Source organism: Capsicum annuum, chromosome 5 (genome assembly GCF_002878395.1).
Source record: "Capsicum annuum cultivar UCD-10X-F1 chromosome 5, UCD10Xv1.1, whole genome shotgun sequence".
NCBI lineage: Eukaryota > Viridiplantae > Streptophyta > Magnoliopsida > Solanales > Solanaceae > Capsicum > Capsicum annuum.
In genome coordinates, this window is record NC_061115.1 from 128,502,880 (window position 1) to 128,791,237 (window position 288,358).

Genomic DNA, 288,358 nt, shown 5'->3' on the forward strand with positions numbered 1-288,358 from the left:
TTTCTTGGGTCAAATTAAAATGACCATTACTCCTAGAATATAATGAGTTATGTGTCCTATTATATATCAAATTAAATTCCTTCGAGTCCTCTTCCCAATGCAACTGACTATTTGTTAATTCGAGTTTTGAGTCAGAAGTTATGAGTATTTTAGTGAGACACCATCTAGAGTACACGATTGGGTTCATAAAGCGATGTTGGTGCATAACATTTTGGGTTACGAGGCAAAGCTTTTGGTCTGCATTTTAGTCCGCGGCATGAAATATCTTCCCCATATTTTAAACTAGATTTTCCCACCTCAAATCAAGGGGAAAAAGGTCCTTTAAACCGCATAACTCCCTCAATCAATCATATAACCCTAAGTTCATTGAAAAACTAATTAAAAGCCCCAAACCCTCATTCTCTTCCTCCCAAGAACTTCAAGAAGGTATTTATCAACTCTAAATCTTTTAGATTCTAAAATCAAGGTTATTCATGAATTTTTATTCGTCAAATGGTATGTGGGACTATCCTAACTCTCATGGTCATAAATTTAATATTTTAATAATATTTGAAGATGTATATGTATTTATATGCAATAGGTTTTGGAAACCATTAAAGAGCATGCCTTATGACCCATTTTATGATGAAATTATGTAGTTTTCCATAAGTTTTTCCATGAACTTGAATTATACTCATGTGTATATATATTGTGAGTTTTGAGATTTGTTTTGAGAGAATGATTTATAATATTCCCTCTCTCATAATGAAATTGTCTTGTCTTAATTCGTTATGGGTTTTTCAAATACGTGATTAAAAGCTTGAGTCATATGCTTCTCTATCAATGGTAAAATTACATGGTTTTATGATCCAATAAGAGAGTGTTTTCTTGTTTTGTAAATGCTCCTTATGTTAAATGAAGGAATTTCATGTGATTGGTGAAAAAGATGGGCACCCTATGGTAAAGTCTTGAAGGAGAGTGTTTTGCATAAGTTTTCATGCTCTTTTAAAATAAGAACTCTCTTGTGATATGTAAATATTTTTGGTGGTCAAATAACATATTTTTAAATGAAAAGATTATGATATGATATTACATGGTATGATATGGATTTTACGGCTTGCAAGTACTGGTATGTCAATACCAATTCAGACGAATGTCATGACAAACTTAGACTAGACTACATTACAGACTTTTTAGACTTTAGACCATGTGTTGAGAAATATGCATATTTTAAAATACTAAAAAAGGCACTAAGAGATTTAGATGGTTAACTGAAGAAGGAATGAGTTCAGAGAACTTATTTCCCAAAATTGTGTTTTGCTAATGTGGGAGTGATTTTTATCCTAAATTATGGATTATCATCGTATACTTGCTTTCCGTAGTTGTATACTCAGATTAGAGACTCATATCCTTGTGGCAAACTTGGATAGAGGGCTTGGGCGATGATTCAAGGCGGATCCCATATGGCCCATGAGATAATAGACTTATAGGGTGTACTATATAGCTCATACATAAAGCAAAGAGTTGAGTTCATGATTTACAAGAATATTTTGAAGCCTTTGAATGATGCCCATGTGTTTTTATGTATATATATATAGTATGAAAAATTGTTTTCACAATCCTCTTAATTATTTTCATGAAATATATGTTATTTTTGGTTAGTTCTGCATACCAATACTTTTCAAGTATTGACCCTTATAATATATGTTCTGAGGTATATTACCATTTTCCATCACATTAGTAGAATTATTGGAAACGATAAAGTTGGTGAGCCATCTATCTTTCAGCGAGTATTTATCTATATGTTGACTTATTTTCAGTTTATGGTCCAACCGGGAGCCTTGTCCCAGCCTTGACAGTTAGTATTCAGTAGAGGTTTCATAGATAGAATTTGATTATTTTATTGTCATAACTTTATTGACATATTTTGATCGTAAGATCAACTTGAATTTTTATTATATCTTCCGCACTTTGATTCATGTATAGATTATGCCTATGATAGTATGCTAAGGGATCTTTCAAGTCTTCATGGTTTAGGATGCCCATCGCATTCAGGGCCTCAGCATAGGTTGTGAAAAACTTAGTATCAGAGTATGGTTTATGGTCCCAAGGTGTCTATAAAAACGTGTCTAGTAGAGTCTTGCTTATGGGTATGTTATGCACCATACTTATAATCAAGAGTCTACTAGGAATTTAGGAGATGTTTCCTAATATTTCATACTCTAGTTCATGCAATAGTCTTATCCCTATGAAATTTATCCAAATTTCTTCCTTACTCTAACTTTATTGGTTATGCCTTATTGTTTAGGTGGTACAAGTTAAAAGTTTAGATTCCTAACAATATAGTCCCTTCTGATTAAATTATCCATAAAGTTATAAAATAGCACAAGGACTTAAGAGGAGTCTGTTAGTGCTTCAAAGTATGTTAATTAAAGTATATACCCCTATCCGTATCAATCATGCATTTGAGCCTAAGATATCAAGTGTATTTAGTCCCTGTTAGAATCCTTATTATAGATGTCATACTGAAGGGTAGAGATATGTAGCAGAATATTGGAAAAATATTTCCACCTAAGAGATAGTAAGTTAAGGTGTTATAATCTATGAGTAGTAATTTAAATCCCAGCATTAGTGATATGAAGCCATAAGTTTATAAGTTAGAGTGAAGGTAACTTTTGAGTGAAGAAGGTAGTTGTAGTTGTGTAACTTTTGAGTGAAGGGTGGTATGCCCTTTTATGGTGATTGACAAATATTATAGAAAGATTTATAGGTCGTATGGTAGTCCATGAAGAAAGTGATTAGCTATGATAATTATTTATTTAAATAAGGAAGGATCTCAGAATGGATAGTTATGGTGGTCGTTGAAATCATTTATAGGCTGTGAATGGAATGGGGTAGATTAGCCGATAAGTTATAAGTAAAGACTCATTATTTTTTATAGAATCTTGAAGGTAGTTGGGATGTATGCATGGGTAAGTAGATATGATGTAAGAATGTATAATATGCTAATAAGATCGCAATGGGTTATATTATAAGATTAAGATCAACTAGCCTTATTATATGACCTTATCTCCTTAACTCTATTTTTTCTAGTAGTGGTTAACTAGTACAACATGTAAGAAGGTGTGTAGTAGATTCTAAGGTGTAGTAGTAATGTTGTGGAGAGGATGATCTTGTAGGCCGTATTTAAGTAAAATAAGAAGTTTAGGTTGACTTCTCTATTCGACGGACTAGTATATTATGCGGGATATTTTATCGATCGTACATGATTGGTGCTTAGAACTACGCTTGAACTTTGGATATGAATTGTAGTGATAAGAATGTTAAGAATTGTGATGCAAGATTTATGGGATTGAATTAGTAGGTTTGTTATAATGTGTGAAAGATCCTAGGTTGATAACTTATGAAAAGTTTGAGTGGAAAATTATGATGTATATATGTATATGAGGATTGGTGTTGGAGTAATGATTTTGTAATAGCTCGGGTGTTTTTAGAGTATAAATTGTGCTTTAAATGAGCCTACATGGCCCCTATATCGGGTATAGAGCACCCTGGGATTGGTTGCAATACATTAGGGAAAGTTTAGGCATGGAAAATAGGTTGGGCATGGTGAAGGGGTGGGTTTGCATTGGCTTTGCATTGTAAAGGATCCTGTGAGGGCACACTGCCTCAGCTTCATACCATGAAGCTATTACTTTGTGTTAGGCATTGCACTATAAAGTTTGAGGTTCACCTTGGGCTTCATGTCACAAACCTCCCTTCTTTCATTGACAAGAATTCATTTTAAAAGTATTTTAAGGTTATTTTGGTATTCTTATGTACTATAGACCATCTAATATTTTTATAACCAATTTTTAAGCCTTAAAACTTTTATATTCTCTCAAAAAGGTCACTCCTTATTCCCAAGCTAAGGTTGAAAGGTGCTGAGGTTAGAGTTCAAGCTTGGAGGCTATAACAAGTTAAGAGTACCTGAGAGGAATATCATAACAAGAAGTTAGTACTTTTTCTATAATAGTGTATTATGGTGAGCTTAGAATTCATTTTCATAGTGACACCCCCTATGTGGTTATAGATTTGATAAGAGGATATGTCCGCAAGTCTAGGATTATGACTTTGATCTAAGTCGGAGATGATGGACTAAGGTAGTTCGTGAATTTTCTTATTGTGGCAAGTTTCAAGGAAGATGCGTAATAAATCTATTCCTATTCAAGCAAACTCCTCCTACTTCAATTTAAAAGGACATTTACCGATGTCTTATGTATTCAACTGATGGCTATGCCTAAGGTTTGAGTTCTCTATGTAACTTATGTCGTATTTCGACCTCTTAACTAGAAGCATTAATATCTCGATAATCCAATCTTCAAATTATTCAAGATTTGTGTTATGATGCTCATTATCCACAAATTCAAGTCATATTTTATTCTTATATCTAAGAAACTATGCTTTCTATATGTTACCAATTCATTTTACATTAGGTCTAGCCTAAAGCGATAAGGTTTATGCAAACGCATGACAATTTTTAGTTCTTTTAATAAGGAACAATAGCTTCAAGCGGCAATCCTTTTCTCAATCATTGACTATATGAATACCAACATTATATTATACAACTCATGATTTATGCACCCATGTTTCTCACCGTTCCTAGTCCTAAGAACTCATGTCGTGTTATGTTTATAATGGAATGACCCTCTGTATATTATCTAGGAATTTGATAGATAGAGTACTTCTTGCCTATTGCATCGTATCTTACATCTCATGCCCCACCTCAAGTAGATCAACTAATATAAGTTATAATTTAATAGTGTTACTCTAGTTCATGATGCTTGTGCTCTAGTCCTTCAATGACCCTCCTTATGTTAGTATGATGGTGGTTATAGAAGCGTAGTAATGTCTTATACAAGAGAGTAGATGTTTCTTATTGTCATAAATTTGGGTGTGACTTCACAAGCCAAGGTTGTAGGTGAATCAGGAAGAAGGAGATGAACGTTCTTTATATGAAATAATTAGGAAGTGTATATGTGGCAACAATATTTGTGAGAGCGATTAAAGTTGCTGGTTTTTAGTGGGGAGATCCGTAAAGTGGGTGTATTAAAGATAGGCTTGAAGGTTGTGATTGATAAATACATAAACCAATGTGCTATGTGGTTAGTACTCCTTGATTTAAGACATGAAGTTGTTTGATTACAGTAATAAGGTGACGTAATATTCTTAAAAGGATGTGTAGGGTCCCATAGATTAAGCTATCATCTTTTAACTCCATGTTAGGCTTCATCATGGAATTATATGCAGTGCGACTTAAACTCTTGTAATTGCGTATGTTGTGGGGGAATTGTAAGTTGGAAATTATGAAGTGTGTAATTCTTTGTGTAGATCATAGTCGAGTAGTGTCACTAAATTTAAGGTCTATTGGTCGTATCATGTAAGGTAGAGGATACCTCTATTTCTATTTCATGCAAAAACCTTAATTTATGTTAGGTAGCATATATATCAAGACCTATGATCACCAAATAAACTCATGCCTTATGTTGTGTTAATTATGATCCATAGAACTCATGTTCAAGGTCATCTCTATGTCAATTTCTCATTATCTCACTCTTCGTTCTTACACGATTCACTTGGTGATGTCATCAAGCTATTCTTGAATGCCTATGTAAGTTTTACTGAGGGAAAGTTACTAAGGTGGGGTTACATCCTTTATTTCATACTTCTATAGCATTAATAAGTTCCTACTTATCATTCGAGGATGAATCATGATCCCAAGGGGGAGATAATATAACACCCCACATTTTTGGGCTAGAGCTTGAACTGTCTTTTCTATGTATATAGACCCAAACCTGATGATTTATATTTCTATAGAATTGTGTATAACAACTCTTTAGGGTGGGAACAACTTTGGAGATTGATTGAAGTCTTATATATCCCCTAGATCAAAGTTAAGTTGAGCATTTTCCAATCTATTAAATTTTAGTATATGATTTTTGTTAGGTCAACTTCTAACAACTATTAGTCCTAGAATACAATGAGTTATATGGCCAATTATATATCAAATTAAATCCCTTTGAGTCCTCTTTCAAATGGAACTAACCATTCATCAATCCAAGTTCTAAATCAAACATTATAAGTATTTTAGTGAGACATCATCTAGGGTGCAGTGCGTGATTGGGTTCGAGAGGCAATGTTGGTGGATCACGTTTGGGGTTATGCAAAAAAGCTTTTTCTCCGCATTTGGATTCGCGGCGTGAACCTTCTTTTCCTGATGTTAAAATACATTTTCCCACCTCAAATCAAGAGAAAAAAGTCCTTCAATCCCCTATAACTCCCCAATCTGTCATATAACCCTAAGTTTGTTCCTAAACTATTTAAAATCCTCAAACCCTCATTCTTTTCTTCCCAAGAACATCAAGAAGGGATTTATCAATTCTAAAGCTTGTAGATTCCAAACTCAAGGTTATTCTCTGATTTTTATCAGTCAAAAGGTATTTGGGACTATCCTAACTCTCAAGGGAATAAGTTTATTATTTTAACAAGATATAAAGATGAATATGTATTATATGTAACGGGTTTTGGAAACCGTTAATGAGCACTCCTTATGACCCTGATTTACAATGAAATTATGTATTTTCTGTCGAGTTTTTAATGAACATGAGTTATATTTATGTGTATATATGTTGTGAGTATTGAGGACTAATTTGAGAGCATGATTTATAATATTCCCTCTCTCATGATGAAATTTACTTGTCTTAATTCGTTATGGGTTGTTCAAATGCATGATTAAAAGCTTGAGTTATATGCTTTTCTATCAATAGTGAAATTAAATGGTTTTATGATCTAATGAGAGGGTTTTTTCTTGTTTTATACATGGTCCTTGTGTTAAATTAAGGAATTGTATGTGATTAATGAAAGAGATGGCCACCATTTGTTAAAGTTTTGAAAAGAGAGTGCTTTACATAAGTTTACATGTGCTTTCAAAATAAGAACTCTTTTGCGATATGTAAATCTTTTTGGTAGTCAAATAACATATTTTTAAATAAAAAGACTATGGAATAATATTGCATACTATGATATGGTTTATACGGCTTGCAACTCTTGGTATGACGATACCAATTCGAATGAATGCCATGACAGACTCAAACCAAACTAGACTATAGACTTTTCAGACTTCAAACCATGTTTTGAGAAAGTTGCATGTTTTAAATAGCTAAAAATAGGATCTAAGATAGTTAGATGGTTACTCGGAGAAGGAACGAGTTCAGATAACTCATTCCCCAAAACCATATTTTGCTGATGCGGGAGCAATTTTTGTCCGAAAATATGGATTATTACCGTATACTCTCTTCGTGCAGTTGTTTGCTCAGACTAGACACTCCTATCCTTGCAGCAAACTGAGATAGGGGGCTTGGCCATTGAGTCAAGAAAGATCCCATATTGACCTGGAATAATAGACTTGTAGGGTGTTCTATCTAGCTCAAACTTAAAGCAAAGAGTTGAGTCCAGGATTAACAAGAATATTTTGAATCCTTTGAATGATGCACATGTGTTTATATATATATATATTATGCTAAATTGTTTTCACAATACTCTCAATTATTTTACATGAAATATATGTTATTTTTGGTTAGTTTTGCATACCAATACTTTTCAAGTATTGACCCTTATAATATAGGTTTTGAGGTATAGTCCTATAGTCTATCACATCAGTAGAATAATTGGAAATGACTGAGTTGGTAAGCTATCCATCTTTTGGCAGACATTTATCCAAATGTTGACTTTATTCAATTTATGGCCTAGCTGGGGGCCGTTTCCCGTCCAAGACAGTTAGTATTTAGTAGAGGCTTCATAGACGAAACTTGAGTATTGTATTGTCATAACCTTATTGACTTATTTTTATCGTAATATCAACTTGTATTTTATTATATATTTGACACTTTGATTTATGTATGGATTATACTTATGATAGTATACAAAGGGGTCTTCCGGGCCTTCATGGTTCAGGATGCTTGTCGCAGTCAGAGCTTCGGCTCGGGTCATGAGACAAAGTTATCCACAACTTATTTAAGAGACGAACATCATTTGTATGCTTATGGAACATCTTCAATAGATCACCTTTAGGAGCAAGCCTATCAAAGAGAACTTTAAAAGCTAAAGAGAGAAATGTACCACAAACCGCTAAGCCAATCTCCATTTTAAGAATTTTTAGAAGATAAACATTTCTATCTTAAATTACTAAGAACTTCACTTTACTTGTTAAATGCTAAGTTTAATTTGAAAACAAGAATGATCAGTGATTTCTCTTTCTGTTTCTAGTGGTCTTACAAGTCAACGGCTGATAGGGATGACAAAATAATCAAAACTATCCATTTTTTCTCTTATCCATGTGTATGACTTTTCACCAAACAAGAAGAATTGTGTTCTTAACAATGTCAATTGCATAACTGAGGCAAGAAAGGAAGAATATTTAGGGATATGGAAGGAGGAGGGCTCGCGGGGTTGAGAAAGACTTCATCATGTTTTAATTTCATTTCTTGCTTCCTTACTATGATTTTTTCACAAACTTGAATATACCATGAGATATAGTGAAATGATAAGAGTTTGCATTGTAGTTGTTTTTTTATATATGCAAGATATTTCTTTATAAAAAAGATAAAGTTATTAGTATTTAATAAGAGTTTTTAAGTTTAAATCATTGAGATAAAGTTCCTCTTGCTTCGGAGAGATAAAGATCTCATAGTAAATTACTGCCAAACAAATTCAGATTAGTTGAAAAGTCATTTGTACCTATGTTTGACAATAAACCAATAGATACATGACATTTGTTTACAAAAAGACTCTTGAAATTTTACTATGATTAAATAAAAGAAAAATTTGAAAAATTGGGATTAGGTTGTCACCACAAGCTTTATAGGTTAGGTTGGAAAAAATGGATGGTTTTGGGACTAATATCGACCTTTTGGTGTAGGGGAAATAACCTAGAGTTATGGTGTAGAATTAGATAATTAATGGAATCATATTTACTTGATATGGAAAATGTGAAGTGGGCCCCACATCCTCTTTTCTCCAAATGGCCGTGTAGCTACTGACGTAATTAATTTCCCTCTAAGATTGGAGGAAGCTCTAATAATGTACTAAGAATTGTTATGTATTATACCTATTTTATATAGGGATAAAAACCTAGAGCAATCAATATAACAATTAAGAATATTTTTAAAAAACTTATAGTTGAGGTCTGTAATTCATTGTTCTGATTCTTTTAGATGTTAAATTATCTAGAAATAACCTCTTATTTTTTTGATATGTAGATAGGAACTAGAATTTGCTTCCGCATGTACATGGGATACACTATTAGGGACTCTGCATTTTTGGGGGACAATAGGATTCTACAAGTTATCAAGTCACAAGGGTGGATGTTGGAAATAGAGTAACAGGAAAAAGGGAAAAACCAAAATTATTTGATGAAATCCTAGCAATTTCCTTCAAACAAGTGATTATGAGTTTCACAAATATTGTAGGTAAGCAAAATTCCAATAGAAACATCGTGAGAAATCTCCATTCAATGGAAATAATAATCCTTCCTTACATCCACCTTAATGATACACCAAGGCGAGACATTCTTCTGTGGTAACCTTTGTTGATGAGTTCATGAGCAATGATCATATTATAAAGAATGTTCCTTCCTTCAATAAAAGCAATTGTGACTTTCACAATCCACCAACATTTCCATCATCTGCTTTAGCCTTTTAGTGATGATCTTTGAAATCAATTTGCTGCAGAATATATTGCCGTAGGCTATGGGTCTGAAATCCTTCACAAAGGTAGAATTGTTCGCTTTAGGCACAAGAGTAGCATACATAAAATAAGAGTTTTTACTAGTTTTCCATTTTCAAAGTATTGCATAATAGTTGTTGTCACATCTTAGCCCACTAATGTTTAGAATACTTCAAAAAATAAAGAAATATATCTACCCAATCCTAGAGCCTTGTCCATGGTCATGCTCTCATGACTTGCTCTATCTCCTCTTCGGTGAAAGGTATCTTCATAGTCTATTGTTATGCGGAATCTGATAAGATATTAGAGCTCTTTTAGGATATTGTTTATGATAATCTTCCTCTGTATTGTACTCACTGCAAGCGTCAGATCATGAAGAAACTAGTTGTCATATAATCTTGAAAAAGAATATACTCCATGATCAAGAAGACATGTAACGATGTAAGAGAAGAAAAGAAGCGAAGCTTGCTAAAGTGGTTGAGCACCTCTACCATTAACTGGTAGGTTGAGGGTTCGAGTTACATCAGAGCGTCAGTAGGAATCTTATAGATCCTCCAGGTGGGTTGTCACGACCTGAACTAGGTCCTAGCTATGACGAGTATCTCAAGTCTACCGTGGATTGAAGACCACCCCCTTTGACTAGCCAAACAGAATGTAACATACCTAGCAGCGGCTAAATTCCAAAAATATAACAAGATAGGAAAGTAATAAACTGAAAGACATATAAGAATGTCAACATCAATACCTAATCCGCAGTAATATACATAAAGCCTCTACTAATTAGAAAACAATCTAAGTTGAGACATGACCCTGACCTTGATAATGACAATTACAATGATAATGTTAATGTGAAATCTTTAATTCTATTTTATTAAAGGGAAATGATTGAATAATCAAGTCTTCTGGTGAATGAAAGCTCACCACTTCACTGCAAAGAACTGACGAATTGAATTGATTCACCTAACACTAAACAGGAAAAGTAGGATTGGTTTTGGACTATGTATCGCATGGGGATACAACGTCTAGACATGGATAATGGGTTGAGCACTAATATGTAACTCAGGGACAAGGATAAAGTAATGAAAATTCAAAATCTAATTCAACTCAATGTATATGTTTACATACATTTGTGTATACATATATACTTATATGAAATGTTGGGAGAGGGAACAAGGCATAACATGCACTTTATATCTTTAGCTTAGATTGTGTAGATTAACTATCATATAACAGTACCCACGGGCTAGAGAATAATCTTATATATGCATAGAGGACTCAAACCTCCCAATCATATACTAAAGGTAACTTAAGCACCCGATCATGTAATGTAATATGGGGTACTTGAACCCCCTAATCATATAGTAAGGTGTACTCGAGCCACCCGATCACAAGCAAGGGGACTCGAACCATAGACCATTTAGACCCCAACATTGGTAAATGTGGTTTCCAGTATTGGTCCCTTGGGACCACCACTTTCATGGACAAGCTACACAAACCTCTTTAATCCCCATTAAAACATTTATCGCACATTTATATTCATTGAACAATAATACACATCTAGGCATACACTGTTGGTATCATCATGCCAACTACACTTGCAATGTAACATCATTATGCCATTACAATTTCTATTATCTTAGGGAAAACAACTCCCTTTGTTCATTAATACAAGGTGGGGGTACACTAACTCTCTTTGTTTATTAAGTTAAACCATCATGTTTTAATAACCTTTTTATATCATGCAATTTTTCTGAAAGTAGTTCAATGTAATTATACTCATAATTGAAACCACTTTTGCAATATTGGGTTGGGGGATATTACCAATTCAATCATTTATAGTCACAAAATTTGGGGAAATCACAATCCCTTACTTATTCACCATGCCCATGCACCTCATAAGTCTTAGAAACATTAATTCCAAAACCCTTAGTCCATATCTAAACCCATGTTTAAATCCATATAAACAATAATGTAAGTTCATGCTTTAATGTAACACCCTGAATCTGGTACCCAGAATGCTACACAGTGATCATAATCCTAAAGGACCACAAGCTAACCCATGACTGATATTTATAATTGAACCCTGAATAATAATGGTAATATCATAAATACAGAAACATGAACTGAAAGGCCATAAGTTTCAATACTGATACATAACTAAAAATATGGTATAAAAATACCAAAACAACTGAAATAACTATCTAAACATGCTGTAGTATTAAATCCTCTAAAACTTAACTTTTTGAATAAAGAGTTGATAGGACAATCCCCCAACTAACCCCATCTTCTAAAATAAACTAAGTACTGAAAGAATGAAATAATCAAATAATAACATCCTCAATTTATGAGGACTCACTGCTGACTCTGACTGCTGAAATTGGAATGCTATTGATACTCTGGAGCGTGTGCTTCTGAACCTATGGTAAGAAAACACCATAGTGAAAATACTTCAATACGATTGAATATACTAGTACACAAGTGAGTTAGACTAAATACAAAGGTTCATATGCATGAATAATACTAACTAACTGAATAAGATGAATGTGAGAATACATGCATAAATACGTAACTGTATCTGATATTATGATAACACTAACTCGTGAATTTTGATAACATGGATTTACTAATATTTGGGTACTAATACTGGGATACTGAAAGACTAAGTTTATTAAGTACTAAGGAACTGATGTCATATTACTGATAAAGGAATGATTGTTTTTGACAGTTTTAATTATGAAGAACTGGTCTGATTAACTGTATCTGACAGTCCTGAAATCTGAATACTGATAAATTGAATTTTGTATAATTAATATACTATTAATTGGGTGACTGTGTCAGATAGTTCTAATTCTGATGGAACTAGCTGAGTTTCTTACTAAGCTGAGCGACTGTATCTGACAATCCTGAAATAGTAGAACTGAACTGAGTTCTATTACTGAGATTGGACCTGAAACTGAGACAGTAGGAGGTAATCATCTAACCAACATGCCCCAAAACTAAACTGGTAAGGTCCAACCTATAACCACAGATGGAAAGGTGTCAGTACCATGCCATGGGTAAAGATAAGCTGTGAGTAAACCCTCTCTAATAGGGAGCTCTTTTGTCAAACCCTTCTAGTAGGAAAAACTCAAATGAGGTGTCTAATCCCTAAACTCATAGGGTACATCTCAACCTATGCTGTCTACGCAGATTTGGTACGCAAGGATTGCTTCTAAGGATCACACCCCCTACTGGCTAATAGGTGAGTCCCCATCTTTGGGTTCACTCAGTGTTGAATCCTACTCCCAACTGAAGAGACACTGAACTAATTTAAAATGAACTGAACTATTACTGATAATATCTTTTAGCTGATTTGAATATATTTCATTAAATTCCATTGAATGATGGAATACTACTGAGATCGGATAACTGACTGAGATTACCTACTTTTTCTGAGTCATGTAACTGACTGAATTCTAATGATCATGGCTTGAATGTGAGTATCATGAAAACTGACACTGGATCTAGGTACACAACTAAATTGTCGGGTACAAGTACCCCCAGGGATCAATAGCATGAAACTGACAAGACTAGACACTTCGTGAACACATAACCAATATCAACAATTCATATTACAATAAGTTGGGGATTTCGTAAAACACATGGTTGTCATAATGTTGTACATAGATGGAATTGCATATAGACATGTCATACTTTCATCAAACTAATCTCATGAATATTCCATCAAATACTCATAATACACATAATATCATGGAAGTCAGTTTTGGTCATAAAGGTAAAGCATGCATTTAATATTTGAGTCATAATTGATCTATAATATCCAATTTCTATCCTCCTAGTCATTTTGTCAAACACCCTACATGCAAAACTTAGGGAATAGGTGAAATAATCAAATTACACATCATAAACAACTCAATTCATGGATTTCATCTTGCATGCTAACGTACTTTCATGAAAACACATAAAGATTCTAACTTGGGAATCATACAACAAAATAAACATGGTTACAAACAACCCACAACATAAATATCATGTTTTATAATTTGAAAGAGGGTTCATGGACTTCATGGATAAAAGGAATCCATAAATCAACACTTGACATACCTTAGTTCCTGATTTTAAAAAGATTGACGGATAGATTCTTGAATTTGAGTATTGAATTTGAATCGTTAATTGAAAACCCTAACTTGTTCTTGAGAGAAACTCTATATTTTGGGTGAAATATGGCAGAATCACGTGTTATTGGGTTTATCTAAGGATGGGAAATTGACCCTTTTTCCCTTAAAAATATGGACATTTAATGACTAAAAATTGGGTGCCGACGCTACAAGCGACATGGTGCATTGATGGCTACGGCGCGATACTCGACGCGTCATGCCATGATCACATCGTGCCTCAAAATTTTTAGCTTTGGAAGCCTGCACAAATGTTGACCAATGCGATTCGCAATGCAGCGCGCCATGATCGCGTTGATCCATTATTTTGGGACTCCAAACATGATTTAAATGTATTTAAAAAAATCCAAAACTTGTTTGGGAACACCTACTGACCTTCCTGATCATGAACTAATAAAAATACGGACCATTAAAGGAAGTTAAGGTGGCGAAATGAGATTGTAAACTTTCGAAGGCCAATAATAGGCTAAGTCTGGGAACATAGCTAGAATTTTCTAAGTCTAAGACCCTTTGACAAGCTTAAAGGACTGAATTAAGCTTTAGGATTTTATGGGGTCTTACATTTAAGTAACTCAAATTTAGGGGTAGATTCACATGCCTGAAATATCAAGAGTTACGAAGACAATTTTTCCCTTGGAAGCACTAATTGATCAACTTCTAGGAAATCCTTAGTATCTTGAACTTTGAGAATTAAGAGTGTTTTAGAAGTTATTATGATTTGTTTTGGAGTTATAATAAAACCCTAAAGGGATTTTAAGTCATGGGTCATGATTTAGCGAAAAGGGGAAATGTCTAAGTGTCCTTAATTAAAAGCTAATAAATTGTATCTAGTGACTATGAGTCACTATACGACTTGTAAGGACACGTTACGGCTCATCACCATAAGTCGTAGTCAAGACAATAGTTGAAGGACCCTTCTCTCGTGACCCTATGATTCATACCATACTACTAGCTCATCAGATGCTCCTACGACTTATAAGGTCCAAGTCATAGTCAAGACAAAAACACTTTGAGTACACATTGGTTTGATTGTGGATAGGACTGTATGAATCATTTTGAGTCTTTACGACTTGTAACAACCAATCATAGTCAAGGTAGTAACATCTAGCTAGTAGAATGGTCTGCCTATGATTGGGTCCTTAAGAATCAAAATGACACGTTACAACTCATAGAGAGAGTCATAGTTTGGCCAGTGAGTTTAAAAACTTAGAAATTTTCAGGGACCAAAAATTCAGGGTGTTTCATTGTCCCTCCTTAAGATCATTCATCCCCAAATGATGAGACAAGGCTGTTATTATCACGATATGACTCCGAACTTAAAAAGACTTAACTTTAATAAAGGTAGACACAAAGATACCAAGGAAATCCGAATTCCCTTAAGAAAGTCAAAAAATAAAGATGCTAAGATTAACATATACCTTAAGCACGATTATCTGGAATGGGGAACAAGAATGGGTATTTGGACTTTATTTCCTTATCAGCTTCCCAATTAGCTTCTTCAAACTTTTGGTTCCTCCATAGAACCTTCACCGAAGCCACATCCTTAGTCTGCAACCGATGGACTATCCAATCTAAAATCTCAAATGAGACCTCCTTATACGCTAAGAAGTTTAAAACACCAAATCTTTCCCACAAAACCACTAAGGAAGGATCACCCATTAACTTCTTCAACATCGAAACATGAAAAATCGGGTGAACAAAACATCAAAAAGGAGGAAACTCTAACTCATAAGACACATTACCCACTCTCTTCAAAATCAAATAAAGACCCATATAATGGGGACTGAGCTTCCCTTTCTTTCCAAACCACATCACTTTCCAAACCACGTCACTTTAGGAATACATAATCTACCTTGGTACCTTAGGATACTGTCACCACCAATCTCAAAAGCCATAACTTTCTATTGACCAATATCATCCTTGATCCATGCAAAAATAGGATCCAAAACCTATTTTTCTTTCACCTCCATACCAAGAGACAAACTTACCACCTCTTGCATAATCATACCTCCATCTTCAGAGTCCAAGAGATGAACCATAATATTTTCCAAATGATGGATATCCTTTACCAAACCTTGCTTTTCCTTATCAACATAAATTAAGCTCCTCATGGGCAACCTGCTAAGAGTATCAACAACCCTGTTAGCTTTAGTTGGTTGATAGTGGAAATTTATATCATAATCCTTGAATAACTCAAGCCATCTCCTTTGCGTGAGATTCAACTCCTTCTGGGTGAACACATACTAGAAGCTCTTATAATTAGAATAAATGTCATCATGAACTCATATACAAGTAGTGGCACCAAATATTCAAAGTAAAGACCACGACCAATAATTCTAAGTCACACATTAGGTAATTCTTCTCATGCACCTTCAACTGCTTAGAAACATATGCAACCACCTTGCCATGCTGCATCAAGACACAACCCAGTCCCACACGACATGTATCAAAATAAATGACAAAGCCATCAGTACCCTCGGGTAGAGTCAAAACTAGAGTTGAAGTCAACTTATCCTTCAACTTCTTGAAACCACCCTCACAAGAATTAGACCATTGGAATTTCACCTTTTTCTGAGTCAACCTAGTCGAAGAGAAACTTTTCATAAAACTCCTACAATATCTAGCTAAACCCAAGAAGCTCCGACTGTCGGTTGGAGTCATGGATCTATGCCACATCTTAATCGCCTAAACTTTTTGTGGATCTACCATGATCTCCTCACTAGAAAAAAACATGACCTAGATATGTCAAAACATTCAACCAGAACTCACATTAGAGAATTTAGCATATAACCACTGATCTTTAAGGGTTTGTAACACTATACAGAGGTGATCGACATAATCTACTTCACTCTTCGATTATACAAGAATATCATCGATGAACACAATGATGAACAAGTCCAAAAACTGATGGAATACCAAATTTAAAAGATCTATATATGCTACCAGTGCATTAGTCAAATTGAATGACATCACCAAAAACTAATATTTGACCATACTAGGTTTGAAAAACAGTTTTAGGGATATCCACCTCCCTAATTTCAATTGATAATAACCTGACCGAAGGTCAATCTTAGAAAAGTACTTAGCACTCTAAATATGATCAAATAGGTCATCAATTCTAGGAAGAGAATACTTACTCTTCACTGTCACCTTATTTAACTGGCGGTAATCTATACACATTCTAAGGGACCCATCCTTCTTACGCATAAAGAGTACAGGAACACTCTATGGGGAAACACTAGGACAAATAAATCCCTTATCAAGAATGTCTTTCAACTTCTCCTTAAGTTCTTTAAATTAGCTGGATCTATTTTATATAGAGGGATAGAGATGGGATGAGTGTTTAAAAGAAGATTAATCCCAAACTTAATCTCCCTATTAGGAGGACACTAGGAAGATCATTGAGGAATACTTTAGGAAACTCATAGACCACAGGGACAAATTATAATGAAGAACTTTCAAAACAAAAATCTTTAACTCAGACCAAGTGATGGAGACACCTCTTGGAATTAACTTTTGGGCTCTAAGATAAGAAACTAACCTTTCCTTAAGAAATTACTAGTTTATTTGAGAATTAGAAACTGAGCCTTCGGGTCCGATAATCTAGAGAGGCCTAACATGAATGGAGTCAATCCATCTCTAGGATAATGTCAAAATCAACCTTATCCAATTCTATCAAGTCTACCAAGGTATCCCTACCACTAATAGATATCACATAACCCTTATAAACTATTCTAGCAAATACAAAATCACCCACTAGGGTAGACATAGAGAAGGAGTCCAAAATACTCTCAAGACCAAAACCAAAATAAACAACTATATATAGGGTTCATATAAAATAGTAGACCCCTGGTCAAGCAGACAAAACACATCACAAGAAAAGAGTTATAATGTACCAGTGACAATATCTGAAGATGCCTTGGATTCCTGGTGAAGCATAAAGGTGATTTCGATAAGTTCTAAAGCCAGAAGTAGTACCCTTTGGTGTAGAAGCTGAAGATGTGGCAATCAAAACCTTATAAGCCCCAATAAAAACCCTTACTAAGGGACAATCCCACTAAATATTGCAAAATTAACCATACTTAAAGAACTTGTGGCTTTGTTCCTCAAAAAAATACACGATGCACCCACCCATAGAATTAACAAGGGGGATAATATCTAGCTGATTGAGCTCTACTAGCCTGAGACTGGGCGCTCCATTCCCTAGGACCATTACTGTTCTAGAAATGGTGATCACCAAATGACTTAGGATATGGAGTACTAGTCATAGAAAAGGAACCAGAGTTTCCCCATGTCTTTTTCATAGACCACTTCCTACCATCACCACTATTATTTTTATGACCTCCACTATATTTTAAGTATCTAAACATCTTACTCTTCCTTTTTCCAATTTTTGCCTACTTTTTCTTCTCATCTACCACATATTACATTACATCACCAACCTAGAAATATCTATGTGATTGTTCAACAAGGTGGCCTTGCTTTCCAGAATCGAATTAAGGGACAACCTAGAAGCGAATTTCCTCATTCTAGACCTCATACTAGACACTAGCTCAGGATCATAACAAGATAACTGAATGAACTTTAAGGAATACTCCTTCATATTCGTCTTCCTTTGCTTTAAATTCATAAACTCCTCAGCCTTTTTCTCCCTCAACTCCTGAAGAAAGAAGCAATCAAGAAAACCACTAGAGAAATTCTCTCATAATGCCAACTCCATAGCATGACCCCTAGACTAGTCCCACTTCTAATACCACTAATATGCCACATCCTTCAGCTGGTATACTACAAACTCCAGACCCTTAGAATCAAAAGCATGCATTATATGAAAAATCTTCTCCATCTCATCTATGAACCCTTGAGTATCCTCATCAATATTAGAACCAGTAAAGATCAGAGGATTCAACCTCATAAACTTTCCAACCCTAGTGGCCTTAGAAGAACAAACAACAACACTAGTAAAATAATACTAGCGTGACTAAGATGTCACTAATAAAGCCAACAGATGAATAGAACAATAAAAATCAACATTAGTAATATCTCTTAGAAGTAACTGAGAAGGAGTGTCACCCATAGGAGAAGGTCCAGTGAAGGCCGATGGATCCCCACTAGGGAAATAAGAAGCAACAACCTTAGACTGGGTTGGAACTCTATAAGTAGGATAACTTTTGTCAATATTGTCCTCAAGTAGGAAGGAGGTGTTTCCACTAGCATCTAATCTTCTGGTAGGTATGATCTAAAAAGAAAGCAAATAAGAATAAGAGAAGTTTCCAACACCTTAGACTCTACAACCCAAAAATAGATCACAAGAAAGGGAAACATTCATAAATGCCTCATAGTCTCTCTCATATAATGTGGTGCACTACACACCCATAAAAAAGACTCTACTTGACACAACTTTATGGATACCCAATGACACCAAACGTTGACTTAGATACCAACTTTGTCACCCAAATAAAGGCCTGGTTCAGAAAAGTATTTTAAGTCTACGGTGGACTAAAGACCACTCCTTTTACCTAGCCAAATAGAATAAACACACCTAGAAGTAGCTGGATTTTGAACATATAACAAGATAGGAAAGTAACAAACTCAAAAATATCTAAGAATGTTAAAATCAATACCTATTCCACAGTAATTTCCATAAAGCCTCTACTAATACAAAAATAATCTAAGTCGGGACATGCCCCCGATCCTAATAATAACAATGATAATGTTAATAAGAACTCTTTATTTCATGTTAATAAAAGGAAATAGAGATATTAATAAAGTCTTATAGAGAATATAAGCTCGCCAATTCACCACAAATGACAGATGAACCAAGTTGATTCACCTAACACTGCTTTATAAAAGTAGAATTGCCTTCAGACCTCGTATGATGTGGGGATACATCATCCAAAGATGTTTAGTGGGTTGAGAATTAGTATGTAACTTAGGGATAGTGATAAATTAATGATAATTAAAAATTCAGTTCAACTCAATGAACATTGTAATACCCCGTAGTACTACTTAGCTAGAATTTGTCCCAACAATATTAAAGACATGTTTTAAAAGATGAATCCACTTTTATAAATGTGGAATTTTCAAGATTTTCACTTTTTGTCATGTGGGAAAATCAATAAGATTTCCATTGATATAAGATTCTCCTAATTCGATAACCGAGTAAGAAGTTATTATTATTTCAAGTTTCAGTAGTAAAACACCGTCATCTCAGTCAGTGGCGTATCACGCCATAAGCCAAAATGACATTTGTCAGTTTCCAGTAAGACACCACAATTTCACCACATCGCGGAGGGCTTCCAAATCCCAATTGTCCAATTCCAGTGACACGGTGCGATAGCACTGCGTCGCGTCAGGGGTCTAGGTTAGGAAATTTTCACCAATTTTAAATGATGCGTCTAGTGACATGGCATGATAGCGTCGCACATTTTTATATGCTGGACTCAAGTAAATACAAATATTGCATATACTTGTATGTCTATGAATATAAATGATAAATTTTACATATTCACGTCTATCATATAAATAGAAAAATGATAAATATATATCAAATAATTATTTGAGAAAGAGGGAGAAGGAGTTTAAAATATAATACATAAATATGGAGAGTAATTGATGAAAATACAACAACCAAAATATACTTAGTGTATTCCTACAAAGTGGGATTTGGAAAGGGTAAAGTGTAAGCAATCCATACCATTACCTCAGACAGATAGGTGAAAATATAAAATATAAAATAAATGAAAAAGAGACAGAACAAAAAGCAATTAGATAGAAAAAATAAAAAAATGCTTTCTTCTCTCTCTTGCCTAAACCCTAAATCTGCTACCTAACTCAAATTTTCCATGGCTTCTTTGCCCACTATACAGTCACTTCCGGCGACTGGCTAGTTTTCTTTGACATCACCAGACCAATTACCTAACCTTTACTACCCAAAAAGCCCCATAAAAACACCTAAACACTCAAAATAAAAGACAAACATCCAAGCCATCAAATTTACATAGCGAGCCTATGGATTTGTCTTGAGTAAAAAACAATACCTTGTAATGACCCTCTAGGTCATTTTATTAATTTACATATATTTTTGATATTTTAATCCTTTCTATAGCTACTATACGTCATTTATGACTTGCCATAACTATCAATTCAAATATTGAATAGTTTATTTGGATTTTAGGATCATTTTCTTATTTTGGTGCTTTTACTATTAAGAAATTGGTCTCAAATCAAAATTCCTAGTAAAAGATCTCTAATAAGAATTCCAATGGCTTCATCAGCTTTGAAATATTAATTTTAGGCTAGGGGAATCCTTGGTTTAGGTTCCAATGCTTCCAGACTCACTTTTGTCTATTAAGTGGATTATATGAAAAAAGGAACTATAGGTGTGGGTTCCACATTTAGTCAAAAATATCTTAGATGAAAGTTTCTATGCTTCCACTGAGTCCAAAATATCAAATTTGATATTGTAGCATAATTTATTATATGCATGGGGTTTCAAACGGATTCCAAGAACTCAATCATAGTCCATTTTAGAATTAGAAAAATCTAGTGCATGACCCTATTTGGTGCAACCATTTAAGCAAATCTTTGGTCTCTTAAGATACAAAGGGATCACTTTAGTAATCTCTCTTGGACCTCTCCTAGCCACTTAAGTGATGGCCTTGACACTTCATTGTTTAAGCAATGGCTTGATATATGGTGGATCAATTAAGTGATCATTTGACCGCTTAAGCGGTGATTGCTTAAGAGATTATTAGGTTGCTTTATCGAACTTGGTGATTTTAAAATACCCTTCTTCACTTGATATTCCCATTAATTTTCTCCATAATTTGAGAACTAGAAGAGAGGGAAAGAGTAGGGAATCATCAATTGAAGCTAAGAGAAGTTAGCCTAACACTCTTTGGTCATTTTTTATTTTTTTCCCCATCAATTTCCATCCTATTTCATTGTAAATTCTTGAAATTAGGTCTTTAAATCCCTATACCTTGGGCGTTAATTTGGGACCTGATTTATGCATCATTTGTGCTTTATTTTTGAGCACACATTCATTGTCCTTATATGAGACCCCATAAAATTTCAAACATTTTATTTTTGACTTTCCCACATATGTAATATTGATTTTTGACTTGACTTGTGTTTAGGAATGTTAAAGGGGTGTTTGGAGAAAGTTTTAGAATTTTTGAAAGGGGTTTGGGGTCATTTTGGGACCCGACATAGTGATGGTCTGCGAAATCACCATGTCACAAAGGTTATCATCCATGATATTGGCATGGAATAGAAGATAACCTTCGTGATCACAGCGTGCCACATCAAGGTGTTAATTTCATCCAATTTTATTTTTTCAATTAGGGGTGAGGGGCATTTGAAATTTTCACCCTTCCCATGACTTATAAACATAAAATTGACTTTTTCCGCATTAGTTAAAAAGATCAAACACTCCTATTCTCTTCTCTAACACCTAAACCAAGAAAGCTTAAGGGGTTTCCAAGAAATCACTACTTCGGGCGCCAAACTTCAAACTGATTTCAAATTTTTGTGTGTTTCAAACATTTCTCTCTTCCCTAAGTATGAATTTTGAATTGTAGCATTAATTGAATAGGTTTTAATTTGATTAAATTATGGGTTTTTAAATTGGATTGAGGGGCTTTGGATGTTACTAGTTGAATTACTTTTCCAATGTTTTGAAATAATTATTCATGCTTATAACTGATTTTTTAGGGACTAAATTGATATATTATTTAAATGGTTGGAATGTGGGTCATGGGTTTCCCTAAAATTCAATGAAATTTTCTTGAATTGCATGAACCTCAACCCTCTTTGTGAAATTGATTTTAATTATGAAAAATTGCATGGTTTAACTTTCTTTTAAACTTAATTTGTTGCATTATAAATGGATATAAAAATAGATTTGGATGGCCTTGGTGGCCATGGTTTGGATTTTAATGCAACTTGGCAGTCCAACTTGGTTTTTTGAATTAGTTTGTCATAAATATATTAGCTTGGAATCATATTTGTATGATGATATCAAGTGATAAATTCCTTAATAAATGACTCCTGGTTTAATGACTGGAATTATGTGTAAAGTGATTACAATTTAGGCTTAAAAGGGGTTGTGTAGCTCACCGTGAAGGTGTAAGTCCTAGATAGACAAACACTAAAAACCATGTTTGTTGGTGTTGGGGGTCTATATGATCGTGTACTTGATACACACTTGATATATATATTTGGGATGGCTACTGCCTATGGTGGCTTTTAGTTTTCCCTTGGTTCGTTTGGCTAACATGATTGGGGTCCTTTAAGTTAGGGGCACTGAACCCATTTAGGACGGATTGAGCTACACAGTCTAGGTTAACAGTTTTAAAACTCTTAAGTTCATGACCCTTAACCGATCCTGATATCTTACATACGTGTAAATATAAATGTGTGCATGTGGTTTTGACTAATTTTGGATATGGCATTATTTTATCTTTTTTCATGAGTTACATACCGGTGCTTATCCCACTGGTCGTCCTAGGATGCTACATTATTGCATGATGTAGGGTCCAAAGACACTTCTATTACTCCTATGTTACGTTAGGTTGAATAGAACATTCAATGAGTTGTTGTGAAGTAGTGAGCCTCTATCCTTTAGAAGGCATTATCATTTCATTGCTCTTTCTTTATTTACTTAGTACTTTTGGATTCTATTTGGTCATAGTTGGGGGCATATCACAACTTAGTTGTTATTCTGGTTTAGAGTCTTTCATAGATAGATATGGTTTGGTTGGTTACTATTTTGACTCTTAGTTTTATTGAGTTATTCATTCATCTTTTTATCACTGTTTAAATGGATTCCATATTATTATTATTATTATTATTACTATTATTATTATTATTATTATTATTATTATTATGCTCATAAGGTTAGGAAATGGGGGTGTTCTTCGATCCATGGTAGGCTTGAGATACCCGTAAAGCACAGGCCCTGGTTAGGGTTATGATAAGCTTGGTATCATATTTAGAGTCATTGAGTGTCCACAAAGCCATATCGAGTAGAGTCCTTTTTATGGGTGTGTAGTAAGCCACACTTATAAGGAAGAGGTTACAATACATTTAAAAATGTTTTCCTTTCTTGTATTTTATTTCAGGCTATAAAGTCTAGCTGTCTTGAAACTTCTCTAACTTATAATTTCCTCATATTTTTGATTATACCTCCCCAAAGATATAACATCCATAGAAACTCTACTGTGAACTCTGTCCTACCTGTGAACAATGTGGAGGGTACTTGCCCTTTGTATAGAGTACAAACCTGGTCTAGGGCCCCTACTCCTGATTGAGCTGCCCTACGGGAATTCCACCTGTCCCTAATAGTCCTCGTCAAGCTTCAAGGGTTAGTGATTCTTACGATCAGCTGCCTCAAGAAGACATCTATAATGTGGAGTTTTGTCGGTCTATTCATTTGTTTGCTCTCTTAGTGACATATTAGTCTCATTAACCGAATTGTGTTGATTTTATTGTTCCTTTATTTAACGTCACCCAAAATTGCTGGTTAAGATATTAAATCCCTCATCCTTTACACACTCTAAGGTTGAGGAAGATCCTCAGGGGTTTATGAATAGGATGGAGAATATTTTTGTAGTGATGCATGCTATTGATTCTTAAGGTGTTTGATGCATATCAGTTGAAAGAAATAACTTATTAGTGGTATAAGGAGTGGAAGCAGTTGAGGGGTGATGATGTGGAGTCGGCATTATAAGATGTGTTTGTGGGTGCTTTTATTGATCATTTCTTTCTCGAGAAGCTAATGGAATCTAAGGCTTTGGAGTTTGTGAATCTGAAGAAGGGTAAGATGAGTGTAAAAGAATATTCCTTGACATTTTTGCAGCTATCTCATTATGCTCCTAAGATGGTGTCTAGATATAGATCTAAGATGAGCAAGTTTTCTTTTGGCTATCCTATCACTTGTTATTAGAGTGTAAGGCTGTAATATTGAACAATGATACAAATATCTAAGGATTCTAGTTTATATGCAGCAAGTAAAGGATGAAAAGAAGAAACATGTGGAGATTAGAGAGGCAAAATTATAAGTTTAGGTATTTAAAGAAGAGTGGGGGTCAGCATAATAGTGGAAGAGATATAGACAATAGACTAATAAGAACAAGGAAATTCGTATTCATCTTCTAGTATTCCCTATCCTAATCCATTGGGTGATCTTCATTTTTTTGCAGGTAGTAGTTCTAAGGCATAGAGTGCCTAGTCTTAGGCCAGTAGAGCTTAGTCATCCCTACCTTACCCTCCTTGTCATTTTAATAGAGATATTCATCATGGTTAGAGGGGAGAAATTAGTGTTATAACTATGGTCAGCTGGGTCACATTATAATACCCCGCACTTTTCATAGCTTAAATTTATTCCTAAAATGTTAAGAAATAGCTTCTAAAATAAAGAATATTTATTTTGTGTGGAATTTTCCAGATTTAGACCTCCCATTATGTGGGAAATTGAATAAGCTTTCCATCGATACAAAATTCGCCAATTCTGACACTTGATGAAGGAGTTAGAGCATTTTTAAGTTGACATTGTGCCACCTGAACACTTGGCGCATCACGGAGGTGGGTAAAATGATGATTGTCAAATTCCAGTGGCCCTCCGTGACATCCCCGCATCGTGGAGAAGCCCAAATTGCCAATTGTCCCATTCCAGTAGACTAATGCGATGTTGGTGCATCGCATTAGTGGCCAAAATGGCAAAACTATAGGGCACCGCGATAGCTCCGCGTCACGGAGCCAACTCAATTACCAATTTTCCTATTTCCAGTGAGACAGCGCGATTGTGGCGCATCGCGGTAGCCACCTAAATTGGGAAAAATGTTACATTTTCCAGTTCCGCTTAGAAATTTAAAGAGGGTATTTTGGTAAATTCCCAAGTCCCCAATCCATCCTATAACAAGATTAATCATATTCAAAGAACTTTGTGCTCATTATTCATCATTGTCTTCAAAATCAAAACCCTAGAGCTCTAAAACCTATTCTCCAAGAAATCAAAATCCTCTATAGATTCTCCAAGGAAGCTCTAAATTGAGGATTCCCAAGGTAAGATAATCAAGAATCCATCATTAAGAACTCAGATAGGAATCCATAATTCTAGAATCTCCATCTAATCATCAACCAAGGTATTTGGGGTTTATGAACAAGGATCTTCTTCCATCCTTGTGCCCAAAACCAAGCTTTTATTTAAATTTCATATAATTTTGAATGATTATTCATGAGATTTGAATTAGGGTTCATACCCATTATTGTTCTTTGCAAGATTTTGAGATTTCAAGTGTTTTAGAAATTGAATTGCTTGTCTATTTTTATATTTTCATGACTATTGTAGTAATTTATAGATTTTGAGATGAATTATCATTGTTTTCATTATCAAGCATGATTATTATGATGTTTTGACATGAGATTGAAGCATTGGTTATTACCCTAAGATTGAATACTATTATTTCAAGAAAGATGATGCTTTAAGAATCTTATTACTAGATTATTTATATATTTTTAGTAAACCTTTTATCTTTCGATCATCAGATAAGTTTTGGGATCCACTTTTTAGATTATTACAAATTACAGAAATTCAAATTAGGTTTATTTACAGATTTTATCACATAAATGCATAATTGGTTTTAGACAAAACTCTAAGCTAGTTTTAAAGTGGATTTTAAATAGAATGAGCATAGTGAACTAAAGAGAGTAGTATTTAGCACCGAGCAGGAAGTGTGGGTTTAGCGCATCCTACTTCCACAGAACTATGTAGCCAACATAGGTACAGATTATCAGATTATTCCCACTTCTACATGGATGACAGTTATAGATGTGATCACTTAGCTCAGGTTATACTCCTTGGCAAGAGTATGACACCTCTCCCCAATATGAGGTTTCTTTCTTAGGAGGATGAGACATTAGAATCCATGTTAGCTCACATGGTTTATGTCAGTTAAGAGAACCTCCCTACAGACTAAATGTTTAAGAAAATATTATCATAAAAGCTTTTAGAAAACTAAGTGTAAAGGCTCATAAAGTTTACTTAGATTATGCTTTACAGAATGATATTAGCTACAAACTTCAGCTTTTAGATTTCATATTTAAGAGTGAGTTCTTTCTACACTTAGAAGGTATGATTTAAAGAGAGAATACAAGCACAACTTTTATAGGTAAATGTTATGACTCACTCGATTTATAAAGCATGATTTGTTATTCATGATTTCAGATTTCAGTATTTCAAATATTCTAGATTATGTGAGTCATTTACATTTAGCATGCATTGTTATAAATTATGATGATGAAATTATATTTTACTTATGCATTTCACCCCTATATACTTAGTACATCCTAAAGTACTGATCTACATATATTTCTATGTGCTACATTGTCTCATAATATAGGTTCAAGTGCTTTGTATCAGCAATGTGAGTAGTCTGAGCATCTCCATCTACATCCTACAATTGGTGATCCTCATACTTCAGGAACTTGTTCACTTAAATTTTGTAGCTTATCAGTTTACATGATTTGGTAATTTTTTTTATAGTTGGAGTTAGCTTGGGGTTTGTCCCAGAGACTCTCTAGATATTAGAAGTAGAGGCTTATCAGACTACTAGTTGTGATTTAGTTTATTCAGTATTGATGTTTAATAAATTATATTTAGATTATTCTTAGTTATTTCAGATAGTTTTTGCATTCAGAATGACTTTCATGTCTATATTACTTGATTATGAGATTTTTATCTAGTTGAAGGCAGATACGATTATCTTAAGGATACTTGTAGTCATGAGCACTGTGTGACGTCTTGAGATTAGATTTTGAGGTATTACAAACTTGGTATCAGATCCTAAGGTTTAGAGAGTCATAGGGAGTCAAACAAGCCGCGTTATATAGAGTCTTGATCACCGATTTGAAGTGCGCCACATTTATAACCAAGAAAATATGGAACGTCCTTAGAAAATCATCTCTTTCTTTCATGATATATCATGCTTACAGTATCTCTATCTACTTTTAACTCATTCTCTTACATGACAGTTGAATATGCCTTATCGTTAAGCTAACACCCGCAGTAATAATAACCAGCCATCCCAACCCGCTGATCCTTTGAATGAGAATGTATCCCATGTTAATTTTAGGGTTGACTTTCAGGCATTATCCCAAGCTGTGACTGTCGATGTTCAGGGCAATTATTAGAATCAGGTTGTAGTCTTACTCCAGCAGAGTAGGGATTTAGCAAGCAGCTAGAATCAGAGACTTCATAAGAATTAATCCACCAGAGTTCTTTGGGTTAAAGGTAGGTAAAGACCCATAAATTTTTTAGATGAGGTAAAAAAGATCACCTAGATTATGTATGTTTCAGGGGAGGAGAGTGTAGAGTTAGCATTATATAGGCTAAAGGATATAGCGTATGATTGGGTAGTGATGTGGAAGAATAGTAGAGGTGAGAATGTTATTCTTATGAGATGGTAGGTATTTTTGATTGCTTTTCTAGACAGGTTCTTCCCACATGAGATGAGGGAAGCTAAGGTAGAAGAGTTTTTGAATTTGAGGTAGGGCTCGATGACAGTGAAGGAGTACTGCCTTATGTTCAATTAGTTGTCTAAGTATGCCCCTGAAATGATGGTTGATCCTAGGTCTAGTATGAGTAAGTTAGTTACAGGAGTGTCAAGATTAGTAGTTAAGAAGTGTAGAACTTCCATGCTCATTGGAGACATGGATCATGTGAGATTGATGATGTATTTTTAGCAGATTAAGGTAGAGAATTTGAAGGGAAAAGAGAGATAAAATAAGAAGGCTAGAAAAGGACAATTTGAGTATGGTTAGAATAGGTCTCAAGGAGCAAATTGTTCACAGTTTCAGAATTGTTCATCTATGCAGCACCATCTTCAACTAGTGCTCCTGCTCTTATAGGTAGACAGGAGCAGTAGGGTAAGTCTTATATGTCCCGATCTCAGAATAATGTGAGTGGAAGGCCTAATTATCTGACTTGTGATAAGTCTGGTAAGATTCACCTCGTTGAGTGTTTGGCTGGACAGAAGGGTTGTTTAGGTTGTGCTAAGTCGGGTCATGGAATTAAAGAGTTCCCTCATGCTAAGCAGGGAAATAGAGATGATCATCCCCAAACTCAGACTGCTAGTGCACCTTTAGGTCGCCTAGTACCTTCTCAGGGTGCATCATTCAGTACCAGTGGCGGTTAGCGCCAGAATAGGTTCAATGCTTTACCATCCTACCAGGAGCAGGAAGATTCGCCAGTTGTTGTTATTAGTATGCTTTGTGTATTTCACCTTGATGTTTATATATTATTAAACCCTGGGTCAAGTTTTTCTTATGTGACATCATTAGTCGCAGTAAGTTTTAAGATAAGTTCTGAAAAGAGCCCTGAGCCTTTCCTGGTATCTACCCAAATGGGTGAGTCAGTTGTTGCTAAACAGATCTATAGAAAGTGTCCTTTCACTGTCCTTCATAAAGTCATGTTAGCAGACCTAATAGAATTAGATATGGTGGACTTTGATCTTATTTTTGGTATGGATTAGATCCATTCTTGTTATGCCTCTATAAATTATTGCACCCGAGTGGCAAAGTTGCCATTTCTAGATGAGTCAGTCTTTGAGTGCTCAGGTAACTCAATGTCTCCCAAGAGTCATTTCATATCTTATCTAAAAGCTCAAAAGTTGATTTCCAAAGGGTGTAACTATCATCTTATTCAAGTTAAAGACACTAAGTCTGAGACTCCGATGGTTCAGTCAGTCAGTGTGGTTAATGAGTTTCCTGATGTTTTACCTAAAGATTTATCAGAGGTACCTCCTGATATGGAAATATAATTTAGTATTGACCTTCTTCCAGATACTTAGCCTATTTCTATACCTCCATATCATATGGCTTCTACCGAACTTAAAGAGTTGAAAGAGCAACTCAAAGATCTTTTAGATAAAGGTTTTATAAGGCCTAGTGTTTCTCCATGGGGTGCTCCCATCCTATTAGTGCAAAAGAAAGATGGTTCTTTGTGTATGTACATTGGCTATCGTTAGTTGAATAAAGTTACAATGAAAAACAAATACCCTCTTCCTAGAATTGATGACTTATTTGATCAACTCCAAGGTGTCAGTTATTTTTCAAATATACACCTTAGATCCGGCTATCATCAACTTAAAGTAAGGGAATGTGATATTCCAAAGCCAGCTTTCAGAACCCGTTTTGGTTATTTTGAGTTTCTAGTCATGTCCTTCAGACTAACAAATGCCCCAACAACTTTCATTGACTTGATGAAAGGAGTGTTCAAATAGTATCTAGACATGTCTATCATACTCTTTATCGATGATATTCTTGTTTACTCTCATAGTGAGGATGATCATATAGACCATCTCGGAATTGTGTTACAGGCTCTTAGAGATCACTAGTTGTTCGCCAAGTTCAGTAAGTGTGAATTTTTGCTAAGTTCAGTAAATTTCCTTGGTCATATCATTTCCAGTGAAGGTATTAGAGATTATTCCCCAAAGATAGAAGCCGTAAGAAATTGGCCTAAACCTATTTTCCCATCAGACATTAGGATTTTCTTGGGTCTAGCTAGTTATTATAGATATTTCATTGAGGGTTTCTTATCTATTGCATCTCCTATGTCTAGACTGACCCAAAAGAAAGTTAAGTTTCAGTGGTCAGATTCCTACAATAAGAGTTTTCATGAATTGAAGACTTGACTCACTTCAACCCAGTGGTAGCATTACCTGATTGTATAGACAATTTTGTGGTGTATTGTAATGCCTCCAGAGTTGGTTTGGGTTGTGTTTTGATGCAGAGAGGTAAGGTCATAGCCTATTTCTCTAGACAACTTAAGCCAAATAAAAATAATTACCCAACCCATGATCTCTAGTAAGTTGTTATTGTGTTTACTTTTAAAATCTAGAGACATTATTTGTGTGGAGTACATGTTGATATGCTCACGGATTACAAAAGCTTGCAGTATATGTTTACTTAGAGGGAGTTGAATCTCCATCAGAGAAGATTGTTAGAATTATTGAAAGATTATGATATGAGTGTGTTGTATCATCCGTGTAAGGCCAATGTAGTCAGACGCCCTTAGTATATTAGCTTTGGGAAGTGTTGATCATGTGGAGAAAAAGAGAAAGCATCGATTAGATAGATTGGGTGTGAGACTGGTTGAGTCAGCTGAAGGGAATGTTTGGGTTCAGAGTAGTTCTAAATCTTCCCTAGTTTCAAAAGTGAGGGAAAAACAACATAAGGATCCTAGTTTGGTTAAAATAAAGGAGTCAATTAAAGACCAAAAGATAGAGGTATTGTCCTAAGGGGGAGATGGCGTGTTGAGGTATTAAAGTAGATTGTGTGTTCCATGGGTTGATGAATTGAGACAGTGGATTATGGTGGAAGTACATGGTGCTCATTATTCTATCCATCCTAGAGCCACCAAGATATACCACGACCTGCGGGAATCTATTAGTGGAGTGGTATGAAAAGTGATATAGTAGTTTGTAGATAAGTGTGTAACTTATTAACAGGTTAAGGTAGAGCACCAAAGACCTGGTGGTGCGTTACAAGATTTTGGCATCCCCACTTGGAAGTGGGAAAAGATGAATATAGATTTTATGACTGGTTTACCCCATTCACGTCATTAGTATGATTTGATTTAGGTTATTATAGATAGACTGACTAAGTTAGCACATTTCTTGCCAGTTCACACATCTTTCACGGCTGAAGATTCTGCTAAGATGTATATCCGAAAGCTAGTTAGATTGCATGGATTTCCTTTGTCCATCATCTCAAATAGGGGTACTCAGTTTACCTCTCAGTTTTAGAGAGCCTTCCAGAAGGGTCTTGGTACCTAAGTTCATCTTTTTATCCCTATAAATATGGTCAGGCAGAGAGGATCATTCAGGATTTGAAAGATATGTTGAGGGCATGTGTTCTTGATTTCCAAGGTGGTTGGGATGATCATTTTCCATTGATTGAGTTCACTTATAATAACAGTTATCATGCTAGTATTCAGATAGCTCTGTTTGAAACACTTTATAGGCTAAGATGTACATCGCTAGTTAGTTAGTTCAAAGTTGGTGAGGCCGCCTTGATTGGGCCATACTTGGTGTAGGTGGCCATAGAGAATATTTAGTTCATCATAGAGAGATTGAAAGCAGCCCAGAGATTAGAAATCCAATACCAACGTGAGAAGAAGAGACTTTGAGTTTGAGGTTAATGATCTTGTGTATTAAAAAGTTTCACCTATGAAAGGGGTGAAGAGATTGTCAAGAAGGGGAAGCTTATCCTTTATTATGTTGGTCCTTTTGAATTTTGAGCCGTGTTGGGAAGGTAGCATATGAGCTTGAGATACCCGCAGATTTATCCTCAGTCCATCCAGTATTCCATGTGTCTTTGTTAAAGAAGTGCATGGGCGATTCAACCATTATAGTTCCTCTAGAAAGTACAGATATTTAGAATAACCTTTCTTATAAAGAAGTCCTAGTAGAGATTCTTGATCATCTGATTCGTAGACTAAGGAAGAAATAAGTTCCCTTGGTCAAAGTTCTATGGAGAAATCAGTCCCTTGAGGGTGCTACTTGGGAAGCAGAAGTAGACATGCATATCAATTATCCTTATCTCTTCTCCACGAATTCAAATTCAGCAGAAGGTAATAGTTTTCCTTTATTCAGTTATTTTCTAGATTTAGATTAAGCTATATAGTTATATTCATGAGAAATCTTGCACTTTTAGATCAATTCAATAGCTCATTTTAATTGAGATTTAGTTATTCCGTCTATTTTAGTTGTGTATAATAGCTTATAGCCTAATATTCCTTAGTATTTTCATCTTATCTAGCCACATTCGAGGATGAATATTCCCAAGGGGGAGATATAGTAATACCCCACACTTTTCCTAGCTTAAAGTTGTTCCTAAAATGCCAAGAAATAGCTTCCAACATGAATAATATTTATTTTGTGTGGAATTTTCCATATTTAGAACTCCCATTGTGTGGAAAATTAAATAAGCTTTCCATCGATACCAAATTTGCCCAATTCCGACACTCGATGAAGGAGTTAGAGCATTTTTAAGTTGACAGTGTGCCACCTGGGCACTTAGCGCATCGCGGAGGTAGGTAAAATGATGATTGTAAAACTCCAGTGGCCCTCTTGATAGCCCTGCATCGCGGAGAATCCCAAATTCCAAATTGTCCTATTTCAGTAGACCAACGCGATGTAGGTACGTTGCGTCAGTGGCCAAATTGGAAAAACTATAGGGTACCGCGATAGCTCCGTATCGTGGAGTCAGCCCTGTTCCTAATTTTCCTATTTCTAGTGAGCCACTGCAATTGCCACGCGTCGCGGTAGCCACCTAAATTGGAAAAAATATTACATTTTCCAGTTCTGCTTTAAAGTTTAAAGGGGGTATTTTGGTAAATTTCCAAGGCCCCATTCCTTCTAAAACACAAGATTAATCATATTCAAAGCACTTTGTGCTCATTATTCATCATTCTCTTCAAAAGTAAAACCCTAGAGCTCAAAAGCCTCTTATGTAATAAATCAAAATTCTCCATAGATTCTCCAAGGAAGCTCTAAATTGAGTATTCCCAATGCAAGATAATCAAGAATCCATCTTCAAGAACACAAATAAAAATCCATAATTCAAGAATCTCTATCTAATCATCAACCAAGGTATGTGGGGTCTATGAACAAGGATCTTCTTCTATCCTTATGCCCAAAAAAAATCTTTTATTTAAAATCCATATGATTTTGAATGATTCTTCATGATATTTGAATTAGGATTCATACCCATTAGTGCTCTTTGCAAGATTTTGAGATTTCAAGTGTTTTAGAAGTTAATTGCATGCCTAATTTTATATTTTCATGCCTATTGCAGTAATTTACAGATTTTGAGATGAATTATCATTAATTATGATGTTTTGACATGAGATTGAAGCATGGATTATTACCCTGAGATTGAATATTATATGAGTCATTTACATTTAGCATGCATTGTTGTAAATTATGATAACGAGATGATGTTTTACCTATGCATTTCACCCGATATACTCAGTACATCCTCAAAGTATTGATCCATATATATGTCTATGTGCTACATTGTCTCATAATATAGTTTCAGGTGCACAGTATCAGCAACATAAGTAGTCTGAGCATCTCTAACTACATCCTATAGTTGGTGAGTCCTCATAGTTCGGGGACTTACTCAGATTTTGCAGCTTATCAGTTTACATGATTTAGTATTTTTTTAGATAGTTTGAGTTAGCTAGGGGTTTGTCCTAGTGACTCTCTAGATGTTAGTAGTAGAGGGTTTTCAGACTACCAGTTGTGATTCAGCTTACTCAGTATTGATTTTTCATACACTATATTCAGATTATTCTTAGTTATTTCAGACAGTTTCCTTATTTAGAATGACTTTTATGTATATATTACCTTGATTATGAAATTTATATCTAGTAGAAGGCAGACAGGGTTAGCTTAAGGCTACTCATAGTCTTGAGCACCGTGTGACTTCTCAGGATTAGATTTCAGGGCGTTACACAAATAAAGTAAAATTTTCCTTTACCCAGGGTTTTCACTAGAGATAATAAAGTTCTGATAGCCACATCTTTAGTTCTTGCACCAAAGGTCATTAATTTTTGTTTTGGGACTAGCTGAAATTATTTCTATGAATTTTCTACTTTTTAGGAATCTAAGGCGTCTCCTGATGTTGTTACTGGTATGTTACAAATCTTTTCTTATGGTGTTTATTATTTTCTTGATTCGGGTTCTACTCTTTCTCATATGACCCATTATGTGTCTGTATATTTTGGTTTTTTTCCTGAAGATATTTTCAACCCCTTTTCTCCATCTACAAAGGTGGCCGATTCTATAGTCTCTAGAATAATCTATAGGGGTTGTATGGTATATATCTTTCATAAGGAGACATTAGTGGATTTGATAGAGCTGGATATGGTGGATTTGGATGTTATGTTGGGGATGAATTGTCTTTATTTATTCTTTGCTTCTCTATATTTTAGAACTCAAAAGGTCAGTTTTCACTTCCTTAATAAACTAGTATTAGAATGGGAGGGGAGTTCCTTAGTACCAAAAGGGAGGTTTATTTCTTATCTTAGAGCTTAGAAGTTGATTTCTAAAGGGTGTTTATATCATCGAGTCTTAGTTAAGTATTTTAGTTTGGAAGTTCCTTTCTTGAAATCTGTCCCAGTTAGTGAGTTTTCTTACGTGTTTTCGATGTTCTTTCAAGAATTTCTCCTGATAGGGAAATAGATTTTGGGATTGATCTTCTACCAGAAACCCATCCTATTTCTATTCCTCCTTATATAATGGCTCTGCATGAATTAAATGAGCTAAATGAGCATTTAAAAGATCTTTTTTATAAAGGTTTCATTCATCCTAGTGTTTTTCTGTAGAGGGCTCCTGTACTTTTCATGCAAAAGAATGATGGGAATTTTCAGATGTGTATAGATTATCGTCAGCTGAATAAGGTGACAATGAAGAATAAGTATCCTCTTCCTAAGATTAATGACCTTTTTAATTAACTTCAGGGTGCTAGATATTTCTCTAATATTGATCTCCATTCGGGCTATCATTCATTGAAAATTAGGGAGGTAGATATTCCCAAGACTGCTTTCCAAACCTGGTACGGTCACTATAAGTTTTTGGTGATGTCATTCAAGTTGACTAATGCTCCAGTTGTGTTCATGGATCTTCTGAATTGGATATTTAGGCAGTTTCTTGATTTGTTTGACATATTTTTCATTGATAACATCCTGGTGTACCCTAAGAGTGAGGAGGACCATGCCAATCACCTTCGAATTATGTTGAAGACCCTTAAGGATTAGAAGTTATATGCTAAATTTTTTAAGAGTGAATCTTGGCAGAGTGTTGTGACTTTTGTGGGGCATGTTATTTCTAGCGAGGGGATCAAGGTAGATCAAATAAAAGTTGAGGCATTTAAGAGATGGCTTACACCCACGACTTTAACTGACATTAGGAGCTTTTTTGGCTTCGTTGGGAATTATAAGAGATTTATAGAAATTTTCTTTTCTATTGCTTCCCTGTTGACAATGTTGACTTAGAAAAAGGTTAAGTTCTTGTGGTACGATGTTTATGAAGGTAGTTTTGAGAATTTGAATGATAAGTTGACTTCTACGCCAATTTTAACCCTGCCTGAGGGTACTGATCGTTTTGTTGTATTTTGTGATGCATCCCATATGGGACTGGGTCATGTTTTAATGCAGCATGATAAGTTCATAGCCTATGCTTCTAGGCAGCTTAAGATTTATGAGAGGAACTATCCAACTCATGACTTGGAGTTGGTGGCTATTGTTTTGATTTAAATATTTGTCCCCATTATCTGTATGGGGTGTGTGTTGATATTTATTCGGATTATAAGAGCTTTTAGTATGTATTTACCCAGAAGGAGTTGAATCTCAAGCAGAGGTGGTGTCTTGAGTGGCTTAAGGATTATGACATGAGTCTTTACTACTATCCAGGTAAAGCTAATATAGTTGTTGATACTCTTTGCAAGTTGCCTATACGGAGCTTATCCATGTTAAGGAAGATAAAAGAAGATTGGTGAAGGACATTCATAGGTTCGCTAACTTGGAATTTCATATTTTGGACTCCAAGAATGGAAGAATGATTGTTCAAGAGGTGATCAAGTCATCTCGTGGTGCTGAGGTGAAAGATAAATAAGATTTGGACCCCTTACTTATGTAGATTAAGGATGATGTGTGTCAGAAAAAGGTTATTGCTTTTTAGATTTGGGGAGATGGTATTCTATGGTACCAGGTAGGTTGTGTGTTCCTGATGTTGATGGGTTGCGAGAAAGGAATTTGACTGAGGCTCATGAGTCTAGGTATACAGTTTATTCGGTTCTACTAAGATGTACCATGACTTGAAGGAGATTTGTTGGTAGAATAATATTAAGAGAGATATAGAAAATTTTTGTAAGACCCCATAAAAGTGCTAGTAATAAGGGGTCCCAGACTTAGATAAATTCAGCTAAGTGTTAAGATTTAGAATCATTTTTAGCCTTTGTAATTGGATGATCTTATTTTTGATCCTTACGACCTTACATTGTCGATCTTTAAATTGATTCATGATCAGGGATGTCAATAGGTCATCTTGGGTGAGTTTCATAATTTTCAGGCATCGTTTGGGTCATGTTTGGATAACCAAAATAGTAATCCAATATGATCTCGATGTGTTGTAATGGCTATCGTGTCGACAGCATCAACGCGGCACGTCAGCCATTGCATCAGCACCATCGATACACTGCATCACCTTCCGCATCGTTGGGCAGATTTTTCTCATTAAACTTGACTTTCCAAGGGCAAATAGGTCTTTTTCCCCTTAACCAATTCAGCCAAAACACAAAATTTACCCCCCCCCCCCTAAAGGGAAAAATTCACCAATTATCTAACAAACACTCTCAAGAACAAAGTTCTAGTTTCATCAAGTTCAAGTCCCAATCCCAAAAATTCACCAAAATTCTCATGAAATCAACAATCAACGTATGTTAGGTGTTCATCGTTGGGCTTCCTTCCACCCTTGGATTTAAGAATCATTTTTAAAACTACAAGCTTTCAGTTTCATGATTTACATGCACAAATTAGGTTGTATTCATATTTGTGTTGTTGTATTAGTTTTCAATTCAAGATTTACTTATAAGTTTCATGAACATAAGATAGCATGTATGTTGATTGATGTAATTCCCAAGCCAAAACCCTTTAAATTTCAAATTTACATTGTAGTCATGATGCTTACGTGTTGTTCATTATCATGTGCATTAATTATGCTCCCCAAGTATTTGATAGAATGTCCATGTGAATTGAATAGTGTAATCATGACCTATTAGCATGTGTTCTCATTCATATACAAGTCATAACCTCCAAGTATTTGACAAAATGTCTTACTGATTGAATTGTGGACAATTGACTATTGCTGTGCTTTTAAGATTTTCTATGTTTTATCTATTATGATATCGAGTCCTGGGGATATTTATTACCCAAAATCTACCTGTTTACTTAGTTGCAGTAGTTATAGACTAGTCTTAGTAAAGATCAAGAATAGTAGTACTTAGTCAGTTAACAAAACTCAGTGAACTCAGTCTAGTATAGTCTATCAACAGAATCAGTGTCAGTTCAGTCAAGCCTAGTACAGTCTAGTAATCATTTCAGTGTCGATTTAGTTGAGAGTAGGATTCAGCATCGAGAGAACCTAGGGATGAGGGCATTCTTTCCAATAGAAGGTTTGACCCTTAGTAGTAGTCCCTGCATTACAGAACTATGTAGCCAGCGTAGGGTAAGTCGTCCTCTTGCCAAATTAGGGTTGACACAATCATATAGATACTACATGAGTCTCCCTACAAGATTAGGGTTGACCCAACATTGTTAGTATCTCGTAGCAAGGTGCTAACACCCTTTCAACTGGGGTCATAGGTTGGACTCCAAATCAGTCTATATCGGGGTATGTCGGTTAGATGAACACTCCCACAGTAATAGTTTCAGTATTCAGTAAAGAACTCAGATAGTTCTACAGAACCATGGCTAGTTTTCAGTTGTTTAGCCATCGAAATTCAACACTCGATTTCAGTATAATCTCAAATACACGATGTTCAGTATGTTTAGTGGTTACAGTTTTGCATGTACTCTCATCCAGTTACTTTATGATGTTCATTCAGTCTATTATCAATTCATGCATATGAACATATGTATATCATCCTTACCTAACTAAGCATACCAGTACATTTAACGTACTGACATATACTATTTCTTTTCTCTATGATGTCTCATATTATAGGTTCAGACACTCAGGTTCCTGACTGTACTTAGTAGCTCAGGCTATCAGCAACTGTTATATTGGCAAGTTCTCATATTTCGAGGATAGAGTTTATCCATTTTAGTATGTTAGTAGTTCAATAGTTATTTCAGTTGGAGTTAGTTGGGGGTTTTTCCCATCAACTCCATATTCAGGCAGTTAAAGGCTTTCAGACTAGAGTAGATAGTTGTTCAGTTTCCCAATGTTATTATGAGTTATACTGAGTATTTTTTAGTATTTTGAGAAACTTATAGCATTTTTAGATTTCTTCCGTATATATTTCAGTATTATATTCAGTGCTCACAGCAGGTATCAGTCATGGCTTAGATTGTGGTCCTTTAGGGTCGTAAGCACCGTGTAATTCCCAGGGTGCAGTCTCTTGGCATTACAAACTTGGTATTAGAGACTAAGGTTCTAAAGTGTCCTACGGAGTATGGAAGTTACATCAAGTAGAGTTTTGTGCATGGGTGTGTAGCACGCCACACTTATGGACAAGAGTCTATGAGGTGTTTTAGGAAAAATTTCCCTTCTTACAGTGTTCATATCGTAAGAGTAAGGATGAGATCAATTTAAAATCTCTATATAATTCAACTTTTCCTTCTATTTACAGAACATGCCTCCCAAAATGAACATTGGAAGAAGAATTAAAAACCAGCCAACATATCCGCCCGTTCAGGAAGATCCCCTGAATGAGAACATTTCTTGCACAGAATTTAGAGCTGCTTTCACCACTCTAGCTCATTCTATAGCAGCCCAGAATGTACACCCAGATGCTATTTAAGCTAACCCAGTGGCCAATACTACTGCAGCTAGAATTCGTGACTTCACCCGAATGAACCCTCATTTATTTTCAAGGTTTAAGTCTAAAAGAGACCCACAAGAATTCTTTAACATAGTGTAGAAGGTAACAGATATTATGGGGGTAACCTCTACTGAGAGTGCTGAGTTAGCTTCCTATCTATTGCAGGATGTGGCTCATGCATGGTTTAAGAAGTAAAAAGTAGATAGGGGCACAGATGCAGGGCCTATAGAATTGGAGAAGTTTTATGCTGCCTTTCTAGATAGGTTCTTTCTGTTGGAGCTGAGGTAAACTAAGGTTTTAGAGTTTGTTAACTTGAAGCAGGGCAATATGATAGTGAGGGAGCATTCTCGTAAGTTTACTTAGTTGGACAGGTATGCTCCACATGTGGTAGCTGATAGAAGGTCTAAGATGATCAAGTTCATGTCTGGTATGTACAATAGTGTGGTCAAGGAGTGTACGACCACAATGCTAATTAAGATTATGGAATTGGCTAGGTTGATGGTCTATGCTCAATAGATTGAGGAACAGAAGACCTTGAGAAAGAGAGGGAGAATAAGAGGGCTATAATAGGTAGATTTAACTTTACTCAGCCTAAGTTAGAGGATTGTAATCATCCTTAATTCCTCCTAAAATCTTCAGTCCCAGCTCCATTCTCAGCTAATTCCCTAGAGCCTAAATTCAGAAATAGTAATAAGGATAAGGCACCAGGCTCTAAATCTCAGGGTAGTGTTAGCAGTTCTCCAGCAAACCCTCTCTATAAGAAATTTGGCAGAAATTATCAGGGTATCTGTAGGGCTGGCAGTGACGTGTTTTTCGAGTGTGGTAAGCCAGGTTATAGAAGTAGAGAGTGTTCTCAGGTGGGTTGACAGAGTCAGAATAATCATCCTCCAGCTCAATCTCGTCACCCTTCTCAGTAGGGTACCACTTCCAGTACCCCTAGTGGGCAGTGCCTAAATAGGCTCTATGTACTCCGGTCCTGACAAGATCATGAAAGTTCTCCTGATGTGGTCACTGGTACGTTACAAGTTTACCATTTACTTGTTTATGCTTTGTTAGATCCAGGAGCTTCTCTATCTTTTGTAACCCCTTATACATCTATCAACTTCGGAGTCAGTCCTAAAATTCTAATAGATAATTTCATAATCTCTACCGTAGTGGTAAGTCTATCATAGCCCGGCGGGTATACAAGAACTATCTGGTTATGGTGTCTCAAAAAGTTACTTTAGCACACTTAGTAGAGTTAGAATGATGGACTTTGAAATCATTCTCGGCATGGATTGGCTCCATTCATGCTATGCCTTAGTTAATTATAGAAACAGAGTTGTCTATTTTCAATTCTCGAATAAACCTTTCCTAGAACAGAGGGGTAGTACCACAACGCTTAAAGGTCAACTTATTTTATACCTTAGAGCAAGAAAAATGATATCCAAGGGATGTGTCTATCATTTGGTGTGAGTCAAAGACTTTAGTACCAAGACTCCTAATCTTGAGTCAGTTTCAGTCGCAAATGAATTTCCAGATGTGTTTCTCAAAGATCTCCCCACAATTCCTCTCGAAAGGGAAATTGGCTTAGGAATAGACCTTCTTCCTGATACTCAACCCATTTTTATCCTGTCATATAGAATGTCTTCAGATGAACTTAAAGAATTGAAAGAACAGTTGAAATACCTCTTAGACAAAGGGTTCATCAGGCCCAGCGTATTCTTATGGGGTGCACTAGTTCTATTCGTGCGAAAAAAAGATGGTTCTCTTAGAATGTATATAGACTATCATCAGTTCAACAAATTCAGAGTCAAGAATAAATACCCACTTCTTATAATCGATGACTTGTTTGACCAACTTCAGGATGCCAATTACTTTTCTAAGATACACCTCAGAGTAGGCTATCATCAGCTCAGAGTTAGAAACTGTGACATTCCAAAAACAACTTTCAGAACCCGGTATGGTCATTTTGAGTTTCTAGTCATGTCATTTGGTCTTACCAATGCCCCAAAAACTTTCATGAACTTGATAAACTGCTTGTTCAAGTAGTACTTGGGCATGTTTGTCATAGTCTTCATCAATGACATTCTTGTCTACTCCCACAATGAAAATGAGTATGCAAACCATCTCAGAATAGTATTACAGACTATTAGAGCCCATCAGTTAGTCACCAAATTTAGTAAATGTAAATTATAACTAAGATCAGTATCTTTTCTTAGTCATATTATTTCTGGTGATTGCATTAGAGTTGATCCTCAAAAGACTAAAGTAGTGAGAAACTAACCCAAACCTATCTCTCCATCAGATATCAAGTGTTTCTTGGGTTTGGCTGGCTATTACCAATGGTTTGTTGAAGTTTTTTTGTCTATTATATCCCCCATGTCCAGATTGACTTAGAAGAAATTTAAGTTTTAGTGGTCAAATTCTTGGGAGAAGAGTTTTTAGCAGTTGAACACTCGACTTACTACAACCCTAGTTTTGAGTTTACCTAATGGTTCGGATAGATTTGTTGTATATTGTGATGCTTCTAGAGTTGGCTTGGGGTGTGTTTTGATACAGAGAGGTAAGGTTATAGCCCACTCCTTTAGAAAACTTAATCCCCATGAAAAGAATTATCCCACCCATAATCTTGAATTAGCATCTATTATGTTTACCTTAAAGATTTGGAGGCACTATTTGTATAGAGTGCATGTTGATGTGTTCACAGACCACAAAAGCCTACAGTATGTAGTTTCTCAGAAAGACCTAAACTTGCATTAGAGAAGGTGGTTAGAGTTGTTGAAAGACTATAATATAAGTGTTCTATATCATCTCGGCAAGGACAATGTAGTTATAGAGCCCTCAGTAGGTTGTTCATGGGTAGTGTTACTCACGTTGAGGATGGTAAGAATAAGTTAGTTTGGGACATTTATCATCTTGCCAGACTAGGTGTTCTTTTGGTTGATTCGGCTGAGGGTAGTGTATAGGTGCAGAGTAGTTCAGAATCTTATTTAGTTTTCAAGGTAAAATAAAAGTAGGACAGGGATCTCAATTTAGTTAAGTTGAAAGAGTCAGTCAAAGACTAGAAAGTACAGATTTTCTCTCAAGGGGGAGATGGTGTATTATGTTGCCAGGGTAGGATATGTGTGCCATGTGTAGATAGCATGAGATAACATATTCTTGATTAAGCGGATGGTATGCATTACTCTATTCATCTAGGGGACACTAAGACATACCGCAACTTAAGAGAAGTCTATTAGTGAAGTAAGATGAAAAGAGATACTGTAGAATTTATAGCTAAGTACTTAATGTGTCAATAGGTTAAGATTGAACATCAGAAGCCTAGTGGGTCTATGTAGGAGTTCAGTATTCCTACTTGGAAGTGGTACGAAGTGAACATGGATTTTATGACAGGTTTGCCTCGTACTCGCTGTCAGCATGATTCAGTTTGGGTCATTATGGATAGGATGACCAAATCAGCCCATTTCTTGCTAGTTCATACCTCTTATTCAGCCAAGGACTATGCCAGGCTCTATATCAGAGAGTTGGTTAGGCTACATGATGTCCTGTTGTCCATTATTTTAGATAAAAGTACGTAGTTCACCTCTCATGTTTGGAAAGCCTTCCAAAAGGCTCTTGGTACCTAAGTCTACCTTAGTACAGTCTTTTACCCTCAGATAGATGGTCAAGTAGAAATGACAATTCAGACTTTAGAAAATATGTTGAGAGCGTGTTTTTTTGACTTTAAGGGTAGTTGGGATGACCACGTACCTTTGATTGAGTTCACTTATAATAACAACTATCATTTTAATATTCAAATGGCTCTATTTGAGTCTCTTTATGAGAGAATATATAGATCTCTCATTGGTTAGTTTGAGATAGGTGAGGCTGCGGTACTGGGGCCTGACTTAGTGTTTGATGCCTTAGAGAAAGTACAGTTGATCAGGGAGAGGCTTAAGAAAACCCAGAGCCAACAAAAACCTTTTGTTGATGTCAGAAGGAAAGATCTTAAATTTAAGATTGGTGATTATGTGTATTTGGAAATCTCTCCCATGAAGGGGGTAAAGAGATTTGGTAAGAAGGGGAAGCTTAGTCCATGATATATTAGTCCTTATAGGATTCTGAGTCGTTGCGGTAAGTTAGCTTATGAGCTTGAGTTTCCTACATACTTAGCATCAGTAGATCCAATGTTTCATGTCTCCTTGCTAAAGAAGTGCATAGGTGACCCAGTAGTTGTAGTCCCTATAGATAGTGTAGATGTTCAAAACATTCTCTCTTATAAGAAAGTCCCAGTCAAAATCCTTGATCATCAGATTCGCAGACTAAGGAACAAAGAAAGTCCTTTTGTCAAAGTTCTTTGGTAAAATTAGTCCATTGAGAGAGCTCCTTAGGAAGTAGAGGAAGACATGCAAACCAATTATCCTCACCTCTTCTCTCAAAATTAGACTCAGTATAAGGTAACAACCTACCTTAGATTTGCTATATTTCATGCTCAGTTACAGCTGCATAGCATTCTCATATCATTCATGCATTCATGAAATAGTTTAGTCATGTGTCATGTCTCCATAATTTATTCATGCTTCAGTTATATATATCAGTGTAAGTATATTTCCTCGGTTTCTCTTAGTTTAGTTAGTCTTATTCAAGGATGAATATTCCTAAGGGGAGATATTGTAAGACCCCATAAAAGTTCTATTGTAATTCAGTCCCATATAGCTTGTAATAAGGGACCCTAGAATTTAAAAAATTTAGCTAAGTGTTAAGACTCAGAATCATTTTTAGCTTTCGCAAATGGATGATCTTATTTTTTATCCTTACGACCTTAGATTATTGATTTTTAAATTGATTCATGATCAGGGATGTCAATAGGTTATATTAGGTGTGTTTCGGAATTCTCGAACATCATTTTGATTATGCTTGGATGACCATAACAACAAGTCAATGTAATTTTGATGTGTTGCATTGGCTATCGCATCGACAGCATCGACGCGGCGCGCCGGCCATTGTGTCAATAGCATCAACCCAGTGTGTCACCTGTCGTGTCACTAGGCACATTTTTCTCATTAAACTATGACTTTCAAAGGCTAATTAGGTCCTTTTCCCCTCACCCAATTTGGTCAAAACACGAAATTAACCCCCCTTCTCCCCTCCTCAAAGGGCAAAATTCACTCATTATCTCACAAACACTCTCGAGAACAAAGCCCTAGTTTCATCAAGTTCAAGTCCTAGTCCCAAGAATTCACCACAATTCTCACAAAATCAATAATCAATGTATGCTAGTTGTTCATACTTGGGTTTCTTTCTAGCTAAGATCAGTAGCTTTCGTTGGTCATATTATTTCTGGTGATAGCATTAGAATTGATCCTCATAAGATTGAGGTGGTGAGAAACTGGACTAGACCTATCTCTCAATTAGATATCAGGATTTTCTTAGGTTTAGATGACTATTACCGTCAGTCTGTTGAAGGGTTTTCTTATATTACATCCCTCATGTCTATATTGACTCAGAAGAAAGTTAAGTTTCAGTGGTCAAATTTATGTGAGAAGAGTTTTCAGGAGTTGAAGACTCCACTCATCTTAGCCCCAGTCTTGACTCTACCAGATGGTTCAGATGGTTTTGTTGTGTACTGTGATGCATCTAGAGTAGGTTTGGTTGTGTCCTTATAAGGTAAGGTCGTAGCCTATGCCTCTAGACTACTTAAACCCCATGAGAAGAATTACCCTCCTCATGATCTTAAGTTAGCAGCTGTAGTATTTGCCTTAAAGATTTGGAGGCATTACTTATATGTAGTGCATGTGGATATGTTCACAGATCACAAAAGCCTTAAGTACATGTTTACTCAAAAAGATTTGAATCTACATCAAAGAAGGTGTTAGAAATATTAAAGGATTATGACATGAGTGTTATATATCATCTGGGCAAGGCCAATGTAGTGGCTGATGCTTTCAGTAGATTATCCATGGGTAGTGTAGCTCATGTTGAGGATGGTAAAACATAGTTAGTTCAGGAAGTCCATCATCTTGCTCGACTTGTTGTATGCTCAATCGACTCAGCAAAGGGTAGTGTATGGGAGCAGAGTAGCTCAGAATCATCACTAGTTTTTTAGGTGAATGAAAAGCAGGATAGAGATCCCAGTCTAGTTAATTTGAAAGAATCAATCAGAGATTAGAAAGTGGAGGTTTTCTCCCAAGAGGGAGATGAAGTATTGTGTTGTCAGGGTAGACTATGTATGCCCGGTGCATATGAATTGAGGCAATAAATTCTTGTAATAGCGCATGGTGCGCATTACTTTATTCATCGAGGGCCCACTAAGATATACCATGATTTATGGGAGATCTATTGGTGGAGTGGGATGAAAAGAGATATTGCAGAGTTTATAGATAAGTGCTCTACATTCCATCAAGTTAAGATTGAGCACGAGAAACCTAGTAGGCCTATGCAGGAGTTCAGTATTCCTTCTTGGAAGTCGGAGAAGGTGACATAGATTTTATGATAGGTTTACCTCCTACCCGTTATTAGCATGATTTTATTTGGGTTATTATAGATAGGATGACTAAATCAGCTCATTTCTTGCCAGTCCATACCTCTTATTCAATCTATTATTATGCCAAACTCTATCTATGAGAGTTGTCCAGGTTTCATATTGTTCCTTTATCTATCATCTCAGTAGAGGTACCAAGTTTACCTCTTATTTCTGGAAAGTATTCCAAAAGAGTCTAGGTACCTAAGTCCATCTCAGTACAACCTTTCACCCTCAGATAGATGGTCAAGTAGAAAGGACCATTCAGAATCTTGAGGATATGCTAAGAGCATACACAGTTGACTTTAAATATAGTTGGGATGACCACTTTTCTTCAATTGGATTTGCATACAATAACAACTATCATTCCAGTATCTGTAAGGCTTCGTTTGAGGTTCTTAATGGTAGAAGATGTAGATCCCCAATTGGTTGGTTTTAAATAGGTGAGGCCACAGTAGTAGGTCCTGACTTGGTGTTTGATACCTTAGAGAAAGTTTAGTTCATTAGAGAAAGGTTTAAGGATGCCCAGAGCTGATAGAAATCATATGTAGATGTGAGAAGAAAGGATATCGAGTTTGAGGTTGGTGATCTTATGTATTTGAAAATCTCTCCCATAAAAGAAGTGAAGAGACTGCCAAGAAAGGAAAACTTAGTACTCGATATGTCGGTCCCTTCAGAATTCTAAGTCATTTCAGAAAGGTAGCGTATGAGCTTGAGTTGCCTTCAGATCTAGCCTTAGCACACCCAGTGTTCCATGTCTTATTGTTAAAAAAGTGTATTGGTGATCTAGCTATAGTTATTCCCTTAAAAAGTGTAGATATTTAGAACAGTCTTTCCTTTGAGGAAGTTCTAGTCTAAATTCTTTATCATCAAGTTCGTAAACTAAGGAACAAAGAAGTTCCACTAGTCAAAGTTCTTTGGTAGAATCAGTCCGTTGAGGAAGACACTAGGAAGCAGAGGCAGATATGCAACCAAGTACCCTCATCTTTTCTCTGCGAATCCAGATTTAGTATAAGGTACTAATCTTCTTAAGATTTCTCTCTATTATGCTCAGTTTCAGTTAAAAATCATGTTCATGTCAGTCGTACATTTACAAATTTGTTCAGCTATGTAGTCCATGCATCAGATATGTATGTTTAGTGTGTAAGGTTGGTCCTACAGTTTTCCTCAGCTTAACTAGTTTCATTTGAGGTTGAATGATCCTAAGGGGGAGATATTAAATGACCCCGCATTTCCCTAGCATAATCTATGTACCAATACATGAGTATTTGTATATAAAATTTTTGAAACACTTATTATTTTTCAGTTTAGAACCTGCCATTGTGTAGGAAATTCAATTAGCTCTCCAACGATAAAAAATTCGCCCAAATTCAATAACCGGGTGAGAAGTTATGGTGATTTTATGTTTGAGTCATTAAACATCGTCATTTAGAGACAGTCCAAATGACAATTGTCGATTTCCAGTGTGACTCTGCGATATTGGCGCATCACGGAGCAGGCCAATTTCTGGTAGGCCTTCGCGATGGTGGCGCATTGCGGAGGTGGATAAATTGCCACTTCAAAGGATTAACGCGATAGCTCTTCATTGCGGTGTTTATCCAGGTCCCAATTATCTTTTTTCCAGTGGCTTGGCGCGATAATGGCGCATTACACCAAGGCCAAAAATTGGGATCTTCAGTTTTCAGCTTCAATTTTAAAATTTGTTCAAGGGTATTTGGGTCTTTTTACATGGCCCTAATTAACCTATAACACATAATTTAACCCCTAAACACCCTAAGTAGTTATAATAATTTCAATTCCTCACACAATCAAAGATCCTCTTTTCAAGAACAAGAAACACTAGCTCTCCAATTTAAGGCCAATCCCCAAGAACTCACCCAAAACTTCAAGAAATTCACTATCCCAGGTATGTTAGATGTTAATCCTTGGATTCCTTTCATCCATGGAGACCAATTAATCCATTTTAATCACTAAGTTATAATCTTTTCAAGTTATTATGTTTTAAATTATGATTTCATCCATGAATCTCCACGTACAATAGATTTTATACCATGCTACTATGAAATTATTGTTATTATTCAATCCTCCATGTTTTAACATTATTACTTATTGAATTAAACAATGAATTAATGCTATTATAACGAATTCATGCTATTACTAAAAGTTACATGACATTCCTATGATTATTTTAAACCAAAACTACAACTGTTTGATAAAATGACTACAAGAGTGATTTATTTAATAAAAGCCTTCATGTTTTGATCTCCAAGTTTTAGTGTCATTTTACAATTATTTTTTTGAGTCCTGGGGGTATTGAATACACAAAATCCATAGTTGTTTACTTAGTCTAGTCTTAGTACAATACAGAATAGTCTTCAAAACAAACTATGAGCATTATCAAAATAGTCAGATATCAGTCAGTTAAACTTAGAACAGTGTAGTATTTTAGTGTCTTTAAGTTGGGAGTAGGATTTATCACCGAGCGAGTCTAGGTATGGTGGCTTCCCTATTAGATAGGCAGATTAGTAAGTAATAGTCCCTATACTATAGAACTATGTATCTAGCATAGGATATGAGAAGTCACCCATCAGACTAGGCTTGACTATCTCGCAGGGGTCACCCGTCAGTTCAGGTTTGACACCCTTAGTCCTTATGACATTATATCAGTTTAGTGGATCCAGACAACCATTGTTAGTACCCATGGCATGGTATTAACAGCCTTTCAACTACGATTATAGGTTGGACCTCGATTAGCTCAAATTAGGGAATGTCGGTTAGATGATACCTCCCACAGTCTTAGATACAGCCTCACTTATAGTGGCAGTTCAGTTATTCAGTCTTAGGGTTGTTTGACAAAAGCATGCGAATTTTAATTATTTTAATTTCAATTTACAGATTTTACTCAGTCCATGTTATATACTTGGTCATGCATCCCCAGTGTCTACAGATTTTCACGTATCTTCAGTATTTACAGACTATATGCATACTCGGTGTTTACAGATTCTCCATATTTTCAGTACCTACAGATTTCATGCTCTATATTTAGTACTCTATGCTTTACATGCATATCTAGTTAATTATTAGTTTTGTTCATGAAACCAAGCATATCAGCCTACCTCATTTAGAATACCAGTACATTCAAAGTACTGATCGTATACCTTTTCTTTTGTGCTATGATGCATTATATAATAGTTTCTGATACTCAGTTCTCAGCTCGCAAGTAGACTTATCAGATCCTCTGCAGTAGCAGTGCAGAGTCCTTATACTTTGAGGACGGGCTTACTTTATTTCATGTCTTAGTTAGTAGTTAGTTGGAGTTAGTTAGGGCCTATCCCATCAACTCATATTCAGTCATCTAATTTTAGAGGCTTTTTAGACATTAGAGTCAGTAATTCAGTATTTAGATACTACAGTTGGTTATCCAGTTTATCATTATTTTATCAAATTCAGTAAGTTATTTCTATAGACTCATATTTTGGTTTTGAATTCAGTTATTAAAATCTTATGGCATGTCAGTATTCTTCCACTTTTATGATCATATTATCCATTGCTCACAGAAGGTACCAACTCATGTGTTAGCTTGTGATCCCTCGGGACTGTAAGCACCGTGTGACGCCTTGGGTGTAATCTTGGGGCATTACATAAATATAGGGAAATAAATCTAAAAGCTAGGTCAAAAATAAACTTAATAGGATGAATCCTAGGAGGATAAAAATTTGGTAATAAATGAAGACAAAAGATTTATTTTGTAATGTGAGGTTTGAAAAGACTCAAAATTCATTCCATAAAATACAAATGGTACATAAGTATCACAAATTTTATATAATAACTTTGAAGGAACCATTTCGGGAAGGTAAATTCGCAAATACAAAAGAAGGATAGAAATATGATATGCTAATAATGATAATTTGAATGAAAAGATATGGGTATTTATTAAGGATCATATCTAAGTAAGAATGTTTTCATATTTATATAAATGATTAACCTTGCAGTTGAAATTTTAGAAAATTGGAAAATCAATGGTGGCGACTATGGTTTATCCTTAATATGGTGTTTCAGAGAGGTTGGGGATTTGGGATAATATTTACTAATTTTCTCATAATATGAGTTATCTTGGTTTGGTGGGCGATGATTTTAATGTTATAATAAGTGAGGAAAAGAAAAATTGAGGACTTCTAATGTACATTATAGAGTATGAGGATTCTGCATCAATTTTTGTGATCTGTTTGACATTAATTATAAAACTATCCATTTAGACGGTTGAATGAAAAGGTTGTTAATGAATTCATTTTCAAGAGGATTAATTTATTGGTGGTTAACTAGACCTTCATTGGCATGATGGGAAATACATAGGTGGAACACATATCAAGGACTGGTTGGGGGGGCGGGTTACTTAAGTTAGAAATCCTTTTAAATTTTTAAATTTATGGCTTGATTAGTTTGGTTTCAACGAGGTTCTCAATGATAACTGGGGTCTCAGAAAAAATCTGAAATATTTATCAATATAAAGTAAAAGATGAAAAACACCATATCTATTTTTGCTTCTTAGAGTAAAGAGAGGTTTAGAGATATTTTTAAATATTTTATTATCAAGGAAAAAATTAATAAAATAAAAAAAAATATTTTTGAAGAACAATTATGTACAACAAACATATTCTTCAGAGAGCACAATCTAAATTGAAAAGGTATTTGGATTATGAAAAGGAATTCTTGTAATAACCGTCCATGTCATTTTCTTAATTTACGTGCATTTTTAGCATTTTGAGCCTTTCCATAGTGGATACAGGTCACTTATGACTTAATAGAACTATTGGTTGATTATCAGGCAGTTCTTTTAGTTTTTAGGGTGATCTTCCTATTTTTAAGCTTTCACTATTAAAAAATTTGTCTACGATCAAAAATCCTACTAAACAACTTTGTATGAGAATTTTTCCAGTGCCATCAACTCCAAAATGTTGATTTTAGGATGTGGGACCCTTGGTTCAAGTTCCAAGGCTTTCATATTCATTTTGGGCTATTAGGTGGATTCTATGAAAAATGAATCTATAGGTGTGGGTCCCATATTTAGTCCAGACAACCTGGAATGAAATTTTTATTGGTTCTAATTAGTTTGAAATATCAAATTTGATATGGTAGCATAGTTTTTTGTGTGCACAAGGTTTCAAATGAATCTCGAACACCTAATCAGAGACTATTTGTACTTAGATAAATCTAGTGCCTAGCACCATCTGGTGCAACAGCTGCTTAAGTGGCAGTCGCTTTAGCGACATGGAGTAGATTCATTGACCTTGTCTATATGGTCAACGACCAGTTAAGAAATCCTTGTCTTCTTTAGCGGACATTGCTTTAGCATCCAAGGTGATGCCTTAGCGATGCTTGTATTCTTGTGCCCGACTACTTTAGTGGACTTATACTGCGTAAGCGGTAGCCACTTAAGCGAACAAGTGACTGCTTTAGAAGCACCTAGGGATTGTTAAATACCCCTTTTTACCTAATTTTTCCATCATTTCCTCAGTTATTTTCCATCAATTTTTAGAGCTTAAAGAAAAGAAAAGTGTGGGGAATCATCCATTCAAGCTAAGGTAAGTTATACTAATATTTATTGGTCATTTTACATTATTTTCCCCTTCAAATCGATCTTGTTTAATTCTAAAATATTACAGTCTAGGTCTTACAACTCTTAGACTTTAAGGAACGATTTTGGCCCCGATTTATGCTCTATTTGTTCTTTACTTTTGAGCACACATTCCCTATCCTTCGAGGGAACTCGTAATGAATTTAATTTAGGATTCCATTTGTATGCTCTACAAGACTATTATTTACATGAATTATGACCCAACCTTTTATATAGAAATATAGGTCTCGTTTACTCATACTGACATATAGATTATTATTTTGATATTGTTGTGATAGTTCAGGACTGTGGAGCAAAGGAGAACGCTTGTAGACAATTTAAGACTAGAGGTTTAGGCATCAAGTTCGGCTTTAATCTACTTTTCTTCTTGAGATAGTGTAAAGTATAGATTACATGCTAGGTAACTATGATAGGACATGTATAGGACTAGTGCATCCTGACTTAGATTGTTTTGAGAATTTGGGGTAGAAATGTGACCCGAAACCCAGTATAAAGTACTTGTTAATGCCATATAATCCTATCACCCTTGATTATAAGCATGTGATCATAGTTGATACTAATAACCATTTAGTATAAGGTTTAATAATTTACTTAGTGAATTAGATTATAATTCCCTATATGTACGATTACTATCATGCTAGTTATATACTATTAGGCCCGAGGCTGTAGTTACGATACTAGTTGGATTACAGGTTTGTAATCTATCCTTATAAAGGATGTGGCTTTAGTCTATAGATGCCTAGATGAATATGATTATATTATCCTGACACAGGTGGCGACATTCATAGATTACGATACATTCATGGTCACTTAGTGGCATGATTCTAACCAAAATCATGATTTTACGGCTATTTCCTAAGAAGGGATTTATTCCCATCTTTCACTTTTAAAATAGATTCTTTACGGGAATCGTATAAACTTAATTGATGATTTATGAGGTTTTGAAAATTATACTAAGATTGATTTCGGTCCATGGTTCATCCACTCTTTGACCACTACTATTTTCTTTAATTGAGAGAGACTCTGATATCTTTCTACTCTATGATACTAATTTACTCATGTATTTGATCTTGAGCAATGACTTATAGACTTGTACTCTTTTAGACATGATTTGATTTTATGTAATTATTATTACACATATCTTCAAAACTTAACATAGTATATTGATGATGATGATTTTAAATCCTGGATCAAAACCAAGTAGTATATATAGATTTTCCTAAATTCCCTAGTCGCCCCTTCGTCCGTAAGCCACAATGCTGGAGAAGAGAGATCATCGTAGGTCTTTTATTTTTAAGATATTGTGATGTAGGAGGTTTCTACATTATATATGTTATGGCACTTGGATAAGTTATGGTATAATGGATTTAAACTTGCATTCATTCATTCATATGTATTGCCTATCACCAATATATTGTTTGGTGCTTATATTTATAAACTTTATGAGTGGTTGCGTGGGTACAGGCTGTGATGATTGTTTGTTGAGTGTTTATTGAACCATTTGGGTTTATGGGACCCGGTTAGGTATTGTTTGATCATAGTAGCTAGTTACTTTATTATTGTTATCATGGTTAGTTCATGGCAGGTTGATTATGTATTGGTACTCACTAGTGTCGGTATATTTTTGAACCCTTTTTTTTACTATAGCAAATTTCATCATCGATAGTTTATTCATGGTTAGATATTTTGACCAAAGTCCCTATCCATGCTAGTATTAGCATTCCTACTTTGTTAGGATTCCCTAGAGAGGTTAGATTGACTCCCTTCGGTTGTTACCTTTGATTTAGTTTTTTGTACCTATATACATATATATATAAATATGGTATTACCATATATCTCTTTCTTTCCTTGTTCATTCATATTGTATATGTATTCCTTGGCCTTGTATACTTCTATGTATACTTCTTTTACTCTTTATTTATATATTGGCTAGTGATATACGGTATAGTAGTTTAGTTCCTAGGGAGATGGAGTGTTGCGTTGTCAGGGTAGATTGTGTATGCCCAGTGTAGATGACTCAAGGCAATAAATTCTTGTAATAGTGCATGGTGCGCGTTACTCTATTCATCCATGGGCTACTAAGATATACCATGATTTGCAGGAGATCTATTGGTGGAGTGGGATGAAGAGAGATATTGCAGAGTTTATAGCTAAGTGCTCTACAAGGCATCAAGTTAAGATTGAGCACCAGAAACCTAGTAAGTCTATGCAGGAGTTCAGTATTCCCACTTGGAAGTGGGAGAAGGTGAATATGGATTTTGTGACAGGTTTACCTTCTACCCATTATCAGCATGATTCAATTTGAGTTATTATAGATAGGATGACCAAATCAGCTTATTTCTTGCCAGTCCATACCTCTTATTTAGTCGATGACTATGAAAAACACTATCTCAGAGAGTTGGCCAGGTTGCATAGTGTTCCCTTATCTATTATCTCAGTAGAGGTACCAAGTTTACCTCTTATGTCTGGAAAGTCTTCCAAAAGGGTCTTGGTACCCAAGTCCATCTCAATGCAACCTTTCACCCTCAGATAGACGGTCAAGAAAAAAGGACCATTCAGACTCTTGATGATATGCTGAGAGCATGCAAAGTTGACTTTAAATATAGTTGGGATGACCACCTATCTTTGATTGAATTCGCATACAAAAACAGCTATCATTCTAGTATCTGTATGGCTCCGTTTGAGGCTCTCTATGGTAGAAGATGTAGATCTCCAATTGGTTGGTTTGAAATAGGTAAGGCCACAGTAGTAGGACCTGACTTGGTTTTTGATACGTTAGAGAAGGTTCATTTCATCAGAGAAAGGCTTAGGGATGCCCAAAGTCGATAGAAATCATATGCATATGTGAGGAGAAAGGATCTCGAGTTTGAGGTTGGTGATCTTTTGTATTTGAAAATCTCTCCCATGAAAGGAGTGAAGAGATTGGCAAAAAAATAAAACTCAGTCCTCGATATGTCGGACCCTTCAGAATTCTAAGTCATTTTGGAAAGGTAGCGTATGAGCTTGAGTTTCCTTCAGATCTAGCCTTAGCACACCCAATGTTCCATGTCTTATTGATAAAAAAGTGTATTGGTGATCCAACTAGAGTTATTCCCTTAGAAAGTGTAGATATTTAGAATAGTCTTTCCTTTGAGGAAGTTCCAGTCTAAATTCTTGATCGTCAAGTTCATAAACTAAGGAACAAAGAAGTTCCACTAGTCAAAGTTCTTTGGTAGAATCAGTCTGCTGAGGGAGACACTTGGAAGCAGAGGCAGATATGCAACCAAGTACCCTAATCTTTTCTCTGCGAATCCAGATTCAGTATAAGGTACTAATCTTCTTAAGATTTCTGTCTATTATGCTCAGTTTGAGTTGCACATCATGTTCATGTCAGTCGTGCATTTACAAATCTGTTCAGTTATGTAACCCATGAATCAGATATGTATGTTCAGCGTGTAAGGTTAGTCCTAGAGTTTTGCTCAGCTTAACTAGTTTCATTCGAGGATGAATAATCCTAAGGGAGAGATATAGAATGACCCTGCATTTCCCTAGCATAATCTATGTACCAATACATGAGTATTTGTATATAAAATTTTTGAAACACTCATTATTTTTCAGTTTAGAACCTGTCATTCTGTAGGAAATTTAATTAGCTTTCCAACGATAGAAAATTTGCCCAAAATCGATAACCGGGTGAGAAGTTATGGTAATTTTAAGTTTGAGTCATTAAGAATCATCATTTTAACCCTTAGCACGTTGTAGAGACAGTCCAAATGACAATTGTCAATTTTCAGTATAACTGTGCGATGATGGCGTATCACGGAGCAGGACAATTTCCAGTTAGGTAATTATCAGTAGGCCTTCGCGATGGTGGCACATCGAAGAGGTGGCCAAATTGGCACTTCAAAGGATTAACGCGATAGCTCTACATTTCGGTGTTTGTCCAGGTCCCAATTATCTTTTTTCCAGTGGCTTGGCGCGATAGTGTCGCATCACGCTAAGTCAAAAAATTGGGATCTTCAGTTTTCAGCTTTCGTTTTAAAATTTGTTCAGGGGTATTTGGGTCTTTTTCCATGGTCCTAATTAACCTATAACACACCCCTAAACACCCGAAGTAGTCATCATTATTTCAATTCCTCACACAATCAAAGATCCCCTTTTCAAGAACAAGAAACCTTAGCTCTCCAATTCAAGGCCAATCCCTAAGAACTCACCCAGAACTTCAATAAATTCACTTTCCCAGGTATGTTAGATGTTCATCCTTAGATTCCTTTCATCCATGGAGCCTAAGTAATCCATTTTAATCACTAAGTTATAATATTTTCAAGTTATTATGTTTTAAATTATGATTTCATCCATGAATCTCCACGTACTATATATTTTATACCATGCTACCATAAAATTATTGTTATTTTTCAATCCTTCATGTTTTAAGATTATTACTTATTGAATTAAACCATGAATTAATGCTATTATGATGAATTCATTTTATTACTAAAATTTACATGACATTTCTATGATTATTTTAAACCAGAACTACAAGTGTCTGATAAAATGCCTACAAAAGTGATTTATTTAATAAAAGCCTTTATGTTTTGATCTCCAAGTTTTAGTGTCATTTTACAATTATTTTTTTGAGTCCTGGGGGTATTGAATACACAAAATCCATAGCTTTTTACTTAGTCTAGTCTTAGTACATTACATAATAGTCTTCAGAACAAACTATGAGCATTATCAGAATAGTCAGATATCAGTCAGTTAAACTCAAAACAGTGTAGTATTTTAGTGTCTTTAAGTTGGGAGTAGGATTTATCACCGAGCGAGTCTAGGTATGGTGGCTTCCCTATTATATAGGAAGATTAGTAAGTAGTAGTCCCTATACTCTAGAACTATGTATCTAGCATAGGATATGAGAAGTCACCCATCAAACTAGGCTTGACTATCTCGTAGGGGTCACCCTTCAGTTTAGGCTTGACACCCTTAGTCCTTATGACATTATATCAGTTTAGTAGATCCAGACAACCATCATTAGTACCCATGGCATGGTATTAACACCCTTCTAACTACGATTATAGTTTGGACCCCGATTAGCTCAAATTGGGGAATGTCAGTTAGATGATACCTCCCACAGTCTTAGATACAGTCTCAGTTATAGTCGCAGTTCAGTTATTCAGTTTTAGTGTTGTTTGACCAAAGCATGCGAATTTCAGTTATTTTAATTTCAATTTACAGATTTTACTCAGTCCATGTTATACACTTGGTCATGCATCCCCAGTGTCTACAGATTTTCACGTATCTTCAGTATTTACAGACTATCATGCATACTCCGTATTTACAGATTTTCCATATTTTCAGTACCTACAGATTTTATGCTCTATATTCAGTACTACATACTTTACATGCATATCTAGTTAATTATTAGTTTTATTCATGAAACCATGTATATCAGCCTACCTCATTTAGAATACCAGTACATTCAAAGTACTGATCGCATACCTTTTCTTTTTTGCTATGATGCATTATATAATAGGTTTTGATACTTAGTTCTCAGCTCGCAATTAGACTTATCAAATCCTTTACAGTAGCAATGCAGAGTCCTTATACTTTGAGGACGGGCTTACTTTATTTCATGTCTTAGTTAGTAGTTAGTTGGAGTTAGTTAGGGCCTATCCCATCAACTCATTTTCAGACATTAGAGTCAGTTATTCAGTATTTAGATACTACAGTTGGTTATCCAGTTTATCATTATTTTATCAGATTCAGTAAGTTATTTCTATAGACTCATATTTTGGTTTTGAATTCAGTTATTGAAACCTTATGGCATGTCAGTATTCTTCCACTTTTATGATCATAATATCCATTGCTCACAGAAGGTACCAACTCATGTTTTAGCTTGTGGTCCCTTGGGACTGTAAGCACCGTGTGACGCCTAGGGTGTAATCTTGGGGCATTACATAAATATAGGGAAATAAATCTAAAAGCTAGGTCAAAAATAAACTTAATAGGATGAATCCTAGGAGGATAAAAATTTGGTAATAAATGAAGACAAAAGATTTATTTTGTAATGTGAGGTTTGAAAAGACTCAAAATTCATTCCATAAAATACAAATGGTACATATGTATCATAAATTTTATATAATAGCTTTGAAGGAACCATTTCGGGAAGGTAAATTCGCAAATACAAAAGAAGGATAGGAATATGATATGCTAATAATGATAATTTGAATGAAAAGATATGGGTATTTATTAAGAATCATATCTAGGTAAGCATGTTTTCATATTTATATAAATGATTAACCTTGCAGTTGAAATTTTAGAAAATTGGAAAATCAATGGTGGTGACTATGGTTTATCCTTAATATGGTGCTTCAGAGAGGTTGGGGATTTGGGATAATATTTACTAATTTTCTCATAATATGAGTTTTCTTGGTTTGGTGGGAGATGATTTTAATGTTATAATAAGTGAGGAAAAGAAAAATTGAGGACTTCTAATGTATATTATAGAGTATGAGGATTCTGCATCAATTTTTGTGATCTGTTTGACATCAATTATAAAGGTATCCATTTACATGGTTGAATGAAAAGGTTGTTAATGAATTCATTTTCAAGAAGATTCATTGATTGGTGGTTAACTAGACCTTCATTGGCATGATGGGAAATGCATAGGTGGAACATATATCTAGGACTGGTTAAGACCATGTCCTACGACTACTGAATTGGGGGGGCGGGTTACTTAAGTCAGAAATACTTTTAAATTTTTAAATATATGGGTTGATTATTTTTGTTTCAACGAGGTTGTCAATGATAACTGGGGTCTCATAAAAAGTCTGAAATCTTTATCAATATAAAGCAAAAGATGAAAAAGACCATATCTACTCTTGCTTCTTAGAGTAGAGAGAGGTTTAGAGACATTTTTAAATAGTTGATTATCAAGGAAAAAATATTAGAATGAAAAAAGATATTTTTGATGAACAATTATATACAACAAACATATTCTTCAGAGAGCACAATCTAAATTGAAAACGTATTTCGATTATGAAAAGGAATTCTTGTAATGACCTTCCATGTCATTTTCTTAATTTACGTGCATTTTCAGCATTTTGAGCCTTTCCATAGTGGATACAGGTCACTTATGACTTAATAGAACTATTGGTTGATTATCGGGCAGTTCTTTTAGGTTTTAGGCCCATTTTCCTATTTTTGAGCTTTCACTATTAAGAAATTGGTCTCCGATCAAAAATCCTACTAACAACTTCGTATGAGAATTTTTCCAGTGCCATCAACTCCAAAATGTTGATTTTAGGATGTGGAACCCTTGGTTCAAGTTCCAAGGCTTTCATATTCATTTTGGGCTATTAGGTGGATACTATAAAAAATGAATCTATAGGTGTGGGTCCCATATTTAGTCAAAACAACCTGGAATTAAACTTTTATTGGTTCTAATTAGTTTGAAATGTCATATTTGATATGGTAGCATAGTTTTTTGTGTGCACAAGGTTTCAAACGAATCTCGAGCACCTAATCAGAGACTATTTGTACTTATATAAATCTAGTGCCTAGCACCATCTGGTGCAACTGCTGCTTAAGTGGCAGTCGCTATAGAGACATAGAGAAGATTCATCAACCTTACGTATATGGTGAACGACCAGTTAAGCAATCCTTCTCTGCTTTAGCAGACATCGCTTTAGCATCCAAGGTGACGCTTTAATGATGCCTGTATTTTTGTGCCCGACTACTTTAGTGGACTTATGTTGCATAAATGGTAGCCACTTAAGCGGACAAGTGACTGCTTTAGAAGCACCTAGGGATTGTTAAATATCCCTTTTCACCTAATTTTCCCATCATTTCCTCATTATTTTCGATTATTTTTTAGAGCTTAAAGAAAAGAAAATTGTGGGAATCATCCATTGAAGGTAAGGTAAGTTATACTAACATTTATTGTTCATTTTCCATTATTTCCCCTATCAAATCCATCTTGTTTAATTGTAAAATATTAGATTCTAGGTCTTAGAACTCTTAGACTTTAGGGTACGATTTTGGCCCCGATTTATACTCTATTTGTTCTTTACTTTTGAGCACACATTCCCTATCCTTCGAGGGAAGTCATAATGAATTTAGTTTAGGATTCTATTTGTACGCTCTACAAGCCTATTATTTACCTTAATTATGACCCAAGGTTCTCGTTTACTCATACTGACATATAGATTATTATTTTGATATTGTTGTGATATTTTAGGACTGTGGAGCAAAGGAGAACGCTTGTAGACAATTTAAGACTAGAGGTTTAGGCATCAAGTTCGGCTTTAATCTACTTTTCTTCTTGAGATAGTGTAAAGTATAGATTACATGCTAGGTAACTATGATAGGACATGTATAGGACTAGTGCATCCTGACTTAGATTGTTTTGGGAATTTAGGGTAGAAATGTGACCCGAAACCTAGTATAAAGTACTTGTTAATGCCATATAATCCTATCACCCTTGATTATAAGCATGTGATCATAGTTGATACTAATAACCATTTAGTATAAGGTTTAATAATTTACTTAGTGAATTAGATTATAGTTCCCTATATGTACGATTACTATCATGCTAGTTATATACTATTAGGCCCGAGGCTGTAGTTACGATACTAGTTGGATTACAGGTTTGTAATCTATCCTTATAAAGGATGTGGCTTTAGTCTATAGATTCCTAGATGAATATGATTATATTATCCTGACATAGGTGGCGACATTCATAGATTACGATACATTCATGGTCACTTAGTGGCATGATTCTAACCAAAATCATGATTTTACGGCTATTTCCTAAGAAGGGATTTATTCCCATCTTTCACTTTTAAAATAGATTCTTTACGGGAATCGTATAAACTTAATTGATGATTTATGAGGTTTTGAAAATTATACTAAGATTGATTTCGGTCCATGGTCCATCCACTCTTTGACCACTACTATTTTCTTTAATTGAGAGAGACTCTGATATCTTTCTACTCTATGATACTAATTTACTCATGTATTTGATCTTGAGCAATGGACTTATAGACTTGTACTCTTTTATCCACGATTTGAGTTTATGAAATTATTATTACACATATCGTCAATACTTACATAGTAGATTAATGATGATGATTTTAAATCCTGGATCAAAACCAAGTAGTATGTATAGATTTTCCTGAATTCCCTAGTGGCCCCTTCGTCCATAAGCAACAATGCTGGAGAAGAGATATCATTGTAGGTCCTACATTTTTAAGCTATTGTCATGCTGGAGGTGTATACATTATATACTTTATGGCACTTGGATCAGTTATGGTATGATGGATTTAAACTTGTGTTCATTCATTCATATGTATTGCCTATCACCAATATATTGTTTAGTGCTTATATTTATTAGCTTTATGAGTGGTTTCATGGGTACAGGCTGTGATTATTGTTTGTTGAGTATTGATTGAACCATTTAGGTTTATGGGGACCCGGTTAGGTATTGTTTGTTCGTACTAGCCAGTTACTTTATTGTTGTTATCATGGTTAGTTCATGGCAGGTTGATTATGTATTGGTACTTAAGAGTGTCGGTACATTTCTGAGCCCTTTTCTTTATTATAGTAAATTACATCATCGATAGTTTATTCATGGTTAGATATTTGACTAAAGTCCCTATCCATGCTAGTATTATCTTTCCTACTTTCTTAGGATTCCCTAGAGAGGTTAGATTGAGTCCCTTTGGTTGTTACCTTTGATTTAGTTTTTTGTACCTATATACATACATATATAAATATGGTATTACCATATATCTCTTTCTTTCCTTGTTCATTTATATTTTATATGTATTCCTTGGCCTTGTATACTTCTATTTATCCTTCTTTTACTCTTTATTTATATATTGGCTAGTGATATACGGTATAGTTGGTTAGTTCTTAAATACAACCAGAATATTTTATTTTAATCCTTTTGCTATATTAGCCTTATTACTCTTAGTTCAAGGATGGTTGCTAGTAGTTTATATTCTTACATCATAGGTTATTTATGTTTTGCATTATCTTTAGAGCTTAGTCAAAAATTTCCTACTAAGTACCACGTATTTGGTACTTATACTGCACTTCTGAAGCCTGTAGATCATAGTATGAGTTTTCGTAATTGGTGTGTGCATCGTGTAGAGCAATTATGAATCGGAGATTTGGGGTGAGATCCTGACATTTAAAGCATTTCTACTCTCTCTCTTATTGTTTAAACTGATCTCTGTATTGTATTCAGAGAAGGATTGTACTTGTATATTTATTCAGTATTAAACTTTGTACTCTTATTGTATTAGAAGCTCTTATACTAACTTTACCAGGTTTTAGGGTTGTTTTATATACATATATATATGTTAACCATTTTGTTATATTTTCCTGTTGTTTCCTTTTATCTCTCTTGATAGTCCATTACTAGTGATTTTGAATTATGGGTTGACTTGGTGGTTTATAGTAGGTGCCATCATGACCTGAGAAAGTGGGTCATGACAATTTTGGAGATAAAAGGCAAAAATTTAATGATCTTCTAAGGAAAATAGGAATAGTAGATTTTTCATGGTCTAGTAAATGGGAGAAAGCTTCTAATTTATAGAATCTCTAGAGTGGATCGACAATGGGAAGAAGGGATTGATCAAATTGCAACAAAAGCAATTTCATTCTTTTAGAATCAATTCACTAGTGTTCAAGTCACAAATGATTTTTTCATTGCTTAATTATGTTCCAAGGATAGTGCTGAGATATTATCCGGAATGATATTGTTAAAGTGGTGGTTCCTTTTTTATTAAGGATGTAGTCTACCTAAATCAATTACTCAATACTAATTTAGTCTTATTATCTAAAAAAAAATATATTATTAAGTCTTTTTAGATATAAGACTAATTGTTTTGAGTAATTTTCTAAATAAAGTGATCTTAAGGGAGCTTCATGATAGGTTTAAGGATTTTCTTCCTAAGATAATTTCAAGAAATCATTAAGGTTTGTTAAGAAGAGGAACATCACTGAGAATATATTGCTTGCACAAGAAATTATTCCTGATATATGAAAAAAGGAGAAAGCCAACCAATGTTGTGAGTAAACTGGATATGGTCAAAGCATATGACTAGGTGCACTAAAATATTTTGATGAAAGTTTGGAGAAGATGGGGTTTGATGACCATGTGGTTAATAAGATCTGGATATAAGTGACTAGTAATTTTCAATCTATACTTATAAATAGCTAGGCTTATGGGTTTTTTCATTCTACTAGGGGTGTTAAGTAAAGAGATATTCTAACACCATCTTTATTTATATTATCTACTAAAGTATTATCTAAAGCTCTGAATTTATTGTTTGATGTTGAAGAATTCAAGAGCCTTGGATGTCAAAGTGGAGTGACAAAATTAATCATGTAGCCTATTTTGATGATACAATTTTATTTGAATCACTAGACACGAAATCTTTACAACTTATAATGCAAACTTTGGATGATTATGAAAAGTAATAAAAGCAAAAATTTAATAAGGAGATTAGTGCTTATTATGTCTTTCACAAGACTGGAAATTTTGCAATTCAAGAAGTGGAGAATTACTTAGGATTTCCTATAGGAAAAATTCCTTTAATGTACTTAGGATGTCCTCCTGGACATGCAAGGAAAAGGAAAGGGCATTTTTCAGAATTGATGAAGAACAATAAATTATGAGCTTGGAAGGATAAGATGTTATTATTTCATGGTAAATCATTATTAATCAACAATGTCATGGATAGTATTCCTATATACTTACTTTCTGCAATTAATACTCTTTAAGTGTGTGATAAAATATTTGCAAAGAATTTTTGTCAGATTTTTATGTAATTGTAAGGAGGTTGGTAGAAACAAGCATTGGGTAGCTTGGTCAAATCCATATGAGGGAGGGGTATTAAGTTTTAGGTCCTTATTTGATATGTCAAAAGCTCTCTTAGCCAAATTTTGGTGTGTGTTTAGAACTCAAAAGCCTATGTGGACTACGTTCATATGGAACAAATATTTCAAGACGTATGGACCTCAAATAAAGGAGTGGAGTGGTGGGTGACAAACATGGAACTACATGACAAAGGCTAGAAATTTCTTTGATCAAGAGATATGGTGTGAGACAAAATGTGGACGTGCTACTATAGTTTGATAATTGGACAAAACTTTGTACTTTGCATTACTACTTGCAATTCACTAATTTTGATGCATATCCAATGGAATATGTTTTAGGATGTTTTTAAACTTCTCATTTAGCCTTTAATGAAATAATTTATAGCCACAAAAATGGTAAAAAAAAGTGTTTTAAACCATTAATTTCAAAAATCTTCTTTTCGTTATTCTTAAACTGTATTTCAAGACAAACGATGTCACATAAATTAAAATGAAGGGAATATAATAATTTAATATACATCTGTCAATCTACGTACAACTACAATCAGAGGTGAATAATTAACTATATTAATGGAAGTGCAAATATCAAGAGAAACAACTTTAGAAAATCCACCCAGTAAAAAGAGGTTCACACAAATGAGAGGGTGACACTCGTCTCACAAATTCTTCCTCTATATGAAACTCTAAAACCCTTTAGGAATTATATAGCAGATGCTACCAAGTGCATATCATAATCTATAAGAATCCAAAATCTTTTCCTCAGTGAAAAAAGATTAGTCAAATATGAAAACTTTGTACTTTGACAAGTTTTAGTACATTTGTTTGATAGGATTTTAAGTATTTCATGTTGTTTTCTGGGTACACAAGAATCTATATTTTAGTAACAACAACTTTAACACAAGTGCAAGTATACAACAAGAACACTTATGATGTTATGTAACATCCTCAACAAAAGATCAAAAAGACCTTTCAAAGAAGTGTATTTTTCAGAAAATTAGATGAAATAGAAAAAGGCCAAGTCCTCTAAATTCACCGAATGTCCTTAAGGAAATAATTGCCCTCAAATATCCAAGGTTACAAAATTTTTCTCCCAGGATAAAATGGCCTAATAATCCGACTGTAGTGGTACCTCAAACGATCGGATTCTCTTTGAACTCACTCAACAATTAGATGATCACACAAAGTATTTTAGAAAATAAGAAGAGTGTTTTAATGCAGGAAATTTTATACCTAAACCTATGGGAAAATGCAGGTTTATATAGCCACTAGGTATCGTTTCCAAAAAGAGCCAATGGTTCATCAAAACATCATGTTTGTTCATCGAATAAGTGTGTCTTTTTAGTGGATAGTCACAACTATTTGAAAAAAAAACCTCTTTTCTCAAATTAGTGTGTTATTTCATTGAAAAGTCGCATCCCTTTTAAAGCAGCATTTTTACACTGCATGCATCCATATTAAATAGATGAGTAAAAATAGTTGCATTTTATCCCTTTAGATCAAACTGGAAATTCCTAATTTTCAAATAAATTTCTTTCAAAAATATATATCTCATCGATCGATTATTTGACAAATCCAAATCCAAATCTGAAGCCAAAGCCAAAGCCATAGTCGAAGCTGAGCTGAGCAACGACAGCAACGACGGTGCGAGTCACCTTTTGGTTTTTGCCTCACTTACCATGTGGAGTAAGTGTTCCTTAATATAAATACTTGAAAGTTTGCTTCTCCCACCACTGTGGTTGAATTAGTTTGCTTCTCCCACCACTGTGGTTGAATTAGTAGACTTTCCATTTTTTGAGTACACATTTTATTTTTTAGTGTTATCTCAATTCTTTTCCTCCACTTAGTTCCCTCTATTTTTTATTCACACTTTGATATTGAACCCAAAAATCCCCCACATGAATGGGTAATGAATATATTTTCATAAAACTTTATAGACAAGTATGTGATCATCAAGCAAAGGTTGATTGCATTTGGATAAGTGGGTTTTCCTTTGAACATTCCGTAGTGAACATGCATCGGATGCACTCGGTCAATCAGTAGATTTGATATCTTTGAACCGTTGAGATTTGATATACACCTAGATAACATATGTCACACAACTAGCCTTTTACTGCTTATAGTTCTCACAGTTTTGTTCGTTTCAGTCATGAACACGTCCCGGTCTCATGAGAGCTTAGAGAATAGGCCTTTACTAACACTCTCCTCAAAATGGCTTCTACTTCACCCTAATATAGGTGATTTATATACATTCAATCCTATAGATTAAAATATTTGGTCAAGTCTACCAAACTTAGATAATTATTAAAATACTTAACTCCATAAGTCTTATTCTTGTTTACTAAAAATTGTCTATATCATGAGAATGGGTTGGGTACACTGACAATGTTGTACCTGTTAGACACAACTTTGTTTGATCTCCTTGTACCTAGATCTTGGGATCTCTAGTTTGTTAAGCAGATTTACCGCCATGTTCACTTGTCCTTGGCCGTAAACCTATTCCCTTAGATGTCCTCTCAACTCCTTCTCTAGATAGGCCTTTTGTAAGTGGATCCGACATATTACCTTTGACTTTACATAGTCAACAATGATAATTCCACTAGATAGAAGTTCTCTAAAAGTATTATGTCTCCATCTTAAATGATCAAATTTACCGTTGTACATCATGCTCCCTGCCCTACCTATTGCCATTTATCTATCGCAGTGTATACATAATGGTGTCACTGGTTTGGGACAATAAAAAATATCTTCAAAGAAATTCTGGAGCCATTCTACTTTTTCACCGGCTTTATCTAATGCGAAAAACTCAGATTCCATTGTAGATCAAGCAATACATGTCTATTTGGATTATTTCCAAGAGACTTCTCCTACACCTATAGTAAATACATATCCACTTGTGGATTTTACTTTATTCGATCCAATGATATAATTTGCATTACTATATCCTTCAAGTACAATAGGATATTTATTACAAATATAAATAATAGTCTTGAGTGTATTTAATATACCACAAAACTCTTTTAATTACCATCCAATGAGTTTTGTTAGGATTATTCGTGTACTGACTCAATTTACTAATAGCACATGCTATGTCTGGTCGTGTACAATTCATTATATACGTTAAATATCCCAACACTCTTGCATATTCCAACAGTGAATCACTTTCACCCTCATTCTTTTAAAGTGCGAAGCTCATGTCCAATGGAGTCTTGGCAATATCAAATTCCAAATACTTAAATTTGTCAAGTGCCTTTTCAATGTAATGAGACTGTGATAATGCCAACCCTTTAGAAGTTCTATATATTCTTATTCCTAAGATCACATTCGTAACTCCAAGGTCTTTCATATCAAACTTGCTCTCGAGCATTCATTTCATAGAATTTATGTCAGAAATGTCTCTACTGATGATCAACATATCATCCACATACAAAAGAGGTGATTTGGAGTGTCTTTAATGTAAAATCATTTATCACATTCATTTATCTTGAACCCGTTTGCCAACATGGTTTGATCAAAATTTACATGCAATTGTTTAGGTGCTTGTTTTAGTCCATAAAGTGACTTAACAAGTTTACATACCTTATTTTCTTTTCCTGGAACCATAAAACCCTATGGCTGTTCCATGTAAGTTTCTTCCTCTAATTCTCTATTTAGGAATGTTGTTTTTACATCCATTTGATGGATTTCTAGATCATATACCGCTTCCAAGGCAATTAACATCCTAATTGACATTATCCTCATTACAGGTGAGTATGTATTAAAGTATCAAGGCCTTCTTTCTATTTGAAGTCATTTACTACAAGTCTTGCCTTATATTTGTCAATAGTACCAACCGCTTTTATTTTCCTTTTCAAGATCTATTTAGAACCTAAAGGTTTATTTCCTAGAGGAAGATCAACCAATTCCCATGTATGGTTGCTTAAGATTGAATCAATCTCACTATTGACTGCCTCTATCCAAAAGTATGAGTCTGAAGAGGAAATCACATCCTTAAATGTTTGAGGCTCATTTTCTAAGAGAAATGTTACAAAATCCAATCCAAATAAAATTGACATTCTTTGACACGTACTACACCTTATATTCTCATCATTATGTACATCCTCACTTGGTTCATCCCGAGGTCGTTTAGACCCCCCCACTAGACTGTTCATGTCTAGTATTATACGGATAAATATGTTCCAAGAATTCAGCATTATCTGATTCAATTACCATATTTTTATTGATATCCAAATTTTTGGATATATGAACTAAAAATCAACATGCTTTACTACTTTTAGCATGTCCTATGAATACACATTCCACCGTATTAGGTCCTATCTTTACCCTTTTAGGCATAGGAACTTGGACCTTCGCAAGACACCCCCACACTTTGAAATATTTCAAGTTGGGTTTCCTTCCTTTCCATTTTTTACATGGAATTGATTGTGTCTTACTATGGGGCACTCTATTGAGTATTCGGTTAGCTGTGAGGATAGCTTCCCCCCACAAGTTTTATGATAAACCTGAACTTATAAGTAAGGCATTCATCATTTCCTGTAAGGTTCAATTTTTTCTTTTTGTAATTTCATTAGATTGAGGTGAATACGGGGCTGTAGTTTGATGTACAATTCCATTGTCTACACATATTTCTGGAAATAGAGTTTCATATTCTTCGCCCCTATCACTTCTTATAGTTTTGATCTTTTTCTATAATTGATTTTCAAATTCTGTTTTATATTTCCTAAATACATCTATTCTTCATCCTTACTATTTATCAAATAGACATAACAATATCTAGTGCAATCGTTAATACAAGTTATAAAAACTTTTTTTCATTACGAGATGGTGTTGACTTCATATCACAAATGTCAGTATGTATTAAGTCTAAGGGATTGGAATTCCTTTCAACAGACTTATACGGATGCTTAGCATACTTTTATTCCATACATGTTTGACATTTTGATTTATTGCACTCAAAGTTTGGCAAAACTTCTAAGTTAATTAGTTTTCGCATGGTTTTGTAATTGGTGTCGTAATCATTCATGCTATAAATTATTATACTTAAGCAAGTAATAAGAAACTAAACTTATATTGCTTTCAACATTCATTACATTCATTTTGAATAGGACCTCGGTGAGGTAACCCATTCCTACGTACACTTCTCCTTTACTAAGTATAATTTTTTTAGGAACAAATACACATTTGAATCCATTTTTTTCTATAAGTGATACAAAAACCAAGTTCTTCCATAACTTGGAACATACAGGATATTGTTCAAACTCAACACTTTGCCTGATGTCATTTTCAGGCAGACTTTTCTTGTTTCTTCAACCTTTGCAGTTGTGGAGTTGGCCATATATATCTTCTCTTCTCCTTGAGCCAGATAAAATGCAATAAAAAACTACTTATTTGCGCAAATATAGAGAGTGTCACCGAAATCCATCCACCACTCTTGAGGATTTCCCAACAAGTTGAATTCAGATAGCATGACATGCAGATCATCCACTTCTTTCTTGGATTTAACTATATTTTCTTGGTCCTTATTTTTGTCTATCTTTGGGGCATGACAATCCGTTGACTTGTGTCCAACCTTTCCACAGTTAAAATATTTTCCCTTGAATTTCTTGTTAGGTTGATTTCTTTCATGTCCAGCTTTTTTTTGCTATTTGGAGTTGTTGTGGCCGTCTTCTACAATATTTTCTCCACTTATTGCAGAGTTTTATTTTGACCTTCTTTCCATAGCTTTGTTTTCTTCTTCAATGCACAGTCATACTATAAGATATTCGACTGACATCTCCTTTTGCTTATATTTCATGTAGTTCTTGAAGTCCTTCTACATAGGTGGTAACTACTCTATTATCACCGCAATTTGAAATGCCTTGCTCATGATCAAATCTACAATAAATTTTGCATGAACATTAAGAATATTTTTAATATGTTCAACTAAGGTATTCATTAAACTCATACCTTCCGCGAGGAGATTGTGGATGATCACTTGCAGTTCCTAGACTTGAGATACAAATGACTTGTTGTCAATCATTTTAAACTCAAGGAATCTTACAATGAAGAACTTCTTGGTTCCAGCATTCTTATGTTGTATTTTCTTTCTAGTCCACCCCACAACCCTTTTTCCATTTTTATTCCACTATATATGTTGTACAGTTTAACTTGGAGGCCATTTAGAATATAATTCCTGCATAGAAAATCAGAATTTTTCCATGCCTTCATAACAACAAATTTCTCCTGGTTCGAAGTTCCCTCGGGCACCTCTAGAGCTTCTTCAAATGTGAATTGTTGAAGACATAGAGTTGAAACGTAGAATAACATCTTCTATTGCCACCTTTTGAAATAACACCCGTTAATTTTTAGGGTTTCTCCGCTGGTGCCATTTTCTATGGATCACTCATACGACTTATTGTGGCAATATTAGTTGCTGTCACAATCATTACAGTATCATTCACTTGTATATCAGAAGTCATTTTTCTATCATAACAAGATAGTAAAGTTAGTATATTGAAATACTACTTATAAATTTGCAGTAATTTTAAACACCCCTTGTTTCTAATTTAACGATGAAGTTTTTAAGACTTCCAGTCATCAATCGAGTGAGCTTTCACTTGTGATAAAGTTTTATTTTCTTTAAACCACTAGTTAAGTTCAAACGGAGCATAAAGCTTAAAACTTTAATCTCCAGAAACCAAGGTATACAGATTCTGAAAAAAATTATTTCCTTAAGATTGTTGTTTTTCGGGTACACAAGAATCTGTATTTTAGTAACAACAAATTCAACACAAGTGCAAGTATATAAAAAGCACACTTATGAAGTTATGTAACACCCTTAACACTAGATCAAAAAGACCTTTAAAAGAAGTATATTTTTTAGAAAATTAGATGAAACAGAAAAAGGCCAAGTCCTCTGAATTCATGGAGTATCCTTATGAAAATAATTCTCCTTAAGTATCCGAGGTTACAAAATTTTCCTCCCAAGATAAAAAGGCCTAACAATCCGACTATAGTGGTACCTCAAATGATCAGATTCTCTTTGAACTCACTCAATGATTAGATGATCACACAGAGTATTTTGGAAAACAAGAAGAGTGTTTTAATACATGAAAATTTCATACCTAAACTTATGGGAAAATGCAGGTTTATATAGAGATTAGGTAACTATTCCAAAAAGAGGCAGTGGTTTATTCGAAAAGATGTATCCTCTGGAACAGTCATGTTGGTTCATCAAAATAGTCATGTCTATTCATCAAATCAGCATGTCTTTTTACTGTACAATCACAACTATCCCCAAAACCACCTCTTTTCCTAAATCAGTGTGTCATTTCATTGAAGAGTCGCATCCCTTCTGCAACAGCATTTCTGCACTGCATGCATAGTAAATAAAGGAGTAAAAAATGTTGTATTTTTCCCCTTTGGATCAGACTGTAAATTCCTACATTTCAAATAAATTTTGTCCAAAAAGATAGATCTCATCGATCGATCATTTTCTAAATCTAAATCCGAAGCCGAGCCGAGAGAGCGACGACGATGATGGCGCGAGGCACCTCTTGGTTATTGACTGACTTACCATGTGGAAGAAATTTTCCTTAATATAAACACTTAAAAGTTTCCTTCTCCCACCAATGCGGGGGAATTAGTATACTTTTTATTTTTTTAGTACACTTTCCATTTTGAGTGTTATCTCAATTTTTTCCTCCACTTGGTTCCCTCTATTTTCCATTCAGACTTTGATTTTGAACCTAACATTTCATAAAACTATAAGAACTACAAAATAGAATAAAACTTGCATACCTTTTCATTTGGCATGTTGTAGCATAAATGGAAGATACTTTTAGTTTAGTTGTGAAAAGAAGATGCTTATTTATCTTATTTTTTTTTCCTACCGCATTCTGTCAATCATCATATGAAAGGATCATATTTTTTACGATAATGAAGTGGGTTTTAACAATGAAGAAAAAAAAGTTATCCAATGAATTAATTGAGGAATGAAGGGTCTCAACTTGGTCTCTATTATGAGTATGGATGGACTTGGCCAAACCATACTTGCAAGGAAAATCTGGATTGATTCTCTATTTCATATGAATTTGTTATCATTATTTGGAATTATGCCGGCCAATGTTACAAAATAAATGATAATTTTCTTAGTATTCACAAGTTCTTCACAAAATGCATAGATGAACATATTAACGAGGACATGGACACATTAGCTAAGGTGATATCTGATTTCTTGGTTAAAGCAGGTAGATGCCTCAATGTCATTGATGATGTATCAAAAGCAAAAGTAACTGATCACATAATAAAAATTCTCCCTAAAAAATATAGGAAGCATCGAATCATGATGACCACACGTGAGAGATGTCTAGATTTTTACCAGGTCCTAATAATGTAAAATTCTTGACTCCAAATGGAATTATTGATTTTTTTGTAAAGAGAAATTTGGTAAAAGAAGTTGTCCTGATGAATTAGTAGAAGTTGAACACAAAATTACAAGAAGTTGTGATTAATGCAAATTTGGAAATTACTTAGTGCATGAAAGAATTTCAACTTGGCATCAAAAGTTTAGAGTGTTTCAAGTATGGAATCCAAGAACCAATAAAAGAATAGATTAACCATATTTTTATGGTTATTTTTTTTATATTATGATGTATATTTAATCAAGGGACATTTATATTTTTTCTTATCTTAGTGAACTCTAGTATTATAAATAGAATAGGATGGATATTATTTTAGTTAGACTACATTTTTAGGTAAATACTCTTGTGAGTTTTGTGGGTTATAACCCCTTGTCTCTACATTGATCTCTCTTGAATATCTTTTGGTAAATTAATTCATGTATGAGTTCAATTCTCTGTTTTATTGAATTAATAATATAATTATTTATTAAAATTAGAGAATTTCAAATTCATATTTATTGGTCTCTTATTTTACTTTCATTGTGACATTGTTCTTCCTTTCTTATCAATCTACCCCTCAATTTCTTATCTATTTATTAAATATTTCTATCATATATATAATTTACATCAATTGGTATAAGAATAAAGATAAATAATTATTCTTATTATTCTCAATCCTTGAATTTATTATCATCTTTTAAAGATTCAAAAAAAAAAAAGTTCGGATAAAAAAGAATTTCAGATCTACAAATTGGAGTATTTTTTATATGAGTGTTGTTGGACTTTGTTGAAGATAGTTTAAACTTTGTTTAAGATAGTTTAAAGTGATTGAATATTAAATTTGAGAACACGTGGAGGTGATGGAGTTAATTTTGCCTATTTTTTTAACATTTCCGCACCAAAAAAATCTGCACTATTTAAAGCGGAAAAATGTACATTTTGTTGCTATTTTATGTGAATTCTTGATTCATCTTTTGAATCTAAATTATTTTCATCATAGGTAAACTATAATATGTTCCAATTATTAGATCTATGGATGAAATTGGGGTAAATTTTGTGCTAAAAAATCGGGCATTTTCTTTATACTAATTTTCAATAAAATTTTGAACTTTGAGTTAATTTTAATTTCATCCTAAAAAATTGGGAATTTTCTTTGTGCTAGTTCTCATGAAAATTTTGAAGCTTGATTTAATTTCTTTCTTCAAAAACTATTGGGTGATGATTCAAAATGTCTCATTTTGATTGAGTAAACTTGATTTGAGTTAAGTCTTGATAGGTTTGATGAATGTGGTGTATTGAGATTCATTTGAGTGATCTTTTGCCCACGCTCTTATATTTGAGTTATTTGATTTATGGGTAAATCATATTTTGTGTCAATTTCTTTATCTAGATTACAATGAGAATTAATTCTAACTGCGTTATATTGTTATTGTTTGTGTTTGGATTTCATTTTGTGTCAATTCATTTCATACTTTTCTCTTTTAGGATCTTTGTGTGTTTATTTCCATTCCTTGTACATTAGTTTATTTTTTCCTTCTTTATTATTGATATAAACTCTATTTCGAACCGATATTTATAAAGTTTACTTTGAGTTTATTTGAGGTTGTAGAACCATGAATAGACCAAGGGATACCCTTGAGTACTAAAAGTCTTGAGTTGTGAAATTTTTTGGGTGGTCCTAAAAGCCTACGGCCTTTAAGTGTATACATGATATTAAAGAAAATTGAGTGTAAATATTTGTGTGATACACGTGAGGTAATGACTTGTGAGTTTTATTATTTTTACTAACCACTTTTTTATCTTAGTTATATCTTACACATGTTCAAGGAGTTACAATGGAAGTTTGGGTGATTATGGACAAAGAGGAAGTTCTTATAATTATAGAAGAAGTTATTGTAAAGTATTTTATGATAATTATAGTAATGATTCTAGAAGAAAAGGAGAGCATGAGTCTAATGAGAACATGGCTAAATTTGAAGTTATTATGGAGGGATATGAGAGTGGTTGCATATTTAATTGCACTTTAGGTATAGATAAATTGTGTTGTGCCAATTTCTTTGATCCTTCTTTGGCTGAGTGGTTGGATAATCCCTTTCACACAAAAATTACACCATATAAATTTGATGGAAGGTTGGTTTATAAAGAGGTGAAAATTATTATTTACAATGAAAGCTGTCAAGAGAGAAATTGGTGTGATGTTTACCCTTTGTCTACTTGTTTGGTATTTTTAAGAGTTCCTTGGTTCAATCATAATAAATTTTGGTCTGACAGAAAGTTAAAAAAGTTTGTTGTTGATTTGATGGAACAAAAGCATATCTTAACTCCTATGACCATTACGGAATCTTCAATTATAAATGATGAAGTCAAGAAAGCAAAAGTGGAGACTACTAACTTGAAATTTGATACACAAAGATATTAACACAATTCAAGTAGTCTGTGAAACTTCTAAATGTGCCAAGTTTAAACTACATGTGAAGAGTTATCCCAATGATTCAAAGGGAATCTTTAGAGCCAATTACGCTCCTAATGAAATGGGTGAAAGGGAAAAGAAAGTAAAGAGCGAAGGAGTGACTAGTAGAAACTCCAAATTAGAAAAAAGAAAAGATATTTTGAATAAAGTGAGTGAGTTATTACAAGAACAAAAGAAAAGAGAGTTGAAAATTGAGAGATAATTTTGAAGAGAAGAAAAGAAGAAAGGTGAGGGGAAAGAAGACAAGAACAACAAGGGTGTGTGAGTGAGAAGTTTTCTTATTCTAACTCTAACCTTTTGAATTCTTGTTATTTTAGTGTTTCCACTTTTTTTATATGTATTATTGAGGAATACTACTAAAATGAAGGCTCGCCATGGAAAGAAATTTAAGAATTAAAAAAAAGCGAGTAAAGTTGAAATTACTTCTTCAAATGAGAAAATGAGCTTAATTTTGAAATATTAAGATAAAGATCCATTAAGCGCTTATCAAGGTAAAAAAGTTAATTTTAGCTCTCTAGTTCTTCAAATGAACTCGATAGTGACTTGAGTGTGAATGTTATAGCATCTTTTGACGAGGTTGATGATTTTTTACTTTGTGTTAATATACGAATGGATGATGGTCATACACTAGCTGAATATAATTGTGGAGCTAAAATTATAATTGATTGAGCTTAAAAGATTTTAAGCTAATGTTGTGTCAAATATAAAAAACTTATAGTGTGTTTTTTGAAATCTTGTGATGAAGGTGAATATATTTCTTCTTTGACTATTAAGAACATTAAAAATGTGATTGATGATGAATGTCTCTTTTCAAGTGAGTTTGATTGTAATAATTTTTTGTCGTGTAAGGACATGGATATTTTTTGTGGTAGTACTTTTGAAATAGAGCATGAAATGTGTGATAATATTCTTTTTGATCCTAAAAAATGAAAAAAAAAATTGAAATATTTGATAATTCTTTATTTGGTGAAAATTTTCAAGAATATTTGAAAAATAATTAATGTGGGGATAATGTGAGTCATTCTTTGAGTTGTCCTAATCTTGATAGGGTGATTCATAATGACCATAATTTGAAACTTGCGTTTTAAAGTGTGAATACTATTGAGGAAGTCCAGTCAAATGATTAATTTTTTGTTGACTTGTGTACACATAATAAAAGTGATGATTTCAAATTTAAAGAGTGCAAGACTTATGAAAATGATTCTTGTGAATTGATTGGGGATTCTAATTGTTTGAATGTTAACAAGATAATTCCCAAACTATTTGTTAAAATCATTTGTTGGTGTTGAAAAGTCCTCCAAATTTGAAGAACATCTTTTAAAGAATAAGAGATGTGCAAGTTATAGTAGTAGCAAACTGATAGATGCTAATTTTGTGTCAATTTATTTACTTACTTTAGTGTTGCCTTTGAGGATATACTATCAGCAAAATTATTGAATGCTTCTAGAAAGAAATGTAGATATGATCCATTTAAAGCATTGTCAAATATCCATGGGTGTAATCATGATAATTCTCTTTTTGGTGAGTTTACTAACCTTCATGATTTATTTATGAAATACCTTCAAAAGAGAATCTACAAAAAGGTAATTTAGTTGTAATTTTTTCTTGGTCTACAAAAATATTTGAGGCATCTTTATTTTATAAAGTCAAGAATGATTCATTTGAAATACTAATACTTATTTTTGAATTCATGAAGGTAAATTTTTATGCATTTGACCTTTATAGTAGCAACTTTGTTATGATTGGTGAAAGTTCTTTAATGTTGCTATCTGATTCATGTTGTGAATTACTAAGTGAGAAATTTAAGGAAGTTTTGAGATTGATGTTTGTGTTTGATCTCAATAATATATACTTGTGTTTAAGGTCCGTGAATGATATTGTTAGTTCTCTTAATTTTATGGTTTGAAGAATACAATCAACTTATGAAATGAGGAACTATTTGACCCAAGTTATTGAAGAAACTAGTTTTGAATTGAAAGTTCTAATGTGTAATTATTGATTTTTAACCTATTTTATGATGATGGTATACTTTTGAGTCAGGATTTTGATACTATGCTTTGAAAAGTCGATTTTTATGAGATTTTATGCTTCTTGGCTCTATCATAAAAGTGTACATTTTTGAAAGTGGTATGTAACTTATTTAGAAGATAATATTTTGGTTTGGGTAATAATTCTCTTCTATATTTTGTAAGATTCAAATTCAAGATCAAATTCTTTCCATCTATATTTTGTAAGATTTGAATTCAAGATCAAACTCTTTCCAACAAGAGGAGATTAATGCAAGTTTGGAAATTACTTAGTACATGAAAGGATTTTAAGTTGACATAACTTTGACTGTCTCAAGAAAGTATGGAATTCAAGAACCAATAAAATAATAGCTTAATATTATATAAAATGGTCATTTTATTCATAGTATTATGTATATTAATAAAGGGGACTTTGTATCATTTTTTATATTAGCAAACCCTAGTACTATAAATAGAATAGGATGAAAATATTTTGCTTGACTATATCTTTAGGTGAATACTTTTGTGAGTTTTGTTGATTTTAACACTTTGTCTCTACATTAATCTCACTTGAAATATTTTGGTAAGATTATTCATGTTTGAGTTCAATTCCCTTCTTCCTTGAATTAATTATATAATTGTTTGTTCAAATTAGAAAATTTTTAAATTCATATTTGTTCGTCTCTAATTTACTTTAATTGTGCTATTTTTCTTTTTGCTTGTCTAACTCCACACCACTTCTTCAAACTTCCACATCTTTCTTCTCTACAAATTTATCAAAAAATAGTGGAGAAGAATCATACTGCCATTGATTTTTCCATATCAATCAAAACATCAATAAAAAGGATGCTTTACATTTCTATTAATTTCATTCTCACCACCGAAAATCACAACTACATCATCCGATTTTGCCATCTCCGTCATACCTTCATCACATAATCCATCATCATTGATTTCATCACTGGTCATCACCATCACCAATTTAGTCATTGGCCACCATCAATTTCATCACTAATGTTTTGGATTTGACAATATAAATATACATGAAGAATTTTATAAATTAAGTAAGGTTGAGAGGGAAAGAGATGATTTAAAATTTATTCAACTTTCTAAGGCCATCAATAACCAAGATGTTCATGGTGTAGGATTTAGAGAGTGGTAGTGGTGTGATTTTGATGGTGAATTTGTGATGGGTGTTGAGTTTGTGACGATTATTTGTAATTTTGGATGCTAACGATAGTGATACTGTGATTTCGATGATCATTTTAGTTTTGGATGCTAAATTTATCATGGTTTTATTATTTTAAATTTTTTGGTGATGAAAGTATTTGTGTGATTTTGATGGTGAATCTATGGTGGATTTTTAAAAATTATTGTGATATAAAAGTGGGTTTTGTGGCTATGACGATAGTAGTGGTGGTTTAAAGGTGGGATTTTTGGTGTTTTATGAAGAAAAAGCTATTGGGGTGACATGGATTTCTTTTTTAAAAACTATGTCACAATATCCGATGTAGCAGTGACATGCCAACAATGTGGTGCAAGTGTGAAACACTTTCCACCATGTGATTGGTTGTATATGTGTTAGGGTGTAAATAAATTTACTTTAAAGTTGTCCAATTATGTATTAGGTTGCTTAAATAGCTTAATTGTGCATTTTTCTTTTTATATATAGTTTGGAGTAGTTTTGATGTATTTTTCCTATTAACACCTTCAATAACTATGGTTAGATATGTAATGGCTTGATTTGTTAAATCTTATTTTTTTCATGTTTTGACTATTTTTCTCATCTATGGAGTTGCTAAATTTTGGTTTTGGAGTGTGGAGATGTTTGGTATGGTCCCCAATACAATTGGAATTCATTTGGAAGAGTTTGAGATTTTTAGCGGCTTTAAAAGTCCTATAGTAGACTTCGGTTAACACTTGATGTTTTGAGTCTCGGATGGTGATTTGAAAATTTTCATTAGATTTGGAATATAAAATTTTGGTTAGTATAGATGTTAGTTTGGGTTCAGAATCATTATTTTGTATTTTGATCCTTCATTTGAAAACTAGTCTAAATAAGCTTTTAGGGGTACCTGGGGTTAATTTGTTAAAATAATCTTTTTTTTTTTTAAATTCGACATCACCATTGAGTCTAGAACATCAACAATAACCTAATAGAATAGTTATTTTTTGCATTCACCCGATTCTAAATAAATTTTGAGGGATCGATCGACAACTTTGCAAACATAGCAAAGTTGCAGATTTGTTGATATTTGGTGCAACCGCTTAAGTAAACAAGGAATGCTTAAGCTATAGCTGCTTTAGTGGTCAGGAATCTATTAAGTAGTATTCACTTGAGCGGCTAGGTGTTTCTTAAACAGTAGTCACTTCAGTGGCCTGGTACCACTTTAGCAGTAGCCGCTAAAATGATCAAGCTATATATAAACCCTATTTCACGATATTTCTCTATTTTTTAACCTTAAGCTTTGGATTTGGGCTATTTTTAAGGATTTCATCACTATTTGAGCTTGGGTAAGCTCCAAACCTTAGTTTGATATTACCATGATCATATCATCCAAATCACTCTTTAATCTTAATTTCAAAATGAAAATTTGAGGATTTTTCTGGTAAAGTTTAAAATTGGTGTTTCTTCAATTTGGGCCTCGGTTTAGCCTATTTTCATGTTGTTTTCTATTGTAGAATCCTATAACCTTGGGGAATGAGTTTCAAAAATAAATTTTGATTTTACCCCTCTCGTTTTCAAACATGTTTTTTGAGACCATTTTAAACCTATCTTAAATATGGTCAATGTGTATATTGTTAGCTTTATTTTAATATATAGATACTATATTTTTATATTTTAGTTAATTCTGAGGCTGTTAGAAAGGGAAAATCTCCATATTGAAGGACTCTAGGCTCGGATATTATCATTTTGAGGTAGGTTATAACTTAACTTTCTTTAGACTGGGTTGAATAGTCAATGAATAAGTAAAGAAAGCTACTGGTTGGGAAAATAACTACAAGATAAGTTTTTGAGCTATTTTATATATTGTGTGATGCCTAATCGGGGGCTTATATTCTATTATTGTTGCTTATGATATAATATACTGTGTGTTTCTAGTGCGGGGCTTTATTTGACATCATTGGCCTTACTTGTGCATTTGAATGCCTTACTCTTAATATGATGCCCGAGTGGGGGCTTGAATAGATATTATAAGCCTTATTGATCTTGTTTCCCTTTTTCATGATGAAAACTCCCGTGTTATAAATTCATAGGACATTAATATATCTTACGTGCATATTTATTCTAATGGTACATAAGAAGAATTGTTATCATAAAGTGTTAAGATACCGAGTTGACTTCTTAGCTCATATACACATGCATTGAATAAAATATGATCCTTATATTGATGTAATTGTGTGAATATCTTCATTATTTCACACATACAGATTCATAAGATATCAGTATCATTGACACTCTCTAATTTTGGGAGAAAATGAGACACTTTTAAAATGCCTAGACCGAGGGATTTGTTGATTGAGTAGACTGAGACATGAGATTGATATTTATGGAAACTTGAGTTAGCATCTTAGGAGTTTAAGGCTTGGTGGGTGTATACCGAAAGTTATACAATAACTTTCACAATATTTCATCATCGTCATCCTTATCATCATTACATTTCATGTGCTTATAAAATTTTGGTGTCTACCTTATTTATGCTTACTTTTATGATTACTTGTTTCCCTCTTTTTACCTTCCGTATTTATATTAAAACTATTATTAGAGATGGTATGAGCTTTTATTTGAGAACTTTTCTATTTATAGGTGACCTTCTCATAGTATATTCTTTGCTTGTATTATTTTCTACTTTGGTCAGTCAATCGATGATCCCTACTAAGTACAGGTAGACCATACTCACCTTTACTGTGCCCTTTTAGTGTAGATCACCAGTACTATGCGCCGTAGTTGAGGTTTCGGGCGAAATTTATCAGATTTGAGGTACTAGATTACTCTTGTTCTTGGGGTAGACTCCAGATCAGACACTAGTCTTGGAAAGTTTATGATATATCTTTAGTTTTTCATTGTTATTAAATTTATGTGACTTGACTCTAGTCTAGGAGTATTATTTGTCGTATTTACCTTTATTATTTTGCACTTCATTCCTCTTTTGTAGATTGACTTATAAAGGCTGGGCCACAATAACTGCCATCATGAACTCATTTTTTAGGTCATGACAAATTGGTATCAGATCTAGGTTCACCGGTTTCATAAGTATAAGAGCAGAATGTCTAGTGGAGTCTTTCAGATCGATATGTAGATGCCTATACATTCTTCAAGAGTCTATAAGATGTCTTTAGGAAAAACTTCTCCAAATTGATTCATTGTTTTATGGATTGTTCATACCCAATATTCTAAGCTTATATTCCATTCTTCTTTGTGCAGATGGTGAGTGCTAGGTATTTTAATTCTAGGGATGCTGAGTTGGTAACTAATATAAGATCCCTTGTTCGAGGAAAAAATAGGGGTCGTGGATGACCTAGAGGTAGAGAATAGGCACGAGAAGATGCCCCAGTCAGAGAATGTGCTAAGAAGACTATCTTGAGCCTGAGGTTAAGTATGCTAGAGATGACTATTAGATATAGGGTGCAGGGCGAATTTAGGTTCTGCAGAATTCAGTTGACACCCAGTGCTTTGGGATGTGTTAATTTGACTTTTGACTCATTTAGAGGGTGTTCCCTTGAGTGTACCTAGTATTTTCAGACTTTGAGTGGTGGTCCACCATTAGTGTCAACTTCTACTTATAGTATTCCTACTTCTACGGTACAACCATCATCTACAGTACCCTATATATGGATTCATTACCTACAAATCTTGCAGTGCTTCCGGTTGCTTCCGGTGCTATGATGTTTTTTGATGTTCAGAAGAGGTTTGAGAGGTCTACTAACTTAGATCCTCCCAAGTTTAGTGGAGTAATTAGTAAGGATTCCCATAATTTTTTGATTGATTTCCAGGAGAAAATACATAACTGTCATGACCCCAACCAGGGCCTGGCCATGACGAGTATCTCAAATTCAACAAAGACCAGAGACCACCCCCTGCACCTAACCAAACAGGACACAATATCCCCAACATGGGATGAATTCCAAACATATAACAAGATAGCATAAGAAAGGCTCAAGGAATTTAAGAAATGTATATACCTTATAGCCGACAAAAAATGACCAACCAACATCACCCAAGTCCACAGTAATCCACAAAGCCCTCTAAACAAAACTGAAATCAATAAAGTGTTGGGACATGCCCCCGACCCTAACAATGAAAATGACAATGTTAATGATAAAGTAAACTCTCAATTCTAATCTAGGAATGAAAACTGATGAAATATCAAGTCTTCCGGAGAATGGAATCTCACCACTTCACAACCAACGACCGACGAATCGAGCTGATCAATATAACACTGTGCAGGAAAAGTAGAGATATTTTTTATGCCTACATCACATGGGGATACAATTTTTGGAGACGGTTAGTGGGTTGAGCACTAACATGTAACTCCAGGATAGGAAAAAACATAAAGCCAAGTCAAACCCAATTCAAAACCATGTGAAAATCAACATACATGTACATACATAAATAATACATCGGGAAAGGGAACAAAGCTTAGCATGCAGTTTAAAACTTTAGCTAGGATTGTGTAGCTCAACTGTCATAACATAAGAAAGGACTCATGGGCTATATGGTTCCAGCTCTTCCCTAGATGGAAGGGCCCCAGTGCGTGTAGCCACACGAACTAGAGGATGTACATATGGACCATGGGGAAATTGAACCTCCCGGCATACCAAGGTGACATAAGAACCCAATCATGTGATATAATGTGGGGGACTCAAACCTCCCAATCATACAATAAAAATAAGGAGGACTCAAACCACCCAATTATTTAAACCCCTGCATCCCCTGCATTGGCAATAGAGGTTTCCATTGTTGGTATCCAAGACCTCCACTTTAACGACTCAACTACACAACCCTCTTTAAAGCCCAATTAAGTCATTTATCACACATTCTCATTCTTTGAACCATAATACATGCTTAGGCATACATTGTAGGTATCATCATACCAACTATACTTGCAAGGTAACATCAACATGCCAAACCAATTATCCTCACTTGGGGAATTCCCAACCCCCTTGGTTCAACTATACATTAGCTTAGGGAATTACACAACCCTATAAGGTTCAATTAAAAATTACTATATTTCGTTGACTTTTCACATTATGCAATAGTTGAAGAGTAGTTCAATGTTCATACTTTTCATATTCAAAGAAAATTTCACAGTATGGGGTTGAGGTCATTATCACTTCGATGGTCAATATTGATAAATTGGGGAAAATCATAATACCCTAGTTTATTCACCAAATCCATGCACCCCATAAGTTCAAAATAACGATTAAAGCATGAACAATCATATGTAAACCATCAGAACATTGTGTAGACACAAACATTCAAAATCCTCAACCCATGTTCCAAAACCAACATCAAAACCATATGAATAATACTTTAAAATACATGTTTTTAGCAAAGTAATAATTAGGGAAGAGTAACATGGCTGAAGGGTTCTCAATTATGACTAAGAAACCTTGAATTGACCCCTAGATACTCAACCTTGAGGAAAACTAGCTTGCTTTGCTTAAATGAATTTGAGAAAGTAAAGTGGGTTCTTGATTTGTTAAAGTGTTAAAATAATGCCCCAAGGTATCTTATGTACGTGGGGTCTCAGTAGTTAAAGAGAGAAATGTCCAAAGTTCCCTCAACTTAAATCTAAAAAAATATTACCAGTTACTACGGGTCACACGGCCACTCATACCGACATGTTACGACTCGTTACCATGAGTCATTTCCAAGATAGTGTCATCAAGCACACATACTATTAACCTTACAACTTGTATCGTACAACTCCTTAGGGCACCCTAAAACTCATTGGATCCTAGTCGTCACCAGGATAGCAACACTTGAAACATACACTGGTTTGACTACAATGGGGACATCACGACTCGTAATGATTCCTTATGACTCGTTGTGAGCCACTCGTACTTAGAGCAAAAAACTTAGCCACATACACCAGTCAAGATAAAATTTAGGTCCTTACGACCCATCAAGACTTCCTATGACTCATAGCGGAGTCGTAGTCAGGGCAGTGAGGATAAAATTTTAGTAATTTTTTTCAAGGGCCAAAAATTTGAGGTGTTGCTTACTCTTTCTCTTAGGACTATTCATCCCTGAATGATAGGAAAAAGGCATTGATTTGCACGATTTAACACAAGACACAACCACACATACCTTTAACAAAGACAGAAAACATAGATGTTATTGAGTATACATACCTCTCGCACGATTTTCCAAAGAAAGAAATGAGAATGGGTACTTGGAATTTATGTCCTCCTCGGCTTCCAAGTAGCTCTTTCACACCTTTGGTTCCTCCATAGAACCTTTACCAAAGACACGTCCTTTGCTCGTTACTAGCAAACTTGTCAATCCAAAATCTCAATTGAGACTTCCTTATAGGACAAAGAATCCAAGACACCCAGACTTTCCAAAGAAACAATCAAGGAAGGATCACTCACACATTTCCTCAATATCGACATGTGGAAGACCGAATGAATAGAACCCAAAATCGAAGGCAATTCCAACCTATAAGCTACATTGGCCACTCACCTCAAAATGTATATGGACCAATATAGCGAAGATAGAGCTTCCCCTTCTTTCAAAACCATATCACTCCCTTCATTGGAGACACCTTCAAGATTACCAAATCATCCACATCAAACTCCAAGTCTCTCCCCCTTACATCTATATAGAACTTTTGGCGACCTTGGGTTGTCCTAAGTTTATCCCAAATCACCTTCACCTTCTCCATAGCTGGGTGAACCATGTTGGGGCCATACAACTTATTCTTACTAACCTCGAACCACCCAAAAGGAGACCTACATCGTCAACCATATAAAGTCTCAAATAAAGCCATCCCAATGCTCGAGTGATAGATATTATTATACGTAAACTCAATGAGAGACTAATGGTCAACCTATATAGCATCAAAATTGATCACACAAGACCTAAGCATATCATCCAAGGTCTGTATCATCCAATACGCTCCATCTATCTGAGGGTGGAATGCGATGCTAAGGTTAACATTAGTCCCCAAACCTATCTGAAAGGATTTCAAAAAAGTGAGATAAGAATTATACCTTGATCAGATAAACTGGAGAACCATGCAACCTCATGATCTCCTTAATGAAAAGCTTAGCGTAACACTCCATTTAATAATTCTCAACCAAATAATTAGTCCTCTTGGCAAGAAGTGAGTGGACTTAGTCATTCTATCCACGATAGCACAAATAGAATTGAACTGATAATTGGACTGTAGAAAACCAGTAACAAAATCCATATTAATCACTTTCCATTTCTACACAAGGAACTCAATCTCTTGAGACAAACCACCAGGCCTCAAGTGCTCAACCTTTACTTGCTGACAAATTAAACATTTATCCACAAAATTGTCCACATCCCTCTTCAAGTTATTCCACCAATAAATTTTTCTTAAGTCATGGTATATCTTTGTCGAACCAGGATGAACAGTGTACCTCGACTCATGAGATTCAGTCAAAATCCTCTCTCTCAGCCTATTAATATCTAAAATACATAACCTGCCTTGTTACCTTAAGATACCATTACCACCAATATCGAAAGCCATTACCTTCTGGTGACCCACATCATCCTTGATCCGTATCAAGATAGGATCCAAAACCTATTTCTCCTTCACCTCAAAACTAAGAGATAACTTCGTCACTTCTTATACAATCACACCACCATTCTTAAATTCCAGGAGATAAACTCCAAGATTAGCTGAATGGTGAATATCCTTCACTAATCTTTGCTTCTCCTTATCTACATAAGATAAGCTTTATATGAAAAACCTACTAAGGGCATCAACAACCACATTAGCTTTACCTGGGTGATAATGGAAACTTATGTCATAGTCGTTGAGCAACTCAAGCCTTCTTCTTTTCTGGAGATTCAATTCCTTTAGGGTGAACACAGACTACAAACTCTTATGGTCTAAGAATATGTCAACATGGTCTCCATACAAATAGTGATGCCAAATCTGTAAAGCAAAGACTAGAGCCAACAACGCCAAATTATGTGTCGGATAGTACTTCTTATGTACCTTTAACTGCCTAGAAGCATATACAACAACCTTACCATGTTGCATCAACATACAAGCCAGTCCCACCTAGGACACATCGTAATAAATAACAAAACCATCGGTACCCTCGGGTTGAGTCAAAACCAGTGCTAAAGTTAACTTATACTTCAACTTCTTAAAACTTCCCTCACAAGAATCCGACCACAAGAACTTCACCTTCTTCTAAGTAAACTTAGTCAATGGGGCAGCAATTGAAGAGAAGTTTTCCATAAACCTTCTATAATAACCTACTAATCCCAAGAAGCTCTGAATGTTAGTTGGAGTCGTGGGTCTAGGTCACTTCATAACCACTGCAACTTTCTCTGAATCCACTATGATCTCTTCACTAGAAATAACATGAACCAAATAGGTTATGGTATTTAACCATAACACACACATTAAAAATTTTGCAGACAACCGCTGATTTTAATGTTTTCTGGTGATCGGCATAATCCACCTCACTCTTGGAATACACCAAAATATCATCAATAAACATAATTACAAACAAATCCAAGAATAAACCGACTACCCAATTCATAAGATCCTAAAATACCACTGAGGCATTAGTCAAACCAAAGGACATCACCAAAAACTCAAAATAACTATAGTGAGTTTAGAAAGTAGTCTTAGGTATATCCACCTCCCTAATCTTCAACTGAAGCTAAACCGACCAAAGATTAATCTTGGAAAAGTACTTAGAACCTTGAAGCTGATTAAAGAGATCATCAATTCTAGGAAGCGAACACATATTCTTCACAGTCACCTAACTCAACTGGCAGTACTCTATTCACATCCAAAAGAACCCATCTTTCTTACACATAAAAAGCACAGAAGCACCTCATAGGGACACACTAGGGAAAAAGCATAGAAGCACCTCATAGGGACACACTAGGGAAAATAAAACCCTTATCTAGAAGGTATTTCAACTGCTCCTTAAGTTTTTTCAACTCAGTTGGAGCTATTCTATAAAGAGAGATAGGACTAAGACAAGTGTATGAAAAAAAGATTAATCTAAAAATCAATTTCCCTATCGAGAGAAATACTAGGAAGATTATTAGGGAATACCTCAGGAAATTCACAGGCCACTGGGACAGATTGAAATAAAGGACCTTCAGTTCTAGAATCCTTAGCATGCACTAGATGGTAGAGACACCCCATTGAAATCTATTTTCAAGCTCTAAGATATGAAATTAACCTTTCCTTAGGAACAGGTGAACTACCTTCCCACTCAATCACCGACTCATTAGAAAAGTGAAAACTGACCCTTCGAGTCTGACAATCAAGAGATGCATAGCACGAATACAACCAATCCATTCCCAAAATCACATTAAAGTCTAACATGTCCAACTATGTCAAATCCACAAGGTATCTCTACCATAGACCGACATCATACTACCCCTACAGATCCTTCTAGCCATAATGGAGTCACCCACCAAGGTAGATTCATAGAAGGGATTTGAAATACACTCGGGATCAAAACTTAAATAAATAGCCATATAAGGGGTCACATAAAAGAGGCATACCTGGGATCAAGCAGACAATATACATCATAAGAGAAAATTTTAATCATACCAGTAACATTATTGAGGGATGCCTCAGAATCTTGGCAGATGGAAAGAACGTACAGATAGTTTTGACTACTGCTAGAGCCAAAAGTAGAATTAGTACCCTTTGGTGTCGGAGCTGATGAAGTAGCAACAGGGATCTTACTTATCTATAAGCATATTTAAAGCACGTGTTTCTACCTTCTTCACAAACACCATGGTGTACCTCACCACAAAATTTATAAGGGCGATATGATAGAGCTGATTGAATCCTACTAGCCTGAGGCTTCATGCCCTATAACTTGGGGCCAACACTATTCTCAAAACAATCGATTACCCAATCACTTTGGATAAGGAGAACTAGCCATAAAGTAGGAACCAAAATTACCCTACTTCTATTTAGACCATTTCCTACCATCTTTACCACTCTGCTACTTACCTCCCATCATAATTCAAATATCAAAACTTCTTATTCTGCCTTTAACTAATCTCTACTTTCTTTTTTATTCCCTCTTACACTTTTCACATATACACCATAAGTCTAGATATTTCCATATACTTGTTGAACAAGGTAACCTTGATTTCCAAGATCAAACCATGGGACAACCTAGAAGCAAACTTCCTTATTTTAGCCTTCATGCTTGACAGTAATTCTGCAGTATATCCTGACAGCTGATAAAAATTCAATGCATATCCTTTAATTTCATCTTGCCTTGCTTTAAATTAACAAATTCCTTAGCCTTTACCTCTCTCAACTCCTAAAGAAATAAGCAATCAATAAAAGCACTAGAGATATCATCCCATAAAGTGAACTTAATATCATCACCCCTAGACTAATCCCATTTCTCATACCATTGATACACCACATCCTTCAATTGATAAGGAATGAAGTACACACCTTCCACATTAGTAGCATACATCATACAAAAAATATTTTCCATCTCATCAATAAAATTTTAAGGATCTTCCTCAACTTTAGAACTAGTGAAAGTCAGAGAATGAAACCTCATAAATTGGAAAACTCTAGAGACCTTAGAAAATGGTATAACAGAAGCAACACGCTTAGTCTGATAGGCTACCGATTGGGTAATCAAATGGATCGACTGATAAAACTCAGCATTAGATACACTAGCTTAAGGTGTCTGAAGAAGGCTAGGGCAAACTAATGAAACTCCACTAAGTCAATTAAAAGTAGCAACCCTAGACCATGTCTGAACTATTTGAGTAGAATGAGCTCTATCTGTATTATCCTTAGATAGGATAGAAGAGTTTGCACAAGCATCAGATCTTCTAGGAGGCATAATCTAAGAAGAAAACATACGAGAATTATAGGACATTTCAAGGTCTTAGACTCTATAGCTCAAAATAGAGAAATAAGAAAGGGAAATATTTTTAAATGTCTCATAGCCCCTCCTTTTAAGTGTGTCACGCTACATACCCATAAAAAGACTCTACTTAACATGACTTTATGGATACCTAATGACACCAAACCTAGGATCTGATACAAACTTTGTCATAACCCAAACCAGGGCCTGGCCACGATAGGTATCTTAAGTCCGATGAGGATCGGAGACCACCATTGCACCTAAAAAAGTAGGACATAATACCCTCAATATCGAATGAATTCCAAATATATAAAAAGATAGAATAAGAGAAGCTAGAGGAATTTAAGACATTTCTATAGATGATAACCAACCAAAAATGACCAACCATTATCACCCAAGTCCACAGTAATTCACAAAGTCTTCTAAATAAAACCAAAATTAAAAAATTATTGGGATATGCCCCTAACCCTAACAGTGATAATAAAAATATTAGTGATAATGTAAACTTTCAATTATAATCTAATAATGGAAAAAAATGAAATGTCTAAGTCTTTTGGAGAATGAAAGCTCACTTCAGCTCCAATGATCGATGAACCGAGTAGATCCACCTAACACTAGACGAAAAAAGTAGAGGTATCTCTGGTGCTTGCGTAGTATGGGAATATAGAATCCGAAGACGGTTAATGGATTGAGCACTAACAAGTCATTCTAGAATAGGGCAAAAAATAAAGACAAATCAAACCTAATTCTAAACTATGTGAACATCATCATATATATACATAAATAATATGTTGGGAAAGGGAACAAAGCTTAGCACAAGTCATTCTAGACTAGGGCAAAAAATAAAGCCAAATCAAACCCAATTCAAAACTATGTGAACATCATCATATATATACATAAATAATATGTTGGGAAAGGGAACAAAGCTTAGCACACACTTTAAAACCTTATGTTAGATTGTGTAGCTCAACCATCATAAAATAAGAAGGCACTCATTGGCTACATGGGTCCATATCTTTCCTGTCTAGAAAGGCCTCAGTGCGTGTAACCACACAAACTAGAGGATGTACATATGTACTATAGGGGACTCAAACCTGCCAGTATACTAAGATGAATTAAGTACCCAATCATGTGACATTATATAGGGCACTCAAATCTCTCAATCGTACAATCATAATAAGAGGGAGTCAAACTAATCAGTTATTTAGACCTCTGTATCAATAATCATAGTTTCTAGTATTGGTCCCTCGGGACCTTCACTTTTATAACTCAGCTACACAATTCTTATTAAAGCCCAATTAAATTATGTATCATACATTCCCATTCATTGAATCATAATACATATTTAGGCATACATTGTTGGTATTATCATACCAACTATACTTGTAAGGTAACATCAATATGCCAAACTAATTATCTTCACTTGGGGATTTCATAATCCCCTTGGTTGAATTATACATTAGCTTAGGGGATTACATAACCCTGTAAGGTTCAATTCAAAACAGTTATACTTCATTGACTTTTTACATTATGCAATAGTTGAAGAGTAGTTCAATGTGCATATTTTTCATATTCAAAGATAATTTCACAGTATGGGCTTAAGGTCATTATCACTTCAATGGTCAATATTTAAAAATTGGGAAAAATAATAATCCCATTATTTATTCACTATACCTATGAACCACATAAGTTTAAAACCATGAATAAAGAATGAACAATCATATGTAAATCATATGAAACATTATTTAGATATAAACATTCAAAACCCTCAACCAATATTCTAAAACCAACATCAAAACCATATGAATACTTTAAACATATGCTTTTAGCAAAGTAAAAATTAGGGAAGAGTAACATAACTGAAGGGTTCTCAATTATGGAGAAAAAACCTTGAATTGAAACCTAGATGCTCAACCTTGAGAAAACCCTAGCTTGTTTTGCTTGAAGGAATTTTAGAGAGTAAAGAGGATTCTTGGTTTGTTAAAGTGTTAAAGTAATTCCCCCAAGGTGTCTTATGGATGTGGATTTTAAGTGTTTAAAGAGGAAAATATCCAAAGTGCGCTCAACTTAAAACTAAAAAATTATCGCTAGTGACTAGGGATCACACAGCGACTCGTAACGATACATTATGACTCGCTAACATGAGTTTTACACAAGACATTGTCATCAAGCACACATAAAGTTAACTTAAGACTTGCATCATATGACTCATTAGGGGACCCTACAACTTGGTACATAAACTGGTTTAACTACTATTGGAACATTATAATTAGTGATGAGTTCTTATGAATCATTGTGATCCACTTAAAGTTAAAGAAAAAAAATAATCCACACACACTAGTCAATTTATAATTTTGGTCCTTACAATGCATCAAGACTTTCTACAACTCATACGGGAGCCATAGTCAGGGCAGTGAGGATAAAATATCAAAAAAAATTTCAATCCACAAAAATCGAAGGTGTTGCAATGAGCTTTGATATTTTGATCCTTATGGAGTAACTTATACCTATCAGTTGACAATGTGTCTAGAGATTTATGGAGATTTCTTTCTAGTTGTATTCTATTGGGTTTGCCTATTATGACTTGGACTTAGATTTTTGAGTACTCTTTGGAGATATTTATGTTTTACAACTTAAAAGATTATATATAGGATGCGTTTGATCACTTAAACAAGAATTCCATGAATATTGTTGAGTATAAGGCATGTTCCCATGCTCTATCAAGATATTTAGCTGTCGGTATCTACACCAAGTTTGAGAGGATAAAAAAGTTCATAAATGGGTTAGAGGGTCCTTATCAGTTGGATAATACCTATGTAGTTATTTTAATGGCTTATTTTTAAAGTATTATTAAGCATGCAATTTTGGTTGAGTCTATTAACAGTCTACTTAGAAAGACTACAAGAAGGTGCACCATTGGGGTGAGTTTGGTAGACATGCCTCATGTGATAGATATTTCTCAAGTAGAAGTTCCTATGATTATGATGGTAGGCCAGTTCAGGTCGCTTACAATGATCAGGTGGTAAACCTTTAAGTTTTGCGATAGTAGGTCATGCTAGTTGAAGTTTCTATTTTAGCTCATTAGGATAGGGTGGACGTCCTAGTTTATTTATGCCTCCTCAAATTAAGTCAAACTTTAGAGGATGCTTTGTATGTCATGGGTTTAGCAATGTGACCAAATATTGACGTCGATGTGTGTTTATTTTTATCGAGTAGGGTTCATAAATTTAACTATGTCCTACTCCTATATAAATTGTTAGAGGTGGTTCATAGAGTGGTAGGGGTGGTTATAGAAGTGCTCGAGGTAGAGGTAATGGATCTTTTGGTAGTGGTGTAAGGTTGTTAAGTACGAGAGAAGACATGGCCATGTTATGCTATACCTGGGATACTCGAGATAAAGGCCTCTAATTTAGTTATCACATGCATCATTCTAACTGCTACAAATCTTCTTCTATGTTATTCAAACTTGGGTATACATTTCTTTATGTGTCTATATATTTTTCTTCTATTTTCGATACTACATGTTAGTTCCTTATTAGGCCTCTTCATATTTCTACCCCATAAGAGATTATTTGGTTGTGTATTAGGTGTACCAATCATATATAGGTACCTTTGGGGGTGTGATTTGTATAAACTTGATGATCCTACATATGCTTGATTTTAATATTATCTTGGTTATGGATTAGTTAGCTCCCTATCATGATTTTTTGGATTGTTATGCCAACACTGTGACCTTAGCTACACTGGGTGTGCCAAGGATATCTTAGAATGGTATGCTTAATTAGGGTCCAAAGGGAGTTATATCTTTCCAACATGCTCACCCATGGTAAAACAGAGTGCTTTTCTTATTTGGCTTAAATTCGTGACATTAGTGTTTCTTCACCGCCTCTTATGGATGTTATTCAGGTTGTTCATGACTTCATGGATATATTTTGTATGGATTTACCTAGTATGCCTTTGGATCGTGATATTGAATTTTTTATACATGTGGATCTTGGCACTAAGCCCGTCTCTATTTCTCCATATAGGATGGCCATAACTGATTTGAAGTAGCAATTGCAAGATTTGTTGAGTAAAGGTTTCATTAGACTTAGAGTATCTTCTTGGGATGCTTCTATCTTGTCTTTGAATAAAAAGAATGGTTTTATTCGCATGTGTATTGATTATCAATAATTTAACAAGGTGACGATTAAGAACAAGTATTCTTTTTCTTGTATTAATGATTTGTTCGACCAACTTCAGAGTGGTTTTGTCTTTTCTAAGATTGATTAGAGATCCGGGTAGAACCAGCTGAAGATTAGAGTTTTGGATGTTCCAAATATGGCTTTTCAAACTCTGTAGGCTTATTAAAAGATTTTGGTCATGTCTTTTATGTTGACCAATGCTCCAACAACTTTTGTGGAGTTGATGAATTGACTATTTGGATTGTACCTCGAATACTTTGTGATTGTATTTATAGATGATATCTTGGTGTATTCCAAGTATGAGCCCAGTCATGCGAGCTACTTGAGGAATGTTATTCAAAGATTGTGAGATAAGAAATTGTATGATAAGTTCTTTAAGTGAGAGTTTTAGTTGGATTCTATCTTTTTCTTGGGTCACATGGTGACCAAGGATGGTATTATGGTCAATTAGGCAAAGATTTCAAGAATTCGTGATTAGTCTAGACCCACTAGCACAATCAAAATTTAGGGTTTTATTGTCTTGGTGGGTTATTATCAGTTCTTTGTAGAGGGTTTCACGTCTATTACGGCCCTCTTAGCCAAGTTGACTGATGTGTCATGGTTTCATGGCATTTCCGATGCTTAAAATAAGGAAATTATGCAAAAACATAGGTATTTTATTGGGTACGATTTGTTGTTCATGATATTGTGTAGGAAAATGGTTTCAAAAGCTACTTAGAGAAAAAGGATAAAAATTTACCAACGAAGACTAACTCTGACATCCAAGGGTGTGGTCCAGGACTCGTAGATAGGACCCATGAGCCACAAATGAAAGTTGTGAGTAGGTTCTGAAGTTGATGATAGAAGTCTAAGTTCCATAGATTAACCTATGATCAATGACTCCAACCCATGAGTCATGAGTGACAATCATGAATGAAGTACTGAAGTTTGATCCAGTGTCTGAGTTCCATGAGAGAGACCTAAGACTCATGGGTTTGGTCCACGACTTCAGTCTATGAGTCGTAAGATACTCCGGACCTAATTCTCCTACACAATTTAGGATAGGATTCATTTTGTATCTTTAAATACTCCCTTTGCATTTTGTGATTACATTCTTTTATATTACTTTGAGTTTTTAGACATACTATTAATCTTGGAATCATTTATATTATTTTTAGGGTTTTCATCAATTTGAGATTTTGGTTTTTCATCTTAATCTTGCCTGTGCACAATTATAATTTTATACATGAATTGTTCTTATGTGCTTAGAATTATGAGTAACTAAAAACCATAACTAGGGTTGTGGGAACAATGATGAATTAACAAAACAAGTTAAGTGTGATGCCATTATTGAATGGTGTGCTTGCATGTTTTGATGTTTCCATCGATTTGATTACTTTCTTAATGGTTGCAAATATTATGAACTTACATGTATTCTAGACTTGCTCAAAAGAGAGGTAGAGATTGGGAAAAGGAGATAACAATAGAAACATAAAGATATCAACCTTCATTTAATTAACTCGAGCTTTAATTGGGATATTTAATCTGATATCACAAAACAAGGATTGGAAATACAATGCTCTGAGTCCAAGAGAATATGAGTGAAATTCATTTAACTGATTGAGATGGTTTGATTATACATATCTTGTTATATTTTTCATGTAATGCATTGGGCTAGTCTGTTGGGACAAATAGCCCGTGGAGTTATAAAGTCATGGGAAACACAATTCTAGTGTTCGTCTTATATTGATCACAATTCAATCAACCAAGTACTATACCTATTATAATTTACTTTCACAAAACCCTCTTTTTATTTACTTAAACCACAATAATGTAGACAAATTCTTGATAAAATTATGGCCTATTCCTCGTAGGATGGACCCCAACCTTGTTGGGTTATATATTTGATTCAACAATCATTTTATACTATTAAGAGATGTAATTTGGGCGACATCAAATTTGGGCGCCGTTGTCAGGGACTATGGTTACAAAGTGATATTTTGAATTGGTTGAAATAGTTGGTTTCACTAGTTTATTTTTTGTTTTCTACTATTTCTAAGGCACACATCGGTGTAATTCAGTAGACGGAGTTAACTCAATCCCCTAATTCTATTTAATCCTAAACTTGAGAGAACTCTGACACGGAATCAAAAGATAGAGAGGGAAGGAGTACATGATTAAAGAGCCCTACTTGAAGGAATTCATGGTGACCCAACATGAAACACTCTGATTTCTAGTCCTTGGAAATTTCCTTCATTTTGATCCTTCTGGACATCATATGACTTGGGGTACTTATTGTATGAAAGGGTATGGTTTAGAGACTTCATCTCGTATGTTCATCAATATGGTTTGGTTCGTTTCTTTCCAAGGTACAAATGGATCATACTAGTCATATCTTAGGATACTAGTGGTATGATGTCAATCGTATGATGCCCTATGTCTAGCCTAGGTAATTCTATTCTACCTATGGGATAGTTCTAGGGTACTTGTTCTATAGTTGGATACGAGTTGGCCTTATTGGTCATATGTTGGATAGTGTTGGCGTCCAAGGTGAGGCCTAGGGTAAGAGTTATTGGTACCACTTTTATGGTATGGTATGGTTTAGGGTAGTGGTGGGGGTAGTCATACCCTCCTACGGGAATTTTATACAATTTAAGTTAGGGGTATTCTGGACATTTCTTCTTTTAACCTCTTATGACTCCATGACTTAAAACACTATTGGAACTTAATTTACCCTATTATTCTAATCTTAAAAACTCAAAACCTCTCTCTAAACTCTCTCAATCTCTTGGGTTAAGAAAAGGCTAAGGTTTTCTTTAAGGTGGTCAATTAGGGCTCTTAAGAGTGATTTCTCTCTGTCTTCTTCGTAATCTAAGGCGTGTTACTCCTCCCCCATTGTTAGTTCAATTAAAGTCATATTTTATGAATGGTTTTCATGGCATAAATTGCGATAATGTTTGTGTTCGAAATATATGTTGTGGGTTTTGGTTATAAATAGTTGGTTATGGTTTACCCAAGTCTTTTGCTTATGGTTTTCATGTTATAATGGTGGATTGAACATGTGGTGTCATGGGAATGGTTAATTGGAACTTGGTTTTGTTTTGTAAACAATATACCCTCAACATGTTTGATAAAATGCCTATGAGAATGCTTTTTTTACATAGTTGAACTTTTATTGAAAACCTTGCATGGTATAATGGAGATAGAGCTTAAACTGATTTGGATGGTTTAAAATGGTTAAAGGGAAAGGCCATGAAGGCTATGAAATTTGTTTAAACGAATAAACTTTGGGGGTACATGGGAATCCCTCAAACAAACTAATTATGAAACACTTGTGTGGTACATGGAAATCCCCCAAGTGAACTTAATAATAATAGAATCTTCGGGTATATAGGAATCCTTTACAAGGTTGGCTAAGAACATTGCTTGCAAGCTATAGTCGATATGACAATACCACTTCTTATAGCATTGGTTAATAATAAATAGAATTGGTGGTTTGGTTGTGTGATAATGGTTTTAATTTGGCAATAATGGCGGGTTGTGATATCTAACCGTAAAGGTGTGAGTCCAATAGACGGATACAGGAAACTCATGTTTGCTGACATGAGGATTGGTCATAGTGACCATATACTTGCGGGGTACACGGTAATCCCCTAAAGTTATACTTGTATATTTGTATAATGAAGGGCAAAGGGTACTCAGGAATCCCCTACCCCTATGGTATCTCTGGTTCATGCGGCTACATGCACTGGGGCACATCCAGGGGGTAACACTGGACTCATATAGCCTGTGGGTGGTGCTAGGATGGTTAAGCTTCACATACCAAGGTTAATGTTTCAAAAGTATGGTAAACTAAATTCCCTTTCCCAACATGGATTATATATATACATGTATGTATGTATGCATATGGTTGTTACTTAGTCTTAAAGATTGGTATTATTTTATGCTTATCCTGAGTGTATACTAGCATTCACCCGCTAACCCATCTTCGGGTGTTGTATCCCCATGCGATGCAGGAACCGGTTATACTACTCCTTCTGCTCAATGATCTAATTAGGGATCAGCTTGTGTTGGACTGAAGTGGTGAGCTTTCATATTCCGGAAGGCTCCATTTCATGTTATGGTTTTCATTGTATACTTTGGTCCTTTCATAGACGTGTTTTTGATATGTTTGGGGGTATGCCCGATCAGATATTATTTTACTTTCGGTTAGAGCCTTTGTAAGACTACTATGGGTTGGTATGGGCAGTTTTAGTATTGGTGTCAGCCATGGCATTGGTATTGGTATTAGGGCTGACACCGGTTGACTATATTTGATTTATGATTCTTCCATTTTGTTATTTTATATATATATGATTGGAATTCATCCAACTTAGGGTGTAGGGTTGTCATGGTTAGGTATTGGAGGTGATCTCCTATCCTGGTTGGGCTTGACGCATCCCAAACCAACTAGGCCCTAGTTTGGGTCATATCAAAACAATATTGAATCAACCATTTTAGCATGATGCTCCAAAAACTTCAGAGCAAGTTACTGCTTTCTTAATGGATGAGAAAATGCTATGGAAGCGGTTGTTCGATGAGTAGCCAGGGAAGAAAGATGTAGGAAGGAAGAGGAAGATCATCTAGCCAAACATGATGAAAGGGACAGAATAAAAAGAAATAGAAGACAATAGCCCATCTAGTAATATCTTCTAGTGTATGATGATCAAGAAGAGATATGTTGAGCCAATTGAAAAGAGTGTAATCATTCCTCCAGAATTATCGCAAGGTACCAAGTTTGATATTGCGAGTGTGATGATCTAGTTGTTTAATTTGAAAAGAGTGTTCAGTGTCCTGTCTACTGATGATGAAAACAAGCATATTATGAATTTGGCGAGGATCTGAACTTTACATAATCTGTTTGGGAAATGCATATTATGAATTTTATGGGGATTTATACTTCACATAATTTGTTTGGGGTTAGTTAAGAAGCTATATAAGTGAGGCTATTTGTTGTGATCCTACCGCACAGACAAGTGTACGTGGTCATACAAGTAATAAAGCAGCCCTTTAGAGCTGGATATTGAACCTACAGGGACTTATGTTTAGTAAAAATCCAATTCTAGCATCATTTAGGAGATTAAACAAGTTCAAATTGTAACCAAAGGAAAGTTTGAGTGTTGACAATTAAAAGTAGCAGTAAATATTACGAGATTATAAAATGTTGGAGACAATGACTATGAGAAATCTAGGGTCAAGGCACCTTGAATAGTCATTCTCTAATTATCATCTAAATTAGCCCCACAACTACATCATTGAGCGGGGATGTGAGAACTAACTTAAACGTATTTGTGTTTTATCTCGTATTTGAAATGGGACAAACTAGGTATATTCATATCCTAATTATGAATCCTATATTTAAGTCATTTGAAGTATAAGATCCTTCTCCATATATTCCACAATCTAATCTTTTGTTCTTGGCTCACAATACAAATATAGGTTTATTCTAAAGGTTGTGAGTCAATAGAATAGTAATTAAAAGAATATATGAACAACCAAATATGATGACTAACAATAAGGAAACTCAATTTCATGCTAAGTATTCATGTTCGTAGACTCAACCCTAGAACAACTAGCCACTCATAGTTTTACAATGAATCACAAGAATGGTATTTATCCATAAGAACTAAAAGTAAACAAAAGTAAGGGAATAAGAAACCTAATTGAAGCCGCTTTGTATGTCTTTTTCTCTTCAAAAGTCATCCAAATTGAATAGAATAGGAGTCAAGGGTCCTTTTTATAGTGTAGAAGAAGTTGGCTGAATTTTACCCTTGGGAGTGGCACTCTCCTAATCGCAGATGTCCAAGTGCGTGACACACCCTTAACGCGCCCACTCACTATGATTAACATTTTACATTGTGTTTCTCACTACCTAATTGGTCAAATCATGATGGCGCCTACATTATCTCACCAATATGCACACCAAGCCATAGACCAGAATGATAGGTAACAGTCTAAAAGTGAGAAACCAGAAATAGACCACACATAATGATAACATTAGTAATAATACACAAAAAAATAGAAACGAAACATATAAAGTATATCAAAATGAGAGAAAGAAAAGGACCAAAATATAAAAATGTATTCCCCTAGAACCAGGAAAGGTCAGTACTAAAACCACTACTAAAAGATATATATAGTACTAGATTGAATAAAAAATATACATAATATATACAAGCAGTCTCGAGTATACAAGACTAAACTAGATCAAATAAAGAAGGATCGGCCTCAGACAATAGCAACCTCACCCTGCTCCGGATTAGTATAGGAAAATAGGAATCATGCTAATGTTTTCTGGTAGTACTTGAATCTACATCAAGGTAATGATACAGAAGTGTAGTATGAGTACCAAAGCAACGGGTACTCAGTAGGCCTCATCGGATGACTGACATCAATACAAGAAAGGTATAACTAAAATATAGAGGTGTAGTCTATATAACAATAAATAAGGATAGAAAGATAAACAATTGTTGAGCTATGTAAATGTGATAAAGGAATAAGTAAAAGTGAAACAGAAAAATAAATAATGCAATAATAAAAGGCAAACAAAACATAACCTAACTGAGCTCCCATAAGACCGCTAGGTACACTGAAGAAGACAGTGAACCCAACTGTACCCAATAAGCTGGTGGGACATAGAAGTCATAGTATTCCTCTATAAGTCATAGTAGTACTCACGATGTGCACTAGGCTTGAATTGGCACAAATGGATAGTAACGAGAGACCACATGCCTAGCTCCAACTAATAATGGTGGAAAAAATCAAGAGGCCATATGTCGTATTTGAATCAGAATTAGTGGATAATAATGAGAGGCCACATAACTAACACACAACACTACTCATAATCAATTGCAAGACTCGAATCAGAACTCAAAGGAACCACAACCCCCAAAACAACAGTAATCAATAACAGAACTCCCAAATCATCATAACTAGATGACAAACTCAAACCTAAACTTATAGTAATCTTAACCAACTGTAAAATCAAAACCCAAAACATACTGTAACCATTGCCAAGTGGTGCCAAACTTTACAATCAATGACAGAAATAAAGTATATGTTGGCCCTAAATCATAATTAAAATACATTTAAATAACCATTCATGTAACTTTTTTGAAAAGGGATGAATCTAGGTTTTGCAACTTAATATCACATCCTAGGCTCATAATATCACATTATACAAAAAATAATGGAACCAAAATTTAATAGAATAGGGTCCTAACAATAATAATAAGGCATGATATACATATCAAATGATACACAAATTATAACAAGCTACACAAAACTAGCATAATAGCACACATTTACCTTAAATAAGATCAATCTAAAGAGGATAAGCCTAGCTTACATAGACACCAAAGCTAAATATCTCTCCGAGAATTATCAAAACAGTGTCCAATTAGAACCCGAGCTTGAATAATTAATGTGGATAATTATTTTTCTTTTGAGGATAGTGTTTGATATCAAAATATACTTGTCCAAAATCACGCTTTCAACACACACACACACACACACACACACACATATATATATATAAATTGTACTGGTTTTAGTAATAATTACATACAAAGAAGGAAAAATTCATAAGAGACGTGTATTGGCAATATATATAGGTACACATATATGCTAGGAAAATACGACCATCCTTCCTAACCACTAAGGCTAAATGCCACTTTACTTGACACTAATCTCACCTAGAGGCTATATTAATCCATTAATTGACACCTAAGAACACAAATGTCAGGTAGATATACACAGACATATATAAACTATCAAATTGAATCATGTTATGTATATTCTTGGGTATTGTATAAGTTCATGGTAAAATAAATATCATATTTTGAATATACCATAATTAATAGAAAATCATATCTAATAAAACCTCTATGATATAATAATAATATTTTAATATATCTAGATTCACTATCTTTGCTTAAAATATTAATAAGTTATAAACATGTTTATAAAGTAACATAGATATACCATAACTGAAGAATTTAATGCAAATTAAAAACATATTAGAAGGATAATAAATTATATTGCTACAAAATGCTAATTTTTATTAAATATTCCACAATATATTTGGTATCACTAAAATTCTCAAATGAACCACCCAAAAACCAAACTTTAAGCCCTAGCAAGTCATAAATAACTAAGGGCAGTTATAGAAAGCTATAGCCACTGTAAATGTATGAAAATAAGGAAAATGATTGTGAGGGTCATTACAACATCTACTACTTAAAGGACTTCTGTGCATGAAAGTAAAGCATAAGGAAGTAGCTAAAAGCTCAAACAGGTAGTGATACTAGGTATGCATTTCACACTTGGTTTCCAAGTTAGCCTCCTTTATTGGACAATGAAGCCATTGAATCTTAACAACTGAAATTTCCCTAGAGAACAATTGTTTGACATCACTAGCCAAAATGGAAACCAGTTCCTCTATAAATATCAGCCTCTTATCCAACTGAAATTAGTCCTACCAAAGTATGTATGACTTATCTGGAATGTACTGTCACTATATAGATACATGAAACACGGGGTGGATGGCTAAAAAGGTAGGAGAAAATACCACCATATATTCTACTTCTCCAACTATTTGCAGGATCTCAAAGGGCCTAGTATATCTGGGACTAAAGCTTTCCCCTCCTCCAAACCTCATCACGCCCTTCATTGGAGATACTCAAAGGAAGACCTTATCACCAACTTGGAACCTCAATAGATAATATCTACAGTCAACATAACTCCTTTTCCTACACTGAGTTGGTCATAGCCTATCCTAAATTAGCCAAAATTGGTCCAATGACTCACAAAGTAAATCTGTGCCACGAGCCTAGCCTCGAGTCTCAAACCAACCAATAAGAGATCAATTTCTCTTACAATACAATACCTCAAATAGGGCTATCTAATGATGGAATAGAAGCTATTATTATACTCAAACTCTACCAAAGGTAGAAACTGGTCCCATTCACCCTAAAATCCAACACATAAGCATGGAGCATATCACCAAGACTTGAATCATTCACTCTGACTGCCTATCAATTTTGGAATAAAAGTAGTGCTAGGTTAACCTAGGTTCCCAACTCCTCCTGAAATGCCCTCCGAATTCTAGAAGTTAATTGAGAGCCCCAATCGAAGATTATGGACACAGGTACTCTATGTAAGTGAACCACCTCTAAAATATAAACATAGGCTAACCTCTCTGCACTGTAGAAGAATTAAATAGGGATAAAATGCGCATACTTGATCAATTAATCCACGATGACCCAAATGTTTTCAAAACCATGAGAAGTGTGAGGCAATACACCTTCAAAATCCATAGTAACTTACTCCCACTTCTACTCGAGAATGGAAAGTTATGAAAGCAATCCACTAGACCTTTGGTGCTCGGCCTTTTCCTTCTAACAACAAGCTTGCTATATCTTGTTGCATACCATTCCACCTATAATGTAGTCTTAAATCCCTATACATCTTAGCTCCCCTTGGTGAATACAGTATTTGGAGTTATAAGACTTACAAAGAATTAGTTGAATCAAATCTCCAACCCTTTGAACATAAATACGACCATCAAACCTCAAAACACCCTCAAAATCTAAGGTATCCCTCCTAGACTCACCTTTCAACAGTTGTATTAAAATTATATAAGGCTTTCTATCCTTAAATTGCCGATACTAAACCTACTACAACAAGGTTAATCTGGCCTCAACACTTGTAATGATCCTCTAAGTGTCAGAAATATCTAAACGAACCATCAATTTAGCTAAGGACTCAATATCCAAAGCCAATGGCTACTAAGAAATTAAAATGAAGGCTAAGCTACCCATACTCACTGACTTTTGGATTAAGGCATCAGCTACCATATTCTTCTTGCACAGATAGTAGAGAATAAAAATAGCATAGTCCTTCAGTAACTTAATCCATCTACATTGCCTCAAATAAACTCCTTTGGGGTCATAATATACTAATATTGTGGTGATCAATAAATATCTCATAACATACCAAATACAAATAATTTATCCAAATCCTAAGTGAAAATACTACTGCTACCAACTCCAAGTCATGAGTGGGGTAGTTGTACTCATGTAACTTTAGCTACCTTGATGCATATGCAATAACATAGCCCCATTGCATCGAACACACCCAAAACTAGTACCAAATGAATCATAATAGATAAAAAGAACCTTACCCTCAACTAAAAGATTCAGAATAAGATGTAAAGTAAATAATTATTAGAGCTTCAAAAAGCTCACATCACAACTCGCAGACTACTAGAACGGAACCTACTTCTTGGTCAATCTAATAATAGGGGTTGCAATAGAAGAAAGACCCTCAATGAACTACCTATAGTGACATGCCAACCCAATAAAATTAGAAACATCAATAGAGGATGTAGGCCTAAGCCAACAACGAATAGCCTTAATCTTTGTTGGGTCAACCATAATACCATTCTTTGACATTATATGCCTGAACAAAGCTATAGATTCAAGACAGAACTCGTACTTTGAGTACTTGGCATAAAGCCGATAATTTCTTAAAGTGTGGAGCACAATCCTCAAATACTACTTGTAATACTCCATACTCCTTGAATATTCCAGAATGTCATTAATAAATAATATCACGATGGAGTCCAAATATGGCCTAAACTTATGGTTAATCAGATCTAAAAAACTACAAGAGTATTGATTAACCCAAAAGATATCACCAGGAACTCATGATGACCATAACGATTCCTGATTGCTATCATAGGGATGTTAACAGCCCTAACTTTTAATAGATAGTAACCAAACCTAAAATCTATCTTAAAAACACCGCTGCACCTTAAAGCTAGTCAAACAAATCATTAATACGAGGCATATGATACTTATTCTTTAGTGTCACCTTATTTAACTGCATATAGTCAATACATTTATGGATAGATCAATCTTTCTTATTAACAAGTAGAACTGGAGCAACCCATGGTGAACACTCAGTATGATTAAACCCTCACCCAAAAGATCATAAAGCTGATAATTCATCTCCTTTAGCACAGTAGGAGCCATATAATAAGGATTCATAGGAATAGGTTTTATACCTAGATTGAGGTCAATAATAAACTCTATATAAATCTTGGGTAAAATCTAGGTAGGTTCATCGAGAACATATCAGGAAACTTATAAACAACAGGAATGGAGTCAGGTAATGAACTCTCAGGACTAACATCCTGAACATACAAAAGAAATGACTCACAACCTCTCATATTATTTTTATAGACCAAATGTAAGAAATAATCCCTATCAGTATGCGAACAATATAACCCTATACTAAAATTAGGGTACGCAAAGCAAAGCTAATATAATGGCTATAGTAAAATAATCCTAGACTGCATAGTAAGGAGATAACTAAGCCATGCCTATAATCACATCCAAATCTACCATATCTATTACAATGAGATCAATCTGAGTAACAAACTTCCAAACAGTCACCAAAAAAGATTTATATACTCGATCCATTATTAAATAATCACCTATGGGAGTAGCTGCACATAATGTCATAGATAAGGACTCAAAATATATACCAAGTTGTGATGCAAAATAAGCGAATACATCTGAAAATATAGAGCCAGGATCAAACAAAGAAAAACTTGGTTGATGGTATATATAAATTATGCCTATGATCACAGTATCTGAAGCCTCGGTCTCTAGTTTACTTGGAATATACAATGACCTTTTCTGCTACTATACATGGTGCCTACCTAACCACCTACCCTACCTCCTTAGGAACCATCTTTAGAACCCTGGAGACCACCCTCATAACCCTGTCACCACCCTTGGTTAGTAGTGGCACGAATCTGATTGTTGTGAAGTTTGAACTGAAGGATCAATCATCCTATGTTGGGGACACTTACGAGAAAAGTGACCAACAACCATGCAGTCATAACATGCCTTGGGAATCCTACTCTAGATAAAAAGTCCAGTGAATCCATAACGACTATCCCAACTCAATGATTCTAACTGAACACCCCTCGATAGCTGACTATTGCCTGACCACTATAGCTATTTAAACTAGGCTAACCCTTTTTTGATATCAGAAAAAAATGCCTGAACAGGCCAACCAGGCTGACCCTAATATTGATAAGTTTGTTTCTTTGGGTACCTACTATGAAACCCTCATTCTTTGAATAATGAACAATTGTGGCTCCTACTATAACTACCCTGTTAATGAAGTCTCTTATCTCTACCCCCTTGGGAATTATGACCTATTTCCTATATATAATAAATATGCTTAGAAATATCAGAAAAAGATTTTCCTAAAGTCACCAAACTTTATGTAGCCCTACAAAGTAGTAATTCAATCCCCTGACAAAGAATTGAATCCGCTCATACTCTATGGACAAAATCATACTAGCGTGTCTGGCTAATTCATGAAATCTCACGTCATACTAAGCCAAAGATATAGAACCCTATCTCAAAGTAGAAAACTCATCTAAAAAATGCTCACACATATTGCGAGGTATATAAATTCCAAAGAAAGCCTAGGAGAACTGAGTCCATATCATCGGTGGAGATCCAGCTAACCTAAAATCAAGATAATCTCTCCACCACTTCCTCATGATTGTTTCTAGATAATAAGCAACAAAGTCCATTCCATATGACTAGAACACCCCTAAATTCCATAATTTCTCCTTACAATTAGATAGGAACTCATAAGAATCCTCTCCTAGGTCCCAAAAAACATGGATGGAGTCAATATAAAAAATTAGTTCAATATTTTTAACTCTTCTAAAGACATAATTAGTTGGTCTAATGCTTGTTGTGGGACAACTAGTGTTAGTAGAACCTCAGGTGTCCCTACTGTAGGTTGTGTCCTTAAATTAATACCACCCTATGTTACTGGATGAGCTCCCTCATCTAATGGATCACTAAAAACCCTAATAACTATACCATACTATCCTAAAGGGCTGAAGAGGATATAAAATCAGGTGAAGCCTAGACTACTGAAACACTGACCTTAGAAAATTTCTTGGAATTCTAATCTCTGGACCCAATATGACTCATGTTTATGAGTTTTATATTAGGGTACGGATGATATAGTCTAGTTGTATGCTGACCAGTGTTGGTTAGTGGGATAGATTTTTGTTACTGGAATGGATACGACTCAGGGTATAAGTCATATTGGTAGGTATGGATTATTTGGTTCCTTAACTTAATTGTAGACTTGGTTACATAGGTTAGATCTAAGTATGAGTGGATCACCATGATCCATAATCCAAGGTACAAGTCATACTATGGACTTGTATGGTGGACAGTGTCTAAATCTTTCTTGGGTTTAAATTTTCCAGGGGGTATGGATAAAGGGTACGGATCATATGCTTTGGATATGACTTGGATGGATGAATTGTATACTGGATAGAGTTGGATCTAAGGTTTGAGGCTTAAAGTATAAGTGGAGGTTACAACTCGTATTGGAGGGTATGACTTGTGTGGGTCAGTCACATCCCTGGGATGAGATTTTGTGCAACAAAAGTAGGGGCATTCTAGATATTTCCCACTTATCCTAATAAGGTCCCATGATTTATAACCTACTTGGAAGGTTATTTACCCCATTATTCTATTCATTAACACTTAAAAACTCTTCGAAACACTCTATAATTATCTCAAAAGATTTTGGGCAATAAAAGTTAGGGTTTCAACTAGAGGATTGATTTGGGACTTATTTTGGTGATTTTTTTCCATCATCATCTTGGTTTTATGTATGTTCTCTTCCCTCATTGTTAATTCTAACTATAAGCATGGTTTTTATGAATGTTTTCATGACTTCATTGATTGTATGATTTTGGTTTTCAAATATGAATTGGGGTTTTTACTATTAAATGGTTAGTTATGGGTTTTCATGGTTTTAATTATGCTTTATGTGCATTAATTATGGTTTTGGATAATTGGATTGCATGGAAATGGTTTTAATGGTAATTGGAATGGGTTTTGGTTATATTATGCCCCCAATGTGTTTTACAAAATGCCTATAATAATATTTTCATTATATTGAGTATTTCATTGGAACTCTTGCATGTTTAAAAACCTTATAAAGGAATTGTTTATGGTTTAATTAGCTTGGAAAGGTAAATAGATAAATAGTTATGCTTGGGGGGTACATGGAATCTCCCAAGTGGTTTAATATGATAATTGGAAAGGGCACTTGGAAGTCCCCTTGAACCTATAAATGGTTGGCTATGGATGATACTTGCAAGTAAAGGTTTGTACAATAATACTATATTAATAGCCTTGGTGAATAAATGGCTGATGGTTTAGCTATTTGGAAAATAGTTTTAGCTGGGCATTAATGGCGGGATGTGTAGCAAAGTCGTGAAAGGTAGAGGTCTTGAGGGGTCCAAAAATAGAAACTCATATTTATTGATGTGAGGTTGGTCTTGGTGATCGTGTGCATGATGTCACACCATATTTTAGGGGATGTACTAGTCATCCCAAGTTTTTTCCCTGGTCATGCGGCTTTACATACTGGGGCCCTTGCAGCAAGGGAAGCTAAACCCATATATACCATGGGTGGTTTAGGAAGGCAAAGCTACACAGCCTAGGTAAATGTTTTTAATGGAATGCTAAAGTTGATCCTCTTTCCCAGTATGGTTATATATATATATGTATGGTTATGTTTATATAGATGGATTTACTTGGTTTTATAAATGACATTATTTTATCCTTATCCTGAGATCATGCTAGCGTTCACATTCTAACCTATCTACTGGCGGTTGTATACCTATGCTATGTAGGAACAGGCTATTCTACTCCTCCTACATAGTGATTGACTCGGGGATTAACATTTGTATTGAAGTGGTGAGCTTCCATCCTTTTGGAAGGCTCTATTTCATGTAATAGATATTTTCTAGACACTTTGATTTTATTTTGGATATTATTTTTATTGTGGGCATGTCCTTATCGAGTTTTATTATTCTTTTGGTTAGAGGCTTTGTGGTACTGGTATGGGTTAGAATGGGAAGTATCAATATAGGTGTGAGTATTAGCATTGGTATTGGTATTGAGGCTGGCATTAGCAGACATAATTTCTCACTGTTCCATTATATTTCATTTTGGGATTAATTATATTATATTTTGCAACATCTTTGTCTTATGCCCCTTAATTTGAAATGGTTTGGTATGGTTGGATTATTGGTATGGGATGGTGTAACTCTATTTGGTTGGTCATGGTAGTGATCTTATCATAGAGTGTTCATGTAAGCTATTGCACTATCTTAATACATGCTCAAAATTCAGCCAACTCAGGCAGGCAGCTGGAGGTTAGGTTGGGTAATAGGGGTGGTCTTTGATCCCCATCAAACTTGGAATGCCTATTTTGACAAGTCCTCAAGTTGAGTCGCGTCAAGTTGGTATCAGAGCCTAGGTTCATGGTCAATTGGGATTCCACAAAGTCATTTCAAGTTGGTATCAAATCTAGATCCTATCTTGATAAAAATCAAGAGTGACGTTGGTGGGAAAAAGGTAGTGGTGTTTGACATCGGTGGAGATGGTACTTTATAGTACCAAGAAAGGTTGTGTTTCTAATGTTGACAATTTGCGACAAAGGATTTTGGTTGAGGCTCATGAGTCACGTTATGATGTTTATCTCGACTCGACTAAGATATATCATGATCTCAAGGAGATCTATTAGTGGAATGGCATGAAGAGGGATGTGGTCGATTTTGTTTCTAAGTGTATGGTGTGTCAACAAGTTAAGGTTAAGGACATGAGGACAGAAGGTTTGTATCAAGAAATTGATTTGCTCGAGTGAAAATGGGAAGTGATCAATATAAACTTTATTACCGGTCATCATTAGTCTCAAAATCAATACAATTTGATTTGGATCATCATGGTTAAGATGACTAAGCCTTCCCACTTTTTACAAGTGTGGACTACCTTCTTGGTGGAGGATTATGTGAAGATATTTCTTCAGGAGATTGTAAAGCTACATGGGGTGCCTATTTTGATTATTTCTGATTGTGGCACACAGTTTACGTCTCCCTTCTAGCGATCTTTTTAGAGAGGATTAGGGAAAAAGGTTAGTCTGAGTACTGCTTTCCACCTATAGATGGGTGGACAAGCATTGAGAACTATTTAGACATTTAAGGATAATTTTCGGGGTTGTGTGGTTGATTATGGTGGCAATTGGGTTGAGCATCTACCTTTGGTGAAGTTTGCTTACAACAATAGCTATCATTCTAGTATTGGTATGACCCCTTTTGAGACATTGTATAGTAGAAAGTTTAGGTCTCCTATTGGTTTATTTGATCTTGGTGAGGCATATAAGTTTGGTCCCAACTTGGTTTACTAGGCTATAGAGTAGGTGAAGGTGATTTGGGAGAGGCTTAAGGCTTCCTAAAGTTTCCAAAAGTCCTATGCAGATGTTAGGCATAACCACTTAGAGGTCCTTATGACGTTTTAGGAAGAATTCACAATGTTTCTTATGAGCTAGAGTTGCCTTCTAGCTTTTGCTTAGTTTCTCCGATCTTTCATGTTTCCATGTTGAGTAAGTGCATTGGTGATCCTATGAAGAAATCCCAGTTGATATCTTAGATAGGTAGGTTCTTCAATTGCGGACCAAGGATGTAGCTTCAGTTATGATTATTTGGTGGAACTATAGGGTGGAAAGAGCTACATGGGAAGTGGAAGAGGACCTAAAGTCCAAATATTTGCATTTGTTTTCTGCTCCTGGAATTCGTGCGAAAGGTATTTTTCTTCAACGCATCTTTATTTTTTGAGTGTGTCAAAGGAAAGATTAATATATTTTCCTCTTTGTTTTCAAACTTTGTTAAAGATTGGGAATATATTTGATAATGCAAATAACTCATGCATGTGGTTACCCCTCCCTAGTCCATCATTCGGGGACAAATGTTCCTAGTGGGGGAGACTGAAACACTCTTGTTTCTGGACCTTAGAAAATTTCCTGGAATTCTGATCTCTGGCCCCAATTTGACTCATGGGTACAAGCTGTATGTTAGGGTACGGATGGTATGTTCCATTCGTATGTTGACCAGTGTTGGTTAGTGGGATGGATTTTGGTTACTGGAATGGATACGACTTAAGGGTACGATTCATATTAGTGGGTACAGATCATTTGATTTCTTAACTTAATCTTATAATTGGTTAAGTTTTTTCCTTTTGATTTTTGAGGATTAGAGGATACCCCTCTTGAGTTTATTTTTTCTTGGACATTATGACTGTGTGAAATTATGACCATTGTTGTATCTTGTTATGATGTTAGTATTAGGGATTAAATAATTGTAGCTTAGCATTACAAGAATTGAATAGGTAGTATTTGATGGTGTAACCCTATACTATGTTAGTGTGGCATGTTTACTTAGTACACTTTGTGTGTGTGATTCAAAACTTTCCCGATTAGTCTTGCCTAAGTTGTAGGATAGTTGGTTAGGATAGGATAATAGGCCATTCTCAAAAAAGTCCAATTCTTGCCTAAATGATCAACCAAATGAAATACGTATCCCTTTTGATCTTTAATGTGAGCCTTAAGTGACCTATTTTCTTGTATTAACCCATTCACCTTCCCATTTTTAGTTACAATGAACCTATTTTGGCCCTGGTCCCTCCTTGGACATTGTGTACCTCAACTCAGGCAAATTACTTAAGGTAAGGATGGATATTATTGGGGTGCGTAGTTGGATACAGGTATGAAGAAGAATTTAAGAAAAAAGAAAGGTAGAGTTGGGTGTGGTAGAAAAAGAAAAGTTAAAATTCAAAATAAATAAATAGAAGGTATGAAGAAAAACCACACCCAATCTAAAAATAAATAACAAAAAATAAAATGAGCAGGGTTGAATAATGGAGCCAAAAAATAGAAGTTTATTGTCAAGGAGAGTTTAGTCATTATTACCCATATATTCTGGGAAAAGTGTTGTAATGATCCAAGTCTAATTGTTCAAAAAACTAAGACATAGAAAATAATGGCAAGACTATATTTCATGCACATTGTTTGAATTTCTTTGAGAACGCAAATGATTTGATGTATTGTCACATAGAGGTTCATCATTATATTGTTAGAGAAAGGGACTTCTTTTCTATGAGAGTGCATGGGTTGCATTGTTAGCTAAAATTTTTTTGGGTAATGTCATATTCGTTTAGGCTTGGTTGTTTATTTTTAACCTAATGCCATCATGTCACGACTCAAACCAAGGCCTAGCCGTGATGGGAATCCCAATTCCACCGAAGACTAGAGACCGCCTTCGAGCCTATTCTAATACAACTAAGGAAACCTAGCAGTGGATGGACATCAATATAAGACAAATGTAATAAGATATCCAAGAAGGTTATGTAAAGGATCACCATATTAAACATATACAGTACCCAATCCTATACTATCCACAAAGCTTCAAACAAAAACCTAATACTAATAAAGTGTCGGGACATGCCCCCAATAGTAGCCAAAACTAGACCAAAGAAAAGTATATGACATAACAAAACCAAATCATGAAATGGGATCTTATAAAGTATGGAAGCTCCCACTTCAAGTCAACTCTCAATCAAACCACGAACACCTGATCACTGCGATAAAAAAGTAGACTTGCCTTTGAATCCTGCATCGCGTGGGGATAAACCATCTAAATATGGTTAGTGGGTTGAGCACTAGCATGTAACTTAGGGATAAGGGAACAAATAATGCCATGGATGATAATTCAAAACACATCAAATCCCATGCATACCATCAGATGAAAATACATATAAATATATCACATACCCGGAAAGGGAGAAGGCTTATCATGAACAGTTAAAACATTAACCTGGACTATATAGATCAACGATCATAAACATACACCCACAGGCTATATGGGTTCAGCTCCCCCTATTGAAAGGGTTTCGGTGTGTGTTAGCTGATATACATAAATCAATAGTGTGAACCATGCACATAGGTCATCAAGGCCAAACCTCATTTCGGAAAATACAAGTTTCCAATACAATTCATCCAAAACCCACACCTTCATGGCTTTGGTACATAACCCCCATTAAGCCCAAAATAAATAAGTTTCACATAACCCATTTATTAATTAGTGAACCAACCATAAGGCACACACATGGGTATCATCATACCCTTACACTTGCAAGTTATCTCTTTTCCATAACAATCATGTTTAACTTGAGAGAATTCCTCAACACCCTTTTAGTTCATTAAATCATGTATAGGGGAATGCCTCGACCCCTTTTTTGTTCATTGAATAAGAACATAGCTAACAAGACCTTTAAAATACATGTTCATTGTTCAATCTATTTAAGCCATGAAAATACATAGGTGGGTAAGTCAAAACAAGTGACAAAATCATATTCATTAACAATTTCACAAATAGGTTGCGGGCACATAATTTTCAAAGCCATAAATCAAGTCCAAATCATTAAAGTGGGGACCATTCATGACTCCTCAATTTAATACCATTCCTATGCATCCCACACAGTTCAAAAATATTAAATAATACATGAATATTGTATAAATAACCATGAAAATATATCAACCAAATCAAAAGCCATCCAAAATGTCAAAACCCATATCAAAACCATGCATTTATAATCAATCAATGCCATTACAAAAATATAAATTCAAGGGAAAGAGCTACATTCCTTAACTACAAAAAAAAACTTGAATAAGACAACACCCTTAGGATCCTAGTGACCACCTCCTTTAACACTAGTCTTCACTTGAAAAGGGAATTTGAGAGAGAGGATTTTTTATAGTGAAGTAATTGATGCTATGCCATGAAAACTAATGGAAATAGGTTAATATAGTGTTTAGAGGTCTTTTATAAGTGAAAGGACTTCAATACCCCTCCTCCCAAGTCAAAAAAAAAACAAAATTACTGAATTTAAAGCATCGTCACGTCGCGGAGGGTAATCTCTGCTATAAGCCCCATGTCGTGCTGCTATCACGGACATTTACTGCCTCTTCACAAAAATGCTCATAAAGTTTTGCTCGGGTATCGGATTAAGTCAAAATCAGATGTGTTGGAAAGAGGACACATTTATCTATAATTTGGTGGGTATTTATCCCAAAAACTCTACATATTACAGAAGTTATACATGGTTAAATTTAACCGTTCTAGAATTGAATTCCAAAATTTGATCGATAATGAAAGTTCTTAACTCCACTTCACTCTAAGTGTTTACTATGAACATTCTTCCCTTCAAAGGCAACTTTCACACTAGGTTAATGATCATGACACTTATATTTATATAGAAATTATTGGATTCAATTTTATACATGTAAAAACAATGGTTCAAATTCTAGCCCAAAAACGTGGGGTGATACATTATCTTCCCTTTGGAATCATTCGTCCTCGAATGATGGATAGGAATATTATAAAGCTTTAGAAGTATGTAACAAAGTATGTAACTTCACATTAAGAATTTTTCCTCAACAAGACATGTATAGGAATCAAAAGAAAAAGGGCTTCATGGCATCACCAAGTAAATTATGTAAGCACGAATAACAAGACAATGAAGCTAAGATCATACAAGGGGATAAGACCCAAATATCCTCACACCAAGTAGGAAAATCAAAACAATCAAAATTTTACTTGGGTTGGCATCACGGATCTTATCACGAAATACAACCTCTGTATCACGGGGCTGTCAAGGAGGTTTACTGCCTTTGTGGCCTAAAACTACCCCAAACCCCATCCGAAAATTCCAAAACTCCTCCGGATGATCCTATTAACATACCCAAATACTATTTAAGTAAAAAATGGATGTTTCAAATATGGGAAGTTCAAAAAGGAAATGATGGAAATTTTGAGGGTCTTATACTATTAGCCCTTAAATATCGCAATACTTCTCAACTACGATTTCAGCAACTAGTACCACACTTCACTATCTCAATCTTACAATTCCCCCACTAAATATATTGCTACAAAACCCAAAGTATAACTATACATTTCTTCCATATTAAAGCATAATTTGGAGTCAAAAGGTACTAACTTAAGGTACCAATCTCTATACCTTACATCCATCCAAGAATACTACTTCATCCTATCAGTATAGTCAAAGAACATCATATCTTATTAAGAGTACTAGCCATATAACAGTATGCTTTGTGTAACTATCAATCACAATATTCAAGCCTATCCTTACTATACCCACTTTACAGATCCCCTCATCAAAACTAGCAAATTCAATCACTTTCATAGAGACTTCAACCATATAATCCCCTCCTAACTATTCCATATAACAAAAGGTTCATCTTGCTCTTCTCACTTCATCTATAACCTTAGTATGAGTAGCCACAACAAAATTTTTCAAGAAAGATCATCCACTCTCTAATTTAGAATATTACTATGCTTCCATAACCACCACCATTCTGACACTGGGAGAATAGCTGAGGGAGTTGAGTACAAGCTTTCAAAATAAGAGTAACAGTATTTGGATAGAACACCTATTTGTTACACTACTCAAGGTGGGGTCTGTGACATAAGATGTGATCCAATAAGCACGAAAGGCTACACACATCAAAACACTTAGATCATAATTAGAGGGTCGAAACATAGATATAAGATTGTATAGAGAACTAGAAACTTACGTATAGGCATCATTTGAATACAGGGGATATTGGCAGAATGTCCCCAAAAATAGAAATAGGATGAATTTTCTACAGTAAGAATAGATTTATCATGACTCACACCTGAAACTCACCGCCATAAGACAATTCAAGATTTACATCACCTCCCCCTTATCTCAAAGGTCATTATCCTAATCTTGAAAGTATATTCCCTCACTAAATCTATATGTACAACACTTCGCACAATAAAGGGGTATTACTGTGCACAAGAACAATAACTCCCCTCAACAACTTTAATATAAGGAAACTAAATTCTCTCTAGGACATCCCCTTAAGGGACACTAATCATAACTTTCTCCAACCCCCAAAGTCATCGCCTTATGACTAACATTATCATTGGCATGGACATCTATGCTTCTAAACACTTAACATTCCATTTTCAACTGCTTAGAATACTAGCCTTACACCTCTAATATCATACATAACTCCATAACTTAACAAAGATTTAAAACTACACCAAGGGTTCATATAGTCTATCTATTTCTCCCTCAATTCAGCTCTACATAACACTATATAACAACTCCTTAGACTTCTCCATACTAAGAAATTTAAGAACATAAGTTGGGCATACATAGCACTCATAAATCAAGACCGAGCACACTTTATTCTTATAACCTAAGGATCTTATCCAACTAATGATTTAGCAACCATTTATATTTTAACACTAGACCTCATGCATATGTCATAATTACACACTCTAATATTTAATAAGTCATCAACCTAAGATCTTTCACACATTTCATCAAACCTACAAATTCACTCCCATAAATCTTGCGTCACTATCCTCGAGCTAACATTCTCATCACCATAACTAACATTTAAAGTTCAGCTTAGCATCTAGCAACAGTCATGGACCACCAACAAATATCCTACATGATATACTAGTCCACCAAATAGATAAATCTACCTAAATTCCTTATTTAACTTAACTATGGCCCACCAGCGCATTTTTTCTTACCACATTACCACCCATCTTAATATTCCTTACACGTCTTCTATCATACACACCAGCTTACAATTACTAGATAAAAAATCAAGGGACCCTTTATGTATTAAAACCACCTAATAAGGATAGTCAATCTTAATCTTATTACCTAACCTATCATAGTCTATAGAACATTCACCTCCCTCACATCACATCCACTTACCCATGTGTACACCCCAACTATCTTCAAGATTTTATAAACACCAATCATTCCCTTATTCATGCGTATACCCCTCTTTTTATGACATCCTTAAGTGAATGCTAAATTCATAAATTATTAGTCGACCAACCATTCCATTAACCACTTATGATTTATTTCACTACTACCATATTTAGTCCGCATGAGCTAATTCTTATTTCAACTAAATATGCAAATATTGCAACTAATCAATCTCTTTTCTCGACTACCATAACAGAATATTACATAATTAACACCATAAGAGTAAGCAAACCCTAACACTTCACATAAAGGTCATGCAATTACAACTCTCTCTTTATTACTAAAAATTGATCCTCACTCTGACTCCTAAATATAAGATTTCATATCACTAATCCTGGGATCACCTTACTACTCATAGGCCATACCCCCTAATTTATACTACCACTTAGGAGGGTAATACCACCTTAATATTTGGATATATATCCTCTCCTTAAGTGAGTCATCTGCCATAATATTTTTGAAAAGAAAAATTTTACACATCTTACCTCGGGTAGAAGAGCACGATTCATGAAGCTAGAGGTACTCACCTAATCCAATACAACTTGACACACTAATGGGCTCCTTCCAAGTCCCTACGACATCCTGTGAAATTTGATAACTCATCCAAAAAGGATTATACTTTTGGGAAGCTAAGACTTCACACTTATATCGACTCAACAAAAGACATAGCCCAAAAGCTAGAGCAAAGAAGAAAGTTGGATAACTTTCATATGGAAAACACAATTGCATGATTTAAAGTATGAATGACTGAGAAACATATCCTAAATGACTCATAACCTCCTAACTATAAGTGTGGTTTACAACACACGCATAAGCAAAACTCTACTAGAAACAGATTTATGGACACCTCAAGAAACCAAAACCAAGTTGTGATACCATCTTTGTTATGACCAAACTTGGGTATGGCCGTGATAGGCATCCCAAGTCCACTGAGGATCAAAGACCACCTCTTGAGCCTATTCTGATACAACTAAGAACACCTAGCAGCGAATGAACATCAATATAATACAAATTTAACAAGAGGTCCAAGAAGGTTATGTAAAGGATCAACATCTGAAACATACAAAATATCCAAGCCCATAGTATCCACAAAGCCTCTAACAAAAATTGAATACCAACAAAGTGTCGGTACATGCCCTCGAAAATAGCAAAAACTAGACCAAATAAAAGTATATGAATAAGGAAACAAAATCATAAAATGGGGTCTTCTAAAGTATGAAAGCTCACCACTTCAAGTCAACTCTCGATCTAACGACAAACACCTAATCATTACAAATAAAAGGTAGACTTGCCTTCAGACCCTGCATTGTATGGGGATACAACGTCTAAAGAAGGTTAGTAGGTTGAACACTAATATATAACTCATGGATTAGGTAATAAATAATGCCATGGATGATAATCCAAAACCAGTCAAATCCCATGCATACCAATAAATCTATATATATATATATGTGTATATATGTATTACATATCGGGAAAGGGAACAAGGCTTAGCATCAATAGTTTAAACATTAACCTGGACTACATAGCTCAACCATCAAAAATATCTACCCACAGGCAATATGGGTTCAGCTCTCCCGACTGAAAGGGCTCTGGTGAATATTAGCCACACGAACTAGAGGCATCAAGAAAGACCAGGGAATGCCCCGACCCCATGTTAATCCAAGATACAACATATATACATATATATATTATGAACCATGCACATAGGTAATCAAGACTAAACCTCATGTTAGAAAACACGAGTTTCCAGTACAACACATCCAAGACCCACACATTCACGGAATTGCTACATAACCCCATTAAGCCTAAAATAAAACAAGTTTAACATAACCCATTTATTAATTAATGAACCAACCGTTAAGGCACACACATAGGTATTACCATAACCTCACACTTTCAAGCTTATCACTATGCCATAAAAATCATGTTTTACTTGGGGAAATGCCTGGACCCCCTTTTAGTTTATTAAATCAAGTATGGGGGAATGCCTTGGCCTCCTTCTTATTCAATAAATCAAAGTATAGCCAACACGGCTTGTAAAATCCATGTTCATTGTTTAAACTCTTTAAGACATAAAAATATATAGGTGGTTAAGTCAAAACAAGTGATAAAATCATATTCATTAACAATTTCACAAATAGGTTGAGGGCACATAATTTCCAAAGTCATAAATTAAGTCAAAATCATCAAATTGGGGACCAACCATGACCCCTCAATTTAATACCATTCGCATGCATCCCACACAATTCAAAATCATAAGTAAGACATGAATGTTGCATAAATAACCATGAACAAAAATCAATTAAGTAACCAACCAAGTCAAAATCCATCAACAATATAGAAACTCACATCAAAACCATGCATTTATAATCAATTAATGCCATTATGAAAATATAAATTTAAGCGAAAGATCTACATGCCTTAATTACCAAGAAACTTAAAAATGATAAAACCCTTAGGATACTAGATGACCACCTCCTTGAACCCTAGTCTTAACTTGAAAAGGAGAATTTGAGTGAGAGGACTTTTGAGAGTGAACAAGTTGATATTATTTCATGAAAACTGGTGAAAATAGATTAATATAGTATTTAGGGGTCGTTTATTAGTGAAAGGACTTCAATACCCCTCCTCCCAAGTCAAAAAAAACAAAAATTACCAAATTTACTGCATCGGCACCTCACAGAGGGTAGTCTCCGCAATAAGCTCTACATCGCTCTGCTATCATGGACCCTTTGTCTCCTTACAAAAATGATCATAACTTTTCATTCGGGTATCGGATTAAGGCAAAATTAGATGCGTTAGAAAGAGGACAAATTTATCTATAATTTTGTAGGTCTTTAGATAAAAAAAAATACAAATATTACAGAATTTATAGACATTAAAATTTGAACTTGGAAGAATCAAATTTCAAAATTTGGTTGATAATTAAGGTTCTTAACTCCACTTCACTGTAAGAGTGTACTACAAACATTATTACCTTTAAAGGCACTTTTCATGCTAGGTTAATGATTATGAAACTTATATTTATATAGAAATAATTGCTTTCAAGTTTATAAATTTAGAAATAATGGTTCGATTTCTGGCCCAAAAATACGGGGTGTTACACATCAGTTGATCCTTTTTGTGTCATGATATTTTGTTGCATGTATACAAATAGTTGTTTTAAGAGTTGTGAATTGGAGGGGTTGGGATTTTTTTGATGAAATGAACAAATTAGTTGTTGTAAGTACCTTATATTTCTCTTAGTTAAGCATTATGGGTATTTATTGTGTTTTATTTGCTTGAGGACATGCAAATGTCTAAGTAGATAGCACTGATATGCCATGGTTTAATGGCAGTTTTAATGCTTAAAACAAGAAAATTATCTAAGAACTTAGGTACTATGTTGGGTATAATATGCTCTTATGTGATATCGTGTAGGAAAATAGGTTTTAGAAGCTACTTAGAGAAAAAGGTTAAAGAATTAACTAAATAAGACCATTTATGAGATCCATGAGTGTGGTATATGTTCCATAGATGGGACCTATGACCCATGGATAGGATCATGAGTATGTTCTAAAGTTGATAATAAAATTTTGATTCTTATGATTTGACATACAATCCGTGATTCCAACCTACGACTTGTGAGTAGCAGTCTTAAATAAAGTACTGAAGACTAATCCAGAGATAAATTTATATGAGATAAACATATTACTCATGGGGTTGGTCAACGACTTTAGTCTATGAGTCATAGGATGTTGCCAACCATATTCTCCTATAGAATTTGGGATAGGTTTTATTTTGTATCTATAAATACTCCCATTTTTTTTTATGATTAGCTTACATACTTTTACATTAATTTGAGGTTCTTAGACATATTATCGATCTTGGAATCATTAACATTGATTTTTAGGGGTTTTCACCAATTGGAGATTTTAGTTTTTTATCTTAATATTATAAGTGCACAATTATGCTTTCATTTATGAATTCTTCTTGAGTGATTATGATTATGAGTAGATAAACCCCATAACTTGAGTTGTGGTAACAATGATGATTTAACATAATGGGTTAAGTGTGAAGTTATTCTTGATCGTTGTGCTTTCATGTATTGGTATTTCCTTTGATTTGATTGCTTCCTTAATGATTGCAAAGGTTAAAAACTTTCATGTATTCAAGACTTTCACAAAAGAGGTAGATATTGGGAAAAAGAGATAACAACAGGAATTTGGAGCTATCAACCTTCATTTAATTAACTTGAGCCTTGACCAAGATAGTTAATCTGAGATAAAAAAAATAAGGGTTAGTAATACAATGCTCTGAGTTTGAGAGGAGATGGGTGAGATTTATTTAACCACAGTCGAGAGATAGTTCGATGATATACTTCTTATTATATTTTCATACAAGACATCATGATAGTCTGCTAGCACGAACAACTTGTGGAATTATGAAGTTATGGGGAACAAAATCCTAGTGTTCGTCTTATTTTTATCACAATCCAATTAACTAATAATTGTTACTATTACAATTTACTTTCACAAAATCCCCTTTTATTTACTTAATTCCCAATTATATAGACAAATTCTTAACATAATTTTTGCCAATTCCTCATGGAATTGAACCAAACCTTGTTAGGTTTAATATTTGATTTAGTGAGCATTTTATACTTTTGAGAGATGTAATTTGGGCAATATCATTGATTAAAAATATGGTTACCTTTTAGTGGCCAGATGCATATGAGAAGATCTTTCAGTGGTGTTATATGTGAGAATGCCTACGAGTTCATGATGATTTGTCTGGAGAAATTTTATAACCTTAGTTTACTTGAGTTATATGGGGTCTCTTATACTACTTATAAGTTGAAAGATACAGCTAGGGATTGGTGGAGGTCATTTATTGGTTGCCAAAATCTTAGTTTAATAGAGATGACTTGGGATTAGTTTACAGAGGCCTTTCTGGAAAGGTTTGTGCCTTTTAGTTTAAGGGATTTAGTAAGAGAAGTTTAATTGGTTAGAGCAGAGCTCCATGACTATTGTAGAGTATGAGGCACAATTTTATGCCTTATCTAGATATTCTTATGCTAGTATTGCCATCGAGTCTGAGAATATTTTGAAGTTCATGAAGGGGTTGGATGTTTCTCTTTAGCTTGCTACAACTTAGATAGTAGTGTATGGAGCATAATTTTAAAGTATTGTGGATTATGCATAGAGGATTGAGTTCATTCTTTTAGCATCTCATGGGGTCTCCAAGAAGGTGCGCAATTTGAGTATGTTTAGAGATCACATCCTTAGAGGTAGAGATTCTAGAGTCTTCCACAGTTATCATGGTAGACCAGTGCATGAAGCCTTGCATAGTTTAGGTAGTGGGCCTTCTTGTTCAGCAGGTTTAGGTGGTCGTCCTAGTTCAACTGTACCTCTTTTCTTTAAGCCTAGATATAGGGTTTGTTATAGGTGTGATGAGACTAGCCATATGGCCAAGGGCTATCTTAATGTGTTTCTAGAGCTACTCCTATATCAGTCATGAGAGGTAAAGGGTCTACTTAATGTGCGATATGTAGAGATAGTTGTGTCTATGGTGGTGGTCGTTGGGCTACTCAGCCAAGTGGTAGGCATGGTCAGTGCTATGATATACCTTTTAGGCCAGAGGCAAAGGCCTCTGATGCCTTCATCACAGGTATTTCCCCTATTTGTTTGAAATCTACATATGTATTATTTGATTTGGTGTTGACTTTCTCTTATGTGTCTGCATACTGTGCTTCGAGTTTTGATATAGCTTGTGAGAGTCATAATTTACCTATTTATCTCTCTACCCCTATAGGAGACTCTTTAGTGGTGGATCAGGTCCCATATTTGGACTTGATAAAGTCATTATGAGTTCTTGGTTATGTTTTTTTCTTGACCAATGCCCCAACCACGTTCATGGAGTTGATGAATCGAGTATTTCGATCATATCTCAACTTTTTTATCACTGTATTTATAGATGATATCTTGGTTTATTCCAAGAGTGAGGCTGATCATGAGGATAATTTATGGATTATGCTCCAGAGATAGAGTGATGAAAAGTTGTATGTTAAGTTCTCTTAGTGTAAGTTTTGGTTAGAGCCGGTCTCTTTCTTAGGTTATGTGGTGACCAAAGATGTATTATGGTCGATCTGTCCAAGATTACACTAGTTAGTGATTAGGCTAGACCTACTTCTCCAACTGAGATTTAGAGTTTTATTGGTTTAGCAAGTTACTATCATTGTTTTGTTGAGAGTTTTTCATCTATAACATCTCCATTGACCAAGTTGGCTCAGAAGAATATTTCCTTTCAGTGGTCCAATTCTTGTGAGGAGAGCTTTCAAAAACTTAAGGATTTGTTGACTTCAACTCTTATACTGATGTTTAACGAGGAAGGAGTGTGTTTTACTATCTTCTATGATACTTTTGGTGTTGGGTTAGGTGTTGTGTTGATGTAGGAGGGTAAGGTAATTTCTTATGCTTCTCATCAATTAAAGCCTTGTGAGAGGAATTACATACCCATAATTTGGAGTTATAAGCAGTTTTTATTACTTTGAAGTTGCGAAGACACTACTTCTATGGAATCCATTACGAGATTATATTCAATTACTGTAGCATTCAGTATTTCTTCACCCAGTGAGATGTTAATATGAGGCAGCACTATTGTCTTGAGTTGCTAAAGGATTATGACTTGACTATTATCTACCATCCCGATAAGGCTAATGTAGTTGTGGATGCCTTGAACCAAAAGTTGACTAGCATGATAGCTTGGAGCATCTTTTGACCCAAGAGAAGCCTTTGGCCTTAGAGGTTCTATCTTTGGCTAACCAGATGGTTAGGCTTGATGTTTCAACACCTGGGTGTGTCTTGGCATTCGTGGAGGATATGTCTTCTTTGATGGAGTAGATTCTAACTCATTAATTTAATTATTTTGGATTAAGAGTGATTCAAGATAAGGTGCTGAGTGGTAAGGATAAGGACTCCTCTCATAATCTAGATGGTGTTTTGAGAAATTGTGGCTAGATTAGTGTGTCAAGAGTAGGTGACTATATTAGACAAATTTTGGAGGACTCTCATTATACCAGATATTTTATCCATCTAGGGGTAACTAAGATATATTATGATTTGAGATAATATTACTGATGGGGTGGTATAAGGAAGGATATAGCAGACTTATAGTTTGTTGCCTATGTTGCCAACAGGTGAAGGCCGAGCATTTGAGATATGGAGGTTTTCTTTAGATGGTACCTATTACCTAGTGGAAATGGGAATGGGTCACTATGAACTTTGTGGTATATCTTGTGGTTCAGATAGTGTTTGGGTAATTGTGGATAGATTGACCAAATCTGCTCATTTTATTTTGGTGCAGGTTTATTTTAGGGTTGAGAAGTTGGCTCGTATCTATTTTTATGAGATAGTGTGTCTTCATTGGGTGCCAATGCCTATCATCTTAGATCAAGGTTTAGTATTCACATCTTACTTTTGGAAGATATTTTAGAAGGAGTTGGGTACCCGGGTTGATCTTACCACAATATTTCACCCCCAGAATGACGGTCAGTCAGAGCGGACTAATCAAGTTTCAGAGGATATGCTTTACGCTTGTTTGATAGATTTTGGAGGACAGTGTGAACAGCACCTAGCCTTGGTGGAGTTTGCGTATAATAATGCCTATCATTCTAGTATTGAGATAGATCCTCTCGAGGCTTTGTATGGAATGCGTTGTCACTCTTCAGTTGGTTGGTTTTATATTTTTAAGATCATACCTTGAGGTATAAACTTACTCTATGAGTCTTTCGATAGAGTTTGGTCATTCAGGATAAACTTTGAGTGGCTTGGAGTACACAAAAGTAACATGTATATCATAGGCTTCGTCCCCTAAAATTTAGTGTTGGTAATCGTGTATTCCTTTGTGTGTCACCCATAAAGGGCGTGTTGAGGTTTGGAATAAGGGGTAAGCTTGGCCCCAGGCATATTGGACCTTCTGAGATCCTTCAAACTATTGGTGATGAGGCTTATGAGTTGGCTTTACCCCCAGATTTATCAGTTGTTCACCTAGTTTTTCATGTTTCTATGCTTTGGCTTTACATTTCGAACAAGTCTCATGTCATTCGGTGGGATTCTGTTTAGTTAGATGATAGATTGTTTTTTGTTGAGTATCCCATCTCCATCTTAGCCAGGGACGTTTGATGGTTGCGCTCGAGAGTTATTTTTATGGTTAAGGTCTAGTGGAGTCATCGACTTGTAGATGAGGCTACTTTGGAGGCTGAGTCTGATATCGTAGTAGTTACCCTAAGTTTCACTCTGGTTTAGGTATTTCCCTTACCTTTAGTTCTAGGACGAACTAGAGTTTTAGTGGTGGATGATGTAACAACTTGATTTTTGGTGATATTTGTGAAATATTCATTTCAGTGTGATTTGACCATTTTAACCATCTCTGTGGTTGCTTTGTGGTATTTTTGGGGTGTGGGGATGTAAGACGTCACAAAATCCTAAGCTCAACTTAGTCTTTTAAGCTTGCTAAGGGGTCCCAGACTTAGAAAATTCTAGCTAAGTATTCAGACTTAGTATCATTTTGGCCTTCGTAAGTTGCCAACTCTATTTCATGACTCTTTTGACCTTAAAAAGTCAATCTTTAGGTTAATTCATGACCAGGAATGTCAATAGGTGTTCCCGGATGAGTTTCATATTTTTGGACTTCATTTGAACTACATTTGGGAATCTAAAATAATGCATCAACGTGATCTCGGTGTGGCAAGGCAACCATCTCGTCGATCAATATTTTTCCTTGGCTCCCAGTGGCAATTCCAGTAAATCGATGCGGACTCGACATGATATATTGGCTATCATGTCGATGCCATAATGCGGCGCATCGTCCTGCACAGCAACAGTTTGGTTTTCAGTCATTAAAAAGTCGCATCCTCAGGGGTATTAAGGTCTTTTCCCCACCCCTATTCAGCCCCAAAACATAAGATTCAGCCTTCATTGAGCAAAATATACTTAATTTCTCGCAAATTGCTCAAGAACAAAAACCCTAGGTGATTGAATTTCAAATTCAAGGCTCAAGATTCCACCATTAATCATCAAGAATTTAGTAACCAAGGTATGTCAAGTGTTCATCCAAGGGTTCTTTCCACCCTTGGAGTCCAAGAAACTCTTTTAAATTTCAAGTAGCTTGATTTCATGCTTTCCATGATTTGGATTCAAATGTATCCATTATTATAATGTTGATTGGATTTCTAGTCCATGATTAAGTAAAAGATTTATGTAAAAACAACTATCATGTATGTAGTATCATATGAATTCATGTTAAAGCCTTGAAATTGTGATGCTCATGTCTTGATTAGTATTATGTGCATATACAATTCCTTCCAAGTGTTTGATGAGTTATTCATGAGAATTAAATAATGAAATTATAGCATGATAGCATATATTCAAGTTCATGTCATGCAAGTGTTTGATAGAATGTCCCAATGAATGAATGATGATCAAGTAGCTATTTATCATATTTCAAGATTGTTCCATGTCTTATAATTTATACTATTGAGTGTTGGGGGTATTTAATGCCTGACAATTTAGCTGATTACCTAGAGCCATGGTCAGTCTCAGGATAGTATTAGTAATGCCACGATTAGTAGTACTCTCAGTCAGTTACAAAACTCAGAAAAAAAACTCAGTAGACTCAGTATTAGTCCAGTCTAGTTCAGTATTCAGTTTTGGCCTCAATAAATTCATCCAGTTAATAGAATTCAGTAGTATTTCGTCAATCAACAAAACTCAGTGAACTCAGTCCAGTTCAGTTAGATAGTATAATCATTAACAATTCAGTCAATCCTAGTATGAAATAGAAATCAGTTTAGTGTCTATTTAGTTGGGAGTTGGATTCAGCATCTAGTTAACCCAGGGATGGAGGCATTTCTGCTAGCAGAGAGGGTTTGACCCTTAGTAGAAATCCCTATGTTACAGAACTATGTAGCCAGCGTAGGTTGAGATATCTTTCTTCCAGATATTATGAGGGTTGATATATCTCATTCGAGTTTTTCTGCCAGTGAGGATTGACGAAAGAACTTCCTATCAAAGAGGGTTAACTCACAGTTTGTCTTTACCCATGGCACGGTATTAGAACCCTTCCAATTAGGGTTACAGGTTTGACCCCAATCTATTTAGAAATAGGCATGTCAGTTAAATGATTACCTCCCACGGTCTAAGTTTCAGATTGAGTCTCAGTACAGAACTCAGTTCAGTTTTATAGATTCATGACTGTCATACACAGTCACTCCATTCAGTATGAAACTCAGTATGGTTCTACAAAATATAGACTGTCAGATACAATCATTCATTATCAATAATTTAGTATCAGTATACTCAGATGTCAGTTAATCAGTATTAACATTCAGTATCCATTGTTATCACGATCTCAGTTACAGTATACGTATTCATGCATGTACTGCCATTCAGTTATATTCATGTCATTCTGTCAGTATTGTTCATGCATATGAACCCACGCATTTCAGCCTACCTCACTTAGAATACCAGTACATTCAAAGTACTAACGCATACTTTTCTCTTGCGCTATGATGTCTTATATCATAGGTTTAAACGCATGGGCTCCCGATCATCCCTAGCAGTTACATATTTTTAGCAGTCAGAGTTAGTGGTGAGTCTTCATAGTTTGAGGACATGATTATTATTTATGAATTTCAGTTTTATTTCAGTAATCGGAGTTAGGGAATTTTTCCATTAACTCCACATTTCAGATAGTTTAAAGGCTTTTCAGACTAGAGTATTTTCAGAAAGATGTTTCGGTTTTGGTATTGTTATACCACATTCAGTTTTATTTTAGTATTCAATCTTATGGTATGTTTTCCACCTAATTTCCGCATAATTGCAGTATTACTATTTAGTTATTGCAGTAGGTACCAGTCAGGGGTTAGCTTGTGGTCCTTCAGGATTATGAGCACCTTGTAGCATCCGGGGTATAGATTCGGGGCATTACAGGGGATGTTTGTCATGGTTCCAAATTCTTTTTGATCTGACATACGTGAAATTATGGTTTTTAATGGTTTTAAAAGCCTTATAGTTGACTTTGATCAATATTTATTGATCTATGCATCAAATGGAAAAACAGACTAAACTAGTATGTTCGGAACATCAATTTCAGGTTGGTAACATGGTTAGTTTGGTTCTATGGCTTTTATATCTCATTTTTACCATTAGTTTAGAAAGTTGTTAATTTGGGTTTCGGGATTCAACTTTTTTAAAATTACATCTTTTTCAAAAAATCTAATATTACCGTTGAGTTCAGATCATCAAATTTGATAGGGTAGCATAGTCCATTTGCATTCTTGGGATTCCAAGTAAATCCCGAGGGGTCCAATGAGACTTTGAATTCTCCAAGTCTCCAGGTGGTGCATAGCTACTGGTGTTACCACTAAACTAGCCCTTTGGGCGCTTTAGCGGCCCTTTGGCGCTAAAGTGGACTTAGCCTCCTAGTCGGTACAGCTAAAACGGTAACTTGGCTGCTTTAGCACTCACTGCTAAAGCAGAACAAGGTTGCCTTTAGCGGACTATCATCCTGGCATGGGTACTTCTCTAGCTATATCTAGGTGCTTTAGCACCGACCACTAAAGTGGCCCATTGTCTACTTTAGCAGCACCTGGTATATTTAAATACCTTTTTTTGCCTTTTTAAACTATTTTTAAGACATGGATCTTGCGGTTTTGATATTTTGAGAAATTCTTCCTTTTCGAAGCTAGGGTAAGCTCCAAAATACCTATTTCAACTATTTTCCTTCAACTTTATCATTTAAATCTTGATTAAACGAGGATTTAAAAGTGGAATTTGGCGATTTTGGCCTAGAAGGCTTACAAATTGTATTTCTTCAATTTAAACCCCAATTTCAACCCATTTTCACTTGGGTCTTCTTCTATGAATTTGCTTAATCATGGGAAAAATATTTTTGGACTAAACTTCTAATTTTGCTCTTCTTCTTTGAAAACCTATTTCAGGTGTCCATTTTCACCCAGAGTCAAAGTGGGATAATATGATTATCATTGGCTTTCTTTTGATGCATAGATTCTATATTTAAATGTTTAGCTAGTTCCGGGTCCATTCGTGGGGTAAAAGCTATGTGTTGAAGGCTTTATAGACCGATTTTTAGATTTCAAAGTAGGTTGAAGCTTAACTTTCTTCATATTAGATTAGGTAGTTAATAATAATGCAAAAGCATGCTATGGGTATAGGGTTGTAACATGGAATATATTTAGGTGATTTATGTACCGGTGTGGGAGCTTATGTGGATAAAATTGGTGGTTTTGTGACATTATTTGTTTATGTATGACCATGTAAGGTATTATATATTGTTGTTGGCTTAGTATTAAGATTGTTTGGTTACATTCTTTTTGGTGGGAAATCCTAGATTTTGGAATTTATGTGGTATCAATGCCCATTTCTTGCATGTTTCACAAGATAGTTTTTCTGGATTAATTTTGATCATGAATGGTTAGTTGATTTGAGTGGATTTTTGGCTCACATAGCTAGTATATTGGTTGGATATTGGATATTGGATATACTAATTTTGGTTGGTTGTCATAATTACATCCTCATATCATATTCATTTATGAAACATTGGTACCATCATGAAATACTAGAAATATTGGAAACACTAGCTTTTCTGGACAAAAAATATGATAGTTTAAAAACCCTCTACCGATGTATATATCGAAGATGAGATATGGATATTGATATTGGATATTGGTTGTATACGGGTTGATAAACCCCCATGGGTCCTACATCGGCAAGCTTTAGCACCATAGGTGTATACGGAGGTAGTGTGATGACCTCGTGCATAACAGCATCATTATCATTATCTTCATTGGACTTCATATATTGTGCTTATGTTATAGTTATATTTCTGTCTTGAACTTGATATCTATCCATCTATTCTAGCTTCCTATAGCTTTATTTGGAGTACTTGTATATTTGTTCTTCTTTTTTTATAAATGTAATTGGTGTATGTGTGTATACTAGAATAGCTAGTGGAGATAGTGTGGTCTACTATTTGGGAGATTTTCTTATTGTTGGCGGTGTGCCCATAGTTTGTGCTTATATGCTTTATTTTCTACTTTATTCAATTGGCCTATGATACCTACTAAGTACAAGTGGACCATACTCATCCTTACTGAGCCCTTTTGGTCCAGATCCAGGTACGAGTGCACAACACAGATTTTGATTTAGGGGATACTTTGAGACCATTAAAGGTAGCGGTTGATCAATGCATCCGGAGCTAACTTTTACCTTTTCTTATCTAGACTATGTCTTGCTTATATTGAGAGGTAGAGTTTTGCTCCTATTAGATGTGTTATATGTTTTTTGACCTTGAGTTGTACTAGTTAGTTCTTACACTGTGACACTAGGTTTTGGAATTTGGTTGTTATCTTGATTATAATTTTGCTTTTACTATATACTTATACGGATCGGCTTCGTTCTAGGGCTCTTTCCTTGGTTTTTGTATTATTTTCTCATTTTATATCAATTTGGGTGATAAGCTTACTTGTCAAGGCTTGCTCCAAAAAGTGCCATCATGACCCTTGGTTTTTGGGTCATGGCAGTCATTGTCCATATTTACACGCTCATTTGCTATTTAGAGATTTTCTATGGATGCCCCAAGTCATTTATTTTAGTTACCATGCAATTCATTTTATTTTTAGAGCCAATTCCTTATTTTGGAGTCTTCATTGGTATGAATTAGCTATCAGGCAAAAATTTTGATTTAATGACCTCGTACGCCAATTCAGATAGTTCCACCAGCTCTTGAACGTCGAGGTTAGGCTAAGGTGACCCTTGGATTGGGTCTCGAGGCTTCTGAACTTATTTTGGGCTATTAGTCGAAATTAGATAAAAATAACCCACGAGTATAGGGCCTACTTTTCATCAAAACAACCTCAGATGAAAATTTTGATTGTGCCATTGAATCCACAATGTCAAATTTGAGAGGGTAGAATAGTTTGTTTTCATTCATGAAATTTCATATAAATCTCGAGGGGCTGGTGGAAATTTTGAATTTTTTTAAGTTTCAGTTAATGCATCATTTAGTTGGTGCATCTGCATAAGCAACAAAAGTCGCTTAAGTTGAGGCTACTTAAGCAGCCAGTCGGTTGCTTCAGGGACTATAGCTTGTCTAGATGGGTCGATTAAAAAGTGGTCTACGTTGAAAATCGAATACCGCTTAAGAAAAAGCCCGACAACTAAAGCGGAAGGGCAAGACCCATTTGGTACCGCTTAAATAGTACTTAGCCATTTTAACGCTGACCGCTTAAGCGATCATGTGACTACTTAAGCAGCTCCTAGGAGGTCACTAAATTGCTTCCTTGCTCAATTTTCTCCCTATTTTTCACAAGTCTAAATACATAGAAGCACTAGAGAATATGGAGAATTGGGATAGTATTCATTGGGAGATTTTGGGATGTTTGTGGGCTTGAAATTATCATTCCCTTACCAAAATCTTGGTAAGTTTCCATCAAATTATTGCTCTAACTTTTCTATTAAGACCAAAAATTCCTAGATTATTATTGGGTTGATTTTAGTATTGTTTGAGATCAAAATTTACCCATTCTTAAGGGTAAATGACCCTTAAGCATTAAGGGACGTGTTGACAATTTCAAAAGTATGATTATGCAAGCAGGCCCAGCAAGAGATTTTGGCTTGATTTTGGATCCAAAGCATAAAAGTGCAATATGGGTATCATTTTTATTTTATTGATGAGTAGATTAACATTTTGATAGCATGACATTGTGCGGAAGCTTCTCAAAAGTGAAAATCGTTCATTTAGCAAACTTCACTGGGCTTTCTTTGATGTTCAGGTAGTCCAGGCTTACCCTTCTACTAGATTTGGCTTGATTATAGTATTTATATGATATATGCTAGTTTTGGGTTATGATTAGGTCTTGGAGTTATATTTAGTGTGAATTGGATGATTTAGCCAATTTTAGGAGTCGTAATTAGGCGTATTCACTTAGTCGTTCATTCCTAGGGTAGAATTGATTTCATAGGACCCAATTAGACTTATTTAATATCTTGTTGTGAAATTTGACATCGTAGTCTAGTTTGGGTAGATTTTTTCTTGTAATAGATAATCAGGGTTAGAAGTGGGTTCCTTCGGACCACCTTAGGCTAAAATTACTATTATCTCTTTGTTGACTTAATAGACACATTACATTATCTTATTTACTTTTTTGAGCCCGAGGAGGTTTTAGACATATGATGGTTCTTCCTATATTGATGCTTGTGAGCTGATAATTATTGTTCAAGTCCAATTATTTATGATATTGAGACCCATTTGATTCTGGAATTATTGATGATATTAGTTTTGGTTCAAGCCTGGTGTCATGATATTAGTTCCAATTTAAGTCTGGTATTGAGAGATTATTTATGATGGTTATGGGACAGATTTGAGTTTGTTATTTACGGTATGGAAGGATCCACAATTACAATTTTTAAATATAGTTAATTTTTATATTTAAATTATTACTTCTCTTTGATTGCACTTTCCAGGTTTATAGGGGCCCGCGTAGGTCATTTACTTCATTGCACCTTCAGGCTTATGGGGGGACGGTTATGTAGAGATAGCTATTCTTTTATTTAATATTATTATTCTGGTCATTGAGTCACGACCTGATTTCTAAATTTAGGATGATTCCTACCTTATCCCACTAGTAGGCAAGCCAAGCCATAACCTAGAATAATAGGTAACGGGCTAATAGGAAAAAACCAAAAAAGATCGCATATAATGATAGCAATAGTAATAACAAGCGATAAAATGAAAGAAAAAATATATCATATTTCAAAATGAGGGAAGGAAAAACTACCAAATATACGAACGAGTCCTTCCCAAGACCTAGTGAGGTTAGTACTAGAGCTACTACTAAAACTTTCCCAGAATACTAGATAGAATCCAAATTATACCCAATATATACAAGCAGACTCTAGTACAAAAGACTGAAATGGAATAGATAGAGAAGGATCGACCTTGGACGGTAGTAAGCTCACCCTACTTTGAACCAATACTGAAAGGTAGGAATGTTAATGTCGGCTGTTAATACTCAGATCTGCATTTAGGAAAGGATGCAGAAGTATAGTATGAGTACAAAAGCAACAGGTACTCATTAGGCATCATCAACCGACTAAGCTCAATATAGGAAAAGTATAACTAAAATGCGAGGGTCAAGACTAAATCGGGACAGAAAGGAAAATAACTAAAAATCTATGCAAATGCGATAAAGGAATAAATATAAGAGATATAGAAAATAAATACGCAGTAATAACAGATAAATCAAATATAACCTCACTAGGCACCCATAAGCTCGCTTGGCACACTGAAGAAGACAATTAACCCAACTATACCCCAATAAGTTGGTAGGACACCCAAGAAGTAATTAAAGAAAATAAGTGTAAATAATCTATAATTGAGCCGATCCTAAGAAATCATAGTAGTCATCCAGATGTGAATTAGTCTTGAACCGGAACCAATGGATAGTAATGAGAGTCCAGATGTCGAGTTTGAACCGGTAGTGGTGGATAATAACAAGAGGCCATATGCCGGATTCGAATCAAAAATAGTTGATAGTAATAAGAGTCACATATATGATATACAATAGAACTCATAATCAGATGCCGAACTCGAACCAAAACTCAGAGGAACCACAACTCTCAGAACAACCCTAATTAGTACAAGAAGTCCCAAATCATGATAGTTAAATGACTGACTTGAATGATAACTCATAGTAACCATACCTAACTATAAAATTAAAACCCAACCATACCATAACCAACGTTAAATAGTATTAAGACTCACAATCAATGATAGAAATAAAGTATATGCTAAATCTAAACCAAAACTAAAATACATTTAATTAACCATTCACATATCTTAATTAAAAAGAAAAAAATCATAAGTTTCGCAACATAATTCCATATCCTAAAGTGATAGATGTTATATCTACTGAATAATAAGGTACCCAAATTTACTAAAATGAGGTCCTACCCGGATAAATAAGGAATGATACATATATCAAATGGTATGCAAGTTATAAGTACTTGTCCAAAACTAACATAATAGTACACAATTTTCATAAATAAGCTCAATCTAAAGGTAGGGTAAGTCTAGCCTACCTGGATGACAAAGATAAAAACCTCTCTAAGAAGCTTCCGAATAGTGTCCAGCTAGAACTCAAGTTGAATAAATGTAGCATTATCTTTAAAATTTCCTTCATGATTCAATTAAGCGTGGGTGAAAATTTATTGATACCAAACATTAAAAAAAGGTCCACGAAAAGAATGTTTTTAATAATTAATGCTAAATGAAATTCACATTTATATAGTATTGTTATTCATAGCAAACATTAAAAATAGGTCCAGTAATAGAATGTTTTTAAGAATTAATGTTGAATGAGTTTCACAGTTATATGGGATTGTTATATTTATTAATACTTGTCCTTGGAGTTGATTTGTCACTGTAATAACTAACCTAATGACACCAATTAATCTAGTGTCCTTTGCATGGATTTCACGCAGGGGTGTCTGGCAACACCACCCCTACTCTTCATTATATTCGCACTCTAGTATTATATACGTTCTTGGTAAAATAAATATAGTATTTTGAATATACTATAATTAACAGAAAATTATTTCTAATAAAGCATCTATTATATAGTAATAATAATTTAATATTTTTATATTTACTATCTCCTCTTAAAATCCTAGTAGACTATAAAATCTATTATAAGGTAATATAAATAAAACATAACTTAAAGAATTTTCTTCATATCAGGAATATTTTAAAAGGTTAATAAATTGTATTTCTATAAAATACCAATTTAAATTAAATATTCCACAATATATTTGTTATCACTAAAATTCTCAAAATAATCGCCCGAAAATCAAACTATCAGTCTTAGCAAGTCAGAACTAACTTAGGGTGGTTATAGAAAAGCTCTTGACACTGAAAATGTATGAAAACAAGGAAAATGATCATAAGGGTCATTACAACATCCACTACTAAAAGGACTTTCATTCGCGAAAGCAAATGGATAAGGAAATACTTGAAGGCTCAAAAAGGTAGGGATACTGCGCATACATATCACGCTCAGTCTCCCAAGTAGCCTCCTCAACTGGATAGTGATGACACTGAACTTTAACTATTGGAATGTCCCTAGAGCTCAATAGTATGATATCATTGGCCAAAATGGACACTGGCTCCTCTACAAACTCCAACCTCTTGTCCAATGAAACTGAGTCCTTCTGAAGCACGTGTGACTCATCTAGAATATACTACTATAACATAGATACATGGAACATCGAGTGGATGGCTGAGAAGGCAGGAGGCAATGACAACACATAAGCTACCTCCCCAAAGATCTGTAGAATCAAAAAGGGTCCAATATACCTGGGGCTAATCTTGCCCCTCCTCCCAAACCTCATCATGCCCTTCAAGGACGATATTCAAAGGAAAACCCTATCTAACTCTGAACCTAATGGATGACTTTTGTGGCTAGCATAACTCCTATGTCTACTGTAAGTTGATTGTAGCCTATCCTGAATCACCTGAACCATTCCAATGACTCATGAAGGAAATCCATTCCACGAGTCCTAGACTCAGAAGTTTTAAACCGCCAATGGAAGGTCGACATCACTATCATAAAATGTCTTTAATAGGGCCATCTAAATACTCGAGTAAAAACTATTATTATTTACAAACTCTACCAAAGGTAAAAACTCTTAATATCATGAAGGAGTCCAAATACGGCCTGAACACGCAGTTCATCAGATCCATAAAAGATGTTGGAGTATTGCTCAACCTAAAAGACATCACCGGTAACTCGTAATGACCATGACGAGTCCTGAAGGCTGTCTTAGGGATGTCTGCATCCCTAACTCTGAACTGATGGTAACCAGACCTCAAATTTATCTTAGAAAACATTGTTGCGCCCTGAATCTGGTCACACAAATGATCAGTACGAGGCATAGGATACTTATTCTTCATGGTCACCTTATTTAACTGCCTGTAGTCGATACACATACGCATAGAGCCATCATTCTTCTTCACAAATAGAACTGGAGTACACCATGATAACAAACTCGATCGGATAAAATCATTACCTAGAAGATTTTAAAGTTGAATAATAATCTTCTTTAGCTCATTCCAATCCATAAAATAAGGAGCTGTAGGAATAGGTCGAGTTCCTAGCTCAAGGTCAATAATAAATTCAATATCACGCTGAGGAGAAAGGATAAATAGCTCAGTAAAAAACATATCAAGAAACTTGTGAACTACAGGGACAGAGTCAAATGATGGACTCTCAGCACTAACATCTCAAACATACGTAATAAATGACTCACGACCCCTCAATATTAGTATCTTGTACTAAATATAAGGAATAATCCCGGTTGGTGTGCTACTAACTAAGCCCTACCACACAACTGGGGTACGCTAAGCAAGGCTAAGGTAAAGGTCTTAGCAAAACAATCTAAGATGGCATGGTAAGGAGATAGCCAATCTATGGCTAATATCACATCAAAATCTACCATATCTAGGACAATACAATTGGTATCAAACTCCCAAATGGTCACTAAACAAGATTTATATACCCAACCCACTACTAAAGAATACCCATAGGGGTAGCTACATGCAATGGAATAGAAAAGGACTCTAAACATAAAACCAGCTGCGATGGAAAATAAGCAAAAACATTGGAAAATTTGGAACTGGGATCAAATAAATTAGAAGCTGACTAATGGCATATGCAAATCATACTTATAATCATAGCATCCAAAGAATTAGCCTCTGATCTACCATCTATAATATATAAATAACCTTATTCACTATTAGACTAAGTTCCTATCTGACCAGCTCTCCTACCCCCCTATAGACCACCTCTAGAACCCTAGGGACTACCACTAGAATCATAGAGACCACGCCCATGACATTGTGTACCACCCCTACCTAGCGGTGGTACTGACCTAATCTGTTGTATGGTAAAAAAATAAAGGACCAATCATCCTAGGTTGAGGACATTAAGGGGCAAAGTGACCAACAACCCTGCAGTCATGATATGCCTCAGGCATCCTGCTCTATCTAAAAGGTCTGATGGATATAGAATGACCACCCCAACTCAATAGTCCTGTCTGAAAACTCCTCTATAGATTATTGTTGCTCTAACTACTAAAACCACTATAATTGAGATGAACCCTTTCTAATATTTAAAGTGATGCCAAATGGTCTACTAGGTTGACCCTGATATGAATAAGGCTACTGTTGGGGGCACCTACTATGAAATCCTCAGCCTATAAACTGCGAACAATTGTAGGTTCCCTTGTAATATGGTCTCTTATCATTTCCCCCTTGGACCTTATGATCTATCTCCTCTATAGAATAAACATGCTCTGTAATCTCAGAGAAAGACATCATTGAAGTCACCAAACTCTATGCAACTATACAAAGTAATAATCTCAATCCCTTGATAAAGTATTGAATTTTCTCATACTCTTTAGGCGGAATCATAATGGTGTGTCTGGCTAACAGATGGAATCTCACCTCATACTCAGCCACAGATATAGAACCAAATCTCAATGTAGAAAACTCATCCTGCAAAAGCTCACACATGTTGCGAGGCATATACTTCTAAAAAAATCCTCGAAGAACTTAGTCCAAGTCACTGGTGGAGATCTAGATATCCAAGAATCAAGATAACCTCTCCACCACCTCCTCGATACTATGCCTAACAAATAAGCAACAAAGTCATTCCTTACAATTCAACCAACCCAAAATTCCATAACCATTCCTCACAATTGGATAGGAAATCATAAGCATCCTCTTTTGGGGTCCCAGCAAACCTGGGTAAAGTCAATCCCAAAAATTAGCCCAGCATCTTCTGCTCCTCTTAAGACATAACTGGTTGGGCTACTACCGATTGTGGGACTACGAGTGCTGGAAGAACCTCTACCCTAGGTGTAGCTGTTGCAATGTGTGTCCCTAAATCAACATCACCATGTGTTGTAGGCTGAGTTTCCTCACTCAGAAGACTACCAATAGACCCTAATAAATGTACTAATGAATCTTGGAGGATCAAAGGGGATATAAAACTAGGTGGAGCCTGGATATCCATGACCTATTTGCTGTCGTGGTGGAATAACTGAAGCTCTCTTAATCTCAGGAGCTATGATAGGATCAGATGATGGATTCATAGTTTGATCTCAAACTTGGTCTAGTTTTTTATCCTGCCCCCAACCTCTTAGTCGACCTAATCCCCAAACTAGAAATCTAGCATTAGGCTTGGGAACTAGATCTTCAACTCTCGAACCTTATATCCTAGGCATTCATGAAAAGAGTAAACCAATAAATTAAAAACTAACTTAGTCTCTACTAATGGAAATAGATCAAGAAAAAGAGATTTTTCTTTAAAAATACTCTGTAGCTTCCCAAAGATAAGATATAGATATCTCTATACCAATCTGCAGGACTCTATAAAACATCGCCTCCAGTACTAACAAAATAAGTGAAATCTAGGCTCTAATTACAAGTTGTCATGACCTGATTTCTCAAGTCATGATGGAGCCTACCTTATCGCACCAGTAGGAAGGCCAAGCCAAAGATTAGAATAATAGGTAACAGGTTAACAAGTAAAAACTAGAAAAAATTATGTGTAATGATAGCAGTAGTAATAACAAGAGATAAACAGAAAGGAAAAATATATCATATCAAAATGAGAGAAGCAAAAAGGACCAAACATACAAATGAATCTTTCCCAAGACCTAGTAAGGTCGGTACTAGAGCCACTACTAAAATATACCCAAAATACTAAACAAAATCCAAAATATACATAATATATACAAGCAATCTCAAGTACAAAAGACTAAACTATAGTAGGTTAAGGAAGATCAACCTAAGACATTAGTAAGCTCACCTTGCTCTGAATTAGTACTAAAAGGTAGGAATAACATCAATGTCGGTTGCTTGTACTTAGATCTGCAACAAGAAAAGGATCCAAAAGTATATTATGAGTACCAAAGCATAGTGTTACTCCATCTTATATTTTTGCATAGTGTTACATTTTTTTAGACTAATGTATGTTGACTTGTATAGTACTTGTATTCTCTTGATTAGTGGATCTTGTACCAAATATACTAGGTTGGGGGATGATATTACTTTTCTCTTATTCTTCTTTATTTATGTTATTATCCTTATGATTTATGTCTTGTAGTTTAGTTACTTGCATAATTTCTGCATTGACACTATTTTCCTCCAACTAGCCCATTGCTTATAGCTCGGAGCTACGTTTTATCTTACCTGCAAGAGGGATAAAGTAGATGTCATATGACTCAAGAAATTAGGTCATGAAAAGAGGTATTAGAGTGCTAGGTCCATGAGTATTGTTAGTATAAGAGAAAGTATCTAGTAGAGTATTGTGGATCAAAATGATGATGCATGTTTCTTTTCTTCAGGATACTATAGGATATTCTTTGGAGTTCTTCACTTTCTTTACTTATTTTATGTAAGATTCTGCATTGGTTTCTAATATTTATCTGGTTTCACTTTGCTGCACATAGCTAGGGCACATGATACTACTATTAGAGACGAAGATTTTGAGTCTGATACTAGGGATCCTACCAGGGTACATGGATAACCAAGAGGTCGAGGATAATTGAAAGATGCATCCCCAGCCAGAGACCAGGATATGGAGACTTTATCAAAACCATTCCTACTCCTACTCTCGATATCCCTCCACCCTAGCTAGTGGTGGGTCGGGACCCAGCCCAGGCTCCATCAAGGATTACTTTATCTTCATTCCTCAGAGATGCACTGGTTAATATCTTGGAAGTATTTGGGGGTACATTATCAGATATGCTTAGTATGCGGACTAGAGTTGTATTGAGAAAAGAATGCAACCTATAGTTATGGGTCCTAGAGTTGAGATTCTTTAGTATCGGTAATTGCTAAACCAATAGTTGTGTAACCTGCTATGTCTATTGAGGAGCACTTAATGTTGGGTAGATTCTTGAGATTGAATTTGCCTAAGTTATTAGGGGTGCTGAGTAAGGTTGCTTATGAGTTCTTGAATTTTTGTAAGGATAGGATCCATAATTTGAGCTTAGTTAAGACTCGTGGTGTTCATTACACTACTTTTAAGATGGACTTAGTAGGTCGACATTGGTGGAGAGGTTATCTTGATTCCAGGCCAGTTGAATCACCCCCACTAATGTGGACTCTTCTTTGAGGTTTTCTTGGAAGAGTATATGTTTCATAGCCTTAGAGATTATCTGTGGGACCTGTTCTCGAGATTGGATTAGGGATTCAAAAAATTTTTGGAGTAGGAGGTGTAATTTCATGAGTTGGCTAGGCATGCTACTTTTATTCTACCGATCGAGTATGAGAAGAGGCCTTAATATCGAGGTAGTTTTAGTGGGGAATAGAGTGGCTCACAGTTCAAAGGTAGTGTTCTTCAAGAATTTCCCATGTATGAGGCAATTGTTCCAGAAGTGTAGAGTGTTCTGCCAATTAAGGAAATATCGCATCTAGCTAGAGGTCTTATGTAGGGTTATCAGGGTGATCCCCAAGGTGGTGTAGAGGTCCATAGGTAGGTACGACAAGAGATCTATTAGGTACCTAGACAAGTGGCAGGCAAGGCCATTTGTATGTCGTACCTTGTAAACTAGAGGTAGAGTCTTTGGATGTTGTTATTACTAGTATGACATCAGTGTGCCATTAATTGATTTTTACTTTATTTGACCTGGGATCCACTTATTCTTATGTATCTGCTTATTATGCATAATAGATAGAGTTGTCTTGGTCTTCATTATCTATGTTGTTATGTGTATCAAGTCTAGGTGATTCTTTAATAGTGGATCAAGTTTTAAGATCATGTGTTGTGACTGTTTGAGAGTTTGATACTCATGCTGATCTTATTGTGTTAGATATGGTGGATTTTGATGTAATTCTAGGCATGGACTGGTTATACCCCTATCAAGTAGTCTTGGATTATTATGCCAAAACCATTACCTTAACCATGCTCGGCATACGCTTGCTTGTGTGGTAGGGATGTATTATCCATAAGCCAATAGGGATTATTTCTTATATTTAGGCAAAGAGACTTATATCGAGGGGTTATAAGTCTTATCTCACTTATATTTGTGATGTTAGTATGGAGAGACTGTCGCTTGACTATTCCTATAGTCTGTGATTTTCCTGATGTTAGGCTTGATGAAGTCTCCCTTTTTATGGTCTCTGGCTGGGCTACATCTCTGGATTATCCTTATCCTCAGCAAATAGTGGGTCAGGGGCCAGCCTAGGATCAACCAAGGATTACTTTATCATCACTCCTTAGAGATGTATTGGTTAAAATCTTATTATTAGTTGGTGGTACACTATCATATATGCTCAGTCAATGGACTAGAGTTTTATTATGGAAAGAATGCAACCTACAGTTATGGGTTATAGAGTTGAGATTCCTTCAGCGTTGGTAACTACTCAACCAGTAGTTTCCCAACCTACTATGTCTATTGAGGAGCATTTGATGATGGGTAGATTCTTGAGGTTAACTTTGCCTAAGTTTTCAGGGGCACCAAACGAGGATGCTTATGAGTTCTTAGTTTCATATAAGGATAGGCTCCATAATTTGAGCTTAGTTGAGACTCGTGGTGTTTATTGCACTACTTTTAAGTTGATTTGGTAGATTAAATTGGGGGAGAGGTTTTCTTGACTCTAGGCCAACTAGATCTCCCACACTGACATGGACTCTTCTTTGAGATTTTATTAGATAAGTATATTCCTTATAGCCTTAGAAATCATCAGTGGGACTAGTTGTCAAGATTAGATCAGGGGTTCATGATTGTTTTGGAGTAAGAGGTTCATTATCTTATGTTGGCTAGGCATGCTACTTCTGTTCTACTAATAAAGTATGAGAAGATCTGATGTTTTATTTGGGGACTGAGACTTCCTCTTTGCATGGATGCCCTAATTTTGGTTATTGCTTGAAGGTCTTTTATTAAGGTTTTTAGTCATCCTTAAATTATTAAAGAGTTGTATTACGAGGCCCAAGGGGGCATCGATAATAGGCCAAAATATCGAAAAAGTATCAGTGGGAGCTAAAGTGGCTCAGGGTTAAAAGGTAGTGTCTCTCGAGAATGTCCCAGGCATAAAGTAGTTGTTTTGACAGCATAGAGTGTTCTGCTAATTAAGGAAATATCACCTCTAGATAGAAGTCATAAGTAGGGCTATCAGGGTGGTCCTCAGGGTGTTGTAGAGGTCCTTAGGCAAGTATGGATAGGAGAACAGTTAGGCACCTAGGCAGGTAGAAAGTGAGGTCATTTGTTGGTGGTACTTGGTAGACCAGAGGTAGAGTCTTCGGATGTTGTTATTATAGGTATGATATTTGTGTGTCATTTATTGTTTTTACTTTATTTTATCTGGGATCTGCTTATTCTTATGTATCTGATTATTATGCACCATAGATAGAGTTGTCTTGGACTTCATTATCATTGTTGTTTTGTGTATCAACTCTCGTGGGTGATTCTTTAATAATGGATCAAGTTTATAGATCATGTGTTGTGATTATTTGAGAGTTTAATACTCTGGATGATCTTATTATGTTAGATATGGTGGATTTTGATGTGATTCTGGGCATAGACTAGTTATCCCCCTATCATGCAATCTTGGAATACTATGCCAAGCCATTACCTTAGCTATGTCCAACATATGCTTGACTTTGTGGAAGGGATGTATAAGACACGAGCCAATAGAGACTATTTCTTATATTCAAGTAAATAAACTTATATCGAGGGGTTACAAGTCCTATCTCACTTATATTTGTGATGTTAGTATGAAGAATCTGTCGCTTGACTATTCCTATAGTCGGTGATTTTCCTGATATTTTTCCTACTGATCTGCTTGGCCTTTCTCCTGATTGTGATATTGAGTATATTATTAACCTTAAGCCGGCACCAAACCTATTTTTATGGTACCTTACCTTATGGCTCCTACCGAGCTTAAGGATCTTAATTCTTAGTTTTAGGATCTTATAGGTACGGGTTTTATCAGACTGAGTATGTCACCTTGGGTGTTATTGTCTTATTTATGAAAAAGGAACATGGTTGCATATGTGTATTACTATAGGAAGCTTAATAAGGTGATGGTAAAGAATAGGTATCATGTGCCTCGCATTGATGATTTATTTAAACAGCTTTAGGGAGCAGTGATGTTATCTAAGACTGACTTAATGTCCGATTACATAGTTGAGGATTTGGGCTAAGGACACCCAAATATAGTATTTTGGAATTGCTATGGTCATTATAAGTTCCTATCAATTTCTTCTGTGTTGACCAATGCCTTAGTTGCATTTATGGTTTGATAAATCCAGTGTTCAGACCTTATTTAAATTCCTTGGTGATTTAGTTCCTAAATGACATCCTTGTGAGATAGTTTGCCTGCATGGAGTGCCTATATAATTCATTTCATATTGGGGTTCTATATTCACTTATAGCTTTTAGAGATCTTTTCAGGAGAATTTAGGTACTCAGGTGAATTTTAGCATAACTTTGCACCCTCAGACCGATGAGAAGTATGAGCAAATTATTTAGGTTCTCGAGGATATACTCTGAGCTTGTGTTATGGATTTTAGGGGTCAATGGGAGTAACACTTAGCTTTTTCTTTGTTCACGTATAATAATAGTTACCATTCAAGTATTGATATGTCACTATTTGAGGCATAATATGGTAGACGTTGTTGATCTCTTATTTGATAGTTTGAGACCGCCAAGATTAGGCCCTTTGGTACTGACTTACTTTAGGAGTCATTGCACGGAGTTAGAGTGATACAAGATAGGTTGATGGTAGCTTAGAGTAGGCAAAAGGCACATGCAGATAGTAGGATTTGTGCCATAAGGCTTGAGGCTAGAGATTGGGTATTCTTATGAGTGTATCCTATAAAGGGTATGATAAGGTTCGAGGAGAAAGCCAAGCTTAGCCCCAGATATATTAGATCTTTTAAGATCTTTCATATAGTTGGAGAGGTGGCTTATGAGTTAGCCTTACCTCAAGATTTTTCCATTGCTCATCCAATTTTCCATATTTTTATGTTACGATGTTACATTATCAATGAGTCACATGTGCTTTGGTGGAACTCAGTTTATTAGATGAGAAATTGACCTTCGTGGCGAAGCTGGTGTTCATACTAGCCAGGAATGTCAAGCACTTATGCTCTAGAGAGATTCCAGTAGTTAAAGCTCAGTGGAGACACCGCCCAGTAGAAAAGTCCACTTGGTATATCAAGAGCAAGATGTGGGCCTAGTATCCTCACCTATTCTATCCTTTAAGTACATCCTAACCCTTTCTTTCACGGATAAAAAATCTTTTAATAGTGAATAATATAATGACCCTCCAGGTCATTTTCCACATTTCCATGCATTTTTCCCTTTTAGATCTTACCTATAGCTTCCCTAAGTATTTTATGACCTGCCTGAGCTAACAGTTTAGTTACCAAATAATTTATTTAGGTTTTAGAGTCAATTATCTATTTTAGAGTCTTCGCTTGTAAAGATTGGCTATTGGGGGAAAACACTTGTTTAATGAACTTGTATGCCAATTCTGACAGTTCTATCAGCTCTGGAACATAGATTTTAGGCTCGAGGGACCCTTGGTTCAGGTCCCCAGGCTTCAAAACTCATTTCAGGCTATTGATCGAAATTTGGTAAAAATGGCCCATGGGTATGGGGCCCACTTTTCATCAAAATTACCCTAGATGAAAATATTGGTTGAGCCATTGAGTGTGGAATGTTGAATTTTATAGGATAGCATAGTTCATTTACATTCACAGTATTCTGAATAAATCTCGAGGGGTTAATGGAAACTTTGAATTTTTTAATTTTCAACTGATGTATCACTCAGCTAGAGCATCCGCTCGATTAAGTGGCCAACCAATTGCTTTAGCTACCATGGATTTCCTACCCTAGTCGCTTAAGAAATGGTCTGTCCACTAAAGCGAATGTTTTTTAAGTGACAACCTGACCACTAAAGCAAAAATAGCCAAACCCACAGGTACTGTTTAAGCGATACTTATATGCTTTAGTGGTGACGGCTTAAGCGATCAAGCGATTTCTTAAGCTATTATGACCCTTCAGGTTAATTTCTATATTTCCAATTATTTTTGCAGCTTAGACATTTCCTTTAGCTGCCCCAAGTCATCTGTGAACTAACAATTTGATTACCGATCAGTTCGTTCGGTTTTTATAGCCAATTCCTTATTTTGAAGTCTTCACTAATTAAATTTGACTACTAGGTGAAAACCTTAGTAAAATGACCTCGTATGCTAATTCTGACTTTTCCAATATCTCAAAAACATTGACTTTAGGTTAGGTGGATCCCTGGTTCGGGTTTTGAGACTTCCAAACTAACTTTGGACTATGGGCCAAACGTAAAGGAAAATGGTAAGTAGGTGTGGGTCCTAGTTTTCATTTAAACGACCTCAAATAGAAATTTCAACTACTTAATTAAGTTCAAAACATCGAATTTGATAGGGTAGCATAATTTTTTTGCATTTACAAGATTTTGGATGAATCCCGAGGGCTTGGAGGAGACTTGAAAAAATTTCAAGTCTCAGTTGGTACTGGTGTATCTCTTAAGCGCCCATGAGGTCACTTAAGCAAATGCCACTAAAACGACCTAGCTGTCGGTAAAGGGGTCTGGCATCGCCCAGCAGGTATCACTTAAGTGGTATGTGGGCTGACACCAGATGTCTTTAAAGAGACACTGTGTTGCTTAAGCGATGATTTCTTAAGCGGCCCAGTGTCTACTTAAGCGACACTTGTGAACTTGGGAAGGGTATAAATAACCCACTTAGGTTGATTTTCACCATTTTTCATACATCCCTTAGAATATTGAACCCTAAAAAGTGGGAAAACTTGGGAGAATCATTTGTGACTAATTTTAGATCTTGGGTGAATTTAATTTAAGCATTTCTTCTTCGAATTTGTGGTAAGCTTCCATTAATTTCTTTATAGAATCCTTCATTTTTATCTAAAATTCCTAAAATCTTTGTGCTTGATGTTTCACCATTAGAGCTTAGAATTCACTCAGTTTGTGGGTAAATATTCCTTGAGCATTGAGGGACATAGTGTTGGATTCGGAAGTGCAATTTTGTAAACGGGCCCCAGGTGGAATTTTTATGTAATTTTGGACCCAAAGCACAATAGTGCAATATGGGTATCATTGTTCTCATTTTGATGAGTATATTTTAATTTTGCTAGCGTGGAGCCTTGCAGAAGATTCTTGGAAAAGAAAATCGGTCGCTTGGTGGATTCTAAGGTCTTTTTTTCTGCTTCCAAATAGGCTAGATTTACCCTCTTCATAGATTGAGTTATTTCATAGTATGCACATGATTTTATACTAGTATGGAGTGAGATTTAGGTGATGGAGTTATGATTGAAAATATTTGGTTTAGTTGGACTATTTAGGCTATTTTGAAATCATAATTTAGGAGTAACTGACTTTGTTACTCATTTTTTTAAGGAATTGCTATCATTGGGCTAATTATGTCTTATTTCACATCTAGAAATGAGTTAGCTAACTTAACCAAGTTCAGGGTAGAATTTGCCAAAACTAGATTTTGGGGATTAGAAGTAGGCCCCTCCCACCTTAGGCCAAGTTAGTATTTGTAGAGTTATTTATGCATGACATACCCTTATTAATTCTTTTTTTTTGGGACTTTGTGTAGATGGAATGCTTATTAAATGCTCTAGTTTGGTAGTTGAGAGTTAGTGCTAATTTTGGGTAAGGTGTAGTGGTCAAGTATTGTGATTTAGTTGTATGGCTTATGATTATGGTTTATTTATATGGTCTATTGACATATGAGTTTCTGTTTAAGTTTGGTTTTTGATGATGATATTTATAATATGAGTTTTGTTTCAAGTCCGGCAAATGATTCTATGATGATGATACTATTGTGGATGTTATCATAATAAAGATATGAGTTTCGGTTCGAGTCCGACGTTGAGAGTTTTGCATGATATGATTTAGTATGGATTGGTTGATGGTTATAGATGACATTTGGTAGAGTTATGGATCTTCAATTATTTATTTCGCTTGATTATACCATCTAGGCATATAGGGAGCCTCTATTGGGTTATTTACTTTTCCATAATTATTCGCTCATGGGGGCCAATTTTGTAGTTATAGTTGTGTGATCTTTACATTACTATTTTGGAATTATATCTTTATTCATGTACAGTAGTAATGGAGATTATTTCTAGTAGAGGTGTCAAAATGAATCCTAATTGAGTTGACCCGCCTAACCCATCCAAAACTAAATGGGTTGGGTTCAAAATAATTTACTATTGGGTAAATCTCAACCCATTAAGTCCCAACCAATTTTCAAATTGGGTTCAAATGAACCCAAAAAATCTCTACTTCAGCCCGCTTAATAGGAAAAAATATTTTATTAATAAAAATAGGGAAAAAACTGACAATATGTCCTCCCACTCTCAAATTCACCTACCTCACCACACCCCCACTTACCCCAACCCCACAACAAGCCAACTTACCCCACCCCCACCCTACTTCCCTTAAATAAATTATTTTTACTTCTTAAAAACATCCTTATAAATTTTCTATCTTGTCGCCACCCCACCTCATCACTTTTCCTCCCTTCCTACTCCGAACCTCCAGCCCCACCCCCACCCTAAAAAATTAAAAATCTTTTAATTTTTAAAAGTAAATGAATAATTTTTTTTGAACAAAACATTAATCTTACCCCAACCCGCATCTCTCCCTACTCCCTACACCCCCACACCCCAACCCCCATCCCCCCCTCCCCCCCCCCCCCCCCCCCCTATCTCCCCCTATACACCATCCCCCCTTCCCCCCCCCCCCCCCCCCCCCTCCCTAAAAAAATTTCCTCAATCCCCATTCTTTCCCTAACCCCTACCCCCACACCCACACCCCGCACACTCTCAATTTTCTTTTTTAAGATTTTTTTAATCAAATTTTTTATTAAAAAAAATTGACCTCAACCCCATTCCTAAAAGCAACCCCTCCTACCTCCGACCCTACCCCACACTTCTCCCTAAAAATAAATTTTTATTTTTTGAAAAAATAAATTTTAAAAAAATATTATTGCCCCACTCCCTACCATCCACCCAACTTTTCAAACCCATTCAAATTTATTTTCTTTACAAGGAGTAAATAGTAATATGTTAATATTTTTAGATTAAGCGGGTTAAATAAGGCGGGTCAAGACCTAACCCAATTTTTACCCATTTCAACCCAAAGTGAATTTGGGCGGGTCATGACCCAACCCGATTCCCAGTTCAACCCATTTAGTATCTTCAATATCAACCCAACCCGCTCATTTGACACCCTTAATTTCTAGGTTTGCTCTATTACCTTAACTTAGTTTAATTTATCTTGAATCTTTTCATATTTAAATCATGATTTAGCTCAGTCGTCCGATGATGCCTACTGAGTTCCCATGGATTTGGTACTCATACTACACTTTTGGACCTTTTTGGTGCAGATTCGAGTACTAGTTGCCATCGATGACTTGATGCTCGTGCAGGGTTGATTTCAGAGATTCAGTTGAGCTCTTGGAGTTGAAGTGACCTTTTTTCCTTTTATTTATTTGTGTCTAGTCTTTTATTTATTAGAAAGATTGTAGTTGAATTTTTAGTATTAACGATTCATTTGTAGTAGCTCTTGTATCAAAATTACTGAGTCTTAGGATGATTATTGACCTTTTATCTATCTATTAGATGATTAAGACTGTTGTATTTCTAACTTAAGTCTTTAGTTATTGATTTCAAGCTTTTAGGCCATCTTCCACCAAGTTATCCCATTACGTATAGCTCTGGACTACGGTTTTGATTTCTTATTAGTGGGATAAAGTAGCTACCATAATGACTCGTAAATTGGGTCATGACAAATTGGTGTCAGTGCCTAGGTTTCATCAATTTTTGGTACAAGAGTAAGTGTCTGGTAGAGTCCCACGGATCAAAATGATAATGTCCATTTATTATCTTTAGAAGTCTATAGGAAATTCTTTTGAGTTTTTTATTTCTTTCACTCATTGTGTTATAAATCTGAGTTGGTTTCTAAAGTATTCCTTTGGTTTCACTCTTTCATAGATAACTAAGACACGTGTTATCGCTACATGAGATAAGGGTTATAAGATTAAGCCTAGGGATCCTATCGTTGTTCGTGGATGACCTACTGGTCATTGACAGCCCATGGATATATCCTCATCTTGGGCTAGGATATAGGTCCTTTACTAGACCCTATTCCTTCTCCAGATCCAGAGATTTTTTTGCCCTAGCCAGCGGTAGACCATTGACCAACCCAGGCTCCACTAGGGTTTATTTCTTCTTTAGTGCTCAGGGATGCTTTGGTCCAGATTTTGAGATTGGTTGGTGGTTTAGTGTCTGATGGTACATATTCTATGGATAAAACTGGTACTGAGGTGAGGGTGAAACCTGTAGCTGTAGCTCCCAGAGTTGGGGTCCCTCATGTGCTAGTAGTAGCCCAGATGGTAGTTTCCCAGCCTCTTATTCTATTGAGGAGCAAAAGATTCTAATTAGTTTTTAGATATTAGCTTCGTCTAGGATTTTTAGTACACTGGTCAAGGATGACAATGATTTCTTGATTGCTTGTAAGGATAGGCTCCCTAATTTAGGCCTAGTAGAGACTTATGGTGTAGATTACACTACTTTTAAGTTTGACTTGGCAACTCAACCTTGGTGGAGAGGTCATTTTAATTCCATGACAACTGGATCTTATCCATTGCCATGGACTTAGTTCTCCAATATCTTCTTGTAAAAGTATATGCCTCGCCTTCTTAAAGAACATCTAAGGGATTAGTTATTAAGGTTGGATCAAGGATTCATGAGTGTTTTGGAGTAAGAGGATTGTGTTTATGAGTTTGCTAGGGAGGCTACTTCTTTTCTTACTATCGAGTATGAGAGGGTTCATTTCTTTGTTCAGTGATGGAGGCACCTCTTCATATGTCTACATAGAGTTTGGCTGTTGTAAGTATGTGTTTTGCTGAGGTTTTTGTTCATTTTTAGGTTATGGAGAATATGCATCGCATTTCCTAAGGGGGCAGCGATAAGAGGCTAGGGTATTAGTGTAGTTTTAGTGGGAGCCATAGTGGCTCACAGTTTATAGGTAGTGGTTCTCAAGGTAGGTAACCTCTATCTTATCCGTATCAATATCAGGGTCAGTATAGTAGGCTATTTTAAGTCGCACTTAAGATTATCGATGGAGGCCAGTGTTGTTTTAGTGATCATCTTGGCCAGGGTAGTGGTCAGTCTTCAAGGGGTTTGTCTTCTAGGTATTTTAGATATAGTGGTTAATCTGGGTCAGTTTAATCTTCTAGTTTGAGTAACACACCTGGGAAATATTATGGTTGTGGAGCTTTTTGTTATTCCTCGAAAGAGTGCCCCAATCATGGACCGATAGTTCATTTAATTTAGAGAGTTCTACCAATTAGGGTAGTTTTTCCCCTAGCTATAGGTGGTATACTTTGTCGTAGGGATGGTCCACAGGGTACTTATGGAAGTTCCCTGGCAGGTAGGACAAGAGATTGGTTAGGAGCCCAGCTATTGCTAGGCATGGTTAGTTATATGTTGCACCATTTAGACTCAAGGTTAAATCATTAGATATTGTTATTATTAATACAATCTTGGTATGCCGCCAGTCGGCTTTTTCTTTATTTGATCCAGGATCCATTTATTCTTATCTGTCTATTTATTATGTTTTGCTGTTAGAGTTATCTTGAAATTCATTATCCATGCCATTATGTTTATCTACTTTTGTAGGTGATTCTTTAATAGTGGATCGGGTTTTATGATCATGTGTTATGACAATTTGAGAGGTTGATACTCATGTTGATCCTATTATATTAGACATGGTAGATTTTGATATATTTCTAGGCATGGACTGCTTATCCTACTATTATGTAGTCCTAGATTGTTTTTCCAAGATTATTACCATAGTCATGCCCGACATACTCCCGATCGTCTGATAGGAAGTGGTTAGCCACTAGCCGATAGGGATTATTTCTTATATTCATGCTAGGAGGCTTATTTTGAGGGGTTATGAGTCTTATCTCAATGATATTTGTAACATTAGTATAAAGAGTTCCCAGCTTGACTCTGCCCCTATAGTTTATGAGTTTCCTGATGTTTTCCCTATTGATCTACCTAATTTCTCTCCTAAGAATGATATTGAGTTTCTTATTGATCATGAGACAAGAAAATGACCTATTTCTGTAGAACCTTAGAGTATGGCTCCTACTAAGATTAAGGAGCTAAATTCTCAATTGTAAGATCTTCTTGGCAAGGGTTTCATAAGACCGAGTGTGTCTTCTTGAAGTGCTCCTATATTATTTGTTAAGAAGAAGGATGGCTCTATGCATATGTGTATTAATTATAAGTATCTTAATAAGGTGACAGTGAAGGACTGATATCCTATGCCTCTTATTGATGATTTGTTTGACCAACTTCAGGGACTAGTGGTGTTCTCTACGATTGATTTGAGGTCTAGTTACCATATGTTCAAGATTTGGGCTGGGGATATTTCAAAGAAAGACTTTAGGACCTTTTATGGTCATGATAAATTCTTAGTGATGTCTTTGGGGTTGACGAGTTCCCCAGCCACGTTTATGGATTTGATGAGCTGTGTGTTCAAGTCTTATTTGGATTCTTTTGTGATTATGTTTGTCTACAACATCCTTGTGTATTTGAGGAGTATAGAGGAGCATATACAGCATTGGAGAATTATGCTCCAGACTTTGAGAGATCATATATTTTTTACCAAATTCTCTAAGTGTGAGTTTTTGCTTGAGTTGGTGACATTTCTAGGGAATGTGGTGTCTAAGGATGGGATTATGGTAGTCCCGATGAAGATTGAGGCTATTCGTGATTAGGACAGACGTACATCTCCATCTGATGTTTCTATCTTCATTGGTTTGGTTGATTAATATAGGAGGCTCATTGAGAGTTTTGCTACCATTGTAGCACCGATAACCAAAATAACTTGAAAAGAGGTTCTTTTTTGACGATCCGAGAAATGTGACTCGAGGTGTGGAAAGCTCAAGCAGTTTCTTACTTCATCTCATATCTTGTCTCTTTTTGTTAAGGGTAAGGGATTTACTTTGTATAATGATATCTGGTGTTGTTTTTGGTTGTGTGTTGATATTGCATATTCATGTTATTGCTTATGCATCTAGACAGTTGAAGGTGCATAAGCACAACTACCCTACTCATGATTTGGAGTTGGCAATAGTAGTTTTTATGCTTATGATTGTGAGGCATTATCCTTATGGCATGCTTTGTGAGATCTTTATGGATCATCGTATTCTTCAGTATTTTATGAGCTAGAGAGAGCTTAATTTGGGTAGATGGATTGAGTTTCTTAAGTATTATGACATCTCTATATTGTATCATCTGGACAAAGCGAATGTAGTAGCAGACACCTTGAGCCCAAAGGCGATGAGTATGGGCAGCTTGGCTTGCATTTCAATTTCTTAGAAACCATTTTCACGGGATATTTAGTCCTTATCCAACTTGATGGTGCAAATTGATATTTAAGACCCTAAGATAATTCTTGCTAGTGTTGAGGCAAGGTCTTCGCTATTTGAGCAGTTTTAGAGGAGTTAGTTTGAGGATAAGAGGCTTTGCATCATCCGTGAATAGGTGTTGAGTGGTGGGTCCTAGAGGGCTAACATATATTCTGAGGGTGTCTTGAGATTTGATAGTCATATTTATATTCCGAGGGTTGATGACTTGATTTAGAATATTTTGCAAGAGGCTCATAGCTCCAGATATATTCACCCAAGTACAGCTAAGATGTATAGAGATTTAAGGCAGCATTATTGGTGGAATGATATAAAGAGAGATATGGAAGACTTTGTAGCTCGTTGCCTATGTTGTCAACGGGTGAAGGCTGAGATTAGAGACCTGGAGGCTTGATTCATAGATTGCCTATTCCTGAGTGGAAATGGGAACGGACTACCGTGGACTTTTTTAGTGGTTTGCCTCATACTTCACATGGTTTGGATTGTATTTTTGTCATTGTGGATCGGTTGACAAAGTCGGCACACGTTACTCCTATTCAAATGTCCTTTAGCGTAGAGAGATTAGCTCATATCTATGTTAGTGAGATAGTCCATTTGCATTGTGTTCCTATGTCTATCATTTCAGATTGGGGTTCAGTGTTCACTTCTAGCTGTTGGAGAGCTTTTTAGGAAAAGTTGGGTACTCAGGTGGATCTTAGTACAACCTTCCATCCTCAGATGAACGGGCAGTCTGAGAAAATTATTCAAGTTCTTGAGGATATGCTCCGAGCTTCTGTTATAGATTTTAGAGGTCAGTGGGAGCAGCACTTAGCTATGGAAAAGTTTGCTTATAATAATTTCTACCATTCGAGTACCAAGATGGTGCTTTTTGAGGGTTTCCATGGTAGACGATATCGTTCTCCAATAGGGTTGTTTGAGACTTCTGAGTTTAAACCCCGTGGTATCGACTTGATTTAGGATTCATTGGACTAATTCAAGGTGATTCAGAATAGGTTGAGGGCAACTCAGAGTAGGAAAAAGTCTTATGCACATCGTAGACTTCGTTCCTTGAGATTTGGAGTTGGTGACAAGGTATTCCTCACTGATAATGCTCAACTTACAAACCAATTTAAGTGCAAGGCAGTCATCATCAATATATTTACCTAACTTTGGAGTTGGGGTTGAACCTATGAGGAAAAATATGAGTGGCGACTAAATTTGTTTGTAATGATAGATACTAGCTCAATTCAAACCAATAGTACAAAATGATAAAAATAGGGGGTTTGGAAGGTATCACACATAGTATTTCTTTTTGGGTTTTTCTAGTACAAATTTGGGGCTACGAATACTTAGAGTCTAAACAATTAGGCACGGATCTTGGGATTATGCTCTACTAGGAGAAAAATATGCATAGAGATGTGATAATTCGGTCCATGTTCTAATTGATGATAATGTGATAGGCTAGGTTGTAAGTCCTTGGAGATAGTTTGTCAACATAGCCTCAAGGATTTCAGTCATTGACTCTTTCGAGTACCTAACTAGTATGTCAAATAAAGCCACCCAATACCTCAATTAGGCATCCCTATTTCTAGGATGATACCCAAGGATTAGTCAACTTCACAATCACTCTTATGTCTAAGATAGTGAAAATTTAGCAAACTATGCCAACAATTGTCTACTATTTCTTTGGTTCCCACATCCCCCTTTCAAGGATGATGTGGGCTCCTAAGGTTCACCTAAACCCTTCTTTCAAAGATAGATTGAGCTTTCAAGAGTTTGAATTTTTATCCATCAAACCCATTTGGTTATTTGGGGCTTACACCCATAAATCCCAACTAATTTACTCAAGCAACAGTAGACCCATCAATCAACACATTAACATATGCATAAATAAATCACAACCCACATGCAATTGCACCCTATTCTAGCCTAATTCCAAGAGGAAAAACTAGCTACTCATAAGATAAGTAAGTAAAGATTTCACCCAAAATATTCATTTATTTGATTTGAGAAAATCTAAGTGAATGTTACTTCAAACTATGAGATCTAACAAATTTTCAATGGGAGTTCACTAATTCTTCACATGGAAATGACTTCAAAGTATTTTTCACCCAAAATTTATACAATATTTTCTTCTCCGATAATGAAGGCCGCAACCCTAGAACAATGTCAATAATTGGGGAGATGGAATATGATGAATGAATTATTAGGGTTTGAGTCTTTCTTTTTTCAAATTTGGGATCAGTCACGTGCATTTACATTTATTACCTTGGGCTGCATTTTTCCGCTAGGCCACGATCGTATAGGTTTGGCCGTGACCGCAGCTACCATGATTGCGATTATCGTACACGACCATAGTGGGTTGACCTTATTGACTGACCGCAATCGCGGTCCTCAAACCCAACAGCGGTAACTAAGGCCATGTCTGCTCCAGGTTTTCTGTTGCACTTTTTTGCTTCCTTTTGATCATTTTTGGGTCCAACCAACATATTTCTTTCTCATCAACTATGTTCTTGCAAGATGTGGATATTAATGCATTAAATCACAATTGACTCATGTATTCATTCAAAACATGGTAATGTGCATGAATGATGAATGTAAATAAGTGGTAAAATTACCACTCATCAACACTCCCAACTTAAATCTTTGCTTGTCCTCAAGCAACATTACCCTTATCATGAGATATTACACTTTTATGCCCAATTTTCATGCCTCAAATATCACAATGACTTCAAGCTTAGTCACTACCATATATATCTCATTGCACATGGGCTAAGCTATTCTTACTACACCCCTCATCATAAAATGTAATATTTAAGGATGTACAAGACATTAAAGATAAACCAAGAAACAAAAACCAATACTCTAAATACCTACCTCAACTCGTTCACATGCACAATAATTTTGATCAAAAGTAAGCTATACTCTATTTACCTCATTACTCGAAAGATGACAAAATCACCTACCTCAACTCATTCACATGCCTTCTCAAATGAAAGAAAATTCCACACACAAAGATACCAAATATGCAACATGTAATTTGAGTGCAAAAACTCTCTTACTCACAAAGGAACTCTCTATGTCAAGAAGTGTCATACCATAAGCTTGCCCCTATTTTCAATTGCCACTACAAAAAAAGTAAATGGTTGAAGATCTAAAAGGACTTTTTGAGCTTGTAATGTAGGTTCGGCTTCGGGTAGGATATCATTTGTGAACAACATGGCTACACCATTCCTTGAATATCTACATCACACTATTTAATCTGCCTTTTTGACTATGGGCCACTCCTCTTTGATCTTTTCTCTTTTCATATGCCTACTTTTTGCTTTCTTTGTTCACCCATTTTCTTCTATTTCTTTTTCTTGCAATTTTCATGCAATTCTTTTCTTTGTTTGACCCTTTCCTTTTCTATTTATTTGTTTTCAATACTTGGGCACTTAGGAATTTGACAAAAAACTTTGTGGCCTTACACTTCTATCAATCTTTACCACTCCCAACTTAGGATTTTAGCCTCAAGTTGTATTTTCAAGTTCAAGGAGGGTATGATTCAAAAGAGGGATAAAAGAAGGGTTCACGGCTTGTAATGTGTGTGCCAAAGAAAGCTCCAATGGCTCAAAGTGGGTAACTAGGGATTACACCTATTCATGGGCAGGCTTTTTAGGTTAGAGTGGACTTCCAATGTCATAAAGATGGCCTAATATCATTTCTCTAATCAAATACAATCAAAATTAGCCTTGAAAGAATAATGGGGGTAAGTTCTAAAACAAATATACAAGAGATAAATGCAAATAGTTCACCACATATGGTATGCAAAATTTACCAAGGAGGCTCAATTGCCCCTCCTATTAGAGAAAAAGTTGGAGTATCTATAATATTAACAAGTCAAACATTTCTGGAGTCACAAAAAGAAAAAGATTTTTGTTACAAGGTTGCTCACATTCATGCCCTATATTTTTGAAAAAAAATAGACAGAAGGGGTTGTTTGTTTTGCTTTTACACCACACTCAATTTGCTAACTTACGGCAAAAACCAAAGCCTTAGACTCATATTTCGACTTCATATGGAAAACCAACCATATGGCTACTCAGACTTCGCCAATGGTGCACAGTGGGACACAAAATTTACAATGCCACATGTACTCAAACTTTTCTTGCATTAATGACTTTGATGCCACGGGTAGTCAGAATTCCCCTGCATCTATAGCTTAAAACCCAAACATGATTCTTTACCCTTAAGAATGTCATCACTCAATCTATCATAGGTGAAGGCTCGTCATGCATCATCATAATCAAAATGAAACAAAAGTAAAAAAGAAAAACTAAAAATAAAACTACATGACAATCCATGAAAACGTGGGCACCATCAGAGTGCCTAAAATTTGGAGAGAATTTGAGAGGAATTTAGAATAGGTGTGTGGAAAAGGATATTTGGATGGTCATTTAAACTAATTTGATCGTGATTACAGTCATAGACCCATGATCGCGACCACATAGCCTACGTGATCATGGAGGCACGGGCTGCAATTGCGGTAATTGAGACCAAAATTGAGGTCTCTTGTACTCCTCTATTCAGTCCACACATGACAATTTCACCATTCTATTTTTCAATTTCAATAAAAATTCCTCCTAACACTACCTTTTCATGGATTATGCATGAACAAATGCAAAAATAAAATCTACTGTATCAGGTATAAAATAAAAGGATACAGGCCACTTTTTATGGCTTGATGGGGTGCCTCTCATCGAGCGCTTAGTTTAACGTCTTGGCATGATGCCTTCTTAACTCCCATTTGTGATTTCTCTTAGAAGATTGAATCTCTGTCCCAACTTTTGTTCACGATGCATTGAGCAACATACGGATAAAAGATTCAGATCTTCCCAGATGAAACTTGGAAGATACAAGAAAATGATGAGGGAGATTTTATCTCGCCATTTTAAAGACTTGAACCTTTTACCCAACTTCACATCAAATTTTTGGTTTGGCTCCTTGGGTAAAAGTAAGCTCATCAATAGTCCATTAGTTGCATCTCATAGGTTTAGGTCCTTGACCATTGATGGTGGGGCTTCCATGTGCTCTTTGGGATTTTGGGATGGTCCTCCTTCTGCCCACAATCCATCATTTGTCTAGGTGGATGGATTCTTATCATATTCCCTACGCATAATGTTGAAAAGTGGTTTGAATGAGATTTATCCCCAAATTTTGAAATCATTTCCTTATTAGCACCTTCACCCCGGAATGTGCTAGGGTCATCATAAGAGATGTGCTTTGATTCTTTTTTTACTCTAGTGTCATTTTCTTTATATTGGTATTTTCACCATCATTTGATTTGGTAGATTGGGAAATCTCTAACTATTATTTTCTACCAAGCTCATCATCATAGCTTGGTTTCTCTTCTTGATTAACCTCTTCTTAGGAAATGGGCAAGGTAGTGGTATTTGCAAGTTTTGGTTCCTTGCCCATTTCCTCCATCTTGACTATTTCCCTTCTGAATGCTTCATTGGATTGATGTATTTCTTGCACATTCTCCCCATGGTAGTTATTCGATCTAAAATAGTTTGAAGCATTGCCTCAAAACTATTGGATCCGGTATGTTTCTTTTCTTTTTTCTCCTCATAAGACCTATCGAACTCATAAGAAGAACTAGAAACTCAGTTAGCATAATAAGGGGATGAGGCATTTAGACAATCACTCCAATGTCCATCTCGACCACTACATAAGGAACAACCATATTCCTATCAGGATCGATATAGTGATTTTATCTCACTCCGAAGAGCATATTTACAATATCTTCCAAAGTTAGGTGCTTCACAATATAAGCATGGATCGTCAAGATAGGACTTCAAAATACCAAAATCATATTTGTCAAAATATGCCATAGAGAAAAGTAAAACAAAAATAAAAATCTACCTGACCTAAGAAACAAATGAAAATCACAAACAAATATCTAAAAGTTTGAATTCAAGCACGTAAGCTAGAATTCTAAACTAACTCAATACACCAAATTATTCCCCAGCAATAGTGCCATTATTGGTAATGCTTAACTTACACGTCAATTTAAGTGAAAGGAGGTCATTGTCAGTATATTTACCCAACTTTAGAGTCGGGGTTGAATCCATGAGGAATAATGTGAGTAGAGACTAAATTAGTCTAAAATGGTAGATACTAGCTCAATTCAAACCAATAGTACAAAAAGATAAAAATGGGGGGTTTGAAAGGTATCACACATAGTATTTCTTTTTGGGGTTTTCAAGTACAAATTTGAGGCTATGAATACTTAGAGTCTAAACAATTAAGCACGGATCTTGGGATTATGCTTTCCTAGGGGAAAAATATGCATGGAGACATGATAATTAGGTGAATGTTCTAATTAATGATGATGTGGTAGGATCGGTTGTAAGTCCGTGGGGCTAGTTTACCAACATAGACTCAAAGAAATCACTCCTTGACTATTTTGTGTACTTAATGAGTGTGTCAAATAAATCCAATAATACCTTAATTAGGCATCCCTATTTCTAAGATGATACCCAAGGAATAGTCAACTTCATAATCACTTTTATGTCTAAGATAGTGAAAATTTTGCTAACTATGCCAACAATTGTCTACTATTGCTTTGGTTCCCACATCCCTCTTTCAAGGATGATGTGGGTTCCTAAATTTCACTCAAACCCTTCTTTCAAAGATACATTGAGCTTTCAAGAGTTTAGGATTTTCATCTATCAAACCCATTTGGGTATTTAGGTATTTTACCCTCAAATCCTAATCAATTTACTCAAGCAGCAATAGAACCCATCAATCAACACATTAATATATGCACAAATAAATTACAACCTACATGTAATTTTACTCTATTTTAGCATAATCCCAAGAAGAAAAATTGGCTACTCATAAGATAAGTAAGTAAAGATCTTACCCAAAATCTTTATTGATTTGATTTGAGAAAATCTAAGTGAGTGTTACTTCAAACTATGATATCCAAAAAATCTTCAATAGGAGTTCACTAATTCTTTACTAGGAAGTGACTCCAAAATATTCTACACCCAAAATTTATACGATATTTTCTTCTCCAAGAATAAAGGCTACAACCCCAGAACAATGTAGAAAAATTAGGGAAGATGGAATATGATGAATTAATAATTAAGGTTTAAGTCTTCCTTTTTTCAAATTTGGGACCAGCCACGTGCATTTACATTTCTTCCCTTGATTTGCAATTTTTTCTAGGATGCAATCGCATAGGTTTGTCTACAACTGCGGCTAACGCTATCGTGATTAGCTCATGAGACCTTGGAAGGTTGACCTTATTGACTGACCACGATCGCGGTCCTCAGATCGCGAGCGCGGTAACTGAGGCCATGCCTGCTCTAGGTCTTCAGGTGCACTTTCTTGCTTTCTTTTGATCATTTTTAGCTCCAACCCATATATTTATTTCTCTTCAACTATGTGGCTACAAGATATGGACATTAGTGCATTTAATCATAAATATGACTCATTTATTCATTCAAAATATAGTAATATGCATGAATTTTGAGTATAAATGAGTGGTAAAACCACCACTCATGAATATCCCATGAAGGGTGTGATAAGGTTTGGGAGGAAAGAAAAGCTTATCCCTAGATATATTAGACCTATATTAGATACTTTGAGATTCTTCGCACAGTTGGTGAGGTGGCTTATGAGTTAGCCTTACCCCTAGATTTTGTTATTTTCCATCTAATTTTCCATGTATCTATGATACGGTGATACATCCCTTACCCGTCTTATCTGGTTAAAGGTAAATCAGTTCAGTTGGATGATTGGTTAACCTTTGTGGAGAAGCTTGTGCTTATTTTGGCAATTGATATTAGGTGATTGTGTACTACATTGATTTCAGTAATTATGGTTCAGTTGAGTCACCACCTAATAAAAGAGGCTACTTGGGATATCAAGAAGAATATGCGGGCTCAGTATCCTTACCTGTTTAAGGCTTCAAGTACATCTTAATCATTTACTTTCGAGAATGAAAGTTCATTTAGTAGTGAAAATTGTAATGACCCCTCAAGGTCATTTTCAATATTTTTTTTCTTATTTTCGCCATTTAAAGCTTTTCTATAGCTTCTCAAAGTCATTTATGACTTGCTTGAACTGACAGTTTGATTATCGAGTAGTTTGTTTGGTCTTTAGAGCCAATTCCCTATTTTAAAATCTTCGTTGTTTAAATTTGGCTAACGAGAAAAATCTTCAGTCAAACAACCTCGTATGCTAATTGTGGCTATTCCAAAAACTCCAAAAAAACTATTTTAGGTTAGGTGAACCCTTGGTTTGGGTTTTGAGACTTCTAAACGTATTTTGGGCTATTGGCCAAAAGTTTATAATAATGGTAAGTGGCTGTGGGACTCACTTTTCATCGAAATGACCTCACGTGGAATTTTTTACTATGCCATTGGGTCCAAAATGCCAAATTTTATAGGGTACAATAATTCATTTGCGTATACAGGATTCCAAATAAATCTTAAGGGGCTGGCAGAGACTTGGAAAAATTCCAAGTCATACTAGAGTTGGTGCATCGCTTAAGCGCCCATGAGGTCGCTTAAGCTAATGTCGCTAAAGTAACCTAGCTATCACTAAAGCGGCCGACATATCCCAGAATGTATTGTTTAAGCTATACCTTTGTCACTTAAGTGATGGCTGCTTAAGCGATATTTGGGTTGACACCAAATGTTGCTAAAGCAACATTGTGTCGCTTAAGCGATGACCGCTTAAGCGGCCCCGTGTCATCTTAAGCAACACCAGTGGACATAGGAAGGGTATAAATACCCCACTTAGCCTAGTTTTTACTATTTTTCATCCATTCCCTAGAATATTGAACCCTAAAAAGTGAGATCTTGGGAGAATCAGTTGCAGTTAATTTTAGAGCTTGGTTGAAGTTAATTGATGCGTTTCTTCATTGAATTTGAGGTAAGCTTTCATTAATTTCTTGATAGAATTCTTCATCTTTTTCTAAAATCCCTAAAAGCTTGGTGGCTTGATAGTAGCACCATTAGAGCTCGAAATTCACTCAATTTTAAGGATAAATATTCCTTAAGCATAAAGGGATGTTGTGTTGGTTTTGAATTTTTGATTCCGTAAATAGGGACCAAATGGGTTTTTACTTAATTTTGGACCCGAATTATAATACTACATTATGAATATCATTGTTCTCATTTTGATGAGTAGATTATGATTTTGATAGTAAGGCACCTCGCGGAAGCTTTTCATAAAGGAAAATCAGTGGTTTAGCAAATTTTTTGTGCTTTACTTCGGTGTCTAGGTAGGTTAGGTTTACCCTCTTCATAGATTGAGTAATTTAGTAGTATGTCTATAATTTTATGTTGGTATGGGGTGGGATTTAGGTGTTGGAGGTATAACTGAAAATATTTGAGTCAGTTGGACTATTTAGGCTATCTTGAAACAGTAAGTTAGGCATAATTGATTTAGTTGCTCATGTTTTGGGAAGAATTGCTACTTAGGGATTATTGTTGATTATTTCATATCTAGAAATGAGTTAGATACCTTGCCCTAGTCTAGGGTAGAATTTGCCTAAAATGTATTTTGGAGATTAGAAGAGGACCCCTCCGGCCCACTGTAGACCAAGACTTGTGTTAAATTTTATAGACTTATTTACTCATGATATACCCTTATTAATGCTTATTTTGGGACCTTAATGAGATTTAATGCTTATTGAATGATCTAGTTTGGTAGTTAAGAGTTAGTGCTAATTCTGGGTAAGGTCCAGTGGTTAAGTATTATGATTTAGTGATATGGCTTATAATTATAGTTTACTTATATGGTCTATTGATATATGAGTTTCAGTTCAAGTCAAGCATTTGATGATGATAGTTATAATATGAGTTTCAGTTCAAGTCTAGCAAATAATGTTATGATGATGATACTATTGTGGATCTTATAATGATAATGATATAAGTTCCAATTCGCGTCCAGCATTTATAGTTGGGCATGATATGATTTGGTATAGATAGGTTGATGGTTATAACTGACGTTTGGTAGAGTTATTGATCTTCAGTTATTTATTTCCCTTGATTTTACCCCCCATGATTATGGGGGCCTCTGTTGGGTTATTTAGTTTTCTATACTTATTGTCTTATGGGGATCAATTTTATAGTTATAGCTGTGTGATCTTCATGTTACTATTTTAGATTTATTCATGTACAGTAGTGTTGGAGCTTATTTTTAGGTTTTCCTATTACCTTGACTTAGTTTACTTTATACTGTATTTTATCGTTTTCATACCATGATTTAGCTTAGTCGGCCGATGATGCTACTGAGTACCCATGATTTTGGTACTCATACTATACTTTTGTACCATTTTGATACACATTCAGTACTAGTTCTCAACATTGACATGATGCTCGTGCAGGATTGATTTTGTTGATTGGGTTATTTTGGGACCCCAAATAGGTGAGGATCCGTGATAAGAGTGTGTCACGCTCTGGGCGTTCCACACTCTTAAAGTGGTGCGATAAGGGTGTGCCACGCCCAAGAGCACAGAAATGCTAGTTGCAATTTTTATTTTGTGATTGAGGGTTTTTTGGTCTTTTACCTATCAAACAACTTCTCAATCTTATATAACATAATTTTCACCCTCATAACTCCAACTATCAGATCCTTCTTCTCCTAAAAACCCTTAAGAACACAAAAGAAAAGTTTTCACAAAAATTTAAGATTGCAAGGTCCGAATTTGAGTTTTCCTCAAGAAATTCACTAATTCCATGTATGTGGATTTGAACAAGGATAACCTTTCGTCCTTGTGCCCAAAGTCTTTGATTTTACAATTGAATTTATGAAATTTTATATAGGGTTCATATTCATTTTTCATGTTTTTGATATTATGGCATTATCATGTGATTTAAAGTTCAGCATGCACAAGAATTTACCTTTACTCATAATTTTTAGTTACATTATAGCCATTATGAGATGAATTTCATTATTTTGATAATAACTTTCATGTGCTGATAAAAGATTTCATTTTGAGCATTGAGTATTCAGTTTACAACAAGTCCAAGTTTGCTAGTTTAAGTTTCAATAAACATTGCAGTATAATCACAATTTTAATTTTATATGAGATTTCAGACAAGTTATGATGTTCACATAAGAAACCAAGAATTTGAGATAAAAACTGTGGTATATTATATTTTCATACTTATCAGCTTATATGTCTATTTTAAGGTGAACTTCATAGATATGGTACGAGAAATAATATGATTTTTGGGAGTAGTATCTAGCACTGAGAGGGTAATGTAGGTTTAGCACATTCTATTTTCTAGAAACTACGTGCCACCATAGATTATTTTAGCTTGTCTGAACTGGCATGTTAGTTATATTATTCATCTTGTCCGATCATACATGTTTAAATGATCACCACAAATTACTTTTATACCTGGGCAAGATATATTCGGCCATTGTGATGAGGTTTTGAGTCATTGTGTCATTTTGATGAGGGATTGATTCATCGAACTCCATGTTGCTCGCATGGTTTATGTCAGTTATGAGAATCTTCCACAAAAAACGAGTATTTTAGAAACTAAGTATAATGTCGTACTGTATTTGTTCAAATATTATTTTATGTGTTATTCTTTTTGAGATTTTATCTTTTAGTTTTACTTATGATCAAGGTGAGTCCTTTTACACTTAGCATGCATGATTTGAAAGCATGTTCAGCTTTAATTTTACTTATTTCACAGAAAAGACATTTTCAGAAACTAAGTGTAGTGACTCACCCGTTTATCAGATTATTCTTTGTTATTCATGTTTTGTGATATTTCTATCTCTTGGTTAGTCTATTTAAACTTAGCATGCATGTTCTAACATTATGCATTGATTCAGTTTTACTTATTGTATTCTCCTCTACTTACCCAGTACATAACAAAAATACTGTTAACATATATGTATGTGCGGCTACATTTTTTATAATGTAGGTATCAGTTGTAGCCCACAATATTATGGTCAGGCAGTTCGTAGCTTCTAGCAAACAAGTGATGAGTTCTCTGTATTCGAGTCTGTTTGAAGATTCAGTATTTTATTTCTATTCATTTATATTTATTAGGGATAGTTGGGGGGTCATGTCCCGACAACCTATAGTCAGTATTAGTAGAGGTGTCATAGCAGTCAGACAAAGTTGATGTATTCAGTTTCAGTTTTCTTTTGTATAACCAGTGTTGTAAGTTTTCAAATATTATTTTATTGAACAAGTTCAGCTAAAGACATTTATTCTGTTTATTATTTTCAGTTTTATGTATTTTGTTCAGTTTCTCACGAATTACGTCACTATCATGGTTAGCTTGGGATCACTAATGGTTCTAAGCATCGTGACACGTTCAGAGGGTAGTCTCGAGGTGTTACAATGATTGATATATTATTATTATTAATAGTAGTAGTAGTAGTAGTAGTAATACTAGCAGTAGTAGTAAGAGCAGTAATAGAAACATCAGCAGTGGAAGTAGCAGCAGCGATAGGAACGACAGTAAGAGTGGCAGCATGGGTAATGGCAGGGACAGTGGCAGCGACAACGGTAAGGGCAGGGGAAAGACAGGAACATTGGTAGGGGCAGGGGGAGCGGCAAGGGCAGGGGCAGGGGCAGGGGAAGCAGTAGTAGTGCTACTATTCTTTTTATGTATTTTTCAAACCAAAGTGGGGTTAGTGATCTAAGGTGGTTTTATACAGTTTTGTATCATTATTCTAGTTTATTTCGCCTTATTTTAAGAGCAATTCGTGTGCTTTATGTGTTCATATTGATATAAATAATCATTTAAGTGTTCAAGTATGTCATTACAATGTCCAAGGTATTTTTCAAACAAGTTTGTGCTTAATTGAGTAATTTAAAGTTCTCCCCGAAAAACTAGTTTTACTAGATTGAGCTAGGTGTGTGTCTAGTTGATCTCGGTGGATTCTAATGTACTTAATTTGTTCCAAATATTTTAATAGTGCAATTATGAGTGGAATAACTTTTTTGTAATGTGCAAAATTTAATTTGATTAAGTCAACAGTCGAAATAATAAATGGAAGAGCATTGCGAATTTGCCTTATCTTAGCTCTTATTTTGATTTTTGTTGAGAATATTGTGTTGTTTTGATCTTTAATATGTGGTGTGTGATATTGTAGGAGGCTTTGTAAGGTGAATACCATGATATATTGATGATTTAAAGGCCAAAAATTTATTAAAAATACACTACAAAAGGCATGGAAAAAGAATAGGATGCTCAATAGTGAACCAAAATTTTGAAAATAAATTCTAGTGAGCCAACATGAATTCGACGCGTCGCGTTGATATGTCCAGATATGCCAAGTCCAGCGATGCGTTCATCGACGCATCGGGTCGATGTGTAAATACACAAACAATTTTGAAAGACGGTTGTGTGGAATATTTGGTCAAATGAGGAAATACTCTAGTGATACGTGAGCTTTCCTAATTCCACTATAATTATGAATAGTCATTTTATATTCAAGTTAGAGGACAATTTGAGGAGGACTTGGATACCTGGTCAACGATTGGACAGCTTTGGGATCATTGTTATTATAATTGGACACGTTAGTGGAAAGAAAGGGGAGAAATTATTTATATCAACCACTAGACACGAAAAACAATTACATGGGACTATTTTGAACAAAAATTATGGAGCGGCTACACGGTTTATTAGGTTTTATTATTTTATTTGGTCTTTAATTTTTTATATCATGTATCAATTATTTGGATCGTGATTATGAATATTAGTGGCTAAAATTCCTTCTTCCGGGGTTAAAGTTAAGAACATGATTACTATTTTTTTAGATTAATTTTGATTAATCTTTGCTTATCATATTTGGTTGTTTGTTTATTCTTGTTTTAATTATTTTAAGAATTCGTGATCCTTAGAATACATATATTGTCAACCTTTTGATCTCAGGAGAGGGATTAGGGAGATTGAACACTTGAATAAGCAAAGTTTGGGTTTTTATTCTTTTATAAAATAAAGAATTAAATTTAGCATCTAGGACAGGGATGTACTTAGATCCCTTACTTGATTAATACGTTGGGTGTTAGCTTTAATTAACTTAATTGGATTATTACATCCCCGCTCAATGATGTAGTTGCAATATCTATATTAGGTAAAAGATTATAGGTTGGGAAACCTTGATCATGCAATTAATCCTACGAATCAATAACCACGATAAGCAAGTTAACGAAGAAAATTCAATAAAATAGTATGATTGTTCGAAGTGCTTTAACCCTGGGCTTTTCTCCATTGATTGTCCCAAGAATTTTATTTTTATGTATTATTTATTTTAATTTTAATTAACAAAATTAAAAATCCTCTTCTTATTTATTTTTTCTCAATTAGTTAAACTAAAAGCAAATAGGCGGCAAACGCAAGTCCCTGTGAGATTGATACTTGGGCTTCTTTGAAGCCACAATATTATTCAATAAGACCACGTACACTTGTGTGTGCTCTTAGGCGCTGTTAAGTTTTGGTGTTGTTGCCAGGGACTTGTAATTAGGCAACTATCTTAATTTTTAGTTTTTCTATATTGAGTTGTAAATAGGTTTTGTTTAGTTTCTTTTTATATTTTTTTATTTTCTTTTATTTCTTTTTTTATCACACTTCTTGACATGGCAGCCTGGGATAGATGGTGTTCAAGTGATGAAGATTATATATGGTGTTTGGGTGGTGGTGAAAGTGGTCATTCTAAAGAGATGTGTATTGTCCACCCCGATTAAGTAATGTTTGTGGGCTATGATCGAAGACAAAATTGTATAAACTACTGCAATTGAACGGTGCTAAATTAGTCACGAATTCAATCATGGAACTAACAACAGTAGTTTCAGTAGCAACAACGAAACATAAAGGCCACGATTCAAATGAGAAAAATAGAAGAGATGTTGAAACAAAGTTTAGCATCCCAGAAACAGTTATTGGCCGAAAAGAAGCACTATCGAGAGATTGCAGATCAATTGGATAATAAGCTGGAGGCAGATGCAGAGTTGACTTCCCAACCTATTGTAGATGAATTTGCTGACAATTTGAGAAAGTCTGAATACTCAAAAACTAAAATTATTAAACAAGTTAAGGACATACCACTGCCACCACGTCTACAATGGCTAAGTAAAGAAAAATATGAGGAGGATATTAGCCAATTTGTGGAGTAACTGCCACCATGTCTACAGTGGCTAAGCAAAGAAAACTATGAGGAGGATCTTAGCCAATTTGTGGAGCAAAAACAAGAATCGCAGTACCTGAATTGACATCTTTATCTTGAGACTGAAATTGAGAAGGTGAATAAAAGTGAGTGTGTAGTAGATTGTGTAAATTTTGAAGTAGGATTGGTTGGGCCGTATTCTAAGCACTTTTCTACATTTTGTTTAGATGATGTCTTGTCTGTGAAATTATTTAAAATAGTTAAAAAGTGTGAAGATGAGGAACAAGAATTCTATATTCTTGACTTTACACTGGACAAGCAACATAAGAACACACCTCACTTCAAAGCCGAGTGGTTCACCATGCACATTCTATTACTTGGTTTCTTAATTTTTGTACCACCACCCTATGAGTGAGGCAAAAAAATGGATACAAAATTGAGGGTGAAATTTAAATTCTCAAGGTGGAGGAAAAAGTTGATTGGGTCATACCGCGACACTAAATTAAGCGTTGCTTAGGAGGCAATCCAAGTTAATTAGGTATGTTTTCTTTTTAGTTTTTTAGTTTTTATTTCACGTACTTTTTGTTTTTAGTTAAGTCACAGGTTAATGGGAAGTCTGAGTACCATAAACTTGAGCTTGAAGCATAGCAAAGAATGAGTGTGGGGTTCCCATGGATCCCATTTTTTGTGTGAAGAAGCATCTAGCTAGGCCTAGAGGCCTCAGGGAGTATTTTTATCTCTTACTTTTAAATTCACTTTGAGGACAAAGTAGATTTTTAAGTGTAGAGTGAAAAAATTCCTAATCTTTGGCTCAATTTAAAAAATTTAGGTTAGGAATAAGTGAGATATTCTTGTTGATGCTATTTTTGGTTGCATGATGCAAGTGGGTTTGTTTGTAAAAGTATGTTGAATGAGTGAATTGTTATTTTTGATACTCTTAGGCTCAAGTTTGTGACTCTAGTTTGGTTAGCTTAATTTTGAATTCATACTATTGTTAGTTGGGGAGTCTATGATGATCCTATTGAGTTGAGCATGTGTCATGTATGATGTGAATTTTTATATATTCCTTATTGCATGTGATGTCTAGAACTGTCTGGTGTGTGTGAAGCGAAATAAATAGTGTGGGTTTAGGAGATGATGTAGGCATTTCTTTGATAGCCTTGTTTTATACCTTTTTTTACCCACCATTTGTGCATTATCCTAGTTAACCCTCATTGAGCCTTTAGCTTATTTTCTTTGGTAGCCTCATAAGTACCCTAATTCCTTCTTTGATAGACCATAATTTGATCCAACAGCTCCTAATTTCTTTACTTGAAAAAAAAAAATTAAGAAAGAAGTTTGAGAAATTGAAGAAGAAAAAAGTGAAATTGATGCCCCAAGATAATAGTTATTGGTGTTTATAATTGATGTGTGGTGGATTTATGTGATATAATTTATGCTAAAAATATTTCCATGATTGTGAAAAAAGAAAAAAATTAATTCTTGTGGTAGTAAACTAGGTGTCCACCAAGTATTTGTGAAAGTACTTAAAAGAGATGGGGTAAAAACAAAAGGCGTGAGCAGACAAAAATAGTGTAATTTGATTGTTGGAGATTGATTTTATATGTTTAATGTGATGTATTAATGCTTTTAGAGAGGTTAGTCACTATTCCCAAATAGTTCCTACTTAAAGACATAGAAATTATAGATATTAAGAAAATAATATTAGATAAAGTAATAGACTACGAAATTGAAATTAAAAATTGTCTAGAACAGTTATACGAAGAAATTTATCCAGAAGGATATTATTCAGATTAAAAAATGTTAAAATATATTAGAAAAACTAAAGAAAATCAAGAAAATCTAAATAATGAAATTAATTATAGAAATCGAATTAGAAAAATAATGGAAAACCTAAAAGAAAAATTAATATGGATAGAAAAACCTTAGAAAATTTAGATAAAAGTACATGTGATAGTTTATATAATTTAAAAAACTCACTACGAGAAGAACAACACAAGATAATAAATAACATTGAAAATCTAGAATTAGATATACATTACAATACAGATAGGATAAATTATTATACAGAAATTTGTAACTCTGCAATTATTACAGGATAAAATAATTAATGAATATATCTTACGAAAAAAGTAAACCATTAAAAGATATTGAAACAAAATTTAAGAAATATCCACGCACAAATAAAAATAGATTAACTAGAAACCTAATAAATCTATTAGATCTATTAAATCTGCGCACCCCCCTACAAATGGTATCAGAGCCCAACAATTTAAAAAGTACGGAAGAGAAATATATGTTAGAATTAGAATTAGAATTAGAATTAGAGTTAGAATTAGAGTTAGAAGAGTTACCCATAAATTATTAAATTAATTATGCGAAGACCATTTAAAAATAGAAAAGCTTTTAGAAAAATTAAAGAATCTTTAATTAGTAATTATTCAGAATATATAAGTCTAAATAAAATAAAAGAAAACCCACAAAAATTAGCCTACTTAATTACATTAATATCTAGTATTGAATCAAAATTAATAACACATTTAAAATCCAGAAGAATGAAACACATACCACCTAATTATGATAAAATTAGATTTAGATATCCACCAAGATATTATAAATATAATTTAAAATGAATAAAGTACAACAATATAAAGAATTAAAACAAATTATCTCTGAAAAACGTAAAGAAATAAAAATAAGAATAACAAGAATACATTATAATATATTTGCCGGAGTTAGTAAAAATTCAATAGATACACAAAAAGATGAAATATCAAAATTGGAATCACAAATAGATAGTTTATAATATATATATCAACATGACCTATTCACAATAAAATGAATAAAGAAGAATTCATAATAGATGAAAAAATATATGAAAACTACGAAGGATCAAAAATAAAAATAGTATTTTCTAATCTAGGACGAAGATATAAGAAAATAGGTGAACATTTGTATCTAATGTTAGAAAAAAGAAGAATTAAAATTAGAAAATAAATTGACAGCAATGGTAAGAATAGAAAAAGAAAATGAAGAGATAGATAGGAAAAAGGAAATAGAAAAAATAAAACAACAAACTACGGAAGAAATACGAAAAATAGAAGAAACTAAAAATAGTAGGATTGCTGAATTAGAAAAAGAACTACAAATATTAAAAGAGTTGTATGAACAAAGACAAAAAGAAAAAGAAGAAAAAGATAGAGAACAGAAATTATTGAACGAGGTAAATCAATTTAAGGAAAAATTAGAAATAAAAAACGAAGAATTAGAAATAAATAATATAGATATTGAAGAGACAGATAATTATGAGTCCGAAGATAGTGAAACATATACAGAAATATTAACAAATACAAAAAATTTAGAAATCAATGAAGAACAAAAAGAAATTAATAAGGAAAACTTAGAAAATACCCACACAGAAATAAGTACTCTTGATAAAAAAGAAAATGAAAATATAATACCTAAAACAACAGAAATAAGAAAACCTATATATTATAAAAATAAGTTTAAAAAATATAATGAATATGACAAATGGATACCAAAACAAATAATTAATAAAAATTATAACTTTTTAGACCTAGACTGTGTAATAGATACAGAAAAAATAATACAATTATGGATAGGATATATGACAAAACAATTATTAGATAATAATATAAATATAACAGATGCACCGGAATATATAGAAAAAACGCTAATAGGATCAGTAAAACTATGGTTTTCAAATTTAACTGAAAATAGCAAAAAACTATTAAGAACTAATAAACCTATAGAAGGAACATCATCGACAACAACTAAACTAACCCCTATAGAATTATTAAAAAAATATGAAACAGCTATAAAAGATGAATTTGGTAGTACGACAACAATCGAAGAAGAACAAAATGAAGATAAAGATACAAATAGAAATTTAATGTTAAAATTAGCAATATGTAATATGTGTTATATAGATAAATATACTTGCGCATTTAAAGAATATTATTACAAAGGAGCATATAGTATAAAAGAAAGTAAAGAAATAAGAAAATTATATTTTAATAAATTACCCGAGCCATTTAGTTCGAAAATAATAAAAAGTTGGGAAGAAGTAAAAATAGTAGATATGTTAGGAGCAAGAATAAAATTTTTACAACAATGGTATAGAAACTTATGTGAAAAATATAGAGAAGAATTAAAAATGGAAAAAACATTAATAAAAAATTTAGTATGTTGCAAAAATAAAATAGCACCCCAATTTGGATGTGAAGAAAGATATTATAAGAAAAGAAAAAGATATTATGTAAAAAATTATAAACATAAAAGACCATATAGAAAGAAGAAATCTATAAAAGAATGTACTTGTTATAATTGTGGAAAGTTAGGACATTTAGCTAGAGATTGTAAATTACCTAAAAATCCAAAAAATAAACAAATATTAGAAATAAAAATAGATAATACAGAATATATGCAGATAGATTATATAGATTATGAATTAGAAAGCGAGGATAGTATATATGAAATTTCAGAAAATGAAACAGATAATGAAATAGATAGTGAAATAGATGAATCAAATGACTGAAGAAGATATAAAAATAATAACAAAGGAAGAATATTTAAATGATGAAGGAACGAAACAAAAAATAATATTTGATAGTAACATATTTGATGAAATAAAAGGAAAAGAATTAGATTTAAGTGCAGAGAAAATATTTAAAATACCAACAATAAAAAATATTTTTACTAGGAAAAAGGATGAATATTATGTAGTATGCCAAAAAGAACATGTAATAGACTGCAGATATGCAAAAGGAAAAGCTAGTATACCACTAGTAACAAAAAGAATAATTAATAAAGAAATAAATGATATAAAAAGTAAAGGAGATCCAATAAAATATGTACACAATGGAGGTACAGAGATATTAATAAAAACATGTTTTAGAGAAGGAATAAATACACCAATAGAATTATATTTAGCAGATGATAGAATTATAAAACCTATAGAAAAAAGCATAATAACTGCCGTAAAAGGAAATCTAATATATCAAAAATTTAAATTTATAATAAGTGCAAATTATTCAGTAGCAGTAACAGATAGAAATATAGATAAATCACTAGTATTATATTGAAAAATATCAGAAATAGAATTAACCCCAGGAAGTAAAATATTCACAGCAAGATGTAAAAATCTATATGTATTAACAACAAAACATGAAATAACAGGAAAAAATAAGATTAACAAAATACAAATAGAAAGCCCATTCGAACAAATTGTAAAAACAATAGATTATAATGATTATACCTATAGAGACATAGATACAGAAGAAAATTTAGAAATAGTAAATGATAGAATAAGTACAACGAAAAGAATAGCTAATGAAAAACCAGAATCATCAAGCTCATCAAAAAGAACAAGTTATGAAACAAATTCAATAAGTAATTTAAACCAATATTACATAACAGGAAAAATAAATGAAAAAGAATATCTAATACTTTTGAATACAGGACAAGAAGAAAATTATATAGCAAAATATCTAGTAAAAAATGAAGAAATAAATACTGATAATGATATGTGCCCAGATCTACCAAGAAGTTTAATAAATAATAAAAATATAGCAGAAAAATAAATAATAATAGGAGTTAGAAAAATAAAAATAGAATTCGAAGTAAAGGAAGAAATGCAAAAAGCAGATATAATATTAGGGATAAAATGGTTAGAACAAGTAAAACCATATAATATAGAACATACACAATTAACCTTAACATATAACAAAGAAAAGTTATTCTTAAAAGGAGCCTTAACATGAAATGAAGATATATGTATTAATGAAGATAGTAGTAGAAGGATATTACAGTAGATATTATACGCCTATGATAGATACAGGAGCAGAAACTAATTTATGTAGATATAATTGCTTACCAAAAAGTAAATGGGATAAATTAAAAACACCAATAATAGTTAAAGGATTTAATAATGAAGGAAGCTTAATTACTTATAAAGCTAGAAATGTAAAAATACAAGTATGGGATAAAATATTAACAATAGAAGAAATTTATAATTATGAATTAACATCAAAAGATATACTTTTAGGAATGTCATTCTTAGATAAATTATACCCACATATAATAACCAAAACAGACTGGTGTTTACAACACCATGTAAACAGAAAGTAAGAGCAAAAAGAGTTAATAATAAAATAAGAAAGAAAACTGATTGGATAAAAGGAAAGAAAACTGATTGGATAAAAGGAAGTGAAAAAATTACACAAAAGTTAGAAAATATAAAAAATACTGAAGATACAATAGAACTAGTAGTATTTTCGATAAATAAAACAGAAATAACTATATTTTTAATAAATAAAATAGAAATAATTCAGAAAAAATTAGAACAATTATATAGTGAAGATCCATTAAAAGGATGGGAAAAACATAAAACTACTATAAAAATTGAATTAATAGATAAAAATAGCATAATAACACAAAAACCATTAACATATAATTTTGATGATTTAAAAGAATTTAAAATGCACATAGATGAATTATTAGAAAAATAATATATACAAAAAAGTAATAGTAAACATAATAGTCCAGCATTTATAGTAAATAAACATAGTGAACAAAAAAGAGGAAAAAGTAGGATGGTTATTGATTATAGAAATTTAAATGCAAAAACTATAACATATAATTATCCAATACCAAATAAGATATTAAAAATAAGACAAATACAAGGATATAATTATTTTAGCAAATTCGATTGTAAATCAGGATTTTACCACCTAAAGCTAGAAGAAGAATCTAAAGAATTAACCGCATTTACGGTACAACAAGGATTTTATGAATGGAACGTATTACCCTTTGGATATAAAAATGCACCAGGTAGATATCAACATTTTATGGATAATTATTTTAAACAATTATCTAATTGTATAGTGTACATAGATGATATATTATTATATACAAAAACCAAAGAAGAACATTTAAAATTATTAGAACAGTTTACAGATATAATAGAAAAATCGGGAATAAGTCTAAGCGAAAAGAAAACTGAAATTATGAAAAATTAGATAGAATTTTTAGGAATACAAATAGATAAAAGTGGAGTAAAAATGCAACAACATATAGTACAAAAAATAATAAATTCGAAAGAAGAATTAGATACAAAAAAGAAATTACAATCCTTTTTAGGACTAGTAAACCAAGTAAGAGAATATATTCCAAAATTAGCAGAAACTTTAAAACCACTACAGAAAAAATTAAAAAAGGATATAGAATATAACTATGATGAAAAAGATAAAAAACAAGTTCAAAAAATAAAATTACTTTGTAGAGAATTACCAAAATTACAATTTCCAGATGAAAATAGAAAATTTATATATATAGTAGAAGCAGATGCTAGTGAATACAGTTACGGAGGAGTACTTAAATATCGATATGAAGCAGAAAAAATAGAACACCATTGTAGATACTACTCAGGTACGTTCAATGAGACAGAAATAAAATGGGAAATAAATAGGAAAGAATTATGTTCATTATATAAATGTTTATTAGCATTTGAGCCATATATTGTATATAACAAATTTATTGTACGAACAGATAATACACAGGTACGCTGGTGGTTAACAAGGAAAATAAAAAATTCAGTTACAACAAAAGAGATTCAGAGACTAGTTTTAAATATATTAAATTTCACATTTACAATTGAAGTGATCAGTACTAACAAAAATGTTATTGCAGATTACATATCAAGACAAAGCTACACAGACTGAAATAATAGAAGAAGATACTCTAGAAAAAATACTTAACACCCTAACTACGCTTTCAATGAAAGTGGATAGTATGGGTAATGAGATAGAAAAGCTAAAGACTAATGAAGATAAACTGAAGTCTATAGCTACAAATCAGCTAACTTAGCAGTATGCAGAGCTATGTCGATCGGAAGACATTAAAGTTCCAGAGCTAGAAGGAGACGTTGGGACACTCCATAAAACCCATAACATTTATCAATCTACTTCTGTAGGTACAAGCAAAGGAGTTAATCGACCAAGATACCAGAATATAAATATGAATAAAATATTTGAAAAATCATTTACATCAAAAACACAAAAAGACCACTTGTTCATACCCCCACAAGTTAACACATACCGAGATAGCCTAAACCAAGACAAAAAAGTTTACAACTACACCGCCCAGAAATACATAGAAAATATATACAGAGTACAAACCTTTCTAAACCATAACCCTAGAGCTACAAACATCAAAGAACCAAATACCAACTATATAACCCAAAAATTACAAGGATATAACAAACTAATTGCACTACCCAAAACTAACCCAAGCCTAGTTAAAACCTGTTTTGACTATGGACTATTAACAGCTATGGAAGAATTATACAAGATATTCACCACCTACAAAAGAATAACAAAAGGAAATTTATTTTATATAAAGTGTTATACTGCACCGGCAGAGATACTATATGATGAAATAAAACCAGTTATACAAGTTGTAATGATAGGACTAACTAGAGATATGATCATCCCAGAAGATATTACACAGCAACCGGAGATACCCAGAATCGAGATACCGGACTTCTATGTAAATAAACGACTTATCGGACTAGCTACGATTATTCAAGAACTAGCAAATAATTATACTAACGGAAACCCAATATGGAGCTATTATTCGAGAGATTATCAAATGATTTACTCAAACTCAAAAGAGCTACGACAAGCAGATATGGAAGATGTAAGACAATGGATAATGATGCTACTCAACCCAGAAAAACAATCTACCGCAAGAGCAATTAAAAAAGGATTTATTTCAGACGGACTGCTAACAAGATATTGTAAAATAATTGGACACAAATACCCAGACCATCAATGTTCAAGATGTAATGGAGAAGATAATATTATTCCAGAAGTACATCTAGAATAAAAATCAAGAAGACAAAATGCCAGTTGGAAATATAAGATAAGGAGCAATAATGGAGCAGATACGACAACATCAACGGAATCAACGGAAGACAAGATATTTGGACCCATTTATTGTACAAATTTTTTACGATAAGATTATAAGCAATAATGTAAAGCATTTATGACCTTTCTTAGGTTTTTAGGGTAGGTAACATAGTAGCCTAACCCATTAGCCCCTTTTGTTGACTTTTAGTTTTTAGTTTTACAATTTTAAAAAACGTGTGTAAAGTTTGATTGTAAAGATTGCTTTTCGTTCTATAAATAAAGAAGGCAGAAGGCATTGCAAAGGCAAGCCTTCATGCGTTGAAGCAAACATTCTCTCCACTCCACAATAAATATTTTACTCAGTTAATTAAATAAACATATTTCAATGGAAAAAGCTATGGAGGAACAAAACTCAGAAATATCAAAACTACCCGAACATGTATATTTATTTATGATTATGAATAGCTAAATTCATAATTCCCAACAATCATGATATGATAAAATAAATTCATATTAGTTACTTTATAGTAGAATTATTCGAAGAATAATATGTTAAGAAGGTTATTAACAAAGAGGAAACGGAGAAAAATCCCTAAGGACTATGCCATCCTAAAGGTGAAACCAATGAGGCAAGAAGCCGTGGAGGGAAGTAACCAGAGTAGAGGCGCTGTTTAAGGAAAAAAGTATCCGGATTAACATGTTAATAGTGACGGAAGAACATATTATTTAAGAATAATCTAGTATATAGTAAGCTAAGATGACCATATTTTGTTATGCACATGGTTGAAGGGAATATTTTGAAAAAAGCAATTTTATGAAAATGAATGATTATTTATCTGATGTGATGGTAGATAAATTCAAAATACTTATTTTGTATGCACTTAGAGATATAAAAGTAGCAGATATAAGAAAAATCATATTAGAAAAAGCTTTTGGTAAATATTACATGACTAGAGTAAATTATATACCATATCTACCTAACTACTCTTACAAATACTTACGATGATAAGTTACAGAGAATTTTTAGAAAAAGATATAAGAAACATACAGTTACTAGAAAAACAGATAAAAATAAATATAGACAAATACATGGAAAATAAAGATATAAAATACATAGAATTTCTTAATAAAAATATGCAAAAACTACTAAGGCTAAAACAAACAACTACAAAATATTATAATAAAACCAATTTTAAAAGATAGATCATTTAGATTATCTTAAAGTTTTAATCTTATATATACTTAAAAACATAGAAATTATAGATATTAAGAAAATAATATTAGATAAAGTAATAGACTACGAAATTGAAACTGCAAATTGGCTAGAACAGTTATACGAAGAAATTTACCCAGAAGGATATTATTCAGATTAAGAGATGTTAGAATATATTAGAAAAACTAGAGAAAATCAAGAAAATCTAAATAATGAAATTAATTATAGAAATCGAATTAGAAAAATAATGAAAAACCTAAAAGAAAAATTAATATGGATAGAAAAAACCTTAGAAAATTTAGAAAAAGTTACATGTGACAGTTTATATAATTTAAAAAACTCACTACGAGAAGAACAACACAAGATAATAAATAACATTGAAAATCTAGAATTAGATATACATTGCAGTACAGATAGGATAAATTATTATACAGAAATTTGTAACTCTGCAATTACTACAGGATAAAATAATTAATGAATATATCTTACGAAAAAAGTAAATCATTAAAAAATATTGAAACAAAATTTAAGAAATATCCACGCACTAATAAAAATAGATTCACTAGAAACCTAGTAAATCTATTAGATCTATTAAATCCACGCACCCCCCTACAAATGGTACTCTAAGGACAAGCTTATGATTCATTTTGTTTAACTTGTGAATTCCTTATGAGAGTGAGCGTATTTTGATTCTTGTACCCATTACGTTATAAATTGCATTATTGTGAATGATTATAGGTAACTCTACTATTGTGAGGGCACATGTTTGATGAATGTAGGTGATTTGTATGATGTCCTTGATTGAGTAATATGCATGAGTTTGTCAACTAGGTGAGTCAATTCTTGAGGTTAGGATTTTTTGAGTAGTGTTCATGAGCTTTCAATTGTGTAAATAACATGCTTTGTGTAGAAACTTGCATTTCCTGTAGTCATTATAGTACTAGCTTGAGTGTCTTTAATTTAGTAGAAGTGTAGCGTCACCTCATATTTTTATGCTTAGAGTAAAGAGTTGTTCGAGGACGAACAAGAGTTTAAGTGTGAGGTGATGATCTGAGGTAGTTTTATACACTTTTGTATCATTATTTTAGCTTATTTCGCCTTGTATCATTATTGTGTTCATATTGATACAAATAATTATTTAAGTGTCCAAGTATGTAATTACAATATCCAAGGTATTTTTCAAACAAGTTTGTGCTTAGTTGAGTAATTTAGAGTTCTCCCCAGAAAACTTGTTTTACTAGATTGAGTTAGGTGTGTGTCTAGTTGATCTCAGTAGATTCTAATATTTTTAATTTATTCCAAATATTTTAATGGTGTAATTATGAGTGGAATAACTTATTTGTAATGTGCAAAATTTAATTTGATTAAGTCAAGAGTCGAAATAATAAGTGGAAGAGCATTGTGAATTTGTCTTATCTTAACTCTTGTTTTGATTTGTTGTTGAGAATATTGTGTTGTTTTGATCCTTAATATGTTATGTGTGATATTGTAGGATACTTTGTGAGGTGAATACCATGATATATTGATGATTTAAAGGCCAAAAATTCATTGGAAATACACTACGAAAGACATGGGCAAAGGATAGGATGCTCAATACTTAATTAAAATTTTGAAAGCAAATTCTAGTGAGTCAATGCGAAATGGACGCGTCGATATGTCCAGATCTGCCAAGTCCAGTGATGCGTTCATTGACGCGTCGTGTCGATGTGTAAATACACAAATAATTTTGAAAGGAGGTTGTGTGGAATATTAGAGGGAATATTCTAGGGATACGTGATCTTTCCTAATTCCACTATGATTATGAATAGTAATTTTAAATTCAAGTTAGAGGACAATTTGAGGACGATTTGGAAACCTGGTTAACCATTGGACAGCTTTGGGATCATTGTTATTATAATTCGACACGTTAGTGGAACGAACGGGTCGGAAATTATTTATATCAACCACTAGACACGAAAAACAATTACCTGAGACTATTTTGAAGAAAAATTGTGGAGCGGCTACACGATTTATTAGATTTTATTATTTTATTTAATTTTAAATTTTTTATATTATGTATTCAATTATTTGGATCGTGATTATGAATATTAGTGACAAAAAATCCTCTTTTCGGGGTTAAAGTCAAGAACATGATTATTATTGTTTTGGATTAATTTCAATTAATTTTTACTTGTCATATTTGGTTGTTTGTTTATTCTTGTTTTAATTATTTTAAGAATTCATGACTCTTAGAATGCGTATATTGTAAACCTTTTGATCTCGGGAGAGGGAATAGGGAGATAGAACACGAAAATAAGCAAAGTTTGGATTTTTATTTTTTTATAAAATAAAAAATTAAACTTACCATCCAGGACAAGGATGTACTTAAATGAGGCTTTGGGCTATAGGTGACAAAAGAATTTTAAAATGAGGTTTAGGTGACACAAGTCTTAATTATTACGTGGAGGTGACAATTACTTTATTATGGATTAAGAAAGTTGAAGAAGTTTAAAAATAACCCACAAGTTTTTAAATTTTACACTTTGATCCAATTGTTAGTTAATATAACAAAAAATAGAGGAAAAAAGGTGTGTTTCTCTCTCTTCTCATCCATTGTTGTTTTCTCTCTCTTCACGATTATTGTTGTTCATTTTTGTTGCTACTGCTTTATTCATCATCTTCTGCTTCATTATCATCATCTTTTACCTCATTTTCTTCTTCATCTTCTTTTTGCCGTCCATTATTGTTGTTGTTACCACTACTGTTGCTATTTTACCAATTTCTTAGGTTAAATTTTGTTTCAAACATCACCATTTTTCACTTTGACAGTACTTTATAGGAGACCTTGGTAAGTCAAATTATGATTTTTAGTCGAATTTGCCATCTGGGTTACAAAGTTACAGCTGTTTTATCCAACAATGGATAGAAGTCAATCATGAATCCAATATAAGTGCCCACAATTTAAACAGATCACTCATCTGGTGCATCAGATGAGTAATTTGTTGCAACAGAAGATATATCTGTTGCATCGGACTAATTATCTGTTGGATCAGACTGATTATTTGTTGTATCAGACTGATTAATCTATTTGGAACAATACGAATCAGCCCCTACCACAAACCCAACAGATAGCCAATATGTTTTGTTATTTGTACTAGATTTAAAATTATTTCTTACGCCCAATCGTTGATATGTTTGTTGAGAATATAATAGACAGAATGAAAATTAAATACTTCGTCTCAAATTATCAGTCCCAATTTTTTTAATTTGATTTCTCATTTTACTTATCTTTTTTTATTAATCAAGAAGAGATAAAAAAAATTTCATGTTTTACCCTTTGCATTAATCACTTTTTCTTTAAATTAAAACGTAAACATCATTTAATAGGGGTAATATGGTAAACTAAGCGTTGTTAATTATTTTTCTTATCAATGTGTCATCTCAATTTGGGACGGGTAGGGTAATTTGAGACAGAGGGAGTTATCTGTTGAAACAGACTAGTTATCTATTGCAACATATGAGTAATATGTTTGGAACAACATAAATCAGCCCCTGCCACAAACCCAATAGATAAATCTTAAATCTTGCTATTGCTACTAGATTTAAAATTACTCCTTACGTCCAATCGCCGATATGTTTGTTGAGAAGAAAATAGACAGAATGAAAATTTAATATGAATTAAAACGATCAAAGTTGATCAAACATAATTTTTTTATTAAACTGAAACAAATAAAAATACATATTCCGACTTAGAAAGAAAAAAGAAACAAAATAATCTAATTATTATTAATAGATTCTTCTTCATTATTATTACTATCACTAGCCATATCTTCGACAGGCAGTAGCAGCGCCCTTCTTATCCTATGGATCTCATGGAACATCTTTACTTTGAAATCGGCCAACTCCCATTGTATATCATATACCTGCCTCTGCAGTTTCCAGACGTCATCTCGTAAAATAGCGATATTCCACACTGGATCGCCCATATCTAGAACACGCATAAATTGATAAAAAATATAAAACAAAAGTAAAGAAAAAAATCTGAAAGTAATACAACGTATATTTACACTAAAACCAAGAAAAAAATTTACCAGAGATAAGGAAAAACAATCAAGTTCTTGAAGAAAAAGTAGTTGAGGGTGTAATATAAAAGACAAGAGCAAGAAATAAATAGATATGTATAGTTGAATGAACGAGTAAGGAGGAACCTATTTATAGAGAATTAAATTTGAATGAGTTAGGCAAAAAGACGCGACTGTTCACCTCCATTTATTAATTCTGGTGACTTTTTTATTATTGTGGAAAGTTATGACTTGATAAAATTCTTTTCAGTAATTATTTTGTAAGTTGTGACAACAGATTATATATCTGTTGCATGAGATAACCCATCTGTGATAATAGATATAAAATTTATTGCAACAAATCTACAATCTGTTGCAACAAATAATATATTTGTTGCAACATATATCTTTTTAATAATCATCATATCTTTATCTTTAATTCAAATTTGGTGACTTTTTATTATATAAATTAAAAAAATAGATTCAAAAATAAAAAGGCACGACTGTTCACCTCCATTTATTAATACTGGTGACATTTTTATTACTGTGGAAAGTTGTGACTTTGATAAGTTCTTTTTAGTGATCGTTTATTTGAGTTGTGACAACAGATTATATATCTATTGCATCAAATAACCCATCTGTGACAACAGATATACCATTTATTGTAACAAATCTATGATCTATTGTAACAGATAATATATCTGTTGTAACATATATTTTTTAATAATCATCATATCTTTATCTTTAATCCAAATTTGGTGACTTTTTTATTATTATATAAATTAAAAAAATAAAGTTAAAAACAAAAAGGCACGACTATTCATCTCCATGTATTAATACTGGTGGTTTTTTTATTACTGTAGAAAGTTATGACTTGATAAGTTCTTTCCAGTAATCATTTTTTCTAGTTGCAACAGATATACCCTTTGTTGCAAAAAATTTACAATCTGTTGCATCAGATAATATATCTATTGCACATATAAGCTATCTTTTTTAATAATCAACATATCTTTAATCCAAATTTGGTGACTTTTATCATTTAAATTAAAAAATAGATTGTAAAAAAAAATATGTCGAAAATTCACGATTAGTTATTAAAATTAAATAACCGTTCTTTTACGCTTATAACCGTTCTTATTATTTATTTACGAACCGCTTTTCATATTAAATAATTGAAAAGTTATGTCTTTTCACCCTCTCAATAACAATAACCCTTTTTTATTAATAACCGTTTGTTACAACATAAGATTGATCTGTCGCATCAGATTAACCTCGACCGACATGTTGAGAATAAGGAATAAGCAAGAATGACAATTAAATACTAAATAAGAATTAAAAATTCAAAGTTGACCACCAAACATAGATTTTTAAATCTCTTGGGTAGATCCAATATCAGAAGGAGGAAAATACATACATACACTAAAAGAAAAAAAATATAACCTAATTATTATTACTACTATTATTATTATCATTACTATTATTATTATTACTATTAGTATTGTCAACCGGACAATTTTTATCTGGCAGCAGCAGGGCCCTTCTCAGCCTTGCTCCGAAGTCGACCAAATCCCTCTGGAGTTCATCAAACTATCTTTGAAGTTCCTGCAAGGACTCAAGTCTTCTTGTACGAATCTGAATCCGCCATATTTGTAAGTGTAGTAGAATGAACGAGTAAGGAGGGACCTATTTATAAATATTGAATTGGAAGGGGTTAGTCAAACAAAAAGCCATGACTATTCATATCCCTTAATTAAATAAAACTGGTGACTTTTCGAATATGTAAATTAAAAAAAATGGATCTAAATACGATATTTTATCTTTTTATTGTATTTCAGAAAGAAAAAAAATTACTTTAAAATAAATCTAACAGATAGGTAATCTATTGCAAAATATATTCCATCTGTCAGATAACTTACAATATATTGACAATCTATTACAACAGATGGATATATCTATTTGCTTTTCCAATAAATGTGGCGTCTGTTACAACTTGCTAATCATCTATTTATTCAATTTAAGCCATATATAGGCTTGGAAGAATAAGGTGTGTGCAGATGGATCCACTATCATATGTCTGTGAGTTAAGTAGTAGTATTGATAAGGTCACCGGGATAGCACACACAAAGTACAATGTTTTTGTGAATGCAGTTTTTAACCGATTAGGCACTAATCATTCAAACAAGATCCTGGATTATACAGTTAAGTTTGATGGGTTCGAATTGATAAGGCAGAGGGCCTCATGAAGATGGTGCAAATACCCTATTATGAATTACTGACAGTTGTTGCTCGTGTTTATGTGTGTCAAGTTTTGAGAAGGGATCAATATTTGATGTCATTACAGAGAACCAATAGTGATTGGACTTAACTTTAAGTGTGCATTGGACTCTGAGAACACCTTCGAAGCCTCACACAACATCAAACAAGAATAAAAAACAATAGAAATTCCCCTGGCCCAAATTTATATGGAAGGGTTGATTGAGAAGATAATTATACGCCAAAAAGAGTCGAAGGAGAATACCTACGAGGAAAAGGGGAGTTGATGAAAGGCTATATGATCTAAGAGCTAATTGAATAAGAGACAGGGAGAAAGTAACTTCTAGTGAAGCTGGCCGATGGAATTATCTTAAAACTTGAGAAATCTGAATCAAGTGCAAATATGAAAGTATATTTGGTAATGTAAATTCGTTTATTGTCTCTCTGAAAGAAAAATAATCCAAATGAACACTTTGCTAGGGAGCTGTGATTTGGTAGCGTGGTTGGGATTATCACCTAGATAAAAAATAGCAAAAGACTAAGAAATTAGCCTTAAGGGCATTAAGGGTTGAAATGATGTACAGTAAGTCTAGAAAACTTGTGCCAACAACAACTGCAATTAAAGTATGGAATCTAAGCGAAGGAGGCAATTTCTGAATTTTAAATTGTATCCCATGCCTTTTTGTTTGTGATTTCGATTAGGTCCACTATTGTTGACCTGATCGGAGCCACAAACGTAATTGAAAGGAAAATTGAGTATCATTACTTTCTTAGCAATATTAATTAATTGATTGTGTTTTATAGCCTTAGCATGATTACAATACTTCTTGGAGAAGATCAGAGGCTTGCTCTAGTTTGTGAATTTTGATAATTGTCAAGCTTGCCTCCAGTTTGCTAATTTTGTATTCAAGATGGTCGTTGACGTCTTCAAAGTTGGCATAGAGATGCTGATCTCTTACCTTCAAAGTTGTGGCATTGAAGAAAGCCTTCAGAATACTTTCTTCAGAAGCCTTAAAGGATATATAGAGGGTTGTTGTGTTTGTTTTAGGTCAAAATGTGGTGATACACATTGAAGATGTGGTCCTAACAATTGAACAACATACTTTTATTGAGTATTGCTTAATACAGCTTGCTCAACCAATTTGATAAATTAAGAAGCTAGGAGTTACGTAGCGTGTGATCTAAATTGACTCTACCAAGCCTATCAAACGTTACGTAACTCCAGGCTCATTACACTATTAAAAAACTTTGCTTGAGTTAGTGGACAAATCAATGAGCTCAATCTCTCATCCTTTTTATTAATCGCTCTTCTCCAATTGAGATGATAAGATATCTACTATGAAAACGTCTACACCGTCGCCAGTAATGCTTGCCAGTGTGCAAGTCTTTAGAAGGCATCAATAGTAATCTCTCAATATCAAGTGATATTGAGAGATTCTTGTCATGCCTTCTTAAGACGTTCTCTATGACAAGAATTTCTGCTGATGATAAGATATCTACCATGCGAAATTCTACACCGTTAGTGGAAATTCTTGCCAGAGCGAAAGTCTTTCGAAGGCATTATTAGTAATCTCTCAACATCAAAGAAGTCTTGTACGAAAGTCTTCAGAAAACATTCAAAAATAATGAAGTTTTCAACAATGACTACACATTACAGCATCAACAACCTCACCAGATTCACTCCTAGTTAAAAAAAAGATGGAAATATTTTTATTTGCATTTATTGATGTCGTAATTATGTGTAGTCATTGCTGAAAACTTCTTTATTTTTGAATGTCTTCTGAAGACTTTCGTATGAGACTTCCTTCATGTTGAGAGATTACTAATAATGTCTTCTGAAGACTTTTGCTCTAGCAAGAATTTTTGCTGACGGTGTAGACTTTTGCATGGTAGATATCTTTTCATCAACAGAAATTATTGCCATAGCGAAAGTCTTAAGAAGGCATGAATAGTAATCACTCAATATCACTTGATATTGAGAGTTTACTATTGATGCCTTCTGAAGACTTGTGCCCTGGCAAGTATTTCTAGCGATGGTATAGACTTTTGCATAGCGGATATCTTGTCATCTATATTGGAGAAGATTGATCAATAGAAAGACTGAGAGATTAAGATCGTTTTAATTTTTAACTAACTCAAGCAATGTTTTTGATAGGGTAAAGAGCCTGGAGTTACGTAACATTTGATAGGCTTGGTAGAGTCAATTTAGATCACACGCTACGTAACTCCTTGCTTATTAATTTATCAAATTGGTTGAGTAGGCTGCATTGAGCAATGCTCGATAAAAGTGTGTTGTTCAACTATTGGGACCATATCTTCAGTGTGCATCAATATATTTTAACCTAAAACAAACCAGTGACCCTCCATGTATCCTTTAAGGCTTTTGAAGAAAGTGTTCTGAAGGCCTTCTTCAATGCCACAAATTTGATGGTGGTGTTCCTGATCGAGCTTACAAGAGATACGGAATGCTTGATCAATTAGAAGACGGCAATGACTAGATTGAATACAGAATTAGCAAGCTGGAGGCAAGCTTGAAAATTATTGAAATTCACAAAATAGAGCAAGCCTCTGATCTTCTCCAAGAAATGTTGAAAGCATGCTAAATCTATAAAACACAATCAATTATAACCATATTGCTATGGAAGTGATGATACTCAATTTGACTTTCAATCACGTTTGTGGTTCCGATTAGGTCAACAACAGTGGACGTAATCGGAACCACAAATAAGAAGGCATGAGATGCAGTTTAAAATTTAGAAATTGCTGCCTTCGCTTAGATTCCTTACTTTTACTGAAGTTATTGTTGGTGCAAGTTTTCTAGACTTACTGTACATAATTTCGACCCTCGATGCCCTTAAGGGTGGTTTTTTAGTCTTCTGCTATTTTCTATCTAGGTGATAATCCCGACCACGCTACCTAGTCATAGCTCCCTAGAAAAGTGACCATCTGCATTATTTTCCTCTTAGAGAGACAACAAATGAATTTACATTACTGGATACACTTTCATATTTGCACTTGAAAAAGATTTCTCATGTTTTAAGATAATTCCATCGGCTAGATTCGCTAAAAGTTACTTTCTACCCTATGTATCCTCTTTAATTAGCTCTCAGATGATATAGCTTTTCATCAACCACTCATTTTTCCTCAAAGGAATTCTTCTACCGAACCTTATGGTGTATAATCATCACCCCAAGCAACACAACCATATAAATTTGGGCTAGGGCAGTAAATATTTTGGTTTTTCATTCTTGTTAGATACAATGCTAGGCTTTCGAAGGCCTTCTCAGAGTCCAATGCACCCTAAAAGTTAGTCTAATCTCTATTGAATCTCTTTATAATGACACCAAAACTAGATCCCTCACAATGCTTGAAAAATAAACATAAGCAACAACTAACATTAAATCTTAACAAGGTATCAAAACCATATTCATGGTCACTCAGCCTTATCAGTTTGTACCTACCAAACTTAACTGTAAAATTACAGATATCTTATTTGAATGATCTATGACTAATCAGTCAAAATAACATTCACATAATTAGTGTAGTCTATATGTGTTTCCATGATAACATTATCAGTAATATATACCTCTCACATATGAAGTGGTTTCATCTGTATACAGCTTAGTTCTCCAAACCCATCTTTACTGCAACCACTTGTGATGGTCGGGCAAAAGTTGATCATCTTTCAGTTCTTTATATCTACAAAGAAGAAAAAAATTAATGTCATAGAAAAAATACTATCCATCTATTTCAACAAATGTAAAGTCTGTTGCATCAGATGTGGAGTTTGATGCAACAGATGTGGAGTCTGTTGCAACAGATACAGAGTTTTTTGCAATAGATATAGAGTCTGTTGGAATACATCAAACCAGTTTTGCCGGCTATTCGATTTATTCCAACAGTTGCTCCATCTATTGCAACATCAACAATAGGATAAACTACAAAGAAACAACAAATAAAAAAATCAACAACAAAGAAAACAATAATATTTATTCCAACAACATCATTAACAACAAAGAAGCAACTTCCTATGTTCTAACAACATCAACAATACCACACCACAAGTTCCAACAATGCCAAACCCACCAACAACATCAATAACAACATCAACAACAAATAAACAAACAAAATACATACAAAAAATAATACAGCCAACAAGGCTTTTTAAACTTCTCCAACAGATGATTTTTTTCACATATTGTAATAAAATTTTTTGGTTCGTTTATTCAACAATTAAAATTTCCTATAAATTTTTTAAATAAATATGATATGGGTAAATGGTAATTAAATAAAAAATAGATGTAAATAACTTGCAAAGAAGAAGACGAGAATGAAAGAGCAATAGTGAACAATACCTTAATGTTAAAAGGGGATCAAAACAATAATTTTAGTTGAGAAATCTAAGATACGGATCGATTTAGATCCGAAAGAATCTTTATGAGAAAGCGAAGAGAAAAAAGGTTGTGATAACCCTAAAGAGGAGAGAAAGAAAAAAGATGAAAGACAAATAAAATAAATTTAGGACTGAAGGAGAGATGAGATAATTCTAATTTCTAGATGTACTATCTTTAAGATTAAATGACTAAACAACATATATTTATTCAAATTTATATTTTTAAATCATAATTAATAAGGCTATTTGGTAAAATAAAACCCTAATTAATATTTTCTTAATGGGTGTGCCAAGTCAATAGAGGCCAACTAATATGAAATGGAGGAAGTATTATGGGTTTTAATATTTATTAATAATTTGAGGGGCACGAGGAAGAAAATAAGTGGCATTGAAAAGACAAGAAAAGACTACTCAATGAGATTTTTGAGTTATCTAAAAAATATTTTTTACCGCCTTTAGTAGTACTACTTTAACTATTCGGACAGAAGCTTGCATTAAAATTAAAAGAAAAAAAGATTTTCAAATAGATATGTCGTCTGTTGCAACAGATATAAATCTGTTTGAAAAACCCCAATAGCTCAGTCATCTGTTACAACAGATACAAATGCCCATCTGATAAATAAATCAGATATGTCATCTGTTTGAAAATTTCCAATAGCTCAGTCATCTATAACAACAGATACAAATATCTATTTGATAATTAAATCGGATATGTCATTTGTTGAAACAGATATGATTATCTATTTGAAAATATCCAACAACTCAATCATTTGTTGCAACAGATTTTATTGCAATTGATTTAGGGGGAACTAGGGATAAATGAATGAGCTCACATGGTCCACAACAATTTCAATTGAGTCATTGCATTTGCATGGTGTTGGTATTTCATTCATCCTGACCCGAGTCATCGATCGATCACTCAGAGTTGATATGAGTTCTCATTAACTTAATGTTAAGATTAATAGAACCTAAATTGACTTAGGTGGAACTATGGATAAATGAATGAGCTCACAAGGTCAACAACAACTTCAATTGAGTCATTGTATTTGCATGGTATTAGTATTGCATTAATCTCGATCGGAGTTATCGATTGATCATTCTAAGTTGAAATGAGTTCTCATTAACTAAAAATTAAGATTAATAGTACCTAAATTGATTTAGGTGGAACTAGGGATGAATGAATGATCTCACAGGGTTAACAACAACTTCAATTGAGTCATTGCATTTACAGGGTGTTGGTATTGCGTTCATCCCAACCTGAGTCATCAATCGATCACTCAGAGTTTAAATGAGTTCTTATTAACTTAATGTTAATATTAATAGTACCTAAATTGATTTAGGTGGAACTAGGTATGAATGAATTATCTCACCGAGTCAATAACAACTTTAATTAAGTCATTGCATTTGCATGGTATTGGTGTTGTATTTATCCCGACCCGAGTCATCGAACGATCACTTAGAGTTGAAATGAGTTCTCATTAACTTAACGTTAAGATTAATAGTAACTAAATTGATTTAGGTGGAACTAGGGATGAATAAATGAGCTCATAAGGTCAACAACTACTTCAATTGAGTCATTGCATTTGCATGGTGTTGGCATTGTGTTCATCTCGATCCGAGTTGTTGATCGATCACTATGAGTTGAAATTATTTATCATTAACTTAACGTTAAGATTTATAGTACCTAAATTGATTTAGGTGGAACTAGGGATGAATGAATAAGCTCACAGGTTCAATAACAACTTTAATGAAGTCATTACATTTGCTTGGTGTTGGTATTGTATTCATCCCGACCTGAGTCATCGATCGATTACTCGAAGTTGAAATGAGTTCTCATTAACTTAATGTTAAGATTAATAGTACCTAAATTTATTTAGGTGCAACTAGAGATGAATGAATGAGCTCAAAGGGTCAACAATAACTTTTATTGAGTCATTGTATTGGCATGGTATTGGTATTGCGTTCATCCGAACCTGAGTTTTCGATCGATCACTCGAAGTTAAAATGAGTTCTTATTAACTTAATGTTAAGATTAATAGTAACTAAATTTATTTAGGTGCAACTAGGGATAAATGAATGAGTTCATTAGGGTCAATAACAACTTTAATTGAGTTGTTAAATTTGCATGGTGTTGGTGTTGCATTCATCCTGACTCGAGTTGTCGATCGATCACTCGGAGTTGAAATGAGTTCTCATTAACTTAATGTTAAGATTAATAGTACCTATATTGATTTAGGTGGAACTAAGGATGAATAAATGGGCTCACAGGGTCAATATCAACTTTAATTGAATCATTGCATTTGCATGGTATTGGTATTGCGTTCATCCCGACCCGAGTCATTGATTGATCACTATGAGTTGAAATGAGTTCTCATTAACTTAATGTTAATATTTATAGTACCTAAATTGATTTAGGTGGAATGAGGGATGAATGAATGAGCTCAGAGGGTCAATAATAAGTTTAATTGAGTCATTGCATTTACAGGGTATTGGTAATGCGTCCATCCCGACTCGAGTCGTCGATCGATCACTCAGACTTGAAATAAGTTCTCATTAACTTAATGTTACAATTAATAATACATAAATATATTTAGGTGGAACTAAGGATGAATGAATGAGCTCATAGGGTCAACAACAACTTTAATTGAGTCATTTTATTTACATAGTATTGGTATTGTGTTCATCCTGACCCGAGTCATCGATCGATGACTATGAGTTGAAATGAGTTCTCATTACCTTAATGTTAAGATTTATAGTACCTAAATTGATTTAGGTGGAACTAGGGATGAATGAATGAGCTCACAGGGTCAATAATAACTTTAATTGAGTCATTGCATTTGCATGGTGTTGGTATTGCATTCATCCTGACCCGAATCGTCGATCGATAACTAGGAGTTGAAATGAGTTCTCATTAATTTAATGTTAAGATTAATAGTACCTAAATTGATTTAGGTGGAAGTAGGGATAAATGAATGAGCTCCCAGGGTCAATAAAAACTTCAATTGAGTCATTGCATTTGCATGGTGTTGGTATTACGTTCATTGCGACCTGAGTCATCAATCGATCACTCTGAGTTCAAATAAGGTCTCATTAGCTTCATATTTTAAAAACTATATCTTTAGAAATTTTAAAAATTAATTAAGATAAATTCGGTCCAAATTAACTATTCCAAAACTTGTCATTCTATTTCAAAATTATAAATCGACCCATACAAATCATCCATTTGCGAGAAAAACTTTTCCTTATTTCAAATTTAAATTTCTCGCTCCTCTCTCTTTCAATAATACAAATAATAACTACTCAATATATTGTTCAACCCTTCAAAATAGATCGATTTTCTTCCCATTTTTGACCATATAGTTATTATTTTTGACTTCATTCTAGCTTGTATCTATCATTTTCTCTGTCTCCAAAGGTAACAGAGTTTGAGAAGAGTTCTACATTTTTTCTTTATTCTAAACATTAGGGCTTTTTAGTTAATGATGAAAAAGAAGACTTTTAGTTGTATTATCTTTCAAAATGGGTAAGCAATTTTGTGTTTTGATGCTAAAAAAGTAGGAAGCCCCCGAGAAAACCCAAGTTTTTGTCTTAGTGTTTTGGTTACTATCGTGGTATTGTTAGATGGTATTTGTGGTGGTATTGGTGGCTATTTTTGGTGGTTTCGATATTTGTGTTTTTGTTGGTGGTGTCGGTGGTCTTGGTGTTGGTATTAGTGGCATTGGTGGTGGTCTTGGTAGCATTGGTGGTGGCATTGGTTGTGGTGGTGGTGGTCCATCTATTAGAATGGGTGGAAGATCTGCTGGTAGATATTAAAAAGGTCTTCGAACAGATTCCCCATCTGTTCCCACTGATGGGTTATCCATTGGAGTACTTTTCTGTAATGTGGCATAGAATAATTTATTGAAATTTGTCTTACCTTTTTACAAAAAAATATGCAGACATCAAATGCAATGTATTTTTTGTTTTTTTCTACTGTTTGGAATTAAAAGATATTTCCCAAAAGAAAAAAAACTGAAAGTGGAGAAAGTGGATCAACTTCTGATCACCAAACCAAAAAGGCTAGAGTACAAATAGATTCGGAGGAACTTCCAGAACAATTTTAGTTAGGGAAAAATGAAGTTGAGGAAAGTGATAACTCCTTCTCACCATTGGGGCATGAAATAATATCGACATCCCAGTATGATTCTATCAATATCATTTGTATTGACAAGTTTTGAGTTGTGATGCCGATGAATAGCCCTAATACAATATTTAGTGATCTTGTACTTAAATGACAGTTGGGAAAACATTTTGACGAACTTAGGAGTATTATGAAGAATGAAAACATAGATGGGCTTTTTAAGAAGTGATGCTTTGCATACTTTCTTAAGCTGTATGAGGACCGCACTCTCCATTTTCTAATGAGCATGGTATATGGCCTTCTCAAGCACAGGATCAAGTATGCAGGGGATGATAAAGATTCGAAGGAGGGCGGAAAAAATATGGATGAAGTCTGGATCAACTACTGTGGCATGCTAGTTTGTTTTAGATTGAAAGAGTTTTCCATAGTGACGGGCTTGAGATACGTTTGTCCAGAAGAACCTCTCATCAAGGAAACACTCCACAAAGGGTCCAACAAACATAAGGTAAAAAACATGTGATGGTGGGTATTGTTGGACCTAGATACAAAGGGAAGGATTTGATGGCGGATCTCAAGAATAAAAACATACCAAAGCATTACAGGGAGAATTTGTGTCTAGTTTGGTTTGTCTATTCCGTTTTATTGTCAAGAGACGTTAGAAAAGTCATAGAACATGATTTGTTAGCACTTGCTGATGATTTTGAAAAATTCAACGATTAACACTGGGGATTTGGCAGCTACTACTTGACTTTCAAATATTTATTGACAATGCTATCCCCAAAGACAATCACATTATACGGCTTTCCTTGGGCTTTCATGGTAAAATTGATCACTATTTTTACTCAACCATTAATTTATATTGAATATAGTTATTATGACTTTTTTTAGCTTGCTTCTTGTTTACATTTTTTAGGCTTTGGAATGTGAAGCCATTCCTCCCCTTTGAAAGTAGTTCAAGGATTACCCGAATAAGGTTTCTTATCCTAGGATCCTTAGGTGGTTGGCTGCAACAAAGAGCAGCAAAAAATATATTAAGGAGGCAGATCTCTTTAACCCTCCGGATGATGCACTACATCTTCTTTCAAATAAAATAATTTTCCTTAAAGAAAGATATTGAAACAGATATTCCATCTGTTGCGACAGATGGGTCATCTATTGCAATAAATTACCCATCAACTGTAACTGGTGTAATAGATGGGTATTTTGTTGCGATAGATGATCTATATTTCACAATAGATTAACCATCTGTTGCTCTGGTTCTCTGAACCTGACTCAACAGATTACCTATCTGATGCAAATTATGCAAAAGAAATGTAATTTGATACAACATATTGTCAATCTATTGCGACTTACAAATCAGCTATTGCAGCAACTAGATTATTTGTTGCATAATTTGGTTGTGTTAACATCCATGTAACCCAACTGACTGTAAATTATTATTATTATATAATTTAAATGTCTCCTGTCTTTTTTATAAGTTGTGCATCCTTGGATCATTCCTACCGTTGATGAGCTGGGGATGACTTCTTTCCTTGGATCATTCCTACCGTTGATGAGCTGGGGATGACTTCTTTTTTTACTCTGGGTTTTGTTGATACAAAAGAAGACCCAACAGTGGAGTTAATAAAGAAATAATTGGCTGGAGCAATATCCATATGAAGAGCAATCAAGCAAGGTCAGCCTAATGTTGAAGCTCTTCACGACCAAACTCAAACTGCAACAGATCTGGGTGTTTCTTCTAGGGGTGTTGCTGGTGGAGTTATTTATAATGGTGGCAGCCATCCTAATGTTGTTGCTGCTGCCAGTTGTGATTATGAGCATGTTAGTGCTCAACAAAAAATAAATACTTTTGAAAACACCCCTTACACAGGTCCCTCTCACCCCTACACTGGTCCCTTCCACCCTTATAGTGGTCGCTCTTACCCCTCTTCACCCTCATATTCTCATTGCAAATGCAAAGTGTACAAAGACACAGAGGATAAACTCCTTAAAAATCTAGAGTCTATTGGTGAAGATATCGAGGAGTTAAAATCCAGGAGAGGTGTCATACCATCCAACGAAGTGAGGGAGCCATGCACTCCTACTGTGGTGGTTAGGAGGAAGAGAAGACAAATTAAACAAATTCTCTCTGTTATGAAAACAACGAAAATTACAACTCCTCCCGCCCCAAGAGTTGTTGAAGTTTAGGGGCCTTTAAAGAAGGTGGACATATTTGCAGCACTTGGCATAGAGAAGGAAAAGGAACTGCAAGAAATCATGAATGGTAGGATGAAGGTTCAAAAAGAATATGCCATGCATTCATTTGCCGCCAAATACTTCACGTATATGATAAATATGCATGAGTGGTACGAGGAAAATGTAAGTTTACTTTTGATAACCTAGCCTTCCAATCTACTCCATGAATAAGAATCTACGCAATAGATGTGTAATCTGTTACAACAACTAAGTATTCTATTGCAACTTAATACACATCTGTTGCATAAGTTAGTTGGCTGGGTAATCTGTGAACTGATTCAGAGAACCCTCTGCATCGGATTCTTTCTACTATGTTTTAATTCTTTAAAATTACTAGCGTATTTAAAAATTGTCTTCTTATACCACAGAATGTTGATGAAATTCTCTTCCTCATGAGGGGCAGGCTATTAGTGTACCTAGATGCTTATGTGTTGCCGATAGGATAATGGACCTCAACTTCTACAATAATTTCAAGGATAGGTACGCATATTTTCATAAGCTAGCTGATTTTGGTGGCCCGATATTTGATAAGTTAGTTTTTAAATTCCAATGGGATGAAGAAGCGATTAAATATATTAGAGGGAAAAGGCCATATCCACACGGCAAGAGATGGACCAAGGTAAAGAGAATCCTTGCAGTCATGAACATGGAAGTCAAACATTTTCTCACTGTTAAGATACTACTCTACGAGGGAAATATTAAGGTTTATGACTGCAACTTACCTATCTTCAGCGAGAACACGTTTTAGCCCACATGCAACCACTCTTGAAGTTGTTGCCCAAGTTGTTGACACAGAGTAAGTTGATGGATCATTTGCTGGCCGAAGTCTTGATGAAGGAATCATGGGATTTTGAAAGTCAAAATAAGAACATCCAGCTTCCAAAAAATAAAATCTATTCAGCGTGTGGGCAGTACTCGCTTGCATACATCAGGTGTTTGCTGATTGGCACAGAAATGACCAGTATGTGCGACAATATTGTGGGAAAGATGCAATGGGTCTGGGCTTATGGGATACTAACTAAATGGTTGGAGCCTATGTATAAAGAATAATATGTACAAAGACGGAGACGAACACGATAACAATTTTTCATTTTAAGCCACTTCACTTTACATGTAGTGGCAATAATTTTTATACTAGCCAAGTTGAATTTTAATAGTGCAAAAGATAGTATATCTATTGTAACAGATATAATACATGTTGGGATAGATTGATTATCTGTTGGAATAGGTTGGTCATCTATTACATTAATAGATATTTTCCAGTCTGTCTGTCACAACAGATATCCAATATGTTGCAACATATAATCTATCTATTGCAACTGATAGGTAATCTGTTGGAAAAATCAAGAAAGTAAGAAGACCTATTACATATTTCCAGCAGATAACCTACATGTTGCATCTCTTGTTGCAACATATGTCTAAATCTATTTGATTGTCGTCTGTTGCAGTAGATGTATTATCTGTTGTGATAATTTAATCTAGTATTCCATTTTAATTAACATGTTCAAAAGTAAGGATTAAATTATTTTCATAGACAGCATAGAATAAGTTGAAGCCTTCGAAAATTACATGAAATAACTCAACAAATAAATGAAATGTAAAAAAATCATTATGGGTACAAATACTCTACTCTACAAATAAATTAATAAGTTAAACCAAGGAGGATAGGTTATTACATTGACGGACTCAAGCTATAAAAATCTACTCAATATGGACAAGTTGTTCTTCATCCGATGCTGTGGAATTTGACTTTGGTCGTTGTTGATTTTTAATGTGTCTTGCATACGACTTTTGAGCTTTTGCTTTTTTGTATTTACATAAAAGAGCAGGAAATCTTTTGCGGAGTAATCGACATCAAGTCCATCATTTGGTACTTCTAATCCATTGCTCAAATATCTTGTCGTTCATGCAAGCGTTGTGAAATTTGTGATATGAAACTAAATCATGACACTTAAACTTATAGGCTACTAATGGAATTAATCACCACAATTGATTGGGATGTACACTTAGGCGACCAAATGTTAAGATAAGCCATTCGGAATGCTAAAACCTTTGATGATGTTGATTAAACATTCCTCATTTTGGGAAACTTTCGGTTGTTGTTGACAATACCTATCGTAAGCATTGATAATGTAAACTTTGTACAAATAATTGCCTGTCATGTATCTGTATTGTTCTTGTGTTTGCAAGTTGGCCTTCATTCGGAGGTAGTAAACAATGACATTGATATGCTGCGTACATTATTAAATATTTTGAATTACGTGACAAAAAAATTAATACGCAGATGCAATTAAATAAAATATTAATTAATAGTAATATGTATGACATTTAAACCTCATCATTCCAGCAAGTTTGCGACAGTGACATTGGGACAGTGACATAAAATAGAACCATTCTTTGTTCTGGGTGGTGCAACAACAAAGTCTAACATATAAAACCAAGACTCGATTCGTTCACTTTGTAGCGTTTGTCATTTTATTTTCTACATGATGATTTATATGTGTTAATGTCACATTCTTACAATAAAAATTCCACAAACCAATATCTTTAAAAAATAATTTATGTATCTGTCGACATGATGCTTTAACAGCCCATCGGTAATCTATTCTGAGTAGTCGTTGATCAACTATGTTAGTTTTTTGGAGCCTCGTCCAAGATGTTGAACCCTTCAAATGGGTAATTCTTCCATTCTCCCGAACTGAAAGGCTCTACTTTTTCTTCTTCTTTGGAATCAGTTGATGGATTATCAACTATGATATTATGCTCTTCAACAGTGGCTTAAACTGTGACATCCATCTGGAAAGCCAAAAATATTCAATGCTAACTATAGATATACAACAGATTATCCATCTGTTGCAATAGATGAGCCTTATATTGCAACAGATGAATCATCTGTTGGGACAAATTCAAACAGGTAAATCAGATCAGTACATAATTTCAAATATATGACCCATTTGTTGTAACATAAGACTCATATGTTGTAACAGATAACACATCTGATGCAACAGATATATATATCTGTTTGATAATTTTCAGCAGATGTATCAGCTACTGAAACAGATATGTGTCTGTTTATTTATTGGAACAAATAATGTACATTCACCTTCTTTGCCTCATGTTTCTCTCCTGTGGCCCTTGTACACTAAACAATGGTGCAAGACAAAGACATAGGCATTGGAATTTTACTTTTTTCGATGCTTGATGATGCCTTGGAAGTATCTTTCCTTCTCTTCTTAGCCTTCTTGATCTTTAGTAGAATGTATTGATATGAAATCCTCTTTCATGGAATGACACCCCTCTTAGATGTCATTTTTTTTTACTGAAGTAGTTAGTGCATTAATAGTATTAATTATTCCATCGTGTTTTGCTGTGTAGTCTTGACATTTTTATGAAGAACATTCGCTAGATGTGGAAAAATCTAGAGAAAAATCTATACAACCAGTATGATCATAATCATAATGGATTTTTGTTTCAAAAACTATAAGAGGAGCATCATTAACCCCAACAGCAGCACCACTACAACTACCATCATTAATAACAACAAGCCCACCCTCTAAAATTATTTTTCTTCTGATGGTTGTTGCTTCAAACAATTCTATTTTAATTCCATCAATGACCTTAGGGTCCGATAAAGTTTGCACAGACTGTAAAGTAAGAAAAATGATATCTTCAACTCTCAATTGGCCGAAACATGCCACGAATGGACAATCTAAAATAAATCAGTACATATATTAGAGTGATGATGAAATTATTTAAAATAATCATTAATTAAATCAAAAACTTGATTAGAATTGGACTTACTGCTTCCTTCGGGGGTTTGCAAAGAGCAAGAAATTTTGTATTTTTATTGATTTTGACCGATAACCATCTCAGGATTCTTGGATATGAAGCTTCTTCCTGGTAGTTCACTTGTTGTCTCAAATAAGGAATGGCTTCAAATGCCCAAGCCTATAACATAACGCCAATAAATCAAAAGCATTATTGAATAAAAAAATGATGAATCATATCATGATACAGGAAATATTTACCATGAAGGCTCATGGAAATCCATATAAGTTGACTTTCTTTGGAGTTAACTGAGTCAATAAATATTATATTGTTCAATGACTCAAGATCCTCGGAGAGATTTATTAAACTGGAGCTTATGTTGTTGTTAACGTCTCTCAAGCAAAGAATATTATGTACAAACCAAACCAAGCACATTGATTGCTTGTGCTTCTTTGAGAGTCCTTTACCTTTCAACGCTTCTATCAAATTTTTATTTTTGAAGCTTGGACCAACAATTGACACCAGGTCCTCACGATCATTCGACTTGCCTTTGCCTTTTTTGGGTAGGCAGGGTACTTTTTTTTGGGTCAGAGTAGGTATAACTTGAGAAGGAGAAGAAGGATAATATTTTTGTACGGTAACTATGGAAAAATCCTTCCAACCAAAATAAAAAAGGCATGCCATAGTAATTTATCCACACCTCATCCATCTTGTCTTTGTTTTCATACATAAACCTACGCTTGAGAAGACCTTATATCATTTTCATCTGGAAACGAGCATTGTTTTCCTCCGGCAAATCAAGATACTACCCAAAGCAGCTTTCCCTAAAATAACAATCCAATTTTTGTTGTCGAAGTATTCTTCTCTCTTTTTCCTTTATTGGTTCTTTTTATTTTTGTTTTGTTTATTTTCTATTGTCTCTTAGTTTTCAATTTCTTTATTTGTTGTTCCTTTTTTTTTTCTTTTTTTCTTTATCATTTGTATTTTGATCTACTTCTTTTTTCACCTGCTTTTATTTTTTTGTTTTTTTTCTATATTTTTTCTTTTTCTTTTTATATTTTTTATATTTATTTTATCTTTGCTTTTCAATTTCTATGTTGCTTGTTTCTTTTTTCCTATTTTCATTTATTTTTATATTATTTATTATATTTATCTCCTTGTTCATTCATTTTCTTCTCAAATCATAATATTTTTTGTTTTCTCACGACAAGCTAATTTCATATTTTTGGCCTCTTTTTATTTTACTTGTTTATTTTCTTTTTATTTTATTTTATTTGATTCTTTTTTATAATTTCTATTTTTTCATTTGCTTCAATTTGTAATGATAGTATCATAGTATATCTATATACTGTCATGGTATTATTGATGTATGCTTCAATACTTCAGTCATACCTCTATGATACTATATATATATATATATTTTAATTGGGTTTGCTACAGTCTGCAATCATACCATCATAGTATATCTATATACTGTCATGATATCATTGACAGTTACTTAATCTGTAACACCCCACATTTCAGGTTAGAACGAAAACTGTCATTTCTACGTGTAGATGTTCCAAAAGCCGTAAATCCTATGTAAATTTGGTATGTTAATCAATTATTTAGTGTGGGAACCTATTTGAGCATGAATTGAGATCATAGAGATCCCCTAACTCAAGGTCAAGTTGAAAACTTTCCTATCATTCGAGTTTTAGTGAGCGTCGAAACTTGAGTCGACTTCAATCAATCATAACTCCTTGTATATGACGAACTGGGTGGGCTACTATTTATCAAATGAAAGCTCTTTGAAATATATTTTTAACGATATCAATTTCGCCTAACTCCAATATCGGAGAAAAAAGTTATGCCCATTTTACTCCAGCATGTCAGCCTGAAAAATAGAGTGACGACATTTCTAATAACTTATCAGGTCTGTGATGGCTTATCACAAATGTCGTCAGCCTTAGGTAGAAATCCATAAACTCCAGCCCCAAGTGACGACATTTGTGATGACTTATCATAAGTCTGACGGCTTATCACAAAAATGTCATCAGGCTTAGGAAGAAACCCATAAAATCCAACTCCCAAGTGATGACATTTGTGACGACTTATCACAAGCCTGCTGGCTTATCACAAATGTCGTCAGCCAAGATTTTCAGCAATTGGGAAGTGGTTTAGTAAGGGTGTTTTGGACTTTTCCTTCACCTCCCACAACCTAAATAATCAAAATCACGTACTTAATCATCATAAATTAGTTTAAACAACCCTTAATCCTCCTTATTCACAAGAACAATATCAAGATTTCCTCTTAAGATCATCTTCTAAGAAATTCAAAACTCCATTACTCCTTCTTCAAGATAAGTAAGAATCTAATATTTCTAATCCAAGAAGTTCAAGAAAGTTCCCAAGAACATCAAATTAAGGTCATCCTCTTCAAGAAAGAAACCAATAGTTTAGCATCACAATCCAAGAATCTCAAGAAAGCTTTCAAGATTATCTCCTAGGGTTTTAAGGTCAAGTTCTCAACATCAAATAAAGTCTATTAAGGTATGTGGGTTTTGAACAAGAAAAACCTTTCGTTCTTGTACCCAAAAATTTTAGTTTTTCTTGAAGAATTTCGTATTCTCAAGATGAATCCATATTATTTTGCTATATTTCAAGTTTATGAGATTATGGAATTGTTCAAGTCTTGAATTGCATGATTATCTTATTTAATTATGATATAAATTGAGAGTTCATGATGTAAATTGCACATTCCTATATTGATTTCAAATTTTCAAGTATTCCCAAGACTTGTTGTTATGAGTTGAGCCTTATTGTTGAATTATGAGTTTTGAGAATAAGTTGTTGATAACTTTTAAAGAATTGCAAGAAGTATATTCATATTTACATTATTATGATATATTTAAAGCTTTAATTTAAGTCTATCAAGATTTCAAGAAAGAAGTAAGTTTTGACTCTAAGTTAAGAAAGAAATCCACATTCTTTATTTTGAGATACAAGGGGATGCGTTTTGGCTCCTATTGCATATTATTAAAATGTTTTAAGGTGGATTTTCTAAAGTTCTAAGCTAAGTAAGGGAGTAGTATTTAGCACCAAGTTGGTCTTGATTCTGAGGTCTCATGCCCTAGAACTACATGCCCCCCTAGGTTTCTGATATACCCCAAGTGGGTTAAGATAGTGATCACTAAAGTTAATGTTTTATTCGATGGAAAGGATAGAACAGCTCTCCCCAACATGGGTAAGATGTTGGACTCCATGTAGCTCACATGGTTTATATCGGTTAGAATAAACTCACAAAGTAGTCCCCTACTCTATCTAAGATAAAAGTATATGTATTTTGAAAGTTATGAGTCCAAGATTTCTAAGGTTCTCAAGTGTCAAAATCTTTAAGTTTCCAAAGAAGTTCCTAGTTTTCATGAGATTAAAGTGTATGCTCTAAAACATATTATTTTAAGACTTTATCTATCTTACAAGCTTGAGAATAAAAAAAGAATGCAGATTTAGAATGAAGTGCAATGACTCACGTGATTTAGATTACCTATTTTCTTATTCATAATTATGATGGTTTTAATTCAAGCTATGTGAGTCATCTATACTAGCATGCAGGTTTTCTATAAGGATTTATGATATTGATTATTTAATTGCATACACCCCCATATACTCAGTACATTCCCAAAGTGGTGATCCACATATACATCTATGTGCTACATTGTCTCATAATGTAGGTACAAGACTTAGTATGCATATTCAGATTCAGTCAGCTCATAGCTTCCAGTCAGCAGGTGATGAATCCTTTTGATTCAAGGGTTTGAGCCAGATAGACAATTTGAGCAGTTCTTTATTTTTCAATTTTAGTTGAATTGAGTTGGGATAGTTAGGAGTCATGACCCAGCTATCTAAAGTCAGTACTAGTAGAGGCTTCATAGACAGTCAGTAGAGTTCATGTATTCAGTTTCAGTTTAATTTTGGTAAAAGCAAATTGTAATCTTGTAAAGTTTAGATTTGTATTGATCAAGCTCAGAAAAGTTTTATGTTCTCACTGATTTTATAAATATTTATCATTTTATTTAGTTGCTTATGAGTTATGCCAGTAGAAAGGTTAGCTTATGGTCACATGTGACCCTAAGCATCGTGTGACGTCTCGGGACCCAATTTTGGGGCGTTACATAATCCTTTGATCAGACCTCCATAATATCATCATCATTATATATGTATGCATGTGTGTATGTATATATGTATATATTTATGTATACATAGATATATATTGACATAATATTATTGGATTTGCTTCTATCTATATACTGATTTAGGTGAAACTAGGGATGAATGAATGAGCTCACAGGGTCAACAACAACTTCAATTAAGTCGTTTCATTTGCATGGTATTGGTATTGCGTTAATTCTAACCCGAGTCATCGATCATTCATTGGGAGTTGAAATGAGTTCTCATTAACTTAATGTTAAGATTAATAGTACCTAAATTAATTTAGGTAGAACTAGGGATGAATGAATGAGCTCTAAGGGTCAACAGCAACTTCAATTGAGTCATTGTATTTGCATAGTGTTGGTATTGTATTCATCTCGACCCGAGTTGTCGATCGATCACTCTAAGTTGAAATGAGTTCTCATTAACTTAATATTTTAAAAACTATATCTTTTGAAATTTTAAAAATTAATTAAGATTAATTCAAACTAAATTAACAATTTTAAAACTTGTCATTCTTTCCAAAATTACAAATCAACCCATACAAATCATCTATTTGCAGGAAAAGCTTTTCCTCATTTAAAATCTTAAGTTCTCACTCATATTTTTCTCTCTCAACAATACAGACAATAAATACTCAACATATTGCTCAACCCTTCAAAATAGATCGATTTTCTTCCCATTTTCGACCACATAGTTGTTATTTTCAACTTTATTCTCGCTTGTATATATCGTTTTCTCTATCTTTGAAGGTAACAGAGTTTAAGAAGAGTTCTACATTTGTTCTTTATTCTAAAAATTAGGGCTTTTTAGTTAATGATAAAAAAGAAGACTTTTATTTGTATTATCTTCAAAAATGGGTTAGCAATTTTGTGTTTTGATGTTAAAAAAGTAGGAAGCACCCGACAAAACTCTAGTTTTTGTCTCAATCTTTTGTTGACTATCGTGGTATTGTTGGATGGTGTTTATGGTGGTGTTGGTGGCTATTTTTGGTGGTATCTGTATTTGTGTTTTTGGTAGTGGTGTCGGTGGTTTTAGTATTGGTATATGTGGCATTGGTGATAGTCTTGGTGGCATTGGTTATGGTGGTGGTAGTCCATCTGTTGCAATGGGTGGAAGATCTGCTGGTAGATATTAAATAGGTCTTCAAACAAATTCCCCATCTATTCCAACTGATGGGTTATCCGTTGAGTATTTTCTTCTAGTGTGGCATAGAATAATTTATTAAAATTTGTCTTACCTTTTTTGAAAAAATTATGCAGACCTCAAATGCAATGTATTTTTTGTTTTTCTATTGTTTCTAGTTAAAAGATGTCTCCCAAAAGAAAAGAAACTGAAAGTAGAGAAAGTCGATCAACTTCTGATCACCAAAATAAAATAGTCTAGAGTACAGATAGATTCGGAGAAACTTTCAGAACAATCTTAGTCAGGTCAAAATAAAGCTGAGGAAAGTGATAAGTCCTTCTCACCAATGGTGTGTGAAATAATATTGAAATCCCAGCATGATTCTTTCAAAACCATTAGTATTGACAAGTTTTGAGTTGTGATGTCGATGAATAGCCCTAACATAGTATTTGGTGTTTTTGTACTTAAATGATAGTTGGGGAAATGTTTTGGAGAACTTAGGAGTATTATGAAGAATGAAAACATAGATGGACATTTTAAGAAGAGTTGCTTTGCATACTTTCTTGAGTTGTCTGAGGACCATACTCTCTATTTCCCAATGAGCATGGTATATATCCTTCTCAAGCACAGGATCAAGTATGCCGGGGATGATAAAGATTTGAAGGAGCGTGGAAAAAAGATGGATGAAGTCTGGATCAACTACTGTAGCATATCGATTTATTTTGGATTGAAAGTGTTTTCCATGGTGATGGGTTTGAGATGCGATTGTCTAGAAGAACCTATTATCAAGGAAACACCCCACAAAGGTTCCAACAAACGCAGGGTAAAAAAAGATGGGTTGTTGGGCATTGTTGGACCTAGTTACAAAGGGGGGGAGTTGATGGCAGATCTCGAGAATAAAAACATACCAAAGCACTACAGGGATAAATTGTGCTTAGTTTTGTTTGTCCTTCTATTTTATTAGCAAGCAACGTCAGAAAAGTCATAGAACATGATTTGTTGGCGGTTGCTGATGATTTTGGGAAATTCAACAATTATCCATGGGGATATGACAGCTACTACTTGACTGTCTAATATTTACTGACAATGCTATCCCCAAAGACGATCACATTATATAGCTTTTCCTAGGCTTTCATGGTAAAATTGATCACTATTTTTACTCATCCATTAAATTATATTGAATATAGTTATTATGACTTTTTTTTCTTGCTTCCTATTTACGCTTTTTAGGCTTGGGCATGTGAAGCCATTCCTCCCCTTCGAAAGCAGTTTAAGGATTGCCCGAATAAGGTTTCTCATCCTAGGATCCTTATGTAGTTGGCTGCAACAAAGAGCAGCAAAAATATATATTAAGGAGGCTGCTCTCTTTAACTCTTCGAATGTTGCAGTACGTCTTCTTTCAACAAAAATAATTTGACTTAAAGAAAGTATTAAAATAGATATTCCATCTGTTGCAACAGATGGGTCATCTGTTGCAACAAATTACCCGTTAATTGTAACTAGTGCAATAGATGGGTAATCTATAGTGATAGACGATCTATATTTTGCAATAGATTAACCATTTGTTGCCCTGGTTCTCTGAACCCGACTCAACAGATTACCTATCTGATGCAAATTATGCAATAGATATGTAATTTAATGAAATATATTGACAATCTGTTGTAACTTACAGATCAACTGTTGCGGCAACTAGATTATCTATTGCATAAGTTGGCTGTGTTAAAACCCATGTAACCCAAATGACTAAAAATTATTATTATATGATTTAAATGCCTCCTGTATTTTTTTATAGGTTGTGCATCCTTTGATCTTGTCTACCATTGATGAGCTGAGAATGACTTTTTTTCTTACTCTAGGTCTTGTTGATACAAAAGAAGACCCAATGGTGGAGTTAATAAAGAAAGAATTGGCTGAAGCAATATCCATAAGAAGAGCAGTTAGGCAAGGTCAACCTAATGTTGAAGTTCTTTATGAACAACCTCAAACTGCAACAGATTTGGGTATTTATTCTGGGGGTATTTCTGGTGGAGTTGTTTATGATGGTGTCAGCTATCCTGATGCTATAATTCTAGTTGTGATTATGATCATGTTGGTGCTCAACATAAAATAAATACTTTTGAAAACACCCCTTGCCCAGGTCCCTCTCACCCCTACACCGGTCCCTTCTACCCTTACAGTGGTCTCTCTCACCCTCCTTCACCCTTATGTTCTTATTGCAAATGCAAAGTGTGCAAGGATAGAGAGGATAAACTCCTTGAAAAGCTATAGCCTATTGCTGAAGCTGCTGACGAGTTGAAATCCTAGAGTGGCATCATACCATCCAATGAGGTGAGGGAGCCATACACTCCTACAATGGCGGTTAGAAAGAAGAGAAGAAAAATTAGACAAATTCTCTATATTTTGAAAACAGCAAAAATTGCAACTCATCCCGCTCCAAGATTTGTTGAAGTTCAGGGGCCACTGAAGATGGTGGACATATTCGTTGCATTTGGTAAAGAGAAGAAAAAGAAACTGAAAGAAATCATGAATGGGAGGACGGAGGTTCAAAAAGAATACACCATGCATTCATTTGCCACCAAAGACTTCACGAATATGACAAATATGCATGAGTGGTATGAGGACAATGTAAGTTTACTTTTGCTAACCTAGCCTTCCAATCTACTCCACAAAGAAGAATCTATGTAGCAGATGTGTAATCTGTTACAACAACTTAGTATTCTATTGCAACTTAACACATATTTTTTGCATAAGTTGCATTGGTTGGGTAATCTGTGAACTGATTCAAAGAACCCTCTTCATTGGATTCTTTCCACTATCTTTTAATTCTTTACAATTACTAACCTATTTAAAAATTGTCTTCTTATACCACATTATGTTGATGAAATTTTCTACCTCATGAAGGACAGGCAATTAGCGTACCTGGATGCTTATGATGCTGCTGATAGGATAATAGACCTCAACTTCTATAATAATTTCAAGGATAGGTACGTTGATTTCCATAAGCTAGTTGATTCTGGTGGCTCAGGATTTGATAAGTTAGTTTCTACGTTCCAATGGTATGAAGAAGTGATTAAATATGTAAGAGGGAAGAGGTCATATCCATATGGCAAGAGCTGGACCAAGGAAAAGAGAATTCATGAACGTAGAAGTCAAACATTTTCTAACTATTGAGATACTACTCTACGAGGGAAATATTAAGGTTTATGGCTGCAACTTACCTGTCTATAGCGAGGACACGTTTTTATCCCACATGCAGCCACTCTTGAAGTTGTTTCCCAAGTTGTTGACGTAGAGTAAGCTGATGGATCATTTGCCAGATAAAGTCTTAACGAAGGAATTATGGGATTTTGACGGTTGAAATAAAAAAAACTATCTCCTAAAAAATAAAACTGGTGCAGCGTACGAGCCGTACTCGCTTACATACATTGAGTATTTGCTGACCGGCACAGAAATGACTGGTATGTGTGATGCCATTATGGGAAAGATGTAATGGGTCTGGGCTTATGGGGTACTAACTAAATGGTTGGATCCTGTGTAAAAAGAAGAATATGAACAAAGACGGAGACAAACACGATAACAATTTTTTCATTTCAAGCCACTTCACTTTATATGTAGTGGCAATAATTTTTATACTAGCCAAGTTGAATTTTTATAATGTAACAGATAGTATATCTATTGTAACAGATATAATACTTGTTGTGATAGATTGATTATCCATTGGAATAGGTTGGTCATCCGTTGCATTAATAGATGTTTCCCAGTCTGTCTGTCACAACAGATATCCAATCTGTTGCAATATATAATCTATCTGTTGCAACTAATTGTAACACCCCAAATCTGGTACCCAGAACGCTACACGATGCTCATGATCCTGAAGGACTACAATCTAACCCATGAATGATATTTGTACCTGTATACTGCATAACATACCTTATAATGCAAAAACATGAACTGAATGGACATAAGGTTCAAAACTGAATGAACATCTGATAAATAATGTCTAAAAATAGTATAACAATACCAAAGCAAATCTGAAATAACTGTCTAACATGAAATAGTCTGAAAGCCTCTAAACTCTTTGAATAAGGAGTTGATAGGACATATCCCCAACTAACTCCGACTACTAAAATAAACTGAAAACTTAATTAGTAATGAAATAATCATGTCCTCAGAGGATGAGGACTCACTGCAAACTCTGATCGCTAAACTGGGATGTTACTGTTTCTCTGGAGCTTGTGCTTCTAAACTATGGTATAAGACACCATAGCGCAAATACGTCAGTACTTTGAATGTATTGGTATGCAAGTGAGGTAGGCTGAATGCAAAGGGTTCATCTACATGAACAATAATAACTGACTAACTAAAATGAACATAAGAATACATGCATAAATATGTAACTATATCTGACATCATAATCGGACTGAATATTGAGTTCTGACTACTGAGTTTACTAATAACATGGATTTATTGACATCTGAGTGGATGAATACTGAGTTACTGAATAATTGAGGGACTGATACTATGTTACTGATACATGAATAGCTATGTCTGACAGTTCTGATTATAAAGAACTGGTCTGGTTGACTATATCGGACAGTCTTGAAGCTGAATACTGATAACATGAATTTTAATAATTGATATAACTAATAACTCGAGTGACTGTATCTGACAGTCCTAAATCTGATGGAACTTACTGAGTTCCATAATGTATCTGAGTGACTGTTTCTGACAGTCCTAAAATCTGTAGAACTACTTGAGTTCTATTACTAAGACTAAGACTGTGAGAAGTAATCATCTAACCGACATGCCCCATACTAATCTAACTGGGGTCCAACCTATAACCCTAGTTGGATGGATGTCAGTACCGCACCACTGGTAAAGACAACTACTGTAGAGTCAGTCCTAATCTAGCGAGTGACCCCTTGAATCAGTCCTATACATTTAAATATGCTAATGGGTGATCCCTGAGTATGTCAGTCCTATCTAATGGGTGATATCTCATATCTACACTGGCTACGTAGTTCTAGAACTTAGGTATTTCTTCTAGGGATCTCAGTCCTATCTAGCGTGTGAGTCCCCATCCCTAGGCTCACTCAGTGCTGAATCTTACTCCCATCTGAAAGACACTAAACTGATTAACTGAACTGAAGTGATTATCTAAACTGATCTGATACTAATGGTATTTTTTAGCTACGCTAAACTGAGTTTACTAAGTTTTGTTGACTGATAGAATGTACTGAGTTCTAAGGACTGACTGAGAGTACTAAAGTTACTGAGATTCCTTGGAATACTACGGTTACTGAGATTAGTGAGATTACTGAGTAGGACTGATCTGATGGATACTGAATTTATTGAGATTTTCTAAGTCATAAGACTGACTAAATTCTACTGATCATTGCTTGACTGAGATTATCATGAAAACCTGACATGGGTCTAGGCACATAGCTAAATTGTCGGGTTAAAGTACCCCCAGGACTTGTGATAACGCTTAACTTACACCTTAAATTGGAGTAAGGCGGTCGTTGTCAATATATTTACCTAACTTTAGAGTCGGGGTCGAATCCACAGGGAACAATGTGAGTGGCGATTAAACTAGTTTGAAATTATAGCTACAAGTTAAATTCAAACCACTGATACAAAAATATAAATGGGGTTTTAGTATTAATGTTTGTAATCAATATAAATGGGAAACCAGAGTTATGTTCACCAAGGGTTTCAAGAATTGACAGATACTAGGCAATGCTAGAGATTCTCAGAATAATTAGAACAACAGAATATCCCTGATGATTATACTATCTAACTTATCTCTCGACCTCACCAGACAATTTATTAGCTAATTCTCTCGAACTTAGATAACTTATCTATTTCCAATAGGATGTTATCTTAGGTAGATTAATCCAGTTACGACATTAATCATTAAACAGAAGGTTGGTAGCTTTTGAGTCCCTGTTGATAATTCACGTCCTCTAGTCTATTTCTCTGTTAGAAGCAAATAAAACCTAAGGCATAACCTAATGGTCGCAACCACTAGATTTGAGTTAAAATAACAAAATTTCAAGATGTTCCACTACTTTTTGAATCCGTTAAACACCTAGTATCATATCAAACCCTAATCCATGGATCCCATAACCCCGACTAATGGAATTAACCGCTCATGATTTGATGAATGAAATTACAAGTTGAATTCATAATGATAAGGATAACTTACGATTAGATGGAAAACAACAAGTAGTTTCTTCGATTGAATCACAAGGTAGAAACTCAAAAATAGTTGATAAAAATAAGAAGAATAATTGATGTAAGAGAGAAATGTTACGTGCCTCTCTTCCCTAGATTAATACCTGATAGATAATCAATAAAAACCCTAAAACAAGTCTTTAAATAGTTAATTCTAAATAAGGAAACAAAACTTAAGGTTTCAGTTTTCTCTTCGAATTAGACAATGACGATCTTGATGGCGTGTCAGACGTCTGACGACGTATGCAAGATATCATCGTAGATTCCAGTAATTGTTGTCTTCTGATTCTTCTGATGGCAATTCTAGTGATATGTCAAATATGTGATGGCGCATGAAAAATGTCGTGACATCTTCACTGGAGCTCAGCATGATCTGCTTCAGGTTGATGACAATTTTGATGCCTCATCACAGATTTGACGGCGCTTCCAAAACAACGTCATATTTCATCTCAACTCCTCAAGTTCTGTCTAAGCTTGACTGCAACTTTGACAGCCTGTCCTATGTTTGATAGCACGTCAGAAATGGCGTTAGCCACACTTCAGCTTATTTACACCAGATTTCAGCTGATTTATTCCACTTTCCTTTGGTTTCCTCCCCGATCACTTGTATCTGCATTAAAACACTAAAAACAATCAATAACAACAAAAGTTGCTTAAGACTTTGCAATTATTTCTTGTTAAAAGCCTCAAATGTGTTAGCATCTGCTCACACATCACACCCTCAACTTAAAACAATTGTTTATCCTCAAGCAACCAAAACACAACACAACGATGCTTAACCAAGAAATACATAAGATACCCATGGCAGTTGATTTTTAATTTTAGCTCAAAATACATGGCACTCTCCAAGTTCAATTACTTATAAGCCCAACTATGTTTATAAATGAAGATCCACAATGTAACATAAAGGAATCAAGATTTGGCATCAAGTTAGAAACAACAACCATGCATCTATACAAGTCACACTACCCAAACAAGTAGGCAGCTAGTGATAGAACCTGTGTGCCCTTATAACAAAGAAGTCCCTCCTAACTCATGTATGAAATCAAGCATGCCAATGCAGGGACGATCAAGAGACACTCACTCTCAGAAAGAAATTCCAATCAATGTATGTCAAATACCATATGCTTGCCCTTATTTTCATTACCAAGGTGTCCAGACAGGTAAGTTAGGATCACTATAGGTCTTTTCTTCGGCTTGTAATGTAGGCTAAGGGTTGGTATGATATTCAATGGCATTTAGAGTGAATAAGCCTCCTTGGCACTACCTTAACTCTTGGGGTTCATTTATTAACCTTTTTCTTCCTTTTCTCCTTTTCTTGATCACACATTATTCAGGATTGATGTGGCTTTTCTTTTTTTATTCTTTTTCTTTTCTTATTCTTCTTCCACACCACCCAACTTTTTATTCTTTTTCACTTATTTTTTCCTTTTATTCTACCTTTCTTCATATCCAATTTACATTATGAACCCCCATGATAGCCACCCTCAACTTAGGTTGTTTACCTAAGTCAAGGTACACAGTGTCCAAGGAGGATCAGGGCCAAAATAGGTTCATTATGATCTAAATGGGAAGGTGATAAGTGTCATAAAAAGAAATGGTCAATTCAGGCTCAAAATAGGGATCAAGAGATATCATGCATACAAGGAAAGTCATTTAGGCTAAAAAGTGACTAAAAAATCATAACGGCCTATGATCTTTTCATAACCCCTATCTTTCAACCAAGGTAAGACTAATCGGGCAAGTTCTAAATTCAACACACATAGGGAATTGAGTAAGACCTCACACACACATGACATAATGGTACATCACAAGCTACTACCCATTCAGTTCATGCAATTGTTAGCAGTGATTATCATGTCCCTAGTACTAATGCCATAAAAAGATTCACAGTAGTCACATATAAATACATATCACATAGTTATAAAACAGAACAACAGAGAGGTATTTATCAGTATAAAAATCAACAAAAATATGTCGACTGCTCTAGATACTTATTTTTCTCTAGTTAACCATAATACATCACAAAAAAATATAATACGCCTAAACATGTCGGCTCTACTAGGAACAAGACTCCGAGGAAAAGAGGTACGGCAACAAAAACCCCAGGATGACATTACACCCACAAGTATCCCCACCCTAAACTTAAAATCATGCAATGTCTCCAATGTGTCAAACCAAAACAAGAGAGTTAGAAACATACCTGTGGCACCATGGGTGCAAAGATCTGATGCCAATCACATAATATGAATATAAATGACAAAATACCTTGGGTTACCTCCCAAGAAGCACCTGGTTTAACGTCACGGTATGACTCAGTTGTCTTAACTACTCAGACTTCGTCAAGATACCTTGTTGATAATTATTTATGTCTCCACTTGGAGGATTTGAAATGCCAGCCCAACTTTTGATCAATACATCTTCGAGGTACGTTGGGCAAATATGAGGGCATAATGAGGAATGTCCTATCATGCCACTTCAAAGACTTGAAATGCTTGCCCAATTTTGCATCAAACTTTCATGTGGTCTCATTTGAAAATGGTGAGAATCTTAAACAACCACTAAATGGACATCGATCTTTAAGCTCCGTGGCCTTCAATATTGGGGTTGTAGTATACCCTTTTGGAAGGATAAACTCCAAAATATAAGAATCTTCCTCCTTATTTTCAAAATTCATCACTTGCTTGGGTGATTTAACTTTCATCACATCCACTAAGCATAATGTTGAAAAGTGATTTGAATGAGCACTAACACTCAATTTTGGAATAACTTCCCTATTAGTATTTTTTACCCCGAAATGGACTAGAGTCTTCATGAGGATTGTGCTTGATTTCTTCTTTTGACTCTAATGCCATTTCCTTATCCTTGGCATCTTCATTCATGAATGGTTCAGTTGGTTGGGAAATCACCAAGGGTTGCTCAACATCAAGCTCATGATTAACATCAAATTCTTGCTCTTCATCCTCACACTCTCCTATTATTTTAAATAATTCCACAGACAAGATATCATCTAAACATAATGTAGAAAAGTATTTTGGATGATTGACCTCAATATCCATCTCTTTTATCCTTTCTCTTCCCTTGTTAAATGCCCTAATGTCTTGATGCATGTCACATATGGTATCATTCATTGTGTCTACACGATCCAACATTAGTTGAAGCATAGCTTCAATGTCACTCTTTCCAGTGCTTCGTTCTTCCTTTTCCTGATCATAAGACCAATCATACTCATAAGAAGAACTAGAACTTAGGTTAGCGCAATAGGGGGAGGGGAAATTTGAGCAATCACTTCAATATCCATCTTGACCACCATATAAAGAATAATTATACTCTCGGTAGGATGGATATGGTGCAAACATCTCTCTCCGGGGAGCATATCTATAATCTTGCCAAAAGTGGGGTCTATCATAATAAGAACATGGATCATCTAGATAAGATTTCCAACCATCAAACTCACATTCATTCCATGATGCCATAGTAAGAAATAAACAAAAATAAAGAAAATCTACCTAACACAAAAAAACAAAGGAAATCACAAACAAATATTTACAAGTTTGAATTCAAGCAAGTAAGCTAAAATTTCAAACCAACTCAATACACCAAATTGTTCCCCAACAACGGCGCCATTTTTGATAACGCTCAACTTACACCTCAAATTAGTGTAAGGCGGTCGTCGTCAATATATTTACCTAAATTTGGAGTCGGGGTTGAATCCACAGGGAATAATGTGAGTGGCGATTAAACTAGTTTGAAATTATAGCTACAAGTTAAATTCAAACAAATGATACAAAAATATAAAATGGGGTTTTAGTATTAATGTTTGTAATCAATGTAAATAGGAAACCAGAGTTATATTCACCAAGGGTTTTGGGAATTGACAGATACTAGGTAATGCTAGAGATTCTCAAAATGATTAGAATAGCAGAATATCCCTGACAATAATACTATCTAACTTATCTCTCGACCTCACCAGACAATTTATTATCTAATTCTCTCAAACTTCGATAACTTATCTATTTCTAATAGGATGTTATGTCACGTAGATTAATCCAGTTACGGCATTAATCATTAAACAAAAGGTTGGTAGATTCTGAGTCCCTATTGATAATTCACGTCCTCTAGTCTATTTCTCCGTTAGAAGCAAATAAAACCTAAGGCACAACCTAATGTTTGCAACCACTAGATTTCAGTTAAAACAATAGAATTTCAAGATGTTCCACCACTCTTTGAATCCGTTAAATACCTAGTATCATATCAAACCCTAAGCCATAGATCCCATAACCCCGACTAATGGAATTAGTCACTCATGATTTGATGAACGAAATCACAAGTTGAATTCATAATGATAAGGATAACTTATGATTAGATGAAAAACAAAAATTAGTTTCTTCGATTGAATTACAAGGTAGAAACCCAAAAATAGTTGATAAAAATAAGAAAAATAATTAATGTAAGAGAGCAATGTTACGTGCCTCTCTTCCCTAGGTTAATTCCTGATAGATAATCAATAAAAACCCTAAAAAAAGTCTTTAAATAGTTAATTCTAAATAAGAAAACAACACTTAAGGTTTTAGTTTTATCTTCGGATTAGACGATGACGATCTTAACGGCGTATCAGACGTCTGACGATGTGTGCAAGATGTCATCAAAGATTCCAGCGAATTGTTGTATTCTGATTTTTCTGACAACAATTCTGAAGGCGTGTCAAATATGTGACGGCACGTGAAAAATATCATCACATCTTCACTAGAACTTAGCATGATCTACTTCAGTTTGATGGCAATTTTGACGCCTCATCACAGATTTGATAGCACTTTCGAAACAACGTCACATTTCATCTCAAATCCTCAGGTTTTGTCTAAGCTTGACGGCCACTTTGACAGCCTATCCTATGTTTGACAGCACGTCAGAAATGGCGTTAGCCACATTTCAGCTTATTTACACTAGATTTCAGCTGATTTATTCCACTTTTCTTTGATTTTCTCCCCGATCACTTGTATCTGCATTAAAACACTAAAAATAATCTAAAATAACAAAAGTTGCTTAAGAATTCACAATTATTCCTCGTTAAAAGCCTCAAATATGTTAGCATCTGCTCACACATCAACTTGATGGAAAGAAACTGACATAGCATGGCTTAGTTGAACACATGACCAAAAACACAATTCATAATTAATATATTGAAACACTTCATCAAACATTTGATATGCATAAACTTGTACATAAATGGGGATTTCATAATATCATGCTAGTTGGGCACTTTTCCTTTATATAGGCAGTTAGTCAAACACATGGTAGGCATAATATATGTAGACAACATTATACAAGAATTAAACATCATGATTCAACATCTAATTTCATCATCCTATGATTTAATCATAGGTTACGATGAATGTACATCTATATAAATCAATTCCACCTAACATTGATCACCCAACATGGATTTGAATTTAATTGATCATTCTCAGCAAAAACAAAACAAACCCAACATGAAATTCATAAAGAAATCCATAAACTTGAACTTAGAAAAGAGATTATTGGGCTTCATGGATGAAAGTATTTCATGAATGAACACTATGTATACCTTGGTTCGTAAATACATGAAGATTGACGAAGGAAATTCTTGAACATGAATCCACTATGAAAAACCCTAATGTGTTCTTGAGAGGATTTTGAGAGAGTAGAGTATATTTTGGTGTAATGGAGGCTCAAATTCGTGTTTTTGAGCTTATATATAGTAGGAAAATTGACCCTTTTAACCCTAGGACATGTATTTTAATTCTTGTGAAAATTTTTGATTTTCATTTTTGGCAATACACGCCATTATTGCACTAAGTCTCTGGAATTGGACAATTGGGAATCTGCATAGTGGCGCGATGCGGAGCTATCACGTTATCACCTTGTTTTAGACCTGGAAGTTTGGTGTGATGCGCCACTATTGTGGAGCAACACTAGAAATTGACAATTACCATTTAAGCTGGCTCTGCGATGTGCTGATGGCTCAGGTGATATACTATCTCATTAAAAAGGCTCTAACTCTTTGCCCGGGTATTAGATTTGGGCGAACTTGGTATCAGTGGAAAGCTTATTAAATTTCCCTTATGACAAAAAGTAAAAATATTTAAAATACCACATGTATAAAAGTGGATTCATCTTTGAAACTAGTCTTTAACATTTTTGGGATGGATTTAAGTCGGTAGAAGTATGGGGTATTACAATATCTCCCCATTGGGAATATTCATCCTCGAATGAGACTGATTGAGATGGGAGAAATGATAAGGTGGAGTACATACTGAGCATGAACAACTGAAACATGACTACCTGACTTATATTACTGAGATTCATACTGAGCATGCATATCTAATGCATGATTTTATGACTGAACTGACGTATGACTGAGAGTACTGATAAACTGATCATGCATATCTGATGCATGAATACATGACTGAACCGAATCATAAACATGCGATTGAATATGTAAGGGTAAAGATACCAAGTTTGAAATAAAAACTTAGCATGGAACTAGATACCATATTTGTAACTGAAATCTGAACATGAAACTGGATAAGCTTAATAAAAGATACTACCTTGGGCTGAGTCTGAGCTTAATTACTAAATATGCATGAGTGGAAACATAAGAGCGTAACTGGGTCTGGAACGTGATATATGATCTGAATATCATGATCTAAACTGAATACCTTGAATACATAGCTTACTACTTAGATCAAAGTCTGGGGGTCAACCTATAGGTACGCACTACTCCAAACTGGATTCTTTATACGAAGAGAAACTGAATTTAAGACATGAGAGTATTGAGGAATAATGGGGTATCTCCCCTTGGGACACTACATCCCTCTAAGAATGCTCACCTTACTGAGATACTGGGGAAATGCACAAGGCATCAACTGACTGATTCCTGACTGAATACCTAGGATTCGAAACTAAGACATGACATCAAAATTGAGCTAAACTCACAATTACCATGATGTGTTACCTTTAACCAATCTTATTCATGAAACTTAGGATAGTATGACTAAATGTAAATTTGGAAAATGAACCATAAGAATTGGACTCTTTGATTGCTAAATGAAATTACTAGTTTTACTGACTAACTCATGCTGAAAAATCTTAAGCCAAAATAAGAGAAAGGGGTCTAACAATGCATATCATGAGTATGAAGGACCTATAACATACCCGAATCTATGCTGGGGAATTTCCTTGATCATGGCGAGTTGGAAAAACATAAAACTTGTTCTGATGCTGACCACTAGTGGTACTGAAAGTGACGCCCTACTAGCACAAATCTTTTCCCTTTTGAGCCCTTACTCTACATTCCCACAGCCTGTGACCTGGCTTAACACATCCATAACAGACCTCACTGCCTTCTCTACATATACCTAGGTGATTCTTACCACACTCTTCGTAAAGAGAATAGGTAAGACTCCTGTTCTTACTTCCCTGGGCCTCAGAGCCTAGTGACCCATCACAACTGTTATTCTTGAACTTGGGTACTGGTGCACTAGCTGAAGATAGGGCTGGGACTAAAAACTTATGACTATACTGAGAACGGCTACCACCCTCTAACTTAGGCTGAGCAAAGCTGAAACTACCTGTCCTTGCTCTCTTATTTTGCTTTCTCTTCACCTTAATTTTTTTCTCTTCTATCTGCTGAGCATGGGTTATAAGTCAGGCTAAAGTCATGTCACTATTCAGCATAGTAGATCTACACTCATTTACCACGCTATCATTCACCCCTGACACAAACTTAATCATCTTAGCCCTACTGTCTGCAACCACAAGAGAGGCATATCTGGATAATTAAGTAAACTTAAGAGAATACTCTTTCACCGTCATGTGTCCCTGCCTGAGGTTGATGAATTCTAACACTTTAGCTTCTCTAAGCTTTGGGGGAAAGAACCTTTCTAAGAATGCAGTGACAAATTTATCCATTCTATAGGCAATGCATCATCTCCCCTTTTTAACTTCCACTACTTAAACCAAGTATGAGCCACATCCTACAACTAATATGCAGCTAGCTCAGCACTCTCAACAGTAGTCATCCCCATGATATCAGTCACCTTTTGAACCTAATCTAGGAATTCCTGAGGGTTCTCATCTGACTTAGACCCAAGAAAGGATGGAGGGTTCATTCAGGTGAAGTCCCAAATCTTGGCTACAGCTGAATTGGCCACTGGGTTGGCTAGAAAGACAGTTGGTCGTTCATTCTAAGTAGTAACTGACTGAGCAAGAGTAATGAATGCAGCCCTAAACTCTGTATGAGAAATAACTTCTCCCAAAAGTTCTTCGAGCTGAGAGGTTGACTGATTCTCGTTTTTTCTTTTAGGAGGCATGTTCTATAGATAAAAAGGAGAAATATATTGGACTGAGTGTTTAAATTTGAGCCTATGCTCACTAGCACGACATAAATACTGAAATAAGAGAAACTATTCCTAAAACATCTCATATCCTCTTGAACATAAGTGTGGTGCACAGCACACCTATGTATAAGACTCTACTAGATGCGGTTTTCAAACTTCCTAGGACACTATTAAACCTTAGGCTCTGATACCAAGTTTGTAACTCTCCGAATCTGGTACCTGGAATACTACATCGTGCTTATGACCCTGAAGGACCATAAGCTAACTCATGACTGATATCTATACCTATATACTACATAACATACCGTATAATGTGGAAACATAAACTGAACAACCATAAGGTTTAACATTAAATGAACATCTGATAAACAATGTCTGAAAATGGTATAAAAATTCTAAGTTCTGAGGACTGATTGAGAGTACTGAAGTTACTAAGATTACTAGGAATACTGCAGTTATTGAGATTACTTAGTAGGACTAAACTTATGGATACTGAATATACTGAGTCATAAGACTGACTAAATTCTACTGATCATGGCTTAACTGAGATTATTGTGAAAACCTGACATGGCTCTAGGCACACAGCTAAATTATCGGGTACAAGTACCTCCAGGACTCGATGAAAAAAAACTAACATAGCATGGCTTACTTGAACACGTGACCAATAACACAATTCATAATTCATATATTGAAGCACTTCATCAAACATGTGATATGCATAAACTCATACATAAATGGGGATTTCATAATATCATGCTAGTTGGGCACTTTTCCTTCATATAGGCACTTAATCAAACACATAGTAGGCATAATATATGTAGACAACATTATACAACAATTAAACATCATGATTCAACATCTAATTTTATCATCCTTGGATTTAATCATAGGTTCACATGAATATACATCTATACAAATCAATTCCACCTAACATTGATCACCCAACATGGATTTGAATTCAATTGATCATTCTCAGCATAAACAAAACAAACCTAACATGAAATTCATAAAGAAATTCATAAACTTGAACTTAGAAAAGAGATTCTTGGGCTTCATGGATGAAAGGAGTCCATGAATGAACAGTATGCATACCTTGGTTCGTAAATATACGAAGATTGATAGAGGAAATTCTTGAACTTGAATCTTCTATGGAAAATCCTAATGTCTTCTTGAGAGGATTTTGAGAGAATAGAGTATATTTTGGTGTAATAGAGGCTCAAATTCGTGTTTTTGAGCTTATATAGGGTAGGTCAATTTACTCTTTTAACCGTAGGACATGTATTTTAATTCTTATGAAAATTTCCCAATTTTTATCCTTGGCATGATGCGCCACTATCACACCAATTCACTTGAACTGGATAATTAGGAATCTACATGATGGCGTGATGCGGAGCTATCGCATTGCCACCTTGTTTGAGACCTGGAAGTTTGGTGCGACACGCCACTATTGCAGAGAAATACTGAAAATTGACAATTTTCATTTAAGCTGGCTCTGCGATGCGCTGATGGCTCAGGTGATACACTGTCTCACTAAAAAGGCTCTAAATCTTGGCCCGAGTGTTGGATTTGGGCGAATTTGGTATCGATGGAAAGTTTATTGAATTTCCCACATAAAAAAAAAGTGAAAAACTTGAAAATAACACATGTATAAAAGTAGATTAATCTTTGAAACTAGTCTTTGATATTCTTGGGACGGATTTAAGCTGGTAGAAGTGTAGGGTATTAGACTAATAGGTAATATGTTAGAAAAAATCAAGAAAGTAGGAAGACCTATTATATAATTTTAAGCAGATAACCTACGTATTACATCTCATGTTACAACATATGTCTATATATATTTGATAAGATATGTCGTCTGTTGCAGCAGATATATTATCTGTTGCGATATTTGAATCTAGTATTCCATTTCAATTAACATGTTTAAAAGTAAGGATTAAATTATATTCATAGACAACATAAAATAAGTTGAACCCTTTAGACATTACATGAAATAACTCACCAAATAAATGAAATGTAAAAAAATCATTATGGATACAAATAATCAACTCTACAAATAAATCAATAAGTCAAACCAAGGAGGATAGGTTATTATTTTAATGGACTCAAGCTATAAAGATCTACTCAATATGGACAAATTGATCTTCATCCGGTGCTGTGAAATTCAGCTTTGGTCATCGTTGATTTTTAATGTCGTTTACGTACGGCTTCTGATCTTTCACTTTTTCATATTTCCATAAAAGAACAGCATATCTTTTGTAGAGTAATCTGGCATAAAGTTAATCATTTGGTACTTGTAATCCATCGCTCAAATATCTTGTCGTTCATACAAGTATTGTGAAATTTGTGATATGAAACTAAATCATGACACTTAAACTTATAGGCTACCAATGGTTTGTTGAGCAATTCCTTCAACATATTGTACATCAAATAGATTACCCATTTTATCCCAGTATGCTTCAATTGTCAACCAATCAGAACGAACCTTTTGATCCTAAAAGCCACTTATATCAAGGTAAGTAGGTAATATTTTGGCCAACTTTGTATCTCAGAAAACAGCTCGAAATGTCTCCTTCGCGACATCGATTCATAAACTCAGATGTGCTTCTCTTTTAGAACGACGACAGCCAACACCTAATGGGATTTATCACCACAATTGATTGGGATGTACACTTTGTCGATCAAATACCAAGGTAAGCCAGTCGAAAAGCTAAAATCTTTGATGATGTTGATTAAGCATTCCTCATTTTGGAAAACTTTCAGCTGTTGTTGATAATACCTATCGTAGGCATTATTGATGTAAAATTTGTACAAATAATTGCCTGTCTTGTATCTGTATTATTCTTGTGTTTGCAAGTTTGCCTTCTTTCGGAGATAGTAAAAAATGACATCGATATGCTGCGCATATTATCAAACATTTCAGATTACGTGATGAAAAAATTAATATAAAGATGTAATTAAATAAAGTATTAATTAATCGTAATATGTATGACAATTAAACCTTATCATTCCAGCAAGTTTGTGGCTGTGACATCAAATAGAACCAATTCTTCGTTCTGGAATGTGCAACAACAAAGTCGAATATATCAAAACTAAGACTCGATTCGTTCACTTTGTAGCATTCATCATTTTGTTTTCTACATGATGATTTATATGTGTTAATGTCATGTTGTTACAACAAGAATTGCATAAACCAATATCTTTAAAAATTAATTTATGTATATGCCGGTATGATGCTTTAACAGCCCATCAGCAATCCATTTTGAATAGTCGTTGATCAACTGTGTTAGTTTTTTTAGAGCCTCGTCCAAGATGTTGAACCTTTAAAATAGGTAATTCTTTTGTTCTCCCAAACTGACAGGCTCCACTTTTTCTTCTTCTTTGGAAGCAGTTGATGGATTATCAACTATGATATTATTCCCTTCAACAGTGGCTTCTACTGTGACATCCACCTGGAAAGCCATAAATTTTCAATGCTAATTATAGATATACAATAGATTGTCCATCTGTTGCAACAGATGAGCCTTATGTTGCAACAGATGGATCATCTGTTAGGACAAATTTGAACAAGTAAATCAGAGCAGTACGATAATTTTGAACAGATGACCCATTTGTTGTAATATAAGACTCATCTGTTGCAACAGATAACGCATCTGATACAATAGGTTAGACAACAACTACAACAGATGTATATATTTGTTTGTTAATTTTCACCAGATGTATCAGCTGTTGAAATAGATATGTGCCTACTTGTTTGTTGGAACGGATGATGTACATTCATCTTCTTTGGCTCATGATGCTCTCCTGTGGCCCTTGCATACTGAATAATGGTGCAAGACAAAGATAAAGCCGTTATAATTTTGCTTTTTTGATGCTTGATGATGCCTTGGAAGTATATTTCCTTCTCCTCTTAGCCTCCTTAATCTCTAGTGGAGTCTATGGATATGAAATCATCTCTGATGAAATGACACCCCACTTAGATGCTATTTTCTTTATAGAAGCTGTTAGTGCATTAATAGCATTAATCACTCCATCGTGTTTCACTGTGTAGTCTTGACATTTGCATGCAGAACATTCTCTATAAGTGGCAAAATCTGGAGAAAAATCTATACAACTAGTATGATTATAATCATAATTGCTTTTTAGTTCAAAAACTGTAAGAGGAGCATCATTATACCCAACAACAACACCTCTACCACTACCATCATAAAAAACAACAAGCCCACCCTCCAAAATTATTTTTGTTTTGATGGTTGTTACTCTAAACAATTCCATTTTTATTCTATCAACGACGTTAGGGTCTGATAAAGTTTGCACAGACCGTAAAGTAAGAAAAAATGGCATCTTCAACTCTCGGTTGGTCAGAACAAGCCACGAATGGACAATCTAAAATAAATCAGTACATATATTAGAATGATGATGAAATCATTAAAATAATCATTAATTAAAACAAAGACTTGATTAGAATTGAATTTACTGCTTCTTTCGGGGGGTTGAAAAGATCAATAATTTTTGTATTTTTATCGATTTTGGTCGACAACCATCTCAGGATTCTTGGACAAGAAACTTCTTCCTGGTAGTTCACTTGTTGTCTCAAATAAGGGATGGTTTCAAATGCCTAAGCCTATAACATAATGCCAATAAATCAAAAGCATTATTGAATAAAAAAATGATGAATCATATCATGATAAAAGAAATATTTACCATGAAGGCCCATGGAAAGCTATATAAGTTGACTTTCTTTGGCGTTAATAGAGTTAAAAAATATTAGATAGTCATTTTGAAGCTTTCATAACCCCAAGGATAGCTGTTAAATGCCTCAAGATCCTCGGAGAGCTTTATTAAACTGAGGCTTATGTTTTGGTTAACGTCTCCCGCCTAAAGAATATTATGTACAAACCAAACCAAGCACAATGATTGTTTGTGCTTCTTTGAGAGTCCTTTAACTTTCAACACTTCTATCAAATTTTTAATTGTGAAGCTTGGACCAACAATGGACACCAGATCCTCACGATTACTCGACTTTCCTTTGCCTTTTTGGGTGTACGGAGTACTTTTTTTTGGGTCAGAGTAGGTATAACTTGAGAAGAAAAAGGAGGATAATATTTTAGTCTGGTAACTATGGCAAAATCCTTCCAACCAAAGCAAAAAGGCATGCCACAGTAATTTATCCACACCTCATCCATCTTGTCTTTATTTTCATACATAAACCTGCGCTTGAAAAGATCATATACCATTTTTATCTGGAAGCGAGCTTTATTGTCCTTCGATAAATCAAGATATTGCCCAAAGCAGCTTTCCCTGAAATAACAATCCAATTTTTGTTCTCGAAGTATTTTTCTGAAGGCGTCGAAAGATTTTTCCATGATTGACTTAACTACTAAATCACTCGTTAAATCTGTGGCACTATGGTACTATATTCTTACAAGATAACGATCAATGCTGAAGGTTTTGACCAACTCTTCGGTGGAAGGGCTATTAGCATTTGGATCATCTATTTTGAGATATTCCTTCTCCCAGTGTTCACTATCTTCTGCTCCTGATTGAGATAACACTTGTAAAGCAAGCTCATAGAGTGGTGGAGGTAGCCGAGCTATTGCACTTGTTCCTTTACTTGGACTTGATTCAGTTTCTTTTCTTTTGGGAGCCATATTATCTTAAATTAAAATGAATATAGAATAGATCATAATTGATTAATGAATCATTAAAAAAGGATAAAAGTAAATATAACATGCACAATGGTAAAAGAACAGTTTCAACAGACCACACATCTGTTGCACTAGGTACGTTATCTGTTGCAATATATAACTGACTTTTTGCAACGGATGACTAAACTGTTGGAAATAATAAAAATAGATCATTAATCTGTTGCACTAGGTATTTTATCTAATGCAATATATAATCGACCCATTGCAACGGATGAGTAAATCGTTGGAAACCGTAAAAATATATCACTAATCTATTGCAACATATAACCAACCTGTTGCAAGGATGAGTAATCTGTTGGAAATAGTAAAAATAAATCACTAATATGTTGCACTTGGTAGTTTATCTATTGCAACAGATAACCAACCTATTGCAAGGATGAGTAAACCGTTGGAAACTATAAAATAGATCACTAATCTGTTACACCAGGTAGTTTATCTGTTGCAATATATAACCAATCTGTTACAATGGATGAGTAATTCTTTAGAAATAGTAAAAATAGATTACTAATGTGTTGCACCTAGTAGTTTATCTGTTGCAACATGTAACCAACCTGTTGCAAGGATGATTAAACCATTAGAAATAAAAAAATCACTAATGTGTTGCACCAGGTATTTTATTTGATACAATATATAACCAACCATTGCAACAGATGAGTAAACCATTGAAAACCATAAAATAGATCACTAATCTATTGCGTCAAGTATATTATCTGATGCAACATATAACCAACCGTTGCAACGGATGAGTAAAGTGTTGGAAACAATAAAACAGATCACTAATCTTTTGCACCAGGTAATTTATCTATTGCAATATATAACTAAACTGTTGTAATGGATGAGTAATTTATTGGAAACCATAAAAATAGATCACTTATCTGTTGCACTAAGTATGTTATTTGTTGTAAGATATAACTGACCTGTTGTAATGGATGAGTAATCCGTTGGAAATAATAAAAATAGATCATTGATCTGTTGAAACATATCACTCATTTATTGTAAAATGAGTTATCTGTTGGATAATTATTATTCAGATTTCTTCCAAATAGAAGAGTCGTCTTTCGCAATAGATGAATGATCTATTAGATTATTTATTTGTTGCATCAAATTTTCATAGTTGGATCAGATTTTAATTTATTGCATCAGATATTTTCATCTGTTGCATCAAATATCTTCAACTATCGCATCAGATGTTTTATCTGTTGCAACACCATTTTTACCAATACAAATAACAAATCAACCCAGCAACACCAACACATCACACACTTACACACTAATAATATCAACTATGAACAAAATTCACCAACAAATCTGAATCAACAGTACGACAACAAAAAGAAGAAATGCCAGAAATTAGGGGTTTATTCAGTCCACATTTCAATACTAGAAGAGTAGTTGACTCAAGTTTCTTTTTTTCTTCATAATTTTTTACCTGTGAAAAAAGGAAATGGGACGACGAAGAACTTAAAGTTGTTGTCGCCATAGAAGTCTTCACGTTGATTGATGGTTGAAAGTTAAAAGGGAACTCGCTCAACTATTTTTCACCGAAGGTTGAATTCATCGGGGATTGAAGGGAAATTTTACAGAACTGTTCGTTGGGAGAGAGTTGAGAGAATTTATCGAGAGAGAGAGAGATGAGAGAGACTGGTTGATTTGGATTGAAGAGGGGTGTAGGTTGATTTGTATTTTTGAAAAGATTAGAAAGTTTTGAAAATATTAATAAAGTCCATAATTAAATTAATCAAGTTTTCTAATGATGTTTGACCCTTTAAGTTGGTCAATGTCACCAATACTTCATTCAAGACTTAAAAGACACCTTTCCATCAATTTTCTCTACTTAGATGCCTTACTTGATTAATACATAGGATGATAGCTTTAATTAACTTAATTGGATTATTACATCCCCGTTCAACGATGTAGTTATGATATCTATATTAGGTAAAAGATTATAGGTTGGGAAACCATGATCATGCAATTAACCCTATGAATCAATAACCACGATAACAAAGTTAACGAAGGAAATTCAATAAAATAGTATGATTGTTCGAAGTGCTTTAACCCTAGGCTTTTCTCCATTGATTATCCAAGAATTTTATTTTTACGCATTACTTATTTTATTTTTATTTTACAAAATTACAAACCCTCTTCTTATTTATTTTTTCTAAATTAGTTAGACTAAAATTAAATAGGCGGCGAACGCAAGTTCTTGTGAGTTCGATACTTGGGCTTCCTTGAATCCACTATATTACTTGATAAGATCACGTACACTTTCGTGTGCGCTGTCAAGTTTTTGGCGTCGTTGCCGGGGACTTGTAATTAGGAAACTATCTTAATTTTAATTTTTGTATATTAAGTTGTAAATAGTTTTTATTTAGTTTTTTTTTTATTTTCTTTTATTACTCTTTTAATCACACTTCTTGACATGGCAGCCTGGGATAGATGGTGTTTGAGTGATGAAGATTATATATGGTGTATGAGTTGTGGTCAAAGTGGTCATTCTGAAGAAATATGTGCTGTCAACCCCGATTCAGTAATATTTGTGGGCTATAATCAAAGGTAAAATTATATAAACTACTGCAATTGAATGGGGTTGAGTCAGTCACAAATTCAATTATGTAACCAGCAACTACAGTTTTAGTAGCAATAACAAAACATGAAGTCCACGATTCAAATGAGCAAAACAGAAGAGATGCTGAAACAAATTTTAGCATCCCAGGAACAATTATTGGCTGACATGAAGCACTATCGGGAGACTACAGAACAATTGAATAATAAGTTAGAGGTAGATATAGAGTTGACTTCCCAACCTTTTATAGATAAAGTTGTTGACAATTCGAGGAAGTCTGAGTACTCGGAAACTAAAATTATTGAACAGGTTGAGGACATACCACTGCCACCATGTCTACAATGGCCAAGTAAAAAAAATATGAGGAGGACATTAGTCAATTTGTGGAGCAACTACCACCATGTCTACAGTGGCTAAGCAAAGAAAAATATAAGGAGGACATTAGCCAATTTGTGGAGCAAACACAAGAATCGGAGTCAGTCGATTGTCATCTTTATCTTGAGACTGATATTGAGAAGGTGAATAAAAGTGAGTGCATAGTAGATTGTGTAAATTTTGAAGTAGGATTGGTTGGGCTGCATTCGAAGCACTTTTCTACATTATCTTTAGATGATGTCTTATTTGTGGAGTCATTTAAAATAGTGGAGAAGTGTGAAGATGAGGAACAAAAATCCTATATTTTTTATTTTACACTGGACAAGTAACATAAAAACACACCTCACTTCAAGGCCGAGTGGTTCAGCATGCATATTCTATTACTCGGTTTCTTAATTTTTATACCACCACCTAATGAGCGAGGCAAAAAGAAGGATACAAAATTGAGGGTGAAATTTATATCCTCAAGGTGGAGGAAAAAGTTGATTGGGTCATGCCGTGACACTAAAATATGCGCTGCTTGGGAGACAACCCAAATTAATTAGGTATGTTTTCTTTTTTGTTTTTAGTTTTTATTTCACGTAGTTTTTGTTTTTGGTTGAGTCACAGGTTAATGGGAAGTCTGAGTACCATGAACTTGAGCTTGGAGCATGGCAAAGAATGAGTGTGGGGTTCCCATAAATCCTATTTTTTTATGTGAAGATGTATCTAGCTAGGCCTAGAGGCCATAGGGAGTATTTCTATCTCTTAGTTTTAAATTCACTTTGGGGACAAAGTAGATTTTTAAGTGTGGGGTGGGGAAATTCTCAAATCTTGGCTAAATAAAAGCTTTTAGGTTAGGAATAAGTGAGATATTCTTGTTGGTGCTATTTTTAGTAGCATGATGCAAGTGGGTTTGTTTGTAAAAGCATGTTGAATGAGTGAATTGCTATTTTTTAGACTCTTAGGCTCAAGTTTGTGACTCTAGTTTTATCGGCTTAATTTTGAATTCATGCTATTGTTGGTTGGGGAGTCTATGATGATCCTATTGAGTTGAGTATGTGGCATGTGTGATGTGAGTTTTTATATATTCCTTGTTGCATGTGATGTCTAGAACTTTCTCGGTGTGTGTGAAGCGAAATAAATAGTGTGGGTTTAGGAGATGATGTAGTCATTTCTTTGATAGTCTTGTCTTATACCTTATTTTTACCTACCATTTGTGCATTATCCTAGTTAACCCTCATGAGTCTTTAGCTTATTTTTTTTGGTAGCCTCATAAGTAGCCTAATTCCTTCTTTGATAGACCATAATTTGACCCAAAAGCTCCTAAGTGCTTTAATTGAAAAATAATAATTGAGAAAGGAGTTTGAGAAATTGAAGAGGAAAAATGTGAAATTAATTCCCTAAGGTAATAGTTATTGGTGTTTATAATTGATGTGTGGTAGATTGATGGGATATAATTTATGCTAAAAATATTGCCATGATTGTGAAAAAGGAGAAAAATTAATTTTTGTGGTAGTAAACTATGTGTCCACCAAGTGTTTGTGAAAATACTTAAAAGAGATGGGGGAAACAAAAGGTGTGGGCAGACAAAAATGGTGTAATTTGGTTGTTGGAGATTGGTTTTAAATATTTAATGTGATGTTTTAATGTTCTTAGAGAGGTTAGTCACTATTCTTAAATAGTTCCTACCTGTCCCTTAGCCTACATTACAACCCGAAAAGTCCTAATTGATCCTAAACTTTACATTCGACTATTAGCGGAGCATTACACTAAGGGAAAGCTTATGTTTCATAATGTGTAACTTGTGAATTCTTTATGAGAGGTAGAGGATGTGACCGGTTTGGCTTGCAACAGGCAGCCTTTAATCTTTCCCAACGTTTAGATTGAGTCGAGAAAAGACGCGAACGGACTCTAAATCCCGCTCCACCCAACCACTGTAATGTAGAAACACTTACAAGGTATTTATTACGGATAGAACAGAGACCAATAGTCATCCTACAAGATAACAACAGACGAAGAGAGACTGGAGACAGGTCTATTAGTGAGTGTAATTTGATTCTTGTACCCATTACGTTATAAATTGTATTATTGTGAGTGATTATGGGTAACTCTCTTGTTGTGAGAGCACATGTTTGATGAATGTGGGTAATTTATATGATGTCCTTAATTGATAAATATGCATGAGTTTTCCAACTAGGTGAGTCAATTCTTGAGGTTACGATGTTTTGAAGTAGTGTTCATGAGCTTTCAATTGTGTAAATAACATGCTTTGTGTAGAAACTTGCATTTCATGTAGTCATTGTAGTACTAGCTTGAGTGTCTTTAATTTAGTAGGAGTGTAGCGTCACCTCATATTTTTATGCTTAGAGTAAAGAGTTGTTCGAGGACCAACAAGAGTTTAAGTGTAGGGTGATGATCTGAGGAGATTTTATACACTTTTGTATCATTATTCTATCTTATTTCGCCTTATTTGAGAGCAATTCGTGTGCTTTATGTTTTCATATTGATATAAATAATCATTTAAGTGTCCAAGTATTTAATTACAATGTCCAAGGTATTTTTCAAACAAGTTTGTGCTTAATTGAGTAATTTAGAGTTCTTCCCAGAAAACTAGTTTTACTAGCTTGAGCTAGATGTGTACCTAGTTAATCTCGGTGGATTCTAATGTGTTTAATTTATTCTAAATATTTTAATGGTGTAATTATAAGTGGAATAACTTGTTTGTAATGTGCAAAATTTAATTTGATTAAGTCAAGAGTCGAAATAATAAGTGGAAGAGCATTGCGAATTTACCTTATCTTAGCTCTTGTTTTGATTTGTTGTTGAGAATATTTTGTTGTTTTGATCTTTAATATGTTGATGATTTAAAGGCCGAAAATTTATTGAAAATACGCTATGAAAGGCATGGGCAAAGGATAGGATGCTCAATACTTAACCAAAATTTTGAAAGCAAATTCTAGTAACCCAACACAAAGTCAACGCATTGCGTGGATATGTCTAGATCTGCCAAGTCCAGCGATGCGTTCATCGACGCATCGCGTCGATCTGTAAATTCACAAACAATTTTGAAAGGCGGCTGTATGGAATATTTGGTTAAATGAGGGAGTATTCTAGGGATACGTGAGCTTTCCTAATTCCACTATGATTATGAATAGTCATTTTATATTCAAGTTAGAGGACAATTTGAGGAGGACTTGGATACCTGGTCAACGATTGGACAGCTTTGGGATCATTGTTATTATAATTGGACACGTTAGTGGAAAGAAAGGGGAGAAAATTATTTATATCCTGGGACTATTTTGAAGAAAAATTGAGGAGCGGCTATACGGTTTATTAAGTTTTATTATTTTATTTAGTCTTTAATTTTTCATATTATGTATTCAATTATTTGGATCGTGATTATAAATATTAGTGACTGAAAATCCTTTTTTTGAGATTAAAGCCAAGAACATGATTACTATTATTTTGGATTAATTTTGATTAATTTTTGTTATCATATTTGGTTGTTTGCTTATACTTGTTTTAATTATTTTAAGGATTTGCGACCCTTAGAATACATATATTGTCAACCTGTTGATCTCGGGAGAGGAAATAGGGAGATAGAACACGGGAATAAGCAAAATTTGTGTTTTTATTTTTTTATAAAATAAAGAATCAAACCTTGCATCTAGAATAGGGATGTACTTAGATGTCTTACTTGATTAATACATGGATGATAGCTTTAATTAACTTAATTGAATTATTACATCCCCACTTAACGATGTAGTTGTAATATCCATATCAGGTAAAAGATTATAGGTTGGGAAACCATGATCATGCAATTAATCCTACGAATCAATAACCACGATAAGCAAGTTAACGATGAAAATTCAATAAAATAGTATGATTGTTCGAAGTGCTTTAACCCTGAGCTTTTCTCCATTGATTGTCCAAGACTTTTATTTTTCGCATTTTTCTTTTATTTTAATTTACAAAATTACAAATCCTCTTCTTATTTATTTTTTCTCAATTATTTAGACTAAAATTAGATAGGCCGCAAACGCAAGTCCCTGTGAGATCGATATTTGGGCTTCCTTGAAGCCACTATATTAGTTGATAAGATCACGTACACTTGCGTGTGCGCTTGGGCGCTATCAGTTAGAGACCCATTTATTCAAGCGGTAAGTACATGCATGATCCGCTGGAGAAAACTACTTACAACTAAATGTTCTTTTACATAAATTACCCCCCTAACTAATTACATAAAATGTTCCGTTGTAATGTCCGTTATTTATCTCTCTTTTAATTCTTTTCCTTTTTATTTCGCAACTTTTTTTTTTCTCATTTCCTTTTTCTTATGATGTTTCTTTGATCATTTATTTTTTTAGGTAAAATTATTTTACTCTTTATTTTCTTTTACGTCATAATATAATTCACACTCAATTTTTATTTGTATACTCCTTTTCTTCTTGTTGTTTTTCTTTTTTTTCTCATGTATTTCTGTAATCATTTATTTTTTCTCAACCTCTTTATATTTTTTCTTGCTTATCTTCTCTCTTTTTCCTTTATTGGTTCTTTTTATTTTTGTTTTGTTTATTTTCTATTGTCTCTTAGTTTTTAGTTTCTTTATTTCTTGTTCTTTTTTTTTTCTTTTTTTCTTTATCCTTTGTATTTTGATCTACCCCTTTTTTTCACTTGCTTTTATTTTTTTCTTTTTTTCTTTATTTGTTCTTTTTATTTTTCCATTTTTTTTATATTTATTTTTTCTTTGCTTTTCAATTTCTATGTTGCTTGTTTCTTTTTTTCTATTTTTATTTATTTTTATATTATTTATTATATTTATCTCCTTGTTCATTAATTTTCTTCTCAAATTATAATATTTTTTGTTTTCTCACGACAAGCTAATTTCATATTTTTGATCTTTTTTTATTTTACTTGTGTCTTTTCTTTTTTTATTTTATTTGATTCTTTTTTTTTAATTCTATTTTTTCATTTGCTTCAATTTGTAATGATACTATCATAGTATATCTATATACCGTCATGGTATTATTGATGTATGCTTCAATACTTCAGTCATACTTCTATGATACTATATATATATGGGTTTGCTACAGTCCGCAATCATACCATCACAGTATATCTACATACTGTTATGATATCATTGATAGATGTTGCTTAATCCTTTGATCAGACCTCCATAATATCATCATCATTATATATATGTGTGTGTGTGTGTGTGTGTATGTATGCATATATATATATATATATATATGTATATATGTATGTATACATAGATATATACTGACATAATATTATTGGATTTGCTTCCATCTATAATGATATCATTATAGACTTATAGTATATTGATGTTTCAGCTTTTGACAAAATATTTTACATCTTTTTCAAGTGATAATTGTATGTTTTCAAGCAACTACTGTTGTATCTAATACTGAATTTTAGTATTTTCAGGTTAAGGAGTTAGCTGGAAGAGAAACATAAAAAAGAAAGAAAAGGGATATCGACGGTCAAACTGACGGACCGTCAGCCATGCGATAGACCACCAGAGTAGCCGCCAGAGCTAAACAGAACGCTATAAGTAGAGAATTTATGCGACGGTCCAAGTGGAAGATCATCAACCTTTCGGCGGACTGCCAACTTGGCCATCATGCCTAATTAGAACTCAGGATTTCGGAGGATCCAGCGATGGCCTCTGTGATGGACCATCAATCCAGTGATGGTCCGCCAACATGATCGTCAGCCCTTAATAGAACCGGACTTCTTGGGACATTCTGCTATGACCTAAGCGACGGACCGTCAGGCTTTCGACGGGCCGTCAGTTAGACCGTCAACTTGGATGTGGCTTTTCTGAGATTCAAATTTTAAATCCTCTGCACCTGTGAACATATAAATACCCAGTTTAGGTTTTATTTAGGAATCTTTTATCCTATTTTTCAACGTTAAAACTTATTGTAATGTAGTTTTCTCTGGGTATCAAGCTAGAATTTGTGATCTAAACATTTTTATGCATATTTTCTTCTAAAGATTCAAGAACAAATCATGTGATTCTTATAAGTATTTTCTGAATTTATTTATGAGAAATATAACGACTTCTTTTTACTCTTCTTCTTCTTCTTCTTCTATGGAAATGTGTGGCTAAGCTCCCATAACTAGGGTTATGGGAGCCTTGATGTGAAAAGCTGATTGGGGTTGTGAAAATGTTTGATTTCCATAATTAACTAAAGTTGTATAAGCCCCTCTTCACAATAATGACCTTTCTTGGTTGTAAACTTAAAAAGTGAGCCCAAGAGCATTATTTGTTCGAATAGAAAAGTGCTTGTTGGGAAAAGAAGAGGCTTACATGGGATCTAAAGGCTTTAACCTTTGGGTTAAGGGTTGATGCCTTAACGGATCAACCCATATGAGAGAATAATTGAATAAATTAACGTATTCTTTAAGTTTGAGAGAATTGAAGGATAATATACTCATTCAAGTTGAGGAACAGATGGGAAAATTATAGGATTCAATAACTCTTATAATTGAAGTAATTAATTAGAGAGTCAAAATAATTTACAACCCTAGTTGTTGGAACATCTTGGTAACCATAAATCTAGTTTGTCTATTCTCATTGAATTACTATTTGTAATAAAAATCACTATCTGGAATACTTACTGTTATGAATAACAAAACAAAGTTTACAAACCAAAACCCCCATGTATTTCGGAACCTTTGATTAACAGTCTAGTAACAACCATAATACTTAGTGAACACAGTATTTCCTATGGGATTTGAGCCCAACCTAGTTGGGTTATATATTTGATAACGACCACTTACTCTCTCATAAGAGAGGCATAATTTGGATGTATCAAATTTTAGTGCCGTTGTCGGGGAATACGGTTGTCAATTAAGTTTGTAATTGTTAATTGACCTTTGGTCAAGTTTTTCAAATTTTACTTTTTTTATTTTTGGTTCATTACAGGTTCATTGTTGTTTATTCCATACACCAGAAGTTCAGGAGAGCCGCTATTACCCTTCAATCCTGAACTGCATCTAATTGGTAGAATGGAAGATCAACAAGAAGCTGAGAGACTAGCCAACTAGAGCACAGGTTAATTGGCAAAATGACAGGCAACTAGCTCATGACCCTAATCTTGATGATGAGTATTTGGGAGATGATGATTTGATTAACCCAGCAAATAGAAGGTATGTAGAAAATACAGCGACGACTTCTAATAGAAATCAGCTAGGTAGAGAGAGAGTAAACCGCCAATATACTGTAACACCCCATATTTTCCTAGTATAATCTAAGTCCCTATACATAAGTGTTTTTATGTGAAATTTTTGAAACACTAATTATTTTTTCAGTTTAGAGACTACCATTGTGTAGAAAATTCAATTAGCTTTCTCACGATATAAAATTCACCCAAATTTGATTACAGGGTAAGAAGTTATGGTGATTTTAAGTTTTAGTCATAAAAACCCGTTATTTTAAACTTTAGCGCATCGCAGAACAGGACAATCTCCCATTTGCAAAATTCCAGTGAGGGTCCACGATCCTGGCGCATTGTGTTATGGGTCAATTTGACATTTTTCCATTTCCAATGTCGAAGCGCGATACCACTGCATCACGGTGAACTTCCTGGTCCCAATTAGTGAAAGACCACGATTTATCCACATCGTGCCATAGACCAATTTCCCAGTTGACCAATTTCCCAGTTGTCCGATTCCAGTGACATGGTGCTATGGCACCACATCGCACCAGCCCAAAAAATTAAGATTTTCAGTCAGTTTTGAGTTATAATTCCGAAGGCTTTTAAATACTTTTCCCTTGTCCCAGTCAGCCCCAAACACAAAATCAAGTCCCTAATAAACTAATGGGACATTATTCTAATCAATTTTTCCCAAAATCAAGAGCATTCTCTCTAGTAGCAAAACCCTAACTTTTAAGAATCAAGGTCAAATCTCAAGAACTCTCCATCAATCCTTTCAAATTCATTATCCCAGGTATGTTAGATGTTCATCCATGGATTTCTTTCATCCATGGAGTCCAAGTATCCTTTTTAATTATAAATCTATCGTCTTTTTAAGATTTATGATATTAAATTGTGATTTAAAACTATGAATCTCCATGAAATTCCATGAATATTGATTTTATGCCATACTTTAATGGAATTATCATTGTTATCAAATCCCCCATGTTTTAATATTGTCATTCTTTGAATTAGATCATGATTTAGTGTTATATATGTTGAAGTCATGCTATTATTGTAAGTTTTATACTATTCCCATGAATTGACTAAACTATGAAGTACAAGTGTTTGATAAAATTCCTACAAGAGTGATTTATTTAATAAGAGCCTTCATGTTTTGGTCTTCAAGCTTTAGTGTTCTTTCAGTATTGTGTTTTGAGTCCTGGGGGTATTGAATACCCGAAAACCATAGTTGTTTATTTAGTCTAGTCTCAGTACATTACATAATAGTCTTTAGATTATATTAAGAGCATTATCAGAATAGTCAGATATCAGCCATTAAACTCAGAACAGTCTAGTATCTCAGTGTCTTTTAGTTTGAGTAGGATTTAGCACCGAGCGAGTGCAGCGATGGCGAATTCCCTGTCAGATAGGTAGAGTCATTAGTAGCAGTCCCTATACTGCAGAACTACGTAGCCAGCATAGGATATGAGTAGTCACCCTTTAGATTAGGCTTGACTATCTCGCAGGGGTCACCCGTCAGTTCAGGATTGACACCCTTAATCCTTTGGATATTATATTAGTTTAGTGGATCCACACAGCCATTGTTAGTACCCGTGGCATGGTATTAATACCCTTCCAACTGGGGTTATAGTTTGGACCCCGATTAGCTCAAATTAGGGAATGACGGTTAGATAATACCTTCCACAGTCTCAATTATAGTCTCAGTTACAATTCTAGCTCAGTTATTCTGTTTTAGTATTCTTTAACCAAAACATACAGATTTCAATTACTTCAGCATTTTAGTTTACATATTTTACTCAGATATGTTATATGCTTGGTCATGCATCCTCAGTATTTATAGATTTCCATGCATTTCCACTATTTAGAAATTCCATGCTCTCTACTCAGTACTCCATGCTTTACATACATATCCAGTTAATTTTTAGTTCTGTTCATGAAACCATGCATACCCGCTTACCTCATTTAGCATGCCAGTACATTCAAAGTACTGATTGCATACCTTTCTTTTGCGCTATGATATATAATATCATAGGTGTTGGCACTCAGTTTCCAGATCGCACTTAGTCTCTCATATCATCAGCAGTTCAGTAGTAGTGGTAAGTCCTCATTATCTGAGAACAGATTATATTACTTCATGTCTTTATATCAGTAGTTAGTAGAGTTAGTTGGGGCCTGTCCCATCAACTCAGAGTATCCAGTTTAAAAGCTTTTCAGACACTACAGTTAGCTATTCAGACTATTCAGATTTCAGTATTTTTATTACATTCACAATTCAGTAGTTATTTCATTATTAACACCTAATGGCATTTCAGTTATTCTTCTACATTCATGATTATATTATTCAGTGCTCACAGCAGGTACCAGCTCATGGGTTAGCTTATGGTCCCTCGAGACTATAAGAATTGTGTAATGACTAGGGTGTAGTCTCGGGTCATTACAAACTTGGTATCAGATCCTAAGGTTTTAAAGTGTCCCAGGAAGTTTGAAATAAACTTGGTATCAGAGCCTAAGGTTTTAAAGTGTCCTAGGAAGTTTGAAAGCCACATCGAGTAGAGTCTTGTGCATGGGTGTGTAGCACACCACACTTATGGACGAGAGGCTACAAGGCATTTAGGAAAAAGTTTCCCTTCTTTCAAGTATTCATGTCGTGCGATTGAGTATGAGCTCGAGATAATCTCTCAGTCTAATCTATTTCCTCCTTTTATTTACAGAACATGCCTTCCATGAAAAACAGAAGAAGAATAAGAACTCATCCAGTCCCTCAACCCATCCAGGTAGATCTTTTGGATGAGCATGTCTCTCACATAGAATTCAGGGTTGCGTTCACTACTATAGAAAACTCCATATCAGCAAAGAATGAATGGCCAATCCAGTGGCTAATACTGCTGCCACCAGAATTCAAGACTTCACACAAATGAATCCTCCTTCCTTTATGGGGTCCAAGTCTGAAGAGGATCCACAAGAATTCTTAGATATGGTTTAGAAAGTAATGGATGATATGGGGGTGACGTCTATTTAGAGTGCCGAGTTAGCTGCATATCAATTGCAGGATATAGGCCATACTTGGTTTAAGCAGTGGAAAGTAGATAAATATATTATTGCAGGGCCTATAGAATGGGAGGAGTTTGCCACAACTTTTTTGGACATCATGAGTGTGAGGGAGTATTCTTTCAAGTTCACTTATTTAGATAGATATTCCCCTCATGTGGTAGCTGACAGTAGCTCTAAGATGAGTAAGTTTGTGTCTGGCATGTCTGATAGTGTTACCAAGGAGTGTAGGACCTCAATGCTGATTAGTGAGATGGATTTTTCTAGGATGATGGTCTATACTTAACAGATAGAGGAGCAAGAAATTAATAAGAGAGAGAGAGAAACCAAGATAGCTAGGATGGGTAATTTCAATTTTAATCAGCCAAAGTCAGAAGGTGGTAAACGTCCTCAGTTTCATCAGAGGTCTTCAGCCCCAGTACCTTCTTCAGCCATTTCTATAGTACCCAAATTTAGAAATGATAATAGGGATAGGGCACCAGGATCTAAGTCCCAGGTCAGTGTTAGCAGTGCTCGTACCAATCCTTCATGTTAAAAGTGTGGCAAACACCATCAAGGTGAGTGTAGAGTAGGTAGTGATGTATGCTTCGGGTGTGGCAAGCCAGGACATCAGATTTAGGAGTATTGGTTAGTTGCTTAAAAGGTTGGGATGCGTGCCAATAGGGCCAGTCCCATTAATCACCAATTCTATTTGATCGCCCAACTCAGCAGGGTGCTGCTTCCAGTGCTACTAGTGGTCAACATCTGAATAGATTATATGGTCTTCAGTCCCGCCAAGATAAAAAATTTCTCCTGACATAGTTACTAGTATCTTGCAGGTCTTTCACTTATATGTTTATGCTTTACTAGACCCTAGAGCTTCTCTTTCTTTTGTAACTCTATAAATAACATCAATTTTGGAGTTAGTCCCAAAAATCTAGCAGAGCCCTTTTCAGTGTCTACCCCAGTGGACGTTTCCATTGTAGCTAGACAAGTATACAGGAATTGTCCGATCACAATATCTCAAAAAGTTACTTTAGTTGATCTTGCAGAGTTAGAGATGACATATTTTCACATCATTCTCGGCATGGATTAGCTCCACTCATGCTATGCCTCAGTTAATTGTAGAAATAGAATAGTTCATCTTCAGTTCCAAAATGAACCAATCCTTGAATAGGGGGTAGTACTACAGCTCTAAGGGGTCAGCTGATTTCGTACCTTAGAGCCAGAAAGATGATGCTCAAGGGGTGTGTCCACCATCTTGTATGAGTCAAATACTCTAACTCAAAAACTCCTACTCTTGAGTCAGTCCCAGTAGTAAATAAATTCTCACTAGTATTTCCTGAAAATCTTCCCGAAGTTCCTTCCGAAAGAGAAAATGACTTCAAAATAGACCTTCTCCTAGATACTCAGATAGCTACAGTTGAACTCAAAGAACTGAAAGAACAGTTGAAGGATCTCTTAGATAAGGGATTCATCAGACCCAGTATCCCCCCCCATAGGGCATACTTATTCTATTCATGCATAAGAAAGACGGTTCTCTCAGAATATGCATAGACTATCGTCAGTTGAACAAGGTCACAGTCAAGAATAAATATCCACTTCCTTAAATTGATGACTTATTCAACCAACTTCAGGGTGCTAATTACTTTTCTAAGATAGACCTCAGATTAGGCTATCATCTGCTTAGAGTCAAAGAATGTGACATTCCAAAAACTATTTTTCAAACTCGGTATGGTCACTTTGAATTTCTAGTCATGTACTTTGGTCTTACGAATGCCCTAACATCCTTTATGGACTTGATGAACCGAGTGTTCAAGAAGTACTTAGACATATTTTTCATAGTCTTCATTGATGACATTCTTGTCTATTCTCATAGTGAAAGCAATCAGGCAGACCATCTCAGCATAGTGCTTCAGACTCTTAGAGCTCACTAATTGTTTGCTAAATTCAGTAAGTATAAATTCTGGCTAGGATCAGTATCATTCCTTGGTCACATTATTTTTGGTGATGGCATTAGAGTTGATCCTTAAAAGATTAAAACGGTGAAAAACTGGCCTAGACTCATCTCTCCATCAACTATTAGGAGTTTCTTGGGTTTAGATGGCTATTACCATCGATTTGTTGAATTTTTTAAATCTATTTCATCCCCTATGTCTAGATTGACTCAGAAGAAAGTTAAATTTTAGTGGTCAAATTCCTGTGAGAAGAGTTTTCAGGAGTTGAAGATCGACTCACCTCAACCCTAGTCTTGACTCTACCAGATAGTTTAAATGGTTTTGTTGTGTACTGTGATACATCTTGAGTAGGTTTGGGTTGTGTCCTCACGCAAAGAGGTAAGGTTATAGCCTACCCTTCCAGAAAGCTTAAGCCTTATGAACCGACTTATGATCTTAAGATAGCAGCTATGGTGTTTGCCTTAAAGATTTTGAGGCATTACATGTATGGGGTGTATGTAGATGTGTTCACAGATCACAAAAGCCTTCAGTATGTGTTCTCTCAGAAAGATTTGAATTTGCGTCAGAGAAGGTGGTTAGAGTTATTGAAAGATTATGAAATGAGTGTTCTGTATCATCCGGGCAAGGCTAATGTAGTGGCTGATTCTCTCAGTAGAATGTCTATGGGTAGTGTAGCTCATATTGAGGATGATAAGAAGAAGTTAGCTTAGGAAGTTCATCAGCTTGCCCGATTAGGTATCTTCTTAGTCGATTCAAGAGATGGTAGTGTGTGGGTGCAGAGTAGTGATGAATCATATCTAGTTTCTGAGGTGAAGGAAAAGCAGGATAGAGATCCCAGTCTAGTTATGCTGAAAGAATCAGTCAAAGATTAGAAAGTGAAGGTTTTCATCTAAGGGGGAGATGGTGTTTTGCATTGTCAGGGTATATTGTGTGTGCCTGGTGTAGATGATTTGAGGCAACAAATTCTTACAGAAGCGCATGATATGTGTTACTCTATTCATCCAGGGGCCACTAAGATGTACCGTAATTTACGGGAGATCTATTGGTGAAATGGGATGAAGAGAGATATTGCAGAGTTAGTAGCTAAGTGCTCTACATTCCAATAAGTAAAAATTGAGCAATAGAAGCCTAGTGGATCCATGCAGGAGTTCAATATTTCCATGTGGAAATGGGAGAAAGTGAACATGGACTTTGTGATAGTTTTGCCTCATACCCATCATCATCATGACTCTATTTGGGTTATCATAGATAGGATGACCAAATTAGCTCATTTCTTTCCAGTCCATACCTCTTATTTAGTCGAGGACTGTGCTAATATCTATCTCAGGGAGTTGGTTAGGTTTCAGAGTATTCCCTTATCTATCATCTCAGATAAAGGTACTTAGTTTACCTCTCACTTCTAGAAAGTATTCCAAAAGGTTCTTGGTACCCAAGTAAATCTCAGTACCGCCTTCCACTCTCAGACAGACGGTCAAGCAAAAATGACCATTCAAACTATTAAGGATATACTGAGAGCATGCATTGTTGATTTTTGGCTTGGATTAAGTTCGCATACAATAATAGCTATCATTCCAGTATCTGTATGGCTCTATTTGAGTCTCTCTATGGTAGGAGATATAGATCTCCAATTAGTTGGTTTGAAGTAGGTGAGGCTGCAGTAGTAGGGCCTAACTGGTGTTTGATACATTTGAAAAGGTTCAGTTGATCAGAGAAAGACTTAGGGCTGATCAGAGCTGACAAAAATCATATGCAGATATGAGGAGAAGGGATCTCGAGTTTGAGGTCTGTGATTTTCTGTACTTGAAAAATCTCTCCCATAAAGGGAGTGAAGAGATTCGACAAGAAAGGGAAACTCAGTCCCTGATATGTCAGTCCCTTTAGAATTCTTAGTCGTTTTGGAATGGTTGCTTACGAGCTTGAGTTGCCTTCAGATTTAGCCTCATTACACCCAGTGTTCCATTTCTCATTGTTGAAAAAGTCTATTAAAGATCCAGTTGTAGTTGTTTCTTTAGAAAGTGTAGATATTTAGAACAGTCTTTCCTTTGAAGAAGTTCCAGTCAAAATTCTTGATCATCAAGTTCGTTGACTAAGGAACAAATAAGTTCCACTATTTAAAGTAGAGGGAGCCACGGAATCAGTCCGTTGAGGGAGCCACTTGGGAAGCAGAAGTAGATATGTGGACCAAGTACCCTCATCTTTTCTCAGAAAATCCAGATTCAGTCTAAGATACCAATCTTCTTATGATTTTCTTTTCTCTATCATGCTCAGTTTCAGCCACACATCATGTTTATGATAGTCGTGCATTCATGAATTAGTTCAGTCATGCATTCTATGCGTATTCAGTGTGTAAGATCAGTCCATCAGTTTCCTCAGCTTAACCATTTTCATTCAGGGACGAATGAACCCAAGGGGGAGATATTGTAACACCCCGTATTTCTCTATCATAATCTAAGTCCCTATACATGAGTATTGGTATATGAAATTTTTTAAACACTCAAAAATTTTTAGTTTAGAGCCTGCCATTGCGTAGGAAATTCAATTAGCTTTTCAATGATTTAAAATTTGCCCAAATTCGATTACCAGGTAAGATGTTATGGAGATTTTAAGTTTCAATCATAAAACATAGTCATTTTAAACTTTAGCACGTCGTGGAGCAGGCCAATCTCCCATTTGGAAAATTCCAATGAGGGTCTGCGATCCTGGCGCATCACGCCATAGGTCAATTTGACATTTGTCCATTTCTACTGTCGAAGCGCGATACCATCGCATCGCGATAAACTTCCTGGTCCCAATCAGTAATGGACCATGATTTCCCTACATCGCACAACAAACCATTTCCCAGTTGTCCGATTCTAGTGACATAGCGCGATAGCTTCGCATCGCGCCAGGCCAGAAAATTGGGATTTTTAGTCAGTTCTGAGTTTTAATTCCAAGGGCTTTTAAGCATTTTTCCCTTGTCCCAGTCAGCCCCAAACACAAAATCAAGTCCCTAATAACCTAATTGGGCATTATTCTAATCAATTTTACCCCAAAGTCAAGAACATTCTCTCAAGTAGCAAAATCCTAATCTTCAAGAATCAAGGTCAAATCTCTAGAATTATCCTTCAATCCTTCCAAATTCATCATCCCAGGTATGTTAGATGTTCATCCATGGATTCCTTTTATCCATGGAGTCCAAGTATCAGTTTTAATTACAAATCTATCATATTTTCAAGATTTATAATATTAAATTGTGATTTAAAACTATGAACCTCCATGAATATTGATTTTATACCATACTTTAATGGAATTATCATTGTTATCAAATCCCCCATGTGTTAATATTGTCATTCTTTGAATTAGATCATGATTTAGTGTTATAAATTTTAAAGTCATTCTATTACTTCAAGTTTTATACTATTCCCATGAATTGACTAAACTATGAAGTACAAGTGTTTGATAAAATGCCTACAAGAGATTTATTTAATAAGAGCCTTCATGTTTTGGTCTTCAAGCTTTAGAGCCCTTTCAGTATTGTTGTTTTGAGTCCTGGGGGTATCGAATACCCAAAAACCATAGCTATTTATTTAGTCTAGTCTCAGTACATAATAAAATAGTCTTCAAATTTTATTATGAGCATTATCAGAATAGTCAGATATCAGTCATTAAACTTAAAATAGTCTAGTATCACAGTGTCTTTTAGTTGGGAGTAGGATTTAGCATTGAGTGAGTGAAGGGATGGAGAATTCCCTGTCATATAGGAAGAGTCATTAGTATCAGTCCCTATACTCCAGAACTACGTAGCCAACATCAGATATGAGTAATCGCCCGTCAGATTAGGCTTGACTATCTAGCAGGGGTCACCCGTCAGTTCAGGCTTGACACCCTTAGTCCTTTGGACATTATATCAGTTTAGTGGATCCACATAGCCATTGTTAGTACCCATGGCAAAGTATTAACACCCTTCTAACTAGGGTTACAGGTTGGACCCCAATTAGCTCAAATTGGGGAATTTCAATTAGCGATACCTCTTACAGTCTCAGATATAGTCTCAATTATAGTCCCAACTCAGTTATTTTGTCTTAGTGTTGTTTGACCAAAGCATACAGATTTCATTTATTTTAGTATTTTAGTTTACGGATTTTACTCAGTTATGTTACATGCTTGGTCATGCATCCTCAGTATTTATAGATTTTCATGCATTTTCACTATCTACAAATTTCATGCTCTCTACTAAGTACTTCATGCTTTCATGCATATCCAGTTAATTATTAGTTCTATTCATGAAACCATACATACCAGCTTACCTTATTTAGCATACCAGTACATTTAAAGTTTTGATCGCATACCTTTCTTTTGTGCTATTATATATCATATCATAGGTGTTGACGATCAGTTCCCAGATCGCACATAGCCCCTTAGATCATCAGTAGCAAAGTAGCAGTGGTGAGTCATCATCATTTGAGAATAGATTATATTACTTCATGTCTTTATGTCAGTAGTTAATAGAATTAGTTGAGGCCTTTCCCATCAACTCCCAGTATCCAGTTTAGAGGCTTTTTAAACACTATAGTTAGCTATTCAGACTATTCAGATTTTAGTATTTTTATCAGATTCACAATTCAGTAGTTATTTCATTATTAAAACATTATGGCATTTCAGTTATTCTTCCACAGTCATGATTATATTATTCAGTGCTCACATCAGGTACCATTTTATGGGTTAGCTTGTGCTCGTTTAGAACTGTAAGCACTGTGTAACGACTAGGGGTAGTCTCGGGTCATTACACATACTGTGTAATTTGATCTTGATGAGAAGGAAAATGACTTGGACGAAGTTGGTACTATAGGAGCGATTATTCCACCTCCACTAGTATTTGGGGTGAAGTTCAACATAACCAGCATCATGATATAGATGCTAAATTTTAAGGGGTTGTTTGGAGGACGTCCAGGAGATGACCCAAAAATGCACTTGGTAAATTATATCAACATTTGCAAGTCCTTTGATAACCCTGGTGTTGGTCAAAATGACATTCGTCATCGATTATTCCTGTTGTCTCTGTCTGAGGAGGCAATAATATGGTTAATGAGTTGGCTCCCGATTTTATAACAAACTGGAGGCAATTGAAAGGACCTTTCCTAAAAAGGTTCTTTTCGCCCTCCAGGATGTTATAGTTGAGGGATGAAATTAGCAATTTCATACAATTACCAAATGAGGCACTGCATTAAACTGAGATGCGATTTAATAAAAAGTTGACACAGTGTCCCAACCACAAGATGACTAATGGGTACTTATTCGAGTCCTTCTATAGATCTTTGAACTCTATAACTAAACCAACAGTTGATAATGCAGCAGGAGGAGCATTCATGGAGCTTACATTCAACGAGGGTGTAGATATGTTGGAACAGTTAACTAAGATAAGTAAAGCTTGGCATACCAGGGATTTAGTGGTAGTAATTCCCACTATGACTATTGGTATGTCGTCAGAGCAGCATTAAAAAGATGAAGAGCGTGACCAGGACATGGAACACATGAAAATATAGATGGATCTGCTTACTAAACACTTATTGTCCTCAAAGATTGAGAACGTAAAAGTTGTTAGATCACAAAGTAGAACTGATTCTGATTCTAAAGAGGAGGCAAACTATCTAAATACCCAGGGGGTTTCCGAGGCAATAGCTAAGGTAATCAAGGTCGGAACTATTATGACAAGACTGGTTACAAAGATAGGCACCAAGGGAGCTGGAAGAACAAAAATGATAGGAGTGGAATATATGTACCTCTTGGAAACTGGGACAATGCAGCTACTAGTTCATACAAGATGTCTATGGAGGACATGATAAATAAACTATTAAAGGGAGTTGAGGCTACTAATGTTGGGTTTACAATAATTAAGAATGACTTATCTTCCATGAGTCAGCTAGTGAATTCGCACTCAACCTCTATTAAGCAGTTAGGGCAGTAGATGATCCAACTCTTAGCCATATTTAATTAGAGAAAGAATGGTACATTACCTAGTAATATAGTGCAGAATCCTCGAAATAATGGCGCATGCATGGAAGTTACCACTCAAAGTGGTAAATCTTTATCTAGCCCTTCTGTAGGAAAAGTTGTAATCGATGATGTGATTAAAGAAGAGTTTGATATTGATGAAACCCAACCAGTGGAGTCTGAAAAGTTGGATGATAAAGTGATTACATTTAACCAGTACCAGGTTGATGAGTTAGAGAAAGCAAAGAAAAAGGAGAAGGAGGCAGTGGTTACTACCCTTCTAAAACCACCACCGCCCTTTAGTAGAGGCATTAGAGCAGATGCCTAGGTATGCTAAGTTCATGAAAGACAGTGAGCTTCGAATTGGTGGATAACCTTCACCATTGTGGTGCTATTTCAACAAGGTCTTTGGTGTAAAAAAAAAGGGACCCAGAAGCCTTCATGATTCTTTGTACTATCGGGTCTTTTAATTTTGCTAAGGCCTTATGTGATCTAAGAGCAAGTATTAACCTAATTCCACTTGTTGTTTATAAGAAGCTAGGTTTGGGAGATCCTACACCCACAAACATGTGACTAGTAATAGCAGACAGGGCGGTTAAGAGACCAGTGGGTATTTTGTATTATGTTCTAGTGAAGGTGGCCAGCTTTATATTCCTTGTAAATTTTGTTATTCTGGATTATGAGGTGGACTTTGAAGTACCCATAACCTTGGGTCGACCCTTCCTTATAATTGGAAGTATACTTATTGACTGGTGAGATAATGGGCTCTTATTCAGGCTTAATGATGAAGTAGTTCGATTTGATATGTGCCAATATATGATGAAGCACAAGGAAATGTGTGTGTTCTCTATTATGGATGTTTATTACGAGGATGAGCAAGAAGTGCTAATAGAGGAAAAACTCATTGTCGAGCCTTTGGCTGCTGTCTTGATGAATTTTGATAGCAAATGCATCGAAGAGTATTAGGAGATTGTTTTTGCCTTGACTGGAATAGGAGCATATTCTTATGCTCCCAAGAAGCTGGATCTAGATCTTAAAAATTGCCCAACACCACCAACGAAGCCATTTATTGAAGATCCACCAGTGTTAGAGTTAAAGTAATTGTCTGGCCATCTATGGTATGTGTTTCTAGACAGTGGAAACACTTTACCCATGATTATTGTAGCAGATCTAGGTAAGAAGCAAGTGAAAGAACTTATCTCTGTTCTTCAGAGGTACAAAAGGGCGATAGGCTGGACTATTACAGATATTATTGGTATTCCTCGGAGTATTTGCACTCACAAAATCTAGCTTAAGGAAGATTGTACATCGACCATTGAGTATCAATGTCTTCTTAACCCACCAATGCACGAGATGGTTAAGAAGGAGATCATCAAATGGATTGATGCAGGAGTTGTGTATCCCATTTTTGATAGTAAGTGGGTGAGGCCTGTCCAATGCGTGCCCAAGAAAGGGGCATGACTGTTGTAGCAAACAAGAAAAATGAGTTGATTCCGCTCAGGCCTGTGACTGGGTGGACAATTTGTATGGACTATCGCAAGCTTAACTTATTAACTTCAAAGGACCATTTCCCAATGCCTTTTATAGATCAAATATTTGATCAGTTGGCGAGAAGATGGTGGTATTGTTTATTAGATGGGTATTCTGGCTATAACTAGATTTCTATAGCCTGGAGGATCAGTAAAAGACGATATTTACTTACCCGTATGGGACTTTTGCCTTCAAGAGGATGTTGTTTGGTCTATGTCATTCATCCACTACTTTTCAATAGTGCGTGATGTCTATTTTTTCCAATATGGTTGAAGACACCTTGGAGGTGTTCATGGATAACTTCTCAATAGTCGGTGATTCGTTTGAGCTGTGTTTGATGAATTTGAGTAAAGCCTTGCTGCGGTGTGAGGATTTTAATCTTGTGCTTAATTGGGAGAAATGCCACTTCATGATAAAGGAGGGCATTGTCCAAGGTCATAAAATTTCAGCCAAGGGGATTGAGGTCGATCGAGCTAAGGTCGAGGTTATTGAGAAGCTACCACCCCCATTTTAGTAAAGGGAGTACGTAGTTTTCTTGGTCAAGCAGGCTTCTATCAGCGATTCATAAAAGACTTATCAAAAATTACAAACCCACTTTGCAAACTTTTGGAGAAGGAGGCCAAGTTTATATTTGTTAACGATTGCTTGAAGGCATTCAAATGCCTAAAAGGGAAATTGGTTAATGCTCCTATTATTATTGCTCCAGATTGGTCAAAGCCATTTGAGATTATGTGCAATGCAAGCGGAGTGGTGCTTGGGGCTGTACTTAGCCAGAAAAGGGATAAGCTATTCCATCCTATTTATTATGCCAGCAAGTCCTTAAGCGGTTCTCAGAAGAACTACACTGTTACTGAATAGGAACATATTGTAGTTGTTTATGCTTTTGAGAAGTTCCGAGCTTATTTTCTAGGAACCAAGTTGGTGTTCCACACAGACCATGCCGCCTTGAGATATTTGCTGGCTAAGAAAGATATGAAGCTGAGATTAATCAGATAGGTGTTGCTTCTCTAAGAATTTGACTTCGAAGTCAAAGATAGACAGAGATGTGAGAATCAAGTCGCAAACCACTTGTCTAGACTAGAGGGAGGTCAAGTACTTGAGGATAAGCTAGAAATTGATGATGCATTTACAGATGAGGAAATCTTGGTTGCTGTGTTAGAAAGAGTGTCGTGGTATGCAGACTTTGCAAACTATATGGTAAGTGAGGTTATTCCGGAGAACCTTTCTTTTCACCAAAGAAAGAATTTTCTTCATGATATGACACATTACTTTTGGGATGAGCCATACTTGTTTTGGAACAGTGCATATAATATTATAAAAAGGTGTGTCCAAGAAGTAGACATGCTAAACATTTTGGAAGCTTGACATGCCTCTCCGGTTGAAGGTCACCATGCAGGTGGACGAACTACTAGGAAAGTGTTGCAAAGTGGCTACTATTGGCCGACGTTATTCAAAGATGCTTACAAGTTCATTCGGAGATATGACCAATACCAACGACAAGGGTTAATCTTAAAACATAATGGAAGTAGAGTTGTTTGACATCTGGAGAATCCACTTCATGGGGCCATTCGTGAGCTCATATGGGATGAAATACATTTTAGTTATTGTTGATTATGTATTGAAATAGGTTGAGACCATCGCGTTGCTAGATAATAAAGGGAAAAGAGTTGTTGCATTCCTTAAAAGGAACATTTTCTCTCAATTTGTAGTGCCTCACACCATCATAAGAGACGGTGGATCTTCCTTTTGCAACTAAGTATTTTAGGCTTCCTTAGCAAAGTATGGTGTTAAGCAACAAAGTGTAGCAACTCCATACCACCCATAAACCAGTAGGCAAAAGGATATTTCGAATAGAGAAATTAAAGCCATTTTTGCTAAAATGGTGAATGCAAGTAGACAAGACTGGTCTAGGAAGCTTGATGATGCCTTATGGGCATATAGAACAAATTTCAAGACACCTATTGGCATGTTACCGTATCAATTGGTTTATGGCAAGACATGTCACTTGCTGATTAAATTGGAGCATAAAGCATTGTAGGCACTCAAGAAGTTGAGTTTGAATAGGAATAAGGCAACAGAGTTGATATTGGGATAGCTTAATGAGATGGATGAGTTCCGTCTCGGTGCTTATAAAAGAGTAGATCCTTACAAAGAGAAGATGAAAAAGTACCATAATCGGTTGATTGCAAAGAGAAACTTTCAGAAAGGTAATTAGGTAATCCTCTTTAACTCTAGATTAAAACTCTTTCTAAGTAAATGTAAATCCAAATGGTCTGGACCATTCAAAGTTAACCAAGTTTACTCATCTGGAGTAGTTGAACTTAAAAATAAAGACGAAAGTGTCTTCAAAGTTAATAGGCAATGAGTGAAGCTGTTATTTGTTCAATGAACTCGATAGAGTGCATAGCTACTATCTATCTCGATGAAGTCTGAGTAATCAAGATAACTGAGTTGTGCCGCGATATTAAATCAGACTCTAGTGGGAGGCAACCCACAAAATGTTGCTGCGATCATAGTTAGATTTCATTTGTTGTTCTTGTGCAATCTGATGTGTTTGTGAAGTGTACACGGCTGAAAATACAAAAAGAAAGGAGTTCTACAGTTGAAAAGAAGGTTGATGGAAAGATCGATGGACCGTCAGGATCCCGATGGACCGTCATTTGAACCGTCAAAGCCATGTAAAAAATTGGACATTTTGGATAAGGCTTGACGGTTGAGTTGGCGGACCATCGCTGCCTCGATGAATTATTGCTTTCTCTATCGCACTAAGGCTGAAATTCTAAAATACTGGAATGGACTGACGGATTGGTTGATGGACCATCGCATCACTGACGGACCATCGACTAAGCAATCACAGCAGTGCATAATTTCCTGGTCTCTGTGATGGCAAACTAGATGGACAATTGGGCACCCGACGAATTATCGCATTGGCCATCGATGAAACCCTAAGTGTGGGTTGGGTCAAGCTAATTAAATGTTATTTAAATTTGAAGAAACCAACCCAATTTTCTTTTAAATCGATAAGAGAAAATGAGTACAGACGTTGATACCTTTTCAAATTCTACAGTTGTTTAACTCCTTCTAAATTCAAAGAATTTGGAATAAGTTACTTCCTTTTAGGACTCTCCCTCTTCTTTTCTCTCCTATTTAAACACACACATCCTTCTCTTCTCCTCATCACAACCAAAGTAGAAATCACTGATAAAAGCCTTAAGTTGTTTTTATTTTCTGAAGTTGCAAGTTGAGTATTGAGTAGCACTCTGAAGTCCAGGTATGATCAAACTTCTTTCAAATTTTGGTTGCAATAATGAATTCAAATGCACGAAATTTCAATACTACAAAAACAATGTCATCTTGTTCTTTTTTTGCCTTGTTGATGATATTTTTGATTATCAAACTCTGATATACTCTGTTTTTGGGTGACGTCTAAGTAACCCATGTGCTTAAAGTAGAAAATTTTGTACTTAAATATGAAATTGATGTCATTGTGATATTAAAAATCGACTGATGTACATCAGGTGTTTGGAAAAATGTCAAAGTGAAGTTTAGACTGAAAAGGGTTGCTGACGGTCAGCCTGACAGACCATCGGACCTGCGATGGACCATCGGGTGGACCATTACAAAAGTCCCAAAACTATTACTCACTGGATAAGACGCGATGGACCACTTGGCGGTTGGTGGAACATCAGTAACTTGACAGACCGCCAATTCAACCGTTGCAAGACTCTTACAAATCATCACCTACTGGTTAAGACTGACGGTCAGTTCGATAGACCGTCGCAACATCGATGGACCATCAGGTTGACCGTCAAGCCACATTTTCAACTATTTTTAGTTTTTTTGACCTGTAAACTAATTCCTTGTCCCATTTTTAGGCATTATGGCATGCAAACTCCCTTTGACCAGAGGTGGGGGTAGAGCACGAGGAAGAAGTGAGCCGACTAGAAGTGGGGAGACACTGTTCTTTATCACCCGACAAAGAGATAGGACAATCCCTATACTCTTCTAGTCTGAAGAGGAGAGTGAGAGCAGCACTAGCAGTACTTGTTCAAGTCCAGATGAAGAAGGGGTCAATACATCCAACCCTAACCTCGTTGAGGCAAAAACTGGCCCTGTTGAAATAGATACCAAGGAAGCGAATTTAATCAAAAGAAAGGACCCTCAAATGAGGGAATCACTTAGGTGGTAACTCGAGGGATCAAAGGATAAATTACTTGACAGATTGGAGCCGACAGCAAGCAGGGCAACCAAAAGGCCATTAGTTAAAGAGTACCAGATAGTGACAACGGAGTTGCATAAATCCCCGGATGGAGTGTCACTTTAATGAGTACAAATTGGCCTGGATGATTAAGCCACCTGAATTATATTAGCCAAATTTAGTAAGGAAGTTCTTTGCTATTATTTGGTGCTGGTAGAAAAAGATTGTCCAAAGGGCTTGAAAATCTCAGATTTGCCCAATAAGGAGTTAGTCCCAGTCTGAGGAGTTGACATTGATATATCTGCTCGAACTAAAAAACAAGATATTATTTTGGCCTAACAATAAAGCGTCACCTTCTATTCCTGATCTTGAGTACCGGCTAATATCTGCATCGACTCAGAGACCTTGGTTGGCTGGGCTGCTGACTGATGATGTTAACCCTTCCTGGGCAACCAACTCACCTGAGCATATTTCTAAGTACTTCCTTAGCTTCAGAGCTAACTTCTAGTGGTTTGTTGTTAGATTGAGGTTGATGCCAACCGGAGGTGATGTAAATTTAGATAGCCACAGAGCGATGTTATTCGCTATTTTAATTTTAGGATTGAAGATTGATTTCGGCTAAGTAATTGCTAATAAACTATTTGTGAGGGCACATAAAGTGGCAAGTGCACTACCATTCCCATGTGTAATCATGGAGTTATGCAGGCAAGCGAATATGCCCTTGATTCGAGGTGTTGATAATGAAGTACGGGCAACACATAGGTAAGATATTGAGAAATCAAAAGATGATTCAAAGTTTGAGATGTGGGTCACTAAACCTCAAGCTTATTAGACCCAATCCGCATCGGTCCCAAACACTTCAAAAATCCCCTCAGGTATGTCGTTGCCCATTGCCACTTATGTGCCACCTAATTATATGCTACCAAGTACATCTGAAGGGTAAGGGTCTGCGCCACCAATGGGTGGGGCATATTACATAGAATATAGGTTGGCGCAGGAGAATTTTGCCAAGTCGGTGAAGTTGTAGAAGAAATTTCAGAAACAACTGGACACATGGCTTTACATCAAACCTTTTATTGATAAAATTATGGCAGAAGCAATCCGTCCATTCCAAAATATTTAGCTGAGGATGGATCACATGGAAGACTGTATCAACAAGAGGTTGAATGAAATGTCCATTCAAGATCTGGCAAGTTCATGGTGGAGTTTAAACAGGCACAGGCTGACATAGCAAAGTTGAAGAACAAGCAGTATCAGTAGCCCGTCTTTGACCCAGCCCTAGTGATGAGTGATGAGGGTGAAAGAATTGTTAATTTTATGGGAAATCCACTAAAAGATAAAGGCAAAAAGCAAGTTAATGAAAGTGCAAAAGGGAAAGTAATGAGAAAAAAAAGATAGAATCAATGACACCTGAAGAGAGAGAGAAGTATAATATGAGGAAAGCTTCAAAAATATCAAGAAGAGATAAGGAGAGAAGACAAAAGAAGGTGTCAGATGAAGATTCAGGAGTTTCTATAAGTTTTTCCCCAGCAAGGAGGCCCAGTTCTGACCCACCTCAGGTGATACCTTCGATTCTAGAGGATGAGATTATGAGTACCCCTACCACCACAAGGGTCAACATTGCAGTAGGTGAGGACACTAGAGCCTCATCACATTTTACAGATGCCTTAGATAAATAAAAGGAATTACAAGTATTCACCTCTTCTGTACTTTAATTCAATGCATTAAAGACAAAGCATTTATTTTTTGTGGGGGTAGGTGTACTTGTACCACGGGGGTTTTTTTCCAATGTTATTTTCCTCCCATTTGCTATCTAGTAGAATCGATATGTCTAGGATTGTATTTTTCTTTTCTTAAGTTGTGATGTAAATATTTGTTGTTAATGTTTATTTATAAAAGTATCTTTTATTTTAGCATCTTAGTGTGTATATGGATGATGAATGATGTTGGTATAAGGCTATGAACATATTTATATGACTGTTTACTCCTATGTTTTAGCATATATGACAACCTTTAGTGAATCTATAATTGGCATTATCATATAAGATATGCATGACATGTGATGGAAATCTTAAGAGTAGCAAAATGAGTTTGACTCAGTTGCCTGTGTGTGCGAGTATTTGTGTTAGTTTTTTCATAGTGTTGTACCCAGAACTTTCCTGGTTCATTGATGTCATTTTGTGGTTGATTCTATAGGATAGGATAGCATGCCTCCTTGTACATTCAGTTCACTTATCCAAAATAATTAACCCCACCAAAAAGATTTTCTATTTTTGAACCCTTTTTTAGCTTGTATTAGTTTTCTTCATCACCAAAAACTCTAATTAACTCTCTTTAGGTTGTTAACACCTAACTTTGGCCCTGATTTGATATTGTACATTGTGTACCTAAACTTAGGTAAAACACCTAAGTTGAGGGTGGCTATTGTCAAGAGGTTAGCTGTCTAACGAAAAGTTGGTTTAGAGCTTAGTTTAAACCATTGGCCCTAGTCTATTCAAGACATTGTGCACCTTGACTGGCTGCATTAGTATAAATTGAGGGTGGTTGATGCTTGCATGTTTAAAAAAAGGGTATTATGGTAAAGTATAAATGAATGAGAGAATGGTAAGTGAACTAATAAAGTAGTAGCCTTAGTGGGTAGAATTCAAGGGTAAAGAGAGTTAAGTCACAATGTTGAGTTGCTTTTCCAAAAATCCTTCCTTACCTAGCCTGAAGCCTCAATACAAGCCTAGAAAAAACCTGCTTAATCTTGGCAAATCAACTACAAGGGAGCGTTGGATGATAAGATCAAGCCTATGGGTATGTACACTATGCTTGTAACTTCTTTGATGAGTGTGAAAGTTTTGGTTCATATCCACAAAATATAAAGAGTGGTGCATTTTATTAACTGTGTGGGCAACCTGAGTTACACTTAGTTTGCTGATCTCTATGGGATATGATATCTATGTTTGTGTGTGTTGAATCATAGTCAATGGTGATTATAGATCCTGATGTGTTGAGCCCATATGAGTGAGATGACAAGTGAATTGTTGTGTGGAATTTGATTCAATGGTCGATTGTCTATTACTGTGTTATTCATGTATGCTATTTGATGTTGAGTTGCTTGAGGACAAGCAATTGTCTTAAGTTAAGGGTGTTGATGTTTCAGCTTTTGATAGAATATTTTACATCTTTTTTAAGAGATAATTATATGTTTTCAAGAAATTATTGTTGTATCTAATACTGGATTTTAGTGTTTTAGGATTAAGGAGTTAGTTGGAAGAGAAACATGGAAAAATAGCAGAAAAAGGACATCGACACTCAAATTGGAAGACCGTCAGCCATGCGATGGACCATCGGGATAGCCTTCAGAGCTAAACAGAATGCTTTAAGTAGAGAATTCATGTGACGATCCAAGTGGTAGACCGTCAACCTTTCGATGGACCACCAACTTGGCCATCAAGCTTAAGCAGAACTCAGGATTTTGGAGGATCTAGCAACGGCCTCTGCGATGGACCGTCAATCTAGCGACGGTCCGCTAACATGACTGTTAGCCCTTAATAGAACTGAACTTCCTGGGATATTCAGTGACGGCCCAAGCAATGGCCGTCAAGCTTCCAATGGGCCGTCAATTAGACCGTCAACTTAGACACGACTTTTCTGAGATTCAAATTTTAAATCCTCTACACCTGGGAACATCTTAATACCCAGTTCAGGTTTTATTTAGTGATTTTCTATCCTATTTTTTAACATTGAAACTTATTGTAACGTGGTTTTCTCTGGGTATCAAGCTAGAATTTGGGATCTAAACATTTTTATGCATATTTTCTTCTGAAGATTCAAGAACAAATCTTTTGATTCTTGTAAGTATTTTCTAAATTTATTTATGAGAAATACAATGACTTCTTCTTCTATGGAAATGTGTGGCTAAGCTCCCATAACTAGGGTTATGGAAGCCTTGATGTGAAAAGCTGATTGGGGTTGTGAAAATGTTTGATTTCCATAATTAACTAAAGTTGTATAAACCCCTCTTCACAATAATGACCTTTCTTGGTTGAAAACTTGAAGGGCGAGACCAAGAACATCACTTGTTCGAATAGAAAAGTGCTTGTTAGGAAAAAAAGAGGCTTACATGGGATCTAAAGGCTTTAACCTTTAGGTTAAGGGTTGATGCCTTAACGGTATCAGCCCACATAAGAGGATAATTGAATAAATTAACGTATTCTTTAAGTTTGAGAAAATTGAAGGATAATCTACTCATTTAAGTTGAGAAATAAATGGGTAAATTATAGGATTCAATAACTCTTACAATTAAAGTAATTAATTGGAGATTCAAAATAATTCACAACCCTAGCTGTTTGAACATCTTGGTAACCATAACTCTAGTTTTTCTATTCTCATTGAATTACTATTTACAATAAAAATCACTGTCTGGAAAACTTACTGTTACGAGTAACATAACAAAGTTTACAAACCAAAACCCCCCTTTAATTCGGAACCTTTGATCAACAGTCTAGTAACAACCACAATACTTAGTGAACACAGTATTCCCTGTGGGATTCGACCCCAACCTAGTTGGGTTATATATTTGACGACGACTGCTTATTCCCTCGTAACAGAGGTGTAATTTGGGCGTATCATATATTTATACACTATCATGGTATCATTGATGTTTATTTTAATTCTTCAATGAGACCTTTATGATACCATCATACTATATCTATATACTCACTTGGTATCATTGTAATTTATTTCAATCCATAATGATACCATCATAGTATATTTGTATATTATTATGGTATCAATGATGTCTGCTTCAATCCTTTAGTGGGACCTCAGTGATACTATCACATTATATCTATGTACTGTTACGGTATCACTAATTTTTGTTTCAGGCTGTAATGATACATCATGGTATATTTTGATACTATTGTGACATTATTGATGTCTGCTTCAATCTTTTCGTGAGACTCTTATGATATCATCATAATATATTTATTTTGAAATTGTATCATTGAGGTTTTCTTTTATCTATCATGATACCATCACAATATATTTATATGTTGTCATGATATAATTGAAGTTTGCTTTTGTATTTCAGTAAAACCTTCATGATGCCACCACAGTATATATATACACTGTCATGTCATCATTCATGAGATTTGCTTCACTCTTTCAATGAGACCTCCATAATATCATTGCAATATGATTATATATTTTCATGGTATTATTGAGGTTTGTTTCAGTCCTCAATGATATCATCATAGTATATTTTATATACTATCATGATATCATTGGTGCATGTTTCAGCCATTCAGTCAAACATCCATGATGCCATCACAGTAAATTTAGCTTGTTCCAAATACTATCATAGTACTCTATAAAAGACATGGTATCATGAAGGACTGCTTCAGTTCTTCAGTAAAACATTTCTCAATTCTTTATGACACTTTCATAGTATCATTAACAGAATTCTTCATGATATAATCATAATATATTGATATATTGTGATGGTATCATGAAGTACTGCTTCAGTCTTTCAATAAGACACTCCTCAGTATACCAACATAGTATATCTATATGCTGACAAGATATTATCCTTCAATGAGACACTATCCATGATACCATCACAATTATCTATATACCATATAGTATCATCCTTTAATAAGACACTCCTTAATATACCATCATAATATATTTAAAGCTAGTGGATTTTGGTATTTATTTATTTGTTATTATAGTCTAGTTATTTAATTATAAAAATATATTTTTCATTAATTTAGATTCTAGTAAATAAACTAATGACTTTAGCTTTTTTTAATTTTGTATTATTTTAATCTAATTAAATTTTATATTTTTACTAATCTAAATAAGTTATTCAACATTTTAGTTTATATCTCAAAAGAAAAAAAAATAGATAAAGATAAAGTTGGTAAGAATGAAATGGACAAAAGAAAAATAAAGACAAAATTAAATTGAATAGGAAACACGGGCCACCACGTGCAACAACAAATGAACGATTCAAAGTATGAAAGAAAAAACTAATCAAATAAAGGAAATAAATTAAGAGCTGACACGATAAAAAATGATAGCGTTAAGTTCACCCGGAATTTTGATCCCAAAATGATGAAAAGGGCGGGGCAGTCTGGTGAAAATTTCTCTGACAAAGTGGAATTATGTGTAATTAGTAAGGAAGGGTACTTGTTCCTTTATTCAAACAATTCAATATTTTAAGGCCCAAATCAAGCCCATCCCTCCAACAAAAGTAACAATCAAAAAGCAAAAGGAAACAAACAGAAAAAATTGAACTATCTAGAAACACTATAAGGAAAGTGAGGTTCGTCTTCATCTTTATCCAACAAATTTACTCAAGTATTTGATCCATATGTCGAACCTCGTTAGATGAAAATCGGAGAATTTCTTTTACTAAATAAAGTTGCATTGATCTAAACAACATACAGCTGGGGTAGATTTCATCTCCGATACTTAAAATTCTCACAAGTGTCATAAAATATGCCTATTGAAGACTTCTTCAACTCACTATCATCAACATTGAGAATCCCAATTGGGAAGAAACTCCCATAAAAATCATTTTCAATTGATTATAGAAGCAAGAAATATCGACTGGTAAATATCAAATTATTTTCCTAAAGAATGAGCCTATAAGAGGCTAATACCACTACAATAGTAAAGATCTAATCAAGACCACATAAACCATTCATGGATGCTAAGATCTTGAATTTTGCCAGCTAAAGGTGTTTCTTTATCACCCTGAAGTCGCTATTGTTTAACACTAAACTATTGTTGTAAAAATACTTGTAGTAAATTAGCACTTGCCATGCGAAAAATCCTGCTTTGGCACTTTTTGAGTCGACGATTAGGCATTTGTCTCTTCTCAAAATTAATTATCCTTTTTTCTTGTGTTGGGACTTTCTAAAAATAATGAAATTGCACAACCTATGTACCTACAAAACAGAAAACAATGTTGGCAAAACAATCCGTCAGTTTGTTGTCTTCTTTGTACAAAATCTATTGATTTTTGCAAACAACGGGTGAAAATTATCCAAAAATGCCTAAGCTCTCTTCAAAATAAATTTAGAAAATAATAAACTATTTTGGAGTAATTCGTACATAAATTCTCGTATATCTCGCTATAGCAGTCTAATTCTACTATAGCAGTCCAGTCCGGCTATAATGGACTACGTTCGCTATGTAGGAATTGAATGGCTTTGACTCCCACTATAGCAACATCATCATAGCAGACTACCACCTGCTAAGTAGGTGTGGAGAGGTAGAAACTTGGGATTACTCTCTGTTTTGCCTTTTTGCAATGCACCCTCAAATCATGACATTTTGAGCTAACTCATTTACGACAAGTTTGATATTGAAAGTTCAGCTTATCTGAATTCACTTTCAACAATCCTAAGGATTCCTGATCATCATAGCTAACATAAAAATATCTCAAAAGCTATTATATTTATCTAGTCCATTCCTAATTTTTTTTTGGATCATACTTCGCTTGAATTTCATCCAAGACTAGTCAATCCTGAAAATTCTAACTCCTAATTTGGAGAAAGTCCTAGCCCAATTTTTTGTAGATTAGACTTACTTATAATAACATAAAGGGTTGTTACAATCTGCTAGTAGCCAAAAAGGGTATATTCCTGTTAATCTCCATGATCAGGGTATTGCAGGACATCCTACCACTATGATTAATAGTGTTTCTCCTCATCAAAATTTGCCATAGTATAAAGAGAAAAGGCTCAAATATGTCATCTAACAATTAGAAATGGTTCATCTATGACATCCATTATAAGTTGTGCTCATCTATACCACCACATTTGAAAGTTTAAATCATCTATGCCATTGCCGTTACAGAAAGGTCCATTCACGTCATTATTATAATGGTGGTTTTGAAAAATCATTTTTTCCATATGCCTCTTAATAGAGGTTCCCTTCACCTAATTCAAATCAATCGGTATTACTTAAAAATAAAATTAAAAATCAAACCCATTAAAATAAAATTTGATAAACGTCATTAAAATAAAAATTGAACTCATTAAAAATAAAAATCAGACACCTTAATTGTGTGGGATTTTATTTTAGTAGGTCTAATTTTTTATTTTAATTTAAATAATATTGGTTGATTTAGATTTGGTGAAGTAGATCTCTTATCACGACCTGAACCAGGGTTGGGTATCTTAAATTCGCCGAGGAATAGAGACCACCCTCTTTACCTAGCCAAAGAGAACACAACATAGCTAGTAGCAGATGAATTCAAAACATATAACAAGATAGGTAACCCAGAAAAGAAATTCCAAAATTTCAATAACATCCCAATCCATAGTAATCCACAAAGCCTCTAAACAGACCAAAACCATCCTAAGTTGGGATATGCCCCCTACAATAGCCAAAAGAGTACAATAGAAGTAGTTTAAGACATAAATGAAATAAGAGTTTAAAATGATAGCCCTTCCACAGAATGGAAACTTACCACTTTAAAGCTAACTGTTGACAACCTCGAAATCCTATCACTGGACAAGAAAAGTAAAAGTATCTTTGGTTCCGACATCTTTTGAGGATACAACGTTCGGAGATAGTTCACGGGGTGAGCGCTAGCATGTAACTTAGGATAAGTATAAAATAGTCCCAATTCAAAATCCAATCCAAACTCAATATACATATTCACATACATGCATGCATATATATATATATATACATATGATGTTGGAATAAGGAACGACGTTTAACATGAGATTAAAAAATTAACCAGGACTGTGTAGCATCAGCCATCATAAAGACACCTACGAGCTATATGGGTTCGGCTCTCCCTACCGAAAGGGCCTAGTATGTGTTAGCCGTATGAACCAAAGGTATCATAAAAGACCAGGATGCTCCGACCTCACGTCCATCCAAGATACATAAATATATAAATAGAATGTGATCTGTGCACATAGTCATCAAGACCCATCCCCACACCGGTAAATACGGGTTTCTAGTATCGATCTCCCCCTCCGAGACCTCCACCTTCATGACAAGATACATAATCCTCGTTAAGTCCAATTAAGATATTTACACATTCATATTTATTAAACCAAGTACCATCCATTAAGGCGCATTCCATTGGTATCGCCATACCAATTCTCGCTTGCAAGCTTATGACTATGCCAATTTGATTTCATCCTTAGGAAATGCCTTGACCCCTTTTGTTCATTATATCATCTAGAGGAATGCCACGACCCACTATGTTCATTAAATCATGTGGGAAAATTCCACGAACCTCTTTGTTTATTAAATCAAGTTTAAAACCAACAACATGGCCAACAAGGCCTTTAAAACCTTTTTTATCAATTTAACCATTAATGCACTACAATAGTTTAAGGAAATAAGCGAAATCATATGATTAACCATATTTCAAATTTAATTAACCAAGTAGGTTGATGGAACACGATTTCCAAAACTAAATTCCAAACAAAAACCATCAATTTAGGGGAATGCCTCAAGGCCCTTTCCAATTCCCATACCCATGTACCCCATTAGTTTAAAAATCATTCATAAAGCATGAATAAGGCATATAAAATCACGGGAATCCAATTCAAACGACATTCATTCAAATATTCAAACATATCAAAACCCATATTCAAATTCATATAAACAACTATTTAAAAACATGTTTTAACTAAAACAAGTTTAAGGGGAAAAGGTATGCACCTGAGATATCAAAAATTACACAAAGAAATCAACCGTCTAACACTCTAATTACCAATTTCTTGGAAACCCTTGGTGTTCTTAAAATAGGGATTTGAGAGAGATTGAGAGAGTGTATTTGATAGTTAAATGTTGAAAATAGGATCCTTAACATGTTTTATGTTTGTGGGCCTTAAGTGAGGAAATAGGGAAATAACAAGAATGACCCTACTTAAAAGTGTAAAACTAGATGCCAAGGCGTCATGGGTCACCATACGACTCGTCATGACTCCTTATGAGTCGTCACCACGACTCGTGGTCTTAGCAGTAGCTCAAAGTACCCACATTGGTCTGATTATGAGTCGTACCCTATGACTTATACTTAGACCTTACAACTCGCTAGGTCCAATTGTAGGCACATTAGAAACAAGATACCATTACATTGGTATGGCTACGGAAGGGAACCTACGACTTGTAAAGAGTCCATATGAATTATTACGTCTAAATCGTACCCAGGTCCAAAAAATTGGTCACCCTATGATTTGGGGACCTACGACCCATATGGACACCTTCTGACTTGAAAGGTATATCGTAGTCAGGGCAGTGAGTTAAAAACTCAGGAATTTTCAAGAGCCAAAAATATGAGGTGTTATATTGCCCCCTCCCCCTCTCCCTCCCCCACATCCAGGATCAATCATCCCCGAATGATGAGTCAAGACATCCATTAGCACAACTTGACATAGAACTACAACTATAATTACCTTTAACTTAAAAGAAAACAAAGATGTTAAGGAATACCCATACCTTAAGCATAATTATGCAAAGAGGGATATGAGAATGGATATTTAAAATTCATGTCCTCTTCAGTTTCCCAAGTAGCTTCTTCAACCTTATGATTCCTCCATAGAACCTTTACCGAAGCCACATCCGTAGTCCTTAAACGACGGACTTGCCTATCCCAAAAATCTCAATCGGGACTTTTTCATATGATAATGAATCTGAAACACAACACTCTCCAAAGGAACAGCCAAGGAAGGATCACCCATGCACTTCTTCAATATTGAAACATAGAACACCCGATAGGTAGAACCTAAATTTAAAGGCGGCTCCAACTCATAAGCCATATTTCCCACTCTTCTCAATATCAAGTACGGGCCAACATATCGGCGACTGAGTTTTCCCTTCTTTCTAAATCTCATCACCTCTTTCATGACAGATACCTTCAAGAACACCCAATCACCACTATTAAACTCCAATTTGTTATGCCTCACATCCGCATAGAACTTTTGGTGACTCTCAGCCGTGTTAAGTCTATCCTGAATCGCCTTCACCTTTTCCATGGCTTGATGAACTAAGTCAAAGCCAAATAATCTAGTCTCACTAACGTTGAACTACCCAATAGGAGAACAACATCTCCTACCATACAAAGCCTCAAACAGATCCATCTGAATACTAGAACAATAGTTGTAATTATACACAAGCTTTATGAAAGACAAATGATCAACCCAACCATCACCAAAGTCAATCATATAAGCCTTTAGCATATTTTCCAAAGTCTGAATGGTCCTCTTTGCTTATCCATCCATATGAGGGTGGAAAACAGTGCTAAGGTTCACATTAGTTCCCAAACCCCTATGAAATGACCGTCAAAAGTATGAAGAGAATTGCGTGCCTCGATCAGATATAATAGAAACAGGTGCACCATGCCACTTGACGATCTCCTTAATCATAATCTTAGCATAATTCTCCATAGAATAATTAGTGCTCACTAATAAGAAGTGAGCAGACTTAGGCATTCTATCTACGATGACCCAAATTGAATTAAACTGACTTTGAGATAGTAGAAGACAAGTAAATGACATGACCCGAACCAGGGCCTTGTCGTAATGGGTATCTTAAGTCCAACAAGAACAAGAGATCTCCCCTCTGCCCAATCCAAACAACTAACATATACCTTAAGTCGGGTAGGTTCCGACTATATAACAAACAGTAATGTGCAACTCAAGGACTTTGGGATAGGTCCATGACTATGACCAACCCAAATAAGTCAAAATGTCCAAAACTAAACTAACAATCATAACATAACCAAATCCATATCCATTCCATAACGTATCCAAGTCTACAGTTTGTCCAAATAAAGCCTCTAAAATAAATTCAAGAATATTCGATCAGGAAATGCCTCTAACCATAGCCACAACCAATGTCTAACTCTAAACCAATAAAGGCATAAGAAAACTCAAAGCAAGAAATGGAGCCTTCCAAGGTATGGAAAGTAACTACTTCAAGTCAAAAAAAGTTGGTCCCGATTCCAATCATTGAGTAGAAAGTGTAAGAATATGACCAACACCTGCATCGCTTGGGGATATAGTGTCAAAGATGGTTAGCGGTTGGATCACTAGCATGTAACTTAAGGATAAGGATAAAATAATGTCAATAGTTCAGAACCAATCAATCAATGCATATAACTAATGCAATATATATATATATATATATATATATATATATATATATATATATATATACACCATGTCGGAGTAGGGAACAAGGTTTAACATGGACCTTTGAAATCTTAGCCTGGATTTTGTAGCTTAGTTGTAATGTTAATAACTCCCACGGGCTATATGGGCCCCTGTTCGGGCCCCTATTCATGTAGCTGCACAAATTGGAGAATAATCTTACGAATATGCATAGGGGACTCAAAACTCCCACTCATATACTAAGGTGACTTGGTAAATCAATGAGTAACACTATAATTTTCCAGTCAACAGTAACTATAAACATCTCCTCATCAGCAGAATATCATCGTCTCGAACTTTCTAAAGTGTGGTTGTCGTACTTTCCAAAGTGAAGTAGACTTTCACTTTCAGATATTTTTTGTTGAGTTGTTTTAAATAAATTGTCCTTTTTTTTGATTTTTTTCTTTTCAATAATACAAATATTTAATTTTTTGTAATTTATGTATTTGTAAACTTTCACTTTGAGATTTTTTGTTGAGTTATTTTAAATAAATTAAGTCCTTTTTCCATTTTTTCTTTTCAACAATACAAATTTTAAATTTTTTGTAATTTATGTATTTGTAATTTACAAATATATATATATATATATATATATATATAGATATATATTTGTAATTTATTTAAAATTTAACATATATTTATAAATCAAATCGAGAAACAAAAAAATTATAATTTACAGTAGTAATTGTTCTTTAGAAAATCTAGGAAATAAGTATAATAATAAATATTATTTAAAATTAATTTAAGTCACTTAAACTTATAGAAAAAAATTAAATAGCGTAAATTAAAATGTCTTAAAGCCATGGTCCTTTTATATTTAGAAAATAAGTATAATGATGTAAATCCTCTTTAGTAACTGCACTTTATTATCTTCAAAATTATACATTCATTTTTAAAATTCTTTTTTCTTAATAAAATAACATACTCATAACAAATATAATTTCTGATATAATCTTATTCTTAACTAACGCTTGATACAAATGCGATGCATGTTCTCTTTAATCAACTACACTTTATTATCTTTAAAGTTATATGTTCTTTTTTCAAAATTTCTTTTTACTTAATAACATAACATACACACAACGGACATATTTTTTATACAAGCTTATTCATAATTGATGTTTACATGAATTGAAATGTCGTAAATACATAGTGCTTTTACATTTAAGAAAATAATTATAATGACTTAATTTTTCTTTAATCAAATACACTTTTTATATTGAAAATTTTACATTGTGTTTTAAAAATATTTTGTACTTAATAAAATAACATACACACAACTAATATATTAATAATATATTTTTTGTGTACGTTTATTTTTAATTAACGTTGGATACACGTGCAACACACGTTCACTATTATAGTATATAGCCCAAAAAAGTTGTAAAGCAAATTGAAAAATTAAAGTCAAATTTTTTTTTAAATTTAGTGAGTTTAGTAAAAATAACTACTCATGACGCATACCTCTTCAATTTATACCCTTAATAATATTCATAACTCTCATTTTTAATCTTCATAACCTCCAAAAATTTAATATGTAAGTATACAAAAATCTTATGAAATTCCTCCACTTTGCCTATATAAACTCATGTTTAGTTTCATGAAAATTCTCATTCAAGGTTATTCTTCTCTTCCCTATTATTGTACCATGCATAAGGGTCTAGGAAAAACATGAAAAAAAAAAACCGTTTACATCATATGGTTACTTTCACATGAAAAACCATGGTTAGCAAAGCCATATAAAGAATTTATGGGTATAAATATTTTTTTTAAGTTTTTAAAATTATACTCCTCTCAATTTAATTTATACAATATTTCTTTAGAGTTAATTTATTAATTTCATTAGATAACTCAAGACCAACCAAATCAAAGTGAAAAAATATCAATCAAGTTACTAGTTCTTAAGTGGTAAGAATATTCTTTTAATTTTTTTATTTTAATTTTGATCACTTAAAAGTTACAAATTCTAATTTTACGTATTTAAGATCGCAAAAATTTCATTAAAGTCTTTTTAGAGTAACTAACAATATCGTATAAGTATATTCTTAATTTCATCTTGTAGGAATGAAGAAGAAAGATGAACAAGATAAAATTTTGAGAAAATTGAGAAGTTAATCAAGTTATGATGGTTATAGAGACAAAATAATACAATCCTATTATCATCTTCAAGAAAAATGTAATAGTGTCTCCAATAACTAAAGAGTGCTCCTTAAATTTTTCATGTTGATGCTTGATCCGTGTTTTCACAAACAATAATATATTATTCAAAGAAAGTAATTTTAGTTTTTCCTACTTTTTGTTATTATAAAATCTTTTCTTCGATTGATTTTTATATATTTTGAGACTTATCATAATTAAGCATGTGACTTTTTAAAAGTTAAATTACATGCATGATTGAATAAAAATTTATAGTGTATGAATTATTATGATTACATAATATAATAAAATAAATTTAAAGCATTAAGTTTAATTTAATTATATTTATTTAAAAAAAATATTAAAACACGCTCTTTATACTCGAATATTAAAAAAGTTACATATTTAATAAAATTTTATTACCACGTGGACCATTTTAATAGTAATATTAGTACAACACTAATTATTTAGTTGTTGAAAGTTTGACTTGTACTTTATTTTAATTGACATATCATTTTTGTTTAATCGATTGACGAAACGAATTTTTTATGCTTTCTTTTGAATATGTCTACATGTGTAAATTATTTGTATGATATAATTGAGATATTTCTTAAAAAGTCGAGTCATAATTCTCCACTACATAATTATATGCAAGTTGAAGAACAACAAACTATAATTATTTATTTTTTATACAAACTATGATTACTAATTTATTATTGAAACTTTAATTTAATAATTTTTATTATACAACAAAATACCAAAATCAACCTTTAGAATATTGAATCATACCAAATTAATCTAATATATTAATGATATAAAAAAATTTAAAAGCAAAAGTAAAAAATTATTGAATTGAAGTTTCAATATTATATCGTATCATGTCTGTCTCTCTTTTTGCAGTAATACTACTTTAGTTAGGTTTATTTGTGGGCCAAATATGTTATATTGCTAGAGAACTTAACTGTTCATCAGTTGAGTGATGGATAAATCTGACATTCATCATTTAATTCATAAAAATAACAAAACTAAATAAAAAGTAGAGGAGCAGTAAGTACATATAGAAGTTGGTGACAAAAATCCCCATTAGTCTGTAGCAAAAAATCTCAAACAACTGCAACAATTAATTCTATCCGTTAGTCATTTATGTAATATAAAGAATAAAAAACCAACACGTTACAAAGAAGATGAATGTTTCCTTCCAAAGTATGAGGCTTCTAACATGTGATGTAATGTATTTTTAATTCCATCAATGTTCACTATCCGTTTCTCAATTTAACTCTCCTATTTTGCAACAATTACTGTCTTGCCATATCCAATATAAGGAGCTTTAATTTGGTGAACAAAAACACCACGAAAAGAAATTAAATTTTTCTTCCTCCTTTCTTCTTGATTTATTTTTCAGAGAATTGTTTTGGGAAACCTTGAAACTTTCAATCACGAATGTAAGTCTTTGAAAGTAACTGTATAACCTTGGGGAGAGACCCGCTACAACGATTAGCACTAGAGTTGGGTCAATCTCTTTCAACAGTGACTTACCACGATAAAGTTTTTGTCATAAGTTACTTATTATTTTGTAATTCCAATTGGATATCAATAATGTAGTATTTCTCCCTACAACTAAGTTTCACATTTTATCAAATCGTCACCCACTTCACCTCCTTCTTAATTCATGAATAAACTCAAAGAGAGAAATTATTCGCCTTCTTGATCTTCAGAATAATAGAAACACATCGACAATCATTATCAAAATACTTCATCTACCAAGTAATAACGATTCTTCTTTATCATAGATGACCACACAAATTTACCATTTGGAATATGACGGAAAAAGTTTCTTTCAAACTGACTCAAAAGTCTCGTTGTATTTTAACTTGTCTGGATATTTGTTTCCATGACCAATCCTCATGCCGACAAATATGAGTTTCCAGTGTTTATCATTGGACTCCCACCTTCATAGTTATCTATAACAAGCCGCCATTATTGCCTAATTAAAACCATTAACACAAAATCAAACCACCATTCCATTTATTATTAACCAAGGATATGACAAGTGGTATCGTCATACCGACTATAGCTTGCAAGCAATGTCCTTAGTCAACCTTAGGGGATTCCCATGTACACCATAGGTTACATTATTATGTTTACTTAGGGGATTCCCATGTACCCTGCAAGTACATCCTTATTAAGCTTACTTAGGGGATTCCCATGTACCCAACAAGTATTTTATTATTAATTTTTTCTTAGGGGATTCCCATGTACCCCACAAGATTTTCATCATTCAAACCAATTCCATTATTTCATTCACTTAGGGGATTCCCGTGTACCTCGCAAGGTTTTCAATTAAACCATAACCATGACAACCAAGACCTTTCCATTTAATCATTCCAAACCGTTCATACCGTTCCAAACCATTTAACCCATTCAAAAACCATCCAAACCAATTTAGAGTTCCATTGCCGAACCATGCCATGCAATGGTTTCAATGAAAGTTCAATAATTAAGTAAAAATATTCTTATAGGCATTTTATCAAACATGTTGAGGGCATACCTTTACCAAGACCAAAATCAAAGCATAAACCATCAAATTTAGGGTTACCCATGACCCATTTGTTAATCCATAACCAACAAGAAACCACTTATGCAAACCATCACCAAAAACATGTGAAAACATAATTTAAACCAAGAGTAAACAATACGCACCAAAACCCTCAACATTGATTCTCAAAACCACCATTTATGATTCACAATCAATGTTTAAAACACGTTAAAACATGTCTTTAGTTGGAACTAACAATGAGGGAGGAGTACATGCCCTATACAAGAAGATTCACAGAAGAAAACTTGACTCTTGAGCCCTTTGAAGACCACTTGTAGAAACCTTAGCTCAATCTTCAAGAGAGTGTTTAGAGAGAGTATTTTGATCCATCCAAAGTGAGTTATGAGAGAACACCAAAATTTATATAACGTGGGGATATAAGGTTTTTGGGGTGGGAAATATCCAGAATAGTCCCAGCTCAAAATTTAAAAATATGCATACATGAGGGTACGACCCCCCCCCCCCTCCTTAGTCGTACCCTAGGTATAAGTAGTACCCTAACTCGTACCCTAGAGCTCACCATAGACCTCCAAACTGATCATTATATGACCATACATGCTAAACTCATACCCTAAGGTATGAGAAGTACCCCCAATCCGTACCTTGGACAGATTCAACTAGGCTAATCAATAAGCATCATACGACTTGGCATCATGCACCTCGTATCCAACCATATGAATAGTATGATGCTTAGTCTTATCTTGGATAGAAACCAACCCCAAATACACTACCTAACATATGAGAGAGGGACATAGTCGTACCCTATCATACGACTTATACCTTTAAGTCGTACCTTGTCCAGAATACTCAATTTACAAAATTTTTCTAAGGGTACAAGTTTGGGGTATTTTATTCTCTCCCACATAAGATCATTCATCCTCGAATGATGGGTAAGGGCAAGCACAATCACAAGTTAACACATTAATACCCATTAAACTTCCCTTCAACCAAATTAGAAGAGAAAGACATAATTCAAGATGAGAAGATCATCACATAACCCAAGCACGATTTATACCCCAACACCTTCATTCCAACTTTTTACTAAGTTAGAAAACGAAGATGCAAGGAAATCTTCCTTTCCTTTAACCAAGTTAGAAATTAAAGATGTAAAGAAGAACACACACCTTACGTATAAGTTTCTGAAACAAAGAACCAATGCGGATACTTGGACTCCACGTCCTCTTCCGTATCCCAATTGGCTTCCTCAGACTTTTGGTTCCACCATAGAACCTTACTAAATCCACACCTTTTGTTCCCAACCGGTAAACTTGCCAACCGAAGATCCTCACTGAGACCTCTTTATAGGACAAAGAATCTGAGATACCAATACCTCCCAAAGGAAATAACCAACAAAGAACCACCCACACCTTACCTCAACACAAATATAAGGAATACGAGATAAATGGAACTCATGGTAGAGGGCATGTTTAATTCATTTTAGAATTCTCTAGAGACATATCACCGCGAGATCCTGAGTCTAACCATACACTACTTCTATGTTCAAGCCTATCTAGAGCTAAAAGGAGTTGACTTAGGCCACTGGGTACTCTTGACATCTACCCAAAAAACTATTCCGCTCCCACTACTAAAGCCAAGCATGATGCCTCACCAATATCCTTAGGTACCCAATACCATAATTGGTATATCTATCAACCACATCATTCCAACTTACCTTTTATATGCCCATGGTATGGTCTACCCTTCTAAAGATTTAGTAACCTCTATCATTTTACATAAAGATTCTTATCGCATATTTTGTTCCTAACCATTCCTCATGACAGCAACCTTACCTCACCCTCCAAAACCTTAGCTCTATTAGTCAGCCCAGAATCTCCCCCACTAGGGTTGTTTACTTTCCCCCTATTTCAAAGCATCACTACACCTCCAAAGCCACTATTACCCTAATATAAGAAGGGTCATTAAGGGACTAACGTACAAGAATTACTCATACCACCCAAGCGAGACCCCCAAAAAGAGACACGACACTATAGGCACAAGGTACTTTATAGCAACCACCTAGGTAATAAATGAAGAACCATCCTGACACAACACACCATAGTAGGAGTACTTAGTATTGAACACCGTAAGACACGACCTCATATATCATAAGTAATGCAATGTAAGGTCAAGATTCATATCCAAGGTATAAGGATAATGTTGAATGCGAACCATAAGCATAAGAGTTATCAAAATGTGTGCCACACTAGTAGGGTACTCTATTAATCAAGATAGGATAGAATCACTAGAATTGGAGTAAATACACCCCGAACTTTTCTTGAAGTCCAACACTAGAAGAAAATTTAAGGTTAACCCTCAACCTTTATCTTACTATACCTATAAGCACAATACTCCACTTTAAAGGGTATCACCAAGGATGATTACTAAGGACGCTTGGTTCTCCTATACCTAAAACCTCATTTATCCAAATGCCACCTACAGTCTAGCATAGGTCAAACAAACTCCATGCTCTAACCCATCCAATGACTTAACACCCAATCTATCAGTTTAAACTGAACCCCCAGCCTAAATGTCACAACTTTCCCACTATTGTATTCCCCAAGCCATCAACCTCACCCCTTTCGCATACCTCATCCAACCTACCAATCTACCTCCATAATCTACACACTGCTATCCCCAAACTAACATACTCCCTTCATAAAATATTTAATATCCAGGTACAAACCTAGTATCTATCACCTACCATGCACTCCTAACAAAGAACCCCATATACAATATATATATATATATATATATATATATATGGTCCACCCCACAAGGAGGACACCCTAAATTCCTTATTCACCCACTAATAACCTATACCTTCCCAGGGGAAACCATCCTCCTTATGCATAAAAGAAAGGAAACACTCCATGGAGAATTACTAGGATGGGTGAAACCTTTATATAAGGGGTTCTTTAATTTCTCCTTAAGCTCTTCTAACCCAATTGGAACTATTCTATAAAGAAAGAATAAAAATTGGACAAGCATCTGAAATAAGGTCAGTCCCAAACTCAATTTCCCCATTAGAAGGACACCATGAGGGTTATCAGGAAAGACCTCAGGAAAACTCATTCACCATCAAAATCAAATACAAAAAAGGACCTTTTGAGTTAGAATCTTTAAGCCAGACCAAATAATAATAGAAACTCCCCCCTTTGGAGATCAATCTCCGGGCTGTAAGATATGTATAACCTTTCCCTTGATATCCAGGGAACCATTCTCCCATCCAATAACTGACTCACCAAAAAGCCTAAAGATAACGTTACGGGTCTAGAAATCTATTGACGCTTATCATGAGTACAACTAATCCATCCCAAGAATATCATAAAAATCCACCATATGTAATATAAACAAATCCACTGGAGTCACTTACTACCATCAGATACCACACACCCCTATAGACCCTTTTAGCAATCAAAAAGACACCTACTGGGTAGAATAAAAAAAAGGTCCGAAATAACCTTGGGAACAAAACCAAAACACAGCCACAAGTGAGTCATATAAGAGAGAGGGGACCCTAAACCAAGTAAACAATACACAACATGAGAAAAGAGTTTGTAACATACCAGTGTCAACATCAGAAGATACCTCAGACACCTGAGGGATAGTGAGGTCATTAAAATAATCCCAACCAGTGCCGAAGCCTAAAGCAGCATCCTTAGGTGCATGAGCTAGAGAAGTGATAATCGATGTTCTATTTTCCCAAGCGGCAATCCTTATGGGACACTCCCACTACATATGATCCAACTGACCATAATTAAAATTACGATTCCTCCCTTTCTCGCAACAACCACAGTACGATCGATCATAAAATCGATAAGGGGGTAGGATGGTACGGATTGGGCACCTTATGCCCTAGAAGTATTACTATTCTAAAAACATCTGTCTCTTAATAGCTTTGGGTAAGGAGCACCAACCTTATTACAAGAGTTAGGACCCACCCAACTCTTCCTCTTGGACCACTTACCACTATACTATTGACCTCTACTTTGTTTTCAAAATCGAGACCTCTTACTATACCTATTTTTTGACCTTTCCTTATTCTCCCCCATATGAATAGGACTGGACTGCATAACAAAGTTGTTATTATCTAGGTTAGTTGATTAATAGAATATCAAAACTCAATATTGGTAACCTCTTCTTGAGGTAACTGAACATGAGTGCCACCTTCCAAAGTAGGGTCAGTGGAGACCGGTGGAACTCAACGTGGAAAATCCAAAACTATGATCCTTGATCGGGTTTGTGACCTATGAGTTAGACGAGATCCATCCATTTCATTCTCAAGTAGGATAGGTTACTTTCGATAAAATTTAGATCATTAAAAGGATATAATCAGAAAAGTGAATCAAAAAAAGATTTAGGGAAGAGTTAAAGATCATACTCTATAGCCTAAAACTAGACAACAAGAAAGTGAAACAATACTAGATGCCTCGTAGCCTTATGATTATAAGTATGATGCACAACACACCCATAAGCAAGACTCTACTTGACATGACTTTGTAGACACCCCATGACATCGAAACCTAAGCTTTGATACCAACTTGATACACCCCAAACTGGGGCTTTGTCGCAATAGGCATCTCAAGTCCAACCGGTATGAGGACCACCCCCAATACCTAACCCAACCAACTAACATATATCCTGTGTTGGATGAATAATAAATATATAACAAGATAATACATTTAACAATCTAATGACTTTGGGATAAGTCTATATCTGAGACCAACCCAACTAAGTCAATCCATCCAATAACCAACCAACCAAACTAAAAAATGATAATCCAATGAATATAAATATATATATAAATATATCATAACCATTCCATACCTAAGTCTACAGTTGTCCATACAATGTCTCTAAACCAAACCAAAGAGTATCTAATCAGGACATGCCCCCGACCATATCAAAAACCAAAGTCTATGAAAAGACAAAAGTATGTAAAGTAATCCATGATATGAAATGGATGCTTTCCAAAGTATGGAAGCTCACCACTTCAATCCAACATTGATTAACCCCGAGTCCAATCAATGAGAAGGAGGAGTAGTATGGCAGATCTCACGCATATGAAAATACACCACCTTATGCCGTCAGGCATATGTATACAATGTAAAATTATAAATTTATTTTTCTTTTTTTTTATGCTAACATCACTATTATATAGGTATAAATACCTCTAAGGTTCTAACCTAAGCGTGGTGGTGCGAGTAAGAAATTGGGCATGGCTACCTTAACCCGTAAGCTAATTGATAAATTAGAACATGACGTCAAGGAGATTGAGGCCCAAGGATATAAGATATGGTAAAGTGTATGACAAGGAGAATAAGATCCATGGTCTTCTATAGGATTCCAGTTAGTAGAAACTGGGTCAAACTCTCTAAGTATGAGTTTTGAGGATAAAGTTGAGGGTGGAATTTATACAACCTCTAGTTCATAAATATACCCTAAACTAGTTTGGGGTGATGATATTAAAAGTAGAAACTCGGGCATCAAAGATAGTGTTCAATGGAAAGTAAAATGGATAGACAAAATCTATCAGGAAATTTTTTCCTCGATCAAACAATGTACCAAGAGACCTTTGGCTGAGGAGGTAAAGATAATTTTACTTTGGGGATAGGGGAAATCCAAATATTGAGAGGTGGTTCAACCATTATAAGTTAGGATGGACTATCAAATATGCAAGGAAGTATAATCCAACATGGTGCATGAATTTTACGCTAATTACACTTCTATTCTAGCTATCAATTGTAAAATTAGAACCAAGGTTCCAGTTTAGGGAGTTTTGATGAATGTTTCTAACTACATAATCAATCAATTATTGTATGGGATAATTTGTGCCACCAACTAGCACCCTAATTTTTTACCACAAGTTGAATGATCAAGAAAATCAACATCTATTATTAACATAAATACTAAAAGTAGGAGATTTAAAATGGTTGATGGATCACAACTTCAAAATTAGAAAGTCTACCTTATCCCTTATAGCTAAGTTATGGTGGGCATTAGTGAGATTGAAGTTGATGTAGATGGGAGGCAATAATGATTTAGGTGAGGGTCGAGTCATGTTGGCAGCGAGCTTAATGTTTGAATTTGAGCTCAACTTTGGAGAAATTATAGTGGATAAGATCAAACTTAGAGCTATAAATACTAACACCTCATACCCATTTCCATGCCTTATCAAACAAATTGGTGAGGAGGCTTATGTTTTGGTGTTGATAGGTATTAATATTAAAACAATTGCTACTAAGACTCACAACTTTGAGAGAACTAAATATGAAGGAAAACTGGGATTGCTACTGGGCGAGTCTGCTAATGTATGAATTTAGCCTCAGACTTATAGAGACCAACTTTCTAGTTTTAAGGTTGCAGGTTTTACCTCAGGTGTGCAACTAGCTATCCCTATAGATTCACCTACCACTTATACTATAGGTACTACTCCTACAACTGAGACTATGAACACTGTAGCCTTTACCACTTAGATATCAAAGTATGCACTTACTCCCTATAATCTTAAGAAATCGATGAAGTAGCGGTATCAATTTGATAGAAAACTTAATTTCTTTGCAGAATAGTTCAAGCCATTTGTAAATCAAGTAAAAAAATGGCACTAGTGATGGAAATTTAGGATACTCTTTATGGTTATATTAATGAAATAGAATACCAGGTTAATGAACAACTGAAGGTTGTGATTATTTCAGATTTGGCCAAGTGTGAGGCAGAATTAGAGAAGGTCTACGTGAACATCACTATGTTGTAAAAATAGACCTTCCTTGGTATTCCCAACTCAAGATGATGGGGAGTTGGGAGAAGAGGAAGAAACCCTTTATGATCTGACTAGTTAGCCTCCCAAAAACAAAGGTAAGAGTAAGAGAAAAAAAGAGGTAATACAGGCCCATAAGAAGATAAGAAAAAAAGGAAAGACACAAATTGATAGATTTAAGAAAAGAAATAAAGAAAGAAAAAGTGGCCCAAGAATCACAAGAAAAAGCATTGCCAGCTTCAACTATTGGAGCCTCCTCTAGTGTCTCACCTAGGGCATCTAGTGTTATTCCAGTGAGTATAGAGTCTTCTACTCCACCAACTTCTACTTTGGGTGTGCCTATTATTCTTGGAGCCATTACTGATGTTGCTGCCCACTCAGTGTCACTTGACACAAGAGACTAGGGCATGATGTGGCATAGAAATACAATACTTTTGATGCTTAAAATCACAAATTTATGTGTGAACTTAGGGAATTTTGTTAGATATGATGCACTTTGGTATGAATTGCAGGTAAAATAGGTCTATAAAAGTATTTGAATAAAAAGAGAATAAAAAAAACTTTAAAAAGACCAACTCTAATCAATATATGAGTCAGCTACTGAGTCGTAACCATCCGTATGACTAGTATGCAGAATTGTATGAGTAATAGAACCAAAAGCCAAATGAAGGAGCCAAGTATGAGAAAGATATGACTCAAGTATCCCAGTCGTAAGAAAGGATACGAGTCATATACGGAAGCTGTAAGCATAACAGAACCTGAGATACCATCTAAGAGTTGAAGTGTCAAAGGAATATGAGTCGGAAGTCTAAGTACAACTCATATTGGTATGTCGTATATAAACAAGTGTTCAAATCTAGGAAAGATCGAACTTCTAGGGGGATACGAGTTAAGGACACGAGTCGTATACTCAGGTATGACTCATATAGAGATATCATATGCTGAACAGAAAGTTGAAGATATAGAAAGATCAGACACTGGAATGAAAACAATAAGATAGGATACGACTCGTATTGAGACAATATGAGTGAAGATCGAGTCGCACCGACTACCAACTTAAATTTACCTTTCCTATTTTTGATAGTATTTTTATGTTATTTTGAGATACTATAAATATCCTAGGGTTTATCTTTTATTAGGTTACACTCTTGAGCTTTTCTTTATATTCTTTTATATATTATTACAATACTTTTACAATTGTTCTGGCGATTTTAGGGTTTATTCAATTAAATACTTTGGATTTTATTTATCTTATTCTTGTGTTATTGATTTTATGTATTCTTCATTGATAATCATGGTTTCTTGTGCAAACATGAGCGGCTAATCTCCTTAGCTAGGGTTGTGGGAACCCTGACAGATTACATACATAGAGAAAGTGTGAGACTCAATTGTTCTAGGGTTTTTGCATGTATATTAATTCTTCTTTGCAATAATTAATCTCATAGAAGCTCTACAAACATTTGAGATAGCCTATATTTGCGTCTATTCGATAACCAAGACATTTGTATTGGGAAAAAAAGATTAAGACAGTGATTTGGGATTTCTAGGTCCACCTTTTAGTCCTCGTATCTCATCTTATCTCTTGATCCTACCCCAAAAAGTGTGACTGAGGTTGTAGAAAGAGAAAATAATGCAACACCATGAAACTTACCCGGTAAATGGTAAAATTTATCTTCAAGCTTACCTGGCCGTTGATAAGACTTATCTTGTAGGCTTTGCATGCAGAACAACAAAAACGTTGGGTTAATCATGAGAAGTTTATGAATTTAAGAAGCCAGGGGGAACACAAGCCTAGTTTTCTTCTCATATTGATTACAACTCAAAACCACTCAAGATTTGGTTACTACTTATAATTAATACTATGAATCCCCCCATTTACTTTCTGTACTGCTCGTGGATTACATCAAAGCAAGCAACAGTTCATGCTTTCCCTATGGGATCTACCTCAACCTTGTTGGGTTATTATATGTGTAATCGACCGTATTTTACTTCTAATTAAAGTGTAGTTTTAGGCGACATCAACTATTGGCACCATTGTCGGGGAAGATGGTTGAGTAGTAAATTGAATTAGTGAAGTTTGTGGGTTTTTTATTTTGTTTTTCTTTGGCATATATTGGTGTATGCCAAGTACTAGGAGTAGAGGCAATCCCTTACTCCCATTTGATCCAGAACCAGAGAGAATCCTTCAAACTCCAAGAAGGATGTCAGGACAAATTTATGAAGAGATCTAAGATCCCCCACATGCAGATCCAAATGCGGCACTCCCACATGCTATATTAGATCTATAGAATATTGTAGACTTACAAATACAATAATTGTTGGAGCAAGAAGTATAGAAGCAAAAGAAGCTAGACTTGCTGCAGAGGTGGCAGTAGCTCAACAACATAGACAAGCGAGATAGTTTGTTGATCATCAAGTTTAGAGAGGCAGGGTCTTGATTTCGGCATATCAACATTTAGACCCATATGTGAAAGATAATGAAGATCTGGGTTATATTGAGCCTAGGAAGTCCGGAGCCATTATTCCTCTTCCTTTAGCCCCTAATGTGAAGTTTGATATCACTTGTGCTATAATCCAACTATTGAATTTGAAAGGTGTATTTTTGGGTGCAACTAAGGATGATGCAAACATGAACCTTACAAATTTTCTTGAGATCTACATAAATTGTAATATTCCAGGGGTTAATCAAGAAGCATTGAGATTAAGGTTGTTTCTATTTTCTTTGACAGCTGAAGCATCACTATGGCTAGGGGAACTTCCAAGAGGATCTATCACTACTTGGCATGAATTGAAGACATAGTTTTTGAGTAGATTTTTTCCTCCTACACGGATGTTAAAATTGAAAGATGAAATATATAATTTTAGACAACTCACTACAGAGTCTATGTATGAGGTATGGTTTTGATTCAAGAAAAATATGACCATGGTACCAAATCACAGAATCAGAGGATGTAACCTATCTGAGATCTTCTATCGATCATTGAATGATAGTTCAAGAGCTATGAAAGATCATTATTTAGAGCCTGTACCTATCGGTCTTATGAGGGTTGTATAGATGTAAGTTATAGTGGTTGTCTGTTGATTCATTATTTGTGCCTCTCCAGGTTTATGGGGGCCTGGTTGGAGTTATTGGTTGTCTAGGCTAGCCGATTATATTATTCTTGGTTGTTATTGTATGGTTAGAGGTAGGTTGTTTATGACTGCTACTCAAGATTATTATTGTTTTTTTTTTATCTCTTCGCTCGAATTATGGTAAGGTTATAAGTGTTGGATTAACTTATGAAAATGCATATTTTTACTAGAGACCCTAATTATGCTATTGTTAAATCCCTTATTACTTATGATTATGAACATGTTAGATATCTTCCTTAGAGTTGTACCTTCTTAATTGGTTCGTATAGCGTGATATTATATATATATATTTATATATATCCTTCTTAGTCTGCTCTTTGTATATTACTTCCTTCCTTCCAACTACTATTGTATATTGTAATCTTCTTATCACTATACTATCATATACTGACTAATCACTTGTGGAACAATGCTTCATCCTTGATTAATGAGGTATCTGTTTGTTTACCTTTTTCTTTATCCTTAGCATTATTATGTTATGTTGCCTAAATAGTTTCCTGTAGCTTATATTCCTAATTTATAGGTTATTTATACTTGCATTATCTTTGGATTTCAATTGATCGGTTCCTACTAAGTACCACATCTTTGGTACTCATACTACACTTTTGTAGTTTGTAGATCATAGTACGTGTTCTCATTGTTAATGTGTGCATCGTGCATATCAGTCATGGATCAGAGATTAGTGGTAAGCTCCTGATGTCTGGAGTGTTTCTACTTTCCCTCTTATTATTGGACTTATCTATATCTTGTATTTCAGAGACGGCTTTATAAACATTTATTTTGTAGTTTACTTTATACTCCTGTTGCACTAGAAGCTCTTGTACTAACTTTACCAGGTTTTAGGGGTACATTTACATTCTTCTTTCCTTTTTTTCTTATTTATATTTAATTTTGGTTCAGCCTTTCTTATTGGATCGTTATTAGTTGTACCGAAATATGGGTTGGCTTATCTACTAGTGGGTTATGGTTGGTTCCATCATGATTTTAGAAATCGTATCATGACAGTTAGTGAGACATGTAGTGTCACACTTATTGGTAGCCTGATATACACATAATTTTATCCCAGATTATTGGTTGAATATGATTGATCGAGTATGATATACCGTGTTAGTGAGTTCCCCACATAAATGGCTTCCTTTACTTATTTATCATAAAGTGACTATCATTGACTTACTTGGATTGCATTTTCCTGCCCTGTATATTAATATTTTACTGAGGATTATGTTAGGATACCATGTTAGGATTACGTAGTGTATTTGATGGATGCAGATTGATTGGGGAAAACTTGGGTAGTTGGGGTGGTGGTTCTCATCATCACTTTGTTTGAGAATTTGTCACGGCCTGATTTATGAGTCATGACGGCACTTACATTATTCCACAATTAGGTAAGCCGAACCATAGTCCAGAGATAGAAGCAATGGGATAATTAAGTGGTAAAATGGCATTAACACCAAAATTATATAAGTAAAGTCTTACAACAATAATCATAGAGTAATAATAAGATGGAAGATAAATAATATAACTAACAACATCCCACGACTTAGAAGTATCGGTACAGGATCTACTAAACCAAATGAGTAAGAGAACTATCATAATCAAATATACATCAGACTCAAATATAGAAAGACTAAGCAAAAATAAAAGAAGAACAAAAGGTCAACTCCAGTTTCGAGAGCTCACCCTCTCTCCAAACTCTAATCAGCATGATCGCAGCGTCAACGATGGCTACTAGTACTCGGATCAGCACCAAAAAGGTATAGAAGTTCAGTATGAGTGAAAAAGACATAGGTACTTATTAGACATCATCAGCTGACTAAGCTAAATCATAATATATGAATAACAAAAATGCAACATAAATAAACTAGGTCAAGATAAAAGGAAAAACCTAGAATAGAGCTCCAAATACTATAAATAAATAACCAGAGCAATAATAATAATAAAGTAAGAATAGCTATCACTATAAAACTGTCACCCATAAATTAGTAAGCGCAGAAAAGTAAATAACCCAATGCGGCCCACCATAAGCTCGGAAGGTCCAATCAAAGAGAAATCATGATTGAAATTATACTAAACACATCATAAGTAACCTTTCAATGTCGGACTTAAAGCGAAACTCATATCATCATTTGCTAGTCTTGAACCAAAACTCAATATCATAAATTGTTGGACTGAAACCGTAACTAATATCATCACACAAGTATCTATATAGAATAAAACATCATATATCTAACCTTATCATGCTCTAGAATATATATTTAGAAGATGTGACACACCTATATAGTCAGTGCGCCGGAGGAGCCCACTTCTAATCCCTGAAATCCATTCTAAAGAAAATTCTACCTTGGACTAGGCTAAGGTATCTAAATTCACTACTAGATATTAAATAAATCATATTTTAGTTCTAAGATAGCAATTATACCTAAAGATTGAGAAGTAGGTCAATTATGACTAATTATGGTTCTTTAACTAGCTAAAAGCCAAATTATACTAAATACACTTCTAAGACCTAATTCCCAAACCCATATTCAGAATATTATCATAAATATACTATAAGTTAACCCAATCTATGAGGAGGGTAAACCTAGCCTACCTGGATAGTGAAGAAAGCCTAGTGAAATTTGTTAAATCATTAATTTCTCCTTCCGAAAAGCTTTTGCATGATGCCACATTATAAAAATAATAATCTACTCATCAATACGACAACATTGTACTCATGTTGCATTTTTATGCTTCGGGACCAAAATCACATAATATGAGGCCAGGTTGCAAAATCGCTTATTCAAAACTGCTAATGGTTCCTCTATGCTCAAGGAACATTTACTCTCAAGAATGGGTAAATTCTGAGCTCAAATGGTACTAAAATCAACCCACTAAAAATCTAGGGATTTTGGGAATAAATAGAGAAATTAACCATAAATTTAATGAAAACTCACTAAGAATTCGAGGAGGAAACGAGTAATCCTAGCTCACAAACACCTTAAAATCACCAAATAAATATTTCCCCAATTTTCCAGACTCTTTAGCTCCAAGCTCTTGAACTTATAGAAACATGGGGAGAAAATCGGGCTTAGAGGGCATTTAATGACACCCAGGAGCCTCTTAAGCAGATACTAGACCACTTAATTGCCCAAGTACTGCTTAAGCAGTACCCGCCCATGTCTGCACACATCGTTTAAGCATATCAATTGTCGCTTAAGAGGCATTCTCTTAAATGGAAACGGCTTCCCTTAAGAAGGCCTTAGCGTGTTAAGCCTGGTCACTTAAGTGACCACCTGGCAGCTTAACGCCTCTGCTTAAGCGACCTAAGTGACGCTTAAGCGACGGACATACTATCTGAATGGTGCACTAGTTGGGGACTTAGAAAATTCCAAGTCTCTACCAATCCTTCGGGATTCATCCGTATCTCATAAATGCAAAAACACTTTGCTACCCTATCAAACTCGATGTTCCAAACTCAATGGCACAGTCGAAATTTCCATACGAAGTTGTTTTAGCAAAAAAGTGAGCCCATACCTATGGGCTATTTCTATTATTTTTTTATTAACAGCTCAAAATGAGTTTGGAAGCCTTGATACATAAACTAAATATCAAAGTTGTTGGAACTGTCAAAATTGGTATATGAGGTCGTTTGATTGAGATTTTTGCCAATAGCTAATTCTTACCAATGAAGACTTCAAAAAATAGAATCAGATCTAAAAATCAAACTACCTGATAACTAAACGATTAGCTCCAGCAGTCATAAATGACTTTGGGAGAAGATATAAGAAACCTCTAACTGACGAAAAAGAGCAAAAATGTAGAAAATAACCTAGAGGGTCATTACAATATCAACTTCAAAAAGAACTTTCATCCATAAAATTGAAGGGTTAGGATGTACCTGAATGCTTGAATAGGTAATGATACTGGGCCTAAATCTCTCTCTTGATCTCCCAAGTAGCCTCTTCTATTGGGTGGTGTCTCCACTGAAACATAACCACTAAAATTTCTCCAGAGCTCAACCGCCTCACATCCCTGGCAAATATGAACATAGGCTTCTCTACAAAGGTCAAACATTTATCCAACTAAATCGAGGCCCACCAAATCACATGAGACTCCTCAAGCATGTACCGCTATAATATGAAACATGAAAAAACAAATGAACAGCAACAAATTCTAGGGGTAAGTCTAACTCATAATCCACCTCTTCAACTGTACGGAGGATCTCAAAAGGTCCAATATATCTAGGGCTAAGCTTGACTTTCCTCCCAAACCTCATCATCCCCTTCATGGGTGATACTCAATGGAATACTCGATCACCAACTCCAAATCTCAAGGCGCGAAGTCTACGATCTGCATAAGCCTTTTGGCTACTCTGAGCTACCCTCAACTATTCTGAATCACCCTAACTCTACCCAAAAACTTTTGAAATAAGTCAGTACCACAAGGTCTAATCTCAGAGAGATTGAACTAACTGTTGAAGAACAATAACGCCAACCATATAAATCCCTAAATAGTGTCATCTCCATACTCAAATAGTAGCAATTATTATATGCAAACTCTGCCAAAAATATGTTTTACCCCCATTAACCTCCAAAATCTATAACACAGGCTTAGAACATATCCTTAAGAATTCAAATAGTCTGTGTCAACTGCCCGCCAGTCTGAGGGTAGAAGGCTATGATAAGATTCACCTGAGTACCTAACTCCTCCTGAAAATCTCTCTAAAATCTAGAACTGAATACTGAACCTTGGTCTGATACGACAAATATAGGCATTTCATACAAGTGAACTATCTCACAAATATAGATACAGGCTAACCTCTCGACACTCAAGCAGATCTAAATAGGAATGAAATAGATCAGTTTGTTTAATAGATCCATAATGACCCAAATACTATCATAACCACAGTAATTACGAGGCAAACTACTAATAAATTCCATTGTGATCTGCTCCCATTCCACTCAAGAATGGGTAATCTCTAAATAACCATCGGATCTCTGATGCTCCGTATTCACCTGTTGACAACATAGGTATTGAGCTACTAAATCTACCATATCGCTCTTTATGCCACTCCACCAATAATATTACCTCAAATCTCTATACATATTAGTTACACCAGGGTGAATAGAAGATCTAGCACTGTGAGCCTTATGCTAAATGGACTGAATTAAGTCTCCAACCCTCGGGGCACAAATGCATCCATTATATCTCAGAACAACCTCAGAATATATGGTAGCCCTATTAGACTCACCAGTCAATACTTGATCACGATAATATAAAGTCTCATATCATCAAATTGGCAACTACGAATTTGCTTAAATAAATTAGACCTCACCTCAACACTAGAAAGAATTCTCCTGGGATTAGAAATATTAAGTAGCACCATCAAATTGGCTAAGGACTTTTTGTTCCACACCAATGAACTCTAAGAAACTATGATAGAAGACAAGCTACCAATACTCATTTTCTTCTAGCTAAAGGCATCCGTTACCATATTTGCCTTGCCTGGATGATATAATAAAGATGCCATAATCCATAAGGAACTCCATCTATTTGTGTTTCCCAGAATTAAACTCTCTCTGGGTCATAAAATGCTGAAGACTATGATGATTCATGTAGATATCACAATGCACGCCATGAGTGGGTTAGTTGAGCTCATGCATCTTTAGCTACCTCGATGCATAAGCAATAAATCAATCATACTATATCAATGCATAAACCAAACTGACACTAGAAGCATCACGGTAAATCCCTTACCCTCAATAAGAAGATCCAGTATAGGAGCTGAAGTGAGAAATCCCATAAGCTTCTGAAAACTTAACTCATACTCATCAAACTATTGAAAAGTCCTCCTTCTGGGTTATTCTATACATCGATGTTGTAATAGGAGAAAAACCTTCAACGAACCTCCTATAGTAACTAGCCAAACCAATAAATCTACGAAGCTCAAGCGAAGATATAGGCCTAGCCCAATTATGAATTATCCTTAATCTTTACTAAGTCCATCATAATCCCATCTGTAGACACCGTACGTCCTCAAACTATCATCGACTCGTGTCAGAACCCACACTTTGAGAATTTGGAAAAAGGCCTATAATCTCTCAAAGTTTGGAGCATAATTCTCAAATTTTGGATATGTTCTTCTCTACTTCTCATATATAAAAGAATTTCATTGATGAACACAATTATTAGGAAATCCAAATAAGACCTAAACACACGGTTCATCAAATTCTTAAATGTAGTTGGGTCATTAGTCAACCCAAAAGACATCACCAAACTCATAATGACCATAACAAGTTATAAGTCTATCTTTGGGATGTCATCATTCCAAATCCTAAACTAATGGTAACCGTATCTCAAGTCAATCTTAGAGGACACCACTTCTCCCTGAAGTTGGTCAAATGGATCATTGATACAAGGGATCATCGATACGAGGTATAGGATAGTTATTCTTCACTGTCACCTTATTAAGCTACCTTTAGCCAATACACAGATGCAAGGAACCATCCTTCTTCTTCACTAACAAGACAAGAGTAACCCAAGGTGACACACTCGGTCTAATAAAATATGTTACACCTCAAAAATTTTAGAACCTTTGTGCACCCAACGTTGTATAAAATACAAGTACATGTGCAAACAAATTTTATGTCTTTAAAATATTTGAAGATATTTATACATATAATGAGTCCTCAAGTAACTCCAAACTCTTGGCCAAGTCAAAACCTACCTTAACTATAAATTTCTCATGGAGTGTCTTGCTATAGTCAACTTCAAATGATCATAACACCTAAAATATATATTGTTTATAAGGTCAAGACCCACCAAATGATATATAATTTAATGAGCTTTCTAATGCATCTAATTTTGCCTTAATTCAATGTCGGAGTAAGAAGTTATGGATATTTTACTAAAGCCATGTCAAGTTATTTGCCTACTTACAACCCTAACTTATGGGCCATAGGTTCAACCTATGGAGGCTGTAAGTAGGTTTTGAAAGCTGAATTTTTTTTATTCCTACAGCCCTACCTACGGTATGTAGGTACAACCTAAGGGGGCGATAAGTTGAGGTTGTAGGTAGGTCATAAGAGCTGAAAAATAAGGTCTGATACCCACGACCTTACCTACAGCCCATAGTTTCAACCTATGGTCCGTAAGTCAAGCCGTGGGACTTATTTTTAGAAAACTTTTTTGGGTAATCTTTGGAGTACTTTGGTCATTTTCTTTATGAGGATTGACCCTTATATGTTTAAAACCCTTTTTGAACATAGAGTCATGATATTTCTTAAAAATTATACATTAGAAACTCTTCCTTCTCCCCTAAAGCATTTAAGAGGCACGAACACTATTCAAGGCCCAAATTCAAGCTCTATTCATTAAAAAGGCATGTTGAACACTCCTTACTCTAAGTATTAGTATATTTTTTTGATTTATTTTGTAATTATGTGTTGAATGACTGTCTAAAACTAGGGTTGAGGAGATTGTTGTGAAAAAAATTTATATTGATTTCTCTTCTTATTTTATCGATTTTCTAAGAATTATTAATGGGTTTTTAGATGTAATGTTTTCTATAAAAATAGAGATATTATTAATGTGGATTCACAACCTTTAAAGATTTTTCAACACAAAAAATATGACCCTCAACCCACTTCAAAAGCTTGATTTTTTTTCTTCATGGGAATTATGAACTTTAGATGTTGATTGTGGTGGAAAGAGGTAGCTCGAGGAAATAATTTAATATTTATTGGAAATAAATTGGTATGCTTGATAATATGTGTGCAATATCATAGGTTGATAACTTATGAAAAATTAAGTGGATAATTATAATATATATATATATATATATATATATATATATATATATACACGGGGGCTAGTGTTGAAATGATAAAGTACGGCTAAGTCATTAGGAGGATAAGAATATTAGGTTTATAATAATAAGTAGAACCCTGGGTAGCATGTTGTTAGATGAGATTTTAAGTGTATAAGTTCCATGTGTACTTAGTTCAAGTTCTTGAATTTCTTGTATTGATAAATCTAGGAAGCTGTTATATGGTGTTGTTTAGAGATGAATTGAGGAAAATATAGATAGACAATGTGAGCTGTTGGTATAATTTTAGAAAAAAAAAAATAAGTTGTGAGGTTATGCGATTAGAGGCTTAATGTTAGTATACTCAGGAGTAGAGTATGGAATTCTATGTGTTAAGAAGTATGGATGTGTATGCTCATAGGAGTGTGAGTTATAGGGTGATGACTATGGAACCTAGAAAAAATTAAGATTAGTATCCCTGGAAGGGATATCCTATATAGGACTTAGTATCCTCATATTATAGTTATTGGGGGGAGTTTGGCATTTGTGTGTATGGTGATGCCCCTATTGTGTTAAGTGTTGTGCTTGTATATTTAATGAGAGGATATGTTTGCAAGTCTAGTGTAGTGACCTTTGAGCTAAGGCGGAGATTATGAACTAAGGCAAATCTTGAATTTTCTCACAATGGTGAGTTTCAAGGAAGATCCATGATAAATCTATTCTTATCCTAGCAAATTTCTCCTACTTTGATTTAAGAGTACAGTCTACCAATGTCTTCCCTGTTTTCAAGCTCTCTGTTATGATGCTCATGATCCATAAACGTTTGTCTTAATTTATGCTTATTTCTAATAAACTACACTTTTTATATGTTACCAACTCATTTTATGTCATGTCTTATCCCAAAGTAATGTTATCTATGAAAACTAATGACTATTCTCATTTCATTGAATGAGAAGCAATAGCTTCAAGCGACAATCCATGTCTTATTCCTTGAATATAAGAATCTCGTCTTAATGTTATATGACTCATTATATATGCACTTATGTTTTTCACTATGCCCAGTCCTAAGAAGTTATGATATGTTATGATTATTCCCGAACGACCCTCTATTTATGATCTAGGTGTTTGCTATGAAGTATTTTGTGCCTATTGTATTGTATCTCACTTCACATGTCTCACCCTGAGTAGTACGACAACTAAGAGTCATAATTGAGCAGTATCACTCCCATTTCTAATATTTGTACTGTAATCTCTCAATGACCCTTCTTATGTTAGGATAATAGTGTCTATGGAAGTGTAGTAATGTTTTAGATAAGAGAGTAGATGTTCTTTATTGTGAAAATTTTGGTATGACACTTTAGCTAAGATTATAAATAAAAAAGGAAGAGTGAGATGAACTTTCGTTATGTGAAATATTAAGAAAGGGGTGAAAATCTTTGTAAAAGTGATTAAAGATGTTGGTTTTAGGTATGGAATATCAAAAAAAGGCGGGTAGTAATGATAGGCTTGGATGTTATGACTAATAAATATGCAGATATTTGTGTTATGGGGTTAGTACTCCTTGATTAAGATTTGAGGTTGTTTGAGTACAGTGATAAGATGGAGTAGTATTCTTGGATGGATCTAAAGTATAGAGCCCTACAGCTTAAGCTATCACCTTTAAACTTTGGGTTATGCTTTAGTATGGGAAAAATATGCAGTTTGACTCAGACTCTTGTAGTTATGTGTTTCACGGGGGAATTATAAGATTGAAATAGTAAAGAGTGGTATTTCTGGTTGAAAGCATAGTAGAGAAGTGTCACTAAATTTAAGGGATATTAGACGTATCATTTGAGGTAGAGAATGTTTCTATTCTTATGTACCACAAAAATCTTATTTCATGTCAAGTATCAATATAAATTAAGACCTATGATTGCAAAATAAGTTCATACCTTACGTTGTTATAATCATGTTCTACAGAATATATGCCCAAGCTCATCTCTATGTCATGGTGCTATCATGAATCTCTTTTTGATGCCTATGCATGTCTTGTTAAGGGAAAATTCCTAATTGAAGTTAAATCCTTTATTTTGTACTTCTAGAGCTTCAATAAGTTCCTACCTATTATTTGAGGACGAATGATTCCAAAAGGGAATAGTGTAACACCCCAAAAATTTTAGAACTTTCGTGCACCCAACGTTGTATAAAATGTGAATACATGTTAAAACAAATTTCATGTCTTTGTAGTATCGAAAGTGATTTATACATTTATTAAGGCCTCAAGTAACTCTAAACTCTTGGCCAAGTCAAAACCTCCCTTACTGATTGATTTCTCATGGATAGTCTTGCTATAGTCAACTTCAAATGAGCATACCTCCTAGAATATATAGACTTTTTGATCTCAAAGCCCACTATATGATAATAATTGAATTAGCTTGCCAATGCATCAGTTTTGCCTTAATCTGATATCGGAGTAAAGCATAACAGCCATGTTACTAAAGCCCTATCAAGTTGTCTGTCTAAAAATGACCCTAAATTATGGGTTGTAGGTTCAACCTATGTGGGCCTTAAGTAGATTTTTGAGTGCTGGAAAGGGTTCGATTCCTATGACCCTATCTACGGTCCGTAGGTACAACCTACGGGGCCGTAAGTTGAGGTAGTAGGCAGGTCGTGAGAGCTGAAAAATGAGGTTTGATACCCATAAACTTACCTACGGCCCATAGGTTCAACCTATGGTCCATAAGCCAAGTTGTGGGGACTTGTTTCTAGGAAATTCTTTTGGGTAAGCTTAGGGGTATTTTGGTTATTTTTCTTATGAGGTCCGACCCTTATATGCTTAAAACCTTTTTTGAACATTAAGTTACAATCTTTCTCAAAAATAATACATTAGAAACTCTTCCTTATCCCCTAAATCATTTTAAAAGGCAAGAACACCTAGGGTTCTAAATTCAAGGCTCAAATTCAAGCTCTATTCATCAAAAAGGCATGTTGAACACTCCTTACTCTAAGTGTTACTATATTTTGTCAATTGATTTGGTAATTATGTGTTCTTGAATGATTGTTTGAGGAGTTGGTTGTGAAAAAAAACTTTATATTAATTTCTCTTCTTATTTTATGTATTTTCTAAGCATTAATGATGGGTTTTGATATGTAATTTGTTCTATAATAATGGTGAAATTTTTAACAAATGAAAAACGACCCTCAACCCACTTCAAAAACTTGATTTTTTTTCTTAATGGGAATTATGATTTCTTACACCGTCTTTTGAATAAGGTATGAGATGAAATAATGAAAGGCTAATTACTTTTTGAAAAAACTTGGGAATTATGTTTATGAACTTTAAATACGAATTCAAGAGTCTAAAATATTATATGAAAATGGTTTGGCATGTTATCAATGGCTTGCAAGTCTTGGTATGACAATACCAATATGGGAATGCCTTAATGAAAGACTCCATACATTATTAACTATGAAAATATTTTAATTGGTCATTAAAGAGAATTATGTAGCTTCACCAAGAAGGTGTAGTCCTATGACCAACACTTAAAATCGTGTTTACCAATGTTAGAAGGTCTTGTCCTGAACAAAAGATTACTATTGTATGCTTGCTTCACACAGTAGTATATAGTTATGTTTATGATGGATATTTACTATTGGTGTCTTTATCCTAATATCATTCCATGCGACTAACATGGATTTGGGCCCCACCGATTGGGGAGTACCATACCCATATAGCCCATGGGTTACATGATGACGGTGAAAAGTTACGTAATTCAGGACTAAATTTTAAATAGTCATGTCTTTATGTTCATTGTCCCTTGTCCCGTACTTTTTTATTATTATTATGGAATATGAAAATAATCTTTATAACTAGTTTTATGAATAAATGTTTTATCCTTTTCCCTGGGTTGCATCTCAGTACTCGTCGTACTGATCGTCTCTGGATGCTACATCATTTCATGATGTAGGCGTGAAGGCACTTTTCCATTTTTTTGTACAGCAATGGGGTTCTTATATTCTCTTTTAGACAGCTGGTGATAAGTGGTGAGCCCTCCATCATTTGGAAGGCAAGTATTCTTGAAGTCAGAGGCTTCGCAGATAAGTGTTGGGTAATTATTTGAATTTGGTTTTTAAGACATGGATTTTTTGTACTTAAATATTTAACCTTTTCTTTATGCTCTTGTTTCCACAACTTTAAGTATGGATATGCTTATGATATAATGGTAAGGGTTCATCTCAGGCCTTCATT